The sequence below is a fragment of the Phalacrocorax carbo genome, chromosome 9 (assembly GCF_963921805.1).
Source record: "Phalacrocorax carbo chromosome 9, bPhaCar2.1, whole genome shotgun sequence".
NCBI lineage: Eukaryota > Metazoa > Chordata > Aves > Suliformes > Phalacrocoracidae > Phalacrocorax > Phalacrocorax carbo.
In genome coordinates, this window is record NC_087521.1 from 13,751,662 (window position 1) to 13,955,423 (window position 203,762).

The following is a 203,762-nucleotide window of genomic DNA, read 5'->3' on the forward strand; positions in this document are numbered from 1 at the left end:
GGAATTTATTATATCATGTTGATCTTTTTAATCAGCATGTTTCAGGTTCCTTAAAAAGACCACGATAACAATGACAGTATTTCTTCCATCCGTTTCTGTTCAGGGAATTCATTGTCTTTGCTCAGCTCTTCCACACAGCCTATTCAGTTTTCTCTAATGAAATGGCTTTCATGTCCAAACGCAAAATACTCTGACAGACTTCTGGGTGCTGGTAGTGTTTATGCAGTCCTCAGAACAAGAATAGCTATTCCAGTTGTATTAATTGACCTAGAGGATTCACTTCCTCCTAATTTGCCTTTGGTTTATAGGCAGTTTGTGGAAGGCAAATCCACACGTTTCTTTCACTATCTCACGTTTACCAACCACGTAGAAAAATAAGGGTCCCCTCTACTCTTCTTTTGCTTGTGATAGCTCCTCTTTTTGCCACGTTTTCCCTCTTTTGAGGGTTTAAAGCTTTTGGACCTCTTTGGTGCTGCTTTCCTCATTTTGTAAGTGGCTGTCAGTGTTTGTATCTTTGCTGTCATCTCTCATTCTTGGAGCAAGAGAGGTTCTAGGAAAGTCTAAACTCCTGCGTAGAGATGAACTGTACTTTCTTGCACAATATTTGGGTAAGCCCAGCAGCATCCTGAACGCCTGGCTCTGATCACCCCAATTCCCTCAGGCGGCCAGGCCAGGCAATAAACAGCTTCAAGCCTTCACACACTTGCCTGGCCACGTAGCACAAGGCCAAAAGGACGTACCCATACCATTTTTCAGTGACGATGCCCCCTTCTGCCACGTCTCTGACAGTCGTGGTGGGACGGAGTCTGGAAAGGTCTTATAAAACCAAGATGCTGGCAGGCCCTTCTCCCTGACAGACCCCGTGTGTGCCTATGGCCGCTCGTGCATCTCCAGCTGCCTGCTCCCCTCTCATGCCAATCCCGCCCGCCCCCGAGGGCCGTGGTACGGACTCCCATATTGATCCTGCCCCTGCTGCTCCCCAGAGACCACTGCCCTCCCCTCTCCGTCCCCCGTGAGGCGCGCAGGCCCGGGGAACCGCGCCCCCGCCCCGCCAAGCGCGAGGACGGACAGCAGTGGCCGCACGCGCGGCGCACGCGCGCTGCAACGAGCCCGCCGCAACCAGCCCGCCGGCAGCACCGGTGTGCGCATGTGCGCCAAAGGGGGCAAGGCGGGCCCAGGGCATGGGGAGGTCCGTACGCTACTGTGGGCTGTCGCGCATGCGCGCCCGGCGGGCTGGGAGCCGTGGCGGCCCGCGCCCAGGTGAGGGGCGGCCCGGCCCGGCCCGGCTTGGCTCGGCGGCAGCTGTGGGGCTTTGGGGAGTCCCGGCCATCGCCGGGCCTCGCCTCGTCTCGTCCCGGCCCGGCCTGGCCTATGCGGGGGCCTCTCATCAGGCTAGGCCCGCTGCGGGGACACCCCGCCCGGGCGGGCCCTGCGCTGCTCTGCTGCGGGCTTCTCGCCGCCCGGGCCTGGGCTCTGGGCTACGCGCCGGTAGGGCGCCCGGGTGGGGCCAGCTCCCGCCGGTGCGGCGGCAGGGAGGGAGGGAGTGGAGGGCCGGCCCTGGGCTGACCCGGCGCTTCCCGCCGGTGCGCGGCGGAGCACCTGCCTGCTGGGCCGGGCGGGTCCTGGCCCGCGGGTGGGCAGGAAGGGTCCCGCCTCCGCGACTCGAGAGAGTGGCGCTTCTGGTTTTCTTCGGTTACGGTTTTGTGGTTGTTGTTACTGGCTTGGTTTTTTTCCATAAGGGAAGAGAAGATGTACCAGCCCTTCCCAAAGCTTCCCTTGATGCAAGGCTAGTGGATGGCGTGTCTCCTGTTTCTAGCTCTGTTTTTTTGGAGATTAGCATCAATATGTATCACTTTCTTAAAAAATGGGAAGGGCTAGGGTATGAAAGCGTGGATTGGGACTTAAACCTCACTTTCCATTCCAGGGATAGTATCTAGGTTGCTCTTATATATTTATGTTTGCTCCATACCTGTTTGCAGATTGGCAGGTGTGACTGAAGTTGGAAAGTAAAAATGATGCAAGTAGCTACTGGAGAAATTCTCTTCTGCTGACGATTATTCTGTCTTTCTTGTAGTTATGCAGACAGTCACCCTACCATCTCAGCACTGTTATCTAACATGCAAATTTAAATCCCGGAGGTGCCAAGGCTCAAGATCTTGGAGCAGATTTCTAACACCCAGTTGTCAGGACCTTAAGAAGAAACTTTTATTTCAGGGTGTTTTATTCCAGAATATCTGCTGCAATGTCATTTAAAGTAGCTTGCACTGGATACTGCTATTAATGGACTGCTGGCCTGACTATGATGCAGACTCCCGAGTTCCTGTATGTGTAATTTAAATATACCACTCTAACATGAGACACAACTTCAAAGAGTTGCTTTATAGGAAAATGATTTCTACAAATAATATTAGATGTAATTTCTGCATTTCATTCTGTCATTTTTCTGTTAGCTAAACTCTCAGCTACCGTCTTTAAGAGAAGGAGAAACTTTGCTCTGTCTTAGAGTCTGTCTGCCCTCAGGAAGCAGCTGAAGGTTTTGACAAATATGTAGTATGGGAGGCCATGATGTAACTATAAATTTTTCTGATTTTCATAGCTTTTAGTTTCAGCCTTCCAGTGTTCTCATTCTGGGTGTGGGAAGAAGAGGGCATTTCTAAGGCCATGTCTCCCCTAGGAGTGCATTGCAGGTATAGTATGCATTGTGCTTTTAGCAGTATGGATTTCTTTGGCCGCGGCATGTTGTCTGATCGCTTACTTTACTTCTTTTCTCTGATGACTGACTTTACTCTTGAGAGCGAAACAGACTGTATTAACAAAACCACAGCTTTGCAGATTCAGCTGTATTTGTTTTGTGGGCTTCACCCAGCACAGCTGACTTGTTTTGCGATTCAGTGTCTGGGATAGCTAAAGTTTTGTAAGATAAACATGGCCTGAGTAACTTTTAATTCTTGAAAAAAATGTTGTTTATGAATAGCCTTTAGCTTTTAGTTTGTCTTGCTCTTTTATTTTTGGATGGAGAAACATGTCTAGTACATTAGTTCTCTATCTACATTTCACTCTGAATAATTTGAGATGTTTCTATTCTGAAAGTCTCCAATTAGCTCACTGGCAGTGTAAAAAGAGATCCACAGCTATCCCACTTGAATTAGAGGGGCATTGATTTAATTACAGATAACAACCATACACTTTGTATCTTTGTAGAATTGGGCATTATTTTTAGCAGATCAAGAAATCATGTTCTTACTTTCCAAGTTTTTTGTGTACAGTAAGGAACTACTACCTTGTCTGACAAAATTCATAACAGAGTTAGAAATTACTTATGCATTCTGCTCTCCAGAAGAATCTACTGTGTACTTTACTCAGTAATTTTCAGTATGAAATAATTCTACTTCAGTTATTTTAGTAAGATTGGCTGACCTGTGCTCTGTACTCTAACTTGCTCAGCTACTGAAGAAAGGAGCTGCATGAGATGGGTGTGTTCTTCCCCTTCAACTGCATCCATGTCTTCGGTACTTCTAAAATACCTTTGATTCATTGATGACATTCACATCAGTAGTAAAAAATAAATCTAACAAAGTGAAATATCTCTACTATATTTCTGCTTAAATTCATTTTTTTCCTTCCTATGCCTTAGATTTTTTTGTCATCTTTTAATTTACTCTAAAGGACTCAACAGCCATGCCTAGGATGACGCTGTTCTCTTGTAGTTGGTGCAAGGGATTGAAAGGTTGGATCATGGAATCTTTCCTGAAACTTAAAAAATCAGCCTAAGGCAGATGGAAACCTGTAGTCCAGAAGATTCTACAAAGTAATGTGTCATTTGATGCAAAGAATTGTTGCCTATGTTTTCTACTCTGTAATGCATTATTAAATGTGCATACTTTAGAGGATTTTGGAAGGAATAAACAGTGGTTTTATTGGGAAGCCTTTGCTAACCTAAATATGCGATAAACAGCAAATGTGAAGCTGCGAGTTTGATAGAACCCTATAGATTGCTTAACAGATGCAGCAAACCAGATGCAGATAACCAGATTTCCATGATGACAAACATGGCCTTCTTTGTCTTATACTAGTGGAACTTTCTTTAGATTCAGAGAAAGTCCCTTTTTCTTAACTATTTTTGCAGTTCCTCAATGGAAAAGGTGTTAAAAACTGCCTGTTGCACTATGGAAGCATGGAGACAAAATAGTCATCTATTGAGACCCTCAAGGAACTATTGGGCAAAGTGACAGAAATGAAGAGCTTGAACCGTCACTTCAGCATGGCGGCAGCTGAATCTGACAAGGACTCTGGATATTCAGGTTTAGAAAACCACTGCATTATGCTTTTTTTGTGTGTGTTATATTGCTCAGGCTTTGCTTTTACTGGTGATGTTTGACAGATCTAACTCTAGCACCTTACAGTTTGTTTATCATTACCTGGGAGGGCCTTTGTATGCAAGACAGGTTGCATCTCCAGTCATCCTACCAACGAACTTTTTTGGAGTGGACCTTTATGTAGTTATAAAGTTCACCCTGTGAATTTGAATGGCATGGGAATTTAAAATGTGCCTAATAAAGAAATTAATGGAAGAATCTCAGGCTTCAGAGTGTAGTAGTGAGGATGGCAAAGTTACTTTTTGTTCTTTGCAGTGCTGAGTGAACTGTTGGATTATGCTGTATAATGTCTCTTACAATTTGACCATATTGTCAGTAGAGCCTGATAAACCAGATAGTAATTGCTATAAAATCAGTAAAATATAGACAGTGTGCCATTTTAATACTCAACAAAACTGTGTAAAAATTACCTTTAAAATAAATAAATGCTTTTGTGAGAGATACCTGTCTTACTGGGTTTGTAGATAGAAAATTTTAAGACACAAAATGCCTGCAGCACAGACTATGGCTGTGGCAGTGCTGGAGCCCATAGTTCTCTCCTGTACGAGCTTTTAGAGCAGTCTTCGTGATAGTGTGTAGTCCCTTGGAGATGAAGTACAAAAGAACAAAAAGTAATAGATTTTTTGGGAGACAATATCTGCATGAGAACTGGCCTGAAATATAAAGCCTGTTATTAAAGGCTATTCCACAGCTGTCACAGCAGGTCTAATTTTATTGGTATTCCATATCTAAACTTAATTGTTCTTTGTGGCTTCATTGAAAGGAAGCAGAATAGTAGAACTGAAATGAGGTAGCAGGTATGCTGCATGTGAAACAATTAACAGCTCAATTCTACATCTGGCAGATGGAAGTTCGGAGTGCCTGAGTGCTATGGAGCAGACTGACTCAGAGGACGTGCTGAATGCGTTGTGTTGGAATACAGAGGATAGGCCTTGGCAATGCCCCGTGACCACAAGCAACTCCTTTCCTGCGCTTTCTCCTATGGTCGTAATGAAAAATGTGTTAGTTAAGCAGGTAGGGAAGAAATATATTGAAAAATATGGCATGTTCTTAAATTGTTTTGGTTTTTAAAAATACTTTTCCTTTCAAAATGATTTTTCAGAGTTGTTGCAGTCCAGAAAGTAACTGGTAACTTGAAAAGTTCTGTTGTGACAGCCTGTTCTTTTGAGGTGCAGCTAGAATCACTGAGATGGAAAAAATGTGAAATGGAGTAGCTCTGCTACATCTACTAAACCTCTCTGTCTCAAACGCATCCCCCAAAAACAGATCTTAGACTGTTATGTAAATAGCACCAAAGATCAAACCAAAAAAGTGATTCTCCTTTTGAAAACTGTTTTCTTTTTCACTCAGTTGAGACAGTAAGGTGGCATGATAGGTTTGCTTCCTAGTTCTTACGTCCAAGAAGTGCTTTATATGCAATGGGAAGCACTACCCCAGAATATTATAAATTTAAAAATTAGATCCATATCTGTGGTTAGCTGTTACCTGAACAGTTGTTTCTCTAATTGCATGTGATGACTCACATGGCAACAATTATGTTCCCTATTTATGTCCTCCAATATCTTGTTATATGTTGGTCCTCCAGCACATCTGTGAGACTTCTTTTACCTTGTAGCAGAAGATGAGAGCTCCAAGTTCAAAGTATTGCCATATTATTAGACCTCTTGCTATGTGCTTATGTTTTCTGAGCAGAGCAGTTCTTCAGCATTTTTGATTAGAATACTTCTGAGAATACAGTGAGAAGGGCAAAAAAGAATACAGATTCTTATTCTTTTTCTGTTGGATCTGTTATGACAACAAGCAAAACCTATTAAATTGAAATATTGTGTGTCAGTGCTAACACAGGTGTGGGTTTCTGTTAGTATTTAGCAGATTACGGATTTGAGGTGGAGATGGTTCTGATCTCTGAGCATTGTGCTTTATCTTGACAAGAAACAGTTTTCTTCTATAGTCACGTTCCTAGATGTGTAGACAAAATACTGTCTAAACAAATGCTGAAGTTTTCATGTAGTAGGGAGCAGGCAAGCTTCACCAAAGGTTGATAGCCTTTGGCCCAGAGCTCAAAAACTAAACACTGATTGCAGTAGTAGTCTAATGTTAAACTCCAGGTTGTGTTGCAAACAGTTAGGAGAAATAGCTAATAATAAGCATATGTATATTAAAAAACCCCAAACTAGTAGTGTAGCAAAAAGGGAACTTGGAGAGGAAGCACTGAAGGTAGATAATTACTGGACTCCGTTGTCTTGAGCAGTGCATCATAACATCTAAGTCTAATTATGTATGGTTAAGGACAAAAATGGTTACTGCAATAAACAAAAGCAACAAGTCTAGGTCATAATAATAATGAAGGATCTTTCTGCCTCTTTCCGTTGTGCCTGGTTATCTCAGATAGTCATGCTGTTCATCTTTTTAAAATGGTCTGTTCAGCACAGTGCTTGGTTGGGCTCTCTGGCCCCCCCCCAAAAAAGCAGCATCCAGTTACTGCTGTTCATTTGTTCTAGTTTCCATTTCAATCAGCATCATCCTTCTGTCTTAGAACCATTGTGATCCTGTGCGGTGATGGTTACCTGCTGTCCCAATTTCAAAGTGTAAACAGCTAGCAATAATGGTACTAAAAAAATGAAGCAGGGGTTAATTCTCTGAAATGCAGTGCTGCTTGTAAGTCTTGTAGAAGTCCCTAATAAGTAGGAAGGCTTTTTAGACAAGTGACATTGATCCATGCAGGATGTTAGCTTTCATTTAAAAACAAGACAAAAAAACCCAAACCAACACCACTTTGCAGAATTAGTAAAATAAACTTGCCCTCTACTGAAAATGAGATTTTGTGTAGGAGAACAAGAGCAGAACACAACATGAGTGGAAAGGAAAAGAAAGTAGGTAACAGAGATAGGGGAAAAACAAGAAAAAGATGAACAGTTACCACAGCTCTTTTGGCCTCAATGATTTTTGGGCTCTGCCGTGCTAGATACTGTACAACTGTGCAGTAAATGACAACTTCTGACCCCAAAACCTTGCTCCTTAAGGCTGCATGTTCTATCCTCTGTGTATATAGCCATGGTATTCATACACTTCCTCACTCTAACATTTCCAGATACTTTTCTTTTGAATGTGTTTGTTCTTTCCTCTGTGGTAAGGTAGTAATATTTATTTTTTACAGGTGGTTGTTCTGTACCCCTATTCCATAAACATCTTGTTCACTGAACCAAAGAAATTCTGTGTCAGAGTAGGTAATTGAATCTCATTTCCAAGTCTTGGTGTCCTAATCAGTAATACCTGCTTTGACAAGTTCAAGTCCTCCGCTGGGGTAATGAATTTCAGCAAAGGATGTTAGGATTTGCCAGTTAAAATCTTACGAGACTGGAGGAAAGGAGATGGACTTCAGATGACTCAGTATAGTACCAAAAATAATAAAATATATTTGTGTTAGCTAAAAAAGCAGACATGCTTTTTGGCCAGAAGATCTCATGAAGATCCATACTAATGTCTTGTAAAAATTGATGTATTCCCCTATATTACAGGGTGTGGCTTGTGGGAGGGAGTAAAAACTTGGGCATTTTGCTTGAAATATAATGCTTTTAAGGCTTATTGGTGTGCACCTTTTCACCAGAGTTGTGGAGTTAAATTGCTCTGGCCTTACAACAGGCTTTTTCCTTGCATTGGTTGATATTTGGCATTTTTTTTCTACTTCATGGTTTTAAATTTATTGAAACTGTGTATTGTACTTATGATTGCAAGACTTACTGAACAGCTGCCGTCTATTTTAAATAACCATTTCAAAAGCTTGCTATAAGAACAGAATTGACAAGATTACAGTTGCTGCCATTCAACAAAGAGGGACTCTGAATTTTTCCTAAATGTCTATGCAGTCATTCTTTGGCTCTTTTAAAATATTTCATAATGACAATGCTTAATTATTTTTCAACCTTTTTGTATGCTTGTTCAACCCCAAGCCTGGGTTGAACTTTTACGCGAGCGTGGTACAATATAAGCACTGTAACTGTCATTTAGGAGAGCATGTATAAATTCAGATTGAACTGGTTTTAAATGTATCTGCTGTTCCATAGCACAAAGATTATGGTTACAGCTTTGATTCTAGTGCTATGCTCTGTTGTCAGAAAAAGAGAAGGATGAGTTTGGAAAACTATTCAGAACATATTAATTGAACAGTGTATATCAAATATGGAGAAATGGCACAGTCCACCTGTTTCATTTAAGGTTTTTTGATCCTCTTCTACAATGTTGTTGTGACTTCTTTTTTTACCTGTTTGTGCTTCTCAGGGTAGTTCATCGCAGCTCCAGTCTTGGACTGTGCAGCCATCCTTTGAAGTGATTCCAGCTCAGCCACAGCTAGTGTTTCTTCGTCCATCAATCCCACCTCCCATTAACCCTCACCCTGTTGGGAAAAAGAGAAATGACTCCACTAATTACCTGCCCATCCTGAATTCTTATCCCAAAATAGCACCACAACCCTGCAAAAGAGATCACTCCTTTGATCTAGAAGACCGTCAAGAAACCAGTTGCCATAAACGACTCTGTACGGAAGCACCCAAAATGGAGACTTCTCCTGTATCAAGGAGCACAGGTTTGCCTACTAGTCCTTTTGCCCACCTACCAGTTAACTTTAAGACCCCTCAGGATTCTAACCAGCAAAGTTCAACTCTGGTGACAAGTGGAAAACTGCCAGCTCTTCCTGGTTTCCATTGTGTTTCCAGTGACACTCAGAAAGTGCCAGGTTTGACTCCCCTTTTGCCTTTTGGAACTCTGCAGGCAACAAAGTGCACCCCTCATGAGACAGAGAGTGCAGCACAGACTACAACGCAGTCTGCAGTGTGGAGCCCCCCATTGATACCAGAAGAGATTTGCACTACCCCTGAGCTGCTCTTGCAACAACAAAGCAAGTGCAGACGCTTTCAGAATACACTTGTCGTGCTACGCAGGTCAGGATTGCTGGAGATCACTTTAAAAACCAAGGAGCTTATTCATCAGAACCAAGTGACTCAGGCTGAGCTGGACCGGCTGAAGCACCAAACACAGCTTTTCATAGAGGCAATAAAGAACAATGCTCCACAGTCATGGGCAGAGCTAGAAGCATCTCTAATAGGATCTGACAAAGCTGATAGCAACCTTGAAGACTCCACTTATCCCAACATGTAGTAAAAAGGTACATAGCTGTTGGTCAAGTTATTTCTGTGCCTCCTATTTCCCATCACAAGCTTTTACTTGAGCATTTTCCAAGTCCAAGACTTGTGAAGTGGCATGCCATTAACAACTTGTCTTCAGAGCCGATTGTGGGACTGGAATAGCATGGTGGGGTCTTGACAGAATGGGTACTTACCACTTTGGTGTGATCTTGAACTTTATGCTAACTCTGTGTACTTCCTTGGACTCAAGAAGCTTGGATGTGCTCTGCTAGCACGTTACTATTCTTGTGGTGAAAAGAGAGTCATTTGCAGTATTCTGCAAGCAAGCATCTTCCTATTCCCATCTTCAGATAGTCAGTTCTGAGAATGGAACAGCAGAACAGGTCCCAATACTGGGCCATTAACAGCTGCAAGTAGATGAAGGGAGTTGGTGTGGGTAGAGGAAACTAACATTGGGGTGGTATCTTTAGGCTGTCACTGTCCTTTGTTGTACCAGAGAGTCTTGCTTTGGGGTTTTAACACATTTAAAGTAGTGGAGATCTATTTGTACTGAAGCAGCATTCTATACTCACTGCAGTCTTTGGTCAAAGTTCTGAGTGTCTTAAGACCCAAGTGAAATGACGTGTTTTGATGAGAATATGTTTGCCTTTGATCTGTACAGTTGAGTGAATGAAAATCACAAGGCATGCACTGGAAGTGTTTGTTCCAAAGCCATATTTATTAATGGCTAACAAGCGTACAAGGCAAGTGGCTTTGGATCTTCTTGGTAGCTAACAACGACATTTAATCTGTTAAAGACTGCAGTGACTTTTTTTAAAACAGTACAAGGAAGGTATTAATTCACCAGGATTAATTTGGCAAGACTATTTGCATATTATTTGATATATATATCTTTAGTTTACAAGCCTACACTTTTTTTTTCTGTGAAATCAGATTGCTAAGTATTAAAAAAAAAAAAGAGGTGAAAGGAAAAGGAGCATAATGGCCTGTGGCGAAACAAGTCCTCCTTCCACCCCCCTTCCCTCTCTTTTTTCATTTAGAGAAACCAGATTAATGTACCTGGAGAAGGGGGCTGGAGGGAGAGAGAGATGTCAGATGGGATAATCTCCCTAAAAATTTTACCTATCTGAGTTTGAACTTAAAAAAAAAAAAACAAAACCCAAACAAAACCCCCCAAAAAACCCAACCAACACATTTTTCCTCCACATAGATTTATATGATTCCTAGCCTGCTTGCTTTGAGATATAGCTAACAACACTGTGTGCATAAGACATTAGGCCTTACTAGTAGAGGTCCACAGTAGTCGTGTTACAAAAGCTGTTCTACAGATATTGATTTCATTTCAGTTTATCTATGTCACTCCCTCCAATCTGAGGGATTTTTTTCAGAGGTGGTCCGTGTAGAGATCTGAGTGGCTTTGTCTAAGAACAGTAAGGAATCTGGATTATTTATGGTATGTTCCTTTCTGCATGACTATGTTTTTTAAAAAAATTGCACAGTCTAGATGACTGGGATTTTTGACACTTTGATCAGTTCTGTCGTCTGTTTCAGATTCTTAAAGAAACTTGAAAGTAGAGTGGATGGCTGGATAATTTGTGACTAGACCTCTTCATTTTCTGATGTCTCGGGGAATCAGTATTGCAGAAGACTGGAGAATGCTTTTGTAGTCTTCCTCAAATATGTGCATTAGAGAAATTGTAAGGGGCTTCCCTCTTGCAAAGGGTTTCCCCCTTTTTAGACTGATGAAAAGAAATGCAGTACATGCCTCACAAAGAGGAGAAATGTGAGTCATTTGTACTAGCCAGAGGCCTAGAGTGAAATTTCGTGGCAGGATTTGCCCTAGTGGCACTGTAGCAAATTAATAGCCATGCCTTTCATGGTATCCTGCCCACCTGCTGAAGACTAGTGCAGCACATGGGAACTGATTAAAAGAAAAGTGTTCATAGACTATGTTCTGTCATGTATTTTTTAAAATAACCTGCTGTAATTGTGCATACTAGGATGTCTCATAACTCGCAGCACAGCAATATTGAAAGTTGGCCAGCAACATCACAAGGCAGGAGGGCAGCATAGTGCTATGTAATAATGTAGAACATGTCTGATTTAGCTCTTTTGGAATCACTTGTGATATCTGCACTGAATGACATTCAGCATGATAGATGTGGTAGTACCTTGGGCCGTTTGTGCAAGAGTCCCAAAAGATAAGCTTGTTTCTTCTGACCTCCTTCCAGGAAGGAGAAGAGGCAGTATGAGGCAGTTCATTAAGCTGATACCTTTAATAGGCCTAGAGGTGAGGTGCGAGAAAATGCATAGGATATCTTTCCTACTTTTCCTAAAATTCTCTATTCTACCCATCAAATAGAGAGGAGAATTTGAGGTTCAGAATATATATATTTTTAGGAAGTGTTTGTCCTAGAAAACAAGATGAAGGAATTCAGAAGAAAAGTCGTCCTCCAATCCTAGCTGAGACAAGAAAAAGTGAGTCTACCAGTGACCTCTTCTCCACCTACTTCTACTGGTCTGATAGAGAAAAAGGAAGGAAAAATTGACCCTGCAGGGTAATACCCTCTGACTTGAGACTCTTGCTGATAGAAACTTCTCATAGTAGATACAGTATCACATGTATTTTTTTCCCTGACAGCACTCAGATGGGCTGAAGTGAGTGTGCTTATAGCTGATGGGCCTTTCAGGTGGTGTAATTTGTATAAATATACATTCAATAAATCTGTGAATAAAGTCCAGCAGCTGGTTAGAAATTGCCTACTGGGCATCAGTCCAGACTTAAATGCTGAACTAGAAAAATCTGCTCAAACTATTATGTGTAAATCTGGGGCCCCTTAGGAAATATCCCTAGATAACTGCAAATCTTGGTGCAACATCTGTAAAAGAAGGATGTTGAAGGCCCCTAGTGATAGATATGTCATCAAGTATCATTCTGTTCGGTTTCTCTTAGCTGCCTTTATTCTTAGAAGCCCTGATGAACTTTTAAACAATAAGGGCTTTCCTTTCTTGGTTGCAATTTAATAAAATAGGTTAGCTTGGAACTGTGTTGAAAAAATTAGTTGACTACATCATAACCAGAATAGGTCTTGATTCTGAGCAGGATCTGAAAGTGGTCCAGTAGATTTGAGCAGAAACATTAGCCTCTCTGATTGGAAACCTGTAAGCAATGAACTTACAAATTTGTTGACATTTGAAGCAGCAAGACTCTGTATTGACAAGTTAGCCGAAGACAGCTATTGCAGTCTAAAAAGTCCATCAGATGGCCTGCTGGGGCTTCAGTTGCTGCTGACAACTAGCAGGCAGGGTAGCTTGATGGGTCAGACAGACTGCTGGTTTTCTATTAAGTTTTAATAAATGTTGGTATTTTTGATTACTTTTACTATGTATTTTTGAAATTCTTCTGCTCTAGTTGGAATGTAAACATTTTCTGTATTTTTGAAGTCCGTTGCCAGCTCTGAATACAGTAGCCTAAGAACTCAGTTATAGATCATGACCTTTTTGCTAAAACTTTACAGAAAAAGATTGTGAAATATGAATGAAATAAAGTATATACTTGAAAAGTTTGTGGGTTATCTTAATGCTGTTAAACTGCAGAGCCCTTGGTTCCAAAGCTCCACATCAGTATATTGCCTGTGTGGGAAAGTGCAGATCCAAAAGTGATACTATGCTGCATCTCTCTGAAGAGAGTCATGTGAGCTTTAACAGTATGTATGAATTAAAGGGTCTCTGGGAGGAGCATGAGTAAAAGTGGGCTGTACAGAATACTAAAAATACATTGTCGTGGGTGACCATTGCCATAGATCTGTCATGAACAACCTGGAAGGATTTTTCCATCTCTGAACTGTTATCTCGATGTGATGACTGTACATTATGTTCACCGTCTGTGCAGGGTGAACTCCTACACTGATCTTAATCTTGTCAGCTCGGTATGCAGAAGTTCTACATTGTGGAATGAAGATCTTGGCTACTGAAAGCATTACATGAGTGAAAAATTTTACTCTCTCTCTTGAGGAACATTCTTCAACTAAATCTGTATACCAGCTTTTCAGTAAAATACATTTTTCAAAATGTAACCATCTTTACATGGTCTCTTCTTTTTTCAAAGGTGACTCTTACAGTGAGAACTAGGCAGTTATTCCCAGAACATCCAGCAACCATGTGGCATGAGGTCCTCTCCAGAAAAGGCAATAACTTGAATCTCATTACTTTACATCCAAAAAGGAGTGCCACCAATTGAAGTAACTTTATTCCCCGAGACTAGAAACTCAGTGTTTGACAATTTTGTATTCACAGAAGGTATGGGTACAATTCAAGCAGGAAATTTTAAGGTCTCTTCTGGCTAGCTAGACTTCTTTACATGGTGAAGTCTGTCTGCAGGGTGTCAGGCCTGTTCACCTTTATTTCCCTGAAGCCAAAAAATGAATTGCTTCTTTTGGGTGCGCTACATCTGCCTTGTTTTTCTTTCTTGTGTTACACAGCCTGAAAGGAGCAGTACCCCCTGCAGGCTTGGGCTGAGGGATCTCCTGGCATGCAAAATTTCTGGCATCCACTAGGTTGAACATAGCTTGCTGTTCCTGCTTTTGTTCTCATAATTCCTGGGACAGAAGTGTGGGGTCCCTGCGTGCATAATTTTACTCTTGCTCTATCTAGGTGATGCTTCCTCTCAGGCCCTGTGTAATGCAGCCCTATAGCTCCCAACTGTATTGTGTGGTCCAGAGTGCCCAAAATGCATGAGCCTTCTCTTCCCTTTTTTACATTTGTACCTCCTTTGAGGTATGTCCATCAGACAGGCTGAATTGTTCCAGTGTAATCTGATTCAGAAAGCAGAAGGAAACACCATGTGTTCAGTCTGCTCTCTTGCAGAGCAGTTTTCAAGACTTCTTCAAATTCTTGCTTGAACTAAAGCGTGTTTTTAGAGGAAGCATCCTGCTTTGATTTGAAAGTTCCTAGTGACGAAGAATCCACCCAAATTGTTCAAAATGTGGTTACTTACTGTTAAAAATGTGCCTCTCATATTGAGCCTGAATTTGTCGTGTTTCAGTATCCAACTGTCAGATCTTTTGCCTTTTGTCTGCTAAACTGAAGTGCGTGCTGTGACATTGTCGTAGGCATTTACAAACTGAACAAGTCATTCTTCAGCTTGCTTTCTTAAAGTAACTGATTAAGCTCTCAAATCTTTTGAATCCTGTATTAATCTGTAGCACTCTTTGGATCCTTTAAAATTATTTAAATGCATTTTAAATTGGGATGCTAATATCAATAGCAAAACAGGACTACTAAAAGAGTTGTTCTGTATTAACCCTCTCTGCTGCTTCTCTCCTTCATTTTTGTAGCAGCCTTAGCTATGGCATCAGATTGGAAGACTAAATCATCCTTGGACGAGTTGCTTCTGTGGAAGGTGAATGCCTGTCCTTTAAGTATGTTTGCATGCTCTTTTGAATGCAGTTTGCAGCCAGAAAGAAAACAAACTTTTTAATAAGTGACCAATTGCTTTCATTAGTTTTTTGCTTCTCTGCCTCAAAACTTTTTCACCTTTAGATTTTAAAAGAAATTTAATGTTGTACTCTAATTATTAAAAATAATATTAAATAATGTTATGGTCAAGAACCAATTTTATGCCGTTTTCAAAATCAGAGTAGAAGATAGTGTTTAATAGATCTCTATACAATTCAGAAACCATAGTTGTAATGCATTTCAAACCATCCGGTTAATTTTGTATAATTCTGGCATCAGTCTGTGTCGTGTGGCACACTGTTCAATGCCCCTCAGAAGTATAAATATTATATCCATGTTGGCTTTGTCCTCAACTAATTTTTAATTCTAGTTCATCAAAATAAAGACTGAGTTTTATTTGACCAGATCTATTTCTTATAAACTTCATTAATTTCAATTGTTTTTGCTTTCTGTGACCTTGATTAATCAAAATTTATGGATTATTCCATTATTTTCTCTCAGTTGTCCAGCCTATGTTCATTCAGATCAGGCTACCTACCTACTGTAAACCTGATGCTGTATTAGTTCTTCCATCCCCTCAGTCCTCTGAAATCCTTCCTACTGGTCTGAAATTCACTGAAATAGTATTGATAGGTCAGAGAGCTTCTTGATTAGCTCCTGTTAAATTTCAAACACAACTTATTCAGACTTGCTGACTTTTAAATGTTTGATAACCATTGTTTAAAATGCCCTGAACTACTTTTTGAAGTGGAAATCAATCTGCTGTCATGATATGAAAAGAGTACATCTGGCTTTTTACTAATTGCTCAACAGAAATTTTTGTGAAATGCTTTTGCCATTCTGCACTGCAGCAATATAATTTCCATCTTGAAATGGAGCGCTGCCAGCATAAAGATTTCTTCTGCATCTCGTAATTTTAAGAAATGGAGGAAGTGGGCTTTCCAGGGCCAAAAGGGGAGTTTCAACTACTTCTTCATTGTTTTCCTCTTGTTCTTATTGCGATTAAATTAATTGAGTTCGTTTAATGGAACTGGAATGCCTCTTACCATGCCCACTTAGGCAATCTTACCTTTTTCCCATACCAGTAGTAAGGGGTTTTTTAGGCCACTTATATTTACCAGGACTAAGAAATCCAATAACAGACAGAAAACCAATCCTTATTGTTTTTTAATAGAGAGGACTGCTTGAAAAAATTATGTGTTTTCAATGGAAAACTTCTGTGTTTCTATTGGAAATGAAAATGTATTTTGACTGGAAGCTTAGGATTTGCTGCATTAGTCATAGTATTCATTTTTCAGTGAATCTCAAGCACTACGGAAATAGCCTGGACTGTGGGAATGGGGGAAGATGTTATTTCCCTTTACCCTCATCCCCTTCTCCTGGATTGTTTTGGGTTGCCTGCACGGGAAACAGGACCCCAACTTTGATGAGTGGTTCTGTCACCTCATGCTGAAGAAGCAGAAGTCTGCATAGACAGCCAAAACTGCTCAGTCATCTGCGATGGAGGAGGAGACTAATAGAGAGGTCCTGAGTAAATGAGGATGAAACAGTGTCTCCTGAGAAAATTGTTAGCTCGATGAATACAAATACCATTTTCTCACCATATCCCTAAAAATGCTAATTAAAAAAAAATTTAATTTGGTACAAAACAACGCTGTGCCAGATAGGCCTTGTTCTACATTTGCCAGAGGCAGAGTTCAATGCAATAACTGTTTTGTGAGATGAGCAGTATTTAGTGTGGGAAGTGTGAAATATGAGTAGACAGTAGGAAAGCTGTTTTACCTAGAGTGTTAACAATGCCTATTGTTTTGTATTCTTGCTAAGTATTGTCCCTGTGCAAATGATAATGCTATACATGTTCAAACATGCTCAGAAGTCAGAATGGGACAGTCTTCATCAAAAAGGAAATGGCTCTCGCTGTTCAACATCCTATTGCTGACCATGCTTGCAGCATTCTTACATGATAATGCTTTCCGAGAACAATCTGAAAGTGGGTTGCTGACATCAGTTGTGTGAGAAACAGCCAGAAAGAATTCTGAAATATTTGTTTCCACACTAATTGTGCAAGGAAGGCAAGTCTGAGCTTGAAGATTATCATCTGAATACTGAAACGCCTCCAGATGAATATTGGGAGCTGCAGCCAGCCCAAACTGGAGCAGAGCAGAGCAGAGCACTAGGGGTCTGTTGCTGTAGTGCTTGTGGTCGGCAGTGGCAGCGTTTGGTAGAGACTGTTGTAGTCAGAGAGGCAGTGCAGTTCAGAGTGAGATGTTGGTGCATGGATACCCCGATGGTCCTGACTAGTTTCTAGCGGTTCAAAGACAAGCTGGGCAGTCTGGACGTGTACCTCATGGCCAAAGCCAAAGCATCTATTTCTTTGAAAAGTTATGATGCAAACATAAAACTTGCCTGCACATTGGAATTGCTATCCTGTTCATTTTTTCTGCAGCCAAACTTAATGATGTGAGGTGAAGCAGAATAATGCACTGCTTTTGCCTGATCCTGGAGCCAGCAAAATTGTGGGAAGCATTATTGCAGTTTCTAAGGCTTGCTTTTTTTCATATTCCACTGCTTCTCCAGCACCTAAACACCTGCCAGTCTGAGACACTACGGCCATCTGATGTAAAAGGGGTTAGTTTATCAGTGAGCTTAGCTGCGTGAATAGAAGCAGATAAATGCCAATAAAATAAAAATCCTGAATTCCTGGGAGTGAGATTACTCCCCAGTATCGCTTTTCCTGTTCCATGTCGTTATAACGTCTGTTTATCCATGGGTGAACACCTTAAACAAGTACTCGCATGCTTGCTTCACCTCATTGTTCTGGCATTTGGTTCAGTAACAACCAAGCACAGGGTAGCCCTGCAAAGATTCACTGTTACCTCTTAAAAAATAATGACAACAACAGTAACAGGTCACTGCCTGCATTTCACATTAGTATGGGGAAAGGAGGAAAACACCCCATTGTTCTCCACAGCTTAGCTTAACTCTGAGCATGCTTTCGTAAATTCTTTATCACACCCTGTTCTGATGCAAGATCAGTCCTTAGCACACCATTTTTCAGTAAATGGGCAACAGCATCCATTTTAGGCCCCTTAAGATATAAATGTTACCAAAAACATATCTGTTTTCCTGAAATTGTTTCTCTTCGGGATAAAAACAAACATAGCAGCACTCAATTCTTCTTGTCTCTTCATGGACATTTCCATGGCCCCCAAGCTTCAGGTCAGAAGCTGAGCACACATAACAGCATGAAATTGATATTCAGAATTATGTTCACGCTTAATGTCCAACAAGTACCATTAGCACTGACATGTCTAACGCATGCTTTGGGACTTTCTCCTTTTTCTGAGGTTTGCCCTGGTCTCTTTCTTATTAAGTCAAGAAAGACCTTGACATAGATGTAATATTTATGACATGTAATATCAGCTCTCAGTCTTGTTTTAGTGATTGCTATTGATGTTCATTATTTTCTTAGCATGACAAAATGTTTGTTTTAAATCATACACTGTTCTCAATACACTGTAATTTTCCATTCCTTTTCCACAGTCTAAACAGTCACACCAGGTAGAAGATAAAATAAGAAAACTTTGAGTGAGAAACTGGTTGCCATATGGCTGACGCCTAAAATCTCAGCAATTTGAGGGGAAGAAAGTAGAAAAAGATTAAGTAAATTCCACAAAATTAATGCCATAAGTAGGTGGCAGCTGTTAGTAAAGGAGAACAAAGGCAGAAAGGAAAATAATACTGAACAGCAATCTTATGAAGGGTTTTTCTCACAGATGTGTGAAAAGAGATTTTAAGGTAACCATCCACACAGAGTGTCCTAACCTATTTTCCAGATTTCTTTTTAAAAACCTGAATGCTATTTTTAACCACAAAAATTATTTTTTCCCATTTGGTCTAGATGTATAAGCTGAAGTGTATCTTGATGGTGGAGATGAACTCACTGCTTTCATTGAGTGCTTCCTCTTCTCCCCTCCTCTTTCCTCTGGCCAAAAAGTATGCTGTAGCCTTAAGTTCATGGCTTTAATCCTGGAAATCACACCCAGGTCAAAAGCACTTGGTACCGATATTGCTACTGCTGCATGAAATAATTCAAACAATAACATATGGTTGGAACTGAGATGGCCCCAGGCTCTGTTCCTTGTCTGACCTTGGAGAAGGCACTTTGATCTTGTCAGCTGTAAAATGAGAAAAGCAATACTTGTTCCCTAAAGTGGTTTAAGCTTCTTGTATAAGAATCGCAATATTGGCATTTATTGCAAGTCATGGCTGTGGGCTGTCATGGTTCTGGTGCTGGATGTTCTAAAGGCTGAGCATCTATGTGGTTATACTAACGTACATTTTGTTTCATGTTAATAAATGAAACTATATACTCTGGGTTAATTTCCCGTAGTGTAATTCCACAAGTGAGTATAGAGACTGATTCCATATGGTGTGGAAAACTGGAAGGAAGGAAGAAATATAGAGGACTAAAATCTTTACTTCTATGCCTATCCAGGCAAATTTTTGTAAATATCTCAAAGTTGATAAGGCTAGGGGAATGGAGAGAGTGTTAGCTGGTTGTGTTGCAGACACAAAAAACCCCTTTTGTGGTGTAAGCAGACATCTGTCTTGCCCCACTCATGTATTAATTTATGCCCATGCATATCATTTTCCTCCCCAGCATGTAAACCTCTTCATGTAACTGTAGTAATGCAACATGTGAAACTGGGGTAAAAAGCCGGGAGGATTATTGGATGTTATATTTTCCTATCTAAAAAGTTAGAATATTTAAAATCAGAAAAATACTCTCAATGCAGTCCTGGAAGGCATTGAGTACTGCAGCCTAACCAACAGAACTGAGAAACGTGTGAGTAAAATGAAGAGTGTGAGTAGTGCAGCTGTAGTTATGGGACCGTCTATGCTTGAAGCTAAGAATGTGCCTGAAGCTAAGAATATGCTCCGATGTTTTTTCCCAGACTGAGCTACAGTGCTCTGCAACTAGTAGGACTGAGTATTTTCATTATTGTCTCTTCATCCATGGAGCTTCTGTCCTGCTTGCTTATGTGTGTTTACATAGTTTGCACAATTTTGTGGGAGAGACACTGGGATTTGTCAAAGCCCAAGGTGAAAAAGATCAGGACATAGGATTTATAAGGACTGACTTTCCAGACAGTGTAAAGGTTTATAATTCTCTTAGATGGCTTGTAATCTGTAGTAGTGCATTAATAAGTAGAAGTTCTGTATGCCTTGAAGAAACTTTAGGGGCACAGTCTTGCTATCTGTGCACCTATATAACCCAAGTGATTGAGTATTCCTCTCAAAATTCACAATTGTTAAAAGACCTGACATGTGGTTAGTTAACTGCAGAAAGGATTACATTCTCTGATGTAGTGCTGGAGACTTCTGACCACCTGAGTAATGCTTCTAATGCCGTAGGGACTTCCTAGGCAGAGTGAAAAATCCATAGAGCCTCTTAACACTTTAACTTAAATGTAAACCTTAATTTTAGGCTTTTGCTGGGAATTTAATCTCCCAATTCTTCCATGTAAATCTTTTCTATATGACCTGGAAAACACTCCAGTCTGGGAGCCAGAAACTGGGTCTTATAGTTTGATTTGAAATTTCAGCTTTCTTCCTGGCATGAAAAATATTATGAGTTTTTTTGAGCTTTGTTTCCACAGGCTTGAAAAAGAGATTTTAGATCTCCATTAACTGTATGGCTGATAACTGAGAACTTTGTTGTTACCCTTAGCTTTCTGCAGGCAGTCCCTTTATTTCCTTGTGCCTTCTTTCATAGCTTCATAACCACAAATTGGCTTATTTCCTCGGATGGTTAGTGACAATGTAAGCATTAGGGAAGACAGCTAAAGCACTTATAAAATTGCAGTCTAGTGCATACTAGTTTAGAGGCATGGATATGTGGGTCCAAAACATTTTTTTATACCCTATAATGTGGCTTGAAAAGAAAGAGAAGAATTCTTTGCCCTAACAGTAACACTTCCAAAATCTCCATCAAGTTTTGTTTAGTGCAATAAACTGCTTGATTAATCAAAATTTTCTCAGGCAAATTCATCTCACTGAGTGTTACAGGTATCTCCTGGAGAAGAAAGTTCTAGTATCAATACATGCTACTAGGAGGACCTATGGTGGTCTTCAGTACTATATAAACCTCTCTCATTTAATTTAGCACTGGATGTTTTGGGAGACAGCCTTGAATATCAAACTCAGTGAAAATGATAAAGAATTGACACTTGAAGGTTGTCAGTAGAGGGACAGGGTCTCTAAGTCTTGAAGGAAATTGTGTTGCTCAAAACATTGAACTTAGCATTGATTGTTTGGAAGTTCTTAGCTAGTGAAACACTTTCTCCTTTAGGTAATACTATTTTGAAGTTTTTTCTAAGCAGCTTTCCTAGCATCTGGACTTTCTGGACCTGCTTGACCTTGGCAATTCATGTTTAGCCCTACACAGATTGCTTTTGTTGTACTGGTCAACAGTTTCCTTTCAGCAGTCATAAACCGTTAGGAGTCCTGGCTGATGATGCTGGATCTGTCCCTTGTTTTTCTGTCACTCACCATGAAGCTTATCTATAGTCTCAAGCAGTTGTGCATGATAACATCATTCCTTGATAACAGCCCCTGTGACAAGGCTGCATTCAGCAATTGCTTGTTAACTCCCAGGGCAACTCTCATAAGGGTCCACTGTGTCAACCCCATTACCCAGTGAACATATCCTAAGGGTATAGTGACGGCAAACCAATCTGTTGTATTTTCAGCAGTCTGATGATACATAAGTGTGGTGGTTTGATCCTGGCTGAACACCAGGTGCCCACCAAAGCTGCTCTGTCACTCCCCTCCTCAGCTGGACAGGGGAGAAAAAATATAACAAAAGGCTCATTGGTTGAGGTAAGAACAGGGAGAGATCACTCACCAATTGCCATCAGGGGTGAAACACACTCGACTTGGGAAAAAATTAATTTAATTTATTACCAGCCAAACCAGAGTAGCATAATGAGAAATAAAAACTAAATCTTAAAGCACCTTTCTCCACCCCTCCCTTCTTCCCAGGCTTAACTTTGCTCCCAAATTCTCTGCCTCCTCCCTTCCAGTGATGCAGGGGGACAGGGATTGGGGGTTGTGGTCAGTTCATCACACGTTGTCTCTGCCGCTCCTTCCTCCTCGGGGGAGGACCCTTCACACCCTTCCCCTGCTCCAGCGTGGGGGCCCTCTCACAGGAGACACTCCTCCATTAATTTCTCCAAAGTGAGTCCTTCCCACAGGCTGCAGTTCTGCACAAACTGCTCCAGCGTGGGTCCCTTCCACGGGGTGCAGCCCTTCAGGAACAGACTGCTCCAGCGTGGGTCCCCCCCAGGGTCACAAGTCCTGCCAGCAAACCTGCCCCAGTGTGGGCTCCTCTCTCCATGGGTCCACAGCTCCTGCCAGGAGCCTGCTCCATTCTGGGCTTCCCACAGGGTCACAGCCTCCTTTGAGCATCCACCTGCTCTGGTGTGGGGTCCTCCATGGGCTGCAGGTGGATATGTGCTCCACCATGGGCCTCCATGGGCTGCAGGGGGACAGCCTGCCTCACCATGGTCTTCACCATGGGCTGCAGGGGAATCTCTGCTCTGGTGCCTGAAGCCTGTCTTCCCCCTCCTTCTTCGCTGCCCTTGGTGTCTGCAGGGCTGTTGCTCTCACATATTCTCACTCCTCTCTCTGGCTACAGTTGCTGTTGCACAGCAACTTTTTCCCCTTCCTAAGTATGTTATCCCAGATGTGCTACCACCATCGCTGATGGGCTCGGCCTTGGCCAGCGGCAGGTCCATCTTGGAGTTGGCTGGCATTGGCTCTCTCAGATGCAGGGGAAGCTTCTAGCAGCTTCTCACAAAATCCACCCCTGTAGCCCTCTGACTACCAGACCTTGCCACACAAATCCAATACAATAGGTTCATGTCCTCACCTCTTCTTATCCAACACAAGCAGCTGAAAGACTGACCTGACATCTAATGGAAATTTTTCAGTCAGGCATGATAATAACATGAATCTGGGAATCATTCGTGGTAAAGAGAGGCTGAGCAAAAGAGCTGAAACATGCCAGAGGCTGTGCATTCCCTTAAGCTGGTGGATATAAAGTAATCACAGAAACCCAAGTTGATAACTATTCAAGATCAAGGTACATTAACAGCAGTGTTTAGAAAATCAGTAGCAGGCAAATGAAACTTTCCCACACCCCTTGATCAACAAGGTGAGCCTTCTTTTTCACATGCAGAGCTTGCTATTGCCATCCACTGCTTTGTCTCTTTTGAAGTAAGCTGATCAACATGCTCCATTTATTTTTAATTGATAGCAATTCTGGAACTACTATTAAGGTGTCTGCCAACATGTTAAATGAGACACTGTGCAAACAGTGTATGACACTAGTACTTGAGAACTTGCATTTTTAATTTGTCAGCTTCCAGGGAGACTAGAAGATGGTGGCTCCAAAAGTCTTAAGGGACATGGAACTGGCCTGCCTGTGCTCTGACATCACTTGCCAGCTAGATTCAGTAGGACAAACAATGGTAAAGCCTCTTTGGTGTAATGAAGACAAGGCTGCTGGCTGGACAGCTCTGTAAGAGGACTGAAGCACTAATTGGTCCATATTTGCTGACTTTTGGTGTAATCTCCAAGGACCCTTTATTCCGCTGGATTTCTGGACATGAGCTGGAAAAGCAGAGAACCTGCATGTGGACATGTGGTTATCAGAGAACATCTTACTGTTCCTTAATTTAAGTTGTCTGACATTGTGTTTCCATTGATCTAAATACCTAGCAGGGCACAGAGATTCCACATATGTTTTAAATTTCCTTCTCCCTTTATTTACTTATATTGAACAAGTAGGCCATTGCTTTACTCCAGCCATGGCAGTTCTGGCTAGTCTTTAAATAACTCAGAGAGAACTGCATAGAGTCTGATGTTGCTGCTTATGACTTCTACCCATGCAGCCCCTGCCTGTAACATCATTTGCTGTCCAAGAGAGAAAAACCCTTTTGGCTCTGCTGGGGCTTTGAGGATTCTTGTGCAGAAAGTGGTTAGCAATGAGTCTTCTCAGTCTGGGCTTTCTTTGTGTCCATTCAGTCAATAATCAATGAAGATAACTTGAATTCTGTTGTCATACCTGCTACCGCATGATGGCTCTCAGTGCATCATTGCAATAAATGTCAAATGACCTCATCTCTCACTTGGGCCACTTTCTCTGATTGCTCTCTTCTGACTGTTTTAAAGATAGGTGCCCTAAGCTCTGACTTCAGCTTTTCTCTCTCTCAGTCCAGGACTACTCGTCCTCCCCCAGCTATCTTCTTACAGTTCATGAGTCTCCTCATTCATTTATTCTGCCTGCTTGCAAGTATTTTTAGACTGTGATAATCTCTCGAGTTGCCTATTTCTTAAACAAGATAAATGGTGTTTCACATCATCTTTTCTCATATGTTCCCTGTGTCTTATTACTTGAGACTCTTCATATTTTACCTCTATATCCTCTGAGGATATTCAATGAAGACCTTTTGCAGGCAGGCCTTGAGGGCTGCCCAGTAAGTAGTGTAGTATGAAGAGGAAAGCCATTTACTTCTTATTTTGTATGAGATTCTCACTATACATAAGAACAAACTTCTTCCAGCTTACTTCACAGCTGCATCCCCTAATTTGCTCTTTACTGTCATTGCAAAGACTTCTGAGAGGTGGCACCATTTTTTCAGGTAGCCACACTTAAAAGGAGACAAGCCATGAAGCAAAGGTCTGTGGCTTCTTTGCAAGGTCTTAAGCAATAGGGAGATTTTACTTCAGCCACTAGCATTATCAGAGAAGAAATGATGCTCGTCTGATTTTTCCAAAGCCAGAGAAGCACTAAGTGTTTTATTTTTAAAACCTTTATAAGTATTTAGACATTGTCACAAGAAATCATGTTCCAAAATATATTTGCTATTGCAGCTCCCATTTAATAAAATGCAAATAATAAGTAATGGCTCTCTCAGCACAGAAAATTAGAAGCTTTTATTATTTATCCTTATAAAACTTTAGAGCCGTTGAACAGATTTAGAATTTGTGACATTGCCATTGAGCTCAGCCTTCATTTACTAAATCATAGCTAAGAGCAAAGGTTCTCTTCACAGTTGTTGAGCCCTGTTACATCTTCTTGCCAAGGATTTCTGTAAGTGGATGCACAGGCATGACAAGGAAGGGACATCAGGACAGCTGGATAGTCAAAGAGCTACTCTCAACTGTTCCTGCAGAAGCACTACTCTACACCAAACACACACTTGGGAATGAGCAGACAAATAAGACAATATACAGGGTCAGTCTAATGTTACGTATTTAGAGCTCTTTTCATCCCAGAGGATCATAACTGTAAAGGCTGTATGCACCTGAAGGTCCCACCACTACTGCTGAAATCCAGTAATTTGCTGTGAAGGAACCATTTAGCTGTGTAGAATGGTGATGCAGAGATTTACAGCCAGGAACACAGGTGTCTGACAGAAAGAATAATTTTGGGGAGCTGTGCCGCAGTTACTCAGACTGGGATCTCTCTGTGCTTCAGCAAGGACCAAGGCTTGGCAGTGAGGGCAGACAGCTGTGACCCTGACACAGGGCCCAGGCATGATTCAGCTCTGGTGCAAAGAGGGAACAGGCTTCCTGGGCAGCTAATCCTGTTGTTCTGCTTGGGGGCTGTCCTTGCAGAGTGGCCCACCAAAACTCTGAGTTGATTGTGCCCTTCTCAGCGTGCGGCCCCCAAGAGCTTACAGCCTGAGGCAGTGCAGCAGCGGGCACCGAGTGCTACCAAGCTACTTGAGACTGCAGTGTCAATCAAAGGCCAAAAGCAGAGGGTCACAGTGTGAAACCGTAATTTCTGCTGATGTGAGGAAGCTTCTGGCTGAAACATTGGGATCTTATTGCCTTTAGAAATATATGAAAAAGAATTTGGATCAACTGGTCTGTGGAATAAGAATAATGCTGGGAATCCTTCCAAGGCAAGGTGTATGGCACGAGGTGCTGGCTCTGGTTCCAGAGACAAGGTGACTGTCTGCTCACCTTGGTGCTGTTGTACCAGTAAGGAGTAATTTATGTCGAGATGCTGTTTGTGGGCGAGGATAATAGCTTGATTTTCCTGTAGCTTTCAGCTGAGGTTGAGTGTGTAATTTATAAATAGAAATTAGAATGGGTCTGCAAGTTGGTTATTAGATGCATTTTTATATTGGTCATTGCATTAAAGTAGGAAAGGTGAAAGGACTTGTCCAAAATCATATGATGAATTATTGGCAAAGTCAATAAACAAAATAACTTTTTCCTTTAATACATCCATATGCATGCTGTAACAAATGTACAGAGGCAGCTAATGAACTGTCAAAAAGCACAATACAGCTCATGTAAAAAATCAGAACACTTTTTATTGTTCACTGTTGGTGAAAATACAGCATATTACACATGGAAACAGCAGTGCATTCATGCGAACACACGCAGTGTGAAAGGACATATATTCTACCTGTTTTAATTATCCAGCTAAGGGTTTTTCCAGTATATTTTTATGGTTACTCTGCTCATCACAATAGGCTTTGTTTGTTATTGATCCGAATGTGTATACAAGTGTGAAGCGGTGAAGGACAGTTACAAAGCCTGTAGGAATGAGTACCTCTATTCTGGCTCATGAGAAACACAAGGATGAAAGCATGTGCATTCCCCTACCTGGGATGCACCGACAGCATGTCTGAGGGAGAAATGACATTCTTCACAGCTTGCCAGCATACTTCCCAGCCTATTAAAGGGAAGCAATGGATTCCTATCCAGCCTGCATAAGCTAAGGCGGTTTGCCAAAACAGGTGCTTCCTGTTGCAGCTGCTAGGGAATCCAGTGCTATGATCCTGGTAGAGATGTCATGGTATCCTTTCTTAAGGCACCTATTAGCATAGGATCTCAGCACTGATCTCATGGGCTGTTGCTGCAGCTAGAAAACAACTGACACATTAGGCTGATTAATCCCTGTAGTAATTCCATTAACCTCCTTAATGGAGTTATAACATGGATGAATTTACCCCTCTGCAGCAATGCAAGAGGGAATTGCCCTGGAAAGCCTATAAACACTATGTGGCAGGGATGTCTGAGGTAAACATTTTTTTGTTTGTTTTAGTGCAAAGTGAAGCATCCTGACCAGCTGGAAAACCTCCCTGTCTTCTGGGATTTTGAACTCTTCACAGCACTAAGGGTGCAGGCGCCCCCAGCGAGAGGGTGATGCATCAGGGCTCAAACACATCAGCAGGGCTCTTGGCACCCTTCTGACAGCTCACTCTGTGTCTGTCCACAGTTCCCTCTCTCTGGCATGCATAGCCTGCCTCGTCACACAGCTTCTCAAACACAGCCTTTTCATTCACCTCTGCAGTTTCCTCTCCTTGTGCCTCTGTCTGATCATGATTTATCTGCTTGCTGCTCCCTGTCAGAAGGGCAGATTTGCCTGGACTGTGTTATTGGGCAAATGACTGCTAAAAATAAGGAGCAGAGCTACAGTCCTGACATATCATTGCATAGGGAGCAGATCAAGAACAGAAATGAGAAATTCTGAATTTCTCTTTGTTTTTTTCCTGATTTTCTAGCCCGTGGAGAGAAGGTTTACCTGCTCCATTAGCCATGTGCATAGCCTGCTCCTAGGGCAGCTTGATTGCATTGCAGTTCTGTCATTAAAGTCTTCTCAGTACTGTGAAGTTACCTCAAGTATATAAGAGCCAAAAAGGCACCCTGCAAACCCCTCCCACGGAACAGGAACAGTTTTTGCAATCTACCACAACAGCCCAGGCTCTCTAAAATCTCCTGCTGTGGTTCGTTATGACTATGTAGGGTAGCTAATGGGGCTGGGGGCTGGAGGAGTCAGGCAGGAAGCCACAGGAGGGTCCGACTAATTTTTCTGCTAGTTCAAAGACTGTTGCCACGTACGCAGGTGCAGTGATGTGACTACTAAGCTGCAGTATCTCTTCATCTACATGGTTTGTGATCTCCTTGTTAATATGCTTAATTTATTCTGTTTGATAGCCAGCCCTTTCCTCCCACGGGGGCTTCAATCCCATGATGGAGTAGCCCAGCTCTTTAGTGATCCAGGACACAGTGGGAGAGAACAGGGGAGGTGGTGTGTGCATGGGATGTACACACACGCCTGGGGTTTTTATTTCTCTTTCTGCCTACGGTAGTCACTTCCCACGTTCAGCACAGGGATGAGAAGTCCTAGCAGCCACCTCTTGCCAAAGACCTCTTGCAGGTTCTCCCTCCAGGGCCGGGCTCTTACCACCATCCCTTTCCGCACCTGGTACCGTGTCTGCCCACGCAGGATCAGCAGCATCTGGTGGCAGCAGAAGCCAGCGCAGGCCAGTCCGATCCCAAGCCAGAGGTAGAGCATGAGGATGACAAACATCTCAGAGCTAAGGAGAGCTCCTGCAGACCAAGAGCCAGGGGGAGGGAGGACAATAAAAGAAAGAGTTTAGACACCCCTCACACACCAGTGTAGCACTCAGCCCTGAGAAACAACAAGCTGCCTAGCCACAAGTGGGGAGTTAGGAGCAAGACAGGCTGGTTGCTCTAACTCTGTAGAATTGTTTCCTTTGTAGCAACTGATGCAATGGACTGTGCTGGGGAAATATGAAAATGGTAAAGGTCTCCATACACTTCTCCCTTTTTGCTGTTAATGTGAGGGTCTAGAATACAGGGGCAAATTCAGCCAGAATTGAAACACATCTGTAAGACTGCAGCACTATTTTGAAAATGGTTAATTTATTTAAGTATCTACCTGCTCATAACAGTGAATCTAAGGTTTCTAGGTTCATTTTTAAAAGAAATGTGGGTTCTGCAGCACATAGATGCTTCCAGAAGTCTTACTGTGTGCATTAATACTAGGCAGAAAGGTTTGGGATCTCTCTCGCTCTCTCTCATCACTATAAATACATGTTAAAAAAAGAAAAATAAATCAGTAATAGCTTTCCTACCATTGAACAAAGGCAGTTTTCATATGAATGCAAGAAACAGAAACCTTTCCAAAATACAATCCAAATTCCTTTTTTAAAACTGCTGCTCCAATACTCAAAATACTTTGTAGGTCTGAAGCTCCTAATTCAACAGTTTTTGTAGTATATATTTATACTGAATGTATTTAAACAAAATTATTCTGTGGGCCCTTTCCTCTACAATGATTTTAGAACTCCTTCTGGAAAATATTAGTATAATAGCAGGTATCACTGAGTGACCTTTCAGCGAGTAGGCAGATATAAACCCATTAAAATAATACTTTCTCTGTGTGCATATGAATGCATCACAGATATTTTGTGTATATTGGTATATTATTAAACACCCATATTTACACACAGGCGCACAAAGAAAATTAAATGTGTGTCAGTACTGGTATAAATAGCTGATATCCTCTCACTGGTTCCTGCAAGGTTTAAAAATGAAAAAGCTCTCATGCTCCCATCCCTCTGGAAGACCATGAGGCAGACAGACTCGCGCAGGTGAAAGCTCTGGTTGTTCTAAGGCCCTGCAAGAGCAACCCTGCCAGAGCAGGGATTGCATGGACAGTAGAGATGTGCTGCCTAAAACAAGTACGTGGCTGCTTCAGGTTTTAAGTTCAATACAAGGGCGGCTGGATAAGCATCTCTTGTTTCTCTGATACGGAAGGCCGGATTAGACGGTGTCATCTGGTTTTGCAATCTGTGAATCCCAGCTTCTCCACGTGGCAGTGCTGTAAGTGAGAGATGGGGGCTGATCTGTGACATTCATGTCAAGCTTTGGGCTCAGCCAGCAGGCCCCTCTGAGGATGATTTGTAAGGACACTGACTACAGCCTCTAGCTTTCAGAGATTGTCCTCACTTGAAAAAGGCGCAGGAGTCATTCAGTTTTCTTCCTAAATGCAATGTCATCTTTCCCTGCTCGTTAGATCCCATTCAGCTCAGTGGTCTTCATATGCAATACAACAAGGGAAGAACAAGCCCCTTAGGATGATGACAAATCCTCATACCAATTCTGTCAGATTAACTTAATCTATCAGGCAGGAAGCCCAGAGCCAATATGGGCTTCTCTGCCTCTCTTTTGCTGGACCAGAGCATGACAGACAGATGTCTCTTCTTTCCTACAGCTGATATTCAGATGGGATATGGAGAAAGACAGGTATTTTCTTTAGAGCCTTTGCAAGGCTGTAAGGTAATTTCTATGAGCTACTGAAATTCACCATCAAGAAAGTAATTACCTTTGTTTCCCCTTGCAAATATTAAGCATCTCTGAGCTGTGCTTTCTGGATACATTTTTTTTTTAACCTTTTCTTCAGGTTACCTACATAACACATTTTCTGTAATTTCTTTTGTGGATCCAACTGACCTGTGTTTACAAAAGTACTCCCCATTTGTCCCTCACCACCACAGTCCATTTTAGTCTCATATTCACTTTTGCACTAACTGACCCGGTGTGATCTCAAGCTTATTGCCACACATTAGCTATGCCAGAAAAGCTGAATCACAGGCTGAAATTATAGACTCTGGGTCAGATCCTGAAATCCATGCCTGAGCACAGTCTGGGCAGAATGAGCCAACTGAAAATTTTCCCAGCATGAAAGCAGGAAACACTCTAGTTGACATAAGACCAGCACATTCACCCTTCACCCTCCAGTACTCCTCCTCCAGTGTAGAGGGCATGCTGGAGGAAAAGAAAGGTAAAGTTTTTCCCTGCTATAGCAATGCTCTGTTTGGCTTCTACAACAACCCCTAAGTAATAGTTATGTTAGCTGAAAAATTTTGGGTGGACTACCCTTCCAGGTAACTATTCCAGGCTGTGTTTTTCTTTCCTGAACTGGAGGTTAAATGTGCTGGTAGAAACTCCGTAGGCCCTTCCTCCCAGGTAATCAAGACACCACACACCCGTATATTGCTGTGTGAGGCAGCAGTTCTCACCCTGGCTGAGCTATAAGTCCAATGGGAGCTGCTGCCTCTCAGGATGTTCTGGCTTCCAGCTCTCAGCCCTGCACCCATTCCTGTTGTGTCCCACTCAAACACTGCCCACATGCTGTCTTTGGCACTGCAGTTGCTGACACCAGAGCTGGGGCACTTCAGTGGCTCTTCAGACATATGCCAGGGCCCAGCTCAGTGCAGATGAGCCCTCAGAGACAGAGAGAGAGAACTAATTCCTTGATAATCTCCTCCCACATCCCCGCTCCCCCTCCCAGGCTGCTGTGCCGAGCAGAGCTTAGGCACAGGGGAAAATTGTTCCCAGTGTTTTTAATGCTAGTGAGGCTCGTGCAACATTATTTACAAAATTCTTCTGCTTGGAAAAATGACTCCATAAAAATGTCATGGCAGGATTTCATGTTTATTGTCTCTCAGTATTTACCATGACAAATCTGCTAATTTGCCAAGTAGAGAGATATTTGTTTTCAGATGGCAACCCTGCAAACCCAGCCTGGAATCCAAAAAGCAAGCTGGGGCCTCTCTGGCTCCTGTATCCCCAGCAGCGGAGGCTCCATGCTCAGATCACAATCAACACTTCTGGTGACAGTGCACAACCAAAACAGACTCCAGGCCCTTCTTACTGAGCTCAGCTGAATCTGCAAAGCTAAATGTATGGGATACCTATTTTAGCCTAACGAAAGCTGATCTAAGTATGTGAGGCATGAGCTGCATAGGGGAGGAAATGGCATTTTTCTGCAGTCGCTTTCAGGGCAGAGTAATAGTCTAGGCTGTCTGCATAGTCCCTTCTCTGAGATCAGGTTTTATCTACCTCCTGGGTTTGGACAGAGAAAAGGTTGAGGTTGGAGAGTTTCAGGGTGCATTGAAAGGTGAAGAGGCATGGCTGGAAGAGCAGAGGAAGAGTTATGGGAGCAGAATCAAGAGGGGGAAGGGAAAGGGTTGTAGAGATTTATGGAAAGTCAAGGAGAGAGGGGAAAGAGGGAGAAGCAGAATGAAGGGTAAGGGGTAGGGACAAGGAGAAAGAGATATCTGCCTTTGGTGTGGAGCTGTTGCAAAGAGTAGGCACGGAGAATTTTCCCTGGTTCTCTGTGGACTTCTATCCCAGACTGGGGTCACAAGAGAGGTGGCTAATCATGTCACATTAACTCCTCTCTTGGTTTCTGTTGCCTGAACCCCAATTCTTCAGTGCTGGAAGGATGGCAAGTTCTCTGTAATTTTGTCTGCCAGGAGGCAGGAGGTGGGTGAGATTGGAGGGGTGAGTGGACGTAGATGAAGAGAATGAGAATATCTCCACTGGGGTATAGGGAACCTGCAGACTTGGAGGATACAAAAACCTACAGACCCCCCACCTCTGCCTGTAGGACAGGCAAAAGATCCCCCTCACCTGCAATACAACCACTGAAATCCCTCTCCTCTGTCTAATGGCAAGACACTCCCTGCACAATAGATAGCCCTATTCTATGACTGGCAAGCTGGTTGTGGGGCGCTTTCCAGAGCCTAATGCACTAGGAATAGGTCTGTGGCTGTAACCTGGAGTGGGTCCCAGCCTCAGGTGCAGTGAAGTCATTTACAAAGGCTGTCTCTAGCCTCTAAAGAGGGCTTTACTGAACACAGCCAATTGTCCCTCTTGCCCATTTCCCCACCACCGCTCCCCACACATAGCTATCTGAGGAAGATCATGTCCCCCCCACCCTGGGAGCCCTGGAGGAGTTGAAGACACTCCTCACCTCTGAGGAAGGAGACCTTACCTGAGAAGAATTGGCTGATGGAGTGAGGCAGAAGGGTGAGGAAGGCCAGCGGGTTCACAAAGGACATGGAGAGTGCAGCAGAAATGTAAGCCATGCCTGCCACTAGGGAGTCGAGGCAAGCCAGAGAGGTGTAGAGGCAGAACATTATGAAGTTTCGCATGTTCCTCCTCCCGATGCAGTTCCCTGTGAAGAAACAGTGGTGGTCATGCCTCTGGGTGACTCTGGCACACAGTCTACAGAAGTGAGTGCTGGGCAAGGCTGAGCCAGGGGACCTGCTTCCATCCAGCCAGTCCGCCACCACTTCGTCTCCTTCGCCCAAGTTTAAGCCCTTGCCCAAGTCCTCGGGGGAGCTCTGGATCACAAGGATGTAGTTGCCCAGGGCATTAGCTGAGAGGAAGAGGAAGAGGGCCCCATGCAGCAGAGCAGGAGAGAGAAGTGGGGTGGTGGAAGGGTCTCTGAACATGCTGGGGATGAAGAGAAAGATCTGGAGGACGAAGGTCACTAGGGAGATGCACAAGAAGTAGGCTGGAGCGACAACATTGAGCAACCTGAGAACTAGCATTGCGGATTACGTTCCTGCAGGGGAGAGCAAGGAGAGAAGGAACATCACCGCTCCGGCTCCACACTTCATCCTTCCATTTCCTGCCGGGTGCCGGCCCCGCTGCCTCCGGGAAATACCCTCCGGGGGCCGCCTTCCCTCGCCGCCGCCCCACGGCCCCGGCCGGGCCGGGGCAAAGGGACAGCCCGTGGGCAGCTACCGCTCCCTGGCGCCCGGAGAAGGCACCCGGCCCCGGCGCCTCCGGGGAACTTGCAGCAGCGATGCCCCGGAGGGGCTGCGGAGGCTGGAGGGGAGAGCCGGCTCCCGCGGTGTGCCGCGATGTGGGCACCGCTCCGCTCGCCGAGCAGAGTCCCTCTGCTAGGCAGGGTCAGTTTTGGTATTGCATGAGAGGAAAAAAGGTGGTGCTGGAAGAAGGGGGAGTGAATTGGGGGGGGGGGGGGGGGAGGAGAAGGGGAGGGGGGAGAGGTTGCTCTAATCCACTGCAATACGGATCAAATCCAATGCTCTAATTTATCCTTTAAAGCCACGGATCTACAGATTACCTCTGTGACCGCTGCCCTGCTCTGCAAGAAATTAGAAAATTCACAAAACAGCTGGTCAAGTGCTGTCCGGATGCAACCTGCGGCGCTGGGCTACCGGGCCGGGGCGGCCCCACAGCCTCAACCGCGGCTCCGGCCGGGCACGGCGTATCCCCCCGCCCGGCGGGCGGGCACCCCCGCCACCGGGGCTCAGCCTGCATCGCCATGGCACAGGAAAGCCCGGGGACCAAACACAGCGGGGAGCTAGCTGGGTGGCGGTGTGGGTACCCCCGGCACCCCAAGGACCCCCTTGGCCAGCAGCCCCAAGGGCTCCCCAGCGCCGCGGTGTCTTCAGAGCCCCGGCGGCCCAGGGAGGGGTCGGGAGGGAGGGCCGCCACCGTGCAGCCCCCCTCTCCCCGGGTGCGGCGGGTGCCTCCCGGTACCGGCGTGTCTGGCGCCGGCGGAGCCGCCGCTACAGCCCTGCGCGGCGGCTGCCCCCGGCCATGCAGAGACCCCCGCGGCAGCCGGTCCGGAGCACAGCCCCGCGTCCGCCCTCCTTTCCCCCTCCCCTCCTGCCCTTCTCCTGTCCCGCCTGGTTCGGCCTTGTCCCTGCCCTGTCCCCCCAATCCATTCCTGCCCCGTGTCTGCCTCTCTCCGTCTCCTGTCCTGCCTCTCCCTCTCCCTGTGCTGTTCAGCCCTTGTCCTTTCTTCTCCCTCTCCCTCCCTCTTTCTCCCTCCCCGGTCCTGGTCTTCTCCGATCCTCTCCGTCCCCCGACTCTGTCCGTGTCCGGTCGCTCCCCCGCCCGTGTCCTTGTCCCCGTCCCCGCCCGTGTCCCTGGCCCGGCCCGGCAGCGCCGGAGCTGTCCCTTCAGCACTACCGCCACCTCGGGTCCGTCCCTCCGAGCACCACCCGGGGCCCCGGCGGGGAGAAGGGGGCGCGGGAGAGCGGGGGGGGGGGCGGGCGGACGCGGATGAGAAGGGACGTCCTGCCTGCTCCAGCCCGCAGAGCGTCCTTCCTTCCCGCAATGTGGGTGAGGGAGGCAAGGTGAGGCTCCAGCGTGTCTCCCTGCCACCCCAAAGCCGCCCCTGTTGGAACAAGCACCTGAGGCAAGGGGAGATCTGGGGGAGAGCCCCTGCAGGCTCAAAGTGTCCCTGGGTTTTGAGGGCACCTTTGCACAACAGCAGGTAGCTAGGAAAGGCTTTGAGCTGGGCAGGTGCTGCCTGGGCAGTATTACATGCTGGTAGAAGCTTTGCAGACATGTATTTGCCCTCTGACAGCTGCACACCCTCAGCCCCACTCTGCCCACCCACACAGTCCTTGTACTGTCTACACAGGCGCTGCGCACAGCCTCTCGCTCTCCTACACCTACGTGCTGTGCCCTCCCAGCTCTGATGGAAAGCGTCCCTGTCTTGCTCTGCAGACGAGCCACCCATGACAGGAGAAGGGGAGAGAAAAGGGCTCTTGGGCTATAGCTTAGCCCCTGGAGACAGTCAAACTCTGTGCTGGTCACAAGTCAAAGAAAGGTGAGTTTAACCTAATCTTAGGTCCTAGGCTTACTGGTCAACCCCTCAGCACAGCCAGTGACAGGCTCTGCTTCGCCAAGAGAGACTCTCCCTTTGCCTGCAGGTGCAGAGCAAAAGTCAAGTGTGTTTCATGTCTCAGCTTCTGGGCAGAGAGGCCTGGAGGAGTGAGTGGCTGTGTTTGCCTCCTGCACGTGCACTAGCATGGAGGGTGGTGACAGCAACCAAGTGTTCAAGGGTTCTTTATCAGAAATAACTTTTTTCTCCCAGATAACTTCCATGATTCAACATTTCTGAAAAAAACAGTGGCAATAATAAAAGCAAGTGCCAACCAAGCCTGTAGGCACTGGATCTGCAGTGATGAACAACTAAGAGACACCTTTGGCAGAACCGGAGGGAAAGCTGCTCAGAACCGATCAAGCTTTCACTCCCACCTCCCTCATTCTCCTGTCACGACTACTGAGACTAAAAATCCTCCAATATTCCCTCAACTCATCAATCTAAAATAGACTGAGCCTTGCAATAGAGATACGTGACCCAGCCTGGATTTTATCTTTAAATAATCAGACAGTGTTTTCTCCATATTTTAACAACTTACATCAAAATAATTTTAAAAAAAAATTACACAGAAACCTTTTCATGTCATGAAATACTCCTAGACTGGAGGGACTGCATCTCATGAAAGACCATTAACCTGTCTGCATAGGGAGCAACATAAGCTGTGGCCAAAGGGGGATGAGGGGGGGGATGAGGGGGGGATGAGGGAGGGAGGGAGGGAGGGAGGGAGGGAGGGAGGGAGGGAGGGAGGGAGGGAGGGAGGGAGGGAAGGAAGGAAAGAAGGGAGGAAGGAAAGAAGGGAGGGAGGAAGGAAGGAAGGGAGGGAGGGAGGGAGGGAGGGAGGGAGGAAGGAAGGAAGGAAGGAAGGAAGGAAAGGAAGGAAGGAAGGAAGAAGGCACAGGAAGGAAGGAAGGAAGGAAGGAAGGAAGGAAGGAAGGAAGGAAGGAAGGAAGAAGGAAGGAAGGAAGGAAGGAAGGAAGGAAGGAAGGAAGGAAGGAAGGAAGGAAGGAAGAAGGAAGGAAGGAGGAAGGAAGGAAGGAAGGAAGGAAGGAAGGAAGGAAGGAAGGAAGGAAGGAAGGAAGGAAGGAAGGAAGGAAGGAAGGAAGGAAGGAAGGAAGGAAGGAAGGAAGGAAGGAAGGAAGGAAGGAAGGAAGGAAGGAAGGAAGGAAGGAAGGAAGGAAGGAAGGAAGGAAGGAAGGAAGGAAGGAAGGAAGGAAGGAAGGAAGGAAGGAAGGAAGGAAGGAAGGGAGGGAGGGAGGGAGGGAGGGAGGGAGGGAGGGAGGGAGGGAGGGCGGAAGGAGTCAGTAAAGAGAGGGGAGGACGAGGATGAACAAAGGGAAAGGAAAGGGAAGGGGAAGGGGAAGGGAAGGGAAGGGAAGGGAAGGGAAGGGAAGGGAAGGGAAGGGAAGGGAAGGGAAGGGAAGGGAAGGGAAGGGAAGGGAAGGGAAGGGAAGGGAAGGGAAGGGAAGGGAAGGGAAGGAAGGGAAGGGAAGGGAAGGGAAGGGAAGAACTGTTTTCCGTTGGAATGGGAGAATTGTGCAGCATATTATTCCCCACATTCTCATTAAAATGCTCCTGCAAATTGATGCTTATGAGTTGTCACTGTCAAAATACTGGCTTCATATTTTAGAATATAGAAAAAAAAATCCTCCTTCAGCACTGTTGTGTTGATATGATGCGCTCTTGGCAGGATGGGGGAGAAGTTGTCTGGGGATGAATTTGCCTATGCACGTGCATGTGTATAGAAGAAGGATATGGGTAAATAAGGAGATTAGCACAGGGAGTAAGTGAATAATGAGAACAGTAGTTAATTTGGAGCAAGAATTAAAATGTAACAATACTTACAGCAGGAATTTTATTTTTTCCTTCTGTAAAATCAACATAATGAAAGAACTTGGATGTATGGCACTCAGAAATAGTATCTCCCTTTTCCTTCTCTGGGGGCTAGAGTTTCCCTGGGCAGAGTCTGGTTATGACCCAGGAGATGGAGTACTTCCCCACCCTGGTTTTCAACCACAGGTAAATTACTTCACCCATGTGTCAGGATTTTCCTGTCTTTTGAATAGGGTAGGGATTAAGCTACATGCCATCCTCTGGAAGATCTTGACAGCTGGGCATGAGGAACACCTGTAAGGGCAACTTATTGTTGTTATTACCTACTGCGCAGACATCCTCCAGAAATCAGCACAGCATACTGCAGTCAGTTCCTCTCTCTCACCCCAGTCTTGATGTCACTGAGTCTCACCACTCCGCTCTCCCTTGCCGGCCAGCTGTGTGGAGGGGCTTTCTCTGGTATGGTCCCTTTCCCAATACATCCCTTTAGCAAATGGGGTGGGAAGCCACTGGCATAATCTATACAGTTGTCAGCCAGCTGGTGTTTTCTTCTTCAAGTTCAATAACTCAGGCTACACTTGATGGTGACTGGAAAAGGACAGTCTTGATAGCTTGTTCCCCAGATCTCCTAGTTCCTTGTGCTCAGACATTTTAAGCAGAGTAAAATAAGGTTCCAGCCAATGCCATGCTCTGATACAGCCTGCTCAACATCTTTCAAGGTCTCACTTTAAATTGCATCCCAAATTATGTATCATTTCTTCCAACTCAAAATGTGCATTGCCTCAGACACCCCCATTAGTTTAGCATTCAAGATACAGTCTGATGGTGATTTTTCTCTGAAACGAGTGAGTTAATCTCTGCTATTTGCTGTGATAGTTTGGAAGAAATGAATGCTCTCTGTGGTAAACCTGGTGCTGCTTGCCTTAAATTACCACTTAAATACAAGCCTTATGAAGTTTTTGTGGGGGTTTTGTTTTGGTTTGTTTGGGATTTTTTTTTTTTCTTACTTAGCTAGCTTTCAAAATTTGAATGCCCACAATGTCTGGATAGGTGTACTGTTTGGTTAGGTAAAGTTGAATGGCCACAGAAAGTAGTAGGTGAGGCCTGATGTCTTCAATTTAGCAAAGAAAGATATATAGCATGGCTGGCAGCACAGCTGCATGCGTTTATGCTGACCAGCTCCAAATCTGCCAAGGTGGAGGCATGAACACTGAGAGAAAAAGGGAGCTCAGTCCTTTCCTCATTCAGCTCTGGGTTATACTACTGAGGTTGTCAGGATGGACCTGATCTTCCTGAAACAGAAATCTATTACTAAGCTCCTAGTCATAGTGAGAAATTACATTCAGAGGGTGACTCAACCATCTTTCCCAGTTCCTCCATATCCTTGCCCCAAGTATGCCTGTCCCTTGGAGACAAGAGTCTGGTCAAGTCCCAAAGATCTCTGGTGATGGAAAGTCTCCATTGCCTCCAGGGCAATCCATTCAGTTCGTCGTTATCCTTTCAGAATACATCCTCATGCCTAATGTGACACTCCCTTGCAGCAGTCTAAGGCCTTAGCCCTTATCCCATGCCCAGTGGATACAGAGAAAGATTAATCTTTTCCTCTCTGCAGTCTTTTATGTACTTGAAAGTGGCTACCATGTCTTCTCTAAGTGAAGCCACCCTATTCCCTCAATCTTTCCTCTTGGTTTGTGTTTTGGAAACCTCTGAAAGAAAGACTGAAGGACCTGGGGTATTGTATCTGTTGTGCAAGTACCTGAATGCTGAGAGGCACCCAGCACCGAGGTCAGGCAGATTGACAGCGTAGTTTTAGGTAGCCAGATTTTAATTATTTTGACATAGATCACCAGTTGTGTTGCATCAGTTGTGCTGGGGGTTTCAGTGAGGAAGACACTTATTAACAAGACGGTAACCAAATGTTTGCCAGATGGTCATGACTTTAGCACACTGTCAAGCATGTGCTGTATCTGAATTTATGACTTAAGCTACTGAACCTCTTTTTCAGCTTCCATCTGATCAATCTTCACCTGCCCTCCCCTTCTCCTTCTTTCAAGGATAGTGTTGAGAAAGAGAGGGGGTTCATACAGCCATACCACCTTCCCCAGTGTGCCAAGCCTTCCCCAGGCTGATATAGCTGCTGTTTTCTCATTACAAACCTCCCAGCTTATTATTCACTGTAAAACTAAGCTAGAAGGTAATGCTTGGTGTAATGCAGGGACACATCATGATTCAGATAGTGGCATGCATTGAAAACTTATTCAGACAGTAAATGAGTAAATAACCTGCCACCTAACAACATATCCATGGCTTGCTGTATCTTTGTATTTGAAATACATTTTCAGGTTAATAAGCCATGTGACTGAAGAATCAAAATGGAACTAATGGGGAAAGAAATGCACCTAGAACCCCACTCTTCAAAAGGGCTTGTTTTCCACCTTTCCCCATGATGATGTTCTTTCCAGCAATTCAGAAAAGAGAGTGAGAGGTTTATTGACAAAGGGTCAATTGCATCCAAATGAAGAATTAGTTGTTGAGTAGACTGTAAAAGATGTTTTATATCTATCAAACAAAATCGACCTTCTGAAAGTCTGAATAAAAACCCATCACACAAACCGGGCTGTTGTCATTTCTGCCAGAAAGTCCAAGACTCAGGCGGCCCCAGTAGCATGAGCACTAGGGTATATTTAGACAAGGAAAAAACTGTTTGTTTTCTAAGATGTATCTTCAGGATCTTCTAATTCACAGTATTTTTTTTAAACAGGACTTGATGCCTAGGGTACAAGGAAGGCCATCCTTCAAAACATTAGCTGATTTGCTTTTCTATGCTCTGCCTGAGTTGGTACTGGCTACCTGGGACTGCCTCTCCTCCTGCAAACAAGAAGCTGCCACAAGGGCTACATTCCTCTGATGTTGGCAGTAACTAACAGGGGGAGTCCTACAACTGCCGGATACCAGCTGTTTACAGGCGCTGAGCAAGGAATACAGAGCACTCACCACAAAAATCAGAGCAATCACTAAACTTGCCTCATACTGCATGAAAGTCCTTACATGTGTCTCCATCCTTCCTAGCTTTTTTCCCTCATTCTTGGAATAATTTTAACATCTAAACATCTTTTGGGGAGCAGAGGAGAAAGACTAAGCAGCTAGCATGGTTCCAAGGAGTTGGGACATTGCATTGTTGATGATGCTCTGGGCTGTTCTAGCTGGCCTATGCCACAAAGCACCAGGCCTGTTTAAAACAAGCCCTGCTGTGTTAGGAAAGCTGTTGCAAAAATCAACATTTGACTCATTTGCTGCTTGCTGGTGGTGTTGGGAAACAAACTTTAGCAGTCAAGTAAAGTTCAGTATATTAGAGTGTGCCAGCAGGAATAGAAAATTTTGGTGATAGATGGGAAGGGAGTGTTGCAGGAGGAAAGCCGCTTATGGGCTTGAACTCAGGCCAGGGTTGTTGTCCCTGGCTGTGGTACACCCATTCCTCCATCCCCCTGGCCCTGCAGGTACCCCTGAGCCCTGTCCCCACAATGGTGTGGGGAGTGTCCCCCTAAGGGACCCAATATGCTTCGCTTCAAGTGCCTATGACTGCCCCCTTCATCAAACCCTGCCCACAATACTTGCTCAGCACCAGAGGAATGGCTGAACGCTATGGTAAAAACCCTATAGAAAAAAGCTTGGGCAGTGAAAAGAAAAGGAAGGACAAGAGAAGGGGGAAGTACTGCAGGCATTTCTTCCTGCAAAGCTCTGAGCATCCTCTGCAGGTGTCTGGCTGCTCTTGAATTCCCATCATCCCCAGCAAGCTTCAGTGTCAGACATTATACCCTGACAGCAAGGTGTCACCCTGGGACTTCATGGGAATCTTTTCCTTGCTTTCAAGGTCCTTTGGCTAGCAGGAAAAGTGCACAATAAAATGTCTCTGTTTCAGCTGACTGATTTGAACCTCTTGAGCCAGAAAGCTCAAGCCAAGTGAGCAGTCCCATCACCCCTAGGTGAACACCACAGTGAGGAAAGGTATTGGACCAAGGTTCCTTTTGTTCTGCATCGTTTCCAGGCAGGACACTGCAGGAGCAGAGAATTAAGATAATAAATATAAATAGTGTTTATTAGATGGGAGGATTAAAACCCAAAGCAACATGTATGAATATGTGAGGGTGGTCATCTGAAGCAATCTGCTGTCAGCAGGAACAGCTACTGCTCCAGAAGTTGCACACTGCCCTTTTTCAAAGGGGTGGTATCTTCCTCCCCACCCCCAGCCAGTTGCCTGACCCTCATCTGCCGTGCTCTGCTGCTGTTGAGAATTGTGTCAAATTTATGTTGGGTACATCAAGGAACAAGAGCCCTGGTCTCCCTTTCTGCTTGTGAAGTGTCATGCACACCTAGGGAATCCTATAAATAATAAATAACAATAACACATGCACATATTCATAACCAAGCCACTGTTTACATAGTGAATATTCAGCACCCACCAGATGGTTCTTCTTTCACTGCCTTCAGAATGGAAATGACCAGTTACTAAAGATAAAATATTCCTTCCCTTTTGCTGCTTCCCTAGGGCTCCTACTTGTTGTTCTCTTGCAGAACTGCTGCTCCCTAGAGAAGGAAGCCTTTCAGCCTTGGAAACAGTGAAATCAGATCTGAAATATGAAATGTTTCAGCAGGAGCTGCAGATAAATGAACACAGTGTTAAATCAATTTCAGAAAATAGACTTGGATTAATCCTCCTGCTTGCCGCAGCAGTGCTCTGGGAGAAGTGATCTCTCCCCACCATCACATAGCTGCTGCCCCTGCCATCTAGATGCTCCTCCTGTGGGTCTCTAAAAGCAGTTCCTAAATTACTTAGGCTCTGCAAAAATGCTAGCTATGAACTAGTGCACTAGATGCACTGCACACAACCACTACCCCAGCCACACTGCAGGTGGCAATGATTTTAACTGACTACTTGTTTGTTACACAGAGGGCCAGATTCTGCCTGCTTCATTTCCACCCACCCCAGTGGGTGCAGTTTCCATTTATGATTCCTCACATAAAATGCACTAACAGCACTGGGAGCACAGACCAGGCCTCCAGCCACCCAATGCCAAGTTAAACACCACCTTGCTTCTTGCCCTTCTCTGTCTGCATGTGCCATACACAGAGTTGCCTAGCTCCATTGAAGGACCCTGTCCCCTCCCCTCCCATCGCCTCTCCTCCCCTCCACTCCATGCCCATCCCACCCCATTCTGTTGGGTACCTTGGTATGAAAGACGCTGGGCTCAAACTCTGGCAGATTTAGGAGGAGCTAGAGCCCAGGTACTTCACTTTCTGAGCACAAGTTTAAGGCCCAGATTTGGTGCAGAAGAAGGGCTAGTCAGGTGCCCACATGGAGGGGATTCCCACACTGATCGCTGAGTGGGTTGAGGTGCTTTCTGTGCAACCCTGAGCTAGACAACTGCTCAGCCCCATCACCAGCCATGGCATCCTCTGGGCAGCTCTCTGTCCTTACCGGTGATGAACAGAATCTTTTCCTGGAACAGTTCTGGCTTGCTTTAACAGAAGAAATTCAAAGCCCTGTTCAAGAAGAAGAGGATGAGAGGGCAGAATCAGGTCCTCCCCCGAGCAGGCTGGAGGCAGCCTGTTCACCTGTTTCCAGTCCCCCTGTATGACCTGGAATGCCAGGGGAGGCACTTCTGTCTTTGTGCTGGGGGGGGTGGAGATATCCCTACAGGTGTTGGGAGCAAACACCAGGCCCTGGAGGCAAATACCCCTTCTGAGCTGGGTGGGGCTGAAGCATAAACCTTGGTCCGGTAATATAATCTCCCTCTATGAACCAAGGAAAAGTAATTGAGATGCTACTTCTTTTTCTTGGCTGAAGGAAAAGAAAGCCATGATTTGATCATGGGTAAGCATTTGCCAGATTCCGGGAACCATGTGATGTATTTGGTATCAAACAAATGAGGCCCTTAGCACTGCTTTGAGTAAGCCCAAGGTTAGGGTGATGTAACTATATCAAGGGCAACCACACGTCAGGCTGCCTGAAGAAAGGGCATGCTCCTATTAGATGGTAAATTTCCTTATCCTCAAGCTTCTGGGCATCTCCAAATGCCCTGGTCCATGGCCTACAGAGCCAGTGTGATGTTTGCTGTGGGAATGGCACCTTTGGCCTTACTCTCCCTCCTCCTTGCAGGGGCAGTGACTGAGTGAGGAAAAACCCAACAGAATACTGCAGTGGAGAAGCAGTGGACCTCTGCAGTGGAGGACCACAAAGGATGACTACAGAGGACCTCAGTGTAGACAGCAAGGAGTTATGGGAGGAAACAGAAAAATGGGGAATAAATGTGAGGGAGAAGTAACACAGCAGTGAGACTTGGACTTTCTCCAGACTTGTCTTCACTTTCTTCTCTCAGATTCCTGTCTGGTGGATTTGGGGTAAACACAGCCAGTACCCAGGTTTCCAAAACGCCTGCCAGAAGCTGGGATTTGTTCACTCACAGCTGGGGAAAGGGGGCTGCCCCACAAACCTGGAGGGGGCCAGCAGGCAGGCTGCACCCTGGGAGCGGAGGGAGCAGTGGCTGCACAGTGGGGAGCATGATCACTTTGGGGGTTCTGAGGGGACCGGGGCAGGACCCCTGGGGAGGGCTTGGGCAGGAAGGAACCTAACATGGTGTGAGGGGCAGGACTGAAAGGAACTGGGAAACAGGAGCAGAAGAGGTGGAGATGTGGGGGTAGAGGGGATTTTGGCGTGATGTGAAAGCCGGGAAGGACAAGGGTGGTTGGGGTCAGGAAGAGCCAGCAGAGCAGCTGGGGTGAGGAGAAGCCCTGTGCCGGAGGCACTGGCTTCCCAAGCACCCTCCCAACCCCGGCACTTCTCGTCGGACCTCTCTGGGCACCCAGCTGCCGCTCCCCGCCCGGGTCCCCGGGGCTGCCGCTGACCCCTTCCCGGCCCCTTTGCAGCCGAGGATGAGCTGCAGGTCCGCGTGTGAGGCGTGAGCCTGTCACCTCCTGAGGAGCGGTCCCCGGGGGTGGGCTGGCATATGGGGACAGCAGAGCATCCCCCTTCCCGCCTCTCCCGGCGCCGGGGATGCCCGGGAGAGCCGGCAGGTGGTGCTGGGAGCCCGCCGGGAGCGGCGGAGGGAGGGGCCGGAGAGACGGAGGAAGGGAGGAAGGGCAGCGCAGCCCTCCCCGCAGCCTCACCCCGAAAAGCCCCGCCGAGCCGCTTCCAAAGGCCGCTCCTGCCCGGGTAGCCGTAATGCCCCGGGCAGGTCCTCCCCGGCCGGCTGCAGGCGCCCGCGGGTCGCGGAGAGGGGCCAGGCTTTCAGCTTTCGTCGGGCAACTCCCAGTGCAGACACAGACAAGCAGGGTCTTCATCAGAGAAGGGTAGCCCCTTCCTACGCTCACCTTTGTCAGAGGCATTTGAAGGCAGTGGAGCAATGACCAAGGTAAAGGGAAGCAGCAATCCCACCCTCCCTGCCGGGGTGGGATTGAGTCACGTCCCCAAAAGCCTTTATCATCTCACCCATGGGGAAGGAGTAGCAAATGAAGGGTCGGCACAGAGACAAAATCAGCACGGGCCAACAAACTTGCTCCAGCACAGCTGACTTTTCCTACGGCATGTCCAAGAAGACAACCTGGAGGTTCAGCTGGCTCCAGCCTGCCCATAAAGTATGCCCCTGTTGAGCTCCACGCCCATTTCTTATCAAAATGCCATCTTGTCAGAGGCTAATACAAACTGGACAAAGTATTAGGAACTGCATGTGGGGAATTAAGCAGTTGAGCAAGAGGTGTAGGTCAGTGGGTATAAGCCAGGCCTGTACCACATGTGGTACCAGGTGTCGTGGTGCTGTATTTTCAGGCCACTAGGTTGCAGAGCTCAGGGAGTGCCTGGCCCACAGCCCTGTGCTCACCTCTGAGATGCTGCCCTGCCTGGGATGGTCAGGAGGCAGCGGCCAGCAATGAGCATAGAGTGTACGTCCTACAGCAGGCAGCTCTTCTGAGCCCAACTCTCCATCTCTCGTGGCCCACAAAAGCAGTAGGGGGGCAGATGGCATGGGGTGGAGAGAGTTTTTGGTGGAGGCTGAAGATATGGAAGGAGTAGGAGTGGGAGCCCTTCAGTCAGACGGGGCAGTGTGGAGGTGCTGCAGAGGGTGTGCTGGGGACACAAGTGTCCAGCTTACACATGCCTTCCCTGGGTCACCCACAATATGGGGCTGCCACCATTGTGATTTGGGAGCCAAGCTCAAGGACAAGCTCAAGGACATTTCTGGATGTGGGACGGGAGCCAACCATCACAACCCAAGAAAGACTTCTGCCCTGCCTCCCTCTCCAGCTCTGCCAGGGAACCTCCAGCCCTGCAGCTGGGATCTCCCTTGGAAAGGCAGCATTTGCTTCCCCAGCAGGATCCACCTGCAGAGCGGCATCCCCCACCCACAACTCCCCAAGTCACCACTAATTAGGACTGTAATCCTCACTGCAGGAGAGGATTACATCAGATGTGAATCTTAGCCGCTGCAGTGATTCATGCTCTCTTGCAACATGGCTAAACAAGCTTTTGCTTGGGAGGTCCAGTGCTTTCTCCTTGTTTGTTACACCACATTACTTTGGTCACCATCAGAGAGCAAAAGAGCTGCTGCATCTGCCTTTTCTCAATGTGCCAGAGCTCTCCTTGGGGCTCTTGGAGGTCTGCTGAAGCAGTGACAGAGCTGCCAGTTGCTGAGCTACCTGGGAAGGTAGATGAGGCACCAGAAACAGGGCTGAAATCACCACTGACCATCAGTGTTTCAGGACTCTGCTTTTGTCATGAGGTAGCATTATTAGCCTTCAGCAGCATGTCATTCGCTCACATTTCCCTTCTAGTTTCAGTTCAGTTGAGCTTTCCCAGCTCCTCCCTGGTGTAACTCCAGCCTGATAAAGCCCATATTGCCTCTACCTGAGCGAGGGCTTCATTTCAGTGCATGTGGAAAGGAGGGGAGGGAGAAAGGAGGTGCAAAGATCAAGATGAATGAAGTTCAAGGTGATAAATTATGCATGCAGTAAAACCATAGGTAAAGCCAGCAGCACAAGCAGGGAAATTAATAAATAATTATTTGCTGATGACTAGTCTCAAATGTTGACTGCATGTTCCAGGCTGAGAAGTGGGTGACAGTAGCTGGTGAGTGGGTCAGAAGAGCCACGAGGGAACGTGTGCTCTTCACACAACATGCAGCTTACCCCGGGGAACACCTTGCTGCAAGGCTTTATGGGGGCCCACATTTTATATGGCTTCTGAATCTCTTTCAGGAATGATGTATTTGCTGATGCAGGAAGCCTTGTGCTGGTGTGTGGGAGAGGACACTGCAGGAGCATCAGCCTCCTGCTCTGTTCTTACGCTGTTCTCAAGGTGTTTGCTACTGGCCGCTTCCAGAAACAAAATGCTAGTCTACACAAATCCCTTTTCTGACCTAGGATAGCCCTTCCTTTTTCTTCCCTTTTGGTCTTTTTTTTTTTTTTTTCATTCTGACGCTATTCTGTACTTGGAGAAAAGGCTGACGAGTTAGTTAGCAGAGATGTTTTTGTTGAATATTTTGTAAATGAGACAGCCTATTTAGAGTTAATGACTTTCATAAGGGACCACGCCACTGTGCATTAGCTAGCTGTGCTGCTGGCAACTGTTCTAGCCAGGGAGAACATCAGTGGATTATGTTTGCTCCTGGGGAGGCCAGGCATGTGGGCAGACACACAGCTTGCACACAGCGCCCTGTGTTTGGCCAGAATGGTAATATGGTTCATTACATGATGTGCATCTTCCTCACTGGCTCTCCCAGCTCAGCCTCTCAGTTTACATCCTCCCTCCATAATCCACTGACATTCTCATTAAAACTACCATCACTTTTCCCCCAGTATCTCCACAATCAATCTTTCATTGCTTGAAGCATCACTGCAAATGCCATTTCCTGCTTCAGAAGGTCAAGTGCTCAGCCTGGATCTTCTTCTCGTCTGTCAGGAATTACCGGTTGCACCTCCTGATGCAGTGGGGTCATTGCCCTGAGATGTGCAGGAAAGATTTGACTCTGATCCATGACCTCCATGTCAAGCTCCATATAACCATGTATTTATTTTGTTTCTCTTTCACACACACATGCATAAGAGAGGGACATGTATTTTCCACAGAGTGAATGGACATATGATCCTATCTGTGTGCATCTCCAGAGCCACAAGCAAGCAACATAGCACACCCTGGGTTTCAGAGAGACATGGGACCAGGTCGGAGCACCAGTTGCTGACAGGGTAGGTGGGCAGTGGGCCTGACCTCTGGGGAAGCACAAAACTAGCTATTTGCAGAGTAATGCAAGGATGTTTGATGTACAAAAGCTGGCTTGGCGTCCCCAGGTGCAAGCCTGCACGTTTAGAAGACGACCTCCAGTAGGTCCTTCTTCAAGGGGGTGAGCAAAGCACCCCGTGTTGCAGAAGGCAGGATCTGGGGAGGGAAAAGTGGGGGAACATTTGGCTAGTGGCAGGATGCCGGGGTGAAGAGAGGAAAGCCCTGAGCAAGAAGCTACACCAGTTGCTTGCAGTGATACGAGAGTGGGTGGGAGCACCCCCAGAGGCACCGCTGGAGGCAGCAGTGGCTGACAGCCAGGAGGGCTGGGGATGGTATTCATTGAGATGAGCAGTTGGGTTTAAGCTGCATCAGTGTCTTGGACAACTTGAGTGGCCTGCGCTGAGGTCTCAGCCATGGTGCCTTTTGGAGCGGGGCTGGCAGTGGCAGGGCAGCTCCACAGCAACACCTCACTTCCCCAGGCTAGCCAAAAAACTGAGATCTGGAGGCACAGAGAAATCCCGTGCCTGCAAGCGCTGAGCCACACAGTCCCACCCGACTGGCACTGGGAAGAGCCAATTAGCGTATTTTAATGTAACTGATTAGTGCGTGGTCACGCAGCCTGGGTGGTGGGTGATGTTTGAAGCAGATTTGAAATTACAAGCATGCAGACACCAAGCCACAAGGGAGCCGGCATGGGGGAGAGACAATTTCCCAGCTTAGCAGCTGTGGCCCCAGTTTCTCCGCTATTCCCAATGGCAAGCTGCCTTTAAAGAGCCCTGCAAAGGTCCAGGGCGAGCACTTGAAAATTAAGAAATTAACTTTTTTAATTACTGGAATTGAGGTGGCTGGTGTGATGGTGGCTCAGCCTCTGCTGCAGCTCTTCCAGCCTCTCCTTTTGCAAATCACAAGTCCCATGGTCTCCTGTGTGAAGGGAGAAGCATCTTGCATGGAGCCAGGGGTCCCCAGCAGGCAGACCCCAGTGAAGGGCACAGAGCCCTCACCTGCCCAGGGGATTGTGGGTCTGTCATAGGTGGCTCTGCCCTGGATTTCAGGGGGTGTATATGGGAGGTCCTGCCCTACTTTTGGGCTCAGGGAGTGGGCTGCAGGGCAGCCCAGAGACACCTGGGCAGGCTGCGGATGGGGCTGGCACTGCCTCAACCCAGGATGGTGCCCGCAGCTCCCTGATGCTCTGGGGACCCAGCAACGGTGCCCACTGAAAGAACCTGCTGCCTACAGGAGCCCTGTTTCCTTAGTTACGGCAGGCAGGAGGTATTTTGGGAAGGAGGCAGGCAGCGCTGGGAAAGGCAGGCCAGCCTCTGGAGAAGGCGGCTAACACTGCCCTGGGGAGCAGCCTCTCTCCTGCCACCATCCCCAGGTCTGCATGAGGCAGGGTGGTTCACCAGTGCTTCCCCTACGCAGTGACTAAACTGCCTGGATTTCGTTTTCTGGGTGTTCACTCAGGGCCCTGGAGTCCAGCTGAAAGAAATGATAAGCACCCACGGCTGGGACTGAAGTTAGCACAGAAGGGCTGCAGTGCTGTGTAGTGCCAACAGCAGGAGAAACCGCCCAGCATAGCTGAGTAAACGCAACTTTATCCTCCTCAGGTGTGAGTTTCCATCCCTACCCAGGGAATAATCCCCTATTTGTCCCAGGGATGAAAAGAAATTAATTCCTGCTTTTGAAGCATGCACATAACATAATGATGAGGAAAAAATCCTCCAAGGAAACAAGTAATTCTGGCCTGGAAGCAGTTTGCAGGTAAGAAAGTCTGGGGCTGCATCCAGGGCTTCGCTATGCCAGCACTGGCTATTTTGTGCCTTTGCTCACTCCCAGCCCTGCTCCCCAGGTGCCTTGTCCAGGCCTGCCCGCACCACACAGTCCTGTGAAGCCCCATGCTGGTCCCCATCCCTGCACTAGGGAGGTGAGGGCTCTCTTTGATGGTTGCCTGCAGGCAAGCTCTGGCCAAGGGCTCATGGGCTGTGCTCCCCAGCTGGCTCATCCTGGTGGGGAGCAGCTGGCATGGGGACATCCCGGCAGCACCATGCTGTGCCAGGCTGGGTTGCCAGCCAGGGGCACAGACACAGTCTGGTAGGCTCAAGGAGCAGCGAGCAGGGATTAAAGGGTATTTTCATTCCTGCACCCTTCAAGTCTGCCCCTGGCCTGGGCAAACTGCAGCTTTCCAGGGACATAGACCAGCTCCATGGGGGTATTTGACAGCACTTCCCTGCCGTTTGGCTCTGAAGCTTGGAGGCACTGGAGCTGCCCAAGGAGAAAGCACCTGCCTTTCTTGAAACATGGGTAAAATTTTCTTTTTCTCCAGATGTCATTCTCAGGAACAGTTGCATCATCTTGCCTGAAATGTGTCTAGACAAACTCAGCCTGAGTCCCTGAGCCTGCCTGGAGAAATTCAGCTTAAATATTAAAGCCGTAAGGAACGGAAAAAGAAGAATTACAGCTGGGAGCATCACACAGGCAGCAGGACGCAGTGCTACATCTCCAACTGCGAAGCAGCTCCCTGTGCCTCATCCTCTTGCTGCCTTCGGCTGCAGCTCCACATCTCTCTCACACTGCTGCAGGGTTATAAGCAGCATGGGAAGGAGGTAATGGGCTCCTCCACATGCAGAGCTGGAGGCTGTGCCACACGCTGCTCGTGCTTCCCAGGCATGTAGAGGGACTTCAGAACCATGGGATATCTGAGCCCTTGTGAGACTGTATCTGTAAGGCTCTTCTTGGGACAAAGACATGGCTACTGAAGCCCAATACATAACAGAAAATGAAGGAGTTTTTCTCCTTGTTTGGACTCCTCTGTGTTTCCCTCTTGTTTCTATTCTATTCTATTCTATTCTATTCTATTCTATTCTATTCTATTCTATTCTATTCTATTCTATTCTATTCTATTCTATTCTATTCTATTCTATTCTATTCTATTCTATTCTATTCCAGCTAGGCACAATCTGGGCCAGACTCTGGAAGAAACAAGTATCTCCAAGGAATGGCTTATGCACAGGGTAGGTTTGCCCAGCTTTGTGTGATCCCTGATGTCTTGGTGGGCCAAGGGAGGGGGAGTGGTTGTTCATTCCTTCGGGTCTGGGTCAGCTCACCAGCAGCAAGGTTGCCAGCTCTGCTCAGAAGTCAAGGTTTTCCAGCAGCATTTGCCAGTTTAAGTGATGGAGCATATTGGTTTCCAGTTCAGTAGGTCAGAGAAGCCATGACTTATGAAAAACACAGTCTGCACTTGCTGAGAAATAGGGTATTGAATATTGGGGACCCAGTGGCAGATCACAATCACACAACATTTTAGAAAATGCCCCGGATTTGTTTCTCCCACAAGCCCCTGGTGCTCAGCATTTGCAGAGCATATGTTGTACTAAGCCAGCACAGTCCTCTCTGCTCTCTCCTGAGGCACAGTGTCACCTGCTGCAAGACAGCAGTCAAGGTCTGTAAGCCTCGGGGTTGCTGTAGGAAGGACAGTGGCTTGTCTGGAGTGAGGGGGCAAGCTTCCTGACTTCTCCACGTCATATAAATTGCTGGGGCTGAAGGAGATGGCAGTGAAAGAGATCTGGAAATCTTTTTTTTTGTTGTTCCGCTATTCCCTAAAGTGTTAGGCATGTGTTGTTCAGGCTATGGTAGCTCCCAGAAGTCACCAGTCAGGGAAAAAGATCTCATTTATAGTAAGGTTTTCTCAAACAGCATCGTGCTGTAGCCCACCTGTGCTCTGCACCATGCTCCAACAGAGCAGAAATCAGCTGAGTGCTATCTCAGCCTTGGGGAGCCTGAAAAAAAAAAGGGAAGACACTATGGGAGACACCTGGTTTTCACCCCTTATTTCCTCATGGTCTGTGAGCTGTGCCAGCCTATTTCCACGTGCAGTATAAAGGGAGGTTCTTGGCTGGCAGCTCATTACATGTTTTGGTTCCCTGACACTTGTCCTGGTGACTTTCATGGCTGTGCTTGTCAGACTGGAAGGTGCTTTAAACAGCAGGGGCTCAGCCACTGGATTGTGCTTCTTCAGCCCGAAAGAGATGAAATGAACCCAAACGAGCTGTCAGAGGATGCTGCAGAGCGACACTTTACTCAGCATCTGCAGAGCCACAGATGTGGGACCCCAGGCCTCCCATATGAGGCAGTAGCAATGAAGCTAGGGATGTCAGGGGGACTTCCCTGTGGTGACATCCTGGTGGCTGTTCCCTGCTAGCCCAGTTGCAGGTGTGTCCCTGATCATCGGTTGGGAACACTGGCAGCTGAGCAAGACACCCAGTACCGTACCCCTGGGTGTGCTGCTGGCCATTTCTCCAGCACGGGCTGTGCCGTCTGTATCTTCATGAGTTGGTAAGATGGGGAACAGGGTGGGATGCTCAAGGAAAAGCAGGCTCTCAAAGCTCCTTTGCACTTCGGTGGCTCAGATCCCTGTCCCACCTGCCGGTCACTCCTGATGGCAGGGAGGCACGGCTGCTCAGCAGAAATAAGACCCCTAAGAAGTTTCTTAGCCACCAGCCCTGCCAAGCAACCGAGCGATGCTGCACGGACGGGAGAGTTTTGCAAATGCTGACGAGGTCTAAAATGCTCTCACCCACCTGCCCCTGCCGCCGTGTTGGCGGGCTGACCCGGCGGCCCCTTCCCCTCTCCCCCCGCGGCACACGCCCGGCAGCCGCCCCGCGGAGCCCGAGCGCCGCAGAAGCTGCTCGGGGAGGCTGATGCGGCGGGCACAGCCTCAGACCCAGAAATAGCCCGAGAGGCGCGGACCCCGCGCCCAGGCGCTCAGCCGGCAGCTCCCCGCCCGCTCCCGCTCCCGCACCGAGAGCCGCAGCCGCCGCCTCGCCCCCTCCTCCCGCAGGGACGCGGCGGGGCGCACGGCAGGTAGGCAGCGCGGCGGGGGGCTGCCCGCCCCCGCTCCGGGGCAGGAGGCGGCTCCCCCCGCGGGGACCGGAGCTCCGGCCCGGCGCCCGGCAGCGCAGGCCCCGGCGCCCGAGCACCGGTGCTGCGGTGGGGAGCAGCCCGGGGGCCGCGGCCTCGCCGCCGCAGCGCGGAGGGCGGGCGGCCGGGGGGGCGGAGCGGCGGCGGCCCCGGCCCCTTCCCCTGCCAGTGCCGGTACCGGGGCCGGTGCCGGTGCCGGGCGGCGCGGGGCGGGGCGGGGGGGCGCGGGAAGGGGAGGAGGGAGGCGGCGAGCGCGGCGCGGGGGCGGGCGCGGGGCCTGGAGGGGAGCGGGACCGGAGCCGGCACCGAGGCCACCCCAGCAGGTCAGTCCGGGGCAGGAGGCGGCGGCGGCGGGGCGGGGTCCGCGGTCCGGTTGCGGGGCTCAAGCGGCGCCCGCTGCGGCAGCGGGCGGGGGGCTCCAGCGGGGGGGGAGCTGGGGGGGTCTCCGGGGTTGCAGGACGGGGCGGGGGAGGGGGGGCGTCCTGCCGGTGGGTGATTGGGGTGGGGAGGAAACCGCGCCATGCGTGGGGCTAATCCCGGCCACCCCCCTAGCGACCCCCGTGCTTAGCTGCGACACCCGGGTGGTCCTGGTTTTGGGATTGCGCGGGGGGATGCTCAGGGCAACTTGTGCGACCCCCTGGGCGGCTATGCCAGCACCGCCGTGGGCAGCACCCGGGAATAGCTCCTGAGGGCGACTCTGTGCCTCCAGGATATAGGGATGGGTTTGCTTTCTTGTCACAGGAGATTTTGGGGTACTTAGCTCTGTTTAGACGCTGTTTTCCTGCCCTCATTCTGGACTACGTACCAGAGTGGCTTTAAGTAATGCTTGTCTCTACCTGCCTGATGGGCGACTGAGGCCCAGTGAGGTGCCGGGGCTTTGCTGGGCTGCTGGAGTTAGTCAGCGGCAGAAGCACAGAGCAAGCCCCAGCCCCTCAGTGTCCTTTCCCAGTGCCCACGCGCTGGCCTGTGCTGCTGCCCTCTGATGCGAGATAAAATGTCATCCCACCGCTGTGTCATGCTGTGGCTTGTGCTCAGTCCCCACGTCATGCTGGCCACAGAGTCCTCCTTCTGGGAGCCACACCTGACAGTGTTAGAAATGCTTTGTGCTGGCAGGGGAGAAGAAAGGGAATTTCTCCCCATTTTTCTCTCCAGCTTGTGAGAGATTGATGACTCTGAAAGAAAGGGCTGTTGGGTCAGAATGATCTAACGCTCTGGCCAAGCCGCTCTCCCCCCAGTTTATGACTTAATCCAGATTTGTCCACTGATCAAGGCCCTGCCTTTCCCCTCGCTTGTTTCCCCATCCTCTCTAGCTGCAGCAGTGCTGCACAGTGGATTTGCAATGCAGAAACCTCCTGAACAGAACTGATGTTATCCAGGGGAAGGAGAGAGAGACCTTTGGCTGGCTGGTGGATGTTATTTCTGCGTGAACATCTTTTTCCTTTTAACTGTTTAGCCACCATCTCCAGCACTGATCTGCATTCCTGCCCTCTCCCCTTTCAGAGAGTTCAGAGGGAAGTGGACAGAGAACAAGGAGGTGAGGGGAAAGCTGGGTGGGCAAAAGAGGTAGGAGAAAGCACCTTGCCACATGTTGGGGTTTTACAGTGCCATGTGACAGGTCAGGCTGCCTGTCTGAGCAGCGGAGAGAAGGCAAAATGTGCCCTTTGGAATAAAAGGTGCTGTTGAAGTGGTTTGTGGTATTTGTTCAGAGGCGAGGGGTGGGGAAGTGTGTAAAAAGCAGAAGGCAGAAAGACTGGCCCTGAGACCAGACCTGAACCCTGGCTTCACTGCCTTCTCTGCTACCCTGCAAAGTGGTGGTCAGGGCTGGGCAGCAGATGGAGAGGAAGGCAGAAGCAGATTTTTCAGGAAGTATTTGTCTTAGGTAGCCTGGCAAACAGCCATTGGCAAGCAAATAAGTAATAAATAATAGCAGGGAGGCAGTCGGCACCCCTGCAGCCTCTGACTCCATAGCACATGTGGGCTTCTCCTGCTTCTCTGTAAGCTTAAACCTCTGCCTTCTTCCCATGGCAGCATCCTGGCTCCTGTCTTCTTGCATCTGAATGCCTTTCAGCTTTTTTTTTTTTTTCCCACTTGAATCCTTCTATAGCCCTTTGCTCTTCAAAGCTTTCCTTGAGGCTAACTAGTTCACCCCTGGTTTGGTGATAAGGGTAAGCATAAGGTGGTCCTGCAAACAGGGACAGAACTAGCGGTGCTTGTTGGGCATGCTGGTCAAGGGGTGTGCATAGGCCCTTGCAGGTAAATAGTCTCCTTCTTCCATGCAGGCACTTCTGGCCTAAGGGAAAGTAAGGCAGATTTCATCACTGCTTCAGAGCCTACATCCGCAGAGTTGTAAAAGGAGGAGTGTCACTGCTTTAAAATATTACTCTCAGGAAACACTCCTGTCTTAACAGACTGTGAGAGCTTTCCCAAAGCAGCAAGGAGAGGGAGAAGTGTTTCTAACACCCACAAGGGAATTCAATTGATATTAAACTAATCAGTCACCTAAACTCTCAGGCAAACATCAGTGTGCTGTGCAAATACTTACTCCTCCGTGAGGCCTATAAACACCAAAGCCCTCTACCATTATTGCTTATGCATCTGGTGGAACAGCTCTTCTTACCTGCTTTAATTGCTGTAAATATATTTCAGGTACTTAGCCCTAGGTTTGAAGAAAAAGTTACATTGGATGCACCGTGCTCAGAGCAAAAGCGGGTTTGCTTTGAGATTATTTCAGAAGCAGCTCCAGTCACAATTTCCTTCAGCTATGGCTTGACTGTATTCAGTCCCTAACCAGCTATCAGATCCCTCAACGATGAGAGGAGCTTTTGAGGATCCCACTTGGCATCTACCGCCCTTTAAGATGTCTAAACAACTTTTAAAAGCTGGCTTGAAGTTATTGCTTCAAATGTAGCTGGACTGGTAATTAGGCTGTGATCACAGCTTGTTATTAGGTGGGGACAATGGCAGCAGTTTGCTCACACCATTACAACAACAGCTGTGCACTGGGCCCTTCCCATCACCCAGGCTGCTATTGTTGCTGGTTAATGGGTGAGACTAGGCATGGCAGGTCCCAGGCCCTCTCTGCAGGGGCAGGGGGAGGTGGGGTGAAGTAGCCTGGCAGTGGGAATGGGCTCCCCTCTCCCAGCCCTGCCCCAGTCCCTGTATCATCCTCACTGCTCTGGCGGTTCAGCCACCGCTCAGCTCGAGCTCACACCTTCTCACCACATTCACTTTTTATGACTTACCTTGGTGGTTACAAAGCCCCAGCACTGTCCAGCCTTGCCTGTCCTGGTACAGCCCTCTCTCACTGGATGGCTGTGTTGGTGTAAGAGCTGTAGCCTTGCAAAGAGTTGCAGAGAAAACCTCTTTGGCTGAGAAATTGCCTTCCTAATTGAAATTACTGTAATGTTTCCCAGCCTCTGGGGAGCATGAACACCACTGTATTGGAAGCATTTCAACACCAGGATCAGTTGTGTAGTTCCCAGCAGAGTACCCATGAGAAGCTGTGGGTACCATTTTGACCAAGGAGGCCCTTCTATGCTGCCGTAGTCTGATATCAGATAAAGATGCGTTTAAAATGGAGTACCAGAGCAGAGAAGCTCAGTGCTCCTGTTCAGATGGAGCATGTGAAAGCTTTGGGTGACCTGAGTCCCCTACCCCCAGCGCCAACATCTTGTGTCTTGTCATCTGCGGATTGTGAGTGAGCCAAGAGGAAGGCAGGGTCTGTATGAGCCAAGCTCCACTGCACCCCTAAGTGCTAAAAGGCAGGTTGTGAGAAGTGGAAAAATATGTTGCCATGTAGAGTTCCTCCTAACAGAGAAAGGAAGGGGCTCTGGCCCTGCTCTACTGGGGAGTACTTTATTGTTAGCTGGGTAGGAGGCAGCTGGGGCAGGAGGTGATGGAGATTGAGACAATGAGCCCCTTGATGTCTTGTGTTTGATGTGGTAGGGGAGATAGAAATTCAGAGAAGGTAGAGGTGGGGGAGTTAGGGAAAACCTCAGGTTTGGAAGGATAGCTGGGGAGCAGCTCCCAGCTGTGGCACAAAGTGAGCCTGTGGTACCCTGAGATGAGGCTTGGGGACCCTGTGTTGGCCAAGCCAAGGTGACCCCACCGGAGGACTCTCCTTGGTGTGCTACCCATGCAGCAAGATGACCCACGCTAGGATGGCATGCCAGGGAAGTGGCACAGGCTGAGGTCCTGAGATGTCACATGAGGGCTGGCAAGCTGAGAGGTGACTCTTGCAGCTTGGAAGTGGCTGACCCTAGGCCACGTGGCACCAGTACAGCTAGGATCACAGCTGGTGCTGGGACAGCCCCCAGTGGCCTGGGGCTTGGGACCCAGCTGGCTCGAGGACCTGGTTGCTACAGCAGGTTGGGATGGTCTTCTCAGTATGGCTCTGGTTTGGAGCAGAGTCCATCCTTGGAGATACCCAAAACCTGCCTGGACATGGCCCTGAGCAACCTCCTCTAGCTGACCCTGCTTTGAGAAGGGAGGCTGGAGTAGATGACCTCCCTTCAGCCTCAACGCTTCTGTGATTATTTGACCTATCTCCTGACAAATTCAGTCACCATGGGATAATCCCCAAGGCAGCATTAGAGAAATGACCAGAAGTTTGGAGGTTTGCCTAGCTCCCCTGAGCCCACAAGCAGAGGTCTGGAGGTCACTACACCAGTAAGTGACTCCCAGGGTTTGCAGGCTCCAGGCTGGGGACATGCACTATTCCTTGTTTTTCTGGGCTGCTTTTCTCAGGGAGAGGTCACAGATGGCAGAACTTCATGTCTGGGAAGTAAAATGGCAAAAATGGCAGAAAAACAAACCAAACTTTGTAGATTTCAGAATAAGTTTGATCTGCACCTTGTTTGGCTTTTGACCTGCTGCTGAACAGGAGGGACGGACTTAGTTTTAATCTTGCTGTGTTTGTACGCTTCTGCTCTTTTCATAAGGACAAGTTGATTCTCAGTGATGAGTATGTTCTGGTACTTAGGGCTGAGCAGGAGGCTGCACCATGCTTAAGTGAGTGGGTTTACAGTGTAACATACAGTTATTTAGACTCTTAATGTCTATATTTCTCGCATTAGCAAATGGTGAGTGACACGTGTCTTTACTAGGTATCACTTCATTATTTATTATAATTTTGGTCCAGCTGTATTTCAGTGGAAAATGAAATACAATTCAAAATGCATTTAAAAAATGTTTTCTAGTTGGTTGGATAAAACTGCTTAAAATGTATGGGTCCACAAAAGAAAAAGAATACATTTATGAGAGCATTATTTGTATATGTAATGAATTTAACAATACTATATCACTATACTATACTGTATTACTATAATACTATATTATAGGAACCGAATTTTATTATAGGAGACATAAAATATAACCAGTGATATAATCTGATTATTTCTGGCTTTTAAGAATTCAGAACTGGTAGAGATTATCCTCTCACGCTTTCATCTTCATTGGGCTTGGAGAGGGAACCAGGCTCTCCTGCATTAAGGTGTAGTAATTTTCTGAGCTTTGACTAAACTAATCAGTGTACTAAATGAATTGAAACTTTTTCCCCCTCTTCTTTCAAAAAGGCTGCTTCAGAGCCACTTTTGCAGTTCATCAGACTTTATCTCCAGGTGCTCAGCCACCGAGTGGAACTGGCAGCAAGGACATGCTGCATGAATTTTTACTGACTTATTTTTCACTGATGAGAGTGATCTGAGGTCTTAGCATGTAGGTTGTTAGTACTTTAATTTTTAAATTGGCTGTCTTTTAATTTAAAAACCTTTCAGTTCAGACAAAATATGATTACTTTTACGTCAGGTATATGTTTCCAAAAGTCATAATTCTTTTATTTGTTCTGGTTCCAAGTCCTTGTTATTACTTTTTCCCTTCATATTACACTACTGCTAATCAGATGGTTTCATTGGATTCTTCTGTTGGGAGGTTTTCACCAAGTTTAATTTTCTCTCTTCTGAGTTTTTAATTTCTTGTGTTTTATTCCACGAAATTTCATCAAATTCTTCCTTGTTCAGAAACAACAACAAAAAAAACCCCAACAAAGTGAATACTGGTAATAATAATAGCTGTAGTGGCTGCCACCTCCTGAGAATGGCACATTTTAAAGACACTCAGGTTAGTTCGGTCATTGCAGGGAAATCAGGGGATGGATGTTTCTGCAAATACAGTCCTCTGATATGCTGCACACTGGGCTGGATAAACCTGCTCTGAGTGGGGTTTGGCTGCCTGTGCAGAGCTTTGCTCACCCTCCTGGGGCTGCGGTCAGCATGGGGATGTCCGGATGAGCCATAGCCTCCGCAGCACCTGCAGCTGCACAGCTTTTTGTCTCTAGTAGCTTCAGGTGCGGTGCTGGCACTGGTGAAGCAGAGGGGTGTTTCAGGCCCCTGGCTTCTTTCCTGCTGATGCCTTGTCCCTTTCCCAGCCCAACTGCTGTACATGTCCAGATGTTACACTTCCTTCTTTGCCTGAAGGGAAAGAAACCATTTCTTGTGTTTTCCTTCGTCACATCCATCACTCCCAATGGCCCTTGCACTGGCCATGGGTAGCTGCTGGCTGGTGGGCATGGCCAGGGCAGGGCAGGAGGGCAGCGCAGTGGGTGTGCACAGTGCAGCCTGTGGCACTGGCACAGCAGAGGCTGCATGCTGTCTGTGTCACCCCCTTGTGCTGGGCCACTCACCTGCCGTAGGTGTGTGTTGGAGGAGATCCTGAACTCCAGTCCTTGCTATGCATCTTGTCCCGGCTCCCGCTGGCTTGGGATGCACCAGTGTGCCCATCCCAGAAGTCCTGTGATTTCCCTCTTATCGCTGGTACTCCAGGGCCATTTGAATCCCCAGGTCCTCACCATGGAGGAGACAAGAGCAGGCTGGAGGGTGTGATGGGCTGTCTGCTCCTTTTTGCGTGGTTCTGCTCTGCCCTGCAGCAGGTATGTGGCTGGGGCTGTGCTCAGGTGTCCTGGGCAAGGGAAATTCCCCAGGGACATGGGAGTGATGGGGATGAGCTGTCTTGTCAGCATGTGTGAGCACCCGTTGTGCTGGGAGGAGGCTGGAACAGTTGGTGCTTTGCAGAGCTGCACGTCTGCAGCTCCATGTGTGCCTGCGAGATTGCCTCCCTTCCCAGCTGCAGCAGCAGCAGCTTTCTTCTGATCTCCCCTGAAGGCTGCGTGGGCTTCTGAGGCATCTGGGTGTGTGTCCCAGCGACCAGGGGAGACTGACTGCGTGCTCTCTCTGCTGACCCAGTGAGAAGCAGCACCAGGCTGGCCCTGTGCAGGGGCAGGATTTGGTGGGAGGGCAGGCAGCTGGCCCACGGCCCGGGCAAAGGCAGCGCAATCTGGTGTTTAGACTGTGAGACAGGTTCAGTCTCTTCCCTCCTCCTTTTCAAGGACTAAATTTGCTTGCACACCAGGGGATAGGTGGTGATTTGATGGGTCTCCTATGAATGCATCCCCAGGGGACAGAGGTGTCTGGGCCAGGCTTTGGGGAGCACCTTCTCTCCTTGTCCTCCCATTGCAGGCCCCTGTGGTCACCATCAAAGGTTTCTTCTTACCTTTGATGCACTATTGACTCAAACCTGTACGCTGAGAGCTAATCCCTTTGGCATGGCTGGATGCAGTTAGCCCAGCTGCTGCCGGGCTGTCCTTGCTTGTGCAACCCTCCAGTGCTGGAGCTTTCACTGAGCTGCCAGCTCCCACGCTCCCAGGGCAGTGTGATTCATCCTGGTCATCTGTTGTTACCCAGGTCTGCTCAGAAGCTTGGCAGAGGTGGGAAGAAAGCCTTATTGGGGCCAGGATTGGTGAGCAGTGTGCTCATGGGTTCCTGCTGCAGCCCAAACCTTGCTCTGCTCCTGGCACCAAGCACAGACGATAGAAATGTTCTAGCTCTGCAGATGCTCTAAATCATATTTTGTGTGTGTGTGTGTGTATGTATATATATATAGTGTTCTAACCCACTGCTCTCAGCAAGAAGCTTTTGTGCTTGCAGAGAGGGGAGCTGGGCAGGGCAGGAGTGTTTCTTTGCTCCTGCAGTAGAATTGGCTGTGGGGGATGTTGTGGCTGCTTGAAGCTGGGGAGAAGCAAAGGGGGGGAGGCTGGCAGCAGCTGGGTACCAAGGCCTCCCCCAGTGTGTGTGGAAGGAGGTGTGCAGGTGGCCTGAGAACAAGGGAATCAACGGGACAAGCATGACGCTGCCCCCATACTGGCCCCTGGGAGGCTGTGGGATGAAGGTGCTCGGTGGCAGGGTGCCCCCAGGTCCCTGTCAGGCAGCAATGGACTAGAATGGAGCAGACCTGGACCCCTGCTAGCCTGCCACACACACATGCTTGCCCCATAACACACAGCAGACTTGTGGGTATCAGTCATGAGGGAGGGGTTCTGGCTGGAGCTCAGCAGCTGAGAGCAACCACGCAGAGGATTTGAAGTGCACCCGCTTTCTCCACCAGCTTGGCGGTGAGGTCCCTGCTATCTCCAAGCACACGTGTCATCCCGGCCAGGCAGGACACTGGGTGCAAAGCCATCAGAGTTGCCTTGTCCAAGGAGTGCAGTATTGGGCTGCTCTCCAGCCGGCGTTCCCCTCATTGCACAGCCCAAGCATGCTTGTGTGCATGTGTGTGCAACACATGGTCCTCTCCTTGCCTCTGCCCTGGGGTGAGGCTCCTTCCGCTTGCTGGGGACGGCTGTCGCTGTGCTGGAAAGGGTTGTGCTGGCCGCTCCTGTGGCTGGCAGTCTCTCTGTAGCAGGTGGCTTTATAAATGGCAGCAGATAAACCTCCCACTTTCCTCTCAACCTCCCACAGCTCCTGGCTCCCCAAACAGCAGAGGGGACTTGGGGAGGAAGGAGCTGCTCCCCTGCCTTTTCCCCTATCACCAGGGACCACAGTGCTCCTGGCACACTGTGGCACTGTGAAAGATGCATGTAACCTGCAGTGACAGCCTCAGCCTGGCCCCTGACCATGACACAGCTGTTCCTGGTTTCCATATAGCTTTCCATGAGGGAGTGTTTTTCCCAGCAGAGGTGGCACTTTCTTTCTCACAGGCCTTAAAATCCTTCTCTCTTTGAGCATGGTTGCCTGGGTGGAGGAAGAAACAATCTGCCTCTAAATGCACAACATCCCATCACTATCACAGCCTTGCTGAGAGGTGCCTTCCTCTGCCTTCAGTGCCAAATGGGTGCTGCTCCTGCCGGGCTGGCTGCATGTGGGCACAGCATGCTGTGGTCCTGGAGCTGGCAGGAGATAAACAACTGGGGGCACCCTTTGCCCAGGACCTTCCTTAGGGCCAGCTGCTGCCATGGCCCTCAGTCAGGCCACAGGGGCTGGGAGTTGTCCTCATCTGTTGCTCTGAGACTGCGAGCAGGTTTCAGCATCCCAGCTCAGAGCTGGTGGTGCCGGGAGCTCTCTACTCTTTTCCTGAAATACTGTCCTCCTGAGTGCACATGAGTGTGCATGGGTGTGTATGTTAACTGAGAGCCCTGGAATGACTCCCTGTCCCTTTCCTACCTGCGAGCAACCTCTGTCCCCTGCAGTCAGCCCTGGCTTTTTCATAGAATCATTAAAAGGTCTGGGTTGGAAGGGACCTTTAAAGGTCATCTAGTCCAACCCCCCTGCAACGAGCAGGGACATCTTCAACTAGATCAGGTTGCTCAGAGCCCCATCCAGCACAACCTTGAATGTTTTCAGGGATGGTGCATCTAGCACCTCTCTCAGCAACCTGTGCCAGTGTTTCACCACCTTCATCACAAAAAATTTCTTCCTTATATCTAGTCTGAGTGTACCCTCTTTTAGTTTAAAGCCCTTGTCCCTTGTCCTATCACTACAGGCCCTATTAAAAAGTCTGTCCCCATCTTTCTTGTAAGCCCCCTTTCCTGGCTTTCTGCTCCCAGCCACTGCCCACCAGCAGCCTGGGGCTCCCTGCTCCATGCTTGGGCTGGGCCTAGTCTGGGCAATCCTTTGTGCCGAAGAGCATTGATATAAGCGTTATCACAGGACAAGGGTGCACAACGCCGAATGAATGATGGGCCCCTTCCCTGGGGAGCTTGCAGCCCAATTAGCTCATGTTTGCTCCATGCTTTGCATACATGAAGTGCAGTGTGAGGGGCTAAGCATGCTGTGTGCACAGCAGGATATTGAAATATATAAAAAAAACAGGTTAAGAGCCAGCCTGCAGTGGCAGCTAAGCGAAATGTGGTGAAAAGGGCTGGGGGTGGAACAAATAAACTCTGCTCCACTACTTCATTCCGAATCACCATGTGCAGGCTCCAGCAGCCTCTGGCTCGCACATGTGTGGAGGGGGCGCTGGAGAAGAGCTGCTCTGTGCATGGTGTCTCCCACGCGCTGGCCCAAACAAACCTCCCTGGCAGTAGGTCTCACTGTAAGCACCATTTGCTCTCAGTTGCCTGAGGTTTGACTTTATTCTCATGCCAAGGAGCACTGCAGCAAGTCAGTGCTGCCCTGCCTGGTCTGCAGCATCCCTCCGGGAGAAGGGGCTTGTGCAGGTGGCTGCCACAAATGTTGTCCTGTGGAGAGCCCCGCTGGAAGTGTGGAGTGCCCTGCTGGGACACCTTCTTGTTCAAAAACCTCATACATGGAGGTTCGTCTGTCCAAGCACCAAAATGCAGCCACCCCTGGGTCTGCAGAGCAGTGCTGGGGAAGAAGGGGAAGAGCATGGAGCTGGGGACAATGCAGCAGCTACCGTAGGAGGATGTGGCAGGGGAGGGTTTTGCTCTCAAATGCTGTGTTGGTTTAAGGTGAGTCTCAGGTCTTTTCGCTTGGGCCAACGTGACCCTGCACAGGGTTTCCTGAAGGTGGTGGCAACCTGCCATTCCTGAGAGCAGAAAAACTTCCTTGGTTCCCCAAAATACGGTCACGCTCTCTCCCTCCTGGTGGGTCACGTAGTTTAGGCAGTCAGTGTTGGCGGGGCAGTTCAGGAGCGGTGGGTGACGAGCAGGGAGTACATGCATTTTCTGTCGCAGGAACAGATGTCTCTTCCTGCATCCTGCTGCCTATGTGATCCCTGGCTGTGGGTCCCTGCGCCTCCGTGCTGTCCCTTTCTGCAGGAGGCTCCCAGGGGGCCAGGGGACACACATGAAGCATTCAGAGATGGGATGGGGGGCACCACAGGGGTACTCACTGCCAGGTTTGCATCCTCAGGGCCTGGCAGTGAGCCTGGTGGGTGTTTGTGGCCATCGAGGGGAAAACAGTGCCAGAGCTTATGGGCAGGGAAGGTGATATCTATTTATACCCTCTTTAAGCAGGTTTATTTTACTCAGACATGCTCTCATGCTTGATTTCACATTGATCTCACTTGCTCCCACACTCATATCCCTCCATTCATGCACCTGGGTGCATGTGCCCAGGGTCACTTGTGGGTGATATAGGGACAAGGGACACTGGCTGTTGAGTCCTCCTGACCCCTCTGAGCAATCATGTCTTAATTGGCAATGACAAAGCTGGTCTTTGAGCAGGTGTTTTATACCCATTAGGAGTCATCTGTTGCTGCAGGGTGGTCCTTTGCCTCCAAAGCTAACTGACCCCAGTCTCTGTGGCTCACTGGCCAGGTTGCCACTCATGGTGCGGTCCTCCTTGTTTGGAAGATGCTTCTTGTTTCCAGCAGGCTAATGAGATGGGTTGGTGCATGTCATGTGTGAGGCAGCGGCCATCCTACTGGTGATGGAATAGGGGGTCTTCTGCTGGTGGGTTGTCTGTGCCGTAGCCTTAGCAGGGTGTGGGAACAGCATTCACACCAGTGTCAGTGTTTGTGCTACCGATCTCTCCACACCCAGTGCCTTGGCTCCCCGGTGGGGTCTGGCTCCACTCTCTGTGGGTCTGTGTGACACAGCCCCAGGGAGGTCGGATGCTATCACAATGGGGCCAGTCTCCTGTGCAGGCATCTGCCCTGAAGATGCTGAAGGTGGTGTGAAGAGCCTTGCCTAGGCATGCTGCTGCCCTGTGCCCATTCACCCCCACGGGCCACTGACAACCTACCCCCTCTTTGCTTTTTGGACCTGGAGGCTGTGACTGTAAGAGAGAAGGGCAAAGGGAGAGCCTGGGAGGAATGCCTTGGACCCACCTGGGGTTTTGGAGGGCTGTGTCTATAGTCCCATCCCTTCTGTGCTCGTCCTCCTCAGGGATGGATGTGGCCCGTGCTGAGCCTTTTCTCCCATGCACTGAGCTACAGGGACAGAGAGGTCACCATGCTCTTTAGTGCCAAAACTGCCTCTGCTGGGGTGTGCGCTGAGCTCAGCGCAGGATGTTGATAAGCCTCTTCCCAACCTGAGTTTGTTAGTTGTGCTGAGTCAGTGGCAGTGGCTTGGGTTTCCTGGCCGCCCTCGTCATTGCAGTCCTGCAAGGTCGATCAGGTTGGTGCAGTCCAACAAGGTGGGACGCCAGAGGCTCACCTTTCTGGGCCTGGGCACACCAGGGCATGAACCTGATCTTCCTGTGATGACAGTCCTCATTTCCCCTCCCAAAGCCTAGCCACATCTCCTTGCAAAGGAAGAAGGATGCAGAGGAAGCCAGGTAGCGGGGATGCTTCCTTTCTAGGAGACATGGTCTGGCTCCTCAGCCTGTTTTTTCTGCTGGCTTTGTGTGGCCATGGGCAGCTCCATCAGTAACCCTGCACCTCAGCTGCCCATCCACCAGCCAAAATAAGTAATGCCCTCCCTGCTGGAGCAGGACATTGAAGCTGGGTGAATACGGACATGCCGAGAAGTCTGGTTTAGTCATCTGAGCACTCACAAGACTTTGTTTTGGTGTTTTGCTACTCCAGCTGTCTGTGAATCCTATAGCAAATGAATTTGCTGGCAGGGTGCTTCAAGGGAGAGACAAATTTTGAAAAATTGCATTCGCATAAAAGAAATGCCTTATTTTCAATTGGAAATCTGATTCTCTGGATTAGTGCCCACCCAACCAGAGAGAAGCATATGCTGCTGTATCAACAAAACAAACACGGAACTGAATATTCAAGACAAACCTTACACACTGGAAATGCTTCATAGAAATTATCCAGCAAATAACTTTCAATGGCAAATCTCATACATTCACTGTCTATTCACAGCCACTACAAAGAGGAGAAAGAAGGATTGCCTTTATCTAGTACTCTGCATGTTTTCTGACCTTATTTTACCATCCTCCCTCTAAGTAAGACCTAGATTGGGTAGACCATATATTGTGATTTCTGCCTCTATGCTGTTGCGTCATTTTCCTACCTGCAACCCTGCCTGCTCCTGTGTATCCTGACTTGCCCATCGCTACTCCAGGACAGTGACTGCTCTGAGGGATGCCTGTCTGTGGCTAGCATCTGGAGGCACTGCCTCACACACAGCTAACAGGAAGCTCTCCCAACACCTTCTGGAGACAAAGGCACTGACCCAGCTCTGTGATTCACAACAATATTTCCTCCTCTGGCTGTTAAAGACTGGGAAAAGCACAATGACAGTGGTATAGCTGGCAAAGCTGTGGGGTTCATTTGGACCTCTAAGGTATGATCATGGAGTGCTGTCACCAGAGTATTGCAAAATACTGAATTATCTTATACATTTGATGTGAAATTTAGCTTAGGTGTTTTAACAGTGACTTTAAGACTGACTTACAGTGTCCGTGTGATTTCTCACTCTGTATACCAACTAAAGTATCTCCTCCAGTTGGAAGGAGGTTGAACATGTCCTACAGGTCTGAGTTCAAGCTGTTCCTGGAGCACGTGAGCAGAAATCTCTCCATTTCTGCTGCATGTGCTGTTCCTAGAACATTTACATGATTTACTTTTAGCTGGTTGTTCCCGATGGTTATTTTAATGGTAGTGCTGCAGCTATATAATTTGCATAAGCTTTTCTAAAAGCAGCACCATAAAAGGTGAGATTAACTGGAACAAACAGTCTAGAAAAGTACCGGCTAGGGTATTTGGAGGTGGTTTTCCATGGGTATCTGGGGGTGAAGGGATCAGGGAAAAGGCAGGAGATCAGCTTCTTAGGAGCTGTGACACACTGCAAGGACAGTGTTACAGGACTGAGCATGACGTGATGGCTCCTTCGGGCATCAGAGTTGGAGGCATCTAAGAGAGAGGGGACAGAGCTGGACCAGTGGCTTCAGGATTCTTTTGCTCCTGAAATTTCTCTGTGCAGTGCTGGGTGGAGAGACAGGAACCAGTTTGGCTGGGTGGGTGAAGGCTTGTGTTTGGGAGGTTTGTGGACAGGAGAGCTTGGAGCAAGAGGTGTTGGCACCATCTTCAGGAGGAAGCCATTGCTTTTGGCCACCAGAGGCAAAATATCTGCTACTGGGGGAAAGGGGCAGCAACAAGGACTTGATAGGGAAAGGCAACCCATACTGATGCCTGTGGCAATCCTCCTCATCCCGCCATCCTGCGGCAGGATGTTCCTCCTACAGCATGAACACAGTGCTTAGAAACAAGCTGCAGGATCTTACCTCTCGGTAGTGGAGTGGTGGTAGCAGAGAAAGGGCTCAGAGGTTGCTAACAGTCTCCTTGTTATTTGCTGAAGCCAGAGAAACACTCTCCTTGTTAACAAAAAGGCAGTGCATTATTTAGCAGCTGAAAATGCCAGATGGCAATGGTTCTGCTGCTTACAGGAGGCAGGGAGGGATGAAGACATGGACATGTGGAGAACAGATTGAGAGCATCTCTATAGAAAAGGGCTGACCCTGGCTGGAGGCCCCGGTGGTTTCACAGAAGCCTGATGATGAGCAGGAGGCAGGCGGGCAGGGGCAAATGGCTGCTGCTTGTCACCATGGCCCACTCGTTTCCCACAGGATTCTGCTTGTTGGAGTTCCTTCTTCAGGGATTGTTATTCCAATGGGACCATGCTGGGCCTTAAAGTATGGGACTCCCAACCCCAGCTGGGAGGCAAGCCATGACTGAGGGTACTACAGGGAGGCTTTGCCAGCCCATCCCTCACTTCACACCTGGCTGTAGGGGTGGTACTTCATCCCCAAGTCTACTGGAATGCCCTTTGGAGCAGTATCGGCATCTCTCAGGTGACCTGGCAGTTCTTTTTGGCACCACGCTAATGGTCGACCATCCCAGGTTGGGCTATGATGTCTCCAGTTGTTTTTGGCACCACACTAATGGTCAACCATCCCAAGTTGGGCTATGATGCTTCCAGACACTGTGGACTGGCCAGATCAATACGTATATGGCTAGGGACCTCCAAGGAGAACTGAAGATGCTGTAGGCAGCATGTGAAGATCTGTAGTGTATACTGAAGCCCATGCCCTAGGTGACACTGTACCACATGCACAGTAGGAGGGACTGCCAGGGGTCTGCATGTTCTGGGGATCTTGATGCCTGTAGTTCAGGGGCTTCTGACATCCCTTCAAGGCACCTGTGCAGTTTAGCCAGATGCCAGCATAACCCTGGAATGGGGTGAGCCTCAGGCTCTGCTGGGCTCATAGCCTTGGTCCAGGCATCCCAGCCACTCTGGCTTCTAGTGGAGATTTTCCTTTGGGCTGTAATTCAGGCTTCAGAAGTGAAGAAAATAGCAAGTCACCATCACTCTGTGTCTAATGTGGAAACTGCAGGCAAGACTGGTTCTTAAGCTCTTCAACCCTCTCAAGAGCTCGGGTTGAGAATCCCTTGGGAATCCCTGGTGTCCACCTTGTTGCATCTGTAAGGCTGTCACAGCATTTTTGTTTTCCTTTTGTCAACTCTGTGTTTGAAAGCCTCCCTCTTCCTCAGTCTTTCCTTTCCCCAGGTGAGAAGGTCAAAGACAGTCAGTGTCTCAGGTGTGAAATCTATGTCACTTCTGCCCCAGCACCCCCATCCTACCTGCTCTGCTCAGCCATGGAGTGGAAGTATCTGGGCTCCTCAGTAGCTTTGGGACAGGAGTAATCTCCTCAAGCAGGAAGCTGCATGGTCTGAGAGAGGCAGTCTGAGGCTACAGGAGTGCACATAAAACCACATGCTGCTGTAGTCTCCCATCTGTCACACCAACACAGCAGAAGTAAATGTTTCCCAACAAAAGCAAAGCCATATAGAGCTCAGGAAGATCTCCTTTCTAAGATGAGGCATTTTGTGCATGCTCTCTCTGTGTTCCCCAAGGACCTCTCAATCAGGTTTCCTTCAGCGTTGAAGTAGAGTTGATCCTGTTTGGTATTGATGGGAAAAAACCCACCATGAACACTTTGCATTTTCAGGTCCCTGGAGGTGCTGGCTGTCTTTGCATCCTCCTCCATTGCTTAATCAAACTGTGGCTCCTGCTCCTCCTCTGTCCTATTCATGTGGGCTGTGAGCATCCTGCAGCGGGGATCAGCTGTGGCTGGGTGACTGCTGGGGCTGTGGCAGGGTCCCAGTTGTGGCTGGAATATAGATAAAAAGGAGGGAGATGAATGAATGCCCAATGGCTTCAATATAAAGCTCACAGGAGTACATGTTAATGGGCGTGGTGAGGTTTCACATGGCCTTTGCACAGGCCACTGTGCTCAGCATGTCTGTGGGGTAAGGCACTCATGTGACTCCTTATAAACTTCGGGCAGGCCAGAAGGTGTTCTTGTGAGGAGCACAAGACCCTGAGAATAGGGACATAGAATAACTGAGTTTGAAAGGGACCCCCTGGAGCTCAGCTGATAAAAGCCCCTGCTCAGGATCAGGCCAACTTCAAAATTATGTTTGGTTGCCTAAGGCCTCCAAAAACAAAGTTTCCTTGTCCATCTGTTCCCCTCCACCCCAGTAACCTCAGTTTTCCCCTAAGCAGGGCCTTCGGCCCTCTGGGTTAATCTACCTAAAAAGTACTAGACATCCTACCTGGGAGCCTTTTTGGAACAGACATTAGGGAGCAAACTAGGCTGCCATTTTGAAAACTCCCCAACAACCTGTTAAGTGACCATCCTGGGAACACCCTGAAGACGCCCCTGCTGTCCCAGGGTACCTCTTACCCAGGAGACGTGGTTGGTCTTACCACAGTGAGGTCTGTCCTCTGCTGAAGGCCACACAGGTCTCTGGCCTGGGAGCAGCTGGCTGAAGGTGCTGGTGGGGGCTCCAAGGCACAGAGACATAGCAGGCATGTGAGGAAGAGAGACGGTGTTGTCCCCATCCCCTGTTTGTTAGCATTTGCTGTGCTGGTTCCTTCTTCTCCTGTAGTTCTAGTGAGTGCAATGGCTGTGCAGCACTGTCCTGGCATGCAGGTCTGTGGCACCCCTGTGAGCGACAGCCGTGCTGGCTCATGCTGGCTGCTCTAGGGTGCTTGTTGCCAGGGTTCCCAGGCACTGCAGATTTGGACAGGACCCTCTCCGACTTAAAGCATGGTGATAGGAAAGGTTTTGGAAGTATACCACAGTCTTGGCCATTAATGGCCTTTAAGTGTTTCCTACCAGTGAGTGCTGTAGCCTGCACTATCAGCACCTGAGGAAATGGGGGAAACCTTGGCATTTAGGGTTTTGAGAAGCTGATTCTTCTGAAGACTTCAAGATATCTTGGAAGGATCAGTCCTGCTGTGGTGCAAAGACAGAAGGGAGGTCCAAAAAATCCTGAGTCACACAGACTGTGATGCTGGAGGAGAAGGGAGGGCTGGGGGATGATCCACGTGCAGTAGATATCTGGCAGCGGGGAGCAAAGAAAGCACAGGCCCAGCAGCCCAGTTAACATCATCATTGCTCTTATTCTCAGAAACTCAAGCAAATGCTTCAGCTCCTCATTCCTGCCTGTTACCGCACCAGGGTGGCTATGACTCAACCCAGCTTCCAGGACTGAGGGGCAGAGGTGGTGAGAGACCTGTCTCGGGTATGATGGAGACAAGCAAATAGCATGGGGTTTAATGGGGTGGGAAAAGGGTATGAAGTAGCTGTGAGATTTCTTCAGCAACACCCCATGCCCTGTGTCCCACAGCTCCTCCCTGGGAGAGACTGGGACTGGGAAAGCTCCAAGGCGACCAGCCAGTCCTCTCTCCTCCCTGCCCATAGTGAGCTCCTCAGACCTCACTGGAGGACCTGGAAGAGCCACGGTCCCTTTTCAAGCAAAGGCTTCTCCATCCACATCCTGCCCCTGTGTTGCAGGGTGAGGCCTCACGACGGCACCAATGGAGAGTATGTACTCAGTGGAACCAGCACCTGATGGTGCCAGCCCCACCTCGCTGGACGTGCTCAGCTTCATGGATGCCCTGGTGAACAGCACAGAGGAACAATGCTTCAGTGTGCGCTCCCGCAGCACCGTCCTGGAAGGGCTGCCATTCGGCGGCGTGCCTACCGTGCTTGCCATCAACTTCATCCTCTGGCTGGTGAGCAGGCCAGGAGGGTGCCATGTCCAGAGGCACCACAGTCACCGGCTGGGGTGTCAGCGACTGGCTGTAACTATGAGTGTGTGTGTTAACAGGTGTGCTGACAGCCACATGTGTGCACATGCCAGTGTGCCCATCTGTTTGGGGGAATAGGTGTGAGTACAGGCGACCAAGAGCTTTTCCCACATCATGGTGGGCAGCAGGTGGCACTTGAGCAGCAGGGGTGAGATCATGGAGCAGGAGCAGTTTGGCTTGAGGCAAGAGTTTTGCATGAGCTTGGGCTCATGAGTGGGAAAACAGAAAGGAGACATGTGAGGAGACCCCATGGGGTGAGACCCTGCAGCAAAACCCTTCACCTCACCTCTTGTCTCTTCTTCCAGTTTCTCCTCCTGGTCTTCTCCTGCCTTCGGAAAGCGGCTTGGGATTACGGGCGCCTGGCACTGCTGATGGACAATGATAGGTGAGCAGGACACAAGGCCACTGTGGGTGACAGTCCCAGAGGGCTGGCAGTAGGGCTGATGCTGTGGGGTGGCCCATGGAGAAGCTCAGCAAGTGTTCCTGTCCCTCCTTCCCACTAGGAATGGCCTGGCTGCCCTTGCCCATGGAGGCACAGGTGCCATCTGCTGCAGGGAGAGTGAAAGCCCAATCCAGCTTTGATTCACTCCTGCAGGCACCATCTGGTGATGGTGCTCTTGGTGCCAGGGAGGACACCATCCTAGGAAAGACAGAGGGCCAAGAGCTGCTTTCGGGTGGGGACTGAGACATCACCTCTCCCCCTGCCGCTCTCTCAGGATGAGCAGGGCTGGCCAGTGGAGGAGGCAGAGGGAGACGTGCAACAATAACTCTGTTCCTCATGTCAGCAGGACAGCTCGCCTGACCCATCCTTTGGGCTAAGTACAAAATCCCCTGCAAAATACCAGTGCCCTGGTGAAAGCAGAGCCTGGACCAGATTTCCAGGCGGGCTGTGCTGCCCACAACTGTCTGGCTGCCAGAGCATGGTTCACCCCAGGCAGCAGAGCATCTTCCTTTGTGCAGACAGTACACACAGGAAGGGTCCCTGCAAGGCTGGGCAGCCTACGGGAGGAAGTGTTGTAAAAGACCCTGTCCTGCCTTCTTCCCTTTCAAGCTCCTCCTGGGCTCAGGTTCTGGAGCTGAGTCTGTCAATGGACGGGCAATGTTTCCCTTCACTGGGGAGATCAAAAGGGCAATCAAGACTTAAAATTCAAGTACTGATTACATTCCTTTTACTGTAATGCCATTTGAGGGCTGAAACCAGTGGAATATAAAAATCTGGTTCAGCAGGCTCTCATCCTGGAGCTAAGGCCAATTCTTCACCAGCCAGCCTGCTGTGGGCCAGGGCCACAGAGAAGCCATGGGGACTCAGTGCAGAGGCAGCGAGTGCAGCCCCTGCCCTGAGCACAGCGGCAGTTTCTGGTCCAGCCCCAGTGCAGGATACGGGGAGGGGGGAGGCATTTCCCAGGCTGCTCTTCTAGGAGAAGCTTCTCTGAGGGTGCTCATCCTCTCCCATCTGCTGCTTCTCTCCTGCGTCACCCCTCCACTGCTCCCCTAACTGCAAAGTTTGACGTCACTTTTCTACGGAGAGCAGAGTGAGAAGGAGAAGTCCCCATCGGAGAGCAGCCCCCTGGACATCGACAACAAGGACGTGGTGAGTTCTGCCAGCCATGGCAGCAGGAGCCCAGGCTGGCCTTGTCCTGGTCCATTCTGCCCTGCTCTTCCTGGGAAATGGAGGTCAGAAGTTAAGTGGAAGAAATGAAATCCTCCAGTGCAGGGTTTCCTGCTTAACACCCTTTAGCAAGGGGGAATTCCTGGGAAAGCTGGAGGGTTTCTTTGTCCTGGCTTGGTTCGAGGCATCTACCTTGAACAGCAGCTTGGAGAGGCTGCTGCTGCCAGGCGGAGCATCTCCCGGCTGCATGGCCATCCCTGCCAGCTGCAGGGACCTGGACGGATGCATGGCCAAAGCCTTGCTCTGCACACCTCCACCGCTGCTGGCATGGTGGGCTGCGGGGGATTTGAAGCCGTCTTTTGTTTCTCTCTACCATGCCAGGCACAAAACAGGTTTTGCTGGAAATGAGCACAGACCAACATGGTTTTTCTGTCTGTTTCTTTCTTTCTTTTTGGCAACAAATGCTCAAAAATCAGTCACTGATGTGACTATGAAAAAATGACAGAACTTCTTAAAAAAACCTAGGCAGGAAGGGTAAGGAAGCAAAATCCTTACAGGTGGTAGGAGGCCTCTTTAAAGGCTCAGTACTGGATGCTCTGGGCAACTGTATATTGCTTATCAAAAAAAAAGACCACAGGGAATGCCAGTACAGCTAAAGAGCAGATTAAGGGAGATTATTAGATGTAAGAAGACATTCTTTTAAAAGTCAAGCTGTTCCCAGATAAGGAAAACCTAAACTCTGCCAGGTTAGATGTAAAATACGCTAAGAGGTGGGGGAAGAGAAGTTTGAGGAGAAATTTGTAGAGAGCATAAAAGCAGGTACTGGATATTTCTTCATGTCAGGAACAGGAAACCTGCCAGTTTGTAGGGGTTTGTAGGGCCAACAGGTGGTGAAGATAGAAAATGCTTGCTGGAGAAGGCGAGAATGTGGCAGGAGAGCTAAATAAAATTTTTTTACTGTATCCAGTGAGGAGGAGCTCGACAAAATTCCTGCCTGGGAGCCCTTCTTTGCAGGGAAGCAGCAGAACATGCCTCCAACAGCAGGGTTGAGAATGAGGTTGCAATAAAAGCAGCCTGACAAATTCCTGTTACCGTCACAAATTCCCAGGAGCAGGTGTGGGACTTCTCACTCACCCCAAGACAAATAGCCAAGCTATGGACTGCAGCATGCAACCTCCCTCCTGCCTGTGGGCATCCTAGAGAGCTGAGAATCAGCTGATAATGCTGTTTTTTCAGGAAGGTTTCTGGAAAACCCAAGAAATTACAGCTCAGGGAGCTTGGGGTCTGCACAGACAACCTCGCAGACATGGTTCCCCAGAGCAGAGCCCCGGAGCGGGGCATAGGAGGGGAGTCAGCCTAGCTGTGCTAAGGGGGTGTCCAGCCCCCACAGAGCCATCAGGCACGCAGGGATTCTTGCGCCTTCAAAGCCTCCTGCTGCGGTTGATCAGATGAAGCTGAGCTGTGGGGTGGGAGGGAAGGTCCTGGCTTGGGTAAAGCTGGAGAATAGAGAGGAGTAAGCTGCCAGCTGTCATGGGGCAGGGTAAGGGAATCCCACAGGGGGCTGTCTGGCATCCCACCCATCCAAGGGCAGCTTAAACCCTCTGGAAAGGAGGTGAAAAGGAGGGGCCCGATGACCAGGTGTTATTAGGTACAGCCATGACAGGGAAGACTGCAGAGGGACCTTGAGCTTGCATGAACTCCAGCATTGGTAAAATGGAAAATAATGCACAGGGGGAGAAAAACTCTAATATTGGATTTGCAGTGACAGGGAGTGAGCTATTACACAAGATCTTGGCATTGTCATATATTGCTCTACAGCAGTGCTGGTTCATTACTCAGTAGCGGTCAAAAAAGCACATTGCATGTTGGGCACTGTCAGGGAAGGAGCAGAGGAGGGAGCTGCTGGAAGCCAGGAGCCTGTGTTACAGAGATGCCCTGTGCTCCCTGCTCCTCCCGAGGCAGCTGCCTTTGGTAACTGCTGCAGACAAGCTGCTGGGCTGAGCATTGCCAAGCGCCCTGGCACTGCCTCTGTTTGCTCAGCACCCCACTCCAGGCACGGCACTGTCTCTGCACATATCCCCAGTGTGTGCATGTCCTGGCACGTTGCTGGGGAGGGGGGCTGGTCACCCCTGGCTCATGCCAACTCTCTTCTCTTCCAGGGTTTCTGCTCCTGGCTCATTTCTATCTACCAGATGAAGTAAGTGTGTGTCCTTGGCATTTCAGCCGTGCCCCACCACTGCCCACCCCTGGGGAGCCAGTGCCTATAGGTGGTCATGCATCACCCAGAGCTGCTGGGACCTGTGGCTGAGGAGAGCCATCCTAAAACATTGCCCTGAGAGAGAAAGCAGAGGGCTCACCTCTGTGTTTCCTCCTGGCCTGGCCCCTGGCTCCTGTCCCAAAGGAAAGGGCTTCAACCTCTTCTGGTAGGAGCTGGTCATGTAGTGGGATGGCAGCCTGAGGGCTACTTGCATCCCTCATTCCCTCTGTGTCCAAATCCCACATGCCACAGGCAGGATGCCATGAGTTGGTGTGCGCTACGTGAGGCTGGAGCAGCCAGTGTCCCCGCGGTGGGAGGTGGTGGGGAGGCACCACCAGCACTCACCCCCACCTGCCTCTCCTCCAGGGACGAGGAGATTCAGAGCAAGTGTGGGATCGATGCCACCACCTACCTCTCCTTCCAGCGGCACCTCCTGGTCCTGCTGATGCTGGTCTGTGTGCTCTCTGTGGCCGTCATCCTGCCCGTCAACTTCTCGGGGGACCTCCTGGGTAGGTGTTTCCCCAGCTGCAGGATGGCTAAAGAGCATGGCACAAGCTTCCCCATCCTCGGGCTGAACACCCTGCCCTGGGGACAGAAGGACCCCTCCACCAGGAGCCCCCATGTGAGCAGGAACCCACCATCAGCTGTGGGACAGAGGAACACAAGAGGCAGGGAGCTTCAGGGCGGTGGGGGCTTGGCGGGGACCTGTGAGATAGAAAAGGAGGGAGCAAAGACCAGAGCTACTAACCCTGCAAGCATGGACACACACACACTGCACTGGGTTCCTGTAACTTCCCACTTCTCTTTCCCTGCAGGACACAATCCCACCCACTTTGGCAGGACAACCATCGCCAACATCCCAACACAGTACGTGGCTCCCATGTCCGGCAGGGCTGCTGATGCTGCTGCTGCAGTGGACACTGCTGGGAGTGCCCAGGCACAGTGCTCGCCATGGTCTCAGAACATGGATGTGTCCACATAAGCAGCATGCTGCTCACGGTAGCCCCTGTGACTTGACTGCATGACACATGAGCACCATCGCGGTGGGCAGCCTGCTGGCACTACTTGCTGCGCCCAACTACTGCCGGCATAGGTGCTCTCAAGGGTTCTGGGCAGCCTCATTTCTGCAGTATCTTGGCTAACACCCTGGACGCTGCCCCTCTTGTCCCTGGGGTGGGGGTCTGGCAGTTGGCTTGGGGAGGTCCCACTGGGCGGTTGGGGTGGCTGTGAGTGAGGCGCTGAGCACCAGGCTGGTCTGAGTGCCATGCGCCTGCTGCAGTGCTCACTGATCCCTTCCCCTCCTCCAGGGACCATCTCCTGTGGCTGCACAGTATCTTTGCCCTCATCTATTTCATCCTCACCATCCTCTGCATGGCTCACCACTCCGTCCACCTTGAATACAGAGAGAATGAGAAGGTCAGCAACCACCCTTCCTCCAGCCCTGCCTTGTTCCACACTAATGGACAACTTTTTGCTTTGCAGAAAGGATGGTCCCAGTAAGTAGGGAGAGCTTTAGAAACAGCCTGGGACTGGGCAGGCAGGGAAAGATAAGGCTCCAGCTTCTGGAGGAAGCCTGGCAGCCCAGAGGCAAACCTCTCTCTCCTCCTGCCTTGTCTCTTGAGACTGAAGCTCTGCTGTGTCTATCTGTCTGGGAGGTGGCAGCCTCTGGCTGTGCCCTGGGATCTGGGAGCAGGCATTGAGGAGGTCTGTGCTGACCAGCCTCTGGGGTGGCAGTCGGTGCCCCGGCTCGCCTCTGCCTTCCTTGCGGCTGGGCAAGCAGGGTGGCAGTGAAATGGCCCAGAGACCCCACCCACCCCCTTTTCCCCTTCTCCTCCCCCAGGTCGCCTGGACACTGATGGTTACCAACATCCCAAAGGAGATCACAGACACTTCACTTATCATCAAGCATTTCCAGTGAGTAGCAGTGTGCCGCAGCCTTGCCAAGGCAGCTGGCAGGCAGGTGGCAGGGGCTGTCCCCATCCCCCGGCTCCTGGTGCCACCATGTCCCTGTGCCTGCAGTGAGGCTTATCCCAGCTGCACCGTCACCAATGTCCAGTTCTGCTTTGATGTGCGCAAGCTGATGAAGCTGGATGCAGAGAGGTGAGTGCGTGCAGGTCCCTGTTGCCTCTGCGGGTGGGTGTACCGCTCCTGCCCAGCATGTTGAGAGACCAGGTCTATAGGTCTGTCTGTGGCACCCGAATGACTCTTGTCCCTTTCGGCTTCTCGGCAGGCGCAAGGCAATGAAGGGACGGCTTTACTTCACTACCAAGGCACAGAAAGAGGGGAAGATCATGATCAAAACCCACCCCTGTGCCCGCATCTTCTGCTGCCGCTTCTGTGGCTTTGAGCAGGTAAGTGGGTGTGGGCAGGGCTGCAGGCAGCGCATCCCCACTGTGGACAGGGCAGAGCATGGCAGCTCGCCCGTGCCGCAGCCCAACAAGCACAGCAGAGCCCTGGCTGCTCCTGCAGGTGGATGCTGAGCAGTACTATGGGGAGCTGGAGGAGAAGCTCACGGATGAGTTCAATGCTGAGCGCAACCGCATCGCGCTCAAGCGACTCGACATGGCCTTTGTCACCTTCCAGGATGAGCGGATGACAGCTGTGTGAGTGCCACTTGGACATGCCAGCCCAGGCACGTCCCCTGGCCTGGTGGCCACTGCCGTTGGGGCACCTTGGTGGCTCCTCTGGCCAAAGCCAGGCGCTGGGTCTCTCTCCACTGTGCCTCTGCCACCTGTGGAGATGGCCGCCTTGTTTAGGCCTCATGGGAAGTGTGTGGGGGGGTCCTGAGTCCTGAGTCCAGACCAGACTCCTGGTTCCCTCCTCCTGCAGGATTTTGAAGGACTACAGCCACATCCGGTGCCGCAAGTACCCCCAGCAGTCCTCTGTCACCACCGTGGTCAAGTCACACCACTGGGGAGTTCGCTATGCCCCTGCACCTGGAGATATTATCTGGTGAACCTCCATGGTGGGAGATGGAGGGAGGGCAAGCAGCTGGGGGGAACCCATACCCATAGCTATAGTGAGCCCATACCCATAGTTTATAGGGCACCCACACACATAGACATAGGGAACCCATAGAGCTGTAGGGAACCTGCGCCCATACCTGTAGAGTGCCTTCTCAGGGTGTCAGGGGCTGACAGTCCCTCCTGTGGCCATAGCAAAAGTCATCAGGGTGACTGGGGTGATGACCCTGTGAGTGGCAGGGCTTGGCGAGGCAAGGTTTGGGGTGATTGCCAGGCTCTGATTTCTGCAGCCTGCCTCCAGAGCCTGGTGGCATGGACCACCCCACTGCAGTCATAGTCTGGTGCTGGGGGCTCTGCAGGTGTCAGCACAGCAGCACAGGGAGAGGGAAGAGGTTGAACACAGAGCAGGGGCTGCCAGGATGGTTGGTGTGGGCGGTGGGAGGCAGAGCTTTGGGGACCCAGGCTAGGAGACCCAGGACATGTGGCTTTTCCTTTTCACCATTTCCGAGTGTCATGGTTTAGCCCCAGTTAACAACTAAACGCCACACAGCCGCTCGCTCACTCCCCCCACCCCTGTGGGGAATCAGAAGGGCCAAAGTAAGAAAACTCGTGGGTTGAGATAAGAACAGTTTAATAATGAAAATATAATAATAATAATATAATGAAAACAAAAATAACGAGAGAGAGAGAGAGAGAGAGAGAGGTGAAACAGGAAAAAACCCCAAACAGTAGGTGATGCAACCGCTCACCACTTGCTGACTGATGACTCCGGTCCCTGAGCTGCAATCGCTGCTTTTCCCAGCCAACTCCCCCCAGTTAATATACTGGGCATGATGCCGTATGATGTGGAATATCCCTTCGGTCAGTTTGGATCAGCTAACTTGGCTGTGCCTCCTCCCCTCCTGGCTTCTTGTGCACCCAGCAGAGTATGAGAGGCTGGAAAAGTCCTTGACTAGTATAAGCACTACCTAGCAACAACTAAAACATCAGTGTGTTGTCAATATTATTCTCATACTAAGTCCAAAACACAGCACTATGACAGCTACAGTGAAGAAATTTAACTCTGTCCCAGCTAAAACCATGACACCGAGTCATGCTTTCCTCTCACAGGGAGAATTTATCAGTCCGTGGCACATCTTGGTGGGTAAGATTCATCCTCCTTAATATCTGCCTCTTCGTCCTTCTCTTCTTCCTCACCACGCCAGCCATCATCGTCAACACCATGGACATGTTCAACGTCACACAGCCTGTGGAGAGCCTCAAGGTAGTCCCTGGGGCCCTGTGCCAGCTTTCCCAAAGGGTCTCCATTTCCAGGTTTGTCTGTGACAGGGGGAGGGAACCTGCTCTACACTGTCCCAAAAAGACAAGCCATCACTGCGATGAGCGTTGATGGGAGGCAAGAAGTGGTCATGCCCATGCTTGCTATCCATCCCCTTCTTGATGTGTTTCAAGTGGCAGAGCCATGGGGCACCTGTGCAAACCTAAGCTTTGGTGCTGGTGTCCATGGGGGAGGGCAGCTTGGTGTCTATGCAAGACGAGAGGGGTGGGAAGAGCTCCGGGAGATGTTAGGAGCTGCCAGCAGCACATCTTCCTGCATATTGCCTGCTGTTGGGCAGGCACTGGGGCTCGGAGCGTGCCCATGGAGCTCTTATTTCCCGACATAAACACCCCTGCCCATTGCACACACCATTCTGCACCAGGAGGTCTAGGGAGCTGCCTCCAGCATGAGTGAGCTCTGGCAGGCTCCTGAGGGGGTGTCTGGCATCTATCCTCCTGCAGAACCCCATCATCACCCAGTTCTTCCCCACACTGCTGCTCTGGGCCTTTTCCGTCTTCCTGCCATTCCTCGTCTACTACTCAGCATTCTTCGAGTCGCACTGGACAAGGTACGGGACTGACACCCACACTCCCCCAGGGTGTGGTAGATGGGAGGAACCTCAGGAGGGCTCGTGGGACCTGACCTGCAGGGAGGCAGGCAGTGGAGCAGCAGACCCCCCCTAGAGGCCCATGGGTGTTGCCCTCCCATGGAAAGGGTCCCAAGGCCATACCCGAATGCACCCATTTCCTTGCCATAGCCCTGGATTGTTTGAGGCTGCTGACAAAGGCAGGTAGAGCTGGTTTTAAGGTGGGTCTGAAGAAGTTTGTGAAAGGGATGGTGTGATGGTGGACTGGCAGCAGCAGGGCCATGGCACTGACTTGGGCAGCACATCCCAGCCATGCTCCCAGCCCTCCAAGGTGGAGGTACAGGTTCAGGATGCTCAAAGCCTCCTAGCAGAGTAAGCTCTGCCCAGTTCCTACGATGTGGTCTCTTTGTCTTGACCCTCCACTGGTCCCAACCACTGTGCTTGGTCTGCTGAGTCCTTGCAAGAGCTTTGTCACTACCTCCCTTCTTTCTCCCAGGGGAAATGGGGGCTTCTGAACCCATTGTAGTCACCCAGCTGCCTCTTGGGTGTCTACACCAGCAGGGATGGTAGGAGAGGGCAGGGGTGAAGGAGGTTGAGAGGCTGAGAGGACAAGAGCTTTCACTACAGCATATTCCTCATGGTGACTACCCCAGCCTGGGAGAGGCTTTGCAAGGCCCCAGTAGATGCACAGATCAAAATGCACATGGTTTTCTGGGGCTGGGAGTAGCTCCTTGGTGAAGAGTGAGACCCAGCCCAGCCTCTATCCCACTGGCTGCTCTGCCTCGGAAAAGGACAAGATTCTTCACTTGTCTCCCCTCTCCACAGGTCAAGTGAAAATCAGCTCACCATGCACAAGTGCTTCTTCTTCCTGGTGTTCATGGTCATCATCCTGCCCTCACTGGGGCTGAGCAGGTACAGACCACACTGCCTTACCGCTCTCCCTGCTTCCAGGCAGCCAGGATCAGACCCAGGCCCCTCACCAGCCACAAGCCAGCCCCAAAGGGCTAAGGGCCCACTGCTGCCGAAACACAGCTGTCTCTGGGAGGAAAACACTCACTCTTTAGCTGGGCTGAGCTGCTCCCAGTTGGTCATGGACTGAAAGCTTCCCTGCGGAGGAGGAGGGGAGCGGAGTAGCTTTCCAGGCTGCCATGGCAGCACCTGAGGGTGCTGGTGGTGCCCTGCTTGGGGTCAGCCCTTCAGCAGACCCTGAAAGGACCAGGTCAGGTATCTGCGTAGCCCCATCTATGGCAATCCTGATCATCCGGGAGGCGAGCACCCATGGTGGTGCCATGTGGCATAAGGAGCTGCTCTGGGAGTGTAGGATCCAGAGGGTCTTACCCACCTGAGGCAGGGGAAAGCACACGCCTGCTGAGTGACCCCCATGGTGCTCTGTGGCTCCCCCTCTTTCTGAGCTGCTCCTCTTGTTCCCTCTCCAGCCTGGACCTTTTTTTCCGCTGGCTCTTCGACACCCACTTTCTGGACGAGGCCAATATCAAGTTCCAGTGAGTAGCAGGGAGATCCCGAACCACCCTGGTGTGGGGGAGCGCCCAACGCCAGCTCCCCAGCAGCTCTTCTGGCCGCCTGCCTGAGCATCCTCTCACACTCTGCATCTCTGGGGCAGGTGTGTTTTCCTCCCGGACAACGGCGCTTTCTTCGTCAACTATGTGGTCACCTCCAGCCTGATTGGGACAGCCATGGAGCTGCTGCGCATCCCAGGCCTCCTTGTCTACACTGCCCGCCTCTGCTTTGCCAAGTCTGAGCCTGAGCGGCTCCATGTCAAGCGGGTATGTGGCTCCAGTCAGCTCTGAGCCTACATGACTACCGGCACAGCAGGGACACACTCGCTAGAAACTCAGGCTGTCCCAGTCCTATGGGGAGGGTTGTGGGGCCTTCTTCAGGCCTCATAGGGGCTAATGGGGGGAGGCAATCATGTGGGCCAGGGTGCAAAGGCAAGTGCAGCCTTTGCAGAGGCAGTAATGACACTGTTGGTTTTGCCCCAGAGCCAAGCCTACCAGTTCCAGTTTGGACTGGAGTACGCCTGGACCTGCTGCATCTTCTCTGTCGTCATGACCTACAGCATCACCTGCCCCATCATCGTCCCCTTCGGTGAGTATGATCCCATGCCCATGGTCCCCCTGCCCCGTCCATGCCAAGAGCAGCCTGTTCCAGCCACCAGCAGTGGCGTGGGAGCACAAGCTTCCCACATGGTACAGGGAGGCACCCTTGGACATCGTCCCCCGGGGCCTGCCCTGCTGCCCTGCAACCTGGCTGCCCTGTTGTCCTCCCCACAAATGGCCCTCTCCTCCTACTAGGGTTGCTCTACATGCTGCTTAAGCACATGGTTGACCGGTACAACATTTACTACGTGTACATCCCCACCAAGCTGAACCAGCGCCTCCACGTTGCTGCCATCAGCCAGGTTGTGGTGGCCCCCATCCTCTGCATGTTCTGGCTGCTCTTCTTCTCCATCCTGCGCCTTGGTAGGGAGAGCTTGGGGCTGACCCTGCCATTGCTGAGGGTCACATCTGATGCTTGGGGGGATGAGCCACTGGTGTCACCCCTGAGTTAGGCATGGCATGGAGGGTGGGAAAGGGAATGGGAAGGGGAAAGATAAAAGGTATGGTGGAGCCCTGGCAGATGTGGGAGGTGTCAGCTAGTGTTCTGGGAAGGGCGTTGAGAGCTTGTAAGACCCAAAGCAGGCACCAGCCTGGGGCTCAGCTGGACATGCAGCAGGTCCTTGAAGGATCATGTGCTGCCCCAGTGTCTCTGTGCCCTAGGTCCCACCCGACCTGTCACCCTCTTCACCTTTGTGGTCCTCCTCTCCTGCATTGTCTTCTCCTTCTTTGGCCTCTGCTTGAAGAAGCTGCAGCCGCGGAAACCCTCCAGCTACCAGGTGAGCACAGGCAGCACTTCCCTCACGCCACTCTGTCCCCTCATTGCCTCTCTGGGGCACATTTGCCTTGGGGAGTCTGAGGTGGTGCCTGGCTGCCCCTCCAGCTTTGGCTGGAGGACCACAAAATTGTTATTTCCTCCCGGCCTCCCTCTCCCCAGATGTCCGACCAGTCTGAGAGCACCTTCAACGACATGGAGCGGAGCAGTGTTTCCTCCACCCCCAACTCTAATGTGAGTACCCCTCCCCAGCCCCGCTGTGGCCACCCCCTGTTGCTCCCCTGGGCCCTGACTCCCCACTGCCCCCCGGGGCAGCTCTTTGTGGCCACCGTCCTGCAGGAGCCTGAGCTGAGTCTGACGCCGGCAGCCTCCCCGGCTCACCAGTCCTATGGCACCATGGGCAACCACTTGGAGCCAGCAGAGGATGGGGAGGATGGGGGGCTGCAGAGCTTCGAGACAGAGCTGGAGACAGTGGAGGGCGAGTACAGGAGCGGTCACATGATGGAGAGCCAGGCCCGCTACCAGTGAGCATCCCTGCTACCGGGGCAAGGGCCAGCCGTGCCGAGAGTGGAGGATGTGCTGGGGGGCAGGAAGGAGTCTTCCCAGCACTGGTGGGGGCCACCTTGCTGACAAGGTGGGGGGATGACAGGACTGATGTGAGGGGGAGACCCCATTGCATGGGACGTGGCGGGAGGCTCTGCCAGTCCCTCCTGCTGCCTGGACTGGCTCAGGCCCCACCCCCCCCAAACCCTCCCTGCCCCCACCTGCCTCGCCCAGCCCGTTGTATGGAAGAGGGAGTGCAGCGGTGTGGGGAAACGGTCTCTCTGAGAGGCCATGCTTTTGGGGGTCAGGAGGGAGGCCCTGGCCCCTCTGTGAGGGGGTAAGTAGCCCAGACAGCTCAGATGAATGTGCTTCCTGCCACACTGTCCCGAAGGTCTTCAGTGGCAGGGGATGGCCACCCCTAACCCTTGCTTTCCACCCTGCCCACCCATTGCCCATGGTGGCCATGCTGCGGCCTCCCCGATGCCAGCCATGCCTACACTTGCCCACCCCTGCTGCCACCTCCACACTTTGCCCATTAAAGCAAGGCCTGCTGAGATGCGTGTGCTTTGGTGGAGGAGGAGGAGGAGGCAAGTGCCTGGGACTCCCCCACATATGCGTGAGCACCAGTGACCCTATGCAGAGGCAGGCATTAAAATGCAAGCCCAGGTCTTCCCCATCCTCCCACCCCATCCCTCCGCTGCCACTGCATCATGCCTGTGCCCTTGGGTCCTAGGTGTGGTCAAGGGACAAGTGTATTTAATGGCAGTGAGGGCAGCACCTTGTCATCATACTCCCCCACCCCCAGCAGCATCCTCCTCATGCTTATGGTCTCCCTGGGACTGGCCAGGCATGGGACCCCACATGGCTCTATCCTGTTGCAACAGAAATGGGCGGGGGCTGGCAGGACCCTGGCCTCTAGGTCCCGGTCCACCACATCCTGCCCTTGCCCACAAGCCACAGCCATGGGATGCTCCCCCAGCAGTTCCACCACCTCTTGAGTGTGAGTCCTGCTGTGGTCAGTGTAAATGTGCTAGCTCCTGCCTGGGCAGCATCGCTGGGGGTTTCCAGCTCATCTGCAGGAGCTGTGGAGGCCCCTAAGGACAAGGGCAAATCCTCACCCTACTCAGCCCCTCTCCCACCAGGCTAGCCTGCCTGGGCATTTTGCCTCCTCGCTCAGCCCTGCTTTGGCCTCGGGGTTGATTTTCCTGCTCCTGATTTTCCTGTTGGCTTCAGAGCAGTTCTAGCCACCATCCCAGGGCTGTGCAGGGAGGGAAGGGATGACAATGCAGCTCTGCCGGCACCGGGGCTGCTGCCATGAGGAATTCTGCTGCGCAAAGACAGATGCTTGGAGATGGCACCGCTCAGCATTACTGGTGCCACTTGCGGGGAGGGGGGAGGGCATGGTGTGACAGTTCTGGGGAGAGGGGAAGGGTGGTTAAAAGGCAGCAGACCAGCAGTGAGCTGTGGGTCTTTGTTGGACTCAAGTGGGCCCTGGGACATCCCTGTGGGGCTGGTGGGTTTCAGCTCAGCCAGCTGGGAGCTCTGTGGCCCCCATCCCACGCACGCGCCTGCATGCTGGGACAATGGCTGCAGCACACAAGGCACTGAGCGGTTGCCTTGGGGGAGCCTTGACCTCAACTGCTCCCTCCCAACCCCAAAAAAGACCCTGGGGGGGCTTGTGGCTTTCTGCCCAGGTGCCCCTGGGGCTGCTTGCAGCTCAGGTGCTGCCCTCACTGCCTGCTCTGAGGGCAGCCCTGGCCAGAGCTGGGGGGATACTGGTGGCCTCTCTCTAGGTGGAAGCAAGTGCCTGCAAGTGGCACCGCATCCTTGGGACCTCGGGCTGCCCCGCTGTAGGAATGTGCCAGAGGTCTGTACCTTCTTGTGATTTATTGCTATGATCGTGCCTTGAATAAAATGACTTCACCCAGCTGCTGCCTGGCGTCATCACTCGGGCACATCCTGCCTTGTGCCAGGAAAGGGAAGACCCTCACTGCTGGAGCCTGTGAAAGTACCCCAACCCCTTTCCCCAACTGCAGGCTGCTTTTGACCCATTCTGGGGATGTCTTGCAGAGGCTTCAGTAGCGAGAACACTGCTTGGACACCTCTGCATCTCCAGGCACTTTGCCACCCACCGTGGTCCCCACAAAAGCAAACCCCAGGGAGTGGGCAGAGCAGCAAAGGTGCAGGAGCAGGGTGAGCACCCCGCCATATCCCTTCAGAAAGGCTGGCACAGCCCTTGGCACCAACCCCAACACTGGGGATGGGGTGCAGCCCTGGGCATGTGCCTCCCCTGCCCATCCTCTGTCAGCACTCACCCCACAGGCAGGGCTAGCTCAGGACACCACCAAAGGGGCACACACTGCCTGGAGGGAGCAGGAAGGCGGCCTGGAGCTCCTCTGGGACTACAGCAAGGAGCAGGGGCAGTGGAGGGGCAGATGTTCCCAAAGCTGAAGTTCCCACCAGCAAGTCCTAGGTAAGGGGGCAAACAACATTTTGGGAGCCCTTCCTCTACATTTTGAGCAGACAGTGCTCTTTTGATCCCCTCCTCCCCCTGAAAACACAGTCTTTATACCCAAATTCCTACTTGTATGATTTGCCTCTGGTTTCAGCAGTTCCCTCCTGCCCACCCCTCCAAAGCTCCCCTGGATGAGCCCTGCCTGGCCAGCCTGGTGTACGGCATGGGGCAGAGGGCATGGGGAGTGCTTTCCTTTAAAGGGGTGAAAAAACTGGAAAAATCAAAAAACCCACTCCCCTCATCACACACCCCCACAGGGACCCCCCCAATGGTTTGTAATTAGTGGTAAATGGGGCTAAATGCACAGCCTTGCTGGCGCCAGGGAGCTGAGGCGGGAGCTCTGCTTGTGAGCTAGGGCTGTAATGGGCCCCCCGGCTCGCCGCTCTCCTGGCCCTCGTGCTGGGGAAGCTCATCACAGCCTAACGAGGTTGTGTAAGCCCCATCATGCTGCGCCTCCTTCACTCCAGCTCTCAGAAACCCGCTCACCTGATTACAGCCTGCACATACAAAAGTCCCTCACAGCTGGGGCCAAGCAATTGCATGGTGTCTCCCGCTGCGCTGGCCAGCAGCAGGCAGTGACAGGAGCATCCCCGCCAGGCAGCAGCCAAGGCAAAGGGGGGAGGTTTGTGGGAGCTATGATAAACCTCCACACTGGTGCAGGGCATCCAAGATGTGGGTGCTGCTGGGGGGTGCCATGCTGGCCCTCTCCTGCAGCACTAGAGTTGGGTTGCCACTGCCAGCCCTGAGGCTGGCAGCTGTGCTCCAGGCCAGGAAGAGCTAGACAATTTATTTTAGCAATGAATCACGTGGAGGATATCTTTGCGTTCCCTTCACTGCTGCTCTCCTTGCCCTTTGCAGCCTGTTGCCCTGCAGAACAAGCCCCATCCTAAACGTTGCCCAAGGCAGAGCAGCACAGCTTTCCCAGGATGCTCACCATGCTCCCCTGTGGCAGGACTGGGACTTCCAGCCCTCAGGAGATGCTATTACAGACCCAGAGCTGGCTCACCCACTCTAGGGACCATCCTTCTTCAGTGCCAGGTACACAGCTCTGCCAGGGCTGGAAAGCCACCATGTCAAAGCTAGAACATGCCCCAGGAAAGAGGAGACAGGACCTCCTGCATCCCCACCAGCTGCTCCCCAGGGCAGGGCTGCTGGGGAAGCTCTGCAGTCCAGCTGGCAGGGTGGATGCTGCATGGAGCCAGGTGAGACTTCACTATGAGGCTGTGCCCTGCTGCTGCAGGCAACCAGCAGTGGGTGACCAGCAGCAGGTGAGCTGATGCTATCTCAAAGAACAAAAGCAACAGCTGAACAACAGAAAAGGGATTTTTAGGGTGGTTGCTTAAAACTCTAATCCCATTAGAGATTGTAAAATTTGAAGGGTATGAGCAACCAGCAGCAGGACACCATTGCTAGCCCCTCTGCCACCCACCCATTCAATTACAGTGCACGATAGCTCCCAACAGATATTTGGTGCTGGATGCCTTCTCCTGTCAGTTGGCTGGACTCCACAAGCACTCCTGAGTGCTCCTAGTAACCAGTATCTTCAAAGCTAGAGCCAACAAGAAACCATTAAACCCTAAACCCCTCTGTCATCCTTTTTGTTTGTTTTTTTTTTTTTTTTTTGCTTGCTTGGGCCTTTTATATTCAAATAAAAAGGCAGCAAAAAGGGCTGAGACTCACTGTTGTTCTTTATTAAACAGAACAGCTGGGTATAAGAGGCACGCAGACTAGTTCACTTCTCTTGGGAGTTACACAAAACATGGTACAGAAGAAGAGATGTCAAGGAGCTGGGAAAGCTAGAAGGAGCAGGGATGTTTTGCGGCAGTAACACCAACACCCCACCCATCACACAGCTACCTACTTGTCACACAGAGCCTAAAGGTCCCCCCCCGTAATGCCAAAGACTGATGCCCCAGAAGAGGGTTGCAAAGAGGACATCCCCATTCCCAAACCCTCCTGCCCTGTACCATGCTGTCACAGCTAGTGTGTTCCCCCAGCCCTCACTGCACGGCGTGAGAATGGGGAGGACCTCACCTGACCCAGTTGACAGAGAGAGCCATGGACCAGGATGCACAACACCACCATGCTGTAGGACTGCAGGAGCGAAGCCTGGTACCATGAGGAGGACAGTGAGCATCCTTTCCTAGGGATGTTCATTGTTCCACAACTCCCCTCAGCTCCCCTCCCAAACACAGCTGGAGGGCTCCTTGCTTGCTGGGAGCCCATGGTCAGCAGGGAAGCAGAGCCCTGTCTCACAGGGCACCCCATCATCCCCTCCATGGCATGGGGCTGGGAGACCTCAGCTGCACCTACAGGGAGCAGGCAGCCCTCTCCTGTCCCAGGGTAGATGTCTGAGTATAGGACGAATATGTCTCTAGAACAGGACCATCTCAGCCCTCAGCACCAGGCTCCTTCTGCCCTGAAGGAGCAGCAAAAAAGGGCACTGCCTGTAACTAAATACTTGCTCCATGTCCTTGCCCTGGGGCTAGTGATGGCTCAAAACATAGTTCTGCCTGTCCCACAGCAATTTTCCCACAGAGATGAACTCTTCTTCAAAGTGCTCACGTTCAGCTCCCCCAAAGCCCTTGGGTGCTGCCTCAGACATTTCCTGCTATTTCTTCTGGCAGATGCCATCTTCTCTCTCCTGTCTGACACAGCACTGCTGCACACACCTAACTGGGTGCCTTGGTCTGCTCTGAAGTAGCTGTTTCTCTAGTATGGGTGGGAGGGATTACTAAAGGGTGAGAACCTCTGCAGATGGGCACTGTGTGCTGCTGGGAAGCGCTCCAGGTCCTGACAGCATCAGCAGAGAAATTCCAGCCATGCTTCCTCTGGCCAAGAGCCAGAATGATTTCTGGAAGCTGTTGCCATGACATGATTACAACCTTAATTTTTATTTTAAGACATCTTTTCCATATATTTACTTTATTCTCCTTAACACAAAGCAGTAAAGAGCCACCACTGCTGCATTTCAGCTGGCTCTGAGGTTAAACCAACCAGCCAAACCAACACAAAGCCTTTCAGCTGGCAGCCCAGACCTGCTAAAAGCAGCCTCACCTCAGGATTAACATGACCCCACTGCTTGAAGCGTCTCTAGGAAACACACTGAGTTGTGGCCAAGCTGACACAAGGAAAAGCCATGGATTCCATCCAAGGGAGAGGCAAGGCAGAAGAGAGCACCAGGATTAACCATCTGGTAGTGACATATTGGTGAAGGGTGAGGGGGCAGAGCTCCCTGCAAGGTTTGGAGAGGATGGCCACATGGCACAGCCAGCTCCCACCTCTGCTGCCCCTGCCCCTGCCCCTGGAAGAGGCCAAATCCACCACTGTCACAGCTGAACCAGGTACAGCAGTACAGGACGAGCGAGCAGTGCCAGACCTGGCAGGTCGTGAGCACAGCAAATAGGATTTTGGGCAAATAGGCCTAAGAGGCCTACACTAACTGTCATCTAACTAGGGTGGGGAGAAAGAGGAGGAAGATGAGCCAGCTGAAAACCAGAATCATGTGCACTGGTGCTCCAGCTAGCCCAAAGGAACTTGGGGCAGGGTGGTGTACCTGTGCTGTGGCACTCCTAGGCTTTGCTGTAGAGATGTACCCTGCCAGCCCTTAGCAAACGCAGAGATGTGGTCATGTCGAAGCAAGGCGGAATCACTGGGAGAGCCCTGAAGCACGCGTGGCTGTAGGACATAGCAATGGGCTGGTGCACAAAGACAGAGGTGGAGAGAGGCAGAGAGCATGGCATGAGCACTCGCTCTGCCCAGGACCACTGTGTGGTCAGGGATGGGGATGGCTGGCAGGATCTAGTCCCCTTCTGGGAGGGTCTCCCAGCCGCGTTGCATGGCTTTCACCACAGCACCATAGAGTTTGCTCCAAGCATCCCGCACATCTGGGCTGAAGGCAGTGCCAAGGCATTTCTCCAGCATATACAGCAAGGACTCACCAACAGTCTGCAAACCAAACAGGGAGACGTCAAGCTCAGCACCGAGGGATGACACACAGCCCCTTCTCTCGCTTCACTGCCTTTTTGGACTTTCCCATTACACAGCAGCTGCTCTTCCTCCACCAGCAGGGCCAGGCCACCCTGTCCCTGGCTGCTCAGAGGGGGCCCAGAGCCAGCCCATGCCATCCCCTTCCCCATGCTAGCCCCCACCTGACACCCCTCACCCTGGGTTAGCGGGGAGCAAAGGCTGACACTCTGCATGTAACACCAGGGGAGAGGTACACGTCCATCCTCCATGGCTCCCTCATGCAGGTAGCCAGCCCCATCCCCTGTCCTGGCATAGCAGTGGATCAGAAGAGCTAAGCAATGCCCTGATGCCAGAAGTGGGCCAGACCCCAGGCTGGATACTCAGGGCCTGCCTCGCTGCCTCTCAGGCCTCTGCACAGGGCAGTGGTCCTCACAGAGCTGCAAGCAACCCCATCCAGGAGCACCCACACAGTGGGTGGAGGGCTGGTGGGGATCACTACCCCAAGCAAAGGCGTCCCTGCTCCCTCTGAAGAGGACCAAAGCTAGCAGTATTATGAGGGAGCCATGTGTTGGTTAGAAACATTTCCTTCAACCTTCCCTTCCCTGCTGCTTACTCCAGTATTTCTGTCCATGCTTGATGGCAGGAGAGGAGTAAGCAAAGGTTTACTATGGAGAATGCTCCTGTCTTACTGCCACAGAGGAAACAGGAGCTGAGGTGCAGTTCTGACACAGAGAGAGGCAGATGCTCCCTTTCCCAGCTGCAGTGAGGTTTGCCCATGCAGAAATCCAGGGCCTGGGGCAAAGGCTGAGCCTGCAGCCCTGTGTCACAGGAGAGACTGCAGTGCCCCAAACCGTGGTTCCTCTTCAGACAGGGGAAAAGCCTTGCTCCCTTATGTCCTTTCTCCCTCAGCTTACTGGGGGAGGGCAGAAAATGAGGGGAGCTCAAAGGTTTTCCTGATCAAGCTGATGACACTATGCAGGTAGCAGCAGCTTGGGGGATGCCCTGAGCCACCAGCTTTCTCTCCAGCCAGCTGAATGCAGCAGGTGGGCGCAGGGGGACGGGGCAACCGAGGGCTGCACAAGCACAGATGCAGCGGGATGAGAGAGGATGCCTCACCGAGAAAGACTCGACCTTCACACCAATTGCCTGGTGCTTCTTGCCAAGGTTACAGAGGTACTCCTCCAGGCAGGACAAGTTCTCCAGGTGGCTCACAGCAGCATCAATTACCAGCATCACCTGCAGGAGTACAGAGGCAGAACAGCATTAATAGCAAGGCTCTGCTGCCCTCCCAGAGGAATAAAAGTCTGACCCCTCTACTTCACCATTCTCAGCCTGACCACCTCCCAGTCCAGCAGATGCCGTCTGAGCTTTGCTCTACTGTGATGCCTGTGTTACATTAGTGAGGCCTGCTGGCAGCAGCACACACGTCCTCCCATGGGACACTGCCAGAGGTGCCACAGCAAGCAGCACTGCTGAACTCCCTGTTCCAGAGTGGGTAAACAGCCCTATATCAGAGCAGTTACCGCCTAAGATCTAATGCAGAGGCAGTCATTACAGCTCTCAGGACACCGGGACAACTGCAGGGGAGCCCTAGAAGTTGCCAGGACTAGAGTTTCCAACTACAAGTTGACAAGATGGTGCAACTGTGAAAAAGGCAACTCAATTTCTAAGATCAGCCAAGGTATTTTGAGGAGATGACGTGGATAGTACAACCAAAAGACCTGGTCTGGTAAAGCATGTACCACCATGGCCTCCCAGAAGCACAAACAGTCAAATAAAAACAGGACAGAGAAGGGTTAATGAGGGATGAAGGGAACAGACACATCAAATTAGAAGAAGAGATTAAAGCCAGGGCATGGTTAGTTTGGCAAAGCCAAGAGGTGATAGAACTGTGCTCTATAATTTCAACAGGGAAATTATCTCCAACAAGAGCAAAGAGCTATTCCAGCTCAAGGCAATAATAGCAGAAGTAAAAATGGACTTAACTTTGCCAATAATCAGAGGCTGGAAAATAACAAAACGCTTGCATCTATCAGAGGAGTACAGCCCTGAAACAGTCTGTTAGGAGGAATAAAGACAGGCAAGTGAGGCACCAAACTGGTTTAAAGATGGAGCCAGACAGTTTATGAAGGCATCTGCAAGCCAAGGCTGTGCTCTGCCCTGGCGTTGCCACCCTTCAGGGCTCAGCAAAGGGTCTCTTCTGCACCAGGTGTAATTTCGTCCATGCAGGAGCTCCTCCAGACGACTTCAGCATTGCTCCTCTCCCTATTTTTGGGGGAGGCAAATGCATATCGCAGCACTCCCCCAGAGGCTATCCAAGAGATGCTGTGGGCCTTCTGGCTCTGCAGCTGCACCAACAGCCTCTCACAGTAGGAGGTCTACAGGAGCCTGGCCCATTGCCCAGCTCTGTGCCACCTCCCGGTCAGTATGTGGCCAAGCAGAGGCTTGTCTGGCCAGAAATGAGCTCACCAAGCCACTTCCATGTTAGAAGTGGGCTTCCAACTTTGACAAGAGGCAATCCACTCTCAGATGAGAACAAGGAAATCGGCATAGTGCTTCTTACCCACCACAACCCACATCCTCATCCCCTCCCCACTGTTGCAAGGCACTTTGTCTTGGCAATAGCACCTTCTGTTAGCACAAGTAACCCTGCAGTTACCACCTCAAGAGGAGACTTCCCATTCGTTCCCCAGTCAGACACCCCACAGCCCCAAGCCATTGCTTAAGGGCTTCCTCCTCCATGGAGGCTGTGCTCCAGCCATGCCACAGCCCCTCTCTCACCTTCCTGATGTGATCCAGGAATTCAGGGGCAGAGAGGCACTCCTGAGGGCTGGTAAACTGCTTGCAGTTGTACTGGAAAAAGGGCAACAGGTCAGGGTCCAAGTCAAACAACCTGCAAAAGCAAGAGAAACCTCCATCTTCTCACTTCCTCAGCTTTATTTAGAGCCCTGCTCACCCCAGGAACAACCCACAACCCCCACTCTGCCTCTCTTCCCACCTACTGATCCCTTCCCACCTGTAAAGGACCCACAGGTTCTTAAAAGTCTTAGTTTGGGGCAATCCAGGTTACTTATAGTCAAAAAAGTCTCTATTCCCCTAGCCCACAGCCCCAGCTCTCAGATATGGCACCTGAGGACCAGTTCCAGCGCACTTGATTTCCTCCCAGCCTGGCCCTTCTCCCCAAAGTCTTGGTTGGTGTCTTGACTCTTCCCATTCCCACTTCATGATCCCCTTGAGCCCAAAGCTCCCAAATCCAGGGAAGGCCTGCAAGCTCCAGCAGCCAGCTTCCATACTTGAGCAAGGGGGGTGTGTACAAACTCAGCTCATAGCCCACTCTCCCACACCATCAACAGCTCCCATTTTTTCCCCCTTATCCTCCCTGCCAGTGCATGCCAAGCACTTATGGGTCTCAGTAGCAGCCACACAGGCTGATGCTGTCCATAGAGGCCACAGGGAATTCTCCCCATCCTGCACATTAAACTGCTGCATCCCCCTCCCCTCCACTAAAACGCCCCAACACTGTCGTTGCTGCTTGCAGCCCTGCTCTGCCAGGTTTGCCTCCCGCCTGCTACACCTTGCTCCAGAAGATGGTCATCAACTCTCCGACCATCCTTTTCAAATGACTTTTCATAGATTTTTCCTTTCCCGTAATCGAGACATTAATCTGCTTAGGAGCGGCAAGGGGCTGGGGTCCAGCCGCTGCCCCCGCCACACCATTTCCTCTGTCCCGAGAGCGAATCCCTCCCCAGCGGCCAGGGCCGCGCCCGGGGCCGCGCCCGGGGCCGCGCCCGGGGCCGCGCCCGGGGCCGCGCCCGGGGCCGCGCCCGGGGCCGCGCCCGGGGCCGCGCCCGGGGCCGCGCCCGGGGCCGCGCCCGGGGCCGCGCCCGGGGCCGTGCCCGGGGCCGCGCCGCGCCGCGCCGTGCGGGGGCAGTCCGGGTCCCCTCGATGCGCTCCCCAGAGCCGGGCGGACACGCAGCTCTTCAAGCAGCAGAAGTACCGGTGACAGGGCGGGGGATCAGTGGGCAGGGAAGCACGAAACCTGCCCGCTGCCTCTCTCCCTCACCCTCCATCTTCCCGTAAAAAAGTTCGCACTCGCGGAGGGCGGGAAAGGCTGGGAAGCGGCGCGGAGCGGGCGGCCTTCCCCACGCCGCTGCCCCACGGCAGCCGCGGCTTCAGCCCCCCGCGGCTCTCCCCGGGGCGGGGGGAGGGAGGGGGGGAAGGAGGGGGTGGGGGAGGGCGGGTAGGCGGCTGGGAGCCACCGGCGAGCGAAGGGAAGCGATCCTCTCCAAGAAGCGGAGCCCGTCCGTCGACCCCCCGGGTCGGTCCGGGGCGCCGCCGGCCGCCCCCGTCCCTGCCGCCCCGCTCACCTGGTGAAGAGGACGAGGCCGTGCTGCACCGGGCTGCCGCTCACCCGCCGCCAGCTCTCCCGGATCAGCGCTCGCTGCCCGCCAGACAGCAGCATCCCGCTCTCCATGGCCGGGGCGGAGGGGCCGCCGAGCGGCAGCCGCCCGCCCCTCGCTCACCTGGGGGGGCCGCCCCCGCGCCCCCCGCCCGCGCCCCGCCCGCTGCCCCCTGCAGGCTGCCGGCACCCCAGCTGCCCCCTGCCCTCTCCTCCACCCGGGGCTTCTCCCCACCGCCTCCTGGTAAGGAAGGGCTCACTTTGGGTTTCACACTCAGGGAAAGGATGGAAAAAAAAAAAAAATTAAAATCCCCAACCACCCCCGCAGGACTCGCAGCCGCAGGGCAGAGTAGAAAGTTCAGCTCGTTCATGGTTGACATTTTCCAATGGGCCCGATTTTACAAGTGCAGCAGCACGGCAGAGCAGAGCGAGGGAGGGGACCACCGGGACCCAGCCGGGCTGGCTCGCCGATCAAGCGTAACTTTGCTCAGCGATGCTCCAGCACTACAGCATCCTCCTGCTCTTGGCTGCTTCCACTGAGACTCAGGATGCCCCACAGCCACCTGCTATCTCCATGGGCAGATGCAGTCTAGACCCTGGTTTAATTTAAGGCTAATTAAGCCAGCTGAACCAGGCAAAGTTGTTTATAACAGATCAGAAAGACATGTCATCTTTGTGAAACATCTTCAGGACACCCAGCTTCTCTTTAGTGTTCAGACAAAGGGAAACACTGCTTTTAATTTGGCCCCAGGAGTTAGGCAGCATGGAGGAAACAAAAAGAGAAGGGGCAAGTGAGGTCTCAAGCAGCACAACAGAAGGCAGGAGAGCCAGAGCAGTCATGGAAGTAATGTTTTTTTCAGAAGGATGCGAGCAACACAAAAGCACAAATATTACTGAAACCATCAGAGTCTGCTCTGAAATCCCAATTGTGCTGATCTTATTACAAGTTCTGGTTCTATCCATCAGACTTACTTCTTGTAATCAGGAGAGAAGACAGCAGCCTCTGACCCAACCCAGGAGCACACTGACTCAGGGTAGGCAGAAAGCAGGCTTTTCTTATTGGAGTACTGAAAATAATCTGTGGAAGGAGACAAGTTCAAAGCCACAATGCTACTTCATCAGCCCCAGCCCGTCTCCCAGGAGCCTTTCTCCTTAAGAGCTGGAGTGACAGCACTGACTGCAGTGACAGTAGGAAGCCACCTGAGACATCTCTGCAAGTGCCGGAATAAATTACCTGTTTTCTCAGGCTTTTGAGACCCCGCACTCTCAGTGCAGACCAGACAAGATGCTGTATAGGAAAAGCTCCATATACATTAGAGGAAGCTGGAGAACCCAGTCCTCTTGAAGAGTCCAACAAACGTAGAAAGAAATTGAGCTGTCAGGTGGACTAGGGAGTCTTGCAAATGCTTTAGATGTCTGGCTACTGAGACCTGATGTTCAAAGTTTGCTGTGTTTTGAAGGCCATTGCTAGAAAGACTTAATATCAAAGGTTCCCAAGTCCTGGAAAAATGCAAATGGTTTCTGTTAAGTCATGGCTTCTGTTAAAGATACAGCATTTTACCTTTCACGATAACTAAGAAAAGCCTGAAAAGCATATAATCTCTAAGCATCTATAGTCTTAGAGAACAGGGAATAAATAGAAAGCATTCAATAATAAAGAAAAGTCACGAGCTGCGAGGCCATCTCATGGCTGGGGGGGTTGGAACATGTACCTGCCAGCCCACAGTGCTTCCTGCTGTTGGCCACCATCTTCTGGTCCACAGCAAGCACCCACTAAAAACAGCATCTTAGCTGTATGGTTGTAAAGAAAACATTAACACTGGGGACTGATGATAAATCAGTGTGATGATAACTGCTGAAGCTGCAAGAAGTCTGAAGGAGCAGCTAGCAGAGCAGAGGGAAACACTGGGTTAATCTGAGGAGGGCAGCAAACACAAGCCCAGCAGTGCAAACGCAAACAGTAACCTTTAGCTGTCTTGCAGCTCATCAAGCACACCAGTAAAGAGCGTGAAGTGCCATCCTATATGTATCTGCACAAGCTACTCTGACATTTCAGCCTGTTGTCACAACTCACAGGCGTGGAGCTTCACCAGAGCCTGGCTGGACAGTCCAGCCTGACCCTGCTAACAAGAAGGGGGAGCACTGTCACAGCAGGCAGCGCCGTGCTGCCAGGGCACTGGAGAGCGGAGAGTCCTCCCTAGAGCACGGGATGCCAAGGAGCAGAGTTGAAGCACGTATATGCAGTTAGAGCAGCAACCGAGGCTGAATATTTGCCTAGCAACATTTTTAATATATTCAAAGCTGGCTGATAGAGGAGGAAGAGAAGCACCACAAAAACAAGTTACTGTAGTTAAGAGTGATCAGCCTCTATGCTTACTTGGGATATGGGACACCTTTCCTTGGGTCCGCGCAGGCACCATACCAGCTATCACATCCCAGAGCAACAGTGAAATTCAGGTTCAGCCGTTGTTCCTGATGGCAAGGGTATCTCAGACAATAGGAATGAAGCCATGATAACAAGGGAAAATGGTGGCTCTTGTCCAAAGTCTTCCCCCCCACCTTCCCTCTGTGCTGCAGATGGTGGCTGCATGCTGAGCGCTTGCAGACAAGGCACAAGTGTCAGAACAGACCAGACATAACGGCAGCAATGAGTGCACTGTGTGTGACATGTCTTCTCCTTCCGTGGAACATATGGGTGCCCCAGCTGATGAAAGAGGCAATGGGTTGCCCATACCACAGACCCCCTGTTGGCACCCAAACCCAATGGTGGTATGACACTCAACAGAGCCTAAGAACCAAAGAGTTGATTCCTTCCTTGGCCCCCAGCACCAGCTCCTTCTGGGCAGGGTACAGGCACATTCAGGAGCAGTTTTCCCCACCTTCCCTGCCCCTCTGAACAGTCAATCCATCCCTTTGCTGCTTTCTGGCACTGGTACATGCTCTCTCCCTTAATAAAACCAGCAGTTTTTCCCTTGTGACAGCATAGATCTTCCAGCACAGGAGGAGGGAGCTGTGAGGAGGGACTTAAGGTGAGAGACAGGGAGAGCCCAGGGGTAAGAAATATCCGAACCACCATTCACATGACTTAAATGAGCGAGGGCTTGGGAGACACTGTGCTCTTCCCTGCGTGCAAGGCAGCTTCTCCCTTGCAGCTATATGGCTGTCAGAGGAGTTCCTCCTGCTGCCACAGCACTGACATGCTGGCAACACAAGTGAAGTCCAGAGGGGATTTAAAGTACAAGGAAAAATGAACAAGAAAACATCCCTTCTCATTCAAGTGTTTTGTGAGCCTTCAAGCATGAGGAAGCCCCAGGATGCATCAGGAGGTCCAGCACTTCAAACATTTCCATGGTCTGAGGGTTTTCTGCAATGGTCCCCAGCTCCCTTGGCGCCCTCTACCTAGCCTTGCAGCTCAGCTCTTTTCTGAGATGCTTTTGGGTTTCTACAAGACTGCTCCTGGAGCTGTCATGAGTGAAGAGCCACCAGGTTAGCAGCACAGACTTCTCCAAAATCATCTTTAGGCTACTTGGAGAAAGGGGAGGCAGATTTCTGGAGAAACTCACTGACCTGCAGAAAAAATCAATAAATCCTTTTTTGTGCTTTGGAAGAAGAAAAAATTTATATAATGTTTTTAATTTCCAGCGTGTCTCATCACTGTATTCTACAGTCCATTCGAATTACGGTACCAACACTCATAACTCCCCTTGCTAAGCGTTGGCTTTACTTATTCTGTGCCTCAGTTTACCTACAGGGAAAGAAACTCGTCCAATCTTGTAAAACTGTGTGACAGAACTGGGAACAAACTTGTAAATGCCTGTCGCCAACCCTGCACTCAGGGTTCAGGACGCTTGGAAAACAGACCTCCCTCCCAAAGGAAAACCACATCAGCCTGGCCCAGGGATGGCTGTTATGCATGTGCTGCTGTGGCACTGTCAGTTTTCGTCCCAGCTGCTGTACCAACAAACCCAAATCCCCTTTGGACTCCTGCTCATTTCCAATTCTACATCTGCAAGTCCTCATAAATAATGCCACTATGATCTAGATGCTTCAGACTCCCTGCTCACCTCGGAGATGAACTCCTGGGCTTGGCTAATGCCTTCTTTCCCCTTGCCCCCAGTCTCAAAACCATAGACCATGATGGCTCCTCTTTTCCCCAGACTCCCATCCCCATCCTCAGATGGGAGCAGAAGTCACGCAGGTTCCCAGCAGCCTTCTCAAGCTACTCCCTCAGGCCATGGCACAGCACAGCTCAGTAGCAAAGAAAATCATGAAATGCAGTTGCGTAACAGGAGGAAAAAAAAAGACATGCAGGAGGGAAAAATCTTGCCCATAAAACAACGAAGGCAACAGCTGCAGAGCTCTGGCTGCCACTGTGCCTGAGGGGAGAGCAGGGCAGCACTCCCAACCTTGGAGATTTGGGCTAAGGGGAGAAGGATAGGCAGAGGGAGGAGGAACAACGTGTGGGAGAGTATTCAACAGCAGAATAAAACGAAAACATCTTTTGAATTCGGCTTACTACTAGACATTCGCAGGTTCATCTCAGATCTCCCATGGCCAGCTGGGGAAAGTTTGTACAGGCAGGTGAAAACAATCCAAGACTGACAGGCTATGAAGCAGGGAGAGAAGCCAAAGGGGACCACACAGAGAGCTGCTAGCCTGTTTTTGACTTACGAGGCTGTCAGACCAGGTGTGGCACTTACAGGTGTTCAGACTTTATCTTGGTTGTTATTCACCTTGTGCTCTCTAACACAGCAAGAATCCACAAGTTGCTACTCACACCACCGGGATGATCTTCCAAGAAGCAACCTCTGCCTTTTGTAAGTCATTCTGCCAAAGTAAGTTCAAAAAGTCTATCTACTGAAGAGTCTTGACCAAAAGCTGAATGTAATTATTAGACACGACTACAGAGGTATGTGCACGCTAAGCTGGCAGGATGCAAGCAGCCATGGTCCCAAAGCTCTCCAGCCTTATTAGCTCGACATGGTGCTCTAGCTAATATGCCTGGCAACTTAGAAAGCACTGTGTCAACACAGTTACCTGGCTTCTGTCCTACCTTGGGACAGTGCATTTGGGCTTGGATCTTCCTCCAACTGTTCTTATACTTCTGGACTGGATCATCCTTCAGCTGCTGAAATATCACAGTAAAAGCTTGGTGAAAGGATGCTTTATTCCCTGTGGAGCCTGCTCTGTAGTTTCTCCAGGGAATTTTTCTTGTTTCAGAAGCACTGCTGGTGCTGATCTCTTAAGTGCTCGTTGATTGTCTTCTCTCTGATCTCAACTCCACCTGTTCTTTCCCTCCTTCTTGCAATATGAATTGATATTATTGACCAGGGCATCTCCTATAATTATTTGACCTACAGTGTTTGTCTCCAAGAACAGTCTTTGATGTGAATTATTTAAAAAAAAAAAAAAAGATTTTGCACTTAATTGTGCCCATTCCTTGATGGCAAGGCTGTGCTAGCATCACAACCTTTCAGCTTTGCGCTCACCCTTCTGCTCTCAAAGCAAACCCAATGTGTGATTGCTTCTACGTGTGGGATTCCTTTTCTGCTTGAGGTTGTCTCCTCCTCACCAAAGTCATTTCAATTTTGGGGCTCTGTCAAGAATAGTCTCTAGTTCAGTAAGAAATTTTGCACCTGCAAACTCCAGAGTCAAAACTAGCTAAGCGCTGAATAAATATTGTGGCTTTGTCTTGAGGAGAATGATGTACTTACGCCACATCATAAAGCACTTTCCAATCCATTAGTAACTAAATAGGATGTCAAACAGCAACTATGGGCAATAAAGACTTAAAATCAGAAGGCACAGACAGCTTGCACCCATGAGTCCTACAAGAGCTGCCTGAGGGTATCTCCAACCCACTTATTGTGTATTTTTTTAAAATAATGCTTCAAACAAAGAAATTTCAGCAGACATATGGAGTATAAAATGTGGCAACACTCAAAAAGGCTGAACAGGATGATTAAGTAAAGGAGGAAGCTAACTAGCCTGATAAAAACCAGCACAGAGAAAAATGACAAACCCAGTAGGGAGTTTATTATCAAAATGTTTGAAGACAGGTGTACAACTTCTCAGGGTGATCTGTCAGTTCAGGCCTTTCCATCTCTGCCAAGGAGTGGTCTACTTCTTGATCCGTCTCTTACTACTTACATCCTGACAGTTTTTCATTAACTTCAATATTCCTCATTATGTCTTCATTTTATTTTGTGAAGCAGCCTTTTTGCTTTCCCCCTCTGCATGACTCTTTCATAGCAGCCCCTAGTAATTTGAGTTCACACTTTCTGGATGCCTCTCTCTTGTATTTGAAGTCAATTAAGAATTTGTTACTCAGCTTCTCGTCTTTGGCTGCTTTGGTTCTTCCTGGCCTTGCTTTGCACAGGGATAGTTGGTGCTTGTGCTCTTGGTGTCCTTTATTTAAATACCTCTCCTCTGACTTGCTTCCAATGGGATTTTGCCTGGAAATTGCTTAAATTCACTTTCTTCAGTAGCACTGGCTGTTCTCACACAGTTCAGAAATCTTAAATAAAGATGTACCATCTTATGCATGTTCACATTATCATCACAACCAGCTCCTCCCTGCTTCTCAGCTTGTTTCCTTCTCCACCAAGGTGTAACCAAATAGTTATGGTCTGTAAAGCATCCCAAGGGGTCAGCACACTGCCAGGGTGGGGCTCAGCTGACCAACACAGATGCCTTCATATGGGCAAGTAACCTAAACTCCCTTTCTGGTCTACGGAGAAAACCAGGGACTTTGGAACTACCTCATCCTAAAATACATGGTGGAAAAAAAGGTCAGATGAACAAAGCCTGAAAATACCTTTTGTCAGCTGCAAGACAGCAGGATGAATAGCTTTGGATTGAATCTGGAGATAAAATAATGACTGCAAGAATGCTAAATATGGAAAAAGCAATTTACAGCAATCATAATGCTTGGTAGACTATGCCCATTCAGATAAAATACCACCTTTCTATTTCCAGAGAATGCATTACATGGGCCAGAGCTACAGAGTTAGAGGTGTTGTTTTAGAAAACAGCTCCAGAGTGTACAACAACCACAGTCCTTGGATGTAAACCAGGAAGGAGTGGTATTTCAGCCTGGGGAAGAGAAGGCTCCAGAGAGCCCTTATAGCAGCCTTCCAGTACCTGAAGGGGGCCTACAAGAAAGACGTAGACGGACTTTTTACAAGGGCAGGTAGTGACAGGACAAGAGGCAATAGCTTTAAAATGAAAGAGGGTAAATTTAGATTAGATATAAGGAAGAAATTCTTCACTCTGAGGGTGGTGAGGCACTGGAACATGTTGCCCAGAGAAGCTGTGGATGTCCCCTCCCTGGAAGTGTTCAAGGCCAGGTTGGATGGGGCTTTGAGCAACCTGGTCTAGTGGAAGGTGTCCCTGCCCATGGCACGGGGGTTGGAGCTAGATGATCTTTAAGGTCCCTTCCAACCCAAACCATTCTATGATTCTATGAAATGGAATTGGAGACTGATGTTGGAAGACAGTCTGAGAAACCGTATGGGTTAACTGAAGAAAATGAGAAAAGAAGCACGGGAGATTTGAGGGCTAGAGGAAGCAACTTGCCTTGAAAGTTTCTATTTGGTTGGCAAACAGAAGATTAAGTAGCTGCTTGAAGACAGACCACAAACTCTATATTAAAACACTAGGCTATAAAAAAGCCTCATTCTTGTTGAGGAAATGTAACAGGATGATGGCTGGAATTTAGAAGCCTAGAAACCTGGCAGGTTCGAAACAAATGCAAAATGGAATCAGTCACTAATGTCCACGCATGTGAGATCACTTACCTGCAGAAAGAAGAGATCCTTCCTTTGGAGGGCAGAGAGAAGTTAAGTTTTACTTCAGTATTATTAGCATTTTCTGAACAGTACTTCGTGCCTTTTCCTTACAGTCATCTTCCCACACTCTAGCACAGCTTCTGTATCAGCAGTCCTTTCTTCCAGAACAATAGCCCTGATCAGACAATATCAAAAAACCACTTTCTGAAGCGATACAAGATGCCAACAGGCTTTTCAGTAACCATCTATTAACTTATTGCATCACCTTGTGCAGGCCGTAGTCCAGTTTCTAGCTGTCCTGGCTTTACTTTAGCAGCCCTCGGAACATGTCCAAAGAGACTGTGTGGCTCTGATCTGGGCATCAATGTGTAGCCCCAAATAAGAAGGCTGTATTTTGTTTTTCCCCATCTAGTTCCAGCCCAAGGATGGCAACCCTTTGTTACGCTCTACTGAAAAGTATAGGATGCCCTGTCACTACAGCCTGCCGTAGAGCCAGATTCTGATTTACAGCATTACAGTTTTATTGCAGACTCTTGCATTTAGTTCACAGCAAGGCCTCATTTGTACAAAACTGTGCATCAGTATGATGGTACGGAAACTACATACTCAGCATAAGAAAAACTTAAAGAAAAATGTTGGGTTCCTGAATAAAGTGCTTGATCTGTCAAATGAAGTGTTCATAGGCAACCTACCAGAAGATTGATATACCCATTAAACCTGACATATTATACGTATTTACAATTTAACACATCTTTAACATGGAGAAATAAGCCTGCTTCAACAGACAGTGCTTTATTCTTATCCAAATGTACCAGTTTCACTTCCCGCTGTGCTTATCAGCACATTACTTGGACTGCAGTAAAATCTGACCTCCTGGAATTGCAGTCCAGCAAGACTTGTGTGCTAAAAGCTGCTGTACATCACTGATGTCCTAGATCAAACTCTCCAATGGATCCATTTAAAATTCATGTTTGTACTTTAAGTATGCATGTGAGGAAAGGGGGGAAAAAAACCCACCTCAAGATTTAGACACAAAGAGAATGCTTGAAAGAAGAGGTATTTATTACAAAATTAAATTGCAAATTCTCATTTTCCATGATCTCCTGTACAAAATACAGTTACAGCTCAAGGGAACATTCTCCCATCCACACTGTATGGTGCAGTAATTACACCTTAGTTAGAAGACATTCAGTTCATGGACTGATGCACACATACGTACACACATGCAGAATTAGTAAGAAAGGTTCATAATATAGGACAGAATTACAAAAGAACCCCTCTCACTGCTGCTCCAAACTCTTGCTCAGTCAGGAGCAAGTTCTTCAAGGATGGTTCTGAACAGTACCTCCTGTAAAACACAATAAACTCACTTGCAAAGGTCTAGGACCAATTACAGATTCAGCAGGAGTGGTTTCTGTGCTAGTATGCCCCTACCTCAGGTATTATTTGTGAGAATCATAGCCCTTGACATTCACGTAAAGAGCATAAGGGACTTTGAAAAGTAAAGCAACTCACAACCAACCATGCAGCCATGGTCTTAGTACTTTAAAGAAGACAGACAATTTTCAGTCCTAACTGCTTGCAGCCCACAGACCCCCAAAGGGAGCAATGTGCTATGGAGGTGGTGCTCTTATCATCAGCTTTCCTTTCCCAGCAGGAAAGAGCCTTATGGTGTTCTAACAGTCCACACGTTTTTGCTTTCATGACACACACTTGCCAATGTGTGGGGTCACTTGCTGTAAAGGGCGGGGGGGGGAAATTCTTACCTATATTCCCCAGCTGGTGGAGGCACAGGGCACCGCTAAGGAGATTTTCACATTGCCAGCAGGATCCTGAGAGGAGGAAAAAGCATTATAACAGTACTTGTGTGCAGAGCGCCAACCCACAGGGTAAGTCACACAGGCACGGCCTCTGGAAGGGAAGCCCCTAAGCGTGGCAATGGAGAATTTCCGGTAAATGCCTGTGTTTCCATGCTGATAGCTGGCTCACTCTCAAGTCCCTTGACAACAATTCTCAGAGGGATACAGGAGGGAACTGTCAAATAACACATTTGTTCACCTTTCCATAACAAGCTCACAATGCATGTGACAGGTACTCATCCACTCAGGATACTATGATGTGTCCTGTCCTACTCCTTGTCTAGGCACTCGTAATAAATGGATGTGCAGCCTAAAAATTGGAGGAGAAGAAAAGACATGTCTCGTACTTCGGGCACACTTGAAGAAGCACAAGGAAGGAGGGAGATATAAAAAGGTAGATCCTGTCAGTGCCCTTTGTGCATCAATAAGCCCTTCCAGTCAAGATGCAAAAAGAAAACACTGCAGATGAGAGAGGTGGTGACTCTCCCACCCACAGGGCTGTGAACAATGCTGGCAAGCAGTGCATGACACAGAAGTCCTCCACCTGGACCAAGGGCAGCCTTGGCACAAGCATCTCCATTCAAATCCTCCCCACAGTCACGTCTGTGTCTCATAGCACGAGGAGTTCAGTTCCTCGAAATAGGCCAGTCCCTGCTGCTGGAATAGGTGTGCGCCCATCAGTGTCCTGAAGAGACTGTTGACAGAAATCTTTTAAGATGGATGGGTTGTCTAGGATGAAGCTATATGAGCCTAGAGGCCTTCTATCGATCCTCTCAAGACTGAAGAGATGAAAATAGAGTTTACACATAAAGAATCTGAAGCAGGGAACATGGCAGCCTGCAGCTTTTTGTGATTTGAACGCACAGATATAGTTTGATGAAATACTTTGCCAGTGATAAAAGGAGCCTTGTCAAGCAAAGAGAGCAGCTACTCCAGAGAACAGCATCTTCTGGCCTCAGAAAGCACCATTAGATATTTTCCACATGACTGAGGAAAAGGACTAATAAGCAGTCCTCAAATTAACCTGAACTCATTCCACAAGCACAAATGGAAAAACTGAACTGAAGCAGCCCGAACTCCATTCAGAAAGTAGAGAATGCCCTGCACCTATTGCCTCGTGTCTGCACCACTCAGACATTTGAACTCAGAGTCAGTAATGGAATCCTAATTATTGTATTTTATTGACCTCACAAAATGCTGGTTACTATTATGCTGCAGCTATGGCCTGACAGGTTTTGTTCTGAGAAGCAAATATTGAAGGTCAAATTCTAACTAAAATAATTTTTCAGTATTTTTCTCCTGAAAGAAAACAGAGCAACATCAATTTACACTTACTTGAAAACCCAGCTATTGGAGTACAGAGGGTACAGAGGAAATGTCTGCCCTCTAGTCTTCAAATGTAGACCTTTCAATACTTTAAACTCCAGAGTTTAAAAAAAAATATCTGCTGGAGGTTGCTCCCTCTTGTGGAATAGCTAGATATTTTTTTCCCTGCGTGCCTCCACCCCCTTACCAGCACACAAGGCCTAAGAAATACATCTGTCTCAATGCCAATCAAGTGCTCTCAGAGGATTTCTGAAATGGCAGTCCTAAAGAAAAACAAACCTTTGCCCGTAGTGTAACAGAAGCTGGGCTTGTGCACAGGAAGGTGGGATGGGAACGTGACATGTGCCACCTTCAGCTGGCCAATCCCCAAACTCAGCCGCCAATCCCCACCTGAAAGATCATTAGCAATAAAGAATAGAGGGACCCAGGCCAAGAAACACACTGTCTCATCTTCCTCAGGTAGCTCCTACAAAGCTGACCACTTCGTAACAACTGCAGTAACCAAGGTTACTGAGTCGATCTTTGCTTTCCCACAGATGTAATTTGATAAACGGTGTTAGAAACTGTCATTCCAAAACACTCACAAGTTTCTTAGTTTGTTGTTAATGTTAAGGGCAAGTGTCTGACTCTGTGTACTAGGAAAAACCCTATACTTTAAATCATGGCTTTTATCAGCTCTTCCAGCAAATCCTCCCCATGGCAATAGGACTATATTAAGGAAAGCCCATATTCAGGATAGCAAGGTATTAAGCCGATAACCTCACCAAGACATGAAATGCTGAATCACATTGTTACAAAGGCAGCATTGCACTGTCTGCCTGCCATGTTGCCAACAGTTAACAATTCGCAGCTGCTCTCAGATCAAGCAGGATCTGAAGAAGTTTGCAGCCTTCTCCCTCACCCTTCTTGCCTATATATCACCTCTGTGAACCCCTGGCTCATGAAGGTAGGAGCGCTTCCTGCAACAGCAAGTGGAAAAGCATCATCAATTCCAGTAGCTAATTAGCACAATGGCTTCCCAACATGTATTACCAGCAGGTGATTAACTCAAAACCTTTAGAATGAAAACCATAGGTCCATACCACCCGAGTTAGTGTCTGTAGGGGTCAGCTTCTGGAGAGAGATGCGACACACCAAGCCAGAACCTTACAATAGCAAGCAGCTGCCTTACTGAACAATGCTATGGATCTCTATTAAAGAGGAATGAAAGCAAGTCTGACTGCAGTCTCAGTCCCCCACACAGAACAACTATGCAAACACAGCCCTTCTGTGTTGTAAGAAATATATTAGAATTCAAGGTTTGGTAAGAGAAATGAATGGACAAGCCATGTTTAAAGACGGGCACACTCACCTGCTGCTCTCCCTATACCTGTAGTTTTGATGTAAGCCTGAGAAGCAGAGCAAGAACTCTGAAATTAAAGGCTCGAGTTCCTTGAAACATACACAAAAGAGTTTTGCAAATATTAACTTCTTGAGACAGGAACACAGCTGGGGGTCTAAGTGTCATTCATGTTGGATGCTACCAAGGTAGCAACTTGAACTGTGACAAGCAATTGAAATTGGGTGAAGAGTAGGAGATGGAATAAAAGGAACATTTACAAAAACAGACCTAACACAGGCGAAAGGCACCTGATAAATAGTATTCTGCTTTCTTGGAAGGGGTGGATTCAACATCCAATGGCTCTTGACACTTAGCAGACAAAGAATTTTTGTCTGGCCTCACATTTTCTTCAATACAGTAATTTGATGGTCAGCCATTCATGAGAGTGAACTGGCTGGAATATAGCGCACAGATACCATGGCACTGACCGCCAGTTTTGCAGATGCCACATTCATTAAGATGAAGCCTCCCCCTAAAAGCACAGGTACTGGCACTGGAATAGCTGGGATCAAAACATGAACGACAGCTGTTTGTAAAATTCCCAAGCTATCGTTTCAGTCTCTAGTATGCTCCCACGAAGCTGGTCTTCACAGCATACTGGGGCAGAAAATAAATCACATGCTATTTCCACTGTAATTTCCTTAGCAGTCTCAGATGGAACTGCAAATAAGCTACAAAGTGCTGAGCTGGAACAGTCTGGCTCTGAGCACAGGCCTGCTAGGTGATTGTTATAAACGATTAAAGGTGACCAGAAAGCAAGGCAGTATACAGGGACAAACCATCTCCATCTCCTCTGTCTGCAGAGGGCCTGGGAGACAGGCAAGGCACAGTGGCTCAGGAGACTTCAAGCAGACCCCTTTCAGTCAAATTCAAAAAAATCAGGGTCAGAACAAAAAAATGCAGACAGCCAGGGGAAGTTAGAATGGAGGTCCCCAGATACTTATATGAACCTTTCAAAAACCTCGCCTCAAGAAAGGTTGTTAATCATGGTAGAAGTCCTAATGTCTCAGACACTGTCTGGCGCTCAAACTGCAATGAAGCTTAGATTACCAGAAGGAAGACACACACACACACACCACACACACATCTGAATGTGCAACTACACACAGCCTCCAGCTTGTACTGGTCTGGCTGCTGGAACGCCACTGCTGTTTGACTGATATATATTGCTCAAAAGAACAGAGATTTAAGCAACCAGGTGTCCAGGAATATACCCGAAGGATTCAGGACTTAAGTCTTTCTAAAAGGACCTTCTCATGGTCATCCTCTGCATCTTCCAACGCAGGCAGTACAAACAAATGCCAAAGCAAGAGGGCTACTATACCCAGAGTTCTCCAGAGAGGGCATTTTAGAGTCACATGTCTCCAAAGCACCAGAATCAGCTTGAGATGCAGCAGAACTCATGATTCTCATCTGCTGTTTCCAGGCTCCCTTTGCTGGCTCTAGAACTCCCAGGAGTCCATCCACCGGAGCCCTGCCATGGGGCTGCTAGGGTCAGAGGCCATGGGTCCTATCATCCCATAAGACAGAGGATGGAAGAGGTAGAAGCTGTGGAAAGAAAACAAATGCCCATCAGGGACTGCAGAGTTTTCTGTCTTGAGAACATTGCAGCAGATTAGTCCAGACAGATATTCTATGGGGCCTTTGGTTTGGTCTGCTCTAAACTCCAGCAGAGATTAGAAGGAACCCAGTGAACACAATTTATACATAGTGCACAGTTTTATCACAGGTGATAATTTCTCTTAGAAAGGAACAGCTTTGGAGAAAAGCCAGCTAAGAAAACCTACAGCCATGAAGAACTTGCCTGTATTTGAGGAATGTGGGACCATCTGACATGGGGACTAGAATCAGAAACCACTGAGCTGTGGGTTTGGAGGAGAATAGAGTGTTCACACTGAGTGCTGAGGTAAAAGAAAGATTCCCTGCAATGGAAAGATGTTTTACAATGCATTTACTGGGACATAGATGCTGAATCTAACCAAATTGGAGGGTTTAGGATTGGGCTTGATGATGTCTGACAAGTTTAGCAGAGAAGAGAGGCAGAGACAAAGGCTAAGGATAATTAACAGGCACAAAGGTTTCCATTGAGACAGTGACTGTCACATGTTCAGGGAAAGTTCAGCTTTCAGCACTCACCTGTATATGATGAGCAGAACCAGTGCCAGGAACCCCCCTCCATATACTTTTCTAGCTGTAATTCTGGGTGACAGGACTCTAGCACAGAACTTCAGTAGTGTGTCCCAGGTGATTCCTAGGAGAAGGAAGAGGCAGAAGTCAGGAGCAATGCAGACGCCAAAGAACAGAGCTGCTACGTTCAGCTACAGACTGGGCTGACAAAGTTCTGTTAACACCAGAAAACCTTGTCAGTTTTAAAATTCATTTACCTTAGTAACCTTCAGAACTATAGGGACTGTTTTGTATCAGCAGAAGGTTCTTTTTGCCTACCTTTCTATTTGAATAAACGCAAAAGAGATCCAGGCCCCAGAATGCTAACTTGGTACAAAATCACAGGAAAAACTACCAAGACTGAATTATAAACACACATGACAGAAAAGTGGGGGAAGCAAACAAAGGGAAGTAACTTGTATAAAAGCATCTGTAAGAACAGTGACACAGCAGAGAGCAGGAATCACATCTCGAAATTTAAATGCCCTAAGCACGAGACAAGGCTGCCTCTTCAGGGTGGTAACAAAAAAACCCAATTTGGCACTGCAAGCTGCTTTGTGAAAACCATTCTTAATTAGTCAATGTTTTCAAGCACTTTGCACAAGCAAGCAGAAAACCTATTTTAAAAATGCTGTTTATGTCAGAAAACATTCCACTTAACAGAACTGCCTTCTCCCAGACTCTAGTATTTACCTGTCAACATGCTGGAAAAAAGCATGGCAGGAAAGTAGTGGTGAAAGTAGAGAACTCGGCCCATCAGAAAAAAAGGGAGGTAATGAAGGAGCCAGCCCAGCGTGATCTGCCCTCCACCACATAGCACAACTCTGGACAGTTCTGGAACACAAATAAACAGACTTCAGCAGAGAAAAACTCAACTACAGTTCCTATTTGCAAGCCTTATCACAGTAAGTAAACTCAACAGGAATGATCTTTGCAGGAAGTCATGCACTGGTCTGAAATAGCTCCAAGCCTCTGCAACATCCTAGCTGCATTCTTTATAAACGTACAAACACTTTTCAGGAAAGCAGTTATCAGAAAAGATATACAGAGGCATAAGTCTCAAGGGACTGGCAGGAGGTTGATCATGCTCTATGTTAAGACCAAACATGCAGTTTCTCAGGACGTACATCAGACTAATTAAGTCATTCCAGTTTCTGATTTTCTTTATTCTCTCTGCAATGAGACTACAAGCCATTAAGATGATCACTTTCCCAGCCTTACCTGGAAAGAAATATTGCCTAGCTTTTAGAGCCTGGGGAAGGGACTGAGAACTCTGGTGTCTGCATGCAGCTCAGCCAATAACTTAATGCATAACTGAATAGTTTCACATCACATTTTAGAATTCACTTCCCACAAATAGATCTACAAAATGAAGCAACCATTGATGTAAACTGGAACGTTCAAAGTATGACTTATTAGGGTTTGTGAAAAGCTCTACAACCTTCACATTGGATGTAAAAAAGGACCATTGCATCTTCCACATTTGTCACTTGATTTTCATAAAGATCAGGAAACATTTCTCATTTCAAAACACCACGCATACTACAGCAGTACAGAGCACATGCAGAGCTTGAGAGCAGTGCATTGATCCAACTGGTCTGTCTCTCTTACAGCCAATACAGGTAGCTCCTTACACTATTTTTGTTGAAGACTTCTGTTCACTACAAAACTATTTGAGATATGAAGTTTCCACTCTTTTCCTTGTGGACATTGCTCGATAACCTAAGCTCAGTGGTTTCCCACCCTTGCCACACAAAGTCCTGCCATCCACACACTTTTAAGGTGCCTGCAAAAGGCATTTGTGAAAAGGAAGCCTATTATCAGTAACATATGTGGGGTATCTCTACTAGAAAAAACATCTTGGAAGCCTGCAAAGCAGAACAAGCTAAAAACCATGGGACCAGTAGACGTCTGTGTCAGGAAGGTTTCCCTGACATATGGTTTATCGCCTTCTCCTACTGGTATGTCCAGATCATATATAGTCTTTCCAACAGACATGCATCTGGCCATTTCTGAGCTGCAGTAATCAATGTAACTGACAGCAATTGTGGCCGACATCTTGACTCCTGAGCAGTTCATAAGCAACTCCCATGCTAGGCTGGGTGATCACCTGCAGTGCAGAGCTGGCATGTGAGCTACTGACTAATCCAAGCCCTTGTCTCCTGCAAGAAGACAAGGCAGCAAAAGCCTACTGAGACTCATCTCTTTGGATCCCCTTGAGATGCCAGCTTATACCCAGACCAGCTCTGTACTCTCCAGCAAAGGAGTGCTAAGACTTTTGAAGAGCAACTGATCACATCTCCTTCCTCTGAGTCACTTCCAGAGCAGAGAGAGGACTCTGAGTAAGTAACTGTGTCAGGGCCCTTGCTGACTCCTATCAAGTCTTAAAGACTTAGGAAATTTGGCAACTCATCAGGAATGGTCTGCCATGCAAAAAGTGAGATTTACTCATCAGAGTAATTATTTCTAGTATGGAACCCTTTGTTAACAGTTATCATTCAGTGCCACACTTTCAAAGCTCTATATAGCTTAGTATTTTGTACATACAGCTGCCTTGAGTATATTTTGTTCAACCCCCAGGGTTTTAATACAATATAAAAAAAAGATTTCTTTTAATACAGAAGTCCCAAGATGAGCTTTATTATATCAGGAAACCAGGATGTTATAATAGGGATCCTATAGTGGAGGAGGGACAGGAAGACTGACGTCACCTTTGAGTTCAGATGTCAGTTGGACACCTCTCTTGAGGGTCACTGCAGTGGAAACTGCCATCAGAAGATATAAACCAATAGTGACCAGATTTAGCCACCAAATAACCTACATAGGAAAAAAAAGAAAGATTTGGGACTTTAGGCTGGATGTAGAAATGCACGTGCGAGAGGAAATGAAAAACTACATGCAAGCATAAGAGTACAATGAGACAGTCCAAATGAGGAGGAGGAAGAAAATAATTGTCACTGGCAGAAGCAATAGAAGCTAAAATTTCTAAAGTCATTGGCTTGGAACCTCCCACTCCAGCTTACCGGGTTTCCCAGCAAATATACCCGATAATCAGTCTCATTGACACCAGAAAAACGCAGGCCCTGAAGAAACAGACCAGAAGGGAGTAAAATGGGTTTGCATCAATCCAGTTTGTATTTCGCACAGTGTCAAAGGTGAGACAAATTCCCATCCATGCAGCTCAGGTGCTACAAAATAAAGCTGACAACATCTTCAATGCAATTAAGAGGTGCTGTGCTTCTTGAAGCACAGCAAAATCACTTTAAAACAGAAAGGAAGGTGGATTGATCACTATACCTGGTAGTTGATAGGCCAGTGCCAAGGTTTGGATGTAACTTCATTGTCCTTTGGTTTGAGGCCACTATTTCCCTACAGATAAGCCAAGATAAAATTTAAATGGGCAGGCAATTATGCTGCAAAGCCTGCCTAGAAATGTCTGGTTACACAAACATACGTGAATACTCTTCCTGAGTAAAGGCTATTTTGTGACTACATAAACACATCATCTTCTGGAGACGGCCACAATGAGGACAACTAATGTTTTAATATTACTGTGCAACTGAAAGTGTTATTTGGGTACCATTAGAGGCAGTATTCTCCCATTTCTCTCCTCCAGCTTTTCTGTCGCCGAGATTACATGTTGCATAAGCAAGACCTTTGTTCATTAAGAGACTACTTTGACAGGTTTCCCTCCACTCTGAGATAAAAGCCTCAGAAAGATTATTTCCATGGAAACTCAGGAAGGTGCTTCCTTACCTGAGACAGCATTATCACTGGTTGCCATGGAAATGCTTAGCATTAATAACAATTTGCCTGACTACCTCCTTTTTTTTATAAGAATGAGAAGAGCTTTACAAACAGTAGCAAACAAAACCTTAGACTCCTTTCTCAAAATAGTAACTTCTCGTGCTTCAGACAAAGGATCGAAGAGCTGGAAGCAGAAGGGCCATGGCCAAGAGCACAAAGACCAATCATGGGGAAAGACTGCAAGAGTAGTCCACCTTGAAAATACTAAATCCAGCTCTTTTTTTTTTATATGCAGGGATAAATAGGGAAGAGGAAAGCAGAAAACACATCATCTCAATGAACTTTAAAAAAAGTAGAATTTTTCCATTTTCAATCCAAACTCATCAATCCAACAAATCAATTTTCCAAATCGTTCTCCTAAGTGTCTGTTTAGCAAATTTTCCTGTCTCTGACCACAGTAATATCCTCCTGCCTCAAAAGCACTAATTTAATTTTAAAACCTTCCAGTAGGGTAGGGAAAATTTCCAACTCTCCTTTACAGAACCGAATTTCAGCAGTGGAGGGATTACATAATTAAGCTGTAGCTAGATCACACCAACAGCAGAGCCAGGCAGCAAGCCCAAGGCTTCCAAACTTTTGGAAGATTTAGCTGCAAGACCACGCTTTTTTCTAAGTATAAATTCAAGTAAGTTGCCGGAGTATGTAATTTCTGCCCTAACTTGCAGCCACCACCAAGACATCTCAGAAAATGCTATTTCTTTTTGATGCCAGAGAAAAGAGGAAGAAAATTATAATCTAGGATTAATGATATCCTACCCGGATCATAACCATATGGGATTCTAGCAGAATTTCTGCAAAAGAGGGCTTCAAAACATCCAGGCTGATATTGGGCACTTTAGAAAAAGAGAGAAAAAGAGAGAAAAATAGATTAGAGGTCTGTGTGGTTTACTTTTATTTGCCTCTTTTGTAACAAACTAAACTCTCCTCCTGTGACAAATCTGCTTCTAGCACCAATTTTAATTCCCTATGCAATTCATTCATATTCTAAACACAGAGGCTTGCAGTCCAAAGTATCCCCCAGTGAATTTCACAACTGATGTACTCCTAGATTTCCTCCTTTACTTCCAGGAGCAAAAGAAATAGATAAAAGTCCATGAAATACACAGATTTGTATTTCTAGCTGAAATTAGAGACATACTGTTCATAGGCTGCTGTTTATCTGTAGATGAGCCATGAAGTGTGGGAATATAAACGCATTACAACAGAAGAGGAAATTCTATTAAGTCAACAGCCCAGGATTCCTCTCCTTTGGTTTGCACACAGTTGCTCTGAAAGGATGAAGAACACTAGGATTTTTAATAACTCAGAATTCAGCCCGAGTCATCTGCAATTCAGGGGATGAAAGTTGTATCGAAAAATTCAGGCCAAATGAGGCTGTGACATGTATTTAACCCCTGGATGAGGCTGCAAGGCCCACTTGTCATTGCTGGGAAACTCAGTTTTCTGTCACACTTCTATTCATTTCTTGATGGTACTGCAAAGTCATCATTTAGCATGCCCCATTAAGAGAGAGAAAGAAAATGTAGCAGAACAGGGTGGATCCTAGCTTTTTTTTAAAAAATATTTAACTATATGACATACTCATATCAATGACAATAATTCCCAATTAAACCAAAGATGCTAAAAATAACAGCCTGTACTGCAATGCCTATAAAAATTCACATTTTTGTTACCCATGAAGCTCTCAAAATCCTTAAATATCCTTTATACTTCCACTGCAGTTGGAGCTTTATCACCAGCTTAAAGTACAAACAGTGAAGTAGAAAAAGGCTATGCACCTCTGAACATCTGGCCCAAGTTCAGCAAGTTCGTGCTTGAGTTGGGAAAGAACACAGAAATTCCAAACACCGAATGCCAGTTCTTGCCAACTGATCGCTCATCGCCTCCTTGAACTGTCAGCCAAGGCACACTCTTAAAGGAAAAGGAAATAAATTACTTACACTTAGGGTTAATGTGATCTTCAAAGTTCCAGAGGGAATTGGGAGTCTCCTTCAGGTATGGTGTGCAGGTGACTTCCACCTGTTCCCAACCCCTGAGGAACAGCAGAACAGTTAGCCACCACCCAAAAGATCACTCAATATTTCCAGTTCATGCCTGATTTTTTCCCCGTTTAGCTTTATACTTCCCCATTACCCCTACCATACCACTCAACCCCAGCAGCTGCGTTCTTACATGCTCTAAGCACCATGTAAATACCGAAACAGATTTGCAAGGCAGACAACATGAAAATTCTACTGAATATTTGAACCACATTTCTAACTTAGGGCATCTAAACTAAAAAACCTATGTCCATATGTAAGCAGTGGGATTATTGAAGATGATGCACACTGACAACTAGAAACTACTTCAAGTCAACCCTTCCAGTCTCTCCAGAAGAAAACCACCATCGTTAATTAAGTCAATCCATGCCTACACAACTGTATTACAGAAACAAAAAAATTACTTCAGAGGATCTCACCAACTGTTCGTTTAGTCTGTCACCCTATTTCTAGTAGGTCATATCAAACACTTTGGGAGAAAGTGCATCAAACCCTGCAGTAATGTGACACATTAACAAGGAATTTTCTATCAATCACCACTTAGCAGACTTAACTCCACTAATTCATTCATTCCATTAATTAATCACAATTTTCTGAAGGACAGTAATTACTCCCCTTTAAATCCCTAAAAAAAAAAAAATCCAATATATTCTAACAATCCTCATTTGCAGCTAACAAGTATTTTTCCCCTCAGGTCTTAATCTCATCAATATTTTGTTGCAGTAACTTCCATTCACAGGCTAAGTTTATGTTGTGGGGGTGGAATATATACCCCCTTTCTTGAACGCTGTTGACAGAGGCAGTGATTTATTTTTTTTTAAAACCAATCACATTATTTATCAATCACCCCAGTTTTACTGGTAAAGTCTAAATGGCACTTGCATTTCTGATCAGAGAGTCACTAGAGGTATCTGCCTGCACTCACTATGATTCAGCATCCAGTGGATTCCTTAGAAACCCTTTTTACCATAATACTGTGAAAGGAAACCTAAGCTAGCAGTAATGGAGGCTGCTCTGGAAACAGAAGCAACACGACTACACAGCCTGCTGCTTCAGGATGCATATTAGCATCCCACACAGTAAAGCTTTGCAGATACAGCAGCTTGCTTGGCATAAGTCTTGATGTCTCTGCATATACATAATTTAATGATGAAGATATATAATCCAAAGACACATTAAATCACAACCCCTGCTAACAGCAGCTTGTTACTGTTGCCCTTGCTTCACATGCTGCATGCAAAAACAGCAGAAGGTTTTCCAACCGCAAAAGAAATTAATACCAATAAAAAGAAATTCGGAGGATTATGGTATGGAACAGCATGAACTGCCCCAGTTTCTAGCAATTTTTGTGAATCCCAAGGATAAAATGGGCCTTGAAGAACACATCTGTCAGCCCCTCCTGGACTTACTAGATGACAAGATTTATGCCCATGCCACTCTTGCATCTCTTAGTAAGGGATATAATTTTTCAGAGCTATATACCTTCACTGTAACAGACTGCATAACCCTAACCCAGATCTTCCCCTTTGGTTATATTTTTAGTACCTGCTAGTTACTATTTTACTCTTTTAAAGACAAAGAAATGGATGACATGTGGTTATTGCTTAGTGTAAAAGTACCACTGAGCAAAGGAACATGTCAGCTCAAGGCCTTACAGGGGTGGAGGGGTATTACAAGCTATTTACCATTTTGGCAGAGTCTTTCCAGAGGAGCCCAATATACACCCTGTGGCCACATGGGTTAGCCGGACCTGACTCCGTAGGACTTTGATGAGCTTCCCAGCCTTTCCACCAACCACTTCAATCCGCCAGAAATCATTGGAGTCTCCTGTTCCATTCTATCATGCAAACATACCATAGGAGGAAAAAAAAGAAACCAAACACAAAAAAAACCACAAAATCCCCAAAACCAACACCACAAAAAAGAAAACCCAATCCCAAAACAAACAGCTGGAAGACATATAGGACTGAAGCACTGCAAATAGGAACTTCTAGAACTCTAAAGGTAGCAAAGCTAAACAAAGGAGCCCTGGCTACCCTCACTCAGACTTCACAGAAGAGATTCCCCATCAGGAAGACATGATTCTAGACACGAGCAACTACTCACAAACACATACCTATCTTGCCAACCTTAATTTTTTTTTCTTCCAATTCATACATGACTGTGGCTCAGAGTTACACTTTAAACAGGAGTAACTTGGTTGCTTCACAAAAAGGGTTTAGGCAACAGCCCCTTGTAATTGGAAAATCAGCCCTCAAAGCAGATTTCATTTTCATGATTCAAAATTTTGTCATCATTCTGTCAAAAAAAGGCACTTGTCTATGTGACAAGGCCAAATACATAAAATAGTATTTGTCAGAGCAACTTCAAGGTTGTTCGGCTTGGCATTTCTGGAGTTGAACGCTGCCAAAGCTAGACTGGCAATAAAAGCTTAAGTTATTTTCTTGTCTGTGTTCACATTAAATAGACCTTAAACATGAGATAAGCTATTTCATACAAAATCAGTTTTTCCTCCAGTATGGCAGATGCACATCTACCACCTTGGCTAACAAACTGAAAAAGCAAGAATAAATCCCCATGGCATATTATGAACTCTCTCCCCAAAAGAAGGAGCTTTTGTTTTATCTTGCCATTCACTTACTATTCCATAGCCAGTGACCTGAAAATGCTTCCTTGTCAGGGGAGCCTCATGCTGGTGACTGTGAAGATTTCTACAAGTTCTGAAATGAAATTAGAAGTCAAACCTTGTTTTGTTTTTATGTCTCAGTCAATTTGTGATAAGAAGTTTGGTTTCAGCCATTCAGAGAGCTGCCAACACTTTGACCACTGAATTCCAGTCAAGGGCAGGGCAGGATACAGCCTTAAGGGTGATGGGGGCCACAGAGTGACTCTGCCACTTCCCACCATGCAACTCTGAGCTTATGCTACACTGAGCAGCGCTGGAAAAGGAGGGCAGCATGAATAAATCCAACCCTCATGCTACAATCCACCACCTCCCAATGGAAAAGACGTTGTTTTGGGTTTTTTTTTAAATGAAGAGTAAAGGTGGGGCTAACAGTCCTGCTCTCACAAGACGCAAAGCAAGATCCTGACCTCTCTTGATTATCAGTTTTGCTTTTGAGGGGAAAGATTGTACCATGCACATAGAGCAGACAAACAGCTCACGCCCTAGCAGGGACTGCTAACTGGGGCAACCAGAAAAAGCTGGCCGTATCCTGGCCAAACCTTAGTAGAGCCACTCAGACAATGAACCACCCCCACCAGCAATACAGCTGCATCCAGCCTAGCCTTATCTGCACAGAAACCCTCTGCCCAGCTCGATGAGGTTCGTGCACAAGGAGACGAGAGCCATCTGCCGGACCTTTTCCGCAGCACTGCAGTTTCACTCCCATTCCAGAAACTGAATCAAGACCTAACCAGTATTGCTTTATCATGACTGTATCACCTATATTACCGTATATTTGGTAGTAAAACACCAAATTCAAGACTTTTTTTTTTTTAAATCTTAAAATTATTTTGGTAACCTAAGCAATGATTTGTGGACATGCAATATTGAATGCAATATGACATGATTTCCAGGCTCACAAGTTTAGAGCTTCTGTGACAGCACAGAGCATTGTGGCACAGTGACATTAGACTAGATGAAGATTAAATACCAAGTCACTAGTGTTCTCCTGCTTCCTCTCAGGTATTCCCTACAGAGAGGGAAATCACCAGCTGACATTTTTGTTAAAAGTGTTTCACTGCTGTGATCTCAGTGTTGTTGAGAACTTCAGTGGGTGGATACTGCCTGTGCACACAGCAAAAGGACACTTGCAGTACACTGACAAAAAACCCATACTATTTGCCTAGAAAACTCAGAGTGGGGACAAGCAACAGAATGAGGGTCTTGAAATTGCATCTTTGCAGAAGGCTTACCCTTAATATTGCACCTCACACGGTTGAACAAATCCCTCTGCTGCTTAGGTAGGTATTTCTAATGAAGTTGTGTGGTTCTGTTAAAAGTTTCCCATTTAACAGACACCCTTCAAAACATAAACCATAGAAGAAAAACTCCACAAACTCCACACTGGCAATGCAGATACACAGACACCTCTGTCACACAGCCCCCGTGTGCTGGCCTAACCATGTAGTCTCCAGCAGGACAAATCTCCCACCAATTCTATTCAAACATGCAATCTCTCTGAATTCCAGAAATCATCCTTACTCTTTGTGTTCCAGACGAATAATATCTCCATGCCTCACAAACTCCACAGGGCTCGATGGGTCTGACAGATCTGCCAAAGGAAGGCAAACTAGACATATTAATGCACTGACAAATGTTATCAGGGTCATAGAAAGTTTCTCTGGAATGCTCATGCATGCCTCAAGCAGACTAATTTGTGTTGACTCCATGCCTGGTGTAAACTACTGCTCTAGTTTAAAGACCAGCTCTGAGGCTACTTGAAATAACATGGCCCCAAGCAGCACGTACTGCCCTTAAATAAAGAGGATGCCTGGTCAGGCTATCTGAACACCAAAACTATATATATTTTTTAAATTTAATTTCACAAACTATAAAATGACTCTTGCAGCACTGATTATAATTTTATTATATCTACGTTATTTGCATTTTTTGTTGTGAGACATTTCTTGTTAATTTTTATGTACTCATGCTGCAGGTGAAGAAAGGAAACTCTGCCAGACCAAACATGTCTCAGCTACGCAGTACGATATTCTAAAACAACAGATGCATGTACAAACCATAGATCTTCACATTCAGTACTCTATCTTGTTCCAAACAAACATCCATGCAAATCAGTTGAACACAATGTATCAGAAGGTACCACGACCAAACTTCTCCAGACCATAGCCACAATAACAGATTCCAAAAAATGCTGAGTTCAGATTAATTTCCTCTCTGCTATTTGCAGCCCTACCTAGCTGAAAATCTGTCAATGCAACCTTCAGCTGAGAAAAGCTTATTTACTTTAGCTGTACAATCTGAAGAAAAACCAAAAACAAGGTAGACACAAACAATGTTAATCAAGATAGAGCCAGATTCCCCTTGTTCTTCCTCCTCTCCCCCTCATATCCATGAAGGATACTTTGCCCTGGAGGAAACTCAGAATATTTAAGTGCAAAACTGAAGCAGCAGTTATAAAAGGCACTTTACTGGTATTTGTTACCTGTATCCAAATCATGTTTCTTTATAATCCACAGGTTATTCAAATCTTTATGTAAGTAGGCAGTGACCTGAAAGCAAAGGATAAATTATTTTACCAAACAAGAAAAGAGCTGGTGACAGCAGACACACACTTTGCCAGCTAATCGAAGTCCCAAATGAATGCACTAATAACACAGATACCGTGGGATGACTTTTATGATAGACCCCCCTAGAAAGTCAGTTACTGGCTACTCCTTAACCCAGATCATACCTTTTATTCAGTGTATAGCCCGTATGCTCAGGAGCACTACACTTAATGGCAGTTCGCATGCATCACGAGTCACAGCCTCCAAACATACAGCTTGACCTCCTCTTACCCTACTTCAGAGGCTCCTTCTACAACTACAAGATATCCAAACCTGAACTTTTTGAATAATCACTGACCAGTACCAGAAACAGGAGATGGAAACAGCACTGGCTTTCACAGACAGGCATCACTGGTAGAGATTTATGACAACAGGCTGCCTGTGACAACCATAATACTCCTGCCAAAAGACCCAGGCAAGGTAAGAAGGATTCAGGGATCAACTGTTAAAGCCACACATGCTACCTAGCTAATCCTTACCAGCCTGCTCAGACTCACACAGAGTAACTGCTCCTACTGTTACCACAGGCCGGAGAGACCATCTGGCCCGAGGGTGCTGCTCCTGGGGGCAACCTTCCCAAGAAGCATGAGGAACTGTGCCCACTTTGCTCACTCTCCTCTTCCAGCAGCAGCAAGCCCTGCTCTGTGGAACCCCAGACCAGTCCCAGAGCTGTGCCTGCCACTCAGGTGGGAGCAGATGGCCCTGTGTATGGGTGAGGGGCAGAACATGCAGGAGTGTCTGAGGCTGGGGGAAAAGGAAGAGCTGGAGGTAGAACCCCATACCTTGGGGTTATATCATCAGGAGAGGTGGGAAAGGAGGAGGCAGAGAGATCACTGCCTCCATCTTTTCCTCCCTAAATCTCCTCCAAGTTTTAAATTCCACTCTCCACAGTCTCCAAACTGTCCCAGCACCATACCCTTGTCCCACGTCCAGGGCAGGGAGCACAGTGGGGGAATCTCCACCCTTTCCCACTTACCCTCAGGGAAACTCCCATCAGCGTCCTCTCCAAATCCCCTTTCCCTGCTTTTAGTGTCATAAAGCATGCTCTGCACTTGAATTTTGCCTATCCTTGAGCCAGTTTTGGTATGATATCTCCATCTACAGTAATAAACATCAATGTCACGTGAGAGTATTAGAATTTTTGTTTGGGAAAAGCAACAGGAAAAGAAGATCAAGCTAAAGTTTTCATTTCTGAAAACTTTTTCCTTACCACAGAGACTGAAGGGAGTCAAAAAAATGCATACTTATTTTTCTCTGGCAACTTTCAAGTATCTCAGAATAATTTTAGGCACTAACATGCAAACTGCAAAATACATCTTGGGAAAGATGCAGAAGCTGCAAAGATTTGTGAAGCTTGATGATGATGGACAAAAATAAAAAATTCACTTGATTTTTGTACTACTTAATTAGCAATAGTTACATAATTTCTGATTTTTTACTTTGATTTATTGCTTAATCACTTAATCAGAAGCCATTAGAGAGTTCAGATAGTTTAATTATGGCTAGCTTACAAACATACAGGTATCTAATGTAATGAGCAAAGCCTTACAAATTCTTTGGTGACAGATGAAGAAAGGCACAAAAGGAGAGTAATTCATGTAAAGTCACAGCGGCCAGTGGCAGGAGTGAAAATACCACAAAGCAGCCCTGTTCTGTTACATTTAAAACACAGCAATGAAAGCTATAAGATAAAGTATTTGTTTTAAATGTAAGTTTTACAGCCTTCTTTGAGGTAACAACACCACTTTCATTACGAAATATTATTTTTAAGTTCTCTTGGCTTCCATCTATGCAGGGTGGTCTTGCTACTACAATGAAGCCTTGTTACTGCAAGTTACCTCTCTGGTGCAATGTGGTAGGCTCTCTTCAAGAATCTTTTTTTACTCACACTTCCAAGCCAAGTGCACAGCTGTGGCACTGAGAGTGTAACAGATGCTGAGTAAATACACAGCTCCTCTCACAACAGCACCTAAGCTAAGTGCAATGGGAGCGAGTCAGTGGTTGTAATCAGAGGCAGTACTGCCACAGTATGCTAACCTGCTGCTGACGAGCCCCAATGCCCTCCGGGTAGAGGTGCCAGTGGGAGTGAAGGTATCCCCCTGCCATCCGAAGGTTCTTCATTGTGACCACAGACCCATACGCCAAGTCTACATGGGAAGGAAGGAGGAGAAAAGGCATAAGGCAGCTCTCCTATAAATATCTCCCCCAGCTAGTCTGCAGGGCTCTGATTAGGCATGCATTCTCCCGCTTTGTTTTGATGAAAGCTTATTTCCTGTGACACATTACTCCACACAGCTCCTTGCAAGCTTATCTTCCATCCTCTATCAGGACTCAGTGAAACTGTTACATAACATTTGGCTGAAACACTTAAAATTCTCCCACCTAGTTCTAACATAAACAGAAGTCCTAGTTCTTTTGTATGTAATTTCAATAATGAGAGGTTTCAGATAGCTTTCTGTAAGACTATATGGTCAAAGTAAAACATGATCAAGTTTGAAAAATATGTGACTGCTTTGGATCACTCTATCGCCCAACCGGTACAGCAATACAAGAGGGAAGGAAGGCAAGCTCAGCTATCGGATGGCTTCAGATACCTTCCTTCATAGCCTCCCAACACAAGTCAGAGAACAGAGTCTTGGAGACTGCAGCTGATGCTCTCCCAGTAGCAGCTCTGGAGCAGGGAACAGCCAGAGAAAAGCTGAACTAATCGGAAGGCTAAACCGTATTAAAGGCTGAGTAGTCCCTAACCAACCTGAGGTTAGGGAATGACTACAGAGCCATCTTTCCCCTAAATTCACATGCATGCTTGAATGCAACACAGCTGAACTAGGAGCACACTGTGTCACAAAGGAGTTGATGGTTTTCATGTACACACATTTTGGAAACAAATCCCACATCTGAACACCTAAAAACCTAAAGTGAACAAGACAAATCTCTTTTTGTTCTCAGGCAACATAAGGGCCAAAAAATACAAAGATGCATACACACAAAACTGTCAAATCCCTCAAAATGGCATCTTTACCTCTAGAAGGAATATAATGAAACAGACAGTGACCTTGCACTAAATGTGCTGTTATTTCCAGTCTTTTCTGTCAGTGAATAAAATTGCATAGAGGAACAGCATGGGTTTGACCATGAAGGCATGATCTGCACTGTCCTGCACCGACTCACAGGAGATACTGTTTTTCTTTAAATCACTGCATACAATGACAGCACTCAGAGCAGTTTATTCCTTTGGACACTCACACTCTGGAATGGAGACATTATGAAGATTGTTCCCGATCAGCTGGGACTGAAATGCTGAACTGAAGAAACCATCCCCAGGACCACTACAGAAGACAGCAAAGAATGTGACAATTCAAAGTCTGGCAAAACAGGCATACAAAGCTGTGTCATGCATTACCAAATTGCTTTTACAGAAGGAAAAAGATAAAACTAGACATGGCATCAGAGGAAGAATAACTGCAGTTGCCTTAAATGTACACACCTCTAATGTTGTGAATCACAGCAGATAGAGACAGTCTTGCAGGAAATTGTCCAGAGCTGCAAGGACTTGTGGTCACAAAAATGTACATACTGACACTGCACAAAGTACCATCGACTGTCTTCAGAGGTGTTCTTATGAAAAATAAACTGACCTACTGTCAGGTTAGATATAACAAAACCTCTCTGTGGCTCCTTAAGTCTCATTTCTAATAAGAGGGCAGTGGTAAGACCAGTTGACTTAAACTGAAAAACAACAGATTTAATTTTATAATATTTTTTAATGGTGAAATGCTTATTCACCTCACCTCTTAATGCTGGCATATGGAAAAACATTACTTGGCCATCTTAATAGCTGTTGTGCTCTTTCCAAATAAAAAGCATCCCTTGGTTGCAGGCATTCAAAGAAGAGCCCTCCCTTTGGGCACACTCAGACTTTTCTTTCTTTTTTTTTTTTCCCCCCAATCCCAGCCAAAGCATTTTTCAGAAATGCAATGCCCTTTTTTTTTTTTTTAATTACAAAAACAAAAATAAAAAGAATGGAGTGGAGACATTTTCAGGTCCAGGAAAGACAGGAGGAAAAAAAAAGAAAAAAAGAGTTTGGTTAGGATACTTGCTTTGCATCTCAGAAAGTCTTAAGCTCAAACTCAGTTCTAAAAACAATGCAGGAGCCTGGGAAGGCAATTAAACAAAGACACAGCTTGTGGCTGCACTTCTGACACTGAAAAAGGGGAAATCCATAATCAGTAGCCTTTAATTCAAAGGAAAGAGAAGTGATTCTTCTTCTGGAGAAAACATTGTGACATACCTTTTATTTAATACTGTAAAATGAACAGCAAACATAGCTGTGTAGAGGGTGAGCGGGAGCAGGATGAGGCAGAGTACACGAGCCAGTAAATGCTTCCCAAACATAACCTGTAACAAACACAACCTGGATCAAACAGATTGCAGGAACAACTACACTCTATCTCACAAGACTCTGAGCAGTGATCCTATAGCAGAAGCCTACCATGAAAGCAAGCCCAGCAGGGTGCAAAATAACCTCAAAAAGGCATAAAAAGCAGTAAAAGTTTAGGCAGACCTTGTTGTGCATCTCCAAAAGCTGGAGCTGGGGTACCTTGATATTTCAGGGTCTTGGGAAGAAGACAAAAACAGGCAATAGGAGGGTTTAATTTTCAAAAAGGTTGGGCACGTCCAACTTTGGCAAAGGAAGTTGGTCAGCTCCCATTGACCATACTTTGAAAACAAGGACCTTAATTTGTTTACCAGAGTGGTACACGTCTTGACACAAAATGACATCAAGGAGATGGCCTCCAGAACAGTAACTGTCAAAGATAAGCAATAGGGCAAATGAAAACGTGAAGGCACAAGCTACTAGATACAATTCTCCCAACAAGTCTCCCTATGCAAATATGACTGCAACAAGGACTTCTTGGGGACCTAGGTATGCTGCATTCAGAGAAACCAGCTCACTTAGCAAGGATGCTCTCATACTGCAACTTCTGTTGCTGGTCCTCAGGCAGAAGTCACAGAAGAGTCAGCAGCAAAACCTGTGATTGTTTCTAGCTGCCTCAACACAAAAGGAGAGAATTTTATTTAATCCCTTGGAAAGGTGGTTTGTACACAGATGACCAAGATGCAATAACATATTCACATCCTACTGACACTGCTAGTAGTAATCTAAATCACAGAGTGGGTAATAAAGAAAACACTTTAAATAGCAAAAATTGTTTGCTAAATGTCCACATCTAACTTCAAAGCACACAAAGCAGATGTACTTGCTATTTTCCATATTTTTTTAACATGGTATCTATTGTACAATCATTAGGCTAATCATCCTTCATCCATTAATAGCAGATCCAAAGATTTCAGAAGTAATGGAAAAAGAGCTGGACACATTACAAAACTAAGAACTTACTGAAATCAACACAGGAAATAGTCGCTCAGCTCAAGTACTTGAGCAGAACACTTAATAACCGCTGGGCACTTAGAAAAATTCTGATTGATGGCACATAACCAAATTTATGCAGCAGAAAGGCATATGAACTGATCTCCAGTTCCCTGCTCAAAATGACCACGGTACGCGTCAACCTTTGTGGAAAGGTTTTCTTTAACTACAGACTTCAATACAAAGTCAAAAAAGAAAATGCACATGAAGGATAGCATCGAGCAAACCAGAGCAGTGGACAAAGATAAGCTGAGAATTCTAGAAATCAAATTAGTCCCAAAAACCTTGCATGTATATAACATGAGTAGTTTCCTAACAAATGCAAAGATAAATTATTCAGGCTTTCAGGGGTTTAATCCTCACTTCTGTTTTTTTCCCCCCTCCTCAAGCACCAAGGTTGCCAAGTAGTTAGTTATTCAGAAAGCATCTACCTTCTGGAGTAAATTTCTTTACACATTCTAACACTCAAGGGCTTGCTGCCTTTGCTGCCAGCAGCACAAATGAAATCACTATGCAGCCGTCTGCTGGCAGAAAGCTTAGACATGATGGATTTGTTCCATTTCAAATACAATTAACTGACTTTGCTCAAGAAGTGATTCTCTGGAGCTGGAACATTGCATCTTTGCAGCCCGTATTGATTCACATTAATCAGAGAAAATAAATCCCATAGCAGGAATAGGAAAATTTCCCCAAAAACCCCCACTGTTTATGAGACAAACAGGAGAAACACGGTAAGTGCAAGATATAGACTTTTCAAGCTTCATAAGAGGTGGAGACAAGAGGAGAACTAAACACCTTTTAAAAGGTGTGCTTGAAGCATTTGTTTTCCAGCTGGTTGCAAGACAGCAAATGGTACATCAATGAACTTCTCCAAATATTAGATTTCACAGTCCCCAAATATAAAATGTAATACATTAGAACAGGGCACCCAAGCACACTAGCAAATTTTCTAGAGCTTATAAGAATTAAATGTGTGTGAAATCGAGCAGGCTGTGGCTGCCTTCATCCTCAGGGCTGGCTATGGAGACTGGAAGTTGCAGAGCATGCCTGTGACTCATGATGGACTATAGCATGCTACTGCTATGCGGCCTGTGCTGCCATACTGTCATGAAGCAGAGCCTGAGCTTGTGCTGCTTTTGCAAACTAGGTGCTGCAAGGCATGCCTGTCTGCCAGGTAGCATGCACTCCTCAGAAGTTCACAGAACCATAGAATCATTAAGGTCGGAAAAGACGTCTAAGATCATCAAGTCCAGCTGCCATATAACAGTGCTGGAAAACATCTTGCTTTGGGCCACTGTACAGCCATACCCAATGAGCATTTTTAACCTAGACTGAAATAAAATTCATCCAACAGCAGAGGTAAAAGTTCCTCTTGGGAAAAAGCAACAATCTTACTGCTGTGCTCTTATGACATTATATCCCACTGACATAAATGGTTTGTTTTAAACAGATAGCAATAGCTTCTCCATTATAACCTTCATCTTTAATTGTCATCATACACCTCAGATGCCCCTGTTCGCTGCAGACAGAGTACCACTCTTTGGCTAGTTCCATGGTTGTCAATAACTAGGAGAATTAAAAAGGCAAAAGAAAGCAAAACCAAACAAAGAAACCCTTAATGTAAAGAAGTTTTTGACACTCACCAGCGACAGGCTGAGATCCCCCAGCAAGTCCCATAGGTCACAGATAGTGTTCAGGCCAACCAAGAGGACTACAAAAAGGCCAACAAACTTTACCCCCATTGCTCCAGCAAGGTTCACGCCAGTCAGACACAGCCAGAACCACCAGGAGGCAGAAAATGGCCTGCAGGACAAAGCAGGTCAGTAAATAAATGATGGCTACTTGAATGGGCACCTGCGATAAAGAAAATAAAGAGCAAATTGGCTACCCCACAAAATTACATTCCATCTTCTTCTCAGGAGCCCATGAGGAATAGAAAGATAATTTTTTCATTCATTTTAGAATGATGCAAAGACAACCCTGATACAGGCTTCAGAAGGGCCCCACACTTAAGCCAGGGCAGCCCTAGATCTCCCCTTTGAGGAAGGGAACATTGACACCAGGTATAAGCTAAAATACTAGTGTGAAGAAAGTCTGACACATGGAAGGTCTGAAAATAGAAACAGGACTTTTGCTCCATAAAACGCAAATTTACGTCTCTCAGAAAGCTAAGGACATGCGGGAGAACAGGCAAAAAAGAACAGCTACTTTTCCTAAAGCAGAAAGGCCATATGAAAAACACCTACCCAAAGCACAAACAAAAGCTGCAGCAAAAAGCAAGCAAGTTACAAACTAAACTAAAATTGAACCACAGAGAAAAGATCAGAAACTATTACAGCAGAATTTAAAACCCCTTTCCTACTGATTCCTGATGCCTTGGTGCTTGTATTTTGGCTAGACAAAATCCCTGTGACCTGCTAAGTAACACAACAGCTACAGCAGGCTTTTAATTTGCATAAAATCAACTAGTTTAAAAACAGGACTAGCTCTAAGACATGAGAAATAAGTTCAGGTCAAGGCACACACAGCTGATCAAACACTGCCCTGTAACTTAGTGCTTGCACTCCCTGAGGCGTGTGTTGTAGATGAGGATGGCCTTGGATGGCCCCACATGACGCTGCAGGCTGCATTTTAGCCATGTGTGCTGCAGTCACACTAAGATTGATATGATTGATTCTTGAAAGTTTCATGAAACAAAAATGGCTCATATATAACACAGTATTCTAAGCTTTTATGTCTTTGAATTCTGGATGCATCGAGGGGAAACTACCCCGTACAGCCCAGCCACAAAGAAGCATTCTGATGTATCCAAATACCTATAAATCGCCATCACCTTCTGGATGGATCTATAGCAAATATCCTCAGCAACATAACTGCTTTATTCAGAAACATCCTGGCTATATTTCTCTCAAATTTTTGGTACCAATTTCTCTAAACCCAACAAATTCCACTATTTACCTCAGCTAGCAGGACTTTATACATGCTTATAGGATTACAGTCACAGATAAGCTGTATTTCTCCAGCCTGGAGACAAAGTGACTGGTTCAAGATAACAAATTAATATTTTTGCCATTAAGGAGCAAAGCATTAAATAGGCTTCAACCATCCTTCATTCCTCCTTCTCTGACCTACAATGCCCTATACTAGCTTTCTTTCCTGCCAAGTTTTAAGAAGCTTTAACTTTCATTTTCAAGATAGACAGTTCCATAAATGCTATTTCTGCTGAAATTTCCCTTTATGCTAAAATAATCTATTTAAGTCTCTCCCCTGGTTTACCCCAGCCACAATACTTTCTCCCTAGCTTCACAACCCCTCATACTAAAAATTTCTCTCCCCTACCCTACCACAAGCCATTTTCACCTCCATATTTCCTGAAACAATCTCATCTAAGCCGTTCACCCAGACTACCAAGTGGCAGACACGTTCTAGTACTTTATCTCTGTGGAAGTTGAGTTTAACAAAATTATCATCTTTATCTTACCTATCCGCACAGCTGTTACATTTCACCATACACAGAACAGCTCCCATGAGGAAGAACATCAGGATGGGGTCCAGCAGAATATACTGGGACAAAGTAATACAGCCCGTATCTGCAAACAGACACACAACAATGTCAAACACACTTGCAGTTCCAAAGTGAATCTAAGATTGCAGGAAGCCAGTTTCCTCAATGTAGTCAAGACAAGGGGAACAAGGGAAATTTTAGAAACAGAAGCAGATCAGAACATTTCAACTTATACTTGGGTAACCAAAAATAAAAATAAAAAAGAAAAACTCCTCACAAAAAACAGTCAGTACAGCAGTATGTGTGAAAGAGCATTCGGGAAGTGCTGCTAACATATGCAGACCAAGAGCATCACAGATAGCAATGATCTACCTACTACGGCACCAGCATGATGCCAGAGGATGCCACAGAAGTAATTTTTCAGATGTAACCTACAAAAAAAATTAATAGGAGTTGTATTTTTTAAGTCTCTATGCATCAATAAGCATGTGTCCTCACAAAACCCCAACTTGGGTAACTCCATTTGCAATGGTAATTTCTCCACTTGGCTCAATTCAACAAGGAACCTTATTCATTTCGTACTGTGAACTCTTCCACAGTAATGCAGTAGGCTGTTAAATATCTCTATAATTCATATGAGAAACATCAATATCTCACTAGTGGGCCAAAATCATTCCTGACCATCCATCTTACAAAAATTCTTAAAATTTAGGTAAAATGTAGTCCAACACTTTGGTAATGCACATACACACCTATGAACTAAACATGACTGTAAAATCCTCAAGGGGACCACCAAATAAATAGCCTCGTATATATAAAGCAGAATTACTTTGCTTTTGGGAACCTCTCTCATTAACCCCAAGATACCCTGCCTAGATAACACACAATATCCCAGGAATTAAATTCTCTGAATAATTAACGTGCTCAATTTTGCTGTAGCAGGAACACCTACCAAAAATAAGGATGAAAGCTGTGAGTAAGGCCGCTGGCAGTGACCTTGACAATTCCAACACTGTGAGGTAGGCAAAGGGAACCAGGCAGGAGCCAAGGAATGCACAGAACTGCAAGAAAAGAAGATCACGAGAGAAGTTATAAACCTCCCTGAGGTGAACATGCACCTACACCCTTCTTACACTACTTCCCTTCCTTCACCTTCCACCACCTTCCACACCTACCAACAGAAGGTGTTGCAGTAGCTGAACTGACTCGCTAAGAACTGTCAGTCAAAAGCCAGATGAACAAAGATACTGTTCAGAGGACAGCTGCTTACTCTGTTCTGTCTCTAGAGGTGTCAGTAACAACAGTCGGTCATTCTCTTGCTAGACTACATCAGATATTCATAAAAACATACATGAAGTAGGTGCACAAGAATATGAAATCTAAGAACAAAATACACCTGTATTGTACACCTTTAGCAGACCAGCATCACCCCCGCTACACAAATGAGACTGAGGATAGCTGGAGGAGGAAGAACAGAAATCAAATCAAAAGAAAGCAGCATCACAGTAAAATTTGTTCTCTTCAATGTCTGGTTCTAACACTGCTTCTACCCTTGGCTCAGGGAAATCTAGAACCATGAATTGCTGGAGGCCTGGAAAGTAAACTAAGAATATATGCCTTCCCAGTTTTTATCCTTCTTTTTAGGCACTAGCAATTGGCCACTGTTTCTTTTTTTGGGTCGTGTTATCTACTGTCAGTTTTACAGCTCTTGCCCTTCCTAGATAGCAGTACAGCAAGGGTCTCAGGTAGAATACCACTCTGAATAGTAATTTCACGCCCTGCCCCGGTACATCAGCTTACTCAGCTCAGTGTCACGGATGGTGGCAAACTGCAGGTGGCAATTGATGATCCTGGCTTTTTGGCATCCTTGGCTCTCCAGCAGAGCAGCCAGGCACAATGGAGTGAACAGAAGCCCAAGCTCAGCAAGGTTCACTTTGCAGAACAGGCAAGATATTTGTCCCGCTCAGGAGCATAGACCCACTAATTATCAGCAAGTAGGTAATCAGCAATTGTCAGTAATCAACTTACTTTCTTACCCGGCCTCTCACAGCCACACATGAAAACTTATTCACAATACCACCACTGCCACTTTTCTGAGGAGCTTAAACGCAAGGTACAAGGCTAAACAGACCTCTGACCTGATCCAGGAGAGCTGTTCTTATGACATAACACTCTGTACTGAAAAGCACAGGAGAACTAACCAGCTTTATACATGCCTGTAGAGCCTTACCCCTCTCATTCCCACGTAGTTGTGCTGCTCATATCTGTCCCCTGGCTTTTGGAAAGGAAATGTACCATCATACCCACTAAGGTAGCCAGCAAGCCCAATCAGCATCTGAAGAGGAAAGGTGAAAAAAACTGGTCAGGGAAATTGCATTGCAGGAAGGAGTATCCAAGCCAGCAGCAGATAAGATTTTTATAGTGGCCAAGTCTGATCCAGAGGATAACTACTTAATTCAGACATATCATCCAAACAAGAGTGTATATACAGAATTCATATACATACATATTGCCCTTTGTCTAAAGGCAAAATCAGAAGCGATCAAAAGGACTTTGGCCACTGACTATAAGGACAACTGCAAGCTCAAGAGAAATAGCAGGTGTGGGATTTAGCAGAGAGAATTCTGTCTCTGCAGGCTCTCCCATAGCTCCCTATTCCTATAGTTTAAGGAGACTTAGCCTGAAAGGAAGATAATCCTTCTGAGGCAGGAGGACTGCACCTTCATCAACACTGCACACTGTTGCTAGAACAAGTTCTTTGATTACAGAACAGCAAGTCAAGGCTTTCAAGGTCCTTTGTGGTAAGAGTCTCATTTACACACAAGCTATCAGAACTGTTCGCTTCCTTTGGACTGTAGGCTTCTATTAAAACCACATAAGGGCCACATTCAGTTTTTAACATCAAGCCTTTCAAATACCCAACATGCAATACTGTTTTGTTTTCCCACATTCGTATGCATTCAGCATTTTCATCAAGAAAAGGTGCAAACTGAGACTCTGGATGCAGAATGCAAATTGCCATGATGCCAAGAGCAGTTAGGAAAGGTACTGGTGTTCATCACATCCTTCAGCCAGAAGGATGGGGAAGACTTTTGTCGGCCCACTCCTGTGGCTTCTAAAACATGTCACAGAAGAGCAGTTTACCTTCCCCAAGGGGGGGTGGACATCAAAGAAGAAGGTCCGATTAATGTAGTAACTTCCCATCTTCCCAAAATGAGTTTCATCCCAACTGGAAAAAAAAAAAAAAAAAAAAGACCAAACAACCTGCTATAATGTTGAAGACAGGTATTAAAAAAAAAAGCCACCCAAAAAAAACCCCTAAAAAATCTCGGAAGGCCTTTTTACTCATGCTTTTCATCATATAGAGAGTTAGTGCCACACATAAGACAATGCATTAAAGACACCGGGAAATCATGGAGAGTACTTCAGCCATTCTAGACAGGGTCCTTTTTAAAGAGTTTGACCTTAGCACTCCAAAACCTCTAGTCTGCCCTTCTGATCCAGGTTGAGCTTAGAGATGTTAAAAATAATCAGCCTGCAACCCACAGACCCCCCAAAACTGCCTCCCGAGACCCGGTCCCCGCTCTGCAACATGTCGCGACAGCAGCGGTGGGCGCGGGGCCGGGCCGGCCAGGGGGCACAGCGCTTCCCTGGGGCCCTGGCCGCCGGGATCCCCCCACCGCCTGCCTGCAGTAAACACGGATCCCCTCCCCGCCGGCGAGGCGGGGGCGGGGGGCGCCGGAGAAGGGGGTGCCCCCGCGGCCCGCCCCGTACCAGACGTGCGGCGGCTCCGGCAAGCGGTGGAAGCGGGAGGCGAAGCTGAGAAGGGTGACGAGGGCCAGCGCCGCCGGGCGCGCCGGTCCTCCCGGCAGCCGCCGGATCTCCCGCCGCCGCCGCCGCAGCGGGCCCGGCCCGGCCTGGCCGCCCCCCGCCGCCGGCATCCGCGGGGCTCCGCCGCCCGCCGCAGCGGGCCGGGCACGGCGCATCCTGGAGACGGAGCGCGGGGCGGGCGCGGGGCAGGCCGGGAGGTGTAGTCCTGCCGGGCGGCGGCCGTGGCGGCGGCAGCGCAGCCCTGAGGCGAGGGGACGGCCCGGCGGCGGTGCGAGGCCGGGACGCGGCGGACACCGCAGCCCCCGCGGAGGGTCGCGGCGCGGGATGAGCTCTGCCGCGGCCAAGGTACGCCGTGCCGGCTCCGCGCTGTCCCTGCGGAGCCGACCCGCCGGGCGGGAGGGGAGCGGGGTGCGATGGTGGCGCCAGAGCCGGAGGGATCCGGGCCTGGGCCGGCGGCTTTCCGCCTCCCTCGGCCCGGCCTCGCCGCCGGCCGCGGCAGCTGGCGGGGATCGCGGCCTAAATCGGCTTCTGGCGCCCCGGACTCCCCGGAAAGGCCGGGCGGTGGTCGCCGAGAGGGCTGCACCCTCTGCACAGCGTCTCTTACAGAGATTTCCGCTGCCCCGGCCTGCTCCCACCCTCCCTCTCCGTGGAGAGCAAGGAATTTGTCCCCGTGCTAAATAAAACTAATGCCTTTCAAAGCGGTGGTGGTGTTTACTTAAGAGAGTTTATCCATGTGAGCTGTTAACACCGATACCAGCTGCGGAGATACTGAGAGTTTAGGAGCAACCTGTTTCTTCTTGCTTCTACCTTTACATTTTAACCAGCAGACCACAAGCGGTGCCTTTTGGACACCAAGGTATCCCCGACACAAGCCTCCAAGGAGCAGTTTTCTCTCTCATGTCCCACATGGGCTCTGCTCTGCATCAGTCCGTGTGCACAGACAGGCTGCTTGGAGTGACAGGTCTCAAGAAACAGGTGAAAGACTTTGTCTTTCCAAGTGCATCCTGAATATAGGCTGGAAATAGGTGGTATCCAGAGGAGCCCATACTGAGGCAGACAGGCCTGGAAACCTGAGAGCTCAACACAGAAAGTTTGGGGTGTCTCTTCCATCTTCCTAAACAGTGAAATGCATTTCCCAGATTTTTACTCTGGATTGGGTTTTAAGCCCAGACTTTACTCACTGCACCACTGATGCTGGAAATCAAAACAGAACCAAAACAGAAATCTCAGTAGACAACAAGCAAATGTTATCCTGCTACCCTCCCAGCTCTAACTAGACTGACATGCACCCTATGGGGATTGTACCCCACGGGGTGGTAAAAGGAGGCAGTTCTCCCCAACTGCCCCCCTGGCCTATGCTCAGCTCTTCCTCCAAGGAAGACCAGATATAACGTTGCTCTGGGACCTGTCCACTGGGGACAAAACACTCCCGCTGTCTCTAGTCTTTATTTAGCTGGTGGTTTTGCCTGTGATCTGCCCTGCCGCTGGGAGCAAAACAGCATGAACTTAAGAGATCGCTCCAGGCCCCAGCCTCTAGAGACACAGTTCCCAGCTGAGGGATGGGTTGTTTTCCACATTCTTTTTGGTGAAATCCCCTGAGGCCTTGAAATGATAAAGCCAAGTGATTAGCTTAGCACAGTTTATTACAAATGATAGCACAGGCTGCAAAAACAGTCAAGAACTCTAGGGGGGATCAAGAGAAATGTCTCTGCCAGCTGAGAGGCCAGAATCCAAAACAGGTGTGGTGAAGAACAGGAATTTCTAAGCCAAAAAATCATCAGCAAGATCCCCAGGAAAAACAAGTAAAAATAGTATGTCACGAATGCTGTATGTTTCCCTTTTGAAGCCACAGTTTCTGTTTCTTTCCCTGCAACCCATCAAGCTAGATATTTGAAAAAAAGGGTAGATGAGATTTCTAATGCCCTGATTCCAGAAGCAGAGAATTTAGGAAAACCACCAAATACTTTGACCATAGAAGTGTTGCCAATACTGCCATCACTCCACTCCTCACTTACAAACCATTTCTCCAGCGAACTTTGACTAGAGTGATTTAATCAAATGCATACCTCATTTAAAGTTATTTGAACCAATCAAAACTGTCAGAGAAACACCAAGTTTAGAAAGAGGACTGGAGCACAGGGATCCTCGGGGTCTCTCTGGTTTTCTATTGACAGACTGTGTGTCAGTGAGCAAATCCCTGCCTTTTTCTGCCTTGCTGTCAATCTCTGGTATATTTTCTATGCATTTTGGGAGGGTGGGTACACAGAGAGATCCCTGGCATGCCATGGGATCTATAGAAGGAAGGAGAGATGTGATTATGGGTTTAGAGACCTGCATGAGTATCAATTTCCTGTGTGAAAGAAAAGACAATAACAGAAAAAAGCAAGCTTCGTATTTTGCACAAAGTTGGCCTGGGAGCAGAGTAGCAGCATCTCCCAGGCTTGCAACATAGAAAGCCCTCTGTACTGGCTGGTACTGGTGGGAGGAGGGCTGCAGGAGGATGCTAAGGGACCTCCCCGCAAAGGCAGCCCATGTTCAGGGAGCTGGCAGTCACTCCCTAGTGAAACTGAAATTCTGCGTGTAGCTTCGGTCTCCTTGTTTTGTTCGCCATGGCTATATTGCTGCACTGACAACTGCTGAGCACCTTACAGGCTCTCTGGATACCTTATTTATGTCTGGACAAAAAGCTAGGGAAACAGGATTGTTCCTAAATGTGCTTCCAGCCTCAAAGCTAGTTAATAGTTCTGATATCAGGGCCAGGACTGCAGCACAACATACCAGGGTGTGGATACAGCTGACTGCAGTCACTCAGGATTGAATCTGACTGGCTGGTTGTTGCGTCCCGGGCACAGATTTAGGGGCACAGTCCTTTTCTCATTGGCTTTAGGAGAGAAGCCTTCCCCCAGCCCAGTGAGTTAAAAGGGAAAGCGAAGAGGTTAGTTTTAGTTCCTGGAGTAGATTGCACACATTGACCATGGCATCTGAAAAGGTGAGAGCTTGGGCAGGGTGGAAGCATCCGGGAAAGCTGCCTCAGTGCTGCAGTTCATGTAGAGATGAATTGTCCACCTTCTTGGCCTTCATCTCAAACAGCAGATCTTGCTTGGAAAGAGTCCTGGCCCTGCCCTGCATGGCTGGGAAAGCTATTTCATGCCATGTAAATACCCAATACAGGTGCTTAGCACAATCAGTGGGTAATTTGTTTCAAAAATCTAAGATGAAGTGGTCACTTTCAGAAAGGAGCCCTCTCTCCCCCAAGTGTTGTTCTTCCCTGTCTTACAGTTCCTGAAATGCCTTCTGTTCATGCATTGTCCTCCTTACAATACTCTGGTGTTCCCACCATATAACCACTTTCTCTCTCTTTCTCTTCTCAGCCGATACTTTATGGCTATTTCCGCAGTTCCTGCTCATGGAGAGTGAGAATCGGTAAGATCCAGTGTTGATCTCCCTTTTATTATCTTGGTGTTATTGCAGTATCATCCCCTTCACTAACCTGATTAATCAGTCACTTATTAAGAGAGAGATCAGCAAACATGAACCTGGAACAGTGAGGCATTTCCGCAGTGGGAGGGAAGGGAGTACCAGACCTTACCTGAAGCAGGGGGAAGGGAGAGGAACAGACAGGAGGGTTTTGCTTAGCCTGCAGCTAGAGGGAACTACTCCTTTTGTAAAGCTAACATGATGCAGATCCTGTTTCTTCCACATTATCTAGAGGGGCCCTACACTGTTTTTACACAGACACTGCCTCAGACTCTGGTCTGCCCAGGTCTTGAGAGCTAAGAAGGGCTGGGAATGGTCCCTACTAGGACTGAGACAGTCTTAAGCAAGGTTTTGCAGGTAAGCACAGGCCGCCCTGCCCTGTATAAGCCAAATCAGGAGGAGCTGTGCTGCAAAGAGCAGAAAAGCTTATTTTGAAAAATGCAGTGTTTTTGCCAGGACTGATCTTTAGTGCTTTGGTCCTTCATTTACCAGAGCACTATCTTCCTGGTGGACTCAGGCCACCTTTCTTGAGGGGTAGGGTCTTTGCTGGTTTTAAAGCCATTCTTTTTTCAAATGGAGATGGTAACATTTCCCCAAGCCCATTACTAATTGAACTGGTCTCAGTGTGCCTGTCTGAAGCTGTACACTCTGCTCTCCCTAGCACTGGCTCTGAAAGGGATTTCCTACGATCTGGTGCCAGTGAACCTGGTGACGGATGGGGGGCAGCAGGTAAGGACACAGCTACCATTGGTCTCTCCTGGGGTACTGAACTTGGGGATCATTAGGAGAAGTGGGATTAGCACTAGAAAGTTCACAGGCAGTGTCACTTCTTTGTGACTTTGTCATCGCTTCTCTGTAATCAATAGTTGCTTTCAGCCAATATTCCCTGGCATGTGAGACAGAGAGAGGTGACTGCAGGAGATTAAAGGTTTTTTCCTCTCTTAAATATCTGACTGAATTTCAAAAGGCTGAAGATTTTTGCTCCTGGTTATCATGATATAATTGAACATATCTGGCACACAGACTTCAGAGGAGCTGCACTGCGATTTAAACACAGACTCAACCTCATTCAGTTAACACCAGAAAGTGTGTCTGTGGCAGGGGGTATGTGTCCAAAAGATGCTAAATGATATCACAAGGGGCTGCAAAGGGCCTGCCAAAGGAAGGCGTAGATTGCCAGAAGAGATCTTCACTGACAATTTATTTGGGGGGCCATAGCAAGGAGTTGCGCCCCTAGTAGTACCACCAGCTTGATGTGCCAGTATGGGCTAAGACAGAGTTGGAGAACTAGAACAGTAATAGTGACCCTGCTGCAGTACCACCCATCCTGGACTTTGTATTGACAGTTTATCAAGAAGTAAGGCAGTCTCACCCTGGATGCAGTGATCCCTGAGCCGCAGCGAGAGCTTGCTGTAGGCTAATAAACCAGCATAACTGACTGCAAATGTTAGTACTGAGGTAAAGGGAAAAGCCAGGTTAAAAAAAAATATTGGTCACTGGGTCCTAGGGGAAGAAAACAAGGAAGAAGAATTTTTTGTTCCAGTAATCTCAGGTTTGTTTCCACAGTTTTCTGCTGAATTCAAGGCAGTGAATCCAATGCTACAAGTTCCAGCCTTGAAAATTGATGGCATCACCCTTTCTCAGTCGGTGAGTTACCAGCCACATCCCTGCTAACCATTCACTCCAGCCTGGAGGGGATGGCTTTGCCCCATCTTTTCCTCCCGAGCTCTGACCTGTGCATTGGAGAAGAGATGGCATTTGTGATAACCAATCCCACTTGGGGGCAGAAATAGCACATAGCCTCTGCTGGGAAGCTGCTGTCAAGGATTTATGCTCAATTCAGCTTTGGTTTGTAGCTCCACCTTTCACTGAGCAATTTGTAATCTAACTTCAATGGCTGTGCCAGGGTTTGCCTGAAATTACAGCTGGGCTAAATGACAATAAGGTCCCAAGCAGACGTCAAAGGGGATATTCTGTTGCTTGGATTGGTAACAAACTTTATTCAAAAGCTGTTGTATTCTCTTGGATCAGCTCCCCTTTCCCAGGTGTTCAGGATGTGAACTTTTGGCTCTTCAAAAACCTCCCTTTATCTCTTTGTTCATTACAGCTAGCCATAATTCATTACCTAGAAGACACCCGTCCTAACCCCAGGCTCCTGCCCCAAGACCCTAAGAAGAGAGCCCAAGTCAGAATGATCGCTGATCACATTGCCTCTGGTATTCAGCCACTCCAGGTATTGTCTTGTCATATCTATGCAAATGAGAAAACCAGGATGGGTTTCCAGGAGTCTGTACCTTTGAAAAGCTCAGTCTCTTTAAATTGTTGCCAGCCAATAGAGTGACAGACCTTAAGACTCTCTGTTAGCAGATGAAATCTCTGCTTAGCCTCTGCCTGATCTGCCAATGGCAACAATACAGTATTCCCTACAAAGAAAATCCTATGGCACCCAGGTAGAAACAGCTGAACCCATATAGTTTCACTGCTGGATCTAGGACATTTTAGGAAGAAGTTAATTGAGCAACCCAGCAGGCAGAGGCAAAGGGATACCCTGGCAGCTGTTACAGAAGGACAGTCCCAAGAGAGATACAGCAGGGTGCTTGATTCGGTGAGGGTGAGGTCAGGGCTGACCCAGCTGGCTGAACTCTGGCTGGGGGTTCAGGCTGGGCAACTCCTCATCTCCCCTCTTCTCCACTGGATGAGGCAGCAGGCAAGATCCAGCCAGCAGCGGTCAGTCTAACCTGGAGATTACTTGCCTTTGCAGAACTTGAATGTCCTGAAACAAATGGGGGAGAAAAAAACGGAATGGGCTCAGCGCTGCATCACATCTGGCTTTCGAGGTGCGTCCCACATCCAAAATGATCAGTACTTCAACTGACCCTTCAAAACGCTGCACCACTGGGGTCGTACTTTCCTCTCTGAGCAGAACAACAGCTCTCCCTAGGCTGCTGTGCTGGGGTCCTGCCCTGCTGGCAGAGACAGTGCTTTTCCTTCTGAGAGTCCCTTGTCCAAGACTGGTAGCTCTCCAGGGTCTCGGGGGAAAGATGCTGTCCACAGGGTGCTTCCACTGCTGTGCTTGGAAGAGGGGAAGCCTGGGGCCATCCTATACACCACAGCAGTTAATTCACCCTGAAGCATGAGGGCTGACAGTGCTTCTCCTTTCCACCCAGCTGCTCCCAAAGTAGTGCCTTTTGCTTTAAAGTTCTGTCAATTTGTATTTATGTGCTTTTGTAATCAGACAAAACATACCTTATGGCAAACTCCCACAGAATCTAGCAAGCACCAGAGTATTTGTCTACCTCCCTGGGAGAAAGAGGGTGCTTTTTGCTTCCTCAAAACCCTTTCCCCCATGTGCTGGAATGGCAGGCCCATCTTCACTTCTGGGCAGACGCAAACCGACTGAACCACTGCATTTTATCCCTACCCGCTGACATACCTCTACACTGTCCTCTTCGTATTTCAGGTGCATTGCCTGAAGCAGCTGAAGTCACTTTAGGTCCCAAAAAGATGAAGGACCCTAAAGACTCCCATAACTACGCTGTTGTAAGATTTCTGCTCCTTCTAGGTCCTGCCCCGAATTGCTCCTTTTTCATACTCAGCTCAGGGTCAAAATGCCCTTGTCCATAATTCCCAGTCTAAAAGATCTTTGGTTCCCTTTAAAATGAGTTTCCAATGACTCACTCCAGTGCACCTCCTCTCTTGACAGCACTGGAGCAGATTCTGCAGCACACTGCTGGGCGCTACTGTGTGGGGGATGAAGTAAGTACCTGAGAGAGTGTTGTGTACCATTGGAGAACCGAAAACCCCGGTATATTCCATAAAATAGTAAAGGAAATTAGTTTTGGAGACAGCACAACCCCATCCTGTGCCTGGAGTTACATGCAGCGCCTTCACCATAAGGAAGACAGCTACATGGACCCTACTTAGGCCATTACTGAATTGCAAATAGTGGAGATGTTTACTTGTCCCTGTCTATAACCTGCTGATGGCCAGATTCTGCAGTTGTATCTAGGATCTGGCTGTTACTACAGGATGTGGAAACAGATTATATATATTTCATCTTTAAGAGATGTGGAGTTCCAAGTGTCTTGTCATAGGCAAAGCTTGGCTCAGGAAACACAGGTTCAGTTCTTAGCTCTGCTCTGTGGAACCTTTAACCAAATTGTATTGTATTTTTCTGCTCTTCATCCAATTTTAACAAGAACAGATTTCAGAGAGCTCACATGCAAATTGTTCTGACAGTTACCAAGCTAGAGGCCACCCAGGCCTCTTCCATTTAGTAGTCCTGTTTGGCAGGCAATTAGATGTTTCCTATGAAAGCCTGAGAAAAAAGGAAGGCTCCTGCAATATCCTGTGATGCAGAGGATTGTCTAGTAGGAGCCTTATGGAACTGGAGCCCTTGGAAGGCAAAGGCGAGTTACAAGATCTTATGCTGGAGATAACGTATGCTCTGAAAGGCACCCAGGGCTTTGTGAGCTGGGCAGTGGGGTGGGGGCAGCTGCCTCTGTGCGGATGGGCAGCCAGCTGTATTGTCCTTGAGTCTTTTCTTCAGATTGGAAGTCCCTGAGCCTGTATGGAAAGGCCCTATCCCATATCACATATTGACCTTGGCAGGAGCTGCTTGATACTCCTGCAATGCAAACAAGCAAAATTTACTCATCTTTTCCCAGCCATGCAAACTCCCCCTTCCCTTCATCGCTTCCCTCTGCAGCTTGCCAGCAGACTTGTTTGCTCAGAGGCAGTTGCCATAGAAGCACTGCGTCCTTGAGGTCATCATGATCAGCTGGTAAATATGAAGCTCCCTAAAGGCTGATGGCTGCTTCTATTAGTGACTGCTATGAAGTTCCTTTCCTTGTAACATTGTCATATTATTAATGCCAGATTAAAGAATGAGATTGTCATGACAGCTCCTCTGTACTGGCTGACAAAATTTCTATCCTGCTCTCAAAGCCTGCCACCACAGTGGGACAAGCTCTGAGTTACTCTCACCCCTTTTCACTGCTACATTTGCAGGTTTCCATGGCTGATCTGTGCTTGGTGCCTCAAGTTGCCAATGCTGAAAGGTAAGCTTGAGGCACTCTTCAAGAGCGCCTACTCCTCATGCTGGGCTGTCAGATCTTACCTTCTGCTGCTCCCTGTGCCTGTTAAGCAAGCATCCCTCCTGCCTGCCCTATCCAGTTATGGATTCTTCTCTGCTTTAATTATCCTATGTCATAAATACCATCTCTTTTGGAAGGTCTTGGAAATAAGGAGCTGTATTCTCTTCTCAGAGGCCCCTGGAGGAAACCTGATCTATGTCCTTAGAAAAGCTAAGGTTTCCCACACTCCATGTCCTCTCTCCCTGTTTGCCCTGTGTTTATAGTGCATGCAGGGGGAAAAGATTAATCTGACTACATTTGTTAAAAGCCTTAAACCTATGCAAGTAGTGGCTGCATGATTCCCAGGAGGAGCATAGTCCCTTCTTACCCTGTGCTGCACACTATGTAAAAGCCTAGTGAGGATGGAAGAACTAACTGAGTTTTCCTCTAGCATTTGTTTTTAAACCTACAAGGATGAATCTTTTCTCTTAATGCAAATGTACCCCAGCCTGTGAGATTCTCCCACACTGGGCAGGCACAGCACACTGCTCTGCCCTTCTGCTCACTGTTGCACTGGCTGTCCGACTGATAGTACCTCACAAATTCTTTTCCTTTTGCAGATTCCAAGTGGACATGGGTCAATTTCCCACAATAACCAGAATAAACAAAGCTCTCCTGGAGTTGGAGGCATTCCAAGTAAGCCACCCATCCCGGCAGCCGGATACTCCTGCAGAGCTGCGAGCTTGAAGCCCTTCTACTCATTAAATCAAGTAAGCTGTAGTGTCAAAGAGGACAATGGCTACAGCTTAAGTAGGAATTCAGTGCCAGCAGGAAGCCCTAGTACTATTGTGTCATTGTCATCTGGGTGGGAAAAAGGACAGAGGACCTCAAAGTAGCCTGGATGACTTACAGGAACTATGCCTGTGCTGGAAAGCTTGCAGCTACTTTTGACTATTTTTTTTTTTTTTTCTATCTGATGTATCTCCATGAAGCAGATTAAAACAGAAGCATCCATAATTATCAGAAGTCCCTTTTGTATGGCTTTGGGTTGGGGAATGTGGCCACAAACAACTGTGAGGTATTGAGCCAATTCTGGGCTCCCCACAGAGGCTTCTTTCTACCATCTACAGAAAGAGTATTAGGGGACGAGTGTACACAGTGTGCTGCTAACCTATCAGGCTGGCTTGTCTTTGCAGCTGCCTCAGAGCTATGGCATAATCATCAGTGCCATGGATATAAACAATAAGAGCTAGTCTCTGACAGAAGACAGCTTAGTCCCAACCAGCCAATGGTCAGCAACTCCATCACCCCTTGTAATGACAAGATAATTACTAGCTGGGACAACTGGTTTGTACCTCTTCCTTATGCCTAGCAGCAGTCTTGCAGAATTTATATTAAAGGTCTGCCTAGAGCAAAGGTAGGTGGTTGTGCCATAGTCAGCAAGATACAACCAGCTCACTCCCATATACTGAACTTGATGGCATTGTCTTCCTTTTCCCATCTTCAGATACTGCTCTAGGTGTTTTCCTACTCCTCAGCTGCAGGCTATTGTCTAAGGGAATCCCACCCCAGATTCACTCCAAACCAGAATCATGCCTATATTTTCACTGTGAGGACTTCTTAAGCAGCAGGAGTAAATCCCATTCCACTCATCCCAAATTAAACCCAACACCTGAGTCACCTTCAGAGCTGAAAGTACCCTGGGATTTCCAGCCCAGAAACCTGTAGGACAAGAAGGGAAACCCAGAAGCCTGTGACTGTGTTTCTGTGCAGGCTCAGCTCAGATCCCACTGAATGTTTTGGCACCCAAGCCCAGGGATACGGGAGGGAATTTCTGCAACTCTGATGCTGTATATCAGCTACCTTTAGAGGGCAATACGCACGACCTTCAGAAAGACTTTACAAACCCATGATCTCTTGTGCCAAGGTAGCATCCACCTGCATATAGGTACTTGGACTGCCACATTGCTTGGACTTATTTATTGCCATCCATGTTTGTATTCAGGCTGGTGGAGATCCCTTGCTGTTCCAGGCTCATTCTGAGTACTATGCATTATCCTAGGTCCAGCTGGATCTTGACTGTGCTGTTGTAAAAAGTCCCAGCACAGTTGGAGCCCCCAAAGACCAACACAGTGTGCAGGTTATGCTCCTTTTTGTTCTCCTTGTCCACATCCACCAGGTGAGCAGAAGTCAGGTCAAGCAATGTGTGGCCAGCTCGGGGCACAGAGCAGAGGTCGTGGTGGATCACCGTATTCCATGAAAGAGTATCTGAAGTAGAAAGGGACTATCAATACTGACAAGTCCATTCCTAGTGCAAGAGTTGAAACAAATGGACCAGAGCAAGTGTTCCGAAACACCACTGCAGCCCAATAGTCACCTTCAGCTATGGAAACAGGGAGGGAGAGTCACTCACCTAGGTGGAAGACAAAGGCATCCTGCAGGGCTCCCTTGGCATTGCAGCCTCCACTGATCAAAACCTTCTGGTCTGACACAGCCAGAGCTGCATGAAAACTGCAACCAAAGCAAAGCCAAAAGCTGACTACAGCAAAACCTGCTGGGGTTGCCTCAGTCAGCAATGGGAAGGGGTTTGCAAACTTCAGCAGGAGGCTGGGGGTTTAAGCTGCAGAATGGAAGTTAAGTCTCTTCTGCCCTTGCTGAACAACCCCGAAAGAGCTGTTTGTTTGCCTCTGCAGGTCAGACCATAATCAGTCCTGAAAAGCACCTCATTATCTCAGAAGGAGCTATCATAACTCCTGTGCTTTGCTCTATGGTGTGAAATAGCAGGCTAGCTGGGCTTTGGTCTGATTTAGGTCATTGTTCTAGGGGGCAATAGTGTCCCTTTAGGAACAGCATAGTTCTGGCACAAGAGTTTCTTCATCCCTGTGTGTCTATTGTACTCCAGGTACCAAACAGCAGGCAACACACTTCACTATTACCTGGCAGAAACTTCCCCTAGCCCAAAAGTCAGACTTCCAGGGAGACTGAGGTCTGTACCCCACACACCCTACAGGCACCAACTAGGACAGCACAGGACTTTCTGGTTCCACAGCAGAGGGACCATCCACTGTATTTTGACTAGTGGGACAGAGATATGCAACTGGGTCTGATCAAAAGCATGTTTAAATCTGGCTTCAAAGAGAAAGGCCAGAGGAAAAAGATAGCTCCTGGGTCTGCAATGGGATCTTACCAACGTGCAGAAGGCTGTCCTGCGAGGAGGGGGACTGGTGTGTACTCCATGAAACCTGACAAATGGGAAAGGCAGGTGAAATGTCCAAAAAGCTCAGCCTCATAACTAGACAAAAACTTCCATCCTCAGCCACATCAGCAACCTGCCTTCTCTACTACCCAGCTTCTTCCAAAAAATCAGTCTCTTGTTTTTCCCCATTCCCTCTCCCCCTTTATTTTTTTTTACCCCATAGTTATTTTACCCCATAGTCTTCCCACCTCCATTGCCTAGTCAGGAGTTTTTATAATGTTAATGCTACCTTCCAACTGAGCATGCCTTGTTCGCCAGTTCCTGCCTTAGAACGGACCTTCCCAAGACAGCCATCTGTCAGAGACTTTCTTACCCAGATCCAGGATGTGCATGTCACTGAGGTAGAGAGAAGTCCTCCGACCCCCAAAAATCAGCAGCTTGTTCTTCAGTAGAGTAGCTGAATGCCTGGGCAGATAAGAAACGAGTGAACAAAGCATCTTCAGCCAGTTCCCAAAACTGACATTTCAGCCTTGGCTTCTGCTATTGGGCTGCCATAGCTTCAGTCTACACCTGCCTCTATACCCAGCCACTGCAGCCCAAGGACAGAATCCCACCAGGATTCATGACAGGAGGTACTGGGAGTCATATTGCTCAAAACGTTGCCCTATCTTAAGGAGCAAACGGTGGAGAACAATCACCTAATATTCAGGAAATTACACTGGGGTGGGAGGGAAGGTGAGCAGCGGTTTCCTGCTCTATTTTGGAGGGCTGGAGTAAGAACACTCTCACCCAAGCCTAGGCAGAGGCTTCTCCCCTTCTGAGATGGGCTGATACCAAATTTCATGCTCTGGATTGAACACATAGAGCACATTGCTGCAGGGTCCAACTGGCAGTGATGCCTTTTTGGGGGAAGTCCCTCCAAAAACAAAGAGCTCCTTGCGGTAGATAGTTGCACTGTGGTAGGTAAGTACTGGCATCCTCCCTTTAGCCTGGAAAAAGTTCAACATAAGTTTGTTACAAGAAGTGCATTATTTTCTGCATGACCCTTAGGAAAGGGGCCCACATCATGCAGTGAGTTCAACAGGTCTCAGTTTTCACTTTATTGGCTCCTCAGCCAGATCTTTTCCACACAGGCAGACAGTACATCCTTTACATACTCTGCACCATCAGAACGCTCTGATGAGAGAAGGAAGTCAACCTGCTATCCCAGCTTCCCTAGAAGACAACCGAGAACAGAAAGATCTTATCCAGGCTTATTCTGTAAAAGCCACCTTCTGCCTTCAGTAGGTAAGAGACAGTCCCTCACTCCCTCACTGACAGGGCCTTCTGCAAGGATGTGACAGGCAACTAGAGAGCTCAGAGATCTGATGTGCTCAGAGCCGTTTCCCTCTGCCACTTTACAGTATCTCCCACCCACAACTTTGGTCAGACACAGCACTCTGCAGCACTCATTTTTTCACCTTGCTTCATTCATTGCAGGCACAGTCCCTGGTTTCCGCCAAGCTTGTGGCCTTTCAGCATAGCCGCCTTCTATCTATCAGTCCCAACTAGGCAGGCTCAGACAACGTGCACCAACAGCGGACTAAGGCATTTGGCATAGGATATGCCACATTGATTGCCATATTCAGGCAGGACCTGCCACCCCTCCTGTGCTTTTTTCTTGGAAGAGCTGCAGTACTTACAGCCACAAGGAGCCATTTCCAGGTGACTGTGTCCAGAATGTAGATGCCACTGCAGTCTTTGTCCTCCCTTATGCCCCCAAAAATGTAGATACGCTTGGTGTCTGGGTCGTAGGTAGCTGTGTGACCACGCAGACATGATGGCTTGGTATTTTGTAGCTGCAAACCCACTGGAAGCCAGAAATCACTGTCTGTGGGAGCAACACCAGAGAGATGGTGTGGGAGTTCAAAGATGCTCTCGATTTATGCAGATTTGAAGATTATGTCATAAAACCTTTACTCAAGGCCTTGCTCCCTACATCTCCTCCTCCACTTTGATTCAGGGCTAGAGCAGACTCATACAGAAATGCTTATGTTTAAGGAATGAAGGGGAACACTAACTAGGTGGGGAGTAGTAAGGTGGAGGTGCAGAAAGCTGCAAGGCAGTGGAATTATATCTCACATTTCTCCACCAGTCATCACACACAGACTGCAAACCACGCCATTGCTTTTACCCCTTAAAATTTACCCAACTCTTTCCAGAACTTATACCTTAGCTCCTGGAGGGCTCTCATATACTAGGAGATGTGACATCTTTGCTGTCCCCTCCCTATGCACAGACCCCTGAGTACCCCCCTCCCATCTGCATGAGTTTTCCTCGTGTCCCACTGCCCCCATTGCCTTTGATACCCCTAAGTCCCCACCAATTTCTAGCTTCCAGAGTGCATCCTTGCAGGACTGCTGATCGACACCTTCTCCACCGATCAGAACAGCTGTCCCCAGGTCACTGAGGCACATGGCATGGCACCACCGTGGGCTCGGACTGCCTGGGGAGGAGAAAGCACAGGGCTGTGAGCAGAGTCAGATGAGACACCCCCAGCTCCATTCCCTGCTGGGAAGAGCAAGACAGCTGAAGGATCAGAGGGAAGAAGTAGGAAGGCAAGGGCCCCAGGTCCCTTCCATCTAGGGATGCAAGAGACATAGCTCCCTGAGGAAGATTTTCTGTTGGCTTTGGGGAATATTTGCTGTACTAGGAGAGACATCACTAGCAGAGGGAGCCAGCAAAGAGTCTGGCTGGATGTAGGACACATACAGGCTGCCACTTCAGACAAGCTTGGATGCCCCTCATTGATCACCCATCCCCAGAAGGGATATCCCAGTTGTGCTGTCCCCCTGTATCACTCCTTCTGAGGGAGGGCTGCCCAGGGACAGCTTGTTAGTGCCCAAGATACAGCAGCCAGAAGCCTGGAGCTGCTTCTAGAGATATTCCTCGTACTGCTCTGTTCCTCCTCCTTTCCACTCCCAGACCCCTGCGGTTGGCTGAGCAAGCTAAAAAATACTTCTTAATCAAAGTCTATTCCATATCTTACCCTTTGCCTCAAAGGGCTTTGCACCCAGAGGTGTGCCTGAAATTCAGAGAGGCTACAGAAGCATATTGGAGAGCGTGACAATACTGGAAGCACCTATACTGAGGGCAATTGCATGGAGAGGAACAGTATATACAACACAACCTACTTGTTATTCTTGATTACTGGGGACATAAAGAATGAAGCAGAAGAGGCCAGTGACATTAAATGGAATGGCATCACCGAGTGGCTGAAAAGACAAACCAAGGTCTAAGAACCAGATCCTCACCTTGCAACTCCTCCACTGCCAGATCTGCAAAGGAAACACAGAGATGGCTCCACAAAGAAAACAGGCAGCTAACATACCATGGAAAGTGTTCGGGCTCCACAGTTTGAGAGCCCTTTGGCCTTTCTTCCTCCAACCCCCAGCACAAAGCTACCTCACTGCAACAAACAAGGTGCAAGTCCAAGAATCCTGAAGAAAGTCTCATCAGAAGAAATGCAGAAGACATGCAGAAGACAGGTAAGAGCAGGACACACTTCCTTTGACTGCCATCAAGGTGTCACCGTTGCATTTTACCCCTGTGATTGAAGCCCATTTCCCCCTTTCTCACACTGCCTACAATGGAAGCAACTTTATGATGAAGCTGTATTTGACTTTGTGAGAAGCAAGCCAAGTACCAAGAAATCACTTCACATGGGGACCACTGAGTTACTGTCAAACATTTACACACAAACTTGGTCACACCCTGGAGCTGACTTGGAATTCACACTCCAGAAGCAAAAGGTTTTGTTTCCAAACCCCTTGGCAGCTACCTTCTCACTACTGAAAAGTCAGTACAATTTTACATACATTCCTTATCATATTCTCTGTACTTTAATAATAACAAATGTCTTCTACTGACCAAGTGGTACACTGTTAGCGGGGGAACAGACTGATGGAGAGGCTACAGAACATCATAGTAGGTAACTTTCTTGTGCTTCAATTTACTCTTTTGTAAAATGAGGCTAACGATACTTGCCTTCATTTGTAAAGTGCTTTTACTGTATGAAGAGATAGGCATGTTATGGTACAGAGTGTTGGCACTAAGGGTATCCCATGTTCTATTTCTGGCCTTTTCCCAACAGGCAAGAATTCATCAACCAGTTTATCCAGAACCAAGGAGCATGCTCAGTACTTTGCAAGCCAAGGCATACAAGCACATCTTACCTTGGAGGTATACAGAGAAATGGACTGGGCAGTTGTTGCCCAGCATCATTGACAGATTGTTCAAACAAGACGTGTAAAATAAACCTGGAAGCTGCCAGAGTTACCTTCTTCACTGAGATCTCTCTCAGATGCTGTGGGTTCAAATAAAACTTTCCTGGGCTTCTTGGGGTGGACACGACTCTTCCTCCAGGCCTCACTGGCTTCCACCTTACCAGATGGTGGCTTCAGGGCACGGGGTACCACCTGGGTCCTCAGTGGTGGGCAGATGTCCCTCCTCCCAGGTCTGTATGCTCTAACAGTCACCTCTGAGCTCTGATTCTTAACCTGTGACAAGAGTCCCAGTCAAATCAGCCCTAAAGAATAAGACCTGAGGTTACTGTGTGTTGTCTACTACTGGGTCATAGATGAGTTTCACATGGTGACTGTTGTCAGGCTCATCTTCCCATTGGGTCTTAAGGGCCAGCATGCCAACAGTATTGGCCACCAAATATATGCTGAGCAACGCAACTACCTGCTGCTATATGCCCAGTGATCCACTTTCAAACTGCTGGCTGTGACAGGCGCAGCTAGCACAAGGCAAATGGAGACACAGAAAGGCCTTGTGTGCTAGGAGTAACCAAGCTGATCAATCATCACACCAAGGGCTGTTAAATTCAGCAGTTCCAAAGGCATTCCAATGGAGAGTACCACTTTCTTTAGCAGAAGTGGATCTTTGGCTCCAAAAATTGCTTAGCCAGGTCTCCACTAAGAGAGCAGCAACAAATCTTTCTGCTAGCCATCAATTGGGCAGCTACAAATGAGGGAGACCTTACTAAGGAAAGGGTGAAATAATCAGAGGAGGGCTCCAGGGTATACATACCACAGTAGGATCCTCCAGGTCCAGGCCAAGGGGAACATCATCTGCTGGGAGCACTGGTGACTGGGTGGTATCTGGGATGAGGAAGGGGCGGGCGGGGGTACTACTGGAGACACCTCGCAGCAGCTACGGCAGAAACAGTGACAGTGAGAATAAAAGGACACGCCAAGCATGCTGGCCTCCGTCCACAGAGGGTGAGCAAAAAGATGTCTTGCAAGGGACAGATTTCCTACAAGGGAATAGCCCAGCTTTCATCTCAAGCACCAACAGAATAACCAAAGAAAAGCAAAGCCAGGCACAGGGAGACACTAAATCCAAGGGCTTCAGCACAAGGTAAAGCAACTGTGTAAGTACCACAGACCCAGGAGAGTGTGAAACTGGAAGTGAACTGCTCTCTGCTGCCCATCTCCTGCAACACACAACATGTTTTGGCAAAGCTCTGTTTAGGGAATAGGCCTGGAGCATCACAGAGGGCTCAGGCTCAGTACAGATGTGCATTAACAGATCCACACGAGGCAGCTCTGCCTTGGAGTAGCAAAGAGAAGGAAAAAGAGGGGTTGGGAAAGGAAGTTCTGTAGCTCGGAAGTGACAACATTTGGGACCAAAGGCAGGAAGAGAGAAGGATGTTGGTTCTCTTACCTGACCATTGACAGTCAGGACAAGCTTCACAGAGTTGCCTTTGTCCATCTCTTTCAATGAGGCCATGAAAATATCTGTCCTCCAGTCACCTTCCCACACCAGAGACCTGCACAGGGGACCATGGGCTTTCAGCCCACAAATGACACCGACAGGGGAGAAATTCCTGCTCCCACACTAGCTGGTAACACCCCAATGCCAAAAAAGATTCAGCCCTGAAAGAAGCCAAAGGGAAGCTGAAAGCATCACTTGAGAGATACACCATGGTGGAGGACCAGCAGGCCTCAGCAGCTTTGGGACAACACCAGCAGAACCAGGCAGCACCACAGAGCAGCAAGCTTTTCCAGGACACCCTGCCTGACACCCCTGCAGCACCGGCTCCCACCGTGACCTGCGGGTGGGCTCCAGCGTGCCGATGCGCTGCGGCGGGATGCCCGGGGACACCAGCACTTCTGCCGCAATGCTTGTGTCCAGAGAGTAACAGCTCCACTCTCCCAGCCCGAACACCACCAGCTGCTTTGGCAACGGCAGGGGCAGCCGAGCCTGGAAGCCCATCTTACTGGACTGGCTGCAAGGGGAGGGAAAAAAACTGACAGAAAACAGAGATAATCATCAAGGAGTAAAATGGAAGGTCTAAAAATACATGAAGCGGCTTGAAAACGGGTTTACGCCGGGGAGGGAGAAAGGAGAGGGTTTGCATCCTTTAAAGAGAAGACTGCGCAGGGACACGATGAAGCAAATGAGCAGTAGGCTGGGAAAGGAGCGCAGCCGTGAGCTGGGGCAGCACAGCCATGCGGGCAAACGCCGCTCCCGAAGGGAGAGGCAGGGCACGGCGAGGCGTGAGACGGCCCCCGGGCTGCGGGGAAGCCCGCCCCGGGCAGGGCCGGGCCCGCGCCGCCGCTCCCCCGGAGCCGCCGCTCCCGCGGTGGGGCGGGGCCGGGCCGGGCCGCACCTGCCGAGCCGCCGCGGCGGCTCCCGCAGCGCCCACAGCACGTAGAAGGCGAGGCCGCTCTCCTGGGCGTCGCCCCGCGGCCTCGGGCGGGCCCGGGGGCGGGCGGGCAGCGCGGCGCCCCGCGGCTCCGCGGCGGGCCCGGCAGGCCCAGCCTCGCCTCCGCAGCGCGTTCGACTCATTGCTAGAGGCCAAGCCCAGCGTCCCTTTCCGGGGAGGGGCAGCTTGTTTGGCAATTCCTAAACGATAGTATCTGTGCACTTTTGTTGTAGCTCTCATCAAAAGGAGCAGGTGTGGAAGTTGCTTCTCTTACTCCGCAGTCAGGGCTACCACCAAGGGGAGGCAGGATGGTGGCAGATCCTCCTTAATAACTAAATCTGTGTATGCATTACCACAGATGCATTATTACTGGGTCTCCAATACCACCTGTATAACAATGAATAGCTCTGCTAAGCTCAAAACTGCTGTTGATAATAAAAAAACACTAAAAGTAATGATGGGGCTTCAGCAGCCAAAGAACATTATGCTCCCTATGCAGCTGAACAGGGAAGAGTAATTTCTGAGGCAGGGCCAACACAGCCTGCTGTGAGACCTCCACTGAGTAGCTTGTGAGCAGAGCATTTCTGCTGCAGCCCAACCACAGAAATTACAGAAGAAGGGAAGAACTAACTTTTTAAAATTTCACATAATTCCCCTCCATCCCCACCAAGTTGCTTAGTTTTCCTCTTGGCCATGTGTCTGAGCCAAGCACAAGAGATTCATAGTGAGTGCATGGTAATCAAACAGCTATAGCACTGTTTCTCTTTGATGCTCTTAAAATGAGGTGAAACATCTTTAACATGGCAGAGTCCTCTATCTTGTTGATCAACTTGTTTTATAGAATAATTGGTGGGCAGGAACAATCATAAAAGTGCTCCAAGGAAACACAGAGACAGCTGAACTTCTGCAGCACTTGTCCTACTGAGCTTCATAACAAGACAAGTGAAGAAGGATGGCCGTCAGCTGCAGGTATCATTCCTCATTTTGACCAGCAGGTGCTTCCTTCAGGCCAAGTAAATATAGTCTTCATAGTAAGATAAAGTTGATGGGCAAGCAGCTATGTTGAGCTATGAAGGGCAAACACTTCTCTCTGGATAATTTAATCAGTACCTGGTAACTGAACAGATGGTTTTAATCCTTCATATTGAAAGCTGAAGTAATGGAGTAGGTAGCTATAGGGGATCTCTGCAGATGGAGGTGAAAAATACCAATATGAAGCACCAGAGGGTAAAGCGTTCAAACGCTACCCACAATATGAGCTTGGCTGCTTGCTTTTTCCTCTCCAATTCTTTGGACATTCGGTATAATCTCAAGCATTGCAGAGAATTTTAAGAATGAAAAAAAACAAACCAGCAAGTCATTTTAACAGGCAGAAAAGTTCCTGGATGGAACCATCATCACCAGCTGACAACAGAGCATTTTCCTATCCATTTGCAACCAGAATGTCCAGTACACTGCAAAGTACATTTTGGATATTTGCTGCTTCTTTGCTCATAAGAATACAGTTAAACTTAGTTTTGTTTTGTTGGAAAATCTGTAGTTCAGTTTTTCATATCAAGACACTCGCTTTAAACAGAAGACAAAGTTCTTGGCTGCATAGTGAAAAGTTTATTTAAAGGGAATAAGTTCCATTATATTATTACAAATCAGCCACAACACAAATATAAACAATACAAACCAAGTATAGAAGGAATGCAAGCACACTATAGTCTTCATATGTTCCCTTCAGCAACAGGTTCAGTGCCACATTTTGCTAAAATATCCTCTCCTCCATTTAAAACTCATATCTTGGAAGGACATGGAAAGCAAATGCTTGGCACTGAGAACTCAATTTTGAAATCACAGGACATCAAAAATATTCACATCACATGGATAATGACTGACACACAAGCATCACAGTTCACAAAAATACAGGTCTGAAAAAGGTATGACCAGCTACAAGATGGTCCCCATTGAAAGACTATGCTAGCAGCTTGGAGCAGTGAGCTGAGCGCAGACTGCTTCCCTCTGAGGAGAGGGATAGTCACCAGGGCATCCTGGAAGTTGCAGGGAGGCCATCTCCAGCTATTTATCATCTCCAGACACAGCTCCTAAACTTCAAGGTCATTACTTGGCAAAGCCTTCTTAGCTCTGAGCTTAATGGCTGGCATCCAGCTTCTTACCCAAGGGACATGGCCAACAGCCCAGATGAAATGCCTTTACACGAACGCGCACAGCATGGGAAACAAAACAGGAGGAGCTGGAAGCTACCATGCTGCTAGAAAGCTAGGACCTGATTGCCGTTACTGAAACTTGGTGGGATGAATCCCATGACTGGAATGTGGCTATTGATGGCTACAAGCTGTTCAGAAGGGACAGGCAAGGAAGGAGAGGTGGAGGCGTTGCCCTCTACATCAAGAATTCGATACAGTGTGACGAGCTGTCCCTGAAAAATAACCACAAGCAGGTCAAAAGCTTAGGGGTAGGAATCAGAAACAGAGGCAACAAAGGGAACCTTGTGGTTGGTGTCTACTACAGGCCACCTGGTCAAGGGGAGCCTACTGATGAAGCCTTCTTCCTCCAGCTCCAGCAGGCTTTGTGCTCCCAGGCTCTCGTCCTACTGGGGGACTTCAACCACCCCAACATATGTTGGAAAAGTAGCACAGCAAGCTGTAGGCAATCCAGGAGATTCCTAGAATGCATTGAGGATAACTTCTTACACCAGGTAATAGACACCCCTACCCCAGGGGATGCAATACTGGACCTGATGGTCACCAATGCAAGTGAGCTCATCAGTGATATCAAGATTGGAGACAGCCTGGGTTGCAGCGATCACACATTAGTGGAGTTCACACTCCTGAGGGATATGGGAAAAGTGGGGAGTATAATCAGTACCCTGAAGTTCAAGAAAGCAATATTCCAGCTCTTCAACAAGTCAGAAGGACCCCTAGGAAACCGTCCACAGGGACAGGGAACGAAAGAGAGCTGGCGGATCTTTAAGGACACATTCCATAGAGCACAAGAGCTCTCAGTCCCCAGGTGTAAGAAATCAGGCAAGGGAAGAGACCAGCATGGCTGAGTCAAGACATGCTGGTCAAACTAAAGAGCAAGAGGGAACTGCAGCAGGGACAGGTATCCTGGGAAAATTATAGGGATGCTGTACAGTTAGTTGTGTAGGGACGGGGTCAGGAGGGGGCCAAGGCACAGCTGGATCTGAATTTGGCAAAGGATGCAAAGAATAACAAAAAAGGCTTCTACAGGTATGTAAACCAGAAAAAGGTTAAAGAAAGCACACACTCCCTGATGAACAAGAATGGCAACGTAGTATTAACAGATGAGGAGAAGGCTGAGGTACGCAACAACTTTTTTGCCTCAGTCTTCATTGGTGATCTCTCTCCTCATCCCAAGTCGATGGACCACAAGATGGGGACCAGGGGTGGTAAAGCCCTTCCCACTGTAAGGGAAGATCAGTTTTGTGACCACCTGAGGAACCTGAACATACACAAGTCCATGGGACCTGACAAGATGCATCCCAGAGTCCTGAGGGAATTGGCTGATGTAGTTGCCAAGCCACTCTGCATGTTATGTGAAAAGTCATGGCAGTCAGGTGAAGTCCCTGGGGACTGGAAGAAGGGAAACATTGTGCCCATGTTCAAAAAAGGTAGAAAGGAGAACCTGGGGAACTACTGACCTATCAACCTCATCTCTGTGCCTGGGAAGATCATGGAACAGATCCTCCTGGAAGCTATGCTAAAGCACATGGAGGACGGGGAGGTGATTCAAGAGAGCCAGCATAGCTTCACCATGGGCAAGTCCTGCCTGACCAACCTAGTGGCTTTCTATGATGCAGTGGCTGCATCAGTGCACAAGGGAAAAGAAACAGATGTCATCTATCTGGACTTCTGTAAGGCCTTTGACACAGTCCTCCCACAACATCCTTCTCTCTAAATTGGAGAGATACAGATTCGATGGGTGGACTGTTTGATGGATAAGGAATTGGCTGGATGGTCACATCCATAGTGTAGCGGTCAATGAATGGCTTGATGTCCAAACAGAGACTGGTGACAAGTGGTGTCCCTCAGAGATCCGTACTGGGACCAGTACTGTTTAACATTTTCAATGACATAGGAGATCAAGTGCACCCTCATCAAGTTTGCAGATGACACCAAGCTGAGTGGTGTGGTTGACACATCTCAGGGATGGGATGCCATTCAGAGGGACCTGGGCAAGCTGGAGAGGTGGGTCTGTGAGAACCTCACAAGGTTCAACAAGGCCAAGTGCAAGGTCCTGCACCTGGGTTGGGGCAACCCCTAACATCAATACAGGCTGGGGAATGAAGGGATTGAGAGCAGCCATGCAGAGGACAACTTGGGGGGTACTGATGGATCAAAAGCTGGACATGAGCCAACAATGTGCACTCCCAGCCCAGGCGGCCAACTGCATCCTGGGCTGCATCAAAAGAAGTGTGGCCAGCAGGTTGAGGCAGGTGATTTTGCACCTCTGCTCCACTCTTGTGAGACCCCACCTGGAGTACTGCATCCAGCTCTGGAGCTCTCAACACAAGGACATGAAACTGTTGGAGCGGTTCCAGAGAAGGGACACAAAAATGATCCAAGGGCTGGAGCACCTCTCCTACGAGGACAGGCTGAGAGAGTTGGGGTTGTTCAGCCTGGAGAAAAGGTGGCTGTGGGGAGACCTTATTGCAGCCTTTCAGTACTTAAGGGGGAACTATAGGAAAGATGGGGACAATCTTTTTAGCAAGGCCTGTTGTGACAGGACAACAGGTAATGGTTTTAAACTAAAGGAAGGTAGATTTAGACTGGATAAAAGAAACTTCTTGCAATGATGGTAGTGAAGTGCTGGAACAGGTTGCCCAAAGACCTAGTGGAGGCCCCGTCCCTAGAAACATTCAAGGCAGGTTGGATGGGGCTCTAAGCAACCTGATCTATTTGAAGATGTCCCTGCTCACTGCAGGGGGGTTGGACTAGATGACCTCTAAAGGTCCCTTCCAACCCAAAGCATTCTAGGATTCTGTGACTTGAGTCACCTTTCCAGATAACCATCACTGATCACCAAATTCTTCCACTATCCCTGCCTCATAAAGGGTACTTGTGATGAAGCTTCTGAGAAAGCAACATGTAAAATCCAGAACAGAAAAGCCAAGGGGAGTCAGACCCATGATCCACCCGGCCTGATGTGTCTTCAGCTGCAACAGCACCAGTGTTTCAGAGTAAGTTGACAGAGAGTCTTTGGAGGCAAACATGGAATAGCCCCACAGAAATTCTCCTCCTAGCAAGATATATTTGCTCCTTTTAGCAAGACTGCAGGGTTCAAATACATCTTATGTACCTTCTAAAACTTTATTTAGTTGGTATTTACTGCAAATCAACTTTAGATAAATGACTTTGCACTTTGACTCCTGCTAAACTCCTGGCTTCTCTCACAGTCTAAATAGCCAAGGGATTTAACATAATCAGTCCCCAGTTTTTTATTCCACCAATTATTATTGTCTGCTACATCTACATGACATTGTCACATCCAATATTTTCCCAGATATGACAAAAAGAGAAACAGTCTTTTCTTTCACACTTGTAGTTCAAAAAAAAAAAAACAAACAAAAACCCAAAACTTTTTTGCTTTGGTCTCTTATCCAGCCTCAATATACATAAGCACACACCACTTGCAACGCTGGATTCAGATGCTTTTTTTAGAGAAAATGATGAATGGCCACAAGGAATGCCCTTCTGCGTCTATCTAGTGGTCCTCTGGTCCTCAGATTTAGCATCAGTGTATCAAAAGGAGTAGTCCTCTGGTGTTCCTCAATATCTGACAGCAGCATATGATTTTAAAAGGCAAAGATCTTACGGTGTCAGGAAACTCAAAACACCATTCCACTACTTGTCTTACAGCAACAAGGCAGTCTAATGAACAGCTTATATCTCCAGGAACAGCCTACAGGGGCTCTCCTTGCCTGACCTAAGGAAGTCAAGGAAACTTCCTCTACTCCCCTCTACCCAAAGGGGCAGAGAAACAAGAAGAAATCCCTTGGATTAATGACATCTATGGCTCTTATTTCAGACACACTCCTTGTACTTAAGGCACCTTGTGATAAATCATCTGTAGAGTGGCTTTAGTAGGGGTAGTGAGACAAAAAGGAAGGATATAGGCAGTGGGGATAAAAGTGAACTCATTTAGGGATTCATCCTCTACCCTAATTCCCCACAAGAACAAATAAGTCTTTCAGCAACTAGACATGTGACAAGGTTCACCTCTAACCCACCTTACCAGGTCCAGCACCATGATAACTGACCCACTGCAGGCCACAGATGAAGATTATGTGCAGGCACAGTTACAAGGAGACAAGCGCACAGGGTGGAGCCAAAGGGAGAGGCATGTGGCTGTCTCTTGGACTCAGTTGCATGGTAACTCGACTTTCTTCTTAGCACCTGAAGTCAGACAACTACAGTCTTTCTCTTATGCATTTTCAACTTACCTGTTCATGTAAATGGCTCATTACCAATAATAATCTACGTAACTATTAAATGGGTCCCAAGCATTAATTTGCAACTAGCCTATGACTGACACCAATAACCCTTCACAAACATCCGTATTGCAGGCCTCCAAAGAGCTTGTGAGTAAATTAAATCAGTACAAGTAGTCCCTGATTTAAGCAATTTTAACTCTGTCCTCAGCAAACCACATACATTTTAAACTCCAGCTGCTAGATTACACCTAAAGGGAAAAAAGATAAACCAATGGAGAGTTTATGACCTTCTTTGACATAAAATAATGCCCAACAGACTGTTACCGTTATTATAAACAAACAATTATACAAGGTAATTCTTATACAAGTCCTGCACTACAGGACTGTCTTATCTCTCTGGCCGAACATTTAAATACCTTATTTCTAGATCTAAATTATATTCAAAACAAAATGGAAAACAATTTTGTGCTTTCACAAAAGCAAACCCAGAAGTGCAAAAGTAAGTTTTTTCCTTGATTAAGCTTTTTGGATTTCTAGCCACAATGTACAGGGAGAAGAAACACATTTTTAAAACCCTATCTAAAATATTCCTTCCACAGAAACGAGGAATTTTCCTTTCTCACAGATTAATTACCCCCTCTGAAGTGCAACTGCTTTTTAATTCATTTTTCTTTCTAGACACAAGGCCTGGTTCCAAGGTCTCCAGTTAAAATAACTACCTTAGCCAGATAGCAGGACTGGATACAAATCCAGAAGATACACCAAAATGGAGGAAAAAAGGATGCGTGAGAAATAAATTACTTCCTTCAACTAACTATGGGTTTGATATTGAATGGGAATGGCTGCTGTTAATCACTAGCCACACAGCCAAGCTATTGGATTTATCAGAAAATTAATGAAGACTAAATATCCTTCCAAAGAGAAGCTGTCACTTGGATAATGAATGCTATCTGAATACCTGAGAAACAACATAAACATAATATGGGAATTTAAAAAAACCGAAAAGAGGAATTATCCTGTAAAATTGCAGAGCTTCTGTTTCCTGAAGATGAAATACTCCGGGCCTAAAACTATCCTGTGTTCATAAGAGATACCAAATACTTCTGGGAAACTTAAGCAGTGAAATAATGCACACCAAACGCTTTCAGTTCCACTGCAGCAGGCCTATCTCTGGGCACACATTTGCAGGCCAGGCACTGATGATGATTGGGATGACATACCATATTCGATGTTGCTGCTGGGCTTAAATCAATGAGACTAGGAGATGGGCACAGTTTCAAACAAGTGACCTGAGCCTTATTAAAGGCTGGTCCATACTTCAGGAAGCTAGAACTGAGCATTAGGATTACCATCTACAGTGCAACTTATCTTAACAAAAAGCACTAACTAATGACTTGAAAACTGACACATAGTATTTATGTGTCAATGAGCAATCAAAACTGGTTGTGAAGCAGGCCTTATTAACCTCTTACAACAAGACAAAAGGTATTTCAAACCTTAATATGAACAACAGACAGACAGGGCAGAAGTAGCTGCAAGTTCGCATCAGGGAGGCCACACTATAAGAGGAAGAGTTTTTTAGTGGAGATAACCCACTAGCCTGCAATAAGCCATGCAACTGAGGATCAGTAATTCTGGAAAATCTAATGTATGTTCAGGTCAGAGTTCCCTTCATTATAAATAAATCCTAATTAGGAAGTGGAGTGGATGCCAGACACTGCATCACACGTTAATCGGCAAATGCACACAGGATTCCCCAGATCTCACAGCAAAGGACCAAAGGCAGTCATTGAGTAGAGCAGTGTTGACATTGTGGTCAGACTGAAGGCCCTTTCCTATCTTCTTCTGTTTAGTGTCTAGGAACTTGATAAAGGAGAGCACCTTAACCAGTTGCTCAGGCGTGATTCATGTGCTGTATACAGGCTACAGGATGGTCCTTCATCTCGCCCAAGAGAGGCTAAAGGAAGGAACGGTCCTCCTCACGCTGCTAAATGAAAGAGCATCTTACTCTGACAGATAACAAGCCCTACTGTTTTGTCTCCTTGCAAGGTTGTCCTGTGGTTGCCCCTGCTTGAATAAGACAGCTTTGCAGTTCCCCCCATCCAGGTGCATGCTCGCTCACCCTCTTTCTCAAAAGGCAGCTGTCTTCTCCCCATCTTATGGCCCAAAGCAGCAACAACTCTGCTCCTTACCCTGACCAGCTCTGCTCCCTGCCTGCTCACCCAGAAAGCCACTGCGCTCCAACCAGTGTTTCTTTGCATTTCCACTCCTCCTGCTCCCAGCTCGGGCTGCCCTACTGTAGACTGACTGCTCTCTCTCATACTGTTTTGACCTACTGAGTGCTCTGGGGCAGTGAGTAAGTAAACAGAGATAATTAAAAGGAGAGCTTGAATATGGAACAAATTGCACAGCATTACAATATAGCCTTAATAGGAAATATGTGGCCCTTCTACGAGAGTGAAATCTTTGGCTTTAAATACACAAAAATTTTGTCCATCATTCCCTCTCGATAGAAGGAACGCACCAAGCAGAGGCGCTTTACCTGGAGGATCCAAAAATAAACTCAGGACTCTACTAGAATCACCACGCAAACAAGCCATTTTTTGTCTCTGCAAAGAGGTATCAAAATGTAAATACAGCAGTATTCTTAGAAAAGAGGATGATTTGAAGTTATAAGTATTAAAATAAACAAGAGTTACAGATAAACATGATTTAAAATTCATCCATGAAGGATTAGCTTAATCCTTGCTCAACTCCGCCGGTACTTGAGCAGAAGGTTATCACTAATGCCATTGCTAGCCACCAAAACACACCACAGAACTCCACCCTTTACCTTGTGGTCAGGGTTAGCAACGGCTTTGCTGATTCTGGTTCACAGAAAGGACTGGTTAAATGCCACACCTTTGGAGTCTCTGAGCAGAGATATTCTTTTCTAGCAATACCTTTGCAACAGCAATAGCAGCCGACAAGCTACACTCCTCTGGGGAGCCTTTTCCTTGCTATATATCATATTATTCAGCTGGCAGCAATACCAGTGAACCAACATGCTGCTACTAAGCAATATTCCCTGTACATTTATTGGTTGTACGCCAACCGTTTTGTATTTAATCAGCACAGCAGTAAGTAATTTCTTCTGCTTCATATCTGGATTACAGAAAAAAAAACTTTTGGTGGTCACTGAAGTTTTAATCATCTACACATCCCTACGACCAACAGGTGTAACAAAATTCTTAATCTGTAGGAAAACCTTACAGACTTCCAGGTGTGCACCCTCCCCCCACCCCCTGCTCAAACACATGCAGTGGCTGCTGCTTGGGGCCCGCCTGTTGTACCATGGCCTAGCCACTGCAGCATGGCTGCCCCTGGCCAGCTGCACCCCCACCCGCACGAGTGAAGGACGCACTGGCTGCCGGTGACATGTAGTGGCGGCAGGTGATGAGATTATCAGTGGCTAGTCGACAGGCCAGCTGTGCTTTTGGCTCGTTGCTACCAATAGCTGCCCTCTAGTGATGCAGATGCAGCAGGAGAGTCAGAAGAGTTATTCACAAAATAGTAACAGATCAAGAATATTTTCACTTCATTTTGTACCAGCACAACAGATCAAAACCATGACTACCTGAACCTGGCCTCTGGGCATTCACCAGCTGTGACATGACGGCCCAGCCCGATGCCTGCACAGAGCAGACCTCCTTAAGTTTTACAGAAAGAGCAGCTGCCTGTGGACAAACAGGCAGTCACAGCTACCTTTCTCCACTGGGACAGTGGGGAAGGAGGGTGCAGGGGGAAACCAGTTAGTGTCTGAAGAGCAGCCGGCAGAATTGTGCCTTGGTTCTGTCACACAGCAGTCCCCATCAGGTGGTACCAGGGCTAGGTGGCAGCCTGCTAACACTCACGATTACCAGCCTGCCGTCCCTGCCCCTTCCCGTTTCTTCAGCTAGTGTAATAAACATGAAAGAACAGAGTCTTATTGCGGAGGAGAGAGTATGAGTTATCAAATTTCAGCAGGTAGATGCCCTCGCCTGGGTACTCATGGCTGCCTGCCTGCACCTCCCGATGACTGTTCCTCCGATATACTGGCATGATCTCTCCATAGCGGTTCCGCAGATAGCTTTTGGAGCCCCTTTCCACATCACCAACAGGGGCAAGTCCTGAATGGGAGAGAGGAGACAAGTAAGTAGGCCAGAGCCAGTTAAGCCACTATGTAGTCCAGAAAAACATCAAAAAGACCAGAATGCAGCAGAGGCATGCATATATATGGAAGGCTAACTATGATAATATTACCCATACTGTCTGCTCTGACCTTTCTGCAAATAATACCCATGAAGTCTAGCTTTCCTTATCGTGACAAAGGACATGCCAAGAACCAGTTCCCTTGGGAATACTGATGGGACAGCATCCACTTGCCTGCCAGCCTGGTCTCCTCTCCCTGGACTTACCTTTTAGACACCTTACTGCTTTTGTACGCACAGCAGTGGTCCAGTGATATAGACTTGAAGCAAAACAAAGGCAGGAAAGCTCTTAGCTGTAACCTCATTGTGTTTATGTCCTCAATTCAATTCTCCAAGAGGACTCCTCATACAGGAACCTATGCCTCTTTGGAGAACCTGCAAAATTAATTTCAGACACCAAACCCCAGCTACACTGGTCTCATATACACTGAATCCACAGAACAGGCAACATCACTGTGTGTTTCACAAGTACAAAGACAAAGGCAGCAATCCTCTCAAATGCAGTCAGCAGGAGCTACTGATGTACTGGGGCGGGGTGGGGGGGAAACACCACACAAGCAAACAAAAAATCCACCCCAAAACAAAACCTTTTTGAGAAATTTCTGGTGGTGAGTAGGAGCAATCTGAGAGGCTAAGAAAAACAGTCAAGCTAAAATTTCAGACCCTAATATTTTTATCAGGTAGAAATTGAACAAGTAAATTCCAATTTCATTTTTCAATGTGTTCAATTTTAAGAATGCTTTTGCAGGACAGCCGTTGACATATGCCGAAGCAGGAAGGGCTAAATGCTTTCTCATCACAGCCTAACCAAGAAGCCAAAAGGCTGCAGAGATAACAAATGGGCTGAGTAAACAAAGTAGATGGACATAACAGCATCTGACAGACATTCTCACAAATTAACCTTTATAAGCTCTGCACTAACCTTCAATTTCCTCCTCCTCCTCTTCATCCTCCTCATCACTGGATTCGCTGACCTGAACAGTAATGGCAGTGCTAGTAACCGTGGTCCAGTCAAAATAGACTCCAAACCCAATGTCGTAGTCATCTGTAGCAAACTCCCAGCAGATGCATTTCCCATCAGGATGAGTTGGCACACGGACTGTCACCACCTCGCCTCGCTTCACCACCATCCGGCCATTCTTCTCCTTTCCCATCTTGGCTTTGAATTCCTTTGTCTTCTCAGTGGTCCACAATGTGGGGGGAGCCAGAGGGGGAGGCTGAGCTGAGACAAGGGAAAAGATCATGAACTCTCTCGACTTTTCACTACTGGCAAACTGTTACCTGAAAACAGTGAAGCTACTTCTGATAAGGCTTTTGCATTCTGGAGCCTGCTCCCAGAAGCCTTGGACATGAAATATTCCCGCTCGTTACCCAGGAGTCCAAATTTCCATCAGGAATTAGCAGCATCTCCAGGACAGCCTCTGCTCCTCTCTAGCCAGGGCAGGCACTTAAAAACTGTCCCCCAACAAGTGTTTTCCTTTCAGGACTCACCTTTCCTCTGCTCCCCAAGGAGGTCTGCAGTCTCCAGCTCAGCTGAAAGAATATCCACAGCACCAGTGTGATCTGACTGAATCATGACTATATCCCCTGCTCCTTGAGGTACATGGTAGTTGGTGATCCGAACAACAGCCTCCTGCACAAAGCACATAAGAAACGTCACAGAGACCATCATGGTAAGAAAGACCCCAGCTGGATTTAAAACAACTCATTTGTAATTCAGGCATCTTTCTGAAGCCAATTCAGACCCTGCAGAAGCTTCTATTAGTTAAAAAGAACTGGTTGGCTCCAAGACACCTCTCTGCATTATTTCTCCCACAGCACAAAAGTCATGAACTTTGATGTTAAATGCTGTGTTAGTCTCACAAATTACACACCCCTTGGCCCTGCACGGGAGTCCCTGTGCAGGCACATCTTCGCATCTGCCTCAGTGTGAGTTGTCACGTCTCAACAAAGCAACAGCCTTACAGATTTAGCTGACTACTCTTGGAAAGAATTCCCGAGACACAGTCTCTCTAGAGAGCGCCTTTCAGCTCTGTGTGCACCTAGACTACAGCCACAATTAAACTGTCATTTGCTGCATCCTAATTAAAGTCCATCTGGTTCACTAGGGCCAGCCCTTTCTCCTCATATATGCAAACTCACAGCTCCTGAGCTGGATGCCACTTGCACACGTTTTCCCTACTGTATCTGTAATGCAAAAGAATTGGCTGCTCACCAAAAGAAACAAAATATAGCAGAGTCACTTTCAGTTCCCTCTTCCATAGATGTGCAAGGGAATTCCCAGAAGCCCCAGACAAGAGGCAGAAGGTAAGAATAACCTTGAAGCCTTAGCAAGCCAGAAACTGCAAGGAAGCAAGGACTAGCCAAAGACACAAGAGGGATTTTGCAAATCAGACTGATAAATTTAATCTCCTGCTAATGTATAGAAAAAAAATATAACTATGATATAACTAGTATAACTATGATAATACTATTTTTGCCTTAACGCAACCCTTAAGGCCCCAGTTCCATAGCCATAAGCACAGCAGTAGGGTGGAAGAACTATCGCTGCACCTCTGTCCTTGCTTTCAGACATAAGAAACACCCACCTACCTCTTTGAGGGACTGGATTTGGTCAGGCAGCTTCTCATCTAGTTCAGCCACCTCCTGATCCTCCAAAGTGCTGGCTGCTTCTTTCAAATCCTCTGTCACGCCCGCACTCATGAGCAACCCAATCTGCGACCTTTCAGAGGAAGAGAACACTACAGTTCAGCACTTGCACCCAGGGCACAGCCAGCAGAGGAATCACTCTGCTCTGGAACTCGAATTCAAGTGGACTGAAGGGAACAAGCTTCTGTGGTCAGCACCTGCCAACTGCAAAGAGCCCTTTGCATCTCCACTTGACTGTCTTCCACGTGAGCCAGAGGGCACAACTTCAGTGAGATATTCTGTGTTTTCTGTCCTTTAAACAGCAGTAATTCACTACACTCGCCCCATAACATGCTAGCTCACCAACACTGTACTAAGTGCAGAAATCAGTAGCAACTTTTCTGCTCAAGAAAAGGCAACTTCTTTTATTCCAGCTACTACGTGACATCTGCATATTCCATCAGAGGTCAACTGGATCAGTGAAAGGATTCAAAAACAGTTTCAACAGCCATCCTGAAAATGCCCTCTAAGTGGCGCATTGTGCCTGTCCTATTGGCAGTCCCAAGAGATACAGGGAGCACTGAGGTGTCTCTCTACCATAGTCAAATATGCTGCACAGACAAGACAGCCGTAAGACACACAACGGCAGTACAACAGTAGCAAAGAGGTCCAAATACTGCACTGTGAGAAGAGGAGATGGACATGTTAGAACAAAAAGAAAGGTACGTAGCAGGAAAAGAATAGGCAAGAAAGGAAACATCTTTGGCATTTGTTATCTGTTGAGGGTTTTCTTCTAAATTGTATTTAAAAAACGCTACTTATTGTTTGCAGCTCGAAAGAGTTTTCATCCCAAATGAACTCAGATGAATGCCAGAAGAGTCTCCTTTGTCATACTCTCAGGTACTATGTGACACTTCAATGACAGCAACCTAGTCTTTAGTAAGAATAGAAACAGTTGCCCTTTTGAAAAGTAAAGCCTTCCCACAGCATTATAAAACCAACGTCAACTTCCTTGGTCTAAAGTATCAGAAACATAAGAACACAGCAGTAGTGGGAAATATATGCATTTCCTCAAATGCCTCCTTTCAGAAGTGAGAAACATGCTTATTAGCAAGGGAGCAGACTATCAGCATAGTGTGGAATAGTTTACGCATTCTTTGCTGCATCCATAAAGAATACAACAGAGCAAATGTGGCTTTTGTTTCCAAATCATTACTCCTTTGGGGTACAGATTTTTAGGTAAGAAATGGCTTTATTTCTGGATAAATTCTCTCAACAGCATAATTTTCTGTCCTAGAAATGGCATGATAAACCAGAAGGTCTGTAAGAACAACTCAAATGAGCTGAATACCAGGATACACAAAATGGCAGCAGATGGACAATATACGAAGGGACACCTGAAGGGGACTTTTTCTAAAGGAAGAACTGTCACAGTGATCTGTAACAACTTCTCTGGCAGCCTAGGACAAATTTGGACTCCTAGGCCATTGGTTTCCGCCCATTTGCTTTTTAGCTTAGCAGTTACATGATCACTCCTAGAAGGACTATTTGGTCACTTGCAACCAGAGGTGCACACATCTGGTCAAAAGGCTCTCCATCAACTCAGGAGCTAACTAACAGCTTGGGAATTTTTTCCTCCAGACACCACTGAATCCCAAGAGTCTCACTGAAAGATTAGGAAGAGCTACACAAGCTTTACAAGCAAATTTACAACGACAGAGTTCAGATATTTCCTCCTCACACAACCCTTTTGGACTACCCCTGTCCCTTCCAAAGGAGATCTAACTTAGACAAATTTATCAGGTAACATCCACAAGTATTCAGCATCTACTTGGGCCACTTTGCTCACAGTCTATATTAATGTCTTTGAAGAAAACCAGAGGACATAATAAAGAGAGAGAACACCACATGCTTGGGTCAAGAAGGCTGATACAGATGTCATTAGCATCAATCCAAGATGGCATCAAACTGCTGTTTTAGTAAGTAGAGTGGTCTGTTAGGTTTTTTTGCTGGAATTTTTTTCCTCTTTTTCAGTGAGGTTGTGGTTTATCTACTGTCTGATGTAATTAACTTACACATTTCTGAAATTGTATCCTGTGCAACAAATGTACGATGGCAAATAAAACTCCACTGCATATGGTATTAGTGCGTGTAACCAATGCAATGACTCAGCCACAAGCACCACATGCCCAACAGATAATAACAAGCCAAACATCTGATAACAGGGTCAGATCAGCAGCATTAACGAAGAAGTGAAAAAGGAAAAGGGTGAAGAAAAAAAACCCAACACATTTTCAAGAAAACAGTAAAAGGTGTTTTCTTGCTCAGCTTACACCAGAACTGTAGACAGTGGGAATGCTTAATTATTTGAAGTATCGTTCAAACAGAATAGAGAAATTTCCTGCTGAAAGTTTATTAGCTCTTACAGTCAACTACAAAACCTTGCAGGGTTCCTTCCAAGCTGAATGATACTGTGATTTCAATAGCTGAGCCATGAACTACACTTTGTCATTTCATAAGCTCTAAAATAACCTTAAGCCTGTAAGAACAGCCTCTTCTATACTGATTCCAGTATATACTGTCCCAAAGCAGACAAGTAAGTCTCCAGTCACTTCTCTTCACCTGCACAGAATCAACTGCCATACAGAGGAGGCCACAGGGGTCAAACAGACTGCCATGCGTGTGGGCCATAATACACAAGAAGATTCTCCTACCCGCTCTGCGAAGTTTTGGACTCCAAAGAATCAATCAGCTGATCTGCAGGCTCCATCTTTTGGCCTGAGTCTTCATTTTCTAACAACAAATAGAATATATGGAGAGAAGGTGAAACAAATTTTGGTCTTTAGAATACACAGACAGGATGAAAAACTACAGCCAGCACTCAAATACTGACGAGGTCACACGGCTGTGGAGCAAAGAGCTGCGCCAACCAGTTTTTCATGTTATAAGCTGTATCTAGCACCTTGCAGAACAAAGATTTTTAATTGTCTCAACCCTAGGAAAGGCAGAACAAAAAACTCACACATGTTTTTTGGCAGAATGAGTCTCAGAACCAGGGTTCATCCAGGAACCACCAATGCTAGCTTTAGAAGGACAGAACAAGGCCAAACTGCATCATGTAAAACTAGGCTGACAAAGCCCTGGAAAAAGCAATCATGCAGCAGTTCCCACAGGGCACTGATGAGATGGAAATTCCTAGGTCACTGCTAAAAGGACTGTCTATAAAGATGGCTCCTGGTCTCCCCCGGGTCTCCTGAACTCTGGGAAAGCTCTGTCTCCGTACAACTGCGGTATGCTCTCCACAGCCCCACTGTCTGACCACATTAAGGTGGTGAACTGGGCACAGCCAAGTTCCAGCTTTCACAGCTCTCTGATAATACCCCTTACAGCGTAATGTAGTTATTCTGCCATTTCGCGAGTCAGTTCGGAGCTGAGAGGCACCCCCAGCCCACGGCAGGGCAGGGGCGCCCCAGCTCCCGGCTAGACGGGGCTCTTTCACCGGGGAAAGCACCCTGCCTCTAACAAACCTCCGCCAGTCCTCGCTCCTTCCACTGCAGGGACGAAACGCCGGGAACTGTTGCTGTAGTTCCATGCAGCGCCGCGGCCGGCGAGGCGAGCAGCCCGGGCGGGCGGCGGCCGTGCCGCGGAGCTCCGGCGCCCTCCCCAGCGCCGGTGCCGGCTGCAGCCGCCCCCTGCCCGCAGCCCGCCCACCCCCAGAGCAAACGGCAGCCAGGCACCAAGTCCCGACGCCGCTCTTCGCAAGGGGCGCCGTGATTTCACGAAGTAAACCGCCACCGTGGAAATAAGGCTGCCCCGGGATGAACCCACCGCGGAAAAAAGCTCACGGCGTCCGCGCCCCCGGGCCCGCCGCCCCCCTGCGGGGGCTCCCCAGGGGCCCCGGCCGGGCTGCAAGCTCCCGCCGCCAGCCCGGCTGCCCTCGCCCCTCCGAGCGCCTACCTGCGGGGACCCGGAGCGCGGCGCCGCCCGGCGACCCGGCGGCCGGGGGCTCGAAGCAGGAGCCGCCGCCGGCGGCCAGCACGTCCGACATGGGCTGGGCGGGCGGGCGGAGCCGAGCCGAGCCGAGCCGAAGGCAGCAGCCCGCCGCGGCGGAAAGAGCCGAGAGGGACCGAAGCGCTGCGGCCACCGGCGACGGAAACACACGAGAAGGGAAGGCGCGCAGAGCCGGGAAGAGGGAGAGGGTGGTGCCTCGGTGCTCCTCCCTCAGCCTCCCCCCTCGACAGCGCACCCAACCAAAAACTAGTTCCGCAGAGCCACCAGGCGCGGGACGCAAGTGGCTTTGTAGGCTGATAGCGTGGAGGGGGTGGCGGAAGGGAAGGCGAAGTGCACCTCCAGGAAGCGGTGGTTGCCACGGGAACGGGAGGCCCGGAAGGACGCGTTACCGCGGCGGCCTGGGGACGGCACCGATGGAGCCGGGGCCGGGACCGGCGGCCGAGGGGCCGGGGACCGCCGCCGGGGGGCAGGGGCCCGAGCCCAAGGGCGCGGTGGGGGCGCGGTCCGCCTGCCCCTTCCTGGCGTGGAGCGCCGCGGAGGTGGCTGAGTGGGTGGTGCAGCTCGGCTTTCCCCAGTACGAGGTTCGGGGCCCACGCCCGCGCCGCCGCCTGAACAGGTGGCCTTGAACCCTCTGTGTGTGTGTGCGAGCGTGTGCGCGCGCGCGCGTGTGTGAGCGGTGGGGCTGGGTTGTGGGGCGGCAGTGTCCGATGGCGACCCGCGGCTCACCCGCCTCTCCCTCCGCTGCCCTGCCCCGACCAGGAGTGCTTCACGGCCAACAGCATCACCGGCCGCCGCCTCATCCTCGCGAACTGCTCCAGCCTGCCCGCCATGGGCGTCACGGACTTCGGCCACATGCAGGTGCGGCCGGCTGCGGGTCCCAGAGCTCCCTCCTCGGCGCCCAGCTCTGACCCTTGCTGCCTGCAAGCAAGCTGGGCTGTGGCCTGTCCGCCCGGGCGGACTGCTCATTCAAAGAGCGGGCCTAAAACTGGACAACCAAGTTTGATCAGCCAAACAGTTAAATTTCTTGAGGCTTTTCGTGTATAAATCCTTAGCTGGCTGGAGACTGCAGGCTTCCTCACTGGGATGCCTTAAGTGCATCAGAAGTGCTTAGCCTTTCTTAAGCCAATTTTGCTACTCTCGCCCCATGAAATTCCTTAGCAAGATGCATGCACCTTTCTTAGATATCCCTCAGAATTTCTTTTCAGTAATTTTCCACTTAATGATTTGTAGAACTTCTAAAAATCTAGCCAGATTTAACCTGCAGCAACTGAGCCGCTGATCTCAAGCAGCAGAAGGGCAGCTCATTATTACTTCCTTGTTTTGCACTTTGCTGAACACAAGCAGCATCTCCATCTCTCCCCCATTTTATAAACATGTAATTGCCTGGTCATTTTCCTTTCAAGCCTACATCTGTTCTTTAACAAACACTGGTAGTTAAGCTAACTAGACTGAAGTTTGGAGCAACAGTCTGACCTTCCAAAGCTTCCTGAAGGTCCGGAAAATAAGCAAGTTGACTTAAATTTCATTACCCTCCTTCCCCTCCCTAATGGAAACCACAGAGTGACTCGGGCCTCCATTTACAGAGACAAATCATTTGTTTTGCATCATGATTTAAAATTGCTTTCCCCAGAGGACACAAGGTAGAAGTTCAAATAACCAGGAAGAGGGAAAAATCTTTATGCTCCAACGACTAGAGTATGAACATTGTTTATTTTATTCTAGTGCACCAAAAAGCAATTTCACCACAGTTCTGTCTGGCTGCACAATCTTAACTGTTTGTTTGAAACAAAATATGCCACGAAAACCATTGACTAGTGCCATGACATTGCCTGTTGTTTGGACGAGAAGGCCTCAAATTCAACCCTTCATTTTTCAGACAACAGCTCTTCGAGAGTATTTCTAGTACAAACAGATACAGCCTTTACAGTCATTTGCACTTACCAAAGATGGCAAGAATTTTATAAGCTATGTAAGCCTCACCCTGACATTGGGATATAGGGATTATGCACGGTGGTAGTTTAACTACTGAGAAACACTAAGCCATGGGTTAGAAATCTTAACTGTAACCCATTCTTCCTCCTGTAGAAACTTAAATTCCTCACTGGCAAAGCGATAACCAGCAACTGCAGCAAGTGTGGCAATTAGGCTATGTCTGTAATGTTTTCCAAAGCTTGCAAGTGAATTGGGAACTTCTCACAGATTTCACGTGAGCCTAGATGTTCTTGAAGATCATGCCCTATCCTGCTAGTTATTTGTGTTTCAGAGAATTACTCTGATGGAATCCAAGCGTCCAGAGCTCTGAGCAGGATGTGGAGCTTTGGGTCTTTCAGGAAGTGTGTACAAGAGCAGGTGCAAATCTAAGGCCGTAATGCTGGTCACATCAGCTTCCCAACAGAAATATCAATGAAAGGCTGTGAACAGTCAAAACCAAGATAGTTACTATAGAAATAAATGTGATAGCATCAGCTCAGTGAGACAGAAACTTTTTGCCATTTAAGGGAAATGGCACTTTGGTAGAGGGCCACACAGTAGAAGCTACGCAGCACGAACAAGTGAATTTACTGCTGGTTTTAATTCCACTATACTGGTATTTTATATATCAAAACCACTGAAGATATTAGTCCGGTGTTCTTTTGGTATCGGTCAAAGTAGGATACTGGTCTTCGGAGTCAAGCCAAAGTTGGGGGAAAGTTGAGCAAATGTTGTGAAAGATCAGTAGAACCGTGTGAGTTGTATTTTGAAGCTTCAGTCAAATCAGAAGGTTACATTCTGAGAAGTTACTTCAGAAATAATGGACCTCTTCTGTATATAGACTGTTGATGACAACATAACTCAGCAAACAGCAATGTTTTTGCATTAGGCAGAATAGACTTCAACTCATTCACCCATAACTTGTTTGTTCTGCAAGTGCAAAGAGGAAAGCAGAGCTATTTGTGCTGCTAAGAGACCAGATGTGATGCCATCCCCCACAGTAAATCTGGAGAATGAGTGATCTGCTCTGCTTTTACACTGTCACACGGGGCTCATGGGCTCAGATTCCTCTTGAGTTGCAACTTCAAGTGTGAAACTCTTCCAAAATTCAGAAGTTCAGTCCTATTTTCCCTGCTGCTCTGACACAGAATGAATGGTATTAGCTGTTGCACCGTGAAGTGAGAATTTCTGGTATTTTATCTTGTATTTCAGGAGATTTCACGACACGTGCGAGAATTGTTGGGGATTGAGGAGCCTCTCTTCAACAGGTCCATAGCCCTCCCGTACAGAGACAATGTAGGTCTCTTCCTGGAGCGAAAGTCCCGATCAGGAAAGAAAGCAGACGCCCTCACTTTCTCACAGTTTATCCAAGAAGCAGGACTGGAGCCTAACACTACAGTTCCTCCTTTCCAACAAGCCCAGACTGGGGCAGAAGCACATGCTCTGCCTGTATCACAGGGCGCCCAGTGGCAGGATTAAAGACTCACACTGCACTCTACCTTTGTTAGAAGCCCAGCAGGGACAGCAGAATATACCCTTATCACCTTGCAGTTTGTCCAAGGAGGTCCAGTTCCACCTTCTCCTGGTTATAGAGAACGTCATTGCAGCCCTTAGCCATCTGACGACAGCAAACACATCCCCACGTTGGCTCCTTTCTGCAGTCCATCGTTTGCTTCCAGGAACTAAGTGAAGCAAAAGGTATAAATCAGACTGTACCATCGTCTGTCTTTCACCTCTGCTTCACAGTTGATTAAAAAGACCAAAAAATAATCATAGACATATTTTAACTACCAGTGATTGATAACAACTTCCCTGCAGCTCAAGTGAATAGATTTCTCCCAGTCTTCAGTGTCTGCAGGCTGGGCTCACTGTAAAGCCCAGATGTAAGATAAATGGCATATACAATAACTGGTGTACAGGTGTGTTGCCAGCTGCTGTCGACAATCGTAAGCACAGGGCCTAGTTACAACATGCACAACTAGTCCTGGGCCTGACCACAGAAATTATTTCCTGTGAGGCAAAACCAGGCAATGGTTTATCATAGTAAACAGTACCGAAACACATGAAAGATGACAGCAGGAAGTATAAGAGAATACTGTAAACTGAACTAGAGAATTTAGGAAATAAAAAATGCCTTGCCCTGTGTGGATTTGGACAGAATATCCAGTTACCTCCATTTTCCTTCAAAGAAGTATCCAGTCATTGGGGGGAGGGGAGGGCTGGTGGGAGCAGTGGTGCGTTAACACCAGCAAGGAAGTATGAATGAGTGCTGATTAAAACCTGGCTCAACAGAAAAAGTGCTCCTGACTAAATCATTACTATTTTGTCTGGCATCAACAGCTTCCTTGAGATGCCCCATGGGAAAATTAAAAAAAAAAAAAAAAAAAGGAAAAAAAGAAGACTGGGCCCAATCCTGTTTAGTTATTTAAGCCAAAGCTGTACCCACTACAAAATAACTGTAATTTGGTTTTGTAATTCAGTTTTCTATTGAAACTGCAACAGAAACCCAGTGAAACTGAAGCAGTTTGCATGCCAAGATGACTATAAGCAAATTCAGACCAAAATAAAGCAAGACTCAGGCAGCCAGGGGAGAAGCAGGTTTTCTGAGCAGTCTAGACAGTGAAACTTGTAGAAGCAAGTGTGTACATATGGAATATTTTAAAGAGTCCAAGAGCTGGTTCTTGCACCTCTCAGTCCCTTGAGGGGGCTGGGACAAGATCTCATCAAAGCATTCTGCCATGGGCTTTGTTCTAGTTTGCAAGGATTTAGACTAATAGTCAGCAGTTTCCTCTGTTATTCCTGAGAAAACGTTGGAAGCATCTGTGGAGAATGGAGACTTGTCATCCAGTGTTACACCAGGCTCCACTACAGCTGGAGTAAGAGCTGTCTTGGTGCTGATCAGCCCACGATTCTTTGTAGGCCAGTCTCTAAAGGATGCCTGGTATGGGAGAGCAAGATGGCACCGGGCAAGCTCACTCTTTTCTAGCAGCCAGCTAAAGGGAGACTCTCTCAGTTGTGCAGCTGCCAGATCAAACCAGGGGAAGGTTCTGGGAAGAGAAAAAAAGTAGAAACATTTATGGGCAGCAACAGCCTGAAGCAGCTTGCTAATAATTTAACAAATAATGGTTTTCTTCAGTGTCTGACTACAAGTCTCTTTCTCGGGTCTTTGAGAAACAATCAGAGTCTTGAATCTAAAGTGTTCCAGGCATTACTCTGCCACGTGGAGCAAAACTGAGCTTAATGGCTCTAGGACAATCCTGCACAAGCAGGATTCCTCAAGCCATGTTCCCCTGACCTAACATCCTCAATAGCCTAGTCCATGAACTACCCTAAGTTCATTACCCGTAAGAACTGTCCTCTGTAGATATTCCCATAGGATTTTTTTTCCAGCATCCAATGCCTGAGTCCTGATCAGCAGCTTCAGACAACCCTGATAAGGAGCAAACAGGAACCAGGGACAAAGTAACTCAGGTATGACAGTCTAGGTCTCTTATTGCTAATGCATCATCTAAGGCAATCTTCCCTGGCAGGTATGCGGTCCTGAGGGCAACACACAGGTCAGCACCCTCCAGCCCAACAAGACAGCCCATGGTTCAGCTGTGGGATGAGATGTTTCAGAGCAGAGAGGAAGCCTGGAGGTGCAGTACCTCAGCATTCAACGCTTTACTTACTCCCCTCTTGAGGCACTGGAAAGGCAAAACCTTTGCTGACGAAGCTTTTGCATGCCAGCCGTGGGCAAAGGGTTTCTGTGCTGCACAGATGGGGTAGTGTTCAGGAAAACAGAGGTCACTGAGTCATTTCAGTGCCTTCTGGTGAGACAGGCTGTACCATGTGCTGTTGTTCAGGGCTGTGTAGAAAATGGCCACCAGCCATTCAGCATTGACTCTTATTTTCCCTGCAGGACAAACAAAATCAAATGTCAATTACCAGTGTCAATACACACAGGTGTGAAGACATATTCTCATCTCCCCCTCCTGTGAAGAATTGCATTGGCAATCAATCAGAGCTGGTTTATTTAAAACCTCTCATCTAGGATCATTTTAGGTGAGGGATGCTGAAATTAGTAGTAACAGGTCTAGTATAACATGTATTTTCTGTAGCTGGTTCTCATCAAGTAAACAGGTGTCCTTTACAGGCTGCATATAAAGTCATACAACCATTCAGCCATCACGCACAATGAGCACTGTAGCTGCTTTAAGAGCGTTCATCAATGCAAGAATTAGAAGCACATGCAAAAATGTATAATGAAATCGCAACGGACAGAGGTAGCAGCCGGCAACAGGAACAGCATGACCATGGAAACAGAAATTGCGCCTGAGGGAAAAAGATTTTCAACCATGTTCTCAGTCAGAAAGTATATCTCAGCTCCTGCTTACTGATTTAGCCCCAGAGCTACTGTGTCACGAAGGGAGATGGTAGCTCTTTAGAAACTGCTGACAGGTACATGGAAAGCAGTGATCCTGAACGAAAGGGTGATCCCCCCCCCCCCCCGAGAGCTGACCACAGAAACTGACTAGTGAAAGAGGAACATGCTGCCTCATTTTGCCCATCGGCTTCTTGTGCACGACTACTCCCACCCATGCTATTTCCACTCCAGCTTTAGCTGTGCAGCGCCAGGATTTCTCCAGGAAGATTTTCCTCCCCACGCTGCGCTCCTAACTAACAACATTACTGCCAGCCCAGGCCCAGCCTTGAGTCCTACAGGCAGGGCAACCACCGAGCGCAGCTCCTCAGAACTGCTCCCGAGTTTAAGGAAAAAGCGGGCTGTGGCGCCGGGAGCGCGGGCGCGGCGTCAGTCCCCTCGCCCCCCGCAGGCTGCCGCCGGCGCAGCGGAGCTGCGGCCTCACGATGGCACTGTAGCAAAGCAGTTCCCCCCCGGGGGGGGCGGAGGCAGCCTGGGCGTAGCGGGAGGGGGGGGATGCTCCTGGAGAGCCCGGGCTGCGCTGCGAGGGGCGGGTGCCCGGAGCCGCCGGCGGCCGCGCTCCGCGGGTGCGGTTGTGGGATTTAAGGTCCTGCGTGAGGGAAACTCGGAGGAAGCCGCGGGGGAATATCCCAATGCACCATCCATGGCTGAGTCAACAGTTACTGGGATTCATCCCATTAACGTTTCTTATAACGACCTCCTTCCAATAGCCATCTTAACAAGCTAGAAAGATTATTCCTAGGTGATGGACCCTCATGGCCTTGTGTTAAAGTTAATCCATGGGCCTTAACACTGCCAGTGGAGAGATGGCCACAGTAGGATTGTTAATTTTGCCATGTAGTGGTCTGTTTAAAATTAAAAAAGGGCATGTTTGTAAAAATCATCCCTTGCACTCTCTCCCCTGGTGTGCATAGGTCACACCACAACTGCAGCAGCACAGGAACATGTAAGGTCCAGGGCCCCCCCCGCCCCCCGCCGGCAGATTCCCTCAAGCAAGGTCCTATCTTTTCCTCTCCCCTCCCTTCTCCAGCTGGATCCCCACTGCGTGTCCGACCTCCGTCAGCCCTGAAATCAACAGTCAGCATCACCCAGGGTTAGCTGAAAAGGGAGAAACTAGGTTTAGCTGGGAAGGAGGAAGCAGTTACCTTCTGCAGGATGTGCAAACCTTTTAACAGTAAACAACCTCACCCGCAGCATGCAGAGCAGAGTCACATTTTGCCCCTCACTGGTCGCCTCAGCAGAAGGCCAGGACTGGCCCGACTGCAGGGGCTGGGTACCCCCAGGGCTCAGGGGTACAGGTCATACCCCTGCACTCAGAGCCCTCAGGAGAGCTATGATGGCAGCTTAAGGTGAAACACGATGCACAGGGGTTGCTTTTTCAACCACAGAGTTTGCAGGCTGCTGCTTTGCAGCTTGTTTGCTGTGCTATCTCACAACATGTTATCTTGCAGCGATAATCTGAAGCCCTGGCAGGAGCAGGGTTTAATGCCAGCGTTGTGTTTGATCTGGAGTTCCCTTGACTCCTTTTGATCACATTTTCGGTTTTATAGCCACGAAGTCTACAACTTCCTCCAGACAAACAGAAAGCTGAGACTCTGAAGTGTTCCTGTGACGCCAGCAGTTGGGGACTTGGGGAAGTGACCAACCGTGACAAGGTTTACAATGATGTTTCACAATAAAAGTGTGAGAGGCCATAAGAGCACAGCTCCGGCTTGGCCAGAGCACACACGCTGTGCTTGTCCCGTGAGGTCCCAGACAACGGCAGCACGTCCAGGCTCTGAAATGACATGGTCCGTTTTACCTGAGGAGAGAGATGGCTGTGATGAGGCTGTACACAACACAGGGTTTCTGGATGGTGGACCGAATGATGGAGCAGATGGATGGCACAAGCAACAGGAGGCAGCAGAGGAGTGCAACATCTGCCCAGGCCACCAGCTGGGTGTTGAAAAAAGCACGAAAGTCCCTGCTTCTGCAGATCTGCTGCAGTAAACAAGGAGAAAGGAACTCAAAAGCAGCATCTCCAGGCACTGGCAGCGCAGTTACCTGTGCTCTGCCACACGCAGGTCAAACACAAACCACCGCTCCCACGCTGGGACCACTGGCTGCCTGTCCAAAGCAGCACAAAGGGAAGTTGGCTGCTGCCCATCACCGTTCCTGCATGGCAAAGGGAGGAGCAGAGTGACTTGGAGCAGGCAGCCTCTCTGCCAGGAATAAAAATGCAGAGAGCTCAGCTGCCTGGCCCGGTTCATGTAGGCTGATTTAAAGCCTTTAGCTGAAACAGCTGAGCCTTAGGATCTGGCTAGTTTTCAAGATCTATAAAAAGCCATTTAATAATCCCTGCTTCCTCTCTGCCCTGAGATGAGTAAAAAGAGGATTTTATTGTTCCAAGGATCTCCCTGGAGGACTGTTCTCCCCACTTGTCTTGTTTTATACAAGAGTTTACGGGCAGTTGGCAGTTTGTATGCAAACAGTTGCTGTAATGCTGCAGGCTGATCTCCGCTCCTGGCTAGGCGTTCAGAGCCCAGCAAGAAGCTTGTCTGCTACAGCTGACCCTGCAGCCATGAAACAAGGAGGGGGACATCTCTGTTTCAGCACTGCCGCTCATCTGGGGAGATGTTTTCTCTGGTGGGTGAATATTTAACAGCCTGGAGTCTTAGTCACCAACTAGGCTCTTGGCAAATGAAAAGAAGAATTTTGAAGAGCCACAGAAACGGGGGGGGACTAAACTAAAACTGACCTTAAACTAGCCAGCCTTCGAAGAACAGGGTTAATGTCTCTACCACACTCAGATGGGACCGAGGAAAAAGCAAACTACTAAATTAATGTTCGGTGGACAGCGGGTTTCCAGCCAAATAAAGATCTTTTCTACAACAGCAACCTCTGCTTCCTAGTAAAAAAAAAAAAGCGGAGTTTCCATATCTTCAATATTTTTGTCATAAAAACATTATTTGGTGAGTTCTGCCTGAAAAGCTATGAAAAAATTGCAGTTAAAAGTCCATGTAAATGCAGTGCCTCTTCCAGGCCCAGGCTGGAGAGCACTTACCCAGGCTCTTAGGGTACCTGGTGGAAACACAGATACTGGGGCATGGAGGGCAGCTCAGTGCCAGGAGTGCTTGGGCCAGCTGCTTCCCAAGGTGGAACCCAGAGCACGCTTCAGTGTATCACAAACCTGGAGGTGGAGAATGGCAAAAACTGGCCCTTTCCCTAAGGCTCCCAGCAGCTCACCCAACCCAGGCATGACTCCCATGGGGTAAAAGGCACCACTGGGCTGAAACACTCGCAGCCAAGCTCAGCAGGGACAAAAATAACACCATGTCCCATCACAACGGGTGGTGAACTGTTCACCACCTGCAGCCCCCTGGTACCCATGGCACCACAGTTGGCACAAGGAGCAAGGGTGGCCTTAATGAAGCCCCCAGGTTTCCACCCACTCAGGATCCATCCTGGTTCATGCCCCCTGATGATGTGGCAGGCACCAGCCCAGCTGCATGGGGCTGCAAGCCCAGACCCCTGGGGGTGCCCAGCCAGCCCAGCTGGGGCACTGCCACAGCGAGCGCCCCGTTACCAGAGAATTGGACATTTTCACCCAGGGAAGCTGGGAGCACGGGCTTTTCCAGAGCAAATGCAGCATCCCCCACAGCACAGAAGAAAGCAGAAATCAGTCATGGTGGAGGACCACCTTCACTGCAGCAGCCTGTTTTCTTCTGCTGGGTACAGCTGTGCCACCCCAAGAGCCAGCAGCTAGGTTAGCATCAAAAAAAAAAAGCTAAGAGGGCAGGGGTTGAACATGTCTCTCTGCCAGCTCCTACCCACACATGTTCATGGAGAAAAGGTGCTCTCAGCCAGGAGGTGGGTAGCCTCCCCAGTGGGGGGCAGATGAGTTGTATTTCCAAAGAAAGTTGGTTTTTTTTAAAAAGCAGCATTTTGCTACCATCATTCTATCCAGGATCTACTTCATCACCTGGACTGTGCTGCTTAAAAGCAGATACTTGCCAGAAGCACACGGGGCCTAGGACAGGTATTAAAGAAGAAACCTGTATTCCACCGAGGCTGTCACAAAATCATCCATATCAGCTGGGCAGTGCCTCCCACATTGCTAAAAAGAAAAAAAAAAATCCAACCAAAACCACCAGCTCTACAGTAATTCTAGATTTACTACTTATATTAACCCCACCTTCCCCATCCATAGGACACATTTCCCTGGAAATCCTCTTCTTCCTCCCCACACAGAGTAGTCATGGGCAGCCTGTGAGCTGTGGCCTCAGATGGGCCCACGAATAACTGCTGGGGCTCCCAACGCTGCTTATAGGCAAATGTTCCCTGATGCACCACATGCAATCACAATCAGACACTCACAGCAGCCACAGTGTCCTGGTGCACTGGAAGGTGCTCAACAAAGCTGGTATCCAGCTCTGAGTATTGGGGTGTGAGGAACAACTAAATCAGTAACCCCATCCCATGTGGCACATTAGCATTTTCTGTGACAAGTGGTCCTGCTTTGCTTGGAACACTGGCAATGCCAACACCCCCACGTCAGAAGCACTGCATCCCACAAACTGCACACGGAGGTCAGGGGACCCAGAGGCACAGCCAGATCCCGGCTCCCCTGCTGCTGGACTTGCACGTCTCCTTACACATCTCTATCGTCGGTCATACCACAAGGGGGCATCCAGGACCCATGCTTGGAGAATACAGGTGTGAAAATTTATTTTATGGCTTCATCAGATTCCTCCAGGAGTATGGTTCAGCTTCTCCCATTGCTCCCTGACATAAATCCCCACCAGTGACACCATTCCAACTCCTACAACCAAGCAATGTCCTGGCCTGGGGTACGTGGGAGACCCTGGCAGCAAACCTTACCCTAGCCAACAGCATCCTGGGTTGCCTTTGGATGAAAGCTGCCAGCAGGTTAAGGTCTTTCCTCTCTAAATCCAGACTGCCATGTCCAGTTCTGGGCTCCTCAGTATAAAAGAGACAGGGACACACTGGAGAGAGTCCAGCAAAGGATCACTAAGACGACAAAAGGACTGGAGCACCTCTCATACGAGGAAAGGCCGAGAGCTAGGCTCCTCAACCTGGAGAAGGCTCAGGGGGGATCTTGATGTGTGTAAGTACCTGATGAGAGGGAATGAACAAAAGGGACTCAGACTCATTCCAGTAGTGCCCAGTGACAAGAAGACACAGTGGGCACAAACTGAAACCTGAGAGTCCACCTGAAGACAAGAAAGCACCTTGTTCTGTGAGGGCAGCCAAATTCAGGAACAGGTTGCCCAGAGAAGCTGAGTCATCTCCAGCTGTGGACATACCAAAAACCCAAATAGACACAGTCCTGGTCTGCCTGTTCCAGGTGACCCTGCTTGAGCAGGACTGATGATCCACAGGTCCCTTCCAACCTAAATGATTCTGCAAGGGAAAAACCAAATATCAACAGAAAAAAACCTGAGAGTCCACAGTGCAGCAGGGAGGCTGGCACCCAAATGTGCCCTCAGACTGGTACATCACTACATATAACCTTCACCTCTGTGTGACCACCCCTGTGGCAGCAAACTCTCCTACAACATTAAAACAAATTAATCTGTGCTGATGGCAATGAAGGTGTGAAATAAGGTACTGCTGCAAGCACTGTGCTTTTCAGGACATGAGCAAATGCCCTCCATACTCACTTTGTGAGAGGTGTGATAAATTGCTCAGGATTACACAGAGTGACAAAATGGTCAGTGTGGGAAGGAAATAAACAGCTCAAGGAGAAATAGACAGGTTTATTTAAGGAATTGAAGTGAGGTCTGGAAGTATAAAGCCAGCTTGCCTGAGGAGTTGTGTTTCTGAGAAAGTGCAATTCAATCTTTCCCGGCATAACACACTCAGAGAAAAGAGCTGCTGGGGCCAGCAGGTTTGTGTCAACTGAGAGGAGCCCCTCCTTGCTCTCCATCCAACTCAGCAGGGCTCTGACCAGTTCCACACCAGGTGCCTGTCCTTCCCCGATAAAGGGGACTTCCAAGAACAGCAGAGTGCCAGCACAAGAATAGTGGCAGAGGCTGCTATCCTGGCTCTCTGCAGGAGTTCATACACCACCTCTTTTCCTGGGGTGAGCCGGAACAAACCAACAAAAAAAAGAAAAAAAAAAAAAAAGAGCTTTAAGGTACAGCTGGTCCTTTCCCCTAACACACTCTTTGGTGCAGGGACAACACAGTCCAGGAGGCTTTACTCCAGCCACAGCTGCAACTGGTGGTGCCCAAGTCAGCTTGAGTGTTACAGGGACTGGTCAGCACTGTCTGGCAGAGACACCCATGAGTGTGACTGACCTGTTCCTCTTGCGAGGATAAGCCCAGGCACCACCCAGAGAAAACGTAACCTTGCTGTGCCCAGCAACTTCCCTCCATAAACAAAAGTGACGCCTGGCTTACAGCCAAGTCAAACAGAATCAGATTCCAAAAAGAATCAACCCTGGTGGATCAGTACCATGGTTTCGCTGGCTATATTGGAGCAGCTGCCTTCAACCAGCCTGAATGCCACTGTCCCACAAGCCATGGGCACCCACTGTCACTGACGAACGTTGATCATGCAATGAGTAGTAACAGAGTTGCTCTTTTGGCACCAGACTGGGATTTGCAGTTTCCTCTTTCACTGGCAAGGCAACGGCCAAGCAGGCTGCTTCACAGGTGCTCAGTTCTTCCATCGTATTTGCTAAAAGAGAGAACAAGACATGACCAACATCACTGCTGAACACAGATACCTCAGGGGCCGAGTCAGTGAGTCGTAATCCCTGACAACTGTGGCCAAGGGTGCTATTTCTACCAGTTTCACCCTTCATTCCTACACTGAATGCAATGCCAAACATAAGAATAGCTTCCCAGCAGGGATAAAAAGTATGTAGGACAGCCATGCCCTTACACCTGATCTACAGCTATTTCTGATGAGAGTCTCTTGAAGAAAAAGCAGGCGTTTCTTACCATGTTGTTGAGAATGCTGTTTATCTTCTCTTCTTCTGCAGAGCCTCGTTCCACCTTGCATTTATATGCTGTCAGCTGGATGCGATCCTTTAGATCCCTGTATGTCTATATAAACAGCAAAAACAGTACCCAGCTGAGTGAAGACGACAATTCCACAGTTAGATGGTGCCCTGCAGATGAGCAGGGCAGCTCCTCAGTCCCCCCTCAAGTTCCCACCACAGCACAATTCCATAGCACAAATACTAAGAGCTGCTCTCTGGCCTCATTCAGCTTCCACTGGGAACCAAATCACTGCTCCCAGAAATACAGGGATAAAGAAACCCCACCAGGCACATGATGGCAGTGGCAGATGTCAGAGCACAGGAAAGTAAGGGAGAAAAAGCAGGCGTTTGTCCCATTTCTTCACAAACACAGCAGGGATCTACCTCAATGACAACATCATGGCACTTGTATTTGGTGGCAAGGTTCAACCGTGTCTCCACATCCTCAACCAGGCGTACATATTCTTGCAGCACCTGCAAGGGAAAAGTGTCTCAGCTCTCTTTGGCAGGTACCTCCTGCCTCATTCTCTCACCCCAGTCACAAAACTTTTCAAGGCCACTGGTCACACAGACAGGACCCCTTCCCTCCTAAGGCAACAAGCGACCAGGACAAGACTGCTCAGGACCCCAGAGCAGAAAAGCTTTGCTCACAAAGCTCAGAGTCCTAGGCTACCGTGTTTCTATAGATCAAGTGAGGCACTCACAGCCACATTAAGCATAAGAAAGCATAAAAAAAGTTAATGTAGCAAACAAAGGTGGCAATGCACTGTGAGGAGAGAGCTCCCAGACAACTTGGAGGCCCACCGCCCATCTCGCAGTCAGACCTAGGACCCAGCCCTCATTATCACCCAGCGCTTCCTGCTGATGCACGGGTTGCTGAGTGCTGCACCCACCCAGCAGAGCCAGCGGCTTGGCAAGCTGTTCCCCCAATCCCAGCTAAGAAGCAGTTCACTTGGGGAATCATGCATACCCCAAATCCCAACGAAGAGCAGAGGAGGACATAAGCAGCGGTTCCTTGCTCACCTGCACAGGAGCATTGTTCCTCTGCAAGATCTCCACCACCCGGTGGAAGCCGATAGGCGCCTTCTTCTTGGTGTAGCCCAGCCAGTTCTGAAATGAGAGCCAAACCCTACGCTAATACTAAAGGGAAATCCCTCCAGCCACAAGAAAATATTTTTCCCCAGAGCCAGCAACCTACACCACCAGCCACCACATGCACCACTGGCAGAGCCCTTCACAAAGTGATTGGGCACAGGTTGGCTGCAAACCCTCTGGTAACAGAGCAGGAGGGCAGACCCCTTCTCTAACCTTGTTGCCGCAGCCAAGCCAGGCCCAGCACAGGTTTTAGGCAGGAACTTATTTAGGAGGAACATATTGCTACACCCTGCAGCGGAGGTGCTGGGCCCTGCTGAAATAAAACAGGTCTGTCCAGTAACTCCAGAACAAGCCATCTGTCAGTAGTAGATATCAGTACTTGGAACCGAGACCCCAGCAAGGCTTTCCATAGCTCACCTTGGTGGTGAAGAGGGCATCCACATCATCCCAGGCTCGTAGCTTGGCACGGGCAGCCAGGGCAGTCAGCACATACTGCTTATCAGGAATCTGCAAGGCAGAAAGCTGCAGTCAGAGCACTAGCACAGCTCAGAAGGCCTGTGTGGGTTGGACAGGAACGGCATCTGCCCCCAGCCCTGCCAGAACTCACACCAACAACCAGACAAGGAGGTGAGATGCTGCCTGAGGCCAGGCCAGCACTGCAGAGAGCAGGAGGCAGGGATTTGCAAGTGCTGCTGCAGCCAGGGTGCACCCAGTGAGAGCCTCCACATGGCTCCCATTCTTCTGAGCATCCAGAACAGCCCTGCTCAAGGTGGATGCCATCCCCCCTCCCTATTTCAGTGCTGAGCCCCTGAAACTCCTACCCAGCCCCCTCGCTAAATAGAATTTGGCTGCCCCCATTTTCAGCTAGTGCTGCCACAACAGCGGGACACTCACATACCTTAAATGTTTTCTTCAGGTTGGTGGGGCTGCTGAACGTTCCCTAGAGAGAGCAGACAAGTCAGCCCAAACTCTGCAGGACAGGCCACAGGAGAGGTTCAGACACCTGTTGTAAGGCATTTGCCTCACACAGGGTGAATCTCCCAGAGTTTTTACTGCTTTTTGCTCATGTCAGTGCCACAGGAGGAAACAGCTGGCAGAAGAGAGCACCTATCCCACCCCATTAGCTCTCTGGTTTGGTTTCCCCTGCATCCTCAACCGGTGCACCTCCAGCACTTCCAAGACCAGCATCACACACCTCAGCCTCTTGGGATTAAGGGCCTATTCTGGCTCCTTGGAGCCAGGAGTAAGAGACCACGGTTTCCAGAAGGCCTAGGTTTAATGTCCCACCTTAGAGCACAAAGTAAAACTCCAAACTGGTCCCAGATGGACAGGGGGAGCTGGATTCCTCTGGGTCTCTCTGAGGGATGAAATATGACTTCTGACCTCCCCTTCTTTCCTTAATGTGCCCCAGCTTAACCACCCCACATACTGAGGGCTACAGGAATGACATGTAACCCTTCTGTTCTCCCACATCATCCTCACCTCAGCCTCTGTATAGTGGTAGAAACAGGAATAGAAGAGGGTGGTCACTAGTGGCATGTTGAGAATTGAAGCCTTGCGAGGATACTTCCGAAATATCTCTGACTGCCCAGCCGTCTCCAAGTGCCGATCATTGGCCTGCGGAAACAGGAAGACAGAGAGGGTGAATGTGACCCAGGGCACTGTTTGATCTAGCTGCAGGGTACAGACCTGAGGAGAGTGTTGTAATAGCAATGCACAAGCACAGCCTCAACAATGCCACGAAGTCTCAGATCTGCTATTTCACACATGTGCCTGGCACAGCAGCTTGGATAGCAGTTAAACTACACTAGCCAGGGCAGGCTGTTTAGATCCAAAGTGGTACAAGTTAAGGACTGACAGAGGTCTCGCAGATAGTCCCAGTCATCTCCTGACCAGCAGGGAAGATTTCATACCTCAATGATGATCTGTCGCTCCAACAGGGTATAATGGTCTTGGATGTGGGTGGTATCCTCAGCTGAAAATGGCAGCCTGGACAGATATGGAGGGAGAAGACAGTGTCAGCAGCTCTTAACACAGTACACTTAGAAGGATGCTCTTTTCTACCAAACATACCCCGCAGACAGATGTGGGGAACACCTCCCATTCTCCCCAGCCTGAGCAGGTACTCAGGCAGCTCCTGCCCTGCTGCCCTCTCCAACTAGCTCTCTCCTAGACAGACTCCAGAGAAGGAAAAATTATGTGGCACCTCTCAAAAAACAACCTGAAGCAGATGCTACCAACTTCCCCAAGTGCTCAGGCACCCAAGCTGTCATCCTTCACAACCTGAAGGGTCAATGATCAGAAGGTCCCTGAAGCATCTTTGCTCCCAAGTAAGCAGCAAAAGCTGCTTGACTAGTGATCACCACAAATTCTTCCTCTCTGGTCTACACTGTGTACACAACACCCCACTCCTATTGAGCAAAACCAACATCAGCTCTCAAACTGGCACTGGGACAGAGCTCTAAGTTTTCTTTACTATCACCTTCTGTGAAGCACCCACATCCCTCCCACCCTCTTGCATTTTTTCTTACCCAATGCAGCCTTTCAGGAATTCCCTCCTTTTTTCTACATCCTGGATGTTCAAATGCATCCGGTACTGGGACAGCTGGAGGGAGAGGGAAAAGCAGCACAGTCTGTTCTCACAGGTTTGGGAGATACAGGACTCCAGAGGGCAAAACGGAGATGCAAAACAACTCGCCGGCTACTAGACACCCTGCAGCCAGCCTCCCCCTTCCTACTATACTCCCTCGTTGCTGAGGAAAGGGAGCTTCTGCTCCTGGGAATACTCACAGCAACTTCCTCGGTCCGGTCTAGGAACCTGCAAAAGGGAATGAGCAAGCATTAACTTGGAGGCACGCTCCTAGCGGCGTGCTCAACCCCCACCACAAGGCTGGGCAAAAGCCTCACCTGAGCAGATCCAGAAGCAACTTCTGCTCACCCGTCTCTTTGAGGAAATGGATCAGATGACACAAGGCTACCTGCCGCACCTCCAGCTCCCGAAACAAGATCTCTACAGGAGAAAAAGATATGTACAGGTGGGTAGAGTAAGTTAGCACTACCAAGCCAGAGAGGTGGACATAGTACTCCATGTACCAAGCATGGTGCATGGGGTTGCAAGCCACTGGCAGGATTCAACAACCTAATCCCATCTCAGAGCATAGTCTTGGAGGCTACAGCACAAGAGAAGAGCCCATTCACTAGGCCACCAGCTGAATTCACAGCAGTGTGCCACCCCTACAGATTCATTTTTATTCACCCCATTACCACTACCACCTACCACTGCTTAAAGCTCCTCTCTGGGGCCTTCATGAGCATCACCATCCCCCCTCCCACGTTATACTCGCTGCAAAAATATTTCATGCTCAGTAAAGCAGCAATACCCCAGATGCTCTCTTTGTGACTTGCACCCAGTGAAAAAACTAGCCCCTCAGCCCTTAACTGAAACACACTATAGAAACCCTGGCCCCAGTCACACTTACCTCTCCTTAATGTCCGTTTCAGGAATATCAGGACCTGTGAGCACAGAGAGGCAGCTCTCAGCTGACCAGATCAGTCTTTACCAGAATTAAGACAGACAGCCAGCAACTTGGTCAAGGCCTGGGGAAACTTTTGCAAAGGGCCTCTGAAGACATAGCTCTTACAGCACTGAACTGAATTCTACTACCCACTAGACACAGGATAAGCAGTGAGTCAAGGCCACAGCTGCCTGGATGCCTGCCTAACCTCCTATTCTGGAGCTTAGATAAGCGAGCCCAAGATTTACAAAGAAAAACCTTTCTATGAGAGATCCGAGGCCTTAAAAAGTCCTAGATGAGGGAGGCTCTGACACAGTCCCATATGCTGCCTGATGCTTTGGAAGCCAGATAAACTGGAAAGGCCCCTCAAATCTTCTGTGCTGCAATGAGCAGATTAAACCTTGGCCTTCAAGAAGGTGCTGCAAAGATCTGTAAGGCTGAAGGACCAGGTTCCTTGTTCCTCAGCGTAACATGAATTCTGCAGAGCAGCAGAAAAGCCAGCAGGAATATGGAACTTCTCAGTCTTATGCTTTGACACTTTTTCAGTAACTTCTTCATTTTAAGTAAAGAACAACCCCCCACTTTGCAATATTAGATGGCCAACTGACTGCATTCACACAAGCACACTCCGTGGGGTCACCCAGGAAGTCCCAGCCCTATATGGCCCCAGCAGGACTCACAGCTGTAATGACATTCCCATCATGCACTGCCACAGCTTCATCCAAGAGCACCAGCTTGTCTTGCAGGGAGCGAAATCTCTCTAGAGAGCAGGCCTGGAGATAGAAGAGGTATAAGTAGGCATATGGGACATCAGACAATCCCCAGACTGAATCAGCCCCTAAAGCACTACCTATTCTTCCCCCATGATCCCTTCAGCAACATGTGTAACTGCCCTCCTAATGAGCAGAGCGCGTCTCATCTAGCTGAAACCACGTGCTGCATGATGCCTAGGAATCTGTCCACAGTGGTTGCACAAGTGGACACTAATTACTGCCCAGGCTAGGACAGCAAATGTTGTACATTCAGCACAAACACCCTTCTAACAAGGAAAAACTTCCCTGCACACCACAAGCCACCAGCCCTGACAGGAGGAGGGAACTCTGCAGTGCCCTTTCCACAGAGACCAGAAAAGTACTCTTCCTCCCTTCTTCTTACCCCATAACTGTGGCCTCTCTCAGCCTTTAGTTCACTTCAGCCTTTGAGGAGACACATATGGAGTAAAACCACAATCTCCCTGTGTGCCCAACTGTAAACTGAGGCAGCTGAGGCTAAGATTCCAGCTCCGGTATAACCAAGATTGCTTCTGTCTTCCTCTCTCTATTTCCATCAGCTAAGAAGGGAAGTAAAGCCCCACCACCTCAGATTTCTTCCATTAACCCAGCCCCAGGGAGCAGAAAGGGTAGAGAGGGACACAGCAGTACAGATACCTCCTGTCTGAGGGAACAATACAAGTAAACAACACAACAAAATCCTGAAGGTCTCCTGCTGCTCCTGAGCTAGTGCGATCCCAACACTGCCACCTGGCAAAGCAGAGCACCATCCCTGCTAGTTGCTGCAAGCACGGATCTCCCCCTTCCAGAACAGCCAGGAGCATAGGGAAGTGCAAAGCAATTTAGGACCATCCACCCTCTGTCTCTTGCAAGCATGTGGGATTGGAAAGTCCTTACCTTGCCCCTCTGCATTCGTCTGACTGTATCTTTGGGGCTCCAATCACCGCTGTAATCCTGCCACAAGAAAAATAAAGAGCTCTTGAGCCAGCAGTCCCCAAGCTGCTTTCCACTTGTGCTGTATCAGAATGATGGCCCATGTGTAGCTTCTCAGACTTATCATTCAGCTGCTCCAGGGGGGTTGTTAGTAGGATGTGTACCTACAGTGTTCAGGTGCAGATGCTGGGCCCTCAGACTCTGCATGCTGGTTGGGAGGGAAGCGAGAGGCTCAGATGTTAACAAAGAGTCTTTCTATTGCCTCAGTAAGGTCTGTCATCATATCCTTTGCAAGAAGTGTACTTCACAGGTTGTCACCCTTGCAAATTGAAGCTCCAGTGCTTTCAGAAGGACAAACAAAATACATGCAAAACTGACAAACCCAAAACTGAGGACAAAGGAGTCAGTCTCTTTTTAGAATTCAGACAGACTTCTGCTGGTGAGCCTTCCACAGCAGCATGGAGAACACAGGGACAACAGCCTCAGACAAGTGCCTGGAGAGTCACACAGGCCTAGTACAATGTGACAAGAGCACTGGAGCCTGTAGCGAGACCATCTTAAGCTAATATGCTGCTGCTGCAGTGACCAAAATTCTTCCCCTGCAGACACCACTATCTGGAAGCACTGGATAAGCAGTGGTGGTGGCCTGAGCTGCTCCTGAAATCAGACTCCAAGAAGGCATTTAAGTCTTCATGAGGCACTCAAGACAGCAACTGTAAATCATCCTTCTGCCTCAGAAGAGCCAGAGAAAGAGTAACCAGCTCTGAGGACACTGAATTTTAAGTTTATTGAACATTTACTGAAACTCCAAATGTAAAGAAAAAACAAGGCTGATCCAGTCCTATTAGTGGACCATTGCACAGGAGTCTCTCCAGTCAATGTACAGCTGAGTGTCAAATGTCCCAAGCACCAGGGCTCCCTCCAGCACCTCTGAGCAGAAGCAGCTCCTCAGCCTGTCACTGTCAGGACACTGGTTCAAAGCTGCCACTAACTTTCCCTTCTTTGTTCCGCCCCACTTACGATATTCCTGCCTGCTTTTAATGGCCTGTACAACCCTTTTCCTTCCTGCTTCACTGCCTCTGCAGGCACAGAACAGAACACAACAGGGCACACTTATATCTCCTGCTGTGCTTTCAGGAAGCGCTGCCTGTTAGGTTATGTGATTAATGACTAATGAACATAAACACACCAACCTGGTGAGGATCAGATGGCCAAGGACAGGTGGAGAAAACCCAGTAACCTGATCAGTGCAGTCTGAGCACACTGACTTGGCCACTCCTTGCCACCATCAAATGAGACAGATTAGGTCATTGAGTGAAACTCTCCAAGGTGAGCAAACCAAACAAACTTTCCCCAAATGCCACACGACTCCGAAAAGGCACAGATTTGGTATGAGATGCAGGGGAAAGAGAATCCTAGGATATTTTAAGAAGGTTGTGTAAGTGTGCGAGGCTTGATACGGAAGATTATGGGAAAGACAAAAAACAGGGAGAGGGAAGGATCAAAATGAATGGGGCAGAAACAAGCAAGGGAAGAGGGGCCTTAGGGTACCAGCAAGTTTAAACAAATGGCTAGTCAGTGTGTCTATATGACTGAGCCCTGCAATGGATAACTGCAGTCTGTCTTATATTTAACCACCTTCTCTGTGGGTGGGCTCTCTATTCCAAGTGTATGTGTTCATATGAATGCTAGTGAACTTCACACTCAACCAGCCAGTGAATAGAATAAGTAGTCTGACTACCAGGAACCAGAATTGGACCATGAACCCTAGAGGCTCAAGGGTCCAGGTGCCAGCACTGGAGGAGACTGGGGTCTGGGATTCAGCTGCAAAACAAACTGGAAGTCTAAGACCAGTTACTGGAGAGACCCATAGAGCGTGTGTATGTTTCACTAGTGGAATTCAATCCTGGACAGAAAGGAGGCTCAGAATTAGGCCTGAGTTTCGTGTGTTTATGTGTCTGTTGATACATGCATTGGTTTCTGCCTGTGTTAATTAATGCAGACAGCTATGTTAGTATTGGGCATGTCTGTATCTGTTGGGAATATGTGCTCAGTCCTGTCACTGGCTGGAGCCAGGGACATGGAACCACAACCTCACACCTAGTAGGATGCATCCACCCAGTCACAAAATCCACTAGATTCTGCAACACCTAACATTGCCTCTCTGGGAGAAGAGCATTACTGCCAACTGCAACTCCACCTCTCTGCAGCTCCAGTGATTCATGAAGAAGAAATTTAGAAGCCTTTAGATTTAAAAAATTTAAAAAGCACAAGTAATGCCAATTCATCTGTCCCAGTGTGAAAGCAGCTTACAGGAAAAGCACTATTCAGAAATCCTTTTCACAAAGGCATGCATTAGAAGAAGTAACTAACACCCCCAGCAAAGCTCCCTACTTCTGAGCAAAAGCAGAGACACCTAAATTACTGTGAGGCTGCGTTTTGCAGCTCCCTGTCCTATTCCCTGCACTGCCCTCTGCTGTCTGAAACAGCGATTAATCACTTCCCATGAAAGCAATGGAGTAGGAAGTTCTCCCAGCGGCACTCTGACCTCAGCACACTACAGACACAGGTTGCTCACCTTGTACTCAGCTTTCGGTCTGCGCAGCTCTGGGGCGTAGTTTTTAACTCCCGTGTCAGAGAGGGCTGAGAGGGAAAGGCAAAGCTGAGTAGCACATCAAAATCCCGACTCACACCCATTTCCAAAACTGCCCTTTTCTTGGTTTTTGTGGTAGAAGACCCAAACTCAAGCACCAAATGACAACACAAAGTTGCTCTAAACCCAACAGTTGTCAGTTGTACATAAGCAGATTACCCCAAACCATCATGCTAACTCTTCCACATCTTCGCTGAATGACTTTCAGACAACCCATGATTCAGTTTCCCTTTCCGCAACATTAGGAAGATGACACTTTGCTTTTTTTGGAAATGCTTTTGTTCACATAAAACTGCTCCCCTCCCAAAACAAAGCAGGGATTCAAAACTTACCATCTGAAAGGGACTGGCAGCTTGGAAGCTTGTTTCGTCCTGAAATCAAAGCAAACACTCATGAGAGACTCTGTCTTCACCAGCAAGACTTCTTGCAGAGGGAACACAAGCCTAGACTGCAAGCCAGTGCGCTGCTGCTATGCCACTGAAGAGCAAGCCACTCTACACAGTGATTCGCGCTACACCAGCATAGCTGGGGCTCACCTGCTTGCAGCCTAAGGCTTTGAAGTTGTCTGTGGCATCACAAACCATATCATACCCTGGCTCTATATGCCCTCTTGTTGCTGAGGCCAGGAGAGGTTAGAGAGCCAGAATTCACTCATCTACCTGCAGAGCAGAGGCTCAAGCACACAGCGCTGCTTAGGCCATGGCAACATGGACAGCTTCATTCACTAGGGCTGGAATTTGGATGCCTTTCATTATCATGCTATTATCAGAGTTGAGAGTAAAAAACCACCCCAGAGAAAGAGAGACTAAGTAAAGGCTGGTTTGTTGCCGGCTGTGAGACAACAGACCTGCACTCTTACAAGCTGTGTAAGCCTCTCCACGTACTGCTATACAGCTCCCCCCATAACCAGCCAACTGCCACTGGTGCTACCATGTGTTTGGTAAACCAATTACAACATCAGCAGCCAGCTGACGGCCAATTAAAGGATAATCAACCTGTCTTCTCTACAGTACTGAAGATCAAATGAGGACCACATGGGTCAAGCCAGTCCTTGTGTAGTCTGCTCTTTTCCACCGTGCAAATGGATTGCTATACAGTGCTATGCTCTACCTTGCTGTTCTGTGAAACCTGGCTTTTAAAAAGCCATAATCTCCAAAGCCCCCTCACGTACCACAAGAGCATGTGATCTTCTGCACAAGAGAGTCTCTGATTTCTGACCAGTAAGAGATACACTCCCACACTGAGAAGAAATCAGAGCTTCCCTGTTTTGTCATACAATTAAGAGAAAATTATTTACATAAGATGACACAATTGCCCCTTGATGCTTTTGAGACTCAAAAACAAGACTCAAAAACAACTCATATTGTATATGAGGAACCTCACCTTTGAATAGGCTGCTTAGGGAGTAGGAAGAAACTTGTTTGGGAAAAACAGCATAGGAGGAAGAGCCCTTCTGTAGGCTAGAGTCTCGGCCCTCCAGTGAGCTACTGCTGCTGGAGGCTGTCTCTTTGATTGACCAGGAGATACCTGTGTGCAGACAGAGGTCATTTATAGCAGAGAAAAACAGTCTGTAAAGAATGTTACCAAGTGTGTCCCAGTCAGTTCTGCAATAGTAAATCCTGATAACTTTGACCCTCAGCGCTAAGTAGATGCAGTGCACCACCCCAATCCTGTGTACTACTGCTTGTTAAACAGTTGTGCGTTGTCCTCCAGAAATGATCCATTTCAGCAATGTTGTACAGCTAGTTATGGCTTATACAAAAAAATGCACAGACCACCCAGCATTTATATGTTGTTGCATGGGGTAAAGCATAAACCTTGCTCTAAAGGTACAAAGCAAGACAGAATCCCTGGTTTACCTCAAATTACAGAAGCATAAGAGCATACCTTTGAACACTGGAAAACTAAGACAGTTTTCCTCCCCACACAGACAAAACAGCTATCAAGGTGCATATGCTGCTGGCAACAATGTGCGTGTCTCCCCCCTGCTCGTTTGAGAGAGTTTTCCCTTCTTTTCATGCAGCTACACAACACACACATTTTAGGATACGTTAATAGAGCAAGAAAGCTGATAGGCAGAGACCCTGGGTGGGAAAAGAAATGGCCTGAAGCAGAGGGAGGAGCTACAGCATAGGACAAGAACAACAGACTCTTTGAAGGTCCTCTGGATGATCCAAATGTAAGTTTTCACTGTTTGGCACTGGTTAGCAAGTACCACATATTCTGTGGCTCATTAACTCCAAAGAGCAGCAGACATCATTGTGTGTGGGTCATGAGCTCACTCCCATCATCACTAGATACACGCTTTCTTAATGCTTACAATTCCCTTTCAAACTTCAGGCATAACAGTCAGTCTTTAAACACACACTAAAAATTGGAGTATCTCCTTAAAATGCTGCGGGGACAAAGCACAGAGGACTTTAAATGGTGCCATTTCAGGCAGCAGTGTGAAGGAAATGATCACCTAGAATCCTGCAGGCCAGCTGAGTATGATGAATATCAAGCCATAACTTCCAAAATATATGCTCTAAGCTCAGCTATATTTTGGGAAAAACACAGTGAATTCCCTCCACTTGTCTGCACTCCTTTATGTAATTTGGGCTTCTGCTCACTCTCTTTTCAGTCGATCTACACAGGTAAATCAAGTGGCTCACAACATGACCTGAGGAGACTAGTATAAGATTAGATATGCAGGATTAGATAGCATGTAGTACTCCTGACCTCAACTAAATAATGTGACTTAAGCAATAATTTTAAACTCTTTCTGTCCCAAGGTTAACTTGCAGCACTTCTGCACTTACTTCCCACAGGTTCTCCGCTCCAGCTAACCCTCTCAAGGTCGTCATCATCATCATCAACGATATCCCGAAGGCTATTCACTGCCCGTTTGGATTCCTTTAGCTATGTACAAAAGAAAGAGCTTGTATAAAGACCACCAGTGTTGCAGAGTGCACTTTGTTTCCTATTACCTTCAAACAATCCCCCCAGAACTTGGAATACAGCTTCTTCAGGCTTCCACTGCCTTTTCTGGAGGAGACATTTGATGCCTGTAGGTGTTCAACAGGCACAGCAGCCCTTCTTCACCACTGTAATCCAAAGGCCGCTGACACCTACGCAGACGCCGACAGCTCAACTAGCAGGAGATGCAGTTCGGTGCACGGGCGAGGAAACTCGGTCCCAATAAGATTTCGGATTGGCAACCGTAGGGGGCAAGACTAGAGCCCTTGGTGGCCCCCATACCGGGCAGGAGGCGAGCACCCACCCCACCCACGAAACACCGACCCTCCGCGAAGCGCGGGGCCGAAGGGTCGGCTCAGGCGGCCACGGGGAGAGGGGGACCAGACCCTACCTGTGACAGCTCGTCATCCTCGTCGTCGAAGGTGAAGGCCCGGAACTTGGAGCTGTGCCAGTACTCCTCCTCGTCTGCCCTCGCCCTGCTCATCTGCAACGGCACCACGCGGCTGCCTGAGGCGAGCGGCCGCCTGAGGGGAATCACTGCCCATACCCCGCCGCCCCCCGGTCCCGCTCACCTCCTCTCCCGGACGCCACCGGCAGGGCACTGCAGGGCAGGGGAGGGAGGCGGGAGGAAGGGCGGCTGCGGCGCGGGGCACGCCGGGCCCGGTAGTCCCGGCGCCGCCGCCCGCCCCGGCGTTTCCCCGCTCGGCGCACTACGAGTACCGCCGTGCCCCGCGCCGCCGCCGCCGCGGCCGGACTACCCGTCCCGGCGGCCCCCGCGGCGGCGGCGCGGGGTGGGGGCCGGCGGCTGCGGGCTGGGCTGCTGGCGGCCGGGCTTGGGGCGGCGGCGCGGCTGCGGAAGCTGCTGGCCAGCAGGGACGGGGCGGGAGCGCTCGGGCGGAGGCGGAACCAAGGAGCCAGGCCGCGCGCGGGGCGGGGGAAGGGCGCCGGAAGGGACCGGGCCGGTGGCGGAAGCCGGGAGGTGGCGCGGCGGCCGGCGGTTCTAGCAGTTTCCACGGGCGAGCGGACGGACGGGCGGGCGGTGCGGAGGCGGCGGTCCTGATGGCCAAGTGGGGCGAGGGAGACCCGCGCTGGATCGTCGAGCAGCGGGCGGACGCCACCAACGTGAACAACTGGCACTGGTGAGTGGGGTGGCCCGCCCGGCCGGCGCCGAGACCCGCCGGGGCTGCCCCGGGCGGAGGGGGGGCTGCCCTCCGCGGCCGTTGGTGCTGGTGAGGGGCTCCGGGCGAGGGCTGCGTGTGCGCCTTGGGGTGAGTGGGAGGGACGGACAGACGGACGGACGGAACGGGGGAAGATGCTGCCAGTGCGTGCCGGCGGCCCGGCCTGTCCCATACTCTCACACCGCCCGGTTGCCTCGCAGGACGGAGCGGGATGCCTCCAACTGGTCCACAGAGCGACTGAAAAGTCTCCTGCTGCCTGTCAGGGTGGAGGGCGAGGAAGGGGCTTGTGAGGTGACAGAAGTGAGCAAACTGGATGGAGAGGCCTCCATTAACAACCGCAAAGGGAAACTTATCTTCTTCTACGAGTGGGCTATCAAGCTGGCGTGGACTGGTGAGTGATGTTTGCCCTTTCTTTTTCAAGGCTGGATTCAAGTATAGGATAAAGGATGAAGATGCTTGTGTCATATGGGAAATAATAATACAGGGAAGTGTCATGTTGAGGTACAATACAAGTTTGCTTTTACAACGTAATTGTGATTGCAGGCACCTCGAAGACAGGAGTGAAATACAAAGGTTACGTGGAGATTCCTAATCTCTCAGATGAAAACGATGTTGATGAAGTTGAGGCGAGTACAACTGAAGGCTAACGCTGTATGGCTGTTCTAACAGGAATCCTCGTAGCATCAGTATTTTCCTTCCACGTTATCTTTTTTTAGAACATTTGTGTAGAACCCTTTTAGTGGCGGAGGCTGCTTAAGTTACTAGAGTCACAGAAACATAAGCTGCTTTAGGTTGGAAGGGACCTTAAAGATCATCTAGCTCTAACTCTGCTGCCAAGGGCAGGGACACCTTCCACTAGACCAGGTTGCCTAAGCCCCATCCAACCTGGCCTCGAACACTTCCAGGGATGGGGCATCCACAGCTTCTTTGGGCAACCTGTTCCAGTGCCTCACCACCCTCAGAGTGAAGAATTTCTTCCTTATATCTAATCTAAATCTATTCTCTTTCAGTTTAAAACCGTTACCCCTCATCCTGTCACTACACTCCCTGATAAAGAATCCTTCCCCATCATATTGTATCTCTATCAAATTAATTCCTGTCTTCTAGATATAATGGCTCTATAACACATGAAGGTATTTAGGTACATGCATACATTACTGTAGGCTGAGAGAGATGAAGTGAAAGAAATAAAACTGCACTGCTACTTGTGAAAGTTTAGCTGAAGTCTAACTGATGTTGAATTGAGTCATGAAAGGACTGTGCAAGTGTATGGCTTTGTTAATCAGCACATGACCTTCTTGTTTAGATCCATGTCAGTCTTGCTAAAGATGAGCCTGACACTAACTTGAAGACCCTGATGAAGCAAGAGGGTGCAAAAAAAATTAGAGATGCAATGAAAACTTACATCAGCACTCTCAAAACAGGTATGTAACTGAGAGGGAGAAGTGTTATGGGGAAGCCATATGGGCTAATGCTAAAGAAAGGATGGGGTTAATGAGAGGAGTGAATATTAGTTCCTCACCCCATCTCAACAGGAAGGTGTCAGAGCAGCAGTAGCTCTTCTGTCTCTTTGAAAATGGTTAGGATTTGGCAAGAAGCACTTCTGTCTCTAGACACTGTAGCACAGCCCAGGAAGATTGGTTTTGGTGATAACCCAATAATAAACAGCATTTTTGGATTTATGTTTTAAAACTGAGAATGTCTTTCGCGCGCTGAAGCTCAGCTATAGAGAAAATAAAGCCAGTAAAATGCATTTTCTACCCCAGTGACACAGAGTACCAGTCACTGCATGTGGCACAGTCTGGCCTTCAGTTTCCTTACTCCCTTGGAAGGTGATCTCTCTAGTTCGTTGGTTTCTCTCTTTTGTGCCACACTAGTAAAGGCATCTAGTGTTACTTGGATTTGAGAACTGACAATTGGAAATTGCTCTGCAGGTTTTGTTGGTGTAATTGAATGAGCTGTCAGCATCTGGATCAAAATTAATTTTTTTAGAAGACAGATACGATTCCAGCAGGTGGACTTAAATCAGTGTGCTTTGACTGAGTTCAGCTTTGCTCTCTAGTATAGGCTGGTAATGCTATAGTTGATTTTTATATCCATTTACCAGTGTTACACTACACATGCTAGATATTGAAGTTTTGCTGAGTATAAACCACCACAGGTTGCTGTTTTTCCAGGATCAAATTTCTGTACCCTTGGGCTTTTCTGAGGTGTTCTAGTGTTCATGGTGGGAGGTGCAGTCACAAGGTGGAAGATGAGAATGTTTTTTGGGAAGAACTGTATGATCTAGTGGGCTGGAATAAATAAGAATAGGTGGGAGCAAAGTATTGCAGGATGCAAGATTACACACATATAATAAAATTTTGCTACATAATGGAATTTTGCCAGTTTGAACAGATGAAGAGGAAGGAGAAAGAGCAAACTGTTGTATAATTGGTAAAGGCAGAAGTGGTAGGGCTGGGGAAAAAGCAAACATGATGCTGAAAGAGGCTGAAGCTTCTGATGGAGGTATAAGAGTGCTAGTGCTGCTGGACAGGGCACTGGTGAGACCTCCCTTGGGTTTCTCTGTGTAGTGCTGGCATCTGGTGTCAAAAAAGATAAATTATAGATGGAGTTAGAAGTAGCATCATTCTGTACTACGATGATAGGAGAAATCGAGAGCCAGTCTGTAAAGAAATGGAAAAGCTTGGCTTAGTTTGTCTAGACCAGCAAGATAAAAGTATTTGAGATGTGATTGCCATTTATATTAGAGAGTGAGAGAGGTAAAAAGCTGTGTAAGTGTAAGGGTAATATTGATATGGGGCAACATGTGGAAGATTGTGATCGGTATGTTGAGGCTAGAAGAGGAGGTAAGTTCCTGTTAGTGTTGGCAGGTTCTGATGTGGCCTTCAGTGGAGAGTAGTGAGAACAAGAAGAATTAATTGCTTCTAAAAAATGGTCTGTTTCCTTTTTTTTTTTTTTTTAAAGAACTGTTTCAAGTTGGTGCTAGCAAGGGCAGGGGAGAAACCAGGAAGCCCTTTTTGATTGTGTATTTCAAAGAACAGTTGAAAGGTTTACTTGATTTTTTTTTTTATTAGTTTCATGGGTGCATTCCTGTCTTCCCAGAATTCACCCAGGGCATGATTTTGCCAACTGTGAACGGTGAGCTTATGGAAACAACACCTCAGGTGGCTCCTAAAGCAGAAGACCGCAAGGTTAGTAAATCTGTGCAAACATGCTTTTGGATCTCTGAAGAAAGGTACACAGTATTAGATTCTGGGGCTTAAAGGATCAACCTATGCTGTTTATAGCATATATATATTCAGGAGTTGGCAATCCGTTGTGTAGGCCTGACTGTTTACATTTGCAGAACATGATGTTTCTTAATTCAAGTGGAGCGATAAATCTGCTTTTTACACTCAAATACGATTGTACCTAATTACATCTTTACCAAAGGCCTTTGTTTTTTCTTTTGGATATGTGAACCACTTGTTGAGTTTTTTTGTGAAAAAAGTGTGTATGTGTTTGTTTTGCTTGTTGTTTTGTTAGATGTCTGCTAGCAGCAGTGCTGCCACATCACAGTCCAAATCCGTAGGAGTCAAGATCCCTACATGTAAGATCAGCTTGAAGGACACCTTCTTAACATCTCCTGAGGAGCTCTACCGGGTATTCACTACTCAGGAGGTAATAACAGGCTGCTTCTGAGAACTGTTCTTTGCACATAGGAGATTGTTCCTAAGAAGCTTTTTAAGGCATTCTGTAGGACACTCACAAGGCATGAGGATGGAATAAGAAAGCGGGTCTGCAGAACAGTTGCTTGAAGTGCTTGAAGCTTGCGCATGCATATTTTTACAGAGTTGACAAGGGAGGATTAATGCCAGCCAGAAGCCAGTTGCAGACTGCTGTCAGTACCTATCTGTAGGTGTAACCCTTACTGCATGTGGTCAGATCTCTTGGCGTTTACAGTTGTGTGCTTTTTGGTTTAGTTTTGTTTTTTCCTTTTAAGGTTAGGTGGTATCAAAGTGTACTTCGGGAACAGCTTCCCCTCTGCTGCACACTATTACATAGTTTAAGAAGAGTATAATTATTTAAACATGGTCTTAGTCTTTTGTTGCTCCTTTAAAAAAAAAAAAGGTAAAAAATATGACCTTTTCTTAGAACTAGGTTTCATTAAGGAATCAGCAGAGTAAATCAAAGTGTGGCTTACAGAACACTGCATCGAATATGTAAGCTAGGGGTTCTTTTCCCTTGGCAGGCAGAATGCTGCTGTAGTAGCTATAATCTTGCATTTTTGGCCAGGGCAGGGTTTTTGTCCTTTCTTGATGAAGACCTTACACTATTGACTTATCTCCTCTTCCAGAACTTTTGTAGCTGGGTGGGAGGCATTAGGCAACAAGTTTGCAAGCAGATAATGTCAAGTAATGCAGGTGTCCTCCTGAATTCTTTTCAGATGGTCCAAGCTTTCACCCACGCACAAGCTGCGTTGGAGGCTGATAAAGGAGGCAAGTTTCAGTTGCTGGATGGCAGTGTCACAGGAGAGTTTGTTGACCTAGTAAGTACTAACTAGGGCAGGTGTATCTTGCTCAGGGGCTGCCTTTTTATTTTTGAGGTATCAATTCTGTAACTGCCTCAGTTAGCTAACTGTGGAGTTTCTACCTGGTGCCCAATAGTTATCTGTAATCTCTGTAGCTGTTGAAGTATTCCTTGTAGTATGGATTAATGTATGGGTCTTCAGTCTGGGGAGAAAATCTGGCTTCCAGTCATGCATCTCCCCTGTCTTTGTGTGATTTTACTTATCTATTAGGGGCTGGGGGGTTGCTACAGACAGCAACTGACCCGTTTCCTCTTTATCCCTCCTGCTGCTAAAGTGTTGTGGACAGGGGTACTGTCTCAGTGTTTGGGGCTGTACTATGGCCTGCCTTCCTAGAAGAGGAGTGGAAAGAAAAGGACACTTAAAATCTCTTCCTCTCTGTGTGTGTGCACGCCTGTATGTTTCTCAAGGGGGCTCTAAGGCTTCAGATCAACATAATTCTAGTTTTCTATTAGCAGGATTTGCAAAAAGTTACTACTCAGTCTTTCTCTCTTTTCAAGGTCCCTGAGAAGCAACTTGTTATGAAATGGAGATTTAAATCTTGGCCAGCTGGTAAGTAGTCAAAAATGGACTATGGTATTACAGTCCTTGCCTGTGTTTGAAGAATTCCAGCCCCGTTTGCCACACTGCACTCTGGCTTATGATCGGGGAGCTGCACCAGCTGTATCCCAGCTTCATAGCCTGTACAATCAGGTCAGAATCATCAGCCACTGCTTAGACCAGTGGCCAGGGATAAGGAAGGATGAAGTAGCAGGTCGCTCAGCTGTGGCTGCAACTGCTTTGAACCCCATGAAGAGGGAGCCCTTTCCTCCCTCTGTTTCTGAGGAAGGCCTGCAGCTGTCATAAATAGATCCTCTGGGAAGGATCCTAAGGAGTCTTTTAAGTGGTGCCATGTGAGAGGAGGAGCAGAGCAGCTCCTTGGGGCGGCGTATACTATACTACACACTACTGACAGATTTGCTTTGGTTCCTGTAGGGCACTTTGCAACAATTACCTTGAACTTCACTGACAAAGGTGGGGAGACAGAGGTGTGCTTGGAAGGCAAGGGCATTCCCGCCAGTGAGGAGGAAAGAACAAAGCAAGGCTGGCAGCGCTACTACTTTGAGGGCATTAAACAGACATTTGGCTATGGCGCCCGCTTGTTTTAATACTGGTTGCTGGGAAGGCTCTGCCTGAAGACTCTGCCACGTGGACTGATAGATTTCTCGCCTGTCCTTTTCTAATCTTGGCCCTGCTGCTGAGTAAAGTGGGATGACAGGTGATGAGGAAGGCCATTGAGCAGCACCACTTTCAGTCCCTCACTGCTTTGTGCATGTCTTGTGCTGCAGGGGATTCTCTTACATGTACATACTTCTATTGCTAAATAAACCTAACTTAAAAAAAAAAACACGGTGGAACTTTTGTCCTCAGATCAGCTTGAGTTCAAAGGGTCAGTCAATAGGCTGAGGGAGGGATCTCTCTGAAAAAACACCAATCAATGAGGAGCACTGATCCCGATGTGATTTAGTCCTCTTCTGGGGGAGTAGAGAGCATGCGCTTGATGCAGTTTTTAGTTTGAGCAGCTGCTCATTTTCTCTGCTTTTGATTTGCCGCTAGTAAATGTTTCAAACCCTTCCCATTTCTAAAGGGATCCAAGCTCCTCTTGAGGCTACTCCTCTCCTCCCTTGCACATCCCCTTCTTCAACACAGTCTTTTCTTACATTTACACTAGCCTGCTCTACAGGAACGCTGATCACTTACTCACCCAATGTCCAAGACAATCAACAAACCACTGCTAGGGAGACTCCCATCTACAACGGTTTTAGCAGGTAGTGGGGCCCAGGGTCAGCTACCTCCAAGAGCTTCAGGCCAAAACAAACTAGGCTCTCAATGGGGTTGGGATTTATTCCTGTAAATAAACACCGTGCAGTTCTTTTGGCTGACCCCACTTCAGCTGTTGCTTTGAATGGCAAGGAAGGGAAAACCAGTTACTTGTTCTCCTGCTAATGCAGTTAGTTCCCAGAGATGTCTTCTAAAGCAATAAATGTGTTTATAGGATAGGGGGGAAATCCAGTTCTGGTCAGAAGCATCAGTCTGCTTAACCTCAAGGGTGACTGAAGTGTGTGGTTTTCCCTTTGAAGCATGAGCTTCTCTCACTGTGTTTTCTGCAGAGCACCTCTAGTAAGTTAGAAGGAAGTAACATTGCTCGTTGACAACTACGATTGTGGGGATTTATTTTTTTTTAATCTGAATGGCATGTGGTAGCCACCCCTTTCAGTAGAGGAGACAGGGGAAAAAAATTTAGTGCCTGTTTAAAAAAACCCAGATGTAACTGAGTTGTCTTTTAACCTATGGAGAGCATTTCTAGCATTTTCTGTGGAGTATTACAAAGTAATTATTCATGGTAAAGTCTGTATGGACATCACGACTTACCCCTGGGCTGACCTGTGACCGCAAAGGAAGTTGTACAAAGACCAGGCACCTGTAGATAGGGTAGGGCTGCCCTATGTCCTGCAGGGTTGTCTTTTTAAAATACTGTCCAGCTGGGAAAGGGGCTGCAGGTGTTTTGCCAGGATTCTCATGCACAGATGCACTACTGTGCACATCTGGTAGGCTGTAGGAGTGTAACATGATGTAAGCACACCGATGTCACTGTGCAGCATGTGTGTTTGGTTTTCTGTTTGGGAAATCCTGGACAGAAACATGGAAAACCTTAAGCAGCAGGGCTAGCAAGTGTGTTCGCAGCCAAGGCAAGAGCTTTGGTAAGAGAAGAACAAAATGACTTGAGAACTGAAAAAATGAGCTCATTCTAAGTTAACGTGAGACAAACGTGACAGCTGAATCATGGTGTCCTCACTGTGCTTTGGCAGCCATGCTGGCAGCTGGCCATACTGTGGCAGCACTGCTTGCCTTCGGTGGGGCTCTGCTGGCACAGCTGAGCAGGGCAGCAGAAGGCAGGCCCTGCTAATCACCTGCTGCTGGAAGGTTAGGAAGTGGGACAGGAAGGCAACCGAAGTGGAATTTTAATTGCCTTCCTTTCATCACAGACGGGGTTTACTTGGGGTATCCTGCTGCTACTCTAAGAGGACACACTTTGGCCTCAGCCAGCAACCCACATTCATGGGGTTCACAGACTCAGGGCTTTGCTCGGAGGCCATTTGAGGGCTCTTCTTCAGCAAAACTGACTGCCCTGAGTTACACTGGTGCTGCCCCATCTGGCTCCCTGCCCCTCAGGCTGGAAATCGCCATGCCCACAGCAGCAGATCAGGCTGTGTAGCCATGTAGCCATGCCTTGGCTGCTGTTCACAACTGAATCTGCTGGACTAACCCACTAGTGAAAGAAAAATTGTGCCAAAAGGCCAGGCTGTGAGCTAGCGCTTAGCCTGAGGCACAGAGTGTGTCAGGATATGTGAACTCTAATGGGCACAGTGGTGGTAATGCCTTACACCACTTCAGCCATTTACTTGGTGAAGGCGATCTGAGCCTTAAGTCGTTGCATGCTAGTGAAGGTCCCTGCCCTACATCTGCCTGCTCTCAGCAAAGAGACCCACTCCTTCAGCTACAGCTGACATCTGGGTGCAGCCATACAGATGCTAATGAGAAACCCCAGACTTTTGCTCTGCTTGGATGTGTCAGGAGAGCCGGCCACAATTTGCAGTCTTTCAGCTATTTGGGGAGGGAGGACTATATAAGACGAGGAAGAAAAGCAAGGTCCAGTATACTCCTGCCCAGAGGCTCTTCAAGAATCTGAACTGACAGAATAAGAGGGAAAGTCTCATGAATTAAAGAAAACAAAGGTTAAAAACCAGAAAACAGGCAGATGTAAACAGTGAATTTTTCAGAGTGATGAGAGGTCAGAGGTGGATGCTAACTGGCTACGCACTTATGAGGCATGTGGAGAAGATGAGTAAGGAGCAACCATCAAACAGCAGAATATGGGGGCCCAACCAAACAGGTCTCTGAACAGATCTAGTGAATTCTGAAATTTCTTGCAGCTGGTGATATGGTGCCACTAAAAGTTTACATGGATTCAGAACAGGAGTGGAAAAGTTATGGGAAAATAAACCAACTTAGGGCTATTAAACAGAATGCCCATCACATCTGGCTCAAGAAGCCTCTTGGCCACCAGCTGCTGGCAACAAGGAAGGTACTTCAGGGAAATAGCAACGTGTGCTTGTCTTTCTCTTTACTCTTAGTTCCTAGTCACTTGCTCTGACTGCTGTCAGAGACTGGATTCTGGTTTAGGTGGACGTAAATAACTATTAAAACTACTCTGAAACTGTCACAATCCACTGTTGGGTTGAACAATTTGGCAGAGGTTAAAACCCCCTTGTTTTCCAACCGACTTCAGATAATTCTGGGAGGTTGGGGGCAGCTGGGCTTAATTTCTGATTAACTCCAATGTGTTATCGTGACTAAGTTCCTTTTACATTCTTGGAAACAGAATTAAGGCTCAAAACGGAGTCAAGTGCCAACTCACTTTATTTGGCCAGAAATGGATTCAGGAGAGAAAAGCAAAGAGAGAAAAAAAAAAGGTGCAAAAGGGAATGAGAGGGAGAGAGTGGGACTGTTGCAATAGCTGTCACCACAGATCTGCAGCAGTCCATCTGGTCTGGGTGGGGAGTCCAGGCGTCCAATGCATCTTTGAAGCCGGTGGAGGAGGTGATGTTCCAGAACACGCCCGCCGTCATCTCTGCTGGTTTCCCCTTGTATAAGGTTGCTCTCTTGCACAGTCAGTAGCTGTTCTGCATGTCCCTGCCTCCCACTCAGCGGTGGGGTGCATGCCCAGTACTGTCACTAGAAGGTGCTTGAAAGTTCTGGAGGGTCTGAGCCCCCCCACATATGTTGCCAGTCGGCCTTGGGCCTGGG

General features: G+C 48.1%; 12 protein-coding genes across 37 annotated transcripts; 5 read left to right on the plus strand and 7 right to left on the minus strand.

Annotated features, from left to right (window-relative positions):
* Positions 1-1,167: 1,167 nt before the first annotated feature.
* CIPC (CLOCK interacting pacemaker) lies at positions 1,168-13,588 on the plus strand. 17 transcript variants are annotated; one of them, XM_064460458.1, is made up of 6 exons: positions 1,168-1,260; positions 2,604-3,509; positions 3,635-4,301; positions 5,221-5,390; positions 7,534-7,599; positions 8,655-13,588. In XM_064460458.1, the coding sequence occupies exons 3-6, from the start codon at positions 4,235-4,237 to the stop codon at positions 9,528-9,530; spliced, it is 1,179 nt and encodes a 392-aa protein (XP_064316528.1). In that variant the 5' UTR covers positions 1,168-1,260; positions 2,604-3,509; positions 3,635-4,234; the 3' UTR covers positions 9,531-13,588. The 17 variants fall into 17 exon arrangements, with proteins under 17 accessions (XP_064316528.1, XP_064316537.1, XP_064316529.1 ...); XM_064460467.1 differs by having other exon boundaries at positions 2,604-2,687; positions 4,127-4,301; XM_064460459.1 differs by having other exon boundaries at positions 1,175-1,260; positions 2,597-3,509.
* A 12,762-nt stretch (positions 13,589-26,350) lies between these two features.
* On the minus strand, positions 26,351-33,272 carry ZDHHC22 (zinc finger DHHC-type palmitoyltransferase 22). Its single transcript, XM_009513232.2, has 2 exons — positions 32,655-33,272; positions 26,351-28,396 (listed from the first exon to the last, which is right to left on the minus strand). Exons 1-2 carry the CDS (start codon positions 33,214-33,216, stop codon positions 28,131-28,133), a joined length of 828 nt encoding a protein of 275 aa, XP_009511527.2. The 5' UTR covers positions 33,217-33,272; the 3' UTR covers positions 26,351-28,130.
* Positions 33,273-52,563: 19,291 nt separating this feature from the next.
* Positions 52,564-84,694, plus strand: TMEM63C (transmembrane protein 63C). Its single transcript, XM_064460470.1, has 24 exons — positions 52,564-52,646; positions 69,928-70,041; positions 70,314-70,534; positions 70,915-70,994; positions 72,113-72,200; positions 74,378-74,415; positions 74,842-74,984; positions 75,291-75,342; positions 75,783-75,891; positions 76,316-76,389; positions 76,495-76,575; positions 76,706-76,826; positions 76,945-77,078; positions 77,305-77,427; positions 78,549-78,702; positions 79,218-79,324; positions 80,168-80,254; positions 80,779-80,844; positions 80,964-81,126; positions 81,343-81,448; positions 81,655-81,822; positions 82,120-82,235; positions 82,394-82,465; positions 82,547-84,694. Exons 3-24 carry the CDS (start codon positions 70,337-70,339, stop codon positions 82,757-82,759), a joined length of 2,493 nt encoding a protein of 830 aa, XP_064316540.1. The 5' UTR covers positions 52,564-52,646; positions 69,928-70,041; positions 70,314-70,336; the 3' UTR covers positions 82,760-84,694.
* Positions 84,695-86,959: 2,265 nt separating this feature from the next.
* NGB (neuroglobin) lies at positions 86,960-103,290 on the minus strand. The gene is made up of 7 exons (XM_064460479.1): positions 103,214-103,290; positions 101,457-101,622; positions 98,711-98,785; positions 93,626-98,484; positions 92,040-92,151; positions 90,375-90,494; positions 86,960-89,237 (listed from the first exon to the last, which is right to left on the minus strand). The coding sequence occupies exons 4-7, from the start codon at positions 93,730-93,732 to the stop codon at positions 89,091-89,093; spliced, it is 486 nt and encodes a 161-aa protein (XP_064316549.1). The 5' UTR covers positions 93,733-98,484; positions 98,711-98,785; positions 101,457-101,622; positions 103,214-103,290; the 3' UTR covers positions 86,960-89,090.
* On the minus strand, positions 102,489-132,239 carry POMT2 (protein O-mannosyltransferase 2). 6 transcript variants are annotated; one of them, XR_010374438.1, is made up of 23 exons: positions 132,028-132,239; positions 131,398-131,482; positions 130,484-130,588; positions 129,206-129,314; positions 128,230-128,338; positions 126,392-126,551; positions 123,609-123,715; positions 122,564-122,646; positions 121,355-121,464; positions 119,194-119,260; positions 118,233-118,302; positions 116,667-116,745; positions 115,711-115,862; positions 113,927-114,018; positions 112,743-112,819; positions 111,477-111,548; positions 111,203-111,262; positions 110,891-110,996; positions 108,873-109,013; positions 108,150-108,264; positions 107,338-107,561; positions 103,214-103,279; positions 102,489-102,795 (listed from the first exon to the last, which is right to left on the minus strand). XR_010374438.1 is itself a non-coding variant. In XM_064460473.1 (21 exons), the coding sequence occupies exons 1-21, from the start codon at positions 132,237-132,239 to the stop codon at positions 103,261-103,263; spliced, it is 2,130 nt and encodes a 709-aa protein (XP_064316543.1). In that variant the 3' UTR covers positions 102,489-103,260. The 6 variants fall into 6 exon arrangements, 3 of the variants coding, with proteins under 3 accessions (XP_064316543.1, XP_064316542.1, XP_064316541.1); XR_010374436.1 differs by having other exon boundaries at positions 102,489-103,279; XR_010374437.1 differs by having other exon boundaries at positions 103,214-107,561.
* Positions 132,240-132,292: 53 nt separating this feature from the next.
* Positions 132,293-141,656, plus strand: GSTZ1 (glutathione S-transferase zeta 1). Of its 2 annotated transcripts, none has more exons than XM_064460478.1 (9): positions 132,293-132,429; positions 135,456-135,507; positions 136,223-136,290; positions 137,128-137,208; positions 137,669-137,794; positions 138,323-138,398; positions 139,265-139,317; positions 140,572-140,621; positions 141,257-141,656. In XM_064460478.1, the coding sequence occupies exons 1-9, from the start codon at positions 132,409-132,411 to the stop codon at positions 141,381-141,383; spliced, it is 654 nt and encodes a 217-aa protein (XP_064316548.1). In that variant the 5' UTR covers positions 132,293-132,408; the 3' UTR covers positions 141,384-141,656. The 2 variants fall into 2 exon arrangements, with proteins under 2 accessions (XP_064316548.1, XP_009510094.1); XM_009511799.2 differs by lacking the exon at positions 132,293-132,429 and adding an exon at positions 134,972-135,073.
* Positions 141,657-142,601: 945 nt separating this feature from the next.
* LOC104050865 (uncharacterized) lies at positions 142,602-150,684 on the minus strand. 3 transcript variants are annotated; one of them, XM_064460474.1, is made up of 12 exons: positions 150,491-150,684; positions 149,542-149,647; positions 148,906-149,028; positions 148,151-148,370; positions 147,126-147,149; positions 146,195-146,317; positions 145,515-145,702; positions 144,622-144,821; positions 144,206-144,297; positions 143,824-143,878; positions 143,050-143,147; positions 142,602-142,904 (listed from the first exon to the last, which is right to left on the minus strand). In XM_064460474.1, exons 1-12 carry the CDS (start codon positions 150,667-150,669, stop codon positions 142,690-142,692), a joined length of 1,623 nt encoding a protein of 540 aa, XP_064316544.1. In that variant the 5' UTR covers positions 150,670-150,684; the 3' UTR covers positions 142,602-142,689. The 3 variants fall into 3 exon arrangements, with proteins under 3 accessions (XP_064316544.1, XP_064316547.1, XP_064316546.1); XM_064460477.1 differs by lacking the exon at positions 150,491-150,684 and adding an exon at positions 149,930-150,451; XM_064460476.1 differs by lacking the exon at positions 150,491-150,684 and adding an exon at positions 149,924-150,451.
* Positions 150,685-152,119: 1,435 nt separating this feature from the next.
* On the minus strand, positions 152,120-168,020 carry TMED8 (transmembrane p24 trafficking protein family member 8). Its single transcript, XM_064460480.1, has 6 exons — positions 167,804-168,020; positions 166,561-166,639; positions 163,811-163,940; positions 162,710-162,851; positions 162,141-162,440; positions 152,120-161,137 (listed from the first exon to the last, which is right to left on the minus strand). The coding sequence occupies exons 1-6, from the start codon at positions 167,892-167,894 to the stop codon at positions 160,920-160,922; spliced, it is 960 nt and encodes a 319-aa protein (XP_064316550.1). The 5' UTR covers positions 167,895-168,020; the 3' UTR covers positions 152,120-160,919.
* Positions 168,021-168,057: 37 nt separating this feature from the next.
* Positions 168,058-171,988, plus strand: SAMD15 (sterile alpha motif domain containing 15). Of its 2 annotated transcripts, none has more exons than XR_010374439.1 (3): positions 168,058-168,187; positions 168,617-168,715; positions 171,041-171,988. XR_010374439.1 is itself a non-coding variant. In XM_064460481.1 (3 exons), exons 1-3 carry the CDS (start codon positions 168,271-168,273, stop codon positions 171,305-171,307), a joined length of 534 nt encoding a protein of 177 aa, XP_064316551.1. In that variant the 5' UTR covers positions 168,203-168,270; the 3' UTR covers positions 171,308-171,988. The 2 variants fall into 2 exon arrangements, 1 of the variants encoding a protein (XP_064316551.1); XM_064460481.1 differs by lacking the exon at positions 168,058-168,187 and adding an exon at positions 168,203-168,438.
* A 415-nt stretch (positions 171,989-172,403) lies between these two features.
* On the minus strand, positions 172,404-177,489 carry NOXRED1 (NADP dependent oxidoreductase domain containing 1). Its single transcript, XM_064460097.1, is given in 7 exon segments — positions 172,404-172,875; positions 173,496-173,568; positions 173,571-173,723; positions 175,397-175,548; positions 176,053-176,196; positions 176,198-176,231; positions 177,477-177,489. Coding segments are annotated over 7 exon segments (1,041 nt in total).
* Positions 177,490-179,990: 2,501 nt separating this feature from the next.
* Positions 179,991-193,930, minus strand: VIPAS39 (VPS33B interacting protein, apical-basolateral polarity regulator, spe-39 homolog). The gene is made up of 20 exons (XM_064460482.1): positions 193,739-193,930; positions 193,558-193,650; positions 193,010-193,109; positions 191,592-191,735; positions 190,541-190,579; positions 190,134-190,198; positions 187,520-187,576; positions 186,533-186,625; positions 185,817-185,850; positions 185,245-185,347; positions 185,128-185,155; positions 184,869-184,942; positions 184,251-184,326; positions 183,820-183,954; positions 183,236-183,277; positions 182,755-182,844; positions 182,266-182,352; positions 181,627-181,716; positions 181,202-181,306; positions 179,991-180,935 (listed from the first exon to the last, which is right to left on the minus strand). The coding sequence occupies exons 2-20, from the start codon at positions 193,648-193,650 to the stop codon at positions 180,915-180,917; spliced, it is 1,476 nt and encodes a 491-aa protein (XP_064316552.1). The 5' UTR covers positions 193,739-193,930; the 3' UTR covers positions 179,991-180,914.
* Positions 193,931-194,106: 176 nt separating this feature from the next.
* On the plus strand, positions 194,107-200,301 carry AHSA1 (activator of HSP90 ATPase activity 1). Its single transcript, XM_064460483.1, has 9 exons — positions 194,107-194,305; positions 194,545-194,735; positions 194,888-194,970; positions 195,651-195,768; positions 197,450-197,538; positions 197,873-198,007; positions 198,774-198,875; positions 199,415-199,466; positions 199,890-200,301. The coding sequence occupies exons 1-9, from the start codon at positions 194,226-194,228 to the stop codon at positions 200,060-200,062; spliced, it is 1,023 nt and encodes a 340-aa protein (XP_064316553.1). The 5' UTR covers positions 194,107-194,225; the 3' UTR covers positions 200,063-200,301.
* The last annotated feature ends 3,461 nt before the right edge of the window (positions 200,302-203,762 follow it).

Coding starts and splice junctions, on each gene's coding strand:
- VIPAS39 (XM_064460482.1), bottom strand. CDS start 193,650: ATGAGCAGGGCGAGGGCAGACGAGGAGGAGTACTGGCACAGCTCCAAG. Junction 185,851..186,532: donor ATGGGAATGTCATTACAGCT/GTGAGTCCTGCT, acceptor CTGTGCTCACAG/GTCCTGATATTCCTGAAACG. Junction 185,156..185,244: donor TTGCTTCTGGATCTGCTCAG/GTGAGGCTTTTG, acceptor TCCCTTTTGCAG/GTTCCTAGACCGGACCGAGG.
- TMED8 (XM_064460480.1), bottom strand. CDS start 167,894: ATGTCGGACGTGCTGGCCGCCGGCGGCGGCTCCTGCTTCGAGCCCCCG. Junction 166,640..167,803: donor CGCGCTCCGGGTCCCCGCAG/GTAGGCGCTCGG, acceptor ATTTGTTGTTAG/AAAATGAAGACTCAGGCCAA. Junction 161,138..162,140: donor GGAGGAGGAGGAAATTGAAG/GTTAGTGCAGAG, acceptor TCTCCCATTCAG/GACTTGCCCCTGTTGGTGAT.
- NGB (XM_064460479.1), bottom strand. CDS start 93,732: ATGGAGAGCGGGATGCTGCTGTCTGGCGGGCAGCGAGCGCTGATCCGG. Junction 90,495..92,039: donor TCCTGGATCACATCAGGAAG/GTGAGAGAGGGG, acceptor GTACTCCTGCAG/GTGATGCTGGTAATTGATGC. Junction 89,238..90,374: donor TGAAGGTCGAGTCTTTCTCG/GTGAGGCATCCT, acceptor TTTGGTTTGCAG/ACTGTTGGTGAGTCCTTGCT.
- ZDHHC22 (XM_009513232.2), bottom strand. CDS start 33,216: ATGCTAGTTCTCAGGTTGCTCAATGTTGTCGCTCCAGCCTACTTCTTG. Junction 28,397..32,654: donor CATCAGCCAATTCTTCTCAG/GTAAGGTCTCCT, acceptor CTTGGTCTGCAG/GAGCTCTCCTTAGCTCTGAG.
- CIPC (XM_064460458.1), top strand. CDS start 4,235: ATGAAGAGCTTGAACCGTCACTTCAGCATGGCGGCAGCTGAATCTGAC. Junction 4,302..5,220: donor CAAGGACTCTGGATATTCAG/GTTTAGAAAACC, acceptor TACATCTGGCAG/ATGGAAGTTCGGAGTGCCTG. Junction 5,391..7,533: donor AAAATGTGTTAGTTAAGCAG/GTAGGGAAGAAA, acceptor TATTTTTTACAG/GTGGTTGTTCTGTACCCCTA.
- SAMD15 (XM_064460481.1), top strand. CDS start 168,271: ATGGAGCCGGGGCCGGGACCGGCGGCCGAGGGGCCGGGGACCGCCGCC. Junction 168,439..168,616: donor TCGGCTTTCCCCAGTACGAG/GTTCGGGGCCCA, acceptor TGCCCCGACCAG/GAGTGCTTCACGGCCAACAG. Junction 168,716..171,040: donor CGGACTTCGGCCACATGCAG/GTGCGGCCGGCT, acceptor CTTGTATTTCAG/GAGATTTCACGACACGTGCG.
- LOC104050865 (XM_064460474.1), bottom strand. CDS start 150,669: ATGAGTCGAACGCGCTGCGGAGGCGAGGCTGGGCCTGCCGGGCCCGCC. Junction 147,150..148,150: donor GAGAGATCTCAGTGAAGAAG/GTAACTCTGGCA, acceptor TTTCCTTTGCAG/ATCTGGCAGTGGAGGAGTTG. Junction 142,905..143,049: donor TGCCTTTGTCTTCCACCTAG/GTGAGTGACTCT, acceptor TTTCTACTTCAG/ATACTCTTTCATGGAATACG.
- AHSA1 (XM_064460483.1), top strand. CDS start 194,226: ATGGCCAAGTGGGGCGAGGGAGACCCGCGCTGGATCGTCGAGCAGCGG. Junction 194,971..195,650: donor ACGATGTTGATGAAGTTGAG/GCGAGTACAACT, acceptor CTTCTTGTTTAG/ATCCATGTCAGTCTTGCTAA. Junction 199,467..199,889: donor ATTTAAATCTTGGCCAGCTG/GTAAGTAGTCAA, acceptor TGGTTCCTGTAG/GGCACTTTGCAACAATTACC.
- POMT2 (XM_064460472.1), bottom strand. CDS start 132,239: ATGCGCCGTGCCCGGCCCGCTGCGGCGGGCGGCGGAGCCCCGCGGATG. Junction 130,589..131,397: donor TCCACCCCCCCTTGGGGAAG/GTAAACTGCTCT, acceptor TTTCCTCTTCAG/ATGCTGATTGGGCTTGCTGG. Junction 121,465..122,563: donor TAATGTCTCCATTCCAGAGT/GTGAGTGTCCAA, acceptor CTTCCCATGTAG/ACTTGGCGTATGGGTCTGTG.
- GSTZ1 (XM_064460478.1), top strand. CDS start 132,409: ATGAGCTCTGCCGCGGCCAAG. Junction 132,430..135,455: donor TGAGCTCTGCCGCGGCCAAG/GTACGCCGTGCC, acceptor TTCTCTTCTCAG/CCGATACTTTATGGCTATTT. Junction 137,795..138,322: donor CTGGTATTCAGCCACTCCAG/GTATTGTCTTGT, acceptor TTGCCTTTGCAG/AACTTGAATGTCCTGAAACA.
- TMEM63C (XM_064460470.1), top strand. CDS start 70,337: ATGGAGAGTATGTACTCAGTGGAACCAGCACCTGATGGTGCCAGCCCC. Junction 70,535..70,914: donor TCAACTTCATCCTCTGGCTG/GTGAGCAGGCCA, acceptor CTCTTCTTCCAG/TTTCTCCTCCTGGTCTTCTC. Junction 80,845..80,963: donor GAGGCCAATATCAAGTTCCA/GTGAGTAGCAGG, acceptor TCTCTGGGGCAG/GTGTGTTTTCCTCCCGGACA.